General features: G+C 36.1%; 1 protein-coding gene across 6 annotated transcripts; it reads left to right on the plus strand.

The window, feature by feature from the left end:
• The first annotated feature begins 26,444 nt into the window (after nt 1-26,444).
• On the plus strand, nt 26,445-241,186 carry DPH6 (diphthamine biosynthesis 6). Of its 6 annotated transcripts, none has more exons than XM_061998613.1 (16): nt 26,445-26,733; nt 30,748-30,842; nt 31,034-31,105; nt 33,186-33,379; nt 74,489-74,562; nt 76,926-77,044; nt 91,128-91,189; nt 99,864-99,958; nt 110,691-110,778; nt 118,513-118,663; nt 119,849-119,980; nt 124,194-124,323; nt 127,659-127,833; nt 182,668-182,910; nt 204,060-204,465; nt 240,421-240,596. In XM_061998613.1, exons 1-16 carry the CDS (start codon nt 26,711-26,713, stop codon nt 240,504-240,506), a joined length of 2,145 nt encoding a protein of 714 aa, XP_061854597.1. In that variant the 5' UTR covers nt 26,445-26,710; the 3' UTR covers nt 240,507-240,596. The 6 variants fall into 6 exon arrangements, with proteins under 6 accessions (XP_061854597.1, XP_061854601.1, XP_061854596.1 ...); XM_061998612.1 differs by lacking the exon at nt 240,421-240,596 and adding an exon at nt 240,874-241,186 and having other exon boundaries at nt 26,447-26,733; XM_061998615.1 differs by lacking the exons at nt 26,445-26,733; nt 240,421-240,596 and adding exons at nt 27,280-27,366; nt 240,874-241,186.
• The last annotated feature ends 9,738 nt before the right edge of the window (nt 241,187-250,924 follow it).

Consider the following 250,924-nt stretch of genomic DNA (forward strand, 5'->3'; position numbering starts at 1 on the left):
AGAGATATCACAGAACATAATTTTGTAAATCTTTCCAAGTATTTTAAATTTTTTGGTTATGTTCAAGAATTTTTTTTTTTGCAAGAAGACAATGAACCAAAATGCTACTTGCCAAAAATATGAAAACCTCTTTCAAGTTATTCTACACTGACAGCACAATTTTGGTGACTACAGTTTAGTTTTCACATTGTTGTCTTGCTTATATACTAATTCACATGGCCTTCAGCAAAAATCTCAATAGTAAAGCAAAAGTCAGTAGATTACTGAAGAAGCCTTAACTACATACAAATTTTACAATATAGAAATACAGGCAGAATGACAGCAGGCAAGTGTCCTAGTGTTAAGGCTGTTTTAGAAGGATAAATCAATGCTCTGACTTGCAGCTATAACTAAACTGCTATGTTTTTCAGGTTTATAGAGTTTTAGAGTAGGTAGGCTTTAGGTGTTTTTGACGTGTTTATTCTATTTGGTCATTGTTGGTATTGTGACTATATCATCATAGACTATCAGAATAGCAACAAAATTTTTGTTTCCAGCATGATGAACACAGAGTTAACTACATATAAGTTGTTTTGGCAAAAGTACTATTCATTCTGTATGTTGAAATGTAAAACAGGCTAAAGACTAAATATGGAAAAGCAGATGAAATTGTAAACTCATTTGAATTATTTAAATTAAGGGACTAAGAGGAGCTTTAGGTGAATTTTGTGAAAATAACTGGTTGAACAATTTAGTAGCAGAAAAGCCTCAACACAGAGAAGACCTCCCTAAAACACATTACTGGAAACAGTCTAAACTATTTATACATAATGATGTCTCCTGAATTAGTTGTAACCTCTTAGGAAAAAAGATTTAGGCATTACTGTAGACAGCTCAACGAAGAGATTTGTTCAGTGGTGATTAAAAAAGCAAATAAGATATTAAATTGTGTTAAGAAGAGAACAGACAATAGAAAAGATTATAATTCCATTATAGAAATCAATGGCACATTGATTACTGTATTCAGCTAGACATCTAATTTTAAAAAGATACAAATGAGAAGGTGAAATGAAATACAATGAAAATGACAAAGGTGTTACTTTCATAGTCTCTAAATTATGTCCGCCTCTCCAGAAGCATAAGGGACTAAGTGGGAAATGTTAATCTCACTTTGATAGAACCAGTCCCAGAAAGCTAGCCCTTTATCAGATTTTATCAGGTTTGCATTTATCAGATGCAAACCAATCCATTTTTAAACATTTATGAGACATTGTTTCCGCAGGCTGCTAGTGTCAGATTCCAGAAAAGACAATGATGGTATGAAGACATTTTTGGACTCCAGTCATCCTGTTGTGTGCATGCTCATTGTAAATGCAAAGTATGTCTAAATCCAAATCAATGCTTGAGAAATACTGTAATTTCCATTTTTAATGAAGGATCTTTCTCCAAAATTAGTCTTTCTACTTACACTTCTGGGTATCCCCAGTTTCTAACATTTCCTTGAAAACAGAAGTTAGGTGGAAACCTGAGGTTTAGGGGCTTGGGGGTGGTGGTTGTGTGAGTTAGTGTTTTTATGAGGGTTTTGTAATTCTTGTTTATAGAAACAAATTCATTGAAGTCAGTTAGAATTTGTTAATAATTCTTATATTGTTGTGAAGTGGTAAGGGTTGTTACATCTTTCCTGAACTGTTCAAGACAGCAGGATCTATATGTAGTAGCTTCCCCAGACTTGGAGAAGATCTCTGAAAACATCATGTTTGTGCATATCCGTGTCTGGTGAAACAGTGTGTGTGTATGTTAAACAATGAAAATAGTTCAAAAGGCGCATTAATTTCAACTGATCTGAAATAATTATCTGTAACTGCCAGGAAATTAAAAGTTGAGAGAGAAAAATTGAGAAAATGTCCACAACTCTTATCTGAGATGGTCCATATATTTTGAGAACTGCATATCATCATCACTGCTGCAAACTTCAACAGATTATTAATTTATTAAATATGAAAATAAGCACTGAAGATAGAATGCCTATCCACTCAGAAAATACTTTGTTAATACATTCCATTCAGTTATGCTCCTTCTCTGTACAATACATTAAGAAGTCTCTCTGGAATGTTATTGAGTAAAATACTCTTCTAATAACATTAAGTAAACTGCAAATCATGTTGTAATGAAAAATGTCTAGAAAAATTCTGGATATGGGGCAGACCCAAACACATTGTCAACTGTCTTAGTCTTCCAAGATCTGTTTCTTGAGCAGTTGACAGTGGTTGTGATTTTGCAGTCTATTGTACTAGAGGTGATAGAGTTGGAATGTACTCCAGATCTGTTAGATAATTGCCAGCATTTAAAGCTCAGCAATCTCTGCCAGTTCCTTCTAGTCAGTACTCCTGTGACCCTTATCAGAATTTTCCTAAAACAACCTACTGTTCTAGGTTCCTAGAACAACCTACTGTCACCTCTACAGTAGAGTCAGCTGAAAGTCAAGATAAATAAATTAATTTATCTATGTTTGATTCATTGTATGACATGTTGACACCATTAAAACAATTATTATGACTTTCTGTTTTCCTTATCAGAGTTTCCCTCAATATCTCCATCCCTCTGGCAAGTTACACAGAACTGAAATGGAGCAATAATTTTTAATTGACTATAAGAAATCTTTTTGAAACTCTCAGCATGCAAAATTTTCAAAGGAAGATGGAAATATTCATTTTCAAGCATTTTCAATTGCAAAGAACTCTTTTTCCCACTAGACCACTGAAAATGTTGGATTATAAAGTGTTTTTCTGAAAAAAATTGAGATATATTTTATTATTATTACATGCATATGCAAATTCCTGTTTACTTTCCTACTCATTTATTTTTAAAACTAGAGCTCAAATTTGGAAAGGTAGGTAGTTAAGTGCCTAAATACTTTCATACATGTGACAATCTTTGTCAGATCAAGGTTTAAAACCTATAACAGTTTAGGAAACTCAGCATCTATATTTGTTAAGCTGTTAGGTACTATACTTTGTCCAAACCTGGGAATGCTCTAGGAATTGTATGATTAAGGATAAATTGTTCTTTTGCAAGACAATGTCAGCAGTATGATTTGTTTCAGCCCAGAAAAAATTATCAATTCTGTAATATTACTCAGGAAAACCTTTTAGTGTAATGATCTTTTTTTTGGCATCTCCATATTACAGAGCTCATGCTGGTAGCCTTTTTTGCTCAGATATGAAATATATTTTCTGTATTTAACAGAGTATTACATGTTAATGTTTCTTATCATGTTGCTCAGACTCCCCCTTTTGCAGTTGTCCTGCAGTTCCCTGGAAGAACCAAAATCTACCCTCTGAGACTGTCACCTAATAGTTGTGGAATCAAATGAAAAAGAATTTCTCATTAAAATCAGTTCCTCCAGGACAGAAGACTGTGGGGAAAGATCATAGCCATGTGGGAGAGAAATTTGAACATAACTTACTCACTGGAGGAATAGTGTGACATTTGTGAAGAAACTAAAACACTTACTATGAGAAATAAACTGCTTCTCTTTCTTTTTTTTTTTTCACAGAGTAAAAGGACCAGCAAAGGTACCCATACCATTCAAAACCTAAGAAAAGCTTATATTTTATGTGAGTGGAATAGTCTTGCGTTGCTCTTTGTACACTGGCATTTTATCACTGGAATTTAAAGACACAATGCCTCCCACTTTCTCTCCAGCATACTGAGTTTAATGGCTTCATAGCAGGAGTATTGTTTTACAAGGAAGTGTGAGAGACTGCTCTAGACTGTCCTACAGTTGAGCAGCCACAACGTTTATCTGGAAGAAACATAGAGAAAATGTCACTGATCTGGGTTGTCTCCCTGCAACCTAGACATACAAATATTGCTCCTCAGAGATGTATAAGAAAACTCTATTTTCAGTATTTCCTATGAGCTATTTCAGGTAGCTTTTGGTCTATATTATGTTTTTATGGATCCCATTGTCAGCTATCTCTGTTCACAGGCTTCATGTAGCGAAATTAAGCACCTGGATTCCACTGGCAGATTTGGTGCTGCAGCAACTGCTGTGTTTTGATGTCCAGAAGTGTATTGCAGTAAAGTTTTATAGACTCAAGATTTTGACAACCTTTGCAGTTTTAAAGAAGTGGGATTAAACTACCTCAGAAATGGTTATGACACCTGGAGACACTTTTGTTAATGGAGCTGTCATTTTGGCGTGGTATCAAGTCCATGGCAGACTCATTGAAAAAATATTGCATCATAAAATAAGCTGTGTTACAGAATCTTTGTATGGAATATATCTAAGAACATGAGGTCAACCTGTGCTTGTTATCTCACAGAGATCAAAAAAACTTTGAACAACCAAAAAAACCAACCTAGTAGAGGGTTAATTTAAAGCTAAGAAGAATCTACTTTAAGCAGTAATGTTTTTTAAACCTTCCTTTATAATTTTTGCTTATCAAGGAGTGCCCTTCTGGTATATCAACTGAGCCAAGACTGAGTTCTCAAATACTATGATGGCTTCTGTTAATTAGATAGTTTATCTGTGATGAGTTGTTGACACTGAGATGATTTGTGTTAAATAATTTTAAAATATTCTGTGGGGCACTAACTTAGATGCATTGTTTGTTCATATTCCAGGCCTCAGCTTCAATCTTTTTTAAAGCCCTCGACAGAAATGAAGTTGATTCTTCAGCAAACTTCTTGATAAGTCAGAACAAGTAACATTGCAAAGGTTATTTTTGAGTAACTGGAAATCTCTGTATTATTTTTTTTCTTTTAATACTCTGGGGTTAGTTTAATGACATAAATTTTAGAGAACATTTCTGGTGATATTATTGAAAGATGCTAAGTTTTTCTAGTACAGCATTACTCAAATATTTATGTTGTGATGTTTTCCCACTTATAAATCCATCTCTAGTCCCCTAGTTCAGGGCAAAATGCAGGAAATACTGGCAGAATATGACACTCCTTTCTACTAGGGTGCTATACTTTTATACATGCTCTAATTTTTGGTGGGCTTTACTTTCACAGGAAAGATGGATAAGCTGAGTCCACATGTACTTCAGTGATGCCTACTATGTTATTACACTGTTTGAAACGAAAAAATTAAAAAGTCTGAATGTGGATGAACCATAAGTAAACACTTAACAAGTAAGAAGTATTCTGGCACCACAATAATAGAAGCACTTCATTATTTGTTCTTCTTGTTCTTCTACTCCATAAATTAGTTCTCTCCTCCTATTTTGCTTCTCTATTCTTATACCTTTCCACCTTCCCATTTCTCCCTATTCTTTTCTTCCCTATTCCCCCTTTCAAAAAAAATTATACCCTTCTTTCTGACTGCTTTTATCCACTTTTCTCTCATTTGCCTCCACCTTCTCTCTAATCTTTAAGCCTCAAATGCTCTCTTTTCCTTCTCAACGCCCCATCCTTCCTGAGTGGGAGTGATGCCCATGCCGCTATAACACCTCAGACTCTGTTGTGATCTCTATTCTGCATTTGCACATGGATACAGTCCCCTAATTGAGAGACTTTTTTTTTTTTTATTAAAAGCATTAGGCATTTATATGTAGGAATAACACTTACAGAGACATTCTCTAGGTTAAAAGTTAAAAGGGATGTCAATCATCATACTTCAGAACATAAACAGATTGCCAGCGTGGGTTGAAAAGGAATTTTCCCCACATGAAATCATAGAAGTTTGCAATAGGAAAGAACTAATAGGTCAGCTAATCTATCTACCTGCCAATTCAAGTTTCTTCTCTACCATGTATTTTGCTGTTCCTTTGGCCTCTCAAAAATCGCAAGCAATTGGACTGCTTCTCTGTAGAGATAATAGAGTTGTTTAGTGCAAATAGTTTGCTCTCCAAATTTTTGGGGGGTACTCAGTCTAAACTTTTTTTTATTACTTTCATCCCATTAATCTTCATGGTTTTCCCATCTATCATATTAAATAACATTTCTCTTTTGCCTTATTTTTTACACCTTCCCAGTATATAGAAACTGCTGCCAAAGCCTACTCTATGATTCTTACCTAACCTACTGCCTTTGGCTAAACAAACAATTATTTTCAGTATCATCTCTGCTTAAAATTATACTTCTGTAACTACAACACACATGAGAAGAATCACCCATACCATGACTGCAGGCAAACTAGGGTTTCTGAATATACATACAAATAAATAGATTTGTGAACAAGATTATCCATATAAGTAGTATACTTACACTCATGAAAAAACGAATGTGCAGCTAACTCTACTATAATTCCTGTTAGGACTCTTTCAGCTACGTGAACCTTTCTGTGGTACTCTGTTCCGTCCTGAAGTTTTTTGTTCAGAAAGGAAGATAGCTTTCCAAATCAGATCTACGTCTCTTCAAAGGTCAATATCTTGTTTGGGGATTTCACATTAACAAAGAATTTTCAATAAAGTAAAAAATAAGAAGAGACTTAAAGCTTGACAAAGAGGTTAAAAAGGTTAAAGAGTATGTCCACTCCTGGGCCACTTATTTTAGTGGTCCACAGACCACTAAAATTAGTCAAACCAGAATGCTCCAGCACATTTTAAATTTCTCATATTCTCCTTTCTAAACAAGAGGAACATATATATATTAAAAATTATAAGTAGTCCCGAAACAGGCAGAGAATTACTTTGCCTAGATCTTAAAGGGACAAAACTTCTTGCAGATGTGACCGAGGACAAGGTGAGAAAGCACTGCATTGCTGTCCAAAGGTATCATACGCAAGTCTTCTGTTATTTGTGAGATTAGTAACATGCCAGAAGAACAATGAGGAATGTATAGCTCTTCTTGTACTCTGTCTTATTGTTACAGCACCTAGGAGTCAGAGAACCTTGCCTCAGCTTTCAACATCTATTTCCAGTTTCTGTTTTCCAAGACAAACTTAACTCTCTGCTCTTCTAAACCTTGTATCATCATTTCTCTAGAGCTATGGCTTTTGCAAGTGTAAGGCTTTACTACGGAGATATTTTTAAAGCCTTGTGATGAAACTCTAAGCTGTTGTTATCAGATGAAAGTGGCCAGTGACCTTCACTATACTCTCTAGTTCTCTGATTGCTATCAAGTTTCATTGACATAAGGACACCAGTGGTCTAGGCTATTGACATAGCAAAAACAGGTTGCAATAGCCCTCCTGTAAAAGTATGTTGAAAAGTATAATATAGAATGTTCTGCCATAGGTCACTTTCTGTTATTATTCTAACAAGCAAGTAGGTAATAATACTTAAAATACAGATGATGAAATGGTTATTTTAACATATCCTAACTAGACACATTTCTGTAATTCCATTTTTATATTTCTTTACGTCCTTTGTAGATTAGCATAAACACGATTAATTAATCATGAAAAGCAACTCCTACAGGGTACAAGCAGGATTTTAGCTTCCAAAGCAACTTCCCTGCCAGACCTGAAAAATCTTACTCACTGTCAAGCAGTGTCACTCTTCTTAGCCAGCCTTTGATACCATGAGGTGCAGCAACCAAGAATTGCAGCAGTCTGCCTGTTTTTTGACGTGGATACAGGATTGAAATATACTGGGCTATTTGCACCATCTGGTACATGCATTTCAGTTTAACGAAAGCAGATGAACTCCTGGGCACTTTGGTGATGAAATACCAGGAGAAAATGAAACAAAACCCAAGAGACAAAAAAGTGTTAGTGAGGAAAAGAAAGCTCAATTGATCTCGTTTCTGGACTTTGGAAGGCCATATTACAGGTTTCCTTACCCTTGACACGGGACTCATGTCTGACTCCTTGCATGATTGGAATAGGACTGTGTTAAGATTAAGCAAAATGTTCTAATGTTGCTTTTTAGTTTTGAAATATAGGGATCTATAAATATGTATATATCAATGTTGCTGTGACTATGATTTGCAGCTGTCAATCAGTTTGCCTTTATGGCAGTAAATTTTCATTTCACTATATTTTTTTGTGTAGTCTTCTAAAAAAGAATAAACGTCTACTCCACATCTCCACATTTTAGACAGAAGAGTAATGCATGATTAACAGTATGCTGAGAAGTGTCACATTCACATTAACACTGATGTGTGAACCAGTGGTCAAATGGCAGATTACATGTCTGTCACAACACATCAGGGCAGTGTTCCAGTCTGCCAGCTTTACCCTGCCCAGCTTCTTCAGACAAAGAGTTCTTGTGAAAAATGTAGCACAAAAAGATTGTTGAGCCTTTTGGGGAAAAAGAAGTCTGTCTCACGGTCAAGCTTTTTGAAGTCTTAGTAACATCAAATGGCAGAAAAGGTTACTCACAGTCACATAACCTTGAAGGTTCATGGGTGTCTATAACACAAATTTTGTATATGTGGCCTTTTCAAATATTTTCTGCATGGTAACTATATTACTGAAAAAGTACTCTGGCTGGCATATTTCTATTTGGAGAAAGGCTGCCAATTCCATCAAGGCTAGAAAAACTCTGACCCAGTTCCAAGAGAAAAAGCAAGTTTTCAGAATATCATTTGAAGTAAGAAGTTCCAGTTCATTGGAAATATCATGAAAAGTGTCCTTCTCCTTTTGTCTTAAGGAGATTTTTTTTTTAAGTGAGTAATTAACTAGCTGCTTGATTTCTTATATAGCAAATAGTCACACCTGCAACTGAAGTGACTTTTAGTGTGTAATGATGTCTGAAGCCAATACATATAATAAAGTGGAACACACTTTCAATCTTTGGGGATGTTTTCATCTATTAAAAGCAAAATTTTAGACAATAATTGTAGTATTGTTTGCAAAATCCAAAATATTTTCTCAGGGTTTAAAAATGCTTTCTAGGGGGTTCTGAATATCATGCTCACTTGAACAGTGCCTGACTTCTTACATAGTGTGAGTCCCAAAAGACCTGCTGAACTTTCCTGGAAGTTAAACTGTTCTTTTAGTAGTTCCCTCTTTGGAAGCACAAAATGGAAGTTATCAAGGGTAAACATTGAAAACACTGAAATAATGCAAAAGGCATGAACAGACAAGTTACATAGGTCTTCTTTACAACATAAAAATATATCTGTTGAAGAATATTATCAAAATACCATATTTGTGAGTAGTTAACATATGAGCCAGTATTTGGACCCAGTCCAAAATGAGTATTGTCTTGGCTCATCTCTCAAATGTTTACATGTTTGCTAGATATAATGGACTTGATGATAACCTCTTATAATATTTTAAGTATTGACTTTATCAGATTCACTCCTGATTTATACAAAAACAAGAACTGGAAGATGGAACCTATGTATAGACAGGATATAGCAATATCTATACATATTATGTGTGCATCACCAATATGATCTGTATATTCTCTATACATGATAACATAGAATACATATTCCACATTCCACAAAATCTTGATAGAAATATAGTACCCTGTATATAGTGATTATTTGATTTTTTACATGGGTAAATGTAAATAGGAACATATCTCCATTAAAATTATTGCAAAATTAAGTCCTTTGTATCATTATTCAGCTTTTACTAAAATATTCTACTCTACTCAGAATTTAAAATATTGAAGACTATGTATATACAACTTATTTTAGAACTAGTATATTATGGCGATAGGAAAGAACTTTGATAATTTTTCCTTTTTTTACTGTAAATTATTATTTCTTGGGAAAAAAAACCATTGCTTTATTAGTGAAACTAAGTTCAACAACATTTAGCTGAGCCCCAATTCAGTTTGTCAGGCTTGGCTTCCTTTCATCATTTTTTTCTTCCTGACACTATGAACCTGCTGCTACTGTCATAAGATTTAAAGTTTATTTCTGTACACATTTTGCTTCTCATTTCTGTATGAATGGCTCCTATGTCTGCAGGCATAGAAATGCTATTTTCTGTGGACTGATTTTAGGTTTCTCAGGAATAAAATAGGTATGGCATGCTGCAAGCAGAAAGAGTAGCTAGAAAGGCTGAATTCCACCTTAATATATCTTCTTTCTAATTCACTTAAAGTCACTTAAATAATTATTCTTAAGCAAAGGTCTCACTATGTTACAGTGCTATACATAAATAGCAACTACATTTGTGCAGCATAGCATGGTGTTATAAGTGATAAATTATAATAACATTTTACATTCAGAAAGTAGATTAAAAACTGTTCATAACACAAATTAAATGTTTTTACTGAAATTCATTAATTCTCATATTCAAAGAGATAATCTTCATGAAGTGTATTTTAAGCTCTCATAAATACACACTTGAACAATATAAAAGAAGTATTAGCAAAGTGTCTACTATTACTCTTGTAAGAAGAAAAGAGATATGCTTGTATGAAAAGATTCTCAAGAAAATCAGAGCTGATACATGGAGTTTACTATCTGTGAAGATTAGTAAAAGCAGTAATAAAATAGTACTTACAAGTGGAATTTTCATAAACATTTATTACTGGTCAGATTTGTTTAAGTTTCATACACATTATAAAGAATTTCTGTAGAAGCAGAGGTTCTTGGAACTGTAGGAATTCATGGGAAGAATTATGTTATTGAAGTAGCAGTTAGGCATCTAAATAAAGCAACAATATTTTATTCTGTAGCATTCACAAAATCCTTACTGAACTGATGCTTGTAAATGTCTAGAGCTGCTCAGCATCTGCATTTTTTGCAAATAGCATTCCTGTAATGTCTTGCTAGACACATGCTGAACAACCAATACTTTCAAAGTACTAGGAAAAGTTCTAACTCGCTAAGCTCACTGTATTTCATAGATTAATTTTTCAACCCTGTGGGCCCTAAAACTTTATCTATACTTTGCTGTCAATTACAGACTAAGTGATTTAAATCATCCTTGTTATAGGTTTGGTTTTGTTTTTGCAGCTCATTTAAATAATTATTTACACACATACTATTATTATAATAGTGAGTAATCTGTTTATTATTTTTTACATCTAGGATAACAGCTATTAATAGAATTGACCTATCTTTATGAAACTCAAATATATCAGACACATCTGTTGGAAAAATTTGCACCAAGTCACACTTTTACCCTTAAAAAAAGGGTAAACATACCTGGTACAGGTATGTTTTGCACCTAATTTCTGATGAGTACAACCAGCAAGTCTATGTTTACATACTTCAGATAAGCACTGTTTAACCTACCATAGTTTAAGTCTTTCAGCAAAATGCATGATAACTACATACGCTATCAAAAATAATTCCTACTGATCACATGCTGTGTAAGGGTACCAGTGAAATACTTCATAAACAGACAGAATGCAAACATGCACAAACACACAAACCACTAATGCCATAAACAACCTCAAATGCAGTACAAACAAAATGCATGCCAAGAAACCTGTTTAAAAATTTGTATTATAGAAAAGTACACTTTCAATATCAGAAAATTTATTTGACTACTTACTATACAATAAACAAGACTATGAAAAGTCTATGATGGCCCTCAAGTGAAACATCTGCCAAGCTCCAGAGAAGACTAATTATTTGCTGTCCATAGATGGATGTATGTTACGTGCCATTTTTAGGGTAGCTCTTGTTCTCCATGCCTATTAAAAATAGGCAACACATATATGATACGTGATCATGTGTCCCTTATGTGCTTACCACATTTATAAAAAAGTCTTCAATTATTAGATGAAGACTTGGATACTCAGTAAATATAGCAATCTAAATCATGGAATTAATTTACTTCTGATATATATCCACTTATGTGAATTTCACTTTGCATCTGTAGGTTAATTAATTTCTATGTAAAATTTAAAAATAGATTTTCTTTCTTATTGGACAGTGTATATAAGAACCACAACTAATCTTTTGAACACCTAAGGCCTCTGAATGGCATCACAAAGCCAGGTAGTTCAGCACGTAACATGACACTCTGCTGCCCCCAGCCCACACTTGGCATGCAGACTGGCTGCAGATAAGTATGACTTACGTTACCATTAACTAGGAAATACAGAGAAGACAGAGCCCAGAACTCATCCCTCAGGTTCAGCCTATATGCTAGAGTTCAGTCTGAGGTTTTTTCCCTTCCAAACTCTTCTGGGAGAGGTTGTGAGATGGGACTGATTTAGCACCCAGCTTTTAGATGGGACTGACAAAAGATATCATGCCATGAAAATTACTCCAATATTCTTCCTATATCCTTTTACTATTGTAGCAAGCAGCAGCACAGTGTTGTGGAAGTCTCTGCACTTTCAGTTTAATGGATGACCAAGTGGCTACATACTAATACTAGTCTTTTCCTTGCTGGAGTTCTCATACAAGTGTTTACGTTCAGAAAACCTGCAGGAATGTTGTGAAATTCAGTCCTTTGAAAAATTCAGTTACACTGACCAAACATAAAACTGTGGAAAAACTATGGCAGAAGACGGTCGACAAAAAGATGTACCTGTAGCACGTCTGCTTTCTAACAGACAAACTCACTCCATGACAATAGGTAAAATGCCTAGAGGGCATTTTACTCCAGGACACCTACGCTGGAGTTCATTGAGAATCAAAAGCGAATCAGAGTGAGTTGACTGGTAAGAGGGGCTGAAAAGACAGGGAAGGTCCAGGCACAACACAAATCCAAGCATAGGCTCTCTGGGCTTCCTATTCAATGCCTACTAAGAAATACTGAGGTATATCTTTCGAAGCATGTTTAAGCAGTCATCTTAACACAAGAGCACAGTGAAAAAATGTAAATGGTCTCACACTAAACTAGTATCAGAAAATTACTATATTAAACCAAACATGTTTCATTAATGACTAAACAGACTGCAGTATGAGCACCGATTTACCAGTTCTCATGATTTGTACTGGGGCAATTTAACCAACTAAAGTCATTATCCCCATGGTACAGACAGGATGCTCATTCCCCAGATGCTGTTCATTTTAATGAAGCATAGAAAAATAAGTACAAATAGTGGTCTAGCAAGGTAATACAGAATTTCACATCCCAGGCTTGCTGAAAGGTGAGACATCACCTCTTCATCCATACTGTTCATCAGATTCCCTAACAGAATTATCATTTAAATTGAACAAATATCATGAATCTTCATTACCAGATTGCACTGGTTAAACTAGTAAAATTCCAAATTAATTCAAGTAAATGGGCATAACTTTTGCACTACAGCTCAGTCCTCAAAAAAGAGCTGCTTGTTAATTAGACTATTTAGTGTTGTTTTTAACAATTGTTTAATTTGAAACTGAAAAACCAGTAAGAAGTAGACACCTTTTGTGAATTTTCAATCAGTAATCAGTGGGTGCCAAAAATATGTTTCTGAATACTTCTCAGGAATAGGAATGTCTTCGGGAGATGGTGGCAAATCAAGCTACTACTGATACTTTAGAATGTAAGGATAAACACACACACAAAAATATTACAAGGTGGACATGGAAAGAAATGGGAGTTCCTAAAGAGTTTTTTTCCAGATCCTTTCCTAAATCAGACTTAAGTAAAAAGACAGCTATTTTCTTTACTCTGCAGATCTTGCTTATACACAGCTTTAAATGTTCTCCTTTATTATCTATGCATACATCTGATCTATGTGTCTTTCCCCCCATGACTGTCTACCTCTGAAGAACACTGGTTAAGATGAACTCTATATGCCTGCTCATTCTCTGCAGAAGTGAGATTTTTTTTTTCAGTTTTTCACTCCAACTACAGATCAACTTGGGACAATTAACACTACTGCATGTTTTCAAATTGAAATCAGAATTTGCTAGCTAGTACAAAACACAACATTATGCTTTTGTAAATTTAGACAGGACTTTCTCCTCTTGGTAGTAGAATTCTGAGACAGTTTTTGTGGGGTTTTTCTCCTCAGATACAACATAAGGAAGTTGTTGGTGACATGGTTATTGCATGTCTTTTTTTTGCAGGTGGATACCTACTTGTCCAAACTCTTGTATCAACAATCCTCTCTTGTTGCAATGAAGTAACTTCAGTTTATATATAAATATATATATAAAAGAACAGCTAAAGTGTTGCCTTTGGCATGAGTAAGTATTATTTGCCTGAAACCATGCTTGATTTGGTAGGTTTTGGCTATGGTGGTGTGAATTCCCTGATACAAATTCAGACTTTAGGTCAGCAGGAAATATTCAAGTCCCTTTATGATAACTGAGCATGACTCAGTGACTAAAGATATTGGGTGACTCGACATCTCTGGAGCCCTGCTGCATAAAACAAAATTGTGGCCAGAAGCCTTTAAACCCACATACTTGTCTGTGTGTTTATTAATGTCATCAGTAGTAGCAAATGCAATATATAGTTTTAAAAAAAATAATGTTCTGTTTTTATAAACTGGATTTATAAAGTCCAACTGTTTACTTAAAAATGAAACATTTCAGTACTGGGGCCTCTAGGATATGTTGGCAGTGGAAAAACTAACCTACACCAGATGGCAGAGGTTAAAGAAATACTATAAAATATGGCTTCTATTCATACAGTTCTCAGACAAACAGAACCCCAAGCAGAAAAAACCTGTGAAAGTGGAAAACCTTTTCATTTGCTTACATTTCTCTTTGCTACTCAGCAAACCTGAGAGGTATTGTATCATCACGTATCAAGAAAGTAATATGCCAGATTGTTGTAACAGGTGGAATATGTTTGTTTGTAACACATCGAATCTGAAATAAAGAAAGGACCAAAGTTACTAAAGGTTCTACAAAAACATTTACAAAATGAAAGTACCTCGGTTTTGTACATACAAAGTTTACTGCATAAATGAAAATTTGAGACAATAGCTGCATTTTGCACACAAAATGTAAAAGTAAAATTTCAAATTTTTACAGGTTTAGTTGTCTAGGTGAACATGTAAGCTAAGGAAACAATTCTTGGCATGCTTAAGGTGCTTAATTAATCATTTCATAAACACAAAAGAGAACAATTTTTATCTAGAAAAATTGTTCTCTTTTGTGTTTATGAAACGGTTAATTATTTTACCTAAACTGTGCCATCTCTAAACTTCATCCTTAGTTTTTGTATTTGTTTCTAAGGTTTCTTAAAATCACAGCTGTTTTGTAACTTCAAAGTACTTGACTTACATAACACTTGACAAATCTATTATTTTATAATATAAATGCATCCTGATAATATAAATGCTTTTTGTACATTTTTGCCACTTCAAAAAATCTGCTGTAAAGCAAAATGTGTGATATAACCCATTTTTTATCATATATGTAGTTGTGTGATGTTTAAAAAAAAGGGAGTAAAAAAACCTAATGTGAACTTGGACACAATAGACCATGCTGCCAAAAATATTCGGTTGTCAAAAATGCAGATGGCATAAAAGCACAGAAACAGATCAGTTATTGGAGAGTTTTTTAAAATAAGAGTTATTGTGTGGATTATAAAAGCTGGTTAAGTGCCTAAAAATGTGGGTGGGTAACCAGTAAGGTCTTCAAGGATGATAAAAACTATTTCTAGAAAATATTATCTAAATAGTTAGGTAACTATACCTTGAGAGACAGTACAATGCCCATAATAGAAATTTGTGTTCTCCCATATAAATACTGATTAAAAAGTAAAGGGGCAAGGTGTTTTAGGAGGGAAAACTTCCCTGTAGTCTTGTTCTTTTTTTCTATTAAAAAATCAAGAGGGGGAAAAAAAGCTGAAGCAAACGGAAAGCTCTGCACAATAAAAGCAACTACTGAGCAGTTCTTGAGAACACTCATTAAAGATTCGAGCTACAATCACATTACTAATTAAACAGCCCTACTAAGGGCATTCAAAATGATGATTAAGATTGGTAACAAGCTACCTGGCTAATCTCAAGAGCTCAGATACCGGCAAGCTCTGCCTTTTCCTTCCTGAGCAGTTCCCAAGAGAAAGAGAAGAATGTTGAAAAATAGAAAGTGCTTACAACTACTACGATGGTTTCTTCCTTCTGCCTGCTCCATTTTTGCCCCTTTTGCCTGTAAGAATAGTGGTATTTTGGTGTGAATACAAAGCCCCTTTGCGATGGATGGAGTCAGTGTTCATAATAAACTCGTCTCTTATTGCTAGGCAACACTGAGCAACGTGAATTTGTCACTTCTGTTTGGTGCAACTTTCGATTTCACCTCCAACTGTAACAATATAGCCTGCTATATTTTAGATGCCACTATGGTTGGATGCCATCCCAGGAAAGATGTGAACTACTACTGACAGGGAGTGAATGACTGGCAATGGGCATAAGCAGTTTTTTGATGCTTAAGCCTTGACATATAATTAATTGTTAGATTTATTCTTCTATGAGACTCATATTTCATGATTCTTACTTACTGACTGCCGTTCACAAGAGGGAAAAGGAAAATAAAAATTTCCAGTGAAGAGAAGGGGTTTTTTGCTTATTTATTTTTTTACGTGGTATTTGTCCTGTCCATTTCTGCCTGCATTGGCTGTCCTTCTGAGGAGTGACTTTATGTAAATCCAGATTCTAATTACCCTCAATCAAGTTAAAACCATTATTTCTAAGACATGTTATTTGTTCAAATAAATATTTTCCTTAAGAAATTAAGGTTCAGACTACAATAAATGCTGAGCAACTCTTACATGAATAACCCTAGCATCCAGTGCTACCAGTTGATGAAGAGCTGAGATTATTCCAGAATGTAGTCCTATTTTTTTCAAACGGAAGTTAAACCCCTCATTCAAGACATAATAAGTTTGAAGCTATTACATATTCACTAGGCTTTTTTTATTAGAGGACTGCTTATTTTGTTTTCAAAATTTGTGATTGTCTACCTTGGCTACTAAAAAAATAATCATCCTTATCAGCAGTCATTTTTCTAAATGTATAGAAATATTTCACAACCAGATTAACTACAAAAATATGTCAAACAACTGAGACAGTAATATAACACTCTACATATTTTCACTCACTGAAGACAAAAGGAGTTTCTGTAACTGTATGAATGAACCATGGTATGTGCGTGTTCTTTTAAGAAAGGCCAAGGGTGCAGTTCTATTTTCTTAGCTCTGCTTTCATATTTATGTGTCTCATTTCCAGCTCATTGCTGATGCCTTGGTTACACTATCCATCAACACTTTTATCCTCCTTGTTCCTCAAAAAGAACATAAAATCCTTTTTTATGTGGTGGTAATATTATTGCAAATAAAAGCAAATACCAAAATCTTTATTAGTCTGCCAAAATAATAAACTATTTAATAAAAGCATGCTGTAAAAATAAGATCGTTTGCATCACTCAAGTTTCTTGCAGGAAATACAGAGAATTATTGGTTAAAAAGTACAAACTGACAGCAATTATTTCTGTTGTTGATCTAATGCTGCTTGAAAATGGGTTAAAAATGCACTGAGGTTTCACAAGTTTGCTTTCTTTAAATGTTTGGTTTTAATGGTGTTGTACACAGAGGAGCCAGGGAGAATCAAATTTTTCAAAGTTCTGTTTTTTTACCAATCTCTGTAGTGGAAGAGACACTGGATATACTCTATTAAAAATCTTTACCACAAAGCACATATTAACCTTCTGACTCTCATATTGTCACAAGATTTCTCATCCAAATATTTACCATTTTTACATTCTGTATTAATTGTGTTTGGTTAGGGTTTGTGTCAGTGTTAGCTATATGATTTTTCTCACCTCTTTCTGTTGTCATTCTTGCAGAGAAATCAATGCAAAGCTCCTATTTAGGAAGTTTGTTAAATGTCTCAAGTTGGTCAAAATACGCTTTTAAAATCATGTATCTAATGTCTGATTTTTTTTCTCGTACTACAAACCTGACCATTATTTTCTCACTGCAGTTTCTCTCCCCATCTGTCAGTTCTGCAAATATGTTATTGATAGAGCACAGAAAAATCAGATACCATGGTGAGATTTAAATGCTGCTTGTGATCTTCCTGCATAATTCCCCAGAAGAACTTCCATAGAAACATTAAAAATATTATCTTCTAAATTTATATGACAAAAAATACTCTTATTCATCAGAAACAAAGTATTTACCTTAATTGCCTTAATCTCAGTGTTAGGGAATGATCTTTGGAACAACTGAGTTAAAAGGTTCTGAAAAGACTCTTTTTTTAATATTTAATACAATGTTTTTTAACTTATGCAGTTGTAAGCCTCTATAAATCTCAAAAGACTCTGCAAGGTATAGCTACGACAACTTTACAGAAAGAGAAACTGAACCAAAGAGCAGTTGAAGTTGCATGAATGATGATGCAATGATCAACAAGTTTTTGACCAGAGAATAAAAGTCCAAGATTCAGATCACTGATGCTGTCTCGATATTTTTGGGCTCTACTGCCTCTGCTTCTTAAGTGCAGTACAGATGCTTCACTTATTTAGAGGATGAGACCTGTATAGAGATGAAATATTTTTAAAATACATTATATATATTGAAACGAGTACTCCACAGAGCCCTGTTAGTATATTCAATCATGCTTTAAACCATAAACCGGCCAGGAGTTATTCTCCTTGCTTCACAGACTGCAGTCTGCAGGAAAGCTGAATTAACTCTTGTATGAAATAACGTTCAGGATATCATGTGACATATGTGTGCAGGAAAGATAAAAAGCATGTGTGCTAGAAACAGCAATTTCTTTAATTTTGAAGGTATGGAAATTTGGTATTTGTATATATTAATAGGTTCAGTAAGTTTCTGTCTTGCTGACTCATCTGAGTTGGGTCACAAATTCTGGTAAAGTCACCTATGTGTAGCTAAATCAGTAGTTTCCAAAGTTGACTTGCTTGGACACTGCTCACAGTAACAGCTAGTTGTTGGGACTAACAGCTCCCAGATTTGTGCAGGACTCTGTACTTCAGGAGGAAGGTGTTCAACAGTTGAAATATAGAATATGTTCAACAGTTTCAAAATACTCCATCATTAATCAGTGGTATGGTTTAAATTAAAACCACTTGCATTGTACATGCTTGGTATTTATTGGGATTGCCATGCTACATATATATCATTAAGACAAACTGTACAGATGGGATTTTAAAAGACCTAGATAAATGTATGAATGTTAATGAGAACTTTCTCTATTCAGGCTAAGATATGTAATGAAGATATCACCAAATCACACTTTTCAGAATATTATGTCTTGTATTGCTTGTAAAACTCAGCAGAATTGCAAAGGTTTTTTAAGGATTATTTCTGAGCTGCGTTGCTTAGGTATAAGAGAATTAAGTATATTGTCAATAGTTAAATCAATTGAAGACTCCTGTAGATAATTATTTGTGATGGAAAAGACTACAGATTATTAAGATTCCCTTAAACTTTTACAAAAAATCAAACCCAAAAGAAAACCCACAACCAACTAATCAACGAAGCAAATAAACAAAGCAGGCAGTGGCAGCTAGCAAATTGAAACTAATGTCCACACAACAAAAACCAGGGATAGCTGTCGCCCTGGGCTAACAGTATAGCTGAGTACGGGCAGAGAATCTGTGAAATGAACCCACGGTTTACAACCTGGCCTTTCAAGTAAATCTCTGCACACGGATGGTAAATTTCTGTTCTTGTCTCAGCTTTTATTCCTGAAGTTGTAACGATTCTGTATGCTATGGCTGCAAAACTGTATGGTTTTGAAAAACATAATGCTTACACCAACACCAGAGAGCAGGTGTCCTGTTTTTTGTCTTTGCCTGATTTCTCAGACATTACAGAAACAATGGGACAACTAGAAAAGATCTTTTTCATCAAAACGAGTGCTTACCAATAAAGTAATCAGAAGTATCTTTCAGACTCTGGCAAAGTATTTTTTTACTTCAAAGCTTAAACATCAAAGAAAGCATACAAAGGAGTGTTGGAAAGGAAGTAACATGCCCTTATTTTAGCACTTGTCCACTTGTCACTCTTAAAACTCTCATCTGCCTTTCAAATGTAGTGTAATCTAATTTTTATGCATACTGTATGCTCATACAATTTCCTCATTTCAGAGTATGTCAAGTTTGGTAAAGGCTTTTGTACTTTTCCTTAACCTATTTCAGAAATAACATTGTCACCATTTGTCTTGGTAATATATAGAATGATAGAAATTTATATTTTTCTACACAGAAGTGAAAAGAATATCAGTCTTATCAAAGACTAGATCTCCTCTTCTCCAGTTAGATTTGAATGTGGTCATTTCAGGGCTTACTGTGTAGGATTTAAAGCAACAGTCCCTGTGGTTGCAGCCTCTATCACCTAATAATTGACCATGACAGGAATTATATGTCCAAAGCCAAGGGGTAGAGTGAACAGCATATGTCAGGGTCAATTATAAGGTGGAAGACCCTGCAACAAAAAAGACTGCAGTGATTAGAGCCTGATGCTGACATGGGATCTGAAGTTTCAATGTTATTTCAAAGGGCACTGTCATAGCCATCCTTCCTTGATGTCTCAAAATCAGAGGCAGAATATGTCAGTGGTTTATACTACACATGATGTAATAAAGTTCAATGGGACACTGAAAGTTACAATTGACTTGGTGCTTTTTTTTTCAGTGATAAAATCCTTTCTCTGTATCACTCAAAATTAACATCACTACTTTGCTAATTAGGTCAAAATAGTTGCATACTTCCCAGATTAATTCTCTCTTGAAAAATCTGATTGTGAGATGAGAAGAGTACTAAATGTGACACAGTTAAGAACTGTTTTGATTGTTAAAAATTATTAACATTATTTGTACTGGCAAAATTGTACAGAATAGAAACAGTGGAATGGAAAGAAAATAGTTCTTTTTATTGCTTGAAGATGTTATGAACATTTTATGGTATAGGAAGATTTTTTGCAGTGAAACAGAGGGGCCAAAAGAGCTGCTGTTTGCTCATTTCCCTGAAACTTCATCAACTTTAACCCACTCAAATGTTCTTTATCTACAATGAATCACAGAACCATTTAGTGACTAACGATCCCAAATTACATACCATCACAGTAAGACACTACAGCTTATTTTAAGACTTTCATTGCATCAGTTCAAATTTCTGACTCTTCTCTTCAAAAGCTTTTTCTCTAAATTTCTGCATCTCTGTAAAAATATCCCAGTCATTTCTGCCTACAAGATCCCAGTGGTTTAGCTCATGATGATGGAGAAGATAGTGTAGCTTAACCTCATTAACTAGATAGCTAATTTCTCTCTGTTGTCATGGGTTATTATCCATGACCACATTTTTTCCTGGGTGCTTTGCAGTCATCAGATAGACAGCTAACTCCCAATGAATTAAAGCCTATAGCTTTAGACTCAAAGTTGTCGGATGATGAACACATTATGAGGATTATTGAGCTTAAAAAGATCTTTTACTTCTCCTCTAGAATGGTTAATAAGAGATCATAATCTCTAACACACAGAAATGTTTCAAAATTTCCATCTTAAAAGTCTTTATTGGTAGTTAATACAGCTTCACAGGAAACACGTCCTGGTTAGGACCAACCAGTAAAGACGGGTTTTTAATCCTGTATGTGTGTACTTTACAACGAAGTCCTCTCTGGTCTACATTTGTTTCAATGTAACATTAGAATAGCTCTCACATTTGTTTTGTATTTAAAACTTATACAATTTTAAAAATTGAAATGTTGATTTTGAGAAAATATTTTTTTCTTTAGAAATGAGAAAAAGAAAGGAGGATATAAAAAATCTTTTACCTGTAAATGCAACATCCATGCTTAAATTTTACATTGCAATAAAAATAGATATATGTAGAATAGAAACTCCTTTGGGAGTACAGGCTTTCTGGTGGGTTGGAGGTGATCATTTTTTTTTCTCCCTTGAAGGTATTGAAGGACTTCATAAGGAGAAAAGTACATTCAAATCCCAACAATTAAGCTGAACAGAAAAAAGGTAAATGAACGATTTTGACAACTCACACTTGACAATATCTCTTGGTGGTAGTTAGTGCTTGAACTAACAAAGCAAAAATTTCAAACACTGAAAACAGATCTGGTTGAGTGAAAAAAAACTGCTTACCTGCCAGCAAACATTAAGTTGAGTTTGCACGAGTAGCTGCTGGAATGGAAAGAGACTGGTCATTTTGATCAAGGTATGACCTTACAAGGTTAATTTTATACTTCTAGCTTGCTGACAATGGTAGATTGATCCCTTCCAACCCCTACCATTCTGTGATTCTGTGTGATTAATGAAAATTAAGTTCATCAAAAGCTTAGAAAAAATGGCATCATATAAGGACCATTACCTATTACTCAAGAACATACATAATGCTGTCTTAGACTAAACTCTGTTTCTGTTGTGGTGGTCAGGTCTGTTGTTGTGGCCAGGTCTGAAAGTCCTCTTGAATATATAGAGGACAAAGTAAAGTTGCTGGATTTCATGGTTCTGCAAAAACAAATCAAATCATCTATGAAAATGACAAATCTTGTATTATCAGAACTAGGAACTGTAACACTGGCTGTATATATTTTCAGCAATGTTTATACGGAGTACTTAAGAGCAAGAATGCCATAGGCCTGGTAAGTCATGCTTCATATACAGCACTGACTGCTGGGGCTGTATCTGCATGAATGGCTTGTTACAGAAGTCACCATATGCCTATTTCTGACTAAAAAGAGGTGAACAGCGTGACAAGGTGCTCAAGCTAATCTTAGTCAGCTCTTTTATCTTGGGCATAATGCACTGTTAGCATGGTTATGCAGCATTCAGAAGCTTTTATGCCTAGTAAGCTTCAAATGTGTACGGAAAGATCTTGAGTCCTTCTACACATACATAGGGAGAATTTTCCTTAGAAATTTCTTTTGTGCAGATTTTAGTAGTATGTCAATATATCCGACATTTCCAAACCAGAAGTTTTTTCCCCAAATTTTATTCCAGTATATCTCATGGAAGAGTTGATAATACGCTGTTTACTGTGCAGTAAGTGAAAATCTGGGGACGTTGACAATGACAGGCAGCTGAAGTAACTCTGCAGACAGTTTCTTAGTTAAAAAAGACAGAGGTATCTTCCTGTAAAAACTCAGATCTCCTCTTCTGTATTATCTGAACAGCTTTGGGTATTAACAGCAGTGAAAATTTTGCCTGTTAGATGAGGGAAACATCTCAGACTGCAGGACAGTCAGAGCAAGACACCCCAATGCAGTGCAATAGTGGCACACCACCAGCTACACCCATGAACATTCCCATTTTTGACTTAACATTGTAAGTAAAGGAGGAGAAAATTTTCAAAATCTTAAGTTTCAAAATCAAGATATTCTTCTGATATTACATCTGCTTTATATATGCAGTATTTTGTTACTTACTAGTGATTACAATAGGAAATCTTTTAATTAAGAAGTTCAGCAGTTCACCTTTTGCCAATCACTGGATAATTGGCCCTTTTCTAATAGGCACTGCAGCTCAGGTATCCTAAAGTGAGTTTCTCAGAATAACTTACTGAAAGTAGGATATTTTTAGACCTCATTTATAAGAGAGTTTAATTAACTATTCCAGTTCATTAGGGATACTGCATTGCATTTTTTAATCCTCTGACAGGTTTCTCCAGTTATATTAATTCATTGGAATTATTTTCAACTTTCTAGACAGAAAAGGGTGAGAAAGAAGCACTGAGACATTGCTGCCTTTCTGTACAAACCAGTGAGCACTTCCCAGAGAAGAAAGGCAGCTTTGGTGAATTTTATTCTTTCAGCTGCTGCAGCAGTATAAGCAGAATGTCATGGGGCAACCAGCTTGAGAGATGACACACTGTCTTTTGTCCACTCTCGTATGGCAGAATCTCACACAGTGACACTACATCAGAGTTATTTCATTAGGTGAGTGAGAGTGAACAGATTTTCTCATTGAATATATTCCAAATAATTTGAAAACAGCATCGTTTTGGGTAAAACAAAGATTTTTTTTTTTTTTTTTTTGCTTGAAACCCCACGTTACTAATTCAATTTTGACATATTTCACAAATTCTGGGAGCCAAATCCCACTTTTTTATTTGTGAAATAACTACTGATGTCTTCATCAAATGGAAGCAAAAATTCTAGTGTCACTAGCAAATGCAGCAGACTTTAGTCCTACAGTGTCAGATGCAATTTTTACTTCGAACAAGTCTGACTTGCAAGTGGAAATTTGGGTTTTTTTTAAAGCTGTAAGACTGAATCCAACTGAACCATCTGCTGAAAACCACAACATTGTATCAGAATAGATTAATAACAACAGAACTTCAGAATTTTCTAAAATCTTCTAACAATGCTAATTAGAAGACATCTTTATAAGTTTTTGAATATTTGTTATAAAGCTGTGTGAATAAGCTACTGATTTTATGGCCTGTTTTTCCAAAGCAGCAGAATAACTTATGTACATGATTTTCAGACTTTCCATGTACCATTGCTAAGCATTTTAAATGACCATCTTTAAGTGTTCTCAACTACTAGCTGAATTATTCTTTCCCGTGATAATAAAATATAAAAATATTACATTCAAGACCAGAAAAGATAAAGGTGATGAACGACAAAATATACCCCTCCATCTTTTTTTTTTTTTTTTTCAATAACTGAAATACCTTTGTCCTGCCTTTTACACAGTCCTTCAGAGGTGTGGTTACTTTCTACCAGTTCATGTACTATCCCATATTGCTTAACTCAATTTAGTAATCTCTGCTAAAACCTCTAAGTACACTGAATTTACAGTTTTAATTCAGAACAAGCCTCCATTACCTTTCCAAGCCAAAAAAGACCCATAACATCCTACTAAAATCCTTGCTCTTTCATCAGAATTTCACATTTAAGTAACCCTCTTTCAGATTATCTCAGATGTTTTGAAGAGCAAAAAAAGCTTTCTAAGAACGACATAGTCATCATCACTAAACTAGAAGCAGATCCAACTATCCTGTAAGAAATTTTAATGCAAGTCAAATATTTTGTCTCGTAACTGCTGGCCTATGATGGACAAAGCATGAACAGGGGATTTATTTTTAAAAACGTGGGTTTTGTAAAAATTCCTATGAAGCAAAATCAATGTTGTAACTGCCATCTCTTCACAATATTCATCAAGTAAGTTTTATACTGATTGTCACTTAACTTTTCAAAAGCGTATTTAAGAAAGCATCATCATCTTCCTATATACCCATAATTATCCACTTCTATTTTACAGTTCCAGTGAATTACTATAAAAATCACATGAAGACTCAAATAACCTGAAAAAAAAAGGTGTCCTTTCAAACCATTTAATGAGCTGTACATAAAAAAATCTTCTATATTTGTCTCACTAGACATTTATTTTGGCACATACATTGCTATAAACAAATCACTTTTTCCTAGAATATTTTCTTCTCTCTTTTCTTCCATCTTTTCCAGAGAACTTCAGATCCAACAGGTTACAAGCAAGTAGCTTGGTTTTCACTTCCTTATGTTTCAGAGGACTGGTAAGTTAGCAGCAGCAATGGATAAAGCACACCCTTCATTCAAGCCCTGAGGAACAAAGCCTTTAACTGCACCAGTTGCTGCAACTAGATTCAATAGGAACCATGAATCAGCATTCTTGGTCACTGCCAATTCACAGGTTGGACTGTAGATAGTGGCAGTGAAGCTTGGCAGGGAAGCACCAAGGCTCACCCTGAGGCATGGCACCTGTCCCCACTCACCCAGTACACCAGGCTCTGGCAAGGGTGAGCAACAAACACAACACCAGTGGTTTCCTCTCCATTTTGGACCCATAGGCCCTTTGAATCAAAGCCTGGATAGTTATGGGCCCTCAAACCTGCAATAAACTTTCATGAGCTGAACTGATCCACGGGTTTCACCTATGACTTAGGCAAAATAAAATTGTGTCTGCATTCAGTGACTGTGCACCTGGGTAAGCTTCTCATTGATTCACCCTACAAAGCTACAGTGGTGTCTGTCATACACCTAACAGCAGGATAGCTCAGATCCCTGTCTCAATACAGGGACCACATGGCAAGACTTGATTTTAAGTCTGCAGAGCTGAACCCGAGGGTGCTGGTGGACATATTATGCACCAGGTGGGGCAGCCGAAGATCCGCGCTCCCTTCTCCCCCTGCTCCAGCACCTCTTTGTGTGCTGCTGGGGGACACTGTGGCAACTCGGAGCGGGTCCCCTTCATCAGCCCCGCAGAGAGGGTCGAGAGGAGAGTCTGAAGGTGAACCTCTCTCTCGTCCAGCGCCCCGCAGTCTGCCGTTGGGCCACCTGCCGCGTGGCGAGCACCTGCCTCTGCCAGCTTCGCTGAGCAGCTTCCCAGGGCGTCTTGGCACGCCCACGGCTCCGGGTCCGGCAGCCGCGACTACGACTGGTCCGGGCAACTTCTGAAGCCCCATAGCATTTCCTTCCCTCTCAGCGAACTCTCCTGGCCTCCCCTCCCCCAGGCCGCGGCTTCGAGGGGACGGACCGGCCACCTCACTCGGTCGACCCCATTATGTACAGCAGTCGCTCAGATCAGGTCCGTTGCTGTTCGCAGCAGACAAGAAGGAAAAAGACATGAAGGGAGTCGCAGCAGCTACCCCGGGTCGATTTCTCGGCCGCGCCTGCCTCACATGGCAGCCCCAGCAGCGGGCTGTGTGCCTGGGCCTGCTGGCGCGGTCGCCCTGCCCTCCATAGGCGTCCCGCGCGCTGCCTCCGCGGCCGCACCATCCCCGCCCTTCTTTGGGCTGCGCCCGGCCGCCGCAGCCTCGGCAGACGCGGCGGGCCGCGGCAGGGGTAGCGGATCGCTGCTGGGCACAGAGACGCGGCAGCCTGCCGTGCCTCTCGCTTGCTCAGGCAGTCTCCCGGCCTGCCCCAGGAGGAGGGTCCACTGAGGGGAGGCGGTCAAGCGGTAGCAACCGAGGAGCCGGCGGCGTGCCCAGCCCAAGGTGGTCGGGCTGCTTCCCCCTTGCGTCTCGTAGTTGTTACACACCGCCTGGGCCTGTGAGCACCATGAGAGTAGTGGCCTTAATCAGGTAACGGGCTGAAGGAGCGCCCTTGTGGACGAACAAGGGGCGTAACGTCACGCGGTGAGAGGGCGCGGGGAGAGGCTGAGCCCGCCTTGGAGCAGCCGACGGGTCGCGCTACACCCAGCGGAGCCTGGGAGACCTCCCACGTCCCCGGCTCTGTCCGCCTGTGCCGTTCCCTCTCGCGGTCAGGCGCTGACGGTGTCTTGCTGTTAGTCGTCTGCTGGCTCTGTCCGATGCCCGCTGCCCGGATTCCTGAATGCCGTGCGAGGCGTTCCCTGCCTGTACGCAGGGTAAAGCTGTAACGATTTCTTTTCTGCTTTTTCCCTATTCCTGGGACGTTCAAAAACTACTGGGCTCTGTTAAAAAAAAAAAAAAAAAAATCCCACTCAGAATTATCGTCCTTGATCACCTTCTTCCCATCATCCCGGTGACCCGAGTTAGCCCATCCCCAACCGCGGCGGGAGGCGTGCCGCCCGGGCTGTGGGGTGGCGGGGCCGAAGCCGGAGCCGGGGCCGCCACTGGTGACCTGTAGTGAGGGGAGGCGATGGCGGGAAGCAGTCGCCTACGTGTGGGTGCAGAGCCTTTGCCGTATGCCCTTCGGTTATAGGGAGTTATCCTCACTTGCAGTTGAATTTCCAGGTGCTTTTACTTTCGGAATATCTTAAGCTCTCTTACAATGAGTTTTCTGAACCCTTAACAGCAGGTTTTACTAGTGTGTCTTGTGAAGATCTCATTTTGCTATTTTTAAAAAAGATTAGGGTCACTCATTTAAGTAGTTGCAGCTGGTTACAGCCCTGTCTATCGGGTAGCTGTATGTGCTCTCCACACACTCCTGCTACTTTTAATCAGTTTCTGCACTTCTTGTAAATGGTGCCTTTTTTTTTTTTTTTTTTTTTTTTTTTTTCCCCTTGAAAGTTAACATTTTCTAACAAGGACAGATGTGCTCTTTTCTTGAGAAATAATAGTTAATTAAAAACTATCAAGCTAGGAAACCTGTAAATGTAAAAGGATCGTGAACAATTTATTTTTATTTTTGGGTGCAGCAACTATTTGCTGAAGTCTTAACATTTAATGTATTTAATTCACTCAGGCAATGTCTGATATCAAACCTTGTTGAAATTGCAGTTTAGCCGCAACAATTTCAAATCATTCCAAACATCATCCAAAGAGGAAAAAAATATAGCAAATATCTACGCTTTTCAAAATTTGCTTAAATATGGAGTAGGAAAATCAGCTTTGGTGCTTTTTGTTTTTGTAGATACATTTCTGTCTTCCAGGTTTATTTCTTTTTATATTCTCAGAGCAGAGGAATGTGTTAAAAGGCAGGATGAAATAAAATCCGAAAACCAGGTTTCTAACATGATTGCTATTTTAATGGGCAATTTTACAGAGATGGATTTAGTTTCAGTAGTAGTTTTAAGGAGAGTTTTGAAGACACGTCAAAGTGTCTGAAATCTTTGTAACAGAGCTAGCCTCAAATATCAGACGGAAAGAAGAAAATTGCTTCTTACTTTTGAAACTACTTTAACCTGTTTCTTTTTCTTCTAAAATATTAGCCATATTTAAAGTTGATAGTCTTGCTTTAAGGTGTATTTGTGGGATAAATCCTGTATTGTGTTGTGTGCTAAATCACAGATATTTTAAGCTAGTCTTCAACCTGAAATACAATGTTTTTCAACTCCCTAATTCTAGAATTTTCTTTTTGCAAGTGGTTGACACTTGTCAATAGAAAAGAATTTTCCTTGGAAGTCTTGTATAGACCTCTATCTTTATGGTTACTGTGGGGATATTTTGGTTTTTTTTTTTCTTCTGAGATTTTGTTTGTTAGTAAGACTACCTATTACCATACTTGTGTCATTGTCAAAACTAACCCTGACTAAGGCCTGTCTTGATACAGTTTTCTACAAAAAGGCTAGCGATTTATTTTCTGTGAGGAGTCGCCAGGTTACCCCAGTACCTGCCTTCATCTCTCTTCTTATGCTTTTTAATTTCTTTTTGGTTACAATCTATTACCTAAAAGCCAGGCTGGAACTGTACTGAGTCTGCCTCCCACAGAATGGGCTGTCTGGCTTCACTGTTTTTAAGAGTAATATGTTTTGCAGGTAGATTAGAAGGCCTTACATGTAGGTGGTTTTTTGTTCTGTCTCTGGATATGGTCAAATTTTAGAGCCATGGTAATAGGAATACAGAAAATGAGTAACAGTACAGTAGCATGTAATCTAGTGAACACTCTACAGATTTTGATCAAGTAATTGGTCATCAAATGTTAAAAATCTGAATGTAGCCTCATCTTAACAATCTTAACATGTCATTTAAAAAATAAATTATTTAAAATATTAATAGAGTTATTCTAGTGTTCTTTTAATTTTGATTGTAAAAAAATATTGAAATGCTATAAACAGCATAGGTAATTATCTACTGTCATGTAATAATTTGTCTGAAGTTATGTTTGAAGTTGAAGTCAGAAGTAGTGGGAGGCTTTTAGTTTTAAGAATTAAGTCATTCAGAAAGAAAAGAGCCTTTGTTTCATTACAATTCTGTTAAGCCTGAAATTTCGCATTATGAAGTGAATATACATTTTCAAGCTATCAAGCACAATGTCGAGAATTAATGAATGTACGATTTTTAATATTTTTGGTCTGTTTAAAGGTTAGAAGAAAGTTGTAGGTGTGCATGAGAATAATGTCAGATAGAGATGGAACTTGAAATTAGGAATCTATTATCATTTATATGTACTTCCATAGCAGTGAAACAGAAGCAACTGCTTTGTGAAACTGTGAAGTCTGAAAGAATGCCATCTTACTTATATGATTTCTACTTTAGGTTTGAATTGTACAGTGAATTAAGATCAGCTTACAGAATTTTAGCATCGATTAAATCAGATATTGAGAGGAGTAGTGGTATGGTTACCTTCCTGTAATGCTCTTTCAAGCTCTTGCATAGAGGGCTAGATAAATGGGAGCTTTATGTTGGAAATGATGAGGAAATTTGTTAGAAATAGTGTGGTTGCAAGGAAACCCACGGTCTCATTGTAGGCACTGCTTGTTCTATCCATGTCTCAGTGACTCAAGGCAAGATGCAGTTTTACAGAGCTATTCTAGATTTCTCTTCCTGCCTTGGACTGATTTCTGTGCCTTGGCATTTAAAGAAACACAGAATCTCTATTTGCAGTTATAGTTTGAAGACTGTGAATCTGAACATGGATTTTGTAAGCAGTATGTATTCTAGAGCACTCTTAGTTTTAATTTTAGACTGTTGTATTTCTTTTAATAGTGATTAAAATCCATCAAAAATACTATATTTCAGATACACCAGAAAAACAGGATTCTTTCCTTCCTGGTAGTGGAAATGTTCTGTCGTATCTTGTCTGAATGTCAAAATTAATTGTATTGTCTTTGTCAGAGTATTTCTTTTGACCTTCGAGAAGAATATAGTTCTGTTTGATTTTCTTTTGATTTTATTTGCAGTTATATGCAGTAAAAAATGTGTATGTTCAATGCAATGTCAGATGAACCTATTGCCTATAATAATTACATACTTTGAGAATGGGAAGTACATTTAAAATGTTGAAACTTTAGGCAAAGTATACAATGAAGGATAAATGTTATTTTTAATGTGACAATCTTCATGTAAAAAGATTTCTAATGCCAGCAATACTCTGGAGCAGACATTTTCTTTATCCAAGTTATCTAGTAATGAGTAGTTTTTCTCTGGAGTAAAAGACAGTTGTTGAACTGAAAGGATTTCAGTTTAAGTGGCTGTTCTTCATGGAACCTGTCAGATTAGTAATAAGACACAGAACTGTATGTGTTTTATGGATACTGTATGTAAGCACTATACAAATATAGGAAATGTTGTGTGGTGAAATCATCCTTTTACTACTGCTATTTTGCACCTTTTTTTAAATTTCAAACCTTTAGAACCAACTCTGATTATATGAATTTTTAAGTACTTAAAAGTTATAAGGGGCTAAAACTTTTATCAGTACTTTTAATTGCCACTATTTTCTTTTTCTTACAGTGGTGGGAAGGACAGCTGTTATAATATGATGCAGTGTGTTGCTGCTGGGCATCAGATTGTTGCTCTAGCCAATTTAAGACCTGCTGAAAACACAGGTATGAAAATCACATCTCTTACAGGTGATTTTTTAACATTAGAAACAATAGAGGTACAACTCTGCCCGAATTAAGTTCCTTTATGTTTTTTTATATAGTTTTGCATATTGAAGGGCAATCCAGAGATCTTAAAAAGGGGTGGAAAAAAAGAAAATACTGCAGAGACATATTAAATGTATTTTTCCTCAAAGGAGAAAAAAACTACAAGAAGATGAAGATCAGTAAAAGAAAGGCCTACACAATTTGCAAAAGAGAGGATACAGGTATTCTTGATGGTAAACAAAGACATTGTGTGAGTTCTATTGAATGCAAATAGTAAAAAGTGGCAGAGGCTATCATCAAACAAAACAAACACTGTATTTCTAGAAGTGCTTTAAATTAGCATAAACCATTTCAGCTGCCCTAAATATTCCTCTTTTTTGCTGCTGCTCTTTCATTTTTAGCCTTGTATATCTTCCTCTATTATTCTAGCCAGCATTTGTGATCTGGATTGTGAAACTAGTCACTATTGGAATTGACCTTGATGCACTTTTTCTCTTCATTTTAGCTTGGACCAGCTTTCTGATAAGTTCTTCACAGGCTGCACCTAGACATGTTTCTATGAAAGAAAATGGTAGAAATTCAGGTAGTCTAAGTCTAAGTAAAGTGAGAGAGTGAGCTGAGTATGTCTGTATTGGACTAGAACATAAATGAAACTTCAAGGGAGACTTCCTTTGATTGAAGAGAAATGGAAGTGGGTTGTTTTCCTGTTGGTAGGGGAGAATGTTGAAGTATGTTAACATAGGTGAACTGTTCAGCATATGTTTGACAATATCTGGTAACTATATGGTAGGAAGATACAAAGAAAGTGAAGGAAGAAGGGAGCTGCTATACAAATGCATCATGGATGGAACTGGCAAATGGTACAGGAGCAATTTATTTTCTCGGTAGCTAAGACATAGTCATCTCTAATCTTGTTGAAATATGTTGTCTTTGAACTAATTTATTCACATCAGAAATGTAGAATATTGTCATTTAAATCATAAAATACTCTCTTTAAGTGTGTAGTTGGAAATTTTGTGGAAAGTTAATTGAGGTGCTTCAGACAATAGTGGATTCTATACCATTCATTTTACTTTATCTTGTAGCACTTCTTGCCTGGAGAGTTTCAATTAATAAAGAAACTGTGTATTCTGAACTGAATATCAGTTTAAAGACCTTGTTACATTAATGTATACTGAAAACCAAGTTACCTTTTAATTCAGTTCTGTTCATCTAGGTTGGTTAGTTGTGATTATGACTTTGGAATTGCATGTTTTGAGCAAAATGTATCTGTTATACGTGACCTAATTGTTACATCACTAATTAGTTATCTTGATCAATGTTAGCCAACCTTTTTCTTTTTCTTTACAAGATGTGCTACATAGGTATACAGCAGAAGTGCTTATGTATCTGTGTAAATTAAGTCAAGTTCCAGTATTACAAATTAGCATTAAAATAGTAAACTGTGTTAGCTTTTAATAAAGTGTAGATTTTACCAATAATGAGGAATTTCTTTGTCAATATATTTGGAAAAAATCTGAAAAAATTATATAACCTTTCAGATATGCTCATATATATTCAAGCTGTATATTAATATAGTTTCAGTTCTACTGCATGATGTCTGCATTTTAACTGTTTTTGTCTTAACTGCTATCTACAAACTGCTTGTAAGAAAATTCAGTTAAATTTTTCTCCTGGTTAAGGAAATAGTAGCAAAGAATTTATTTCATTTCAAGCTTAATTTTTAAAAGGAGTGAATGTATAAAGGGCCTGGATATTTTAGGAGATTTCCTTTTCTTTTTGTATATTAAGCAATATCAAAACATTATAGAAGCCTATTTTTGTTCTACTTAAGCAGAAATAATCTTTTCTTTCTTCATTACCATGATGACAATTTCAATAGTACAGTTTTTGGAAATTTGACAACCTATTGCATATTTTTAGTGTTGCAATGCATTCTAAATTTCTTACTCTGAGTATGTTGAAATGCATTTGGGTTTGCACCTCTGAAGTATGTTCCTGTGCAGAATGAAATTATGAAATTTTTTGATGAAGCAGATAGGAATACCAAAGAAGAAATGCACACTATATTTCCCAAATAGGCACTATGTTTGTAACAGATGCCTTTCTCTCTGTACTTCTATTGGATGGAGAAATCTTTTTTTTTTTTTTTTCCTTTCCATGTTTATAGAGGTATTGTGACCAAATGTCTGTTTGTGAACTGAAAAATATTAACATATTTTCTCAGTGCTTTGTAGTATTGTGATTATCTGTGATTATTGAAATAATGTACATAATATGATTGTTTCTTAATTGCGGCAGGGCAGACTGACGAATTGGACAGCTACATGTATCAGACAGTAGGACATCATGCCATTGAACTATATGCTGAAGCGTTGGATTTGCCACTCTATCGTGGTTTCATAAAGGGTACCAGTGTAAATACTGGAAGAATGTACACCAAATGTCAGGAAGATGAAGTAGAAGATCTTTACCACCTTATAAATCTTGTTAAGGTATGCTGATAACAGTGAAATAACGAGGAACAATTATTTTGCTAAACTCATTTATGAATTTAAGTAAATAATCCACTTAGGTATTCAAGGAAAGCTTTTAAGAGTTTTGTTTTATTTCTATTATTTTATTATAGTAATTTTTATTATTTCCTTAGGTTACCAGAGGAAGTGGTTGAGTCTTCATCCCTGCAGATAGATATTTAAAAGACATGTAGATGTGGGGCTTATGGACATAGTTTAGTAGTAGGCTTGGCAGTGCTAAGTTAATGTTTGGTCTCAATGATGTTAAAGGTCTTTTCCAACCATAGGTGGTTCTATGATAATTCTATAGAGTGATTTGTAGAGGTTGTAAATGGAATGTGCATGTCATGCATCACAGGAATTGAAAGAAATATGGTACAGCAGTTTTATCTTTGAACTGTGATATTAGAAATTGGAAGGATTGGTATTTGCTGTCTCCTAAGCTGAATGCCAACAATTTTCTACCACTGGGTAAGATAATAAATTACTGATCGATTTAATAAAGAATGTGCAGATTATTGTCAATTAAGATGATACTTCCATTTTTGATTCTTGCTATCTTTGGAGAAAAGGATGCCTGACATAATTTTAAATCTTGACAAGTTCTTCTTGAAAGTTTGTACATGGTAATTACAACTATAGTTGAAAGAGATGTTACCAAGTTTTCTGGAACTAAATAACTATTTCTTTCATATCTAGAAATTTTAATTTTGCTGTCTGATATTTTAAAGACAAAAATATTAACAATATAATGACTTTAAATTAGACTTTGGATAACCATGTCTTTACAGTCAAATCTATGAAATTCTGTTGCAAAGGTTTCCATAGAAGCCTTGCATATTCTGATGAATAATAGCAAAATTATCAGGGGGATGTAAACTATGGCAGCTGTAAGTCTGTTTTTTTAAGTTTTAAGAAAAAGACTTTTTTTCTTATGTGTATTAACAGTAGCTTTGAAAGCTTTCTATTTATTTTTTTTTATAACTGCAATTTTGTAGCTTTATGATAGGACAAGGGGAAATGGGAACAAGCTGGAACATAAAAGGTTCCAAAGAAACTTCACTGTGAGGATGATGGAGCACTGAAACAGTCTTCCTAGATTAGTTGTAGAGTGTCCTTCTCTGGAGACATTCAAAACCAACCTGGACACGTTCCTGTGTGACCCACTCTAGGTGATCCTGCTCTGGCAAGGGGGTTGGACTAGATGATCTTTCGAGGTCGCTTCCAACCCTTTAGATTTTGTGATTCTGTGGGAGGATTTTGCTTCTTCCTGAGATCTCAATAGTTTTAAACAGAAAGCTCAAAATGCATTCTGTTGAAGAGAGGAGAGGATATCTGCAGAAACCTAGTCAAAATGCATGCTTGAGTGGATGTAATTTCAAAACATTGTTCAAAGTACCGTAACTCTGTTTTTCTGTCAAATGCTTTGGGCCCAAGGATACGAGAAAGGTGTGTCTAGATCAAAGTCACATGGTGTGTCTCACTTTCCATTTCTAAAGCCCAGTTATATTACAAGTACTTCTTAAGTTAAAACAAACCACATTTGAAAAACCAGTGTAAATTCAAAAGTATTTGATATTTTAAAAAACAATGTTACAAGAACAAGATTGCTAAAATGTTATATATTCCCCTGCAGTGCTGGAACACTCAGGATGATAGTTCTGTTCTAGTTCACAGTACTCAGTGATATTGTCTACTGAAGACTGTAAATTTGCTAACAAACCTGACAATTTTATTGTAACAAACCCAGATGATTGATAGTTATGAAGGAAATTAATAGTTACTTTTTAGTTGACAGTTTTAGATTTTGTATTCACTATATACTGTGGAACATAGCAGAGTATTTATATGATGACTTAATGTGTCTTACATTGGAGTCCTCACTTAATAGAATACGCACTTCGTGAGATGTGTAAATCCTGACTCTTACGAGTAGTTTAAAGTACTTTCCATGTTACTGGATAGGGATCACTGATATCCTTGTTTGTCCATTTTTGTGGCTTTGAGTATTGGAGACTTTTCTAGGAAAGCATGTAAGCATTAGATTTTCTTAGTTACCCAAATTATCCTTCTGGGTTTTATCATTGCACTGCCTTTGAAACCAAGGAATGTGTGGGAAAACTCTGTTCTTTCATTTTAGTGCTTGGAAAGACTGGAGCATGGAGGTATTTTTATGAAAATTCCCTACAACATACTTCTCAATATAGACATGTTTTACTGCCTTCTGCTCTTTTCAATGTAATTATGATATGTCCAGATAATACATTGATGTTTTAAACAAGTACATGCAGAAGTGGCGTTAGATGGGTTGAATGTTGGACTGTTCTCTTTATCTCTCTTTTGGAGAAGTTGTAGCAGCTTCCATACTATATGCACCAGTGCAAGGTAATTTATTTCAGTTCAATTTCAGTAGGCAGTTCTGTCTCCTTTCAAGTTTCGTGCCTTATCTCCTATACTCCATGAAGATTTTGTCTGTATTTGGTGAGTTACCACTGCTGGGATAATTAGTACAATTCTTAAACTTGAGTTTTTTCATATTTTTCAATAATATTTTTCATTACTTCAGTTTTCTGAAATTCTAAACATTTGTTCCATTTATAGTGTATTTGTAATATACTTCTCTGTGGTTATTATAAAGCATGCAAGTTGATTGTCAGTGCATTTTCAGTTTTGACATGTTATTTCTGTCAGATTTGTTTTTGTGGTGCACTTTGTGGGTTCAGAACTTGCAAGCTTACAAAAAATCCAAGGAATACCCTGTCCTGATTTTGCCCCATCAGGGAACAAAAAACCATGATTAGCCTCAAGTATCAAACACCTGAGAATTGCCAAAGGGCAGGGAGAGCTTAATTGCCACTTATGGTCCAGGACAAAACAGACAAGGCTACTGGGCTTGGGAAAGAAAACAGAAAATAATTTAATCCAACACCAACTAAAGCATAACCATAAAACCCCAAAACGTAACAAACACAAAACAACACAGAATGGTACAACAATGAAGAGTACAACCAGCCCTTTAAGACCACCCCTCCCCTCTTCCAGGACTCAGAGCCTGGTCCTGGTGTCTTTATCTCCTCCCACCCTGAACAGCTCAGGGGGGTAGAGAATGGGGGTTTCAGTCAATCTATTCCTAATAGCTTCTGCCATTTGCCTTTCCTCAGGGCAGGTGGGCTTTGCGCTGGTCTTCCCTGCAAGTCCATGGGGTATCTCACACACCCAATATCCCTGCATGGGCTGCTCAGGTGTGCGTTCATTCCAAAGGCTGCAGCTCCCTCTGCCTCTTGTGTGGGGCTGCTCTGCCGTGTGCAGGCTCTCCAGCACGGCCTGTGCAATGGCTGCCTCCCCACACAGTCCCTCACCCGTCCGGGTGCACTGCTGATGGCTCTCAGTCCTGCCATGGCCCTGCGTGGGTTGCAGGGGTACAGCCTGCATTCTCGCCACAGCTTGCAGAGGAGTCTCTGGTCTCGTGCTCCTCCTTCCTTCCTCCTTCTCTGACTGTGGGATCCGCATGGTTGCCTCCATCTCACTCTTAAACCTCCTGCCAACACTTCAAATTCCTGTCTATAGTGATCGCAGAGGCGCCAGATTGGCCCAGACGGGCCAGAGATGGGTCTGAACCCAGGAACCGCGGGGAGAGTCCAAAAGCTTTTTACTAGGTCTTCACTGCAACCCCCTCTCCCTGTTACCAAGCAAAAGCTGCTCCTTGCTACCCTTGAAACAAATGGATATATTGGACCTCAGGACTGAAGGATTATTAAATACGATGGCATCCATTGATCATCAGCTGAAAAACTACATTTGATGTTGGATATATTGGATACATGAAACATTTGAATAATTTGCTTGTGTCACTGTTTCATTTTACCATGGAAGCAAGAAAGAAAATGAATTTTCTGAAACATTGGTCACATTCTGGAGTCATAATCTTGTAACTCATTCATTAAGAGTAAGTAGCATGGATTTCAGTTACAGCACCAAAAGTGTACTAATACAGTGTGAGAAAATAGTTATATTTTAAGGACAGGATCATGATTTTGGAATGAATCCAGATTAATGTTTACTTGAGACAGGAAGTATTCCTGTCCAAGAGTTACGATTACAATGGCTGTGTAATTTTAGATGTTACTTAAGGTGTTATTTTGTGTCAGAGAAAGTACTTTAGCTGTGCAGGTTTGGGTGGAGTAGGTGTAACTACCAAAGATTTGGAATTCTTCGGGAAAGAGTTTGTCAGAGTATGAGATAAATGGATGAAATACAAGATTATTCTGTGGCTTCTGAGTAGAGATTAATTACCTTACAGAAGATAAAGCTTTCAGTTCCTCATTACTGATAATGGTCTTCCATGCTAATGAAACACTCTTCCTTTCGCCCTTCCCCAGAATTTAGATGCTGTGGCCAGTGGGTAAAATGAGTTCTTGGGTTCGATTTGATAACTAACTTTCTGTGGCTTTTGTGCAGCCAGACATCTAGATGCTTCCATCAGGAAAAATACATGAATAAATGTAATGCAATATTCTACTGCTTCACTGTCTTCACTCCTATAAAATGCATTTAAGAGAAACAGTATTTAGAAATAGTAATTTTGCTTTTAGGTGTCCATTTTACTCAGCTTTTGATAGTCCCCATGGGTAGTGAACTTCAGTGGTAGTATTTACATAGGAAGGACTAATAGTGTAACTCATACAAACAAGATTTGCAGATTTTCTTAGGAGTCTTAAAAATCTAAAAATTGTTAGTTATGGAATCCTTATTGACTTAAAGAATCTATAATCTGATGACCTCAGTACCCTGTTCACAAAACTGTTTTTGCAGTTTTAAGTTCAAAGTAGGTGTCTTCCCCCTCTTGCAGATGGGATTCAAAGAGTACAGAAGTGTGCAGAACAGTTCTGTTCTAGTCATCATTTCCCATATTTGCAGTTGAAGAAAACCCAATATTTTCCCTATTATGATTTGAATTATTTGTAGCTATATCATAGAATCATAGAATGGTAGGGGTTGGAAGGGACCTTTAGAGATCATCTAGTCCAATCCCCCCGCAGAAGCAGGTTCACCTAGATCAGGTCGCATAGCAACATGTCCAGGCAGGTCCTGAAGACCTCCAAGGAAGGAGACTCCACACCCTCCCTGGGCAGCCTGTTCCACGGCTCTGTCACCCTCACAGCGAAATAGTTTCTTCTTATATTGAAGTGGAAATTTTTGTGTTCCAGCTTCATCCCATTACCCCTTGTCCTGTTACTAGCCCGACCTCCTGATACCCACCCTTTAGATATTTATAAATGTTAATAAGGTTTGCCCTCAACCTCCTCTTCTCCAGACTAAACAGCCCCAGTTCCCACAGCCTTTCCTCATATGAAAGATGTTCCATTCCCCTGATCATCTTGGCCCTGCGCTGGACTCTTTCCAGCACTTCCCTGTACCTCTTGAGCTGAGGAGCCCAGAACTGGACACAGGACACCAGATGAGGCCTCACCAGGGCAGAGGAGAGGGGGAGAAGAACCTCCCTTGACCTGCTGGCCACACTCTTCTTGATGCATCCCAGTATGACATTGGCCTTCTTGGCCATGAGGGCACATTGCTGGCTCATATTTAGCTTCTAATCAATCAGGACTCCCAGGTCTCTCTCTGCAGACTTGCTCTTCAGCAGTTCGACCCCCAGCCTGTACTGGTGTGTGGGGTTGTTCCTTCCCAGATGCAGGACTCTGCACTTGTCCTTGTTGAACCTCATGGGGTTCCTCTCTGCCCAACAATCAAGCCGGTCAAGTACCCGCTGAATGACAGCACAGCCTTCTGGGGAATCAGCCAGTCCTCCCAGTTTGGTGTCATCAGCGAACTTGCTGAGGGTACACTCTGTCCCCTCATCCAGGTCGTTGATGAGGATGTTGAACAAGACTAGCCCCAGAACTGATCCCTCTGGAACTCCACTCGCCACAGGCCTCCAACTCGATTCTGTGCCATTGATCACCACCCTCTGGCCTCTGTCATTCAGCCAGCTCTCGATCCACTTCACTGTCCACTCATCCAAGCCACACTGCTTGAGCTTTCTGATGAGGATGTTATGGCAGACAGTGTCAAAAGCTTTGCTTAAGTCAAGGTAGATGACATCCGCTGCTCTCCCCTCTCAAAAATATATTTCTCAACATTTTTGAACAGGATTAAATTGTAGGAAGAGGTATACTGAATTGCCAAAATAATTACTCCTTTTTTTTTTTCCCTGTATTTTAAGATTATTTTAAATCAACAGTACCATGCCCTTCATGGTTTGGTAGTTTATCTATAATTCAGCAATTGAAATAATAACATCAGTATTGAAAAAACATTCTAAAAAGTCTTCAGTGCCCAGTTAGAGGAACAGTGATAGGTAAAACAATGGAATTTATTTTTTGGTCCCTCTACTACTCATGTTGATTAAATGAACATTTGGAGACCATAGCTTTTAGCACATTTCTTTCTGCCTTTAGAGATGAAAGTTAAATGTGAACTTTTAGGAACTGTGTGAAATTGCTACCTACACTGACAAGAAATAAAAAAACTATGCTGCTTCTTAAAGTAAGATATCTTTTTTTGAGACAAAATATTTGCTGTGGTTTTCCATGGGGCACAGACTAAGTTCTACCTTTTATAATGACAGATTTTTATCTATGAGAATTTAATTGTCCCTTTTCACTCATCATGTTAAACTATTTTTTTTTTATTTAACTTGTTTTTTTTTTTCTTTTAATTAATTCTCTAGTGGAGTTCTGTAGCTTCCTCCACTTAGGGGATGACCATTGTCATCAGCAATGAATAAGAGTGTGAATTGAGGGAAGAGAGTAAGAAGTAATTGCATAGTTGTCAGTGCTTTAAGCAGTGCAAAAATAATTATGCCTCTTGTTCCTTTTGCAAGACAGGGTTTGTTTAGTTGTTTGGTTGGGGTTTTTTTGTTGTTGTAGTTTTAATTTTAAAATGAGATGGGAACAATGAATTTTTTTAAAGAACAGGATGCTTGTCATTCTCCATGTCTCATCTGAACTATTCAGGAAGGATAATTTTTTAATTTTTTTTTTCCCAGAAGGAGATCTTGAGCAACATCTTTGAGATGTTTTCTTACCGTGAGAAACATTAAGTTTTATGTAAATGAAAAAAATCACTTTTAGGTGTGTGGAGTTGTTTTCACTCACTCTTAGCCCTGTTGTGTTAATATTGAATAAGCAGAGACAGACTGGTGGTGAAAGATGGTAAGCAAGCCTGAGGGCTTGATCTGGTTAGCTTTAAACCTCTGATTGCCAGGTTTTTCTAATTTCCGTTTTCCAGGGCATCTTTAATGTGACCTTGCTTGCTGAATATGATATTCTGGGTTGCAAGATTCTCACATGCATTTAGAAATGGGCAGCCAGGCATTGTTTGCAGGACACCAAATGAACCGTGCACTTGCAGCAAGTTTGATAAACACACATTTCCTCCTTTTATCAGTGAGATTGCAGAATGAGTTTCCAGTTTTACTCATTCCCTTCAAAACTTTTCCTGTTTAAAAACTGAATCTCACTAATTGAATGATGATACATTCTTGGATTTTGTTTTGGTTTTTTTGTTATTGTTGTTTTGAATTCAACTTACTGGTCATGGACTCTTTATTTCAGTGCCTACTTTGACCAGGTTTGGCAGACTTTCATACAAAAGCTTTCCACGTGTTCAGCACAGAAAATGTTCATCCCTATCAATGTAAAGCGAATGCTAATTAACAGTAATGACTTCTAATCACTTTGCTTTTATACTCCTTTAGGAGCACTGCTATTATCCAATGTAGTTAAGTGAAATGCTTGTATATGAATCAACAATGCTGTATTTCTTCTTGCAGTCATTGCTCATAATCAAGCTTTGAATAAATTACTATTGAAAAAAATTATTTTAATGTTTTGTGTTGCATGAGGAGAAAAGAATCTCAAATGTCTTATTAAATATCTTGAATATTTAGAGAGTTATCTGTTAACATTTTGGCATTCGGTATTGTCATTAAGTGGAAAAGTACATTAACATGTTTAAGTGAATTTTGTAAATGTTATCAAAACCTTTTTCATGGTTTGAATTTTATTTAAGTGATGTGCATAGACTCAACAGCCTCAGTAACAGCCCTATTTGGGTCCAGTTTCATGTCTTTAGGAATGAATTATAATACTTCTTAGTTAAAATGCAGTTAAGTTTCATGTAGAACAAATATGTATTTTAACATATATATATTTAGTAGATTAATATACATTCCTTTTATTAGTAGTGTGTATCTAACATACTGTTAGAGTTGTTTTATGTGCGTGCAACCTACTTGGCTGCCTGCAATCACATACACTTCAAAAGGAGAGTAACAGTAATGCTAGTGAAATTTTGTTAATATCTGAAAAAAATAAAACAAGGTGAAACTTTATTTTAGCAAAACTAAACAGCTAGAAGCAATGCTAATAAGAAACAAGAGCTAAACAGATTACTAGACAGATAGGATGTTCAGTAATCTGAAAATTCTGATTTAGAAACACAATTAGCCTAAAGACAGAATATATACAAATTTTAACTTTAGTGAACTTTTCCACTTTGCATATACAGGGCCTGTTTGGAAGCCAAAGATAGAAAAACCATGATGAAACCCATTTCTGACGTGCACATTAGTTTTTTGTTTTGTTTCCCTTTTGTTAACACGTTGCTTGAAACAGTTACTTAGATTGCTTTCAGGTGAATTCCAGGTCTCAATGTTTGTGAAGGAACTAAGCTTTTGCTTGGTAAATATATGTGTTGTCTGTTTTTAAAAAAAACATATTGGATTTTCATTTTCTGTAGCAGTTTTCTTTCATGTCTTTGCATGCTTCAAGACACAATTCCTCCACAGCTACTATCACAGTTCTTGTGCATGTGGATGTGAGTGAGTATCCACAGGCACCATCTGTGGTTTTGATATTGTCTTGTTCATTCATTCACATAGCTGTAGACAATTTTTTGGTACATTTTGTTTGCTTGAACATCCTCTGTAAAAATTTCTGTAAAAATTCTTTGGTTTATTATAAAGTTATTGTCTAAATTATTTAGAAATTACCTTCCATATAGCCTTTCCTCTTTAAGTGAGAATTTGAGTGAATGTTCATAAAAATCCTATGGTTTTTTTTGCTGTAGTACTGCAAAGCATGCTGCTTGTGAGTTTTGCCACCACATTGTTGAAAAACAACGATACCTCCAGTTTATTTTAAATGGGTGGTACTATCCATATCATTTCAGTACTTGGGTTTCTTACTTGCATATTCATCTTGCTTTTAAGGATAAAAATCAAAAATATAAAAAATTATTTATCTCATTCACTGCTGAGGTAACTGGCTGTTTTTTATTATTTGCACTTCTCATTAGGCAGCAGTAATATATGTTTTAAAATTTATTAGTGTTTAATGAAACATAATTGGGGTTAGTTCCAATAAAATGCAATCAAGGATAGGAGAGATTTCATATAAATGGACAGTAAAACATTTATTAAATTCATCTTAATAAATATTTTTCTCTCTGAAGTTTATTCTTTGCGTAAAAATAATTTTTCTTTTTTATACAATTACAAAGGTATTTATACTGACTTCTTTATCATACACCTGATATGAATGTCATACATACAGCAATTGCATGGTTACATTATTTTCAGCTAGGCACTTAGTGTTTCTGATCAGCATATTTAAATGTAATTCTACTGGAAAGACTGGGATTTAATTTGGTTTATATTACATCAACGTTACCATTTTCAAAATGGAATGATTGATTTGTAGCTGTCATTATGAGAAGAAATAAAAATGGAACAGGCCTTTTACACTGTAAAAAGTCTGTGGAGTATGGAGCTATTGTTTCTATTGATAAATTCTGCCTGTGATAGAATTGCATAACAGTCATCACTCATTTTCATATTGATTATGAGCAGGATTCCAGTAATAGGTTGCTGTTTGCAAAGGATAAGGCTGCACTATGATTAGTTACCTTTTCCATGGAAAGTACTACAAAGGAAAATGCCAAATGTGTGTGCTGCAGTATTTCTATCAGCCTGACAGTCTGTTATGTGAACTTTTTTTTCCCTTCAGAAGTACAGCTCCAGTCTTTTTGCTTTACTGTTGATTTAGGTTTAGTGCATTTGCATGCTTTTCTCTTAACTCTGGATTCTTTCTTTAGTTATTTAGTTTTCTGACAGGCTTCTGTTCTTGGGTCCTGTCACCACTGTAACACTTGAAAACTGATACAACAGTGCCCTCTGTAGTTTCTCGCTGCGTGGTTACTACCTACAACTGGTTTTGAGCATTCGGGTAAAGAGCGGGAAGTTTACACTTATTTTTAGCTCAAACAAAAGCCCTATTTATCTTAAGGAAACATTTTGACTTCTCACTGACTGTTTTACATGCAAGAAAGGGAACAAAAGAGACTGTTCTGAGTCATCTTTTAGGTTTATAAGCTCTCTTGTCATTACCTAGTGAAAATCTGAAATTTCATCAGGCATTCAGAGCAGTTGTTAAAACTGGATGGGATTTTCAGAGTTGTGTAAGCTTTCCTGGCATTTTTGTTTGAAGTGAAGCTTAAAAAAAAAAAACATTTTAAACTTACTTCCTTTGTGCTTGCTGCTTTTCCTAAACTAGGTCTTGCATGATCTGCCAGGGACTAAAGACATTCTCACCAGCAGAACACCTTAACCTTTATTAATGATATTGTTTTAATTCACACGGTGACTGGAGTAATTGTTGTTCATTAGCACTGATTTGTCTCCAAAACTCATTTACAATTTAGATTTCTCTTTTACCTCATTATAGTTTAATATGCAAATAACTTTTTATTATGTCTTTTATGCACAAGTTGTTGTATGGGTTCAGTATTGAACACACATGTTCCTCACATTCGCATACATCCACATTCACACTCATACCCTGCTATTTGAATATTATAAACTACAATAAAAAAGCATGACCTTTTTAAAAAATAAATGCTTTATCTACAATTAGTTTATTCTGTAACAGCATCATAAAAGTCATTCTATGAAAAGTTAAGTGCTTTATTTTATGATGGGGAGTGTTAATGTATGTGTAAAACACACTCTTAAAGCACTTCTGTGAAATGAAAATCGTAAGTCATTGCAGTAAATTATAGTTAATAATGTAACCATTGATGGCTATTTAAAACATTCCTGTATCTCTAATGATTTGTGTAAAATACATGACTGCCCACATGCCTTAGTTCATTTGGATAGATAAATGCACTGGCCATTTTTTCTGTGTAACAAGTGATAAGAATTTTGGTGGAGTAAATAGTATGTCGCAAACCACTTCCTGCAGTATTTGAGATCTGATAATAAATTACAAAGATGACTAATTTAAAATTAAATTAAGAGGTGAGATGCTTCAGGATTGTGGTCTGCAGAAACTTTGATTTTTGTCTGCCTGTTTTATGAGTAACTTCTCGCCTGTAATCATGTGAAAACTTTTTAACATTGGATTTTGTATACTGAAATGTTGCTAGAGGAAGCTGCTGTTGTGGCATAATGTGCACTGGCTAATCCAGAAAATACTCCCTGTTCATTATCTAGTGACAGAAAATGATTACAGAAATTGAAAAGGTTGAAATTATTCTGCTGACAAAAAGTAATGTTAAATTTATAAATTATTTCATTCTAAATTTAACTGGAACACTGAATAAACCATAATGCTTGCACTGATTGCATAATTGTCGTAAATCTTCAATATTGGGTGGTTTTTGTTTATTTTTTTGTTAATCAGCTTCTTCATGCATGTCAGTTTTTTTAATGGTAAAGTGAATATTTAGAAAAACAAATAAGGTGTATTTTCTTGAAATGAATTTAGCAATCATAATTAAACATGATTAAAATAGGGATGTGTAGATTGCGTCATTGGAGGCAATGAATTAGAGCTTTACTGTCTACTGAGAGCTGGCAAAATTTACTGAGATTGGGCAAAGAAGTGACAGAGCAGCCATTGCAGATGCTTATAGGAAATGTCCTCTTTAGTCCACATACTTTTTAAAATTAAAATGTCAATGTTGATTTTAGCTCGTTCTGCAAGTGTTACTTGCCTCTAAAATACCACATCTTTTTTCATATAGTTGGATTATGTGATCCCTATCTGAAACGTCTAATTAAAAAGAATATACATTCAAGATAAATCTTTAGGTGAAAATAAGATGAAATTAAGTTGTTTAAGAATGATCACAGAATCACAGGATAGTAGGGGTTGGAATGGACTTCTAAAGATCATGTATTTCAACTGCCCTGCTAAAGCAGGTTCAGCTAGATAAGCTCACTAAATAATTTTCAAATGTAGTTTCATAATATCTGTGCTGATGCAGTGTACTTAAGAGTGTTTCTGGAGATCATCTTAATTATAATTTCTAGTATTTCCTTGACCCTGAAATACCACAAGATGGCAAGAGTGAATGTTAGGAATGTCTTTTTTATAAAAAATAATGAAAACCTGTTCTGATTTACTTGATTAAAAGATGTCTATGCTGTAACACTATTTATAAAAAGAAAAACAAATATTGCAGTCTAAAATGAAACATTTGACATAACAAAAGAAATACTGTTTTTTCTTACTGGAGGTGTTTATAAGAGCTTTTGTTTATGATCCCAGGGTGGTCTAAACAAGTAAATTTAAGTTTTAAGACCTCAGATTTTTTTAGAATATTCTTTTAAAGACATTTTTTCTTCTACTTAAGGCATTCTTTCTTTCTGTGGAACTTGATCATGTGGGAGAGAATTTTTGACAACGTAATTTTAAAAAAATATATTATTTAGGTTTTATTTAGTTACTTGATGGCCTATAGTTTGGGATTTTTAACCATGGCAAGTATCAATAATATTCTCAAAATGACTATGAATTGTCAGTAGATGAGGAGGAAGGGGGTACTAAAATCAAATGGACACTTTGAAGTATTTTTTTTACTTACCTATTTGTTCTACATTCCTTGGCATCTTGTCTTGCTGTCTTCTGTACTAGCCACAACCACTGTTTTGTTTTTTTCTTTTCTTCTGTTATCCTACTTATATAGTGACTTGATAAGTTTGATATATGTCTGATACATTTAATGGGTTTTGACCTTTTGGTTTTTTGTAATGTACTTTTGGTATTCAAAACAGCGATATGTACTATTGCGTTTCAGGAAGGCACAGTTTATTACAGAATGTCATCCAACTAGATGTGTTAAACTCCCTGGCATAGCTTTACGTTCTTGCCTTTCCTCAGCTACTGTGTTTTGTGACCAATGTACCAGCATAAAGAAGGATTAATGTCCACAGATATACAGTATTTTGTAGAACTTGATTTTAACCTGTAATGTTTGTGATTTTACAGAGCTAAATATCTGTTGCTTTATAACTGCTAAGATTAATTTCCTTATCTTTCCTGTTCATGTAATGATGTTTCATTCTGCTACAGTTCAATTTATAAAGTTCAGTAATTCTTTTTGCTTTCACATTCCTTAACTTTGTTTAGGCCCCTACAGGTCTCCAGTAATGTTGATTGTTTTGGGCTACAATAACCCTTTTTACCACCTTTAGCATTAACTTTATCCTTTGGAGACTAGTCTTGTTTTCTTAGGAAAAGTCTGTCAGTCATTATTTATTACCCACTTGTCACTGTGACTTACTTATTCATTGCTTACATCACCATTCTTGAAAGTATTGCTTTACAGAAGTAGTGAATGGTGCTGTGAAGGAAAGATCAATAAATGCTTTAAAAGGAAGAGTTACACTGAGATTGTGATCTTCGTTTTAATTCTAAATCTATGCTATTAGTTATGAGGTGTTTTTTGTATTTTGACATCAAGTACTCTATTTCTCAAAATGGAAAGATGTTATTGTGTTAACTGACTTTTATGGAGCAGCATGACTTCAGCATTTAAGTTGTGTAATGTCTAGTTTTCCAATTTTCAATACTTAGTGGCTTTTCCTCTGGGCTTATCTTCTGAACTGAAAGTAGTTTCATTCTGTAAGAAAAAGTGATAAATCATTTATATTATAAAAGAAAAAAAAAATTAGGGGGTTTTAATACTTTTGTGTAATTGCACAAAGAGAGGAGAGTATGTGTTTGAAAGCATCAGTTGGAACATAGCAAACATCCTGCTTTTTTCCATGACTATTTAAATTGCTTTCAGAGCCTGATGGCCCATGCTGTCTTTCCAGAGCATCTGATTTCATCTGATGGTATGATGACTACTGACACCTCTTGAAAGGTGATTGCTCTAGAAAGTGATGTGAATGTATAATACTAAATTTATTGTATTGGTTGCCAATTCAGGCAGCTGAGAATTTGAAAATAGCAAATGCAAAATTTCATGGTCCCTTCCTATTGTCTCGTGCTTCAATTAATCTGGAAAAGCAGATATTACAATCAAGATTATATCACAAAACTCACTGGACCGAAACTAAACTACAAGGTTGCATGGGCGTGTGAAGTTTCCTAATTGTTTTTATTGATTGATTCTGCAACATTTTTTTCTTTCAATATTTTGAAGTAGACATTAAAAAAGACCTAAAACCAATGTGCACACACACTTTGGACTAGTCACATGAGAAAGCTGGAAACCTAGAGTCACCTTTGTAGCAGAAACATGAAATGAGGACTACCACATCTAGCTGGCAGTCTGCTTTTATTTCATAGGTAGGAAAGAGGTTTCATGGGTTAGATTTTTGTATTCATGTGATGATTGGGGGTTTCATTGGGAATTTTTGTTTGGTCGATTCATTTGTTATTTTACCTTATAGTTGCCGCTTCAGCAGTTGGTAGGTATTCTTAGTGCTGTGTTATTATCAGCTGCTTCCAATACAGTTATATCAGTGTCATTCCAGCCTTGGAGTGTTCATGTTCTCAGTAATTATTTTGCCAGGCTGTAAAAATTTTGGCTGACAGAATATTCTGAGAAATACAAACTAAAAAAGATGGTTTGCTGCATTATATAAGATGCATATAGTGCATTATAGAGTAGGAACTACTCTTTTCTTGGCCTTTGGTGCAGTAGAAATGCAAAAATATAGTTAAGTATTTTGAAAGATGCTCATAGCCTCCTCCACTGTTAAAGTGTGCATTAGGCAGTGCTGTACATAGTGTCTTGTAATGTATGTTGGCAGACTATTAGAGTAGCCAGCTCTATTATTTTTCTTTTCTGTATCATTAGTTAACCTACTTCAAACCTAAGCATTAAGTCAAATTAGAAAAAATTAAATTTTCCAGTTATTACACTTTCTGTATTTTCATCAAAGCAAAATATTGTGTTAAAAAAAAGAGAAAACCTTAAATCTGTAAGAAATTCAAAAGCAGGAGGATCCTTGCTACAAGGCTTGTTTTCAGTCAGTGGTCTGTTTTGCTGTTTTGTAGCAAGCATTGTTCAGCTCCTTCTAGTTCCTAGGAAGTTTTCAGTCCATCACTAATGAAGTCTGTCAGATTTCCTCCCTACTTCCTTAACAAACTTTGTCCTTACTTAATTTGAATTAAAGTTTTCACTTTTCCTTAATTATGCAGTTGTGTCTTTATTAGACAAGGGTCATCTCTAATGCTTAACTTCTTGTTTCAGCAAAGTGCAGAACTCATCCTTTGATCTCTTGTTGGCATGTTTCAGTTTCGTTTTGTCCAGCATATTTCACATGATGTTGCATTCTTCTCAGTATGTACATTTAAAACAAATAAAATACATTCAACATAATTTGTTATGTGCATCTTATTAACAGCTCTTTATTGAAACCACACTTGCAAGTCTCATTTACATGCTTCAAATGGAAAAGGGGTTGGAATCTTTAACTGCTTCCTCCCTAGCATACAATCACAGTGCAATTTATGTAAATATAATCTGCAGTTTTAACAGGAGACACTGGTTTAAAACATTGACACAAGTTTAAAAATTAACATCAGTCAATAAAACAGTAGAAATTCAGGTTGGAAGCCTGATAAAAATATTTCACTTCTGTTATATGAGACAAAAGTATTTGTGGGAAGACCTTTTTTTCTTTGTAATAGATAAAAAAACTCAATAGTGGGCAGCCCATTGTGCAAAATGTCTGCTCTGAGAACTGGAATGGGACAGAAACGTTAATGAACATGAATGGCACCGAACTTCCATCTTCTGTAAACATTTCTGATGTTCTTGTCTCTGGCTAAATTTTGGGGTTTTTAACTGTCTTTTTGTATCATACAGTTTGGTTGTGTGACAGACTCAGAGGCTGTTCCTCAGCTGGTAGATTTTTTTGATGACCAAAATACTTTTCGTCTTATCTTCTTATTATAGTCCACAGTCACTTATGCCAAGGACACAGGCATATGTTGAGTGCATATTTGAGATTTTGGATGTCCCAGTCCTCTGAAACTTCAATTTCTGTGTAAAAAAAGCCCCATAGTAAGTAATTGTAGCACCTTGATTAGACAAGAGGCATATGGCAGAGAATCGGCAGTGAAAGACTATTGCGTATACCTTTCAACAATGAAAGATTTTGGAGATGCTTTTTTCACATAGGCAACAAACAGTTTGGAAAATTCTGATTTAAGCAATATTGTCTTCTAAATTTTAATACCCTGTTCTTAATATTGGAGAATACCATAACAATCTGCCTGCAGATGAGGAGTTGATGAGTAGAGATGATAAGGAAAGACATGCATTCTCTGTAATGTAGAAAACTTAAAGTCTGTCTTGCTTTGATACATATTTCTAAAGATGTGAAATCTGGATGGTAAAGAAAACACTATTGGCTTTAAGCAGAGAAGGTACCAAGGAGATCTTTGATGCTTTACGTGTGTGATTTTATCTTTCTTGCTATCAATTTCATATTAAAACAGCACATACAGTAATAATACCCTTCAACAAAATATTTGGATTCTGCTGTAAGTTTAAACTGTTTTGCCTTTTTCTTTTTTTTAAACCTCAGTTACAAAAAAAGGAGACAAGAGCTTACCAGAGGAAGAGCAATCAAATGTATCTTATCTTTAATTTTTTTTGTTTGTTTTCTTGGCTTTTTGATTGTTTGTTTTGTTTAAATGTTTATTCATGGCTAGGATGAGAATAGAAGGACTTGAATAAATCCAGGAGATTTTAGAGGATATTGGAATTTGTAATAGGGATAACAGGTTTACCTTTATCTTTCTTCCCTTCTTGCTTGGTAACTTGACCCTACATCACCAATTCTTATTTGCTTTTGGAATAGGTACAGGATCAATTTATTTGACAGTTTTGTCTCTGTCAGGGTACCTGATTTTTCTTCCCAATGTTTTCTGGCCTACACTTTTTCCTGATATTATTTATCTGCATACTTTTATCTATTTTTTTTACAATGAAATACTTCTTTCTCTCTCTATTGTTAAATACTTAACTGTGTTTAATCTTGGTATCACAACATCAAGCTGTATTTTTTTCTTATTCTCCTCGACATTGCTAACTTGCCAACTTGACTCTCTTACTCACCGTGCCTTCATGTTCATGTACCTTTCTGGCACTCTCATAATGGCTAAGGATGTGTCTTCCTTGAGGGAGGAAAGCTTCTCTTTCATCCAACTGAAATAAATAAAAATTAATATTCTTCTTCCTGGTATGCAGACACATATTTGCTTTCAGATTTTAAGGGGTCATATGACTACCTCTCTGAGAGCAACTTGAGGCTACAGCCTTGTTGACAGTATGTGATACCAGAAATTCGCAAGATTGAACATAAATTTCAGATTTATGCAAGATAATAAAAGAAAGGAAGACAGAGCGGGTTTTGTGATGAAGAGATTTTTGCATTTTGTAGCAATTTTTTAATTCTAAGATTTAGAGCAAAGTGGTTTTTTGTGTAATTTTAAAAATTATTCTTCCATTACACAAAAATCCTCTGGAAGTTTTACTCTCCTGTATATTTCTCTTTTGATTTTGCTTTTTCTGTGATTATATTTTCTAGTTTTATCTTTTGCCATTTCTTTGACACATTATTATTTGACTTTCTTTTCTGTTTCTTCCAATCTCCTAAAAGTCCTTCCGTTTTTTCATTTCTTCCTCAAGGCAGATCTTCAAGCTCCTCAAAAATATTTTGAGGAGCAGGTCCTCAAAAAGGTAGATCTTAAAAAATATTTTTCCCTTAAAGTATGGTCTTGTTAGCGCAGGTTTGGGCAGTGTTGCTTGCATATATTAATATTTCCTGGAGGGTTTCCACTTACAGCTTTACCTGGATTTAGGTTAAGTTAAACTTTACATGAATTTGATGTTTTAGGACTTGTTTTATACTTTTCTTATTCTTGGTATTAAAAATATTGTATTTCACTTCAGAAGCATCAAGCCTATTTAAAATGAGAAACTTGGATCAGATTTGTCTAGAATACTTGAGCAAGAGTAGATGGTCTCAAATGTCACTTTTCAATCAAAAATGAATTTATGAAGTTTTCAGGTTTTGGCCAGCCACTTTTGTAGAAAGTATCATACTAGGGCATTGTTGTGAAGCTGATTTGCAATCAACTGACTGAAATGCAGTGTCCATTCTGTAGGAATGAGATTTTTAGTTAGAATCTTGAGGAAAATTAGATATTGACATTTTCTGTGAGGTGAATGCTCGCAACAATTCACCTGGAGAAGCTCTATTCAGGGCTGTGGACCATACAAACCCAGACTGGTATGGCCAGACAGGGTCCTGGGAAGAAAACTCCTGTCTTAGCTGGAAACTATCCAAAACCGTTCTACTCTTATAAATCACTTCAGCTTTAACATACTTGACATTTCTAATGAAAAACTATCCTGTTAGAAAATCCTAGGCACGTTTTAGCCTTGAAGTGCTACCACTATGTTACTATTACTAAACAATAATGACAGTAACAACAATGCTACCTTTTCTTGCCTATTAGACTTATAGTTTTGTTCCCCATATGAAACAAATCAAGGTAGCTTATAAATGAAGTTACTACATGTTCTCATCTTTGTATCCTGTATTTTAAGAAGTATTTTAACGTAATCTTGATTGTAATTAACTGAGGTAGCCTGCCTGAGGTGGGTGACAAAGTGCAGTGAGGAATTGCATGCTTGAAAATTCTTCTTGCATTTATTCTGAAGTGTCTACATCACTACTCTTTTTCCAATTTCTTACTAACAACATTCTATTACCATTATATAATCTTATGACTTAACTTAGACTCTGATTTCTTAACAGCAATATGCATTCATTTTTAGTCTGGAAATGTAGTTCATAAGGCATAAACTGTACACTAGACGAAGAACCTGTCCACCGTTAATCAAAAGGCAGAGGCAGTTCCTTACTATGCACATCAAGACTGATGGAAGAGACAAAGTAGTGGGGACATTAATGACTGGCTAGGCTTGTCCTCTTTTATCAGGAGCCATGGGGAACCTTTAATTGTCCAGTCTACTTGTAGAGGAGTCTGCATTTGTTGAGCAAAGCCAGGTAGTGAAGATGGGAAATGAAAGTTAGTCTTTCCAAATGTCTGAGTAACAGGCATACTGAGGTACCCTCTTAAATTTACTCCTTTTTTACAGATTTGATTTTTTGGGGCTTTTTTCTAGTTTCTGTAAATCTGTCTGAATTTTATAGAGGACATAGCCTATTCCTGATGATTTCTTTAGTAAACTGCTCAGAGTAAGACTATGATGCGAATTTGATACCTTGAAAATGCAGCGTTTTAAATGGGCAGATAATATTAAACTCTGAGTTAATGCATAAAGCAGAATGATATGAAGGAGAATGGTATCTAGTGTACAGACTGATCTTTAACTATTGGTCTAAATACAGAAATTGCCAAATAATATTTTATAGCCTCTATAATTCAAGTTGATTAGATTGCAAAATTGTTCCTTTCTGACCTGGGATGGCTAGAAATCTTTGTAAGGAAAGGATGAAGTAAAGTGGGAATTCTGCTGATGCCTTTTATGGAGTAAGTAACTTTTCTATAGTCAAGAATTTTTAAATTGCGTTATTTATTCAGTATTATAGATTAAATTTATTAGAAATGAAGCAATTTACCATTGAAAGATCCCAAAACTGCAGGTCAAACTAAGAAAAAATTGGGAATATCTCATGCTGGTACATTGTTGAAGCTTAGTTTTCTTGAACTTCTTTTCTATTTCATTTCTATGCAAGAGGAGAAAAGCCTGCATTAAAGGGCAGAAAAAAAAACCAAGCAAAGCAAACAACCTTCGGTCATATCAGTTAGTGGTTGCCTACATTTCAAGTTACATAGGTTTCCCTTAAGGTACAATTGAGACTAAGTCTCAAAGTCTCAGCATAAGTTGCACAGTATTTCTTAGTCGTCATTGTTTCAGGCACGTAAACTTCATGTAAGGGAAGGCATTAGGACTTGGAGCATTTGCTTTGGAATAGATTTTCTGGTTAAACTTAGAGGTTAATACAATTTAAAAGCTGTAGGCTCATCACTTTTAATTTGACCTAGTTTGCTGTATATGTTTTAAAATTTATTAATACTTATATTTTATTTTCCAAAGTGTGTATAGTGATTATATTATTAATTAATCAAGTTTTAATACTTGATAATTGCCTTTTGGGATTAATTTCTTACGCATTGGGAATAATTGCAGTATTTATTGTCTTCAAAAAATTTTCTTAAGCACCTACTTAATCTTTCTCATAGGATACTTGCAAAAAGTCCTTTAAGCAGAGTAGTTAGAAGAATCTATGGATGAGAATCCTCTTAATGGAAAACTTTTTTTTATTATTATTATTATTATTTTACTTACCGAGCTTTGATTTCTAGTGTGATTTACAACAATACAAAATACAAAATCAGCTCAAATTTTAAAAGTCTTTACATTGCTCTGCCATTGAAAATATGGAGGTTTTGCATTAGACAATGGTGGATAAGTTTGCCCATGTTTGAGTGTAGCTGCTTTCAGATTTACCAGAGAGGATCAACATAATTTGGCCTTGTATTTTTAGAATGGAGTATTACAAAATATCAAGACTGTTTAAAAAATAAAATCTCTTTTCCTATGTGTCGTTTAGAGATCCCAGTGATGCTAAATGAAGGTTGATTAACTGAATAGCAAATGAAGGCAGGGAATAAGAAAATATATATGTGAATTCAAATATTATGAAAGAATAATGATAAAATTGCTAGTAAAGTCAGATAAATTAACTACTGATGATTGGTGATTCAATTTGATTAATGTTTACTGTTAATGAACAGTCTTCCATTAGAAACACAGATCCAGTAGTCATTGCAATTGATGGTGTCTTTCAAAATTCATCCCTTAAGTCACATGCAGCATGGATAGCATTGATTACTTAACACTTTCAAAGATGTATATATTTTTTTTATTTTTACAATAATGCTATTACTTTCAGTAAAGTGTTCGATACCCAAGTAATTTGAACATTATTCCTGTTGTTTTATTGTAGTATAAACATAAATGCAGTGTTAAAAGCTATATCAATGGTGTCAGACTCCTTAAGAACTTGAGAAAACTGTCATAATTTCTAAAATAACTGATAATCATTTGTGGGTCAAAAAGAGCAACATGTTGTATTGCTTAGCTTTCTGCTTTTTCTCAAGGTTTATCTGAGTTTTAATTTTATGTATAGTACACAAAACACTGTCAGTGAAACATTATCACTTTGTAAAAGCTGTTTAGAATATGGTCTGGCACAAAATGTGCAGAAAATTAAAAAGAATACTACAAAATTTCTGCGTAGAGATGAGTTGTATATATTATTTGAAATCGTGGCCAAAACCAGTGTATGTGAATGTGACAGTATCTTGATATTTGCAAAATAAGGCTAGAGCTACAAACATATATTTTAAGATTTAAAATTATATGCATAAATATGTATGTGTAGAATTAAACAAACAAAAAATGTATAAATAAAATGTAACGTATATGGTTTTGTGTGTGTACATGTATATGTTCACAGTTCTGAGGAGATTTTTGTTAGCCTATCTATTTCACAATATTTCCATTTAAATGCGTATTTTGATTTTTCTTCTGGGACTAGGTGAAATGCCTTTCCATTACACTTCTAGAAGAATAATCCACTTTAACATAATATTTCTCCCTAAAGGGATGGTCTTTTCTAGTCGTATGATATTTTTCATAGAATGATATTAACATTCATGATGTAGTGGTTTTATCCTGGTTCAAAATATATTTTATTCTGGTACTAAAAAGATTATGGAGAATCTTTTGTATCCTGCAGCTAAAAAATACCTCAAAATCAAGGAAATCTGAAAACTTCCCACACCCAAGGCTATCTGCGTCTTCTTTGTTTAAGATGAGATGTTAGTAAAATTCAGAGTACAAAACTTAGAGGGGATAAAAATGCGTTACACATTTGTATGATTTAAAAGAAAAAAGAGGGAAAACATTCCCAGAGAAGTAAATTGGAAATAAAATAATCTTTTAAATCTGAATTTATAAACAACTTTATACACAAATATATCTTTCAAAAACATGCCCTTAAGAGAAGGTACATGACAATGTTTCTAATGATGTGATTCCTTGGCATTTAAAACCAGAAAATTTTTCTACACAGTGCCTAGAAGTTTGTGAAAGATGCATTGATAATATAGAGTGACAGAGCTGCTAATTTGTGATCAGAATGCTACAGCTTTCAAAGTTATTAGAATTTAAAGAAGTTGAGAGATCAAATTAGATTATGTTGGAATTGTGAAGGATGAGTGGAAGAGTGAAATCACATGTAAGTTTTTCCAGATATTTGTGCAGTCCTACAGCACGAAATATAGTAGACCAATAAGGAAGAGCGTGATGAGACACTGCTCAGACGTATGTGCCATACCCCTGAGGAAACTGTCCTTCAGCTGGCATATCTGTTCACTGAAGGCCTCATCCTACACTCTTCAACTTTTACAGTTGACTCTTTCTTAGGAGAGAAAACACAAGAAGGGTATTTTAAATATTTGAAATAAAGAGGTTTTTTTGGTTTTTTCTAAAATCAATTTGAGGAATGATAAAATTCTTTTCTATATGTGATCAGATATTCATTATGTGTTGCATAAACAAGTTGTTTTCTTAAATATAAAGTTCTTTCCCTACCATGTCTATTGAATAAGCAGTACTTTGACAGCTTTTTTTCAAAGGTTAATCTATTAATTAATAGTTTTTTAATGGTTTTATTATTTTCTCAGAGTTGTGATTAGTGAAAACCTTTAATTGAATTTCATGAATAATTGTAGTGCATATTCTTACTGTCAGAAAGATTTCAACTTTTCTTTGGCTAGTTCGTTTCACACTATTAAATCTAGTTTTCTTCTTTTTCCTAAATATTTTTAATTTTTTTTTTTTTGTAATTGAGAATGTAAGGCAGCTGAAATGTGAAAAAATTTAACACACCAGAGCCATTTATAATCACAAAGCCTTTGGTTTTAATATGTATCAAACTGATTTATATTAGGAATGAATTAAAAATACTCATGAGCTGAACAGAGTTTTAACTAACAACTAAACATGATGTTTAATTCTAGAATGTAATATAAAAGAGAAGATCTTGGAATGTATTCCCAGATTGAACATGTTATTATTTATTCTGTTGTATGATATATGAGCATGTAGTTTTAACATCACCTAGTTCGTATTTTGAAATGTATTAATGGTAGGTTTCGTGTTCAACAATTTTATTTAAAGGCAGATTTTATCTCTTCTAGTATGGATTAGCTGTTGTGGAAAGAAAATTTAAGCCATTGAAACTGCCACATCCTGACAATCATAAAATACATGTATAACTTTATACGCTTAGATCTGATCATGTTACGTATGTGGTTCTTGTGGGGTGTTTTTAACATAGCAGGCTTCCTTCAGCAAGTTCCCCAGGATTTCAAAAGGCCTCCAATGGGTGACTGTCCTTTGTAAATTACTGCTTTAAGACTTTAAGTTGTTGCATTGACCAGCTGCACAGCTTCTGTGACGTACATTGCTCTGATACTGGTTTTCATAAATGAAGGTTTACATCCATATGTTATGTATTTCTATTACTAAATTGAAACTATTACTAGTGAAACTGCATTATTTATTCTATTTTTTATAAATGATTTTAAAGGCATATAATAAAAATGTATTTCTGTTATTGTGATTTTGAACATGTAAAAAAATAAAGTGGAGGTTTTTTTCAAACTATACTACACTTCATTACTGTCCATATCTTGCAAAATAAGACATCAATATTTTTCAATAAAATATTGTTGTTGTGGTAAAGGAAAGATAAGTCACCCATAAACAGCTACTGCTTTTTGTCATTCCAGTACATTACAGAATTCTAGTGCTTTTAAGATATTTTTTTAATAAACACATTTTTTACAGCTATATAAAAAAACTGCAATGAAATTATCATTAGTTTTCCATCAATGACAACAAATCCTGTAGCACAGCATTAGTACTATATTTATTATTATTTCAGGGAGATATAAAGTTACTTCTTAGCTATTGAATCTGGTCAGGGTTTTGGGTTTTTTGGTTGGTTAGTTGGTTGGTTGTAACTCAAAAAAAATCAGTGTGAAATACAAACAGCACCTTATATCATTCTGTTTAGAAGTACCTGAGAAATATAGAATCTTTATATGGCTTTCTAGTAGGATGCCATCTGCACTTTCTTTTTTCTTGGGCCAGAGTCTATGTATTCATGTCAAAATGTTCCACAACTGGAAAATTAATTGTTAATGAATGGACAGAAGTGTGTAGTAACTTTGAATTACACATCAGAATTTTGCCTTAGGAAACGGTCCATTTATTTTTCACATCTAACACTTGCCAGAGATTTAATTTTTTGTTCTAAATTGCATGGAATGCAACAGTCATACCTGTATCAAAAAAATAACAGAAACATTTTACTGCAATCTGATACTATCCTATGTGATATTTCATTGTTTCCTTTGATAGACAACTACAATATAGCTTAACATTTATAATCTGTGAATTGACTTAGTTTTCTAGACAGACTAGAGCAAAAACGTGGACCCATTTTTTGTGTCAGATATCCTTTAGTGCTAAGTGACTTCTGTCATTGATAATTTTGATTCTCTTAAAAAAATCAGGAGAAGCAAGAGAAGCTTAGGTAGAATCCTTGGGATTTGGGTTTTTTGTTTGGTTGTTTTTCTCTTGAAATCTTGATTAAATAATGTACCTTTTTCATTGCTGCTGCTAGTTACCTACAGAAGTATGATTTGATGGCCAGCATGTTGTGTTCCAGAGTCTTGCATTCTAACTCTTGTACTTTTCTACATAGCCTACAGGTGTGACAGGAAATTGGAACATTCCCTGGTCCAAGGCTTCAGAAAAAAAATTAGGCTGGATCAAATTGTTCTGTGGTTCAATCCGTTTGCACTTTCTGAATTACATTTACACATTTTTAGTAAAATGATTGCATTCTTCGGTTGTCCAAGCTCTATCTTGTGTACAGGCCCAAATCAGTGCTTCTTTGCTATGTTTAGGATTTTTCAGACTGCTTGTTTTACTTCTATTTTATTAGAAAAACAACAGATTGCTTTGATCTGGAACATCCAGGCAGAATATTTGTTAGTTACAATGATGCACAAGTGATTTAGAAATTAAAAGGCAGTGTTCTGGAAAGGAAATGAGAATCTGTCAGTGGGAAATAGCCCCATGTCTTGTAATCAAAATGAGTGACTTATTTTATGGATCACATAAACTATTATAGGAGAAGACAAGGCTTGGAATAAGTGAGCTGCTGCCATGTTGCAGAAACATTACCAACTGTGAAATATTACATGTTCTATATTTTACAAAACAAAAAGGGAAAATGAATGAAAACTTAAATCTATGCTGTCTTCTGAGACAGCAAAATCAGTAATGTTAACTTAGAGTCAGATTCTTGCAGGCATTAACAGTTCAAATAAATTCATGACAAAACAACTTTTTGGAGAATGTTGAAAACATAATTTAAAGTGTAGTCACTGTTCAACCAGATGACCAGGTTTGTTATCAGGCTTAGTTTGGATGGTTCCTAATATGGGCCATTCCGACTCTCTTTTTTTGTTATTGTTGTTAAAGTGCCAAAAGAAAGAAATCATGATATAATTTGGATACTAAGTTTATTCATATATCTGCTATTACTATGCTTTTTTTCATTGAAACTGATGATTTTTTGTGTTTATGTCTTGTGTGCGTCTTGCCTGAAAGAGAGTGCTGAGGTGCTGAGGTACTTACAGAGGTGCTGAGTAGTACTCAGTATATCTGCCAAGTGATTTTTGTGCATGCTTTAGATTTTTAAATTTTTTTTTTTTAAATTATATGTCTAAATTTGAATGATTTTGAGATGGTTACAACGGATACCTGTCAGCTCTGGAGATTTTTTTAATTGGGTTGGAGGACTTTTGCTGGGATTGATGCAGCTGTGAATGCAATTTGGATTTCTGTCTGTACCATAGTTGTGCTATCTGTGCTACAATGCTATATGAAAATAAGGTTATCCTCCCTTATTTAGAAAGGTAAGGAATTCTCCCTTGTAATTAAATGACAAATACTTTGGAAGGGCATCAAAGCATGTGAAAACAAACAGTGAACTCAGACAAGAGATTTAGTCTTATCAGAGCTGTAAGTAGATACTACATGATCCCTGAAGAACTAAATGCCTACACATACTTTTACTAAGGGTAAATATTGCACTACTTGTTCAGAGTGTATTTTTGGTTCCTTATAGTAAAAACTTATTTTTTAATTGATTTTAATTATGAAGCTATAAATGTTTAATGTAGAAATAGTTTAAGTGTAAATGGAAGAATGGTATCCTTAAGAATGTATTGTTAAGCTATTGTTCTGCCAAGTTACTGTATGTAAACAAAGGTACAGGTAGACAACTTTAAAAGATTTGTGACTTTGGCTGCAGTAGCTCAAATATCTGAAATTAGTTCATTCAACATATAAATTTGGAACTGCGACTATATAGAATAGTACTTGTTTCTATTGTGATAAGAAAATGGGAAGAACCTTTGGTTCTTGCTGCTACGTAGTCCAATGAAGGGGACGATTTAATTCTTCATGTAAACTTTCTAAAGCTTGTCAGAGAGTGTATTGTTTTGGAATGTTAATTTTAAGACTTGAATCATTACTATCGTTTTTGTAATGCTAGGTGATTTTGTCTTTTTTTCAAACACACTGATGATGAAAAATAACCCAAACAAAGGCACTTTCTAGGAGAATCAAACCTGAAAATCATAGCGTGGCGTTTTGTACTTTACTGCAGTCTGAGAAAAGCTTTGTTGAAAGTTGCAATATTTTCATCAACCAAGAGAATAAAATAACATAACATTGTTTTCACAAAGTCTGTGTGGAATTCTCTTTATTTTGCTCAAAGTTTTTAAGTCCTCAATGAGTTCTTACTGTGAGAAGTGCAGTGCAGACACTGGAGTTTTGGAATAGTAATTATTGGGCAGAAAGGACTGCGTAAATGTTTAAATCTGAAGATCATTGTATTAAACATTAGCAGAAAATATATACCATTGTAAAAAGTCATGAGTTTGATTTTAAAGGAATATTTTATCAAGATTACTTTGTTTGTATAGGCTATAGAATAATTTGACAATTGCAAGTGTGCATTTATTTTTTCTTCATTGGTATTTTCTCAATATTTGGACATCATGATTTTGAGTATCAGTGATATTTAGATAAAAAATATAAAGAACTTAGACATATCAACTTGATGTAATAGAACAAACTTCTGGTGTTGCATTGTTGAGATTCCTAAAAGCTTTAAAGAACTTCCAAACCTTGTTTACTATTGGAGAAGTAAGAAAGATTCTGTTGCAGATTAGAGGACAGTCTGTTGCAGATTAGAGGACAGTTCACTAGGTTTCTGCTTCAAGTTCATCCAAAAAGACAGGGGCCTTTCTTTTAGACTTGTGTTCCAAATAGACTGTTTTCCTCCAGCTTAATATTTTAGAAGGTCCTGTGTCCTGATTTTATGCAAGGAAGAGTGATGATAAAATCAGAAGAGCTGTTGACAGTGCAGATAATGAAAATATTTCTGAGAGTTAATCTAAGCTATCACTGGAAAAAAAATGAAATTTATTAGAAGTCTTGTATGAGATTTTGTATATGGTACTTTATAATCCATTCCAAGTTGATCTGCTTGCAGGAGCAGTATCAATTTAATGATGTAGTAATTTGAAAATGTATATTTGAAATCTGAAGAAATTGTACCAGAGTTATATAATTCACAAACAGATGTGCATATGTAGCAGAATGGGTCACATTTTTTCATGTAGAAAAGATTAAATGCTTGCACAATTATAGAATGGGGTGATTTCATAGTGACAGCAATTGATCAGAGTAATATAAATATTACCTTTAACTCTCTTGCGTGCCTGCGGGTGAAGAATAATCTTACTTAAGTCAGTGAAGTTGTACTCCTCATATCACAATAAGGCCTGAGCTCCCTTTTCAATTGCACTATGCGAATGGAAGTAAATATAGGCTTGGCTTAGGTTCCTCAAGTATCTTTAAGTGGCAAGAAAGGTGAAATTTGTCAAATAACCTTTAGAAAAAATTATCTTTCACTTTGAATATTGTATTTTGTGTATAAGCACATTCTCCTAGAATATTATCAGGAGAAAATTGTACAGTTCCTGCCAGTTGACAGTTGTTTTTCCAAAGTGGCCTACAGTTTCCCATTAAAGTAGTAGCAAATAAGGTAAAGTAAATCTTACATCCTCAAGCATGCCTTTCTTCTTATACATTTGCTATTGGACAACTGTGTTCCAATAACTCATGCCACTACAATAATCTTCAATGTAATGCTTTATATTAAGAATTGAGACTTTGACACTTTGAGAGAAGATACAGTTTTGAACTAAAAGATGCTATGAAGAAAGCGAAAGCAACAGCGGTTTCTATAATTTTTCCATCAACAGTTTGGTCACAATGCAGGAATGACTGCAAATATATTGGATCTGCATATCATACTTTAATTATATAAATCATGTTCATACTATCAGGTGATATGACTCAGCAGAGGTACATTTATATGAAACCAAATCCCTACACAAAATGCAATTTATAAATTTGTTGTTGTTCAGCTGCAGATTGTTGTCTCTATGTCAAAGACTTCGTAGCTTCTGTTGATGGCACGTAGGCCTCGTGCACTCACTTGTATAAAGGAAACAAAAACTTACAGTTCTGTAGAAAGGTCCTTATGTAACCTTTGCAACAGTGCATAAGTCTATCAATTTTGATACTGCATGTTTTTTTATAGATATGTCGAATCTATATCTATTTACAGTATAGATAGAGAGATGTTTGTCTGTCTCTAATTTTACTAAATGCATTGTTTTTACCATTTTTTTTTTTACTGGAAAAAATTAGTCTGAATTAAATCATTTAGACAAAAACTCTTGTGAAAACTTGTTTGTATTCTATGAAAATAGTTAATATAAGAGATAACATAAAATAATTCATTAATGAATTATTTGTACTTTCTAAGACTAGTTGTTAACTTTGTAAATGCAGCTAAATGTAGAAGTAGTATATCAGGAAAACCTGTGTTTATGATTTGGTGTATGGCTATAGTGGAAGTTTTTCCTGGTTTTCCATTTCTGTTGTTTGTAATTTAATTCTAGCCTTTTGAAATGCAGCATTTCAATATACTTCTGTTTCATATTAGACTTTGAAAGTGGTATTTCTGACTCTCACTCTTTCTCCTTTTTCATTTGCGCTGGTGTGTGCACATGCTCATGTGCATACAAATGTACCCCTGCACCATGTCCCTGAGCTTTGGTGTTTCCAGGTAGCAAGAGAACCATATACCAATTCAATGTGGTTATAATTAAGTTGTTACTACATACTGAAAGTTGTGACTGATGGCAAATGAATATCCCCCTACACTGAATTGATGGATTTTGTGTGTGTGTGTATGCAGTATTTCAATAATTGCATTTGTAGAATTCTGGAACATGGGCCATCACTCATGTTTAAATGTGATGATATGTCTGTTATGCCCTATGCAGAGCATTTATAAAAGTTAATCTAATTAGCTGTTAAAGTGGATTAGTTACATAGTATTATCTCCTTGTATACATTCTATATATTCAAAAGTAATACACTTCTCAAGTGCATTCAGCTAAGCCTGCTGCAGACTACTGAAACTCTTAATTAGGGTATTCACACAGGAATTTCATGTGATTTAACATTAAATTAATTTCCACTGATTTTTGGAACTACTTCCTAAGGAATGAACGCATGAGATAAAATTTGAGGTCTCTAAGTGCAGGGAAGAAAAGTCCCAGAGGGCAGGCTCCTCAGTTCAAGAAGGACAGGCAGCTGCTGGAGAGAGTTCAGCACAGGGCTGCAAAGATGATGAAGGGAGTGGAACATCTCCCTTATGATGAAAGACTGAGGGAACCTGAGGCTCTTAAGCTTGGAGGAGACTGAGGGTTGACCTCAGCCGACAATTAAACAAATTAGTGTTTACAAATACGTAAAGGGTGGGTGTCAGGAGGATGGAGCCAGGCTGTTCTCACTGATGTCTAATGATAGGACAAGGGGAAATGGGTACAAGCTGGAACATAAGTTCCTGTTGTAGTGGTGCAAGCTATATTAATTCAAAGGTTTAGAGAGGCTAGGTAATGCACCTACAGAGACGTACACGGGCAAAGTAGTACAACCAACAAAGTTGACTCAAAGCTACTCTTCCTTTGCTAGCTACTTCCTTATATGCTGCTTCCGTCCATGTGATCACTCAGGGCCCAGTTGATTAACTCACACCACCTGTTTCTGATAATTGGAAGTAGCTTGCCAGCTGCATTAACTTGTCCCTATCATCTTTATTCAAGCTGTCTGGTCCAAGTCACAATTGTGCCTACAATTCCCCCCTTTTTCTTTTTGGACCAGCCAGCCTTCAGCAACACGTTTAAAAATTAAAGGTACATGAAGAAAACAAATATTTTTACCCACGGCCACGAGTTTAAGAACAAAAGGTCAATAACAGCTACATCACTGAACAATATAATACAAAAATCCGTAAATTCAAAATAATCTGATATATGTTGCTAGGAGGGACACATACTGGCGAGAAGGGATGAGTTCTCTGCACTTCCACTGATGTTTCTGTTTCCTGAATATAGTTTCAGACTTTTCTTCAACATCTTTAGCATACTTATCTGTGAGCATTATCTGTAAGTTGGAAATATCTCTTCATCTGTAGAAAACACACCATTTTTGCTTTCAAGTTTCCATTGGCCATCATGTTAAGTTCTTCAATTCTTTTAATGAGATACAGATTGCTGGAGGAATTTACAGCAGCATACATAGTGCCACAGTTGAAGGGTTTACATTTTAATAGGGTGATGGATTGAAGGTGGATCACTTGGTTCCTTCCTCGAGATTGTTTTTTCCATTGGTCTTACAGTCATTAAGTCCTTTCAGTTGATACGGCTTGATCCACTTTGCCAGAATCCACCAGGGACCTTGATCTGTAATGACACAAGCATAGCCTCTTGCCCATGTTAACAGATATGCAGGTCCTTGCCACTCTCCAGTAGTGGGATTCTTATACCAAACTTTAGGTTTATCAGTAAAATCCAAATCCCGACTCATTTGGGCAAAATGTCTTAATGCCAATGGTTCATTCCGATTTGCCCCAATTCTTAGATGATTCATTGTATAAAGGGCTTTTGTAAGTCTATCTTGAGGGCTCACTCCCTCTTTCCCCATTTTTTGTTTTTCTAGCAGTCCTTTTAAAGTTTGATGTGTACGTTTGATAATGGTTTGACCGGTAGAATTTCCTGGAATTCCAGCAGTATATTTGACACCCTGTAAGTTCAGAAACTTATGCTTATGTGTTCTACTGACTATATATCCCAAACCATTATCCATTTTTATCTCTTGTGGAACAACAAGGACTGCAAAACAACTCCTCCAATGTCTTACAACATCTTGAGCACTATCACTCGTTAAGGCTGTGGCTCAAACCATGGCCAAATAGGTATCAATAGTGACATGTATATGTTTAAGTCGTCCGAAGGGAGCATAGATAGTGATATCTGATTGCCATATTCCTAATGGTGGCAAACTCCTGGGATTGACTCCTTCTCCTAGGCCGATTTGATTCTGGCATGCAGGACATGTGGAAACAATACCCTGTACGTCCAATATGGTCAGGTCAAACTGCTTTGCCAGCGTTTTTACACCTTGGTGAAAAAAGTTGTGTGATCTTCAGGCTTGAGAAAATTTGTCAATTATTGGTGCCATGGGTATCAATAAAGGAGCTGCTACTATCTTGTCAACAATTTCATTGCCAACTGATAGGCCATCTTTTAAGCCCAAATGGCTTTGAATATGTCCAATATAATAGACAGTTTGATGTTCATTTATCTGATGCCAGAGCCTTACAAATAAATTATACAGATTCTGATTAGAGATTTCTTTCAACAACGCTCTCTCTAATCGAGTGATGGCATCGACCACATATAGGGAATCAGAGATGATGTTTAATGGGACATCTGGCCATTTCTCAAAAGTTGTAACTACAGCCATTAACTCCAGCAGTTGAACTGAGCTGCCTGGGGAGTGAACAGTTAGGTTTTGCCATTGTCCATTCTCCCACCAAACCACTCCTGCCTTAGCTTGTATCTTACTCACATCGGTAAAAACACTTAGGCCTGTAGATGGCCTGTCCCCATCTTACAAGTCTTAACAAAATCTCTCTTTTGTAGTTGAATCCTTTTTCAGCAAGGATATGCTGAAGGGTGTCAATAGGGTTTTCCTCTTTGCTTATCATTTTTCCCATTATCCTGGTTTAGTCAGCTCACTTGCCTTTTCAGACAGGAATCCAGGCAATTTTCTGCTGAGGGTTCTTAATCCAACAAATTCGGCTGATCACGTCACAGTCACCAAATGTTGTAGCTGTGCAAGCTATATTCATGCAAAGATGTAGAGAATCTAGGTAATACACATGCAGAGACATACACGGGCAATGCAGTATAACCAGCAAAGTTGACTCAAAGCCACCCTTCCTTTGCTAGCTGCTTCCGCCCATGCGATCACTCAGGGCCCAATTGATTTACTCACAGCACCTGTTTCTGATAATTGGAAGTAGCTTGCCAGCTGCATTAACTTGTCCCTACCATCTTTATTCAAGCTGACTGGTCCAAGTCATATTTGTGCCTACAGGTTCCAAAGAAATACAAGGAGAAATTTCTTCACTGTGGGGGTGATGGAGCACTTGAACAGACTGCTCAGACGGATTGTGGAGTCTCCTCTGGAGACATTCAAAAGCCATGTGGACGAGTTCCAGTGTGACCTACTCAAGGAGATTCCAGCTCTGGCAGGAGGGTTGGACTAGATGATCTTTCAAGGTCCCTTTCAACCCTTAAGATTCTGTCATGGTGTTTAGTGATCCACAAGCTTATGTGGTTCATAGCTAGTCTGCAGAACCTTACCACACAATGGCTTTTAGAACTTGAAGTTATTATATCCCTATGTCTCTAGGATATTTCTACACTGTCTTTGATTACTCACAGCTGCCTCTGACAGACATAGCAAAGCTTAGAAAAATCACATACTCTGAAATCTATATATTCTGTAACCTCAGAATGCTTCACAAATTATAAGGCAAAACTAGTATTTAAGAATTTTTCACTGAAAGAACTGCAGGAGCCTTAAAGTCCTGTTGCTAATATACATATTGTCAATCACACACCTACAAATATGTTGTATTTTAATTTGAAGTTTTGCTAATGACCGATAATCATTATTTAGACACAAATGACCTTAAACTTTAATTTAAGTGTGTGTAAACATTTTTGTGTTAGTCTTGCAGGCTTCAAAGAGGATAGTTACTGGAAAGGCAGTGTCATTTAGAGAGAATCTATTTTATTGGTCATAAAATGAATTCTATTTTGACAAAGCAAATGTTAAAAAATGAAGCCTAGTTTAACCATTTTTCAGCTATTTAAACTTTAGTTTCTTGTATATATCTGTTGTAAACTAAATTTTTAGGGATATTCTGTGTTTTTCTGAATGGGAGTCTTCAAATTTTCTTGCAATACACGTGAACAGGCATCTAAATAGGCACAGGTCTAGCACTTTTTCTGTCTTTTATATAATTTTGGCTGCTCTGTGGAATATTTCATTTAAGATATATGTTATTAAGGTGGTTAATAAGGTATTGCAAATGATAAGCTTAGTGGTAACCTTTACTCATAATGTGATATCGTCTGTATGTCTTATTTTGTTCAGCTTTCTCTGGCACTGATGAAGCCTAAGGCTGCTATTTCTTTGAGTTGCTGATAATTTTTTATCTGATTAACTGCCACACTTAGTTGAAATCAGACAGAGCCCTTAGGCTGGGCATGGGTTTCATTTTAAAAGTATCAAAGATTTGCACTGTGTGCTGTTTAATCATCATGTTTATCAGGCAAAGAAAAATTAACAGAAGGACCATAGGGGGAGGGTTATCTTAAGGAGCAGTAACTTGGGAAATTGATAATAACTCTGAGGTAATTTACAGATAACTTTTATATTCATTAATATAACATTTCTCATTAACAAATACAGTACGTGTAAAATACTAATTACACTGAAAACATTAGCACTAATTTTTTTTTGCTGAACTCTATGAGGGTCAGGTGACCCTTAACAGTAAATTAAAATGTTAAAGAAAACTTCTATACTAATACTACTACAATGAATATTTTACTTACTAGTAGAATACTTCTACCAGTACTGTATGCTACTATGCATATATAGACATTTCCTCAAATTACTGTCACTATCCTTAATTGAATTTCAGGCCTTGGGAAAAAAAAAAAAAAAGGCAAAATTGAAATCACAGTGTGCTAGCATAAATTACTTTTACATTTCTGCTTATATTTTAGTTCAGGTGTGAACCAGTATGTCTGTATTGTACATGAGTATTACAGGGCCTCTTTAACAACCACATAACAATAAACATACTCAATGACATGGATGTTTTGGAGCTTTCAAAAAGAATTTTTTATATATATACTATTTTCTCATACAAAATATAGATAAAAGTAATTAATAATATATGAAGAGCAGCAATTTTGAATTGTGTTATTCATCAAACTCTTTAAAATTGTATAAAACATTGAAACTATGAAGCATTAAACATAAACTGTAAATTTTAGTACAATTACAGTTGCAAAGATCTATTTGTTGTTCTAAGACAATTTTTCACAATGATCATTAATGTTATGAAGATGCATAAATTAAATGAAGATAAATAAATTAATGGTTATAATAAGACATGTAATAATGACCTGAATTCACCTACAGTTAGAACATACCTAATATTTATCGTATGTACATATAAAACCTGTACACTGTTCCTAAAAAAGTTGTGCTATTTAGATGCTTTTAAAAGTTGATTTTTATATCTGCCTTTTAACATGTGTTATTTTCGTAGTTTCAACGGTAAAAAATAAGTTTTAAAAAGTCATACAGAAAATAAAAAGTTGTTAGCATCTGTATACATCTATTTTTAGCATTTGGTTTTGTGTTTACATTGCATGCCTTGGAATGTAAAACTGTATGACAGAGTATACTTTGCTAAGTGTTTTCTTTATTATCCAGATGTTTCAGATAAGCAATTTTCTTTTAATTTAGACTAACCGATTGCCCTAGGTATTGGTAAAGTTCTGCATAGTTTAAATACTCCCTTGAATTAACAGTACTATTTTTTTCAGTAATAACAAGAAACCCCCAAACAACCAACCCAAGATAAATCCATCCTTCTGTATTAACTTTTCTTGTACATTTTTCTGTTCTTTGTTACTTTTTATATGATACAGGACTTAACATCTGTCATTCAGAATTTTCCCAAGTTTGCATCCTTGATTTTCAAGTCTGGTGCAGATCCCTGATAGTTAGCCTGCAAATGTCAGCCTGCTCTATCCATGCTGAGATTGCAGTTTTACAACATGCTTTTTATGGTACAAAACCTGCTCAGATTCCACATTAAAAGGTGATATGTAGTACTCTAAATCTCACTCCATTGAGTCTGGGATTGATTCTGTGCTAACCACAATCAGCTCTGAATGAAACAAAATCCTGTCTGTTTGCAGAATCTCCAATAACTCCTTCAATACCAAACACGAAGAACTGGTTTTCACTTGTTAATTTTTGCATGCTTCAAGTGCTAAACTGAATGCACTGTGAGGCAAGGCTTTATGTAAAAATGTCCAGTTGAGGAATTTATGAAGGTTGTTAAACCATTGATTTTTTCTGTTTCACCTCATAGTCCATCCTTCTTCCCTTCAAATCTTATTTCTTGAAGTTGTGCCACTCCAGCTTGATTTCTTTAGTGGTACAGAATAGAGAATTGAATTTATTTCATTTCATGGTATGTAAGTATATTAACTAGTTCTCCTATTTCAAAGCATATATTAAGTGTACTGATGTTTCCCCTTGTGGAAGCTGTCTGAATGATGATGGAAGTTTATATTTGCTCTTTACCATCAGAAGAGCTAAATGAAAAGTGATGATAGTGAATAGCTCCCTGTCAAAAGTCTTTACACATGAATGCTAACCAGAACTGAAAAAAGACACAAGGTACTGCTATTTCAGAAGATTATTAGAACTTACATGTTTTCTAAGAAAATAAACTAGAATAAGTGCAAACCATCTTGTATATGATTATTTAAATCAGATCTTGTGTAGCTTGTAAGCAAGCAGCCAGTGACAGCCTTATTTTGTTACTAACTGGACAATGTGTTGTATACATATGTGCATGTATACATGTGTGCAGATACATATTTAAATGTCCATGTTTCTATCTCTATATTTGCATTCATACATAAGCATATCTACCCTCTAAATGTGTTACAGGTATGTCAAATTGAAAAGAAAACCCAAACAAACCCGAAAACAAAATCTATGAGCAATCTACTTATAATTAAATGAGAAGCTTGGACTATTCCAACAATTGTTCAATGGATGTTCTATGACCTTAAAGATTGTAATGGCTTTTTAAAATTCCTTTATCATAGAATGATTTTGAAAGTTCCTACAGTTCAAGAATAGAATTTTTAAACTTCCAAACAAATAGATGTGCAAAGCAGTTCTTTTTATTGTAGAAATAATATTGCATTTGTATAAGAACTGGACATTTAAGTCTCTATTTCCAAGTACTTTTCTTTTTAATTTAAGAGTTTCCCTACTGTGTATCTTTGTTGATGTATATATTTTGTGAGAACTTAAAAACCAGAATTAATTTTTTTAAAAAAAACAAACATGTTTATTACTCTGTGGGCTTGTTTAAAAAATGTATTGGGCAAGTTAGTTGCCATGGATGAACATGAGATTCCATGAATCTGTGTATTTGGGAAATCATGAAAGGAAGCCCTACAGGTATTCATTTTACAGCATATTTTTTCGTTGTGAGGGTCATACCTTTTATTTTGAAGTTTGTGGTAATTACTGTATTTTTAGATCTGTGATGCAACTATTTCTTTCCCATTCTTCGAGAAAGAAGAGTAAATATAGTGAAAACTGTTGTGTTAACAAGATTTGCAAGGCACTTCAATTAATATTATGGTGGTAACAGTAAACATATTATTTGTTTGTTGAGGAAAGAGAAAGTGTATGTGTGTTGCCCAGAGAAGTTTTTGATGCCCCATCATTGCAAGTTTTCAAGGCCAGATTGAATGGCACTTTGAGCAACCAGATACATGTGAAAGGATCTCTGTCCAGGGTGAGGGGTTTGGACTAGGTGATCTCAACTAGATATTCCAACTCAAACCATCCTATGATTCTATGATAAAAGAATCTGTCTCCTATTGTAGGTAAAAATTGGTGGCAATACCATCTTATGTTGGACAAGTTTGTAAACTTAACTGTTCAAAGTTATAGTAAGAATAGAAATTCAGAATAACTTAGAATTGTATTGCATTCGTTTTCCCTCACAGTGTAATGATACTGTATACAATAGACAGAAGCATAGAAATAAAACAATACTTTTAGGTATTGACAGTAGTGGGGATCTGTGTTTAATTGGTGAGCTCCAAACTCTTCTGCTTTTAAAAATTATTGCTGCTGCTGATACTAAATAAAAGCTTAGAAGCACGTGTGTCGAAATAGTATTTAAAAATTTATATATTTGATGCCAAGTCTTTAAAAATAATTAATATCAAAGTATCATCACCTCTCTTTATTACCTTTGAGACTATAAGATCTCGGTTTAATTCTGTTGTAGTGACTTGTTTGACAAAGGGTAAAATTCAGAACTCTTAAGATAGGAAATCCAAGGCCACTGCAGGCATTATTTGCATTGCCATGTTTCCAAAAGTTGAGCAATGTGTCAGTCATTGAATTTGTAACAGGGAAGAGTCCTTTTAAAAGAATTTTAAAATGATTTCTTGAACATATCCTCTCTACATTTTTGCATGAATAGTATGTCCAATAGGTTTATTTTCTCTCAGGTCTTTCTGAAATACTTCACTATTAGAATCATTAATGCATTTTTATGGCTAAACTTGTGTATGGACCTGCTATGAGAACAGTACTGTAATATTAAAGGTATGTGATTTGACTTCTTTGACTCCTGTTATTCTTATGGTGTTGTATTAATTGCAGCCATGATGGCAGTCTGAGAGTTGACGTTTGTATGGATCAGAAAAGAGTGCTTTTTCTTTGCATCACCATTAAGTAAGGATTGTAAGAAAATTAACAATTATTTTCTGGACAATTAACAGTTAAGGACCATGCTTTATATAGTTAAAATTATTTATTGTGTCACTAAAAAAGTTTTTTTTACCTGTCAAAGTCCTTTAAACTGGAGCACACCAAACTTAATAGCAAATATTACTTAAATCAAAAGGAATGTTCACAGTCCTACTGTTGAGCATATCTTGATATCATCATATTGTGATGGATTCAGCCAGAAAGGTCTACTGTACTGTTACTGTATGTGTATAAAGCCTTAAAAACTGTAGAGAGTTTTGTGGCAAGTATTCTGTCAGTTAGTGACTTTCTCTTGCACATGGTTCTTCATAAGAAGAAACTGATTTGTGTAAGTAAAGATCAGATTAGAGTCAGCTCTGTTTAGTAGAATGTAACTCTAAGGTATTCACTGCTGTAAATTTAATGAAAGTAAAAAAAAATCTGGTAATCTCAATAAATAGAAGATCTGAATAATTCTTTCGTTTGCCTTTTTCCCAGATTTTGTTTGTTTTTATTGTGATCATTGAACCTAATGTGTCCCATGGAGTAATAAATACTGTTTAAACAGATTTCTAGTATAGCTGTAATGCCAGTAGTAGCTGCCATGTTTATGAGTAGCTGCAGAAACATGACATACATCTCAGTTCTTCATGCATTAGATGTACTATATCATTTGACAGTTTGGGGAATAAATTGTTAGAGAGTAGTATAGGAGAAAGGGACCTGGATATCCTGGTAGACAGCAGGATGACCATGACCCAGCAATGTGCCCTCATGGCTAAGAAGGCCAATGGCACCCTGCAGTTGATTAAAAGGGATGTGGGCAGTAGGCTGAGAGAGGTTCTCCTTCCCCTCTGTTGTGCCCTCATGAGGCTGCAATTGGAATTTTGTGTCCAGTTCTGGGGCCCTCCGTTCAAGAAGGACAGGCAGCTGCTGGAGAGAGTTCAGCGCAGGGCCACAAAGATAATAAACGGAGTTCAGCATCTGCCTTATGATGAAAGGCTGAGATAGCTGGGGCTCTTCAGCTCAGAGGAGACTGAGAAGTGACCTCATAAATGTTTACAAATATGTAAAAAATGGGTGTCAGAAGGATGGAGCCAGGCTGTTCTCAGTGATATCCAATGATAGGACAAGGGACAACGAGTACAAGCTGGAACATAAGAGATTTCAAAAAAAATACAAGGAAGAATTTCTTCACTGAGAGGGTGACAGAGCACTGCAACAGGCTGCCCATATGTGTTGTGGAGTCTCCTTCTCTAATGACATGCAAAGCCCAGCTGGACGAGTTCCTGTGTGACCTAGTCTAGGTGGTCCTGCTCTGGCAGGGAGGTTGGACTAGATGATCTTTTGAGGTCCCTTCCATCCCTTAAGATTCTGTGGTTCTGTGATTTGAATTGTTATGCTACCTTGCACGATTTTTTTTCCTTATAGTGTAATGAATAAAATACCTTTTGCATAATTTTATTGGTAATAAACTGAAAATTATTTTAAATTCAATACCATGGCAGGCAAAGACCAATTTGATTTTGAAATTCATATCTAGACGTAAGTTGAAAATTTTGTGGTAAAAATCTTGCTGCAGACTTCACAAGATTGCGGTCTAACTGAGCAGGTCCAGAAAGTTAGTCGAGATGTATAGCTATGATCAGCTATGGTTAAAAGAGGAAGATGACTTTAACTAAAACCTAGCTGGAGCAAATTTTAGGAAAAGAAAGTAACTTCATCATGTTGATTGGGACTCAAGTTGGAGGCCTGTGGCCAGTGGAGTTCCACAGGAATGAGTTCTGGGGCCAGTCTTTTTCAACATCTTCATCAGCGACCTGGATGAGGGGATAGAGTGTACACTCAGCAAATTCACTGACGACACCAAACTTATTGCAGACTTATTGCAAGCTTATTGCTTGTGCCATGTGCTTTTATCTGCTAACATAAGCACCTCCTTTCACTCCACTCCACTTCTATACCCTCCACCTCTTGTGTTACAACCCGAGATCTTCCAGGTGCCTACAACAGATCTAGGTGGACCTGCTTCTGCAGGGGGGTTGGACTATGTGATCTCTAAAGGTCTCTTCCAACCTTACCATTCTGTGATTCTATGATTGTGACAAATGCTAGCTGTTTAACTAATCATCATGTACATTGTTAATATTTATTTGTGTGTGGGATAGCTAATGGAAGTAATTTTCAGGTTGTAAGGAAAACTTTAAGATAAGCTGTAAAATCTGGTACTTTCCAGTTTTCCTGGTCATTTCTTCTGTAGAACAGTACTTGAGTTGAGTAGATGACTGTGATAGAGGAATAACCACACAGTACGTCAACAGTGCTCCTCTCTTCTTTTGAAGATCTTGATTCCAGTCCAATCAGTTCATTATACTGGCCACAGGGAAAATCATTTATTCTTCATTGATTCTGGTAGCAGAGGTACTGAAACTCAGTTGCTTATTCAACCATATACTTTTGTCATTAATATTCTGTATCTTTTCTCAGGAAAAAGAAGGAGTAGAGGGTGTATCTGTGGGAGCCATTCTTTCTGACTACCAGAGAGTTCGAGTTGAAGATGTGTAAGCAAATATTAATCTTTATTAAGATACATATTCTGGAAAGTGCTTTACTTGTTTGTTTTACAACTTAATTTCTGGAGCAGAGATGGTTGCTTTTTTTCTTACTTTCTATAATACCCAGATCATTCAGCTTGTTAATATAAGCATTTTTTTTTCCTGGCACCATGTGTTTGTTAGTAAAAATCCATTCAAGAGTATAGTGGATTTTTTTATTTTTCTTCAGGTCAAAAATCTGTTGAAAATACTCCCAAGTTTTTATATGAAAATAGTTGAGTAGATTCAAATCTTTAATTTCAACAGAAAGCTCACTCAGTTCCAGTGACTACAGTGTTGTAGTCAAGTATCTTTGTTTTTCAACAAAGTTTTAATGTAGAGGTACATCCTGTGACTTGTTATGAGGAATTACAAGAAACTATGATTCTATGAAATTCTTTATGTGCACCTCTTCCCTTACTTCCTTAAAATCTAAAATCTTTTATCATTAATGAGGAACTTTTATTGGTAACTTCTACTGTGCACTGTTCTAGTGGTGCAAGCTATATTCATTCAAATGTTTAGAGAGGCTAGGTAATGCACATGCAGAGACGTACACAGGCAACATAGTACAACCAACAAAGTTGACTCAAAGCCACTCTTCCTTTGCTAGCTACTTCCCTATATGCAGCTTCCTCCCATGTGATCACACAGTTGATTAACTCACAGCACCTGTTTCTGATAATTGGAAGTATCTTGCCAGCTGCATTAACTTGTCCCTACCATCTTTATTCAAGCTGACTGGTCCAAGTCATATTTGTGCCTACAGTGCACACTGCAGTGTAAGTGTGCCTACAGTGCAAGTGTTGATAGACTGTGGTACTCTTAAGAGTCTCAGTTTAAAAAAAGGATTATGGAATGGGAATTACTAGTGTTACATAGGTCAAGATTCAATTTGTGTCTGGAAAAAAATTTTTGCCATATATGTCTGATGAAATGCAAAACCACCTTGTTTTTAAAATTAATTGTAATTTCATGAATTCATTAGTTGTTTGTTGATGATAAAGCAAAATATTTTATCCCTTTATGGTGAAGTTAATGCTGTGCCAACTCAACTCATATCAGCAAGTTACACGGCATGCATGTTTTATTTATACTTTACTGCAGTCAGAAATAGCTCCTTTTTTATTTTCCTGATGCTTGAAACATTGTAATGACTATCTGATAATGTTGCTTTTGTTGATTGTGGATTTCCGATCTTGTACCACAGCCAAAAGATTGAAAGGACATCACAGTGTTTCAAACAGACATGATTGATTACAAAGTTGCTCAATGGTAAAAAATTTTACATTAATCTGTGGATTCTCCCCTTGCAATAAACTTGTTTCACATAAACCAGCTAATTCATTAGCCAGAGTTAGATACTTAAACAAACTACTTCACATTTAGAATTGCTAAATATATCTGTTAATTTCACAATTCATTGCTTTGTTAAAATATTTGAAAGTAGTAACAAAACCAGTCAGATTATATGGATGCTGTGTCAATATTAAACGTTCATTTAACTGTAAAGTCTTGACACTAGAACTAGTTGGTCTATCTAACATATGGGATAAAGCCTGTATATTAGATAAACAATGATAATTGCCAAATAAATGTAATTTATGAGTGCTCGGGGCTGGTCTGAAAGTTAAATGTTTTTAGGGTTTTGGGAACTAGGCATTAGACAGTTTATCAACAACTGATGATACTTGACAATTTGCAGAAGGGTTACCTGTCAATAATGTGAATTAGTGATTCTCTAATTTGGTAAACAATTAAATACTGTGTATCAAATGCTGTCTAAATGTGATATGTATCAAAACAAATAATTACATTTACATTAACAAGTTGTTACTTTGTATCACAAGCTGTATACATTTTCCTGAACCATTCCTTTCCTTGGGTGTTGATCCAATTCACAGGTTTGTTGAGTGTAACAAATTCAGTATATTGTAGTGGTGATGTCTGCCCCATTTATCACAGTGGTAACTATTGCCTTAGCTCTGCTAAGAAGTTATTAAGTTATTAATTGCTTTACATCTGTAAAGGTTTAGAAATACATTTTCTCATGGCTTCACTTATGTTCCTGTGCAAATCTGTTTACGTCAATAATTAGATCTTATGTAGATGAATTATAGTCAGAACAAGGTTATTCCTTTTTTTTTTTTTTAGTATTAGAGTTAATGTCTATAATAAAATATCTGGGGACAGTTAAGTATTGAAATTGAAATTGTAAAAGAAAAATTATTTGAAGATAAGAAATTAGATAAATTAGTTTAATTTTGTATGAATCATGTTGTGTAAAAGCGTGATGCTTGACTTTATCCAAATTTTTGTTTATTTTTAAGATGCAGAAGGCTTGATCTTCAGCCTTTAGCTTACCTTTGGCATCGGAATCAGAAAATACTGCTTAAAGAAATTATATCATCTAACATTCAAGCCATTATCATAAAAGTGGCAGCTTTTGGTATGTATTCAGATTCTGTGCAATATTGTCTACTGAAACTTGATGTGGACAAATCCACAACATACAGAGAAAAAGTGATATTTAGTTCTCAATTTTAGCATAAAAAATCTTATATGAAGAAGATTTTAAAAACACGGCTGAGTAGCAGTCATGATATCTGAATAATTAATTTTCCTGTATGTGTAATAGTATCAAATGAGTTCTTAAGCATAAAGTGTGACCAAAGGACCTTTTCTTTTTGGGTTGACTATACATTTGTGATATGTTCTATCAAAGAATGTCTGGTATAATATAAGACCATCAGTGACACTGGTGTTTAAAAAGTAATGTTGTATAATCTTTCATTAGAAGTCTGATGGCTGGTTAATCTCGCAACTTTCACGTCGAATTCATAATATATGTCTTCTTTACAGTACGCTTTATAATGGAGTAATTTCACCTTAAATATTAACCAAGAACTGAATTAGAATCACTTCAGACTGAGTGAATTCTAGGACTTTAAAAAAAAAAATCCTTATTCCTTTGATTTGTTCCTCTTTAGCTGGCATAATTTCTAACTAATTATCAATATGATGACCTCACAGTATTGTTCTATAAAATCTGCTAGGGCTGCTAGTGTGATTGCAAAGATTGAAATACCACATTGCTTCATTCACAGGTAACAAGGAATGTAATTTAGTAGAATTTTCATGAATTTTGGAAGGCCAGTTACAAATGCTTAGGAGTTGAATGCTGTGTTTTCAACTCCAAACCACTTTTTTGAATTGGAAAAAAAAATTCTAAAGCAACGCTTTTCAGGCCATGTAAAATATATTTTTTTCTTTTATGTTATTTTTTCATAAAATAGAATATTTTTATTGCTTATCAAAGAATCATAGAATGATAGAGGTTGGAAGGGACCTTTAGAGATCATCTAGTCCCACCCCCCTGAAGAATCCGGCTCACCTAGATCAGGTCACATAGGAACACGTCCAGGCAGGTCTTGAAGATCTCCAAGGAAGGAGACTTATGCTGATGTGAAGAAAAAAGAAGTCCACAAAGAATAAGTAACAGACTTTTTCACATCGGATGTATTTTTTAAGGAAAATATGATTTAAATAATTGTTAAAACTATTCCACAAGTAGATACCACTGATGACCTCTGTCTTATGCCTGAAGCACAATGAACCTGTCTTTTGTATTCTACAATCATAACAAAACTGATCAGTCCAACCCACAACTGCCACATCCACCACTACACCATATCCCAAAGTACCACATCTATATGTCTTTTAAATACCTCCAGAAATGGTGTCTCATCCCACTTCGCTGGGCAGCCTCTTCTAAGACTTGAGAACACTTTCAGTAAGGAATTTTTTCCTGATATGTAATCTAAACCTCCACTGGCAAAACTTGAGGCCATTAGATAGGAAATCACTGAGGGTTTTTTTCCTTTTTATTTTTTTGGCTACAGGTAAAAGAAAGATCTTACCGGAGTTAATTTCTCACCTGCTTCAGGCAGATGTAATTAGATGTAAGCAAATTTAATGGAGCTTGTGTGCTCTAGGGCTATTCTGTAATTCTTAATAATTCTTAATAATTGCATGCCTTATTAAAGTGGACTTAAGGTATGAAGGCTGTTTAACATATCAAGGGGCAAAGAAGATAAGATATAGTTTAACTTTTTGCCTCTTAGATTAATAATCAAAACTGCAGTGAAAACAGTTAAAACAACAGATTTAAGACTTTGAAGGGTAATGCATTAGATGGTACATTGTACAGATGTTACTGCAAGAAACAAATCTGTAACCTGACCTTGACATTCATAGGAGCTGACATACTTGTACACTTGCCTTGTCCTGTTTTCCATTAACTCAATGCCAGTAAGGTAAAAGCCTGTCATTTTGCGTAGAAAACACATAATTATGCAAGAAAATGAGCATTAGTTTACTACATTTCCCTAAATCCACCATTACAAATTAATACCATAAACTTTTCCAGTGGCAAGAGTTTTCTATTTCAGAGCAATGTGCTTTTCCAGATGGGATAGCAATCACTTTCACTTACATGGAAAAGAAGTATTGTTAGCAAGCCTTCTTCACATGCCTTCTGTTGATCTATAAGTACATCAGTTTTCTTTCCTTTGGAGTGTATTTCTGAGGCTTTAATGACGGGAGAAAAAACATCCCATGATCTAGCAGCAAATAAGCATGTTAATCTTTAGGCTCATTTTCTTGCTGCTAAAGATGCTTGTATGATGCCTAATACTTTTATATTTGAAATATATTCCTCTTCAATGGAAATAGCTAAAATAGAAGCAGTTATTCATTGATTTTAACATGTGTGTGTCTGAAATTCCAGTAATATCCATTGCTCATGTGAGACAGTGTAGTATAGTCCTGTGTAATATAACAGAGACAGTGTAATGTAACACAACAATAAAATGCATTTTTTATATTCTTGCTCTCTGAACAGATTTTACGGATTAAAATGCTAATTAACTTGCAGACTATGCATATAACAGACTCAACTTTTAATATTGGTATTTTTATATATTGATCTTACCTGTTCCATATTCTAAAGCAAACCACTTCCACTGAAATGTCTAATACTCAGGTGAAAGTGAGAGAAGAAAGGTTACATTTGAAAGGACATTTTGGGTTCCTGACAGTGTGGTTCTCAGTAAAAATTAAGCATTGAGTTTTATTTAGTTTTACTTACATAGTTAACAACACCTTAACCTTGTTAAGAATTACCATTAAATCTTAAGTGCTATTGTACATTTAAAAATATTACAAACTTCAGTTCTCACGTTTTATGTCATGCAGTAAAAGCAATCCTCAGTGACTCTAGGTTTTTTTAAAGTTTTTAGAGTAACTTTCACCTTCAGTAAATTTTATAAGTGTAGATTGTTATCTTGAGAATGTGTGAGAGAAAATTGCTTGTTCAATGTTTCAGACAGAATCACAATCTAAGATCAGATTTCTAACTTTTATAGATTAAGATGCATTATTTGCTTTATAGATTGTAGCTTCTTCCCAGATTGATTATAGTAAATTAATGATTAATTATTGAGTTAAATACTTGAAAAAATGTTCTAATTCTGAGATCAGATAATAGAAATACTAAGTTGAAAATCAAAAACTTTCTGGATTAAACCATACTTCTAATTTCTAGCTATTCTTTGGACCACATGAGAGAAATTATAACTTGTTCAACTACTGGAAAATAAGAAAAGCTGAAACTTTGTGTGAAGGCTAATTTACTTGTGATTCTTAGCCTACATTTGAAGTGGGACTCTTATGCCATGGCTACATCCTTTATATTGTAGGTCTGGCTGCTATGTGTACTTCTAGACTACATGCCCTTGGGTAGAGTTGAAATCACAGTGACTATTGAGATATCGAGATGATGTGGGTTCTAGTTGCTTACCCAGGCTTTTTCCCTCCAACAATGGAGTAATTAGCCCTTGGGATGTCATTGCCTTCTGTCTATCGACAAATGACTCATGACTGGAGCACAGCCATGGTGGGCTATGTGTTGTTCAGGAAAGACAGGCAAAAAGGCGAGGAGGTGGAGTTGCTCTCTATGTGAGAGAGCAATTAGGGTGCATTGTGCTGTGCCTGGGTGGGGATGAGGGGCAGGTTGAGTGCTTATGGGTGAAAATTAAAGGGCAGGGTAGTATGCAGTTGTAGGAGTTTGCTACAGGCCACTTGATCAGGAGGAGGAAGTGGATGAGGCCTTCTACAAACAACTGAGAGCTGCCTCACAATCTCAGTCGCTGGACCTCATGAGGGACTTCAACCTCCCTGATATTTGCTGGGATAGCCACACAGCCAAGCGCACACAGTCCAGGAGGTTCCTACAGATTGTTGATGGCAACTTTCTGTGACAGGTGATTGGTGAACCAGCGAGGAGTGTGCTGCTGAACCTTGTGCTGACAAATAAAAAGAGAGTCTGGCTGGGGATGTGAAGGCTGGAGGCAAGCTTGACTGCAGTGACCATGAAATGATAGAGTTCAAGATCCTGTGTGGAAGACGCAGGACACAAAGCAGGATTGTGCCCCTGGATTTCAGGCGAGGTGACTTTGGCCTCTTCAAAGATCTTCTTGGAGGAATCTCATGGGATAGGATCCTAGCTGATTAGAAGTGCCCAAGAGAACTGGTTGATCTTTAAGTGCCACCTCCTCCAAGCTCAGGATCAATGTGTCCCTACATGTAGGAAAGGAAGAAAAGAAGGCAAGAGGCCTCCATGGATGAGCAAGGGTCTGCTGGGACAACTCAGGGAAAAATCAGCAATCTATGAGAGGTGGAAACCAGGCCTGATTTATTGGGAAGAGTATAGGAACTTTGCCAGAGCATGCAGGGGTGCAACTAAGAAGGCTAAAGCCCTTTTAGAATTAAACCTAGTCAGGAATCTTGGAGAAAATAAAGTTTTTCTTAGGTAAATCAGCAACAAAAGGAAGATTAGGGGGAATGTGGGCTCACTGATGAACACAGAGGGTGCCCTGGTGACCGAAGATGCAGAGAAGGCCGAACTACTGAATGTCTTCTTTGCTTCAGTCTTTACAGCCAAGGCCAGCCCTCAGGAAGCCCGGTCCAGCAAGGATAGTGGGATAGTCTGGAAAACAGAAGACTTGCCCTTGATTAAAGACTTCTTGGACAGTTTTAACACTCAGAAGTCAATGGGACCTGATGGAATGCATCCAAGAGTGATGATGGAATTGGCTGAGGTGGTTGCTAAGCCTCTCTCCAATCATTTTTGAACAATCATGGAGGACAGGCGAGGTATCTGAGGATTGGAGAGAGATGCCAATGTCACTCCAGTTTTCAAAAAGGGCAGGAAGGACACAGAAAGGTGATGGAACAACTCATCCTGAATGTTGTCACTAAACATATGAAGGAAAAGGTGGTTATCAGGGAGAGTCAACATGGATTCACCAAGTCCCCCATCCTATTTGACCAAACTGAGAGCCTTCTATGAGGGCATAACTGGCTGGCTAGATGAGAGGAGAGCAGCAGATGTCATCTATCTTGACTTCAGCAAGGCTTTTGACACTGTCTCCCATAACAGCATCATCAGAAAGCTAAAGCAGTGTGACTTGGATGAGTGGATGGTGAGGTGGATCGAGAGCTGGCTGAATGACAGAGGCCAGAGAGTAGTGATCAATGGCACGGAATCGAGTTGGAGGCCTGTGGCAATGGAGTTCCACAGGGATGGGTTATGGGGCCAGTTTTGTTCAACATCTTCGTCAACGACCTGGATGAGGGGACAGAGTGAACCCTCAGCAAGTTCGCTGATGACACCAAACTGGGAGGACTGGCTGATTCCCCAGAAGGCTGTGCTGTCATTCAGCGGGATCTCGATTGGCTTGAGAGTTGTGCAGAGAGGAACCTCATGAGGTTCAACAAGGACAAGTGCAGAGTCCTGCATCTGGGAAGGAACAACCCCATGCACCAGTACAGACTGGGGATTGACCTGCTGAAGAGCAGGTCTGCAGAGAGAGACCTGGGAGACCTGATTGATTAGAAGATAAATATGAGCCAGCAATGTGCCCTCATGGCCAAGAAGGCCAGTGGCATCCTGGGATGCATCAGAAGAGTGTAGCCAGCAGATCAAGGGAGGTTCTTCTCCCCCTCTCCTCTGCCCTGGTGAGGCTTCATCTGGAGTCCTGTGTCCAGTTCTGCGCTTCCCAGTTCAAGAGTGACAGGGAACTTCTGGAGAGAGTCCAGCACAGGGCCACCAAGATGATCAGGGAACTGGAACATCTTTCATATGAGGAAAAGCTACAGGAACTGGAGCTGTTTAGCCTAGAGAAGAGGAGACTGTGGGGGAATCTCTATAATATTTATAAGAATATAAATGATAGATGTCAGGAGGTTGGGACATCCCTTTTTTCTGGTGTATCTAGTGAAAGGACAAGGGATAATGGGATGAAGCTGGAACACAAAATATTCCATTTAAACATAAGAAAAAAACTATTTCACTGTGAGGATGAGGGAGCCCTGGAACAGGCTGCCCAGGGAGGGTGTGGAGTCTCATTTTCTGGAGGTTTTTAAAACCCACTTGGATGCGTTCCTGTGTGACCTGATCTAGGTGGACGTGATTTGGCAGGGGGGTTGGACTAGATGATCTGTAAAGGTCCCTTCCAACCCCTACCATTCTATGATTCTATGAAATTCTAGAGTTTCTTCTCTAAAATGAGCTCTCTGAAGTATCTATATTTGAGTCCTCTTTGCCATGAGAAGGTTTTGATGTCTGCCTCACAAGGTCAAGAAGATTGATACACTCCTGCTATACATAGAACTCCCTGAAACGCTGATTGTTTGGGGATCTGTATGTTTTTGTCTATGAGTTTTTGATTTAGAGGTAAGGGATGTTACCTCTTAGCATAATGAAATCAGTACTTGGAGCTTTTGTTTACTATTTAGACCAAGGTGTCTACATTGTTGTTTATTATTTGCAAACTACTAGTGTGCACAAGTGAAATCCTGAATGACTGAAATTGCTATCAGGACTCCCATTAATTATCATTGAAGTAAGATTTACATATAAAGTATATAAAAAAAGAACTAGCACCACACAGCTCCTGGTTAAGCTCCTGAGAATGGAATTTTGTATTACAGATAAACTGAGTTACTACCAATAGACTGAGCTTTCCTTTCCCCTTCTAGCTGACTTCCAAACCACAAGTCTCTGCTTGCTTCTGCCCCTGTAAAAGCTTTAGTGATTGTGTGGCTGAAGGTGGCTCATCCAGCAGAGAAGTACTGAGAACTTGCATTGTAGGTAACATGGCTACACAGAGGAAAAAGCTCTCTCAGTAGAAAACAAATAGGATTGACTTGTCAGATCATACCCTAAAGTAAAATTGATGGTTGTGTGAGTTTTGTGTGAGCATGTCATCATGGAAAAGAATGGTTTTCTTTGAAAATGTGTCAGTAGTTTATAGTACTGAGCAGTTTTAAAGTCAATATTGGAGAATTTGAAGAAACATGTATCATTGTCACAGAGAAACATACTTAATTCCTCTATATATTTTTTTTAAATTCTCAGAGAATTCACAAATGTAATAGAAGAAAGTGAGGAATAGTTTTGTTAAGAAATCAATACAAGATCCGAGCTGTTTTCTTCCATATTCTATTGTAAGGATTTGTTTACTTACTTATTGCTAAATAAAATAAACTTGGCATTATTCTTAGCTACTTCAGCTTATGTAGAGGTGATTGTTCTATTGCTTTTTCCTTGCAGCAGTTACCAGACACTGGAGCTGTTATGAAATCTAGACAGTCTTCACAATCTTTGCTCTTGATAACTTTTGGTTTGATTAATATGAAAGAGATTTATTTGTTTGTCATAATTTGAAGTGGAACATAAAATAACTGATAATATTTTTCCAAGTACTATCAAATTTTAATGGTTGTCCATTCTGCTAGGAATAATGTATTGTAAAAAGTAACCTTAAACTTTTATTAGAAAAATTATCCCCAAATGATCTTAAAGTATTGATCTCATATACACATATAATTAATTAATTTTAATTGGAGTTTTTTTCAAATTACAAATCCATAAATTTAGGCCTATCACATAGTCTAGGAAATACACTCTTGCTAGTCTTTCCCTCCTTGTAAGCTTTGTTTTCTAAGTAGCACATGTTATTGTTATTGAATTTTCCAGCAAAGCTTCCATAGCTTAGTTGGTCCTTTAGAGTTTAAATGTGTTTGACATTTGGCTTAGGCTTGTTCCCTCATATATTTGTCTGCTGCCTCATTTATCTGCATCATTCATGTCATTTATGATAAATAAAAAGGTACCACACCTGTTTGTTCACCAGACATTGTACAAAAATACTTGGGGGCAATTATGAAACCACAGGAGCCATTTTAGCTCAGGTCCTTTTTTTTTTTTTCTGAGGGAAAAGATTCACATGGGAAAAGATCAACATTGAAAAATGGGAATTGTATGCAAGACCAGAAATCAACAAATTTAAATTAACAGGATTTAAGAAGAGTATGATGTGAAAGAGATTAGTAAGAGAAAAGATAATTAGGAGTGGACTTTAAGTGATCAAAAATTTTGATTCAAAGCATAGCTAAGAGGTTAGAAAAATAAGAAAATAATCTTTGCATTTGGAATATTATTTGCCTTGATGCTTTTATGCGAATGACAAATAGTTTGTTACTGGTGTAAGATGAGGTTTTGGATAGAGATTTTACTGTATGGTTATAAAGGAATGAGTGTGTCACAGAAAAAAGAAGAAATGAGATTTTGTAACAGTTTCCATAACTAGATCTAGTAAGAGGTTATAGCGACTTATTCTCTCTTCACTATCTCTTGAGCCTATAGATTGGAGATTGGGAAGGCTGTCAATATTTTCAGTAGTAACAGATGACAGGAGTTAAAAGGAAGACTTGAATGCAGTACTTCTTAAGGAGATGTCAGAGACAAGCAAAATTGGAGATAAGGGGTTAAAGAGTAGAAAGACTGCTTTGGAGTTTGGGGAGATCAGATCATCTAAAGAAGAATGGAAGTAATGGGGTCAGAATGGACTGTTAGGTGTTTAAAGTGAAAGATAAAAGAATGTAAGGGTTCTAGTGAAGAACACAGAAGAACAGACAGAGAACTTTGAGATGAAAAATAGTGGAAGAATAAAAAGCTTAGTAAGAGATGTCAAAAGAAGAAAAATGTTAACAATGAAAATCAAGAAATGGTGTCTTGTTAATACTAGAATATTGCATATTACTCTTTAATGCTTGGTAAGATTGTCTGGATGCACATTCACTGTTCAGATTTCTGTACTGAAGCAGAACATAAACCTTTAAAGGCATATCTGTGTAGTTAGAACCATAGATGCTTGCTTTTCAGGTCTCTGAGTTGAAGTTTTATGAGACTTCTTGTGCTAATCTGATCCTTTATTTTCTGCTCTGGCCTTTACCCTTTTGCAGGTGATTTACTGATTACCCCTGTCAGAAGTTACTGTTGATCTATTTGGAGAGTGCGACTTTTTAAAGGTTTATAACCTGTCTGCAAGTTTTGAATTTAATGAAAGTGACACAAATTTTACTACTTGCACCATGCCTCTTTCTCTGCCATTGAATCAAATTTCAGTCTTTTTCTTCAAAGCTTAATAGCAGTAGAACTATTAAAAAATGCAAATACCAGAATTATTTGTTGTTTTTTTATCCAAACCGTGATAATAGAATGGTTGAACTCTTTAAATCAGGTAGATTAATAAAGAAATAATTCTCTAAAGTACTTCTACTCAAAACATAAAAACTCCAAAAGAATATTTTTCTGAGGAAGTCATACATATGTGGCTGTATGAACTTGAGTGTATAAAAACGTGTTTAAAGTCTCTGAAGTCTGTTGAAATTCCTGAGAAGTCAGGTGTGATAGTATTTTCAATGAGCTGAATCATTTGCTCTATAGAGTCTTGCATTTGATTAAAAGTAGTTTAATGCTGTTATTAAACAATTCTTCCACAATCACTTTTAAAACTATGAACATTTTAGAGTTTTAAAAGTATCTTCAAAGACTTACTGAGGTTTCTGTACCTGAAATGGCAGAGCTAAATTGCTTTGAAACCTAGATGTAACTAGAACAAAAATAACTTTGATGTTAAAAAGAAATAAATCACGAGAGATTACAGATAAAATTAACATTGCTGGTATGACGAGTTTTAGACCTTTTTACCTCTTAGAATTCTAAAATTTTATGACATCAGACTAACCTAGTTTAGAATATATTTTATGAACTTCCAAGAAGGAAAGATAAACTGTGATTCTAGATAAACTACATAGGAAATATATGCTAGAACCACTGTGGGATTAACATTTTGTAACTTTGCCATTTTCCTTGAAAAGAGTTACAATATCTTTTAGATTTAGGGTCGGTGAGTAAGAGGGCTCTGCAGCTATTTTTGATGTCTGCAGAAAGAGTTCTACTTCTGTCAGTGGATTTATGAGGAATTACAGATGGAGTAGAAATGACTTGGAAGTGATTTTACTATTTTTGCTATCACATACTGATTTTATAGTAAAACTAGGCCACAAAACTGAAGATAGAGCACAATTTATTTTACTGAGCACTGATATCATCTTTCGATATATTTCTGTCATCATGTACTGGTCTAAGTCCAGGAATCATAGAATCATTTCAGCTGTAAGAGACCTTTAAGATCATCAAGTGCAGCCTTTGTCCCAGCCCTATCAACCACTAGACCATTTCCCTAATTGCAACATCCACCTGTCTCATAAACATCTCCAGGGACGGTGACTCCACCACCTCCCTGGGCAGACCATTCCAATGCCTGACATGACAACCCTTTCAGGAAAGAAATTCCTCCTCATATCCAGCCTGAACCTCCCCTGGTGCAACTCGAGGCTGTTTCCTCTTGTTCTATTGCTTGTTACTAGGGAGAACAGACCAACTCCTGCCTTGCTACAACTTCCTTTCAGGTATTTGTAGAGAGAGATAAGGTCTCCCCTGAGCCTTCTTTTCTCCAAGCTAAACAGCCCCAGATCTCTCAGCTGTTCCTCATATGAGATGTGCTCCAAATCCTTTACTAGTTTGTTAGCCTGCCTCTGGATCCTCTTCAGCATCTCCATGTCCTTCTTGTAGAGAGGGGCCCAAAACTGGACACAGTATTCAAGGTGTGGCCTCACCAAAGCTGAATACAGGGGAACGATCACCTCCCTGCTCCTTCTGACAACACTATTCCTGATACAGGCCAGGATGCCATCGGCCTTCTTGGCCACCTTGAGCACACTGCTGGCTCATTACAGCTGCTGTCAACCAACTCTCCCAGGTGCCTCTCTGTCTGACAGCTCTCCATCACTCCTCCCCAAGCCTGTTGACAGCATATAATAAATCGACTGATGTAGTTGAAATGCATTGAAAATAGTGGGGCATAACATTCTAGGGTTAACATTTATTAATAAGTGATGCAATTAATTAAAACAGGCATTAATGTCAAGGTCAGTCAGCAAAGTAATAAAAGTGAATATTTTAATTGGATTCTAATTGCTTCCCATTGATACATGCAAGTTAAGTAAAATAGATGTCAGTGCAGCAAATTGTGGTTCCCTTCCTAATTAACTTCTTAATTCTACATGCAGTTATCCAGGCCCTGGACCTTGTTGTTGATTTATCCACCCATCCAGCTTTCATCATGGAGAGTACTGTGGAGGATGTGTTTTAGTGGAATGTACTAAGAATTTACAATACATCGTTTTAAGTACAAGTAATTTTAAGAATCTGCATAATTTAGTTCCTTTGTCTAAATTAAAATGAGCCAAATAGAAGTATAGATTTATATTAACTTTTTTTAAGCATGGTTATAGATGCTATACTGCTAGGAGAGTAGACATACAGCTTCATTTATATATTATGTATATTCATTTATGATTAGAGATTTGAGATGTGGATTACTGGTTCTGCAAATTACAGGTTATATTGGTTCTTGATGCCTTTGTCAGATGGTTGCTATTTCCTCACAATACAAACCTATTGGAAACAAAAGAACATTTTACAAAAGAAAGACAAACTATCCAAAAATTTAATTCTGGTGAGAAACAGAAAGGATGCATTACGTTTTCACAGAATCACAAAATGGTAGGGCTTGGAAGAGACCCAGTCCAGAAAGATCATCTAGTCCAACCCCCCTGCTAAAACAGGTCCACCTAGATCAAGTCACACAGAAATGTATCCAGGTGGGTTTTGAAAACCTCCAGAGGAGACTCCACACCCCCCCTGAGGCAGCCTGTGCCAGGGCTCCCTCCCCGAACAGTAAAGAAATTTTTCCTTAACTGGAACTTCATGTCTTCCAGCTTTTGTGTTCATTACCCCTTGTCCTTTCACTAGACACTACAGAGTTTTTTGTCCTGTGCTCTTGACATGCACCTTTTAAATATTTGTAAGTATTAATGAGATTCCCCCCTCAGTCTCCTCCAGGCTGAACAGTCCCAGATACCACAAGCCTCATGCTCCTCATGCTCCAGTCCCCTGATCATCTTGGTGGCCCTGCACTGGACTCTCTAGAAATTCCCTGCCCCTCTTCAGGGACAGTGCTTCACAGATTTTTTTTCTGAGTGTGGGTTATTTCTAAAAAGTTCATCCACAATGTATACATAGGCAATTTATATGTATTTTGTTTGTGTTTTGTATGTTAGTTGGAGGGGGGTGAGGTGTGTTCATTAATGAGCAGAACCATAGGTATATCCTTCTTAATATCAAAGAGTAGTTGTGAAACAAATATGTTAGTGTGTATGGTTCTGACGACTTTTTCTTTCTCACATTTCTAATGTATCCCTTGGTTTAAATTTAAAGGAAAACAATTTGTTGTTATCGAGGACGGGGGTTGCTTTTCTTAGAAAATAAATTACGTTAATGAATAATGTTAGTGTAAGTATGCAAAATGAGTAATGTAATATGGTACTTGTTATTATTGGTTTATTTTAAGAGAAAATACTTGTTTAGCCTCATACCTCTCCCATCAATCACGGACATAATGCTAAGCTGGTGTAAGTTGGAAGACATCACTAGAATCACTGAAACTATTAAAATGAAATGAAGATATTTAGGGATTTTTTCTTTCCACAAGCATAATCTGTCTTTATCTTATATGTAGCAACACACACTTTTAGTCTGTTAATAAAAAACAATGAACTAATACCAAAAAAGAACAGAGGGAGAAAAGAATCTCAGTCTCCTTTCACTTTAATTATTAAGCAGTTTTTAAAGTGTTTCCCTAGATAGGGAGTTTTTAATGGGCTTTAATGAAATATTTAAAAACTTTATTAGTGTTTTGAAATCTCATTCACTCTAACCTGTTCTAGTTTCAAGGGAATTTAAATATACCAAGACCATAATTCTAAAAATTAAATGGTATATCAGCTATTTGAACTCAGCAATGACTTTCTATAATGGTATACCATACATTTATATAACAGCTTTCATCATCAATGATCTAAAGTGCTTTACAAGATACATACTTCAGAAATTGCTTCTAAATGGAATAATTCTTGGGGCAGCACTTTAATGATACCCATTATTGTATGAAACAGTAGGGTGGGAAAAAATAGACAAGTATTGCAATCTGTACAAAAAAAACCCACCCCAAACCATAATAATTAAGAGTAGTAAAAAATGTGTTCACTGACATTTTTCCAATGTTCCTTGATTTTCAGAAGTTATCATTTTGTTTTTTCTTATTTATTTTATCTATTTCGACCACTTAGTCTCTCATCCAACTAGGATATTTATTTAAGTGAAGAAAATGTCAGCTCTTGAAAATGGTTTTTTTTTTTATCCCAGTACTAATTTCTGCCAATTATTTGATTTATTCCTGAGAGGTAACTATTTAATAGCCAGGAATTGGCAAAACTCATAATGTAAAAAAGCTGAAACAGGAACAGAGAGAGACAATTTAAAGGAATTATCAAATGTTAGTAGGGCTTACCATTTTACCAAGAAAATTAATTCAAAATATGAACATCAATAAAGAATATTTTGTGATAAATCAAAAGATACAACATTCAAGACATTACGAGTTTGTAGCTCCATCCTTTGTAACTCCTACATTTTTTTTCCTGTGGGTCACATAAACAGAGAATATGATTTAGCAAAAGAGTTTTTATTATGGAAAATTGTCTGTGTCCCTTCCAGTAATTTTCAGGAACTATAAAAAAAAAAAACTTGTGGTCTTAGTTTAGTATGTATCTAGTAAGATAGTCTAGTCTCTTCTAGTTCCTTCTAGTATGAAGGTAGCTTCAAATTCAAAGCGGTAATTTTTGTGTAACGTGTTTATTACTATGGTCTGAGACATTTACTTGACTAGTTAGTACAATTTCTAAGAAAAGGAAAACATCAGCGTTCTCACTTGACACACAATGAAAAGGCAATTTGCCTTATTTTTCCACAAACATGGAAACCAGTTGCCTGGAGGTAAGAAGAGAAAATATGTTTTCTTTAGGATAGAAATTATTTTAGATACAGTGGGACTATTTCTAAGGGAGAAATGCTGTATTCTAAATAAATTTTTAAAAAAGCCTTTCGTGGTGTTATAATGGTGCTTGATAAAAATTCTTTTTCTTTTTTTTCTAACCAGGTTTAGATCCAGATAAGCATCTAGGAAAAACTCTGGATCAAATAGAGCCTTATCTTTTGGAGGTAAGTATTACTTCAAAGATACTCATATAGGTAAACTTGCAATTAAAAAGTAACATAGGCAGAAATACAGTAAGATTAACTTAATCAAAAATTACTTGGTTACTTTCAGAAAGCAAGTGCTAATGCAAGACTTATCTTTGTACACAGAATATAAGCCTGTGATCTGCACTTTCAATATGAAGAACTTTCTTTCTAGAGGTACTTCACAAATGGTATCTGCATCTTCAAAACACATTAAAGGCAAGAAACCTCAGTGTTAAGGGAACACAAATTTGTATGTAAATATGAAAAAGGTAGATAATTGCATGCAAGTCAGAGACACACAAGCAAGGAATGGTAGTGGCAAAATTATACATGATATAAAATCTCCCCACACATAACCCCACCTTAAGGTTTCCTACTATTTATTATACAATCAGTCTGCATATAGTAGGGCCTTTCAAAAATGGAATAAGAGGTTTATTCTAGAGGATGTACATAATTTGGTGCAAAGGGTTATCTAGTCTTCCAAGCTGAAAATGCTTCTGGGCAGAGCTAATGGGTTTATTTAAAGAAAAGTTATTGAACTAGAGGAAAAAAAAAAAAAAAGATTCTAGATTTTATACACGAGGCTTCTTTGAGCTAGAGGTAGAAGCATCAAACATCAAGCTAAGCACCATTTAAGAATAACAGCTCTAAAAGTGTGTTTACATATGCTATCTGTGACAAAACCAATTTATAACAGTTCCTTGTCCTCGAGCCTGTTAAAAACCTACAATTATTTGCTTGTTCAACTATTAAGAGTCTTGCAGTAACTTTTATCAGCGTAAGCTGTCTAAAATAGTGCAAAATGATCTCCTAAAAATACTTTTTTTTTCTTAATTTGGATCATTACTGTTCAGCTTGGCTTCTTAAGCAGTTTTTCTGGAACAATGAAGGGCGTGACAAACTCGCAGAAGAGTTAAGAAAAGCAACCAGAATTCATGAGGAACTTCAAAAATCTCTTTTGCTGCTGAAAGATAAGTTAAATAGGAATTGTAGCTTGAGTTTAATGTCATTTTGTTAGTCGTTTACATGGCAGGAGAAGATAAATAATTGGTACTTAGCAAAGCTGAAGAGAAAAAATTAAGGTCCATAACATTCAAACACTCTTACTTGAAGAGACTGTTGTTGGCCTGTTCTTAGTTTAAAGTTTGTTGCTTCTGCCTCAGAGCTGGAGAATCTGCCCAGAAACCTCCCCTGCCACCCTACAAACCAGTCAATGTTAATTCCCTTCATTATCTCCATCCATAGTCTTGCTTCACTTATGTCTTTAGTTCCTCTAAGCTGCAGCAATGATTCAAGAATACCGGGGAATGACAAGGACAGATTTTTTTTCCTGCTTCAGGAAAAAAAGAGAGGGAAGCTGGGAAATAAGTATCTTCCTAAATACTTGTAGTATGGGTTTAAAAAAGCAGTGTCAGAGGTATACAGTAGGAGTATACAAAAAGACATATACATTAGCTATATATAAAATGCTTTTTCATATTGTGCAATTAACAATAATTTCTAAATCTAGAGATAACAGTAATATCCAAGAATAGTTAGAAGAGAGAGTGCATTTATCCCTTCTGAAAAGTACAGATTGGATTTCTACAGGAAAAAGAAGGAAGAGGGAATGGGATCATCACTTCAAGCATCATTGAGCTCTTAGATTAGGTATATATAATCTAGTTGAACATTGAGCTAACCTTGAACTGGACACTGTATTAATATGGCCGTTTGGCTTAGCTAATAAGTCACTGAGAACCTCAAGTTTGATTTCGCCACATGACTAGACTGCTTCCAGGAGCTTGACTGCTAGGTTGGCATTGCACTGATTGAACATGTCAAAGTGGAGTCTTATTTGCACTCCACGTTTGTGTCATAGGCCTGCTCTGACACTGACATGATGTATAATGCAAGAGATTAGCATTGCTTGGATAGTCAGGCCCAAAGAGTTGGTGGTGAAAGGAGTAAAATCCAGTTGGTAGCCAGTCACCAGTGGTGTTCCCCAGGGCTCAGTGTTGGGGCCTGTTCTGTTTAACATCTTTATCAGTTAGCTGGATGAGAGTTATCAAGTGCACCCTCAGTAAGTTTGCTGATGACACCAAATTGAGTAGGAGTGTTAATCTGCTTGGAGAGCAGGAAGGCTTCTCAGAGGGACCTGGACAGACTGGATCAATGGGCTGAGGCCAGTTAGGTGAGGTTCAACAAGGCCAAGTGCTGGGTCCTGCACTTGGGCCACAACAACCGCATGCAACACTACAGGCTTGGGACAGAGATGTTGGAAAGCTGCTCTGAGGAAAAGAACCTGGGGGTGTTGGTCACCAGCTGGTTGAACGTGAGCCAGCAGTGTGCCCAGTTGACCAAGAAAGCCAATGACAACCTGGCTTGTATCAGAAGTAGCATGACCAACAGGAACAGGGAAGTGATTGTTGATGAGGATGCCCCATGAATACGGTGTTCAGTTTTGGGTGTCTCCACCACAAGGAAAACACTGAGGTGCTGGAGTGTGTCCAGAGAAGGGCAATGAAGCTGGTGAAGGGTCTGGAGAATAAATCTTATGAGGAGTGGCTGAGGGAGCTGGGGGAGCCCGAAAAAGGACACAGTACTCTAGATAAGGCCTCACCAGGGCAGAAGAGAGGGAGAGCAGAATCTCCCTCAACCCGCTGGCCACACTCTTTGTGATGCATCCCAGGATGCCATTGGCCTGCTTGGCCACAAGAGCACATTGCTGGCTCATGTTCAGTTTTTTATCAATCAGGACTTCCAGGTCTCTTTCTGCAGAGCTACTCTGCAGCAGGTTGATCCCCAGCCTGTAATGGTGCATGGGGTTGTTCCTATTCCAGATGCAGGACTCTACACTTGTCCTTGTTGAACCTCATGAGGTTCCCTTCTGCCCAACTTGATTCTGTGCCACTGATCACCACTCTGTGGGCTCTGTCATTCAGACAGCTCTCAATCCACTTCACCATCCACTCATCCAAGCCACACTGAGCTTTCTGATGAGAATGTCATGGGAGACAGTGTCAAAAGCTTTGCTGAAGTCAAGGTAGATGACATCTGCTGCTCTCCCCTCATCTAGCCAGTTAGTTATGCCCTCATAGAAGGCTCTCAGGTTGATCAAATGGGGTTTCCCCTTGGGGAATCCATGTTGACTCCCCCTGAAAACCATCTTTTTCTTCATATGTTTAGTGACAATGTTCAGGACAAAGTGTTCCATCACTCTTCCAGGGATGAAGTAAGGCTGACCGGTCTGTAGTTTCCCAGGTCATCTTTCTTGCCTTTTTTGAAGCCTGGAGTGACACTGGCCTTTTTCCAGTCCTCAGGCATCTCACCTGTCCTCCATGAATGTTCAAAGGCTTACCAACCACATCAGACAGTTCCGTCATCACTCTAGGATGCATCCCATCAGGTGCAGTTCACTTGTGAGTGTTAAGCTTGGCCAACAAGTCTTTAACCTCCTCTACCAAGGGCAAGTCCTCTGTTACCCAGACCATCCTACTATCCTAGTTCTGATTAAATAATATTTTAAGAGTATGATAAACATTTAAGTCTTTCTCCCCAGTTTATTGCTGTAGATTATTTGAACAATTTTTTGGAGTTTGTCAAAGCTTTTTCTTTAGAATGTTGGTAAGTGACAGCTAAAGAAACATAAGAACTATGTAGTCATGAAATAATGAACAATTTCTGGTGAAACAGATCTAACAGAAAAGTCCTTACTTACTGTAATATTAATTCCATACTGATCAAACCGATGAACTAATATTTATGTGGGTCTAGTTAAATAAGCCAGAAGTACAGCCACTGCATTTGCAGAAAGCTTCTGTTATTAAAGTTCAGGTTGCAATTTTGGTGAGCCTGGAAATAGGTAGCTACTTACCTCAGTTGATTCAGTGGTCTTGACTTTCTTTAAAACTGTAGCAGGAAATATTGCAATTTTATTTATATTATGTTAAAATAAAGCTGAAGAAGTATTCTTCTCCATTTGGTTCCACCGTCATTTATTTTATTACGAAAATAATAAAGGAAGAAATATAGAAGTACCTGGTATTTTGGGAAATTAAATATATTCTTCTTGATGTTTCATGTCTCAAGTGAAGTGATTCTTACATGGCTTCACTGAAATTCGTACTGTCTTGGTTTAATACTTCTTGAAACCCACATTTGCAGCTTTTCTCTTTTATTAATGCAACAATAAACTGAGAAACAACTGCACAGCTTAAGGTGTAGAACTAGCAGGGCATTTTGATCCTACTTGACACTGGTTGTCAGACCATTGTAGGGGAGACTGCACTACTGATTATTTGTTCATGCAGCTGTTGCTTGTGCACATGCATGCAATCAGATTCAAAGTCAGTACAAATAAATTGTTTTTACTGGATACTTAGTTGGCTTTAAGGCCTAATAAAACCAAATCAATAACTGTAAACTGAAGAGAAATGCTTAGGTTTATGAAGTGGAAAATTTATAAATAAATGAAGTCTTCAGCATCAGAAGTTCTGAAATTTGACAGCAAGGAGTTCACAGTTTTCAGTAAGAGAAATAAAATTTCATTTTCTGACCATACCAAAGCAAACACCGTAATAAATTATTTTTAACATTACACATCTCCAAAACTACCACAGCTTTGCACACTCTTATCTTTTATTTGTGTTGTATTATCTAAGCAGTAATTTCCAATTGCACAACAAATTCCTTCGGATTTATTGTTTTTTTGCTGATTTATATTTTTTCCAGTTCTTGTGAGATTCGTTTTTGGCTTCTCCATTGACAACAAATGTTACTTTACATAGTTGTTTGTTCAGCCAGGTTCAGGGGTTTTCATTGCAGCATTTTCCCTAGTGCAAATTTGTGAGAATTTTTGCAGTTCTATTTTAAATGTATTAAATAGCGTTCTGCGTGTTCTTCAGTTTTGTTGAAAACTGGTTTATATCTTAGTAAGTTCAGTGTCCAGAAAAATGCCAGTGTTGAATATAAGTCTTTGATATTGAACCACAACATGTATGATATGCTGAGTCATTTGGGACTGTTATGGAGTACTCTTTTTTACATTTTAGCGTATATTTGCAAAGTTCAACTTCTCTGAGACTACAGATCAGGAATTAGGACTTTTCCTACTTCTTTTTATACTAGGAGTTTACCTTGAAGAACAGGCAATAAAGTCAAAACCAACTTTTATTACTGTAATGTGCCTACTATAATTTGTCTTTTGGACATACAAGAACTAAGCATGAAGTAATAGTTTTCTTTTTAGAAAAAAATCTTTTGTTGAGGTGTTAAAAAAGGCATGACAATCTTAATTAAAAAAAAGCCAGCAAAAGAACAAGCCTACAATCCAGCCCTGATTTCATCCACTGAACTGTGGAACTTTGGAAAAATATATTGTCACCTTAATTTTCAGTCATCTGATTTACTTAACTTTATGTGTACAATAGTTATTGACATAAAGATGAAAAGTTTTCTGCTGTACCAGCAGAAAATGGAGGGATATTGAGTGGGCTAAAACTTTCACTTAATTTTGCAATTTTTTTTTTTCTAACTTTACATACAGAACATTGAACTTATGGCTACAACGCATATTTTTTTCATGGATGAATTTTACTGACTCAGGACATTGGCACTGTGTCAGGGAAAGTTCTGGAATTATTTCTTTTTTCTAAGTGGTAGGTCTTTGATTAATTGTTGATGAATTGTTGCTACATAATTGCTTAATTATTAAATTTCTCTCAAGTCCCACTGTTTCCTGTATATCAGGAATCCTAGCATTTTTACACTAAGAATTTTTGGCAACTTGTCAAATCTCAGAGACTGCTCACGTTTGCCTTGGAGTTTATCAGTAGAATAGTAAATTCATGTTATGATTATATTTTTCTGTATTTCCATCTCTGCTAATAGACAATAAGAAAAGGTTTAGTCATTTGTACGTTTGTCTTGGAAGTCACTGAGCACTTCTTGATGTAAAGAGCATTTCTGTAGTTACAGAGAATTTACTGTTACAATTTCTGTCTGGAAACAAAGTCTTTACTTGACTTTGTTTACTTTGTTTACTTGACTTACTTGAGATACTTCGTATCTTTTATCTGTGATTGCTACACTTAAATAGGAAAGTCAATTTTAATCCTTGTGTTTCATTCCAAAGGTAGAAAGAGACTGTTCTTTGGGTAACATTTGAGCTGATCATTATACCTTGTGTCTCATTCTGTATTTTAGTTAAGATTAATTTCGTGTACTCTAGATCTTTCCATCACATATTTGTTTTGGATTTTTACCTGAACTTGCATTTTCATTTCAGTATAATTAAATTTGCTGGGTTTTGTGTCTTCTGAACAGGAAAGTAGATTTAAAAATCATGAAATTTAGAGTCTAAGCTGTCGTATTGGTATGAATGTGCCATCCAATTGCAAAACAGAATAATTCAAATTCTTCAAAGAATGGTAGTATTCTAAATGACTAAAAGGCAAAATTCTAATGTTATTGATGATGTTCTAAATATATTGCTCTTTGTTAAATGAACATTAAGAATGTTCTATGAGCTGCTGAATATCCTCAATTCCTGTTTACATTAGTGGGAACTGAATATCCTTTAGCACCTTATATAATCGGTTTTAAGAATCACCTTGAAGCCAGTGACATTGAAAACAAAGATAAGAAACAGTCTCACATATTTTTGTTACTCAACGTTAATTGCTAGTAATGATTCTAGGCATTGAAGGAAAGGTTACAGTTAGAAAGATCTTTTCTGGTTTTGTCATTTTGGGTTTGGGTTTTTTTTAATAGTTTTGTTTAGTGTGCTTTGCAGTGGAAGCTACAATGAGAGGAAGAATAAAAGGTTTTTATTAACTGTTTTGTGGGTTTTATCAACATTAATTATTCTTGAATGTATTTGTCCTATAGAAACTTTATTGCCATTGTTGACAAATGGAGTTTTATTTTATGTCAGGAGTGTACTTTTTATTGAGCACTTAATTACAGGTTTTCTTCTGCTCCTTTTCTTTAAAAGAAAATATGAAAGGAAAAGTGAAAATACCTATCATAACAAAACACTGAAAATATGTTCCAAAAGAGATTTAGATTTGATAACACCAGACAACTATATGGTCACATAGAGCATTACCAAGGTATTGTTTTCTTAGAAAATTTGTATTTTTCTCCAAAATAAAGGTGGAAGAGGATTTGGGCCTTTTGTTTTGTTAACTGAATTTTAAATTTAAAACATGGTCTTTGATTTTATGAAAACATTCAAGTTCCATGTCTTTCATTTTCCTTTTTCACACCTGATTTGGACTTATTTTTTCTTTTAGCTGTTATGATGGCTAAAGTTGTAAACACTCTTATAAATTTGAAGATAAAACTTTGAAGGAGAACTTTGAAGTAACACAACCTGTACATTCAGCTTCAACAATAAAATACAGTATACTTTTCATATTTCAAATAGACTTGCTACACAGATATTCTGGTTACCATATAAAAAATTGAACCTGTAATATGTGAACAACTCAGTCTCATACTTGCCTAAAAACAGACAAACAATAGATTTGGAATTATTTTCTAGCCTTTTCCTAACCATGTTCCTACATGTGGTAGAGAGCTGCACTGCTATTTGGGCGTCAGAAGCTTCATGGGCAGGCATCTGTTCTTCTGAGGAAAAGCCTAAGGGGGTTAAATAAATATTCCCAGTAGTAACATTAGTGTTTGCAGTGGAGTTGAGGACTGCAGTTCAGCTTCTTATGTACTACTTAACATGAAAAAACCTGGACTGCACTTGGATTGAAGCAGCTAGTATTGGAACACTTTAGAAGGTGATGTAATCCGATGATAAGGAGATTAATTTCTCCCACAGAAAGAGAAGGGATGTCCCATGCTCAGTGCTTGATACTGTCTATCAGGACAGTACATTAATACAGGATTACAGTGAGCTTTTTAGCAGTTATGCCCTCCTTACACCAGCAAAAGAAATTTGATTCCTGCTCCACAGCTGCTCATTTATAAAGCTGGGAATAATTAAAATAGTAATGCCTCTTTGAATATATTGGCTTATGTAGTTATATGTTTTGGCAGTATATCCAGAGCTTCAGGAGTATTCATAAATGTCTGTATTTATTTAGAAAGTATATTCATTACAATTTATAAAGGAAACAGCACATTTCTACCTCTTTAGAGCTTGCTTTAGTTTCTTGCTTTTGACTTAGAAAACCTCATTGGCTGTATTTGTTAGAATATTTTGAAAGAATGAGTATTTACCAAAATATAGAATGTAGTTGAATCCATTGCCAAAAACTATGTTCACTGTATACTTCTATGTTAAGTACTACTTCTTGTGTTTATTTACAGTACAATTTCTTACAGAAGTTAACTATCTATGCTGAGGAAAGATCGACAAATATGGGAGTCAGAACAATCTTCCACCAGGGAAGAAGTACTAGGAATTCATTTGTTTATCTGAATGTCACAGTGCTAGTTTTACTTAAAATATAACATATCAGTAAATTGCAGATCATTGTAATATGCATATGAAGAAATTGAGAACCTTCTGTAAGATATTTCACGGTTTTCAGCCCAAATCAGTAATGGATAGTCTTTTGGAAGGTGCACATGGAACATTTCAGCACAATATATTTAATAGACTGCTTTAATGTAATACTCATGTATTTTAATTTTCCTTTTGTGTTAGCTTTCTGAGAAATATGGAGTCCATGTTTGTGGAGAAGGTGGAGAATATGAAACGTTTACTCTGGACTGCCCTCTTTTTAAGAAGAAAATTGTTGTGTAAGGAACCACTTCTTCCATTTCCTTATATTAAAGCAACAGGGACATATTCACATTTAGATTGAGGCAACTTTTGTTGGCAGAGGTAAAACGTCCTCTAAGTTCACACTCACTTTGTTTAACACTGGTAAAGTCCTCTGAAAACCTGACAAGATGAGGCCTTCATAGAGGGCTATAAACTTTTTAGACATTTGTACTTTGGTTTATTTGCTGATTATGGCCTGCAGTAAAACTAGTACCTACACACTGACACTTTTCTCTTTTCATGAAATGTGAATTGCCTATAATATTTGTCTTTCATTACAGCTATATTTGATAAACTGCCACATCAGTAGCCTATGGGTTCCATTAACTCTGTGTATGTGTGTGTGCATGTTTTAATATTAGCAGCTTAGAATGACAATGATAACATTTTTCTTCAGTTATTTGAGGATATATTAAATACGAACTTTGCATGAATCCATCTCATTTACATTGAGTAGTTTATTGCTTTGACATAAATTGCCAAAATGTGTTCAGCAGAATATGGAAAATATTTGTGTCTTGATGTGAGTTTCTTATTAGTCTGTTAAATAGCTAAGCTGGCTTGAATCAATTGAGATGTTTTGACTGCTGTTCCTTTTCTTAGCCAAGTAAACAGACTAGTAATCATGTATGGTGATACTCTGTCATCTTTAGAAGGGTCAAGATTATAGAGCACATAGATGTGATTAAGGTTTTCATGGTGAAAGTCAAATTGTTTCATTTTTCTGTTGGACTTAGAATCTGTCCATATAAGGAACAAAGCAAAAGCTGTTAACTTTATTTCATTGCATAGCATCTGGGAGAATATCAGTAGGCAAACTGGTAAAAGGGATGGCAGCTACCCTGACAGATGTCTGCTGAACTATTGGTTGATTGTAAGATATGTCCTCTGGAGTGAACTAAACGACTAGATTATTTGAGTCTGGAGATGAGCTGCATGCAGAAAAGTTATGGAATTCTTTAGTAAGAGGGAGATTCAGAAAGTAACAATGTAGGATCTTTAAACTGGATCTAGATTCATAGGTGGAATTACGACTGTGTCGGTCAGGAAATGACAGTCTTGGAGAAGATTCCCTGAGGGGAAGTAGGTGCAAGGTAGAAGTTAGAAGTTATGAGCCAACCTGATGGCTAGCAGAAGTAGAAAGTTAAGCAGAAAATTAGAATAAAATGTGTATGATGCTTGGGTACATCTTAATACAAGTAAACTTGAGGACAGAGGACAAAACTCACCAATGTACCCTCAGTCTCTTCCAGTTAAGAGGAGATGCTGTGAAATAGTTGCTAGAGCACTATTCATATGTCTCATATGATTTCTATTAAACTAATTTTTATCAATTACAGTAGGTGTCAGAGACAGAATTTTGTGAAACTTTGTCATTTAGAGTAATACTTGCCATTACTTGCCATTCAGCATTTATATTGCAACACTTCCAACAGCAAGTATACTTCAGAAGAAGGATAGATTTTAACTGAGATATTAAATGTGCTTATATCATTTTTTTTTCACTTAAATGTTTCAGGTTGATTATTTACATTGGTTCTATTTACTTTGAGGCTTCTTATATTACAGATTAAATCTGAGAATTCATTGGAATTGGATAAGTAATTTCCCAGTGCTCCTTTTCAAAGCTTTCTTTGTATATATGCAACAAGTTGGAGAAAACTACTATTTCTACTCACGAGAAATTCTTGGTGTAATATGGAGATTTTTTTTTTTCATAGAATTTGAGGAATGCTCTTAGGAAAGTCCATTGTCCTCCAGATTTGGGGTCAATCAAATACCAGTTTAGTAGGAATATCTTAGAATATATTCTAAGTGTGTGGCTAGCAGTAGTTTCATGACCATTCAAGCAACTAAAAAACCCTAAAACAGAGGTGATCTGCCTGAATTGTCTTTAATTCTATTGGCAACACCTCAAATAATAATAGAAGTTAACAATAAATGTTAAACAGTTGTTAAACTAGTTATAAATGTACATTTCCATAATGGAAACTGAATAGCTATGCTGGCGAGTGCCCACCAGGCTGCTATTGCTCCCTCTTCTCAGCAAGATAGGTGAAGAAAATAAAATTAAAAAGGTTGTACACCAAGGTAAGAACAAGATGATGGCTTACCAGTTACTGTCATGGGCAAACCACACACAAATTCTCCCAAGTAACAAGCAGTAGGTCAATAGGAAATTGCCTCAAGTTGTGCCAGTGAAGTTTAGATTGGAGAGTAGGGAGAAACTTTTTCACTGAGAGAGTGGTTAGATACTAGAATGGGCTGTCCAGAAAGGTAGTGGAGTCACCATCCTTGTAGGTACTTAAAAGTCATATAAATGAGATGCGTAGGGATATGGTTTAGTGATGGGCTTGGCAGGGTTAGGTTAATGGTTGGATTTGATGATCTTAAAGGTCCAACCAAACATTTCTATGGTTCTATGAAAATAAGCAGGATTTAACAGTGAAAGCAAGATCTTAACAATCAAAATATTCAACCAAGAGTCACATAAGTTTTTATCTGGTTTTCCCAAGTAGACTATTGCTGTCCATTTGTCACAGAGCTTTCTTATGCTCAGTATTGAGAGCTATCAAGCACTTTCTGTCCTTTTTACACTAGTATTTAAAGTGCAATTGCTTGATACCTCTTAAGGCTTGGGGAGGAGTAACTGAAAAGCTGCCAGGCAGAGGGACCTGGGAGTGTTGACTGAGAGTCATCTGGCCATGAGCCTGCAGTGTGCTCAAGGTGGCCAAGAAGGCCAATGACATCCTGGCTTGGATCAGGAACAGTGTTGTCTGCAGGAGCAGGGAGGTGATCATTCCCCTGTACTCAGCTTTGGTGAGGCCGCATCTCAAATACTGTGTCCAGTTTTGAGCCCCTCTCTACAAGGACACTGGGTTGCTGGAGAGGATCCAGATGCAGGCTAACAAACTAGTAAAGGATTTGTAGCATGTCTCTTGTGAGGGAACTGGGGCTGTTTAGCCTGGAGAAAAGAAGGCTCAGGGGAGACCTTATCTCTCTCTACAAATACCTGAAAGGAAGTTGTAGCAAGGCAGGAGTTGGTCTGTTCTCCCTAGTAACAAGCAATAGAACAAGAGGAAACAGCCTCGAGTTGCACCAGGGGAGGTTCAGGCTGGATATGAGGAGGAATTTCTTTCCTGAAAGGGTTGTCATGTCAGGCATTGGAATGGTCTGCCCAAGGAGGTGTTGGAGTCACCGTCCCTGGAGGTGTTTATGAGACGGGTGGATGTTGCAATTAGGGAAATGGTCTAGTGGTTGATAGGGCTAGGACAAAGGCTGGACATGATGATCTTACAGGTCTCCTCCAACTAAAATGATTCTATGAATGCTGTCTAATATATATTGTTAGGATAAAGGCCCATTCATATTTTTGGAACACAGAATAGTTAGATTTTTTTTTTTTTTGAGAGTGGATAAGTTGGCATATTGGAAATATGTGGCAAGTGTAATTTTCCATTTATATACCTTACTATTAGCTCTATGTTTAGGTTTGTAATTCTAGATTTGGACTTACAAACAAATCTGTAAATATAAAAAAATAGTGTACTAAGAGCACTGATTGTACTCTCAGACTCGCTCAAACTTGGTATATTTGTACTATGAAAATGTTGTGGAGTATTTTAATAATGGTATTTCTAGGTATTTCCTAGATCTTCAAGAGAATGGAGAAATCAAAATTAGAAAATAAAAATTAGAAATAAAAAAATAATTAGAACAGTTTTTCAACTATTCTTCATTATTTTCTAAACTCTTCCAAAAATGTTCCTTGATAAAATTCCTGTGCTTCCATTGTAATCAAATATGAATCACATGTAGCCACGTTTGTGCTCAAAATTAAGACTTTCAGCATTAAATGGCTTTTATATAATTGTCAGGCTCTCTCAAATCACAGGGATTTTTAATCACTGCTTTTCATGTGGTTTTGGATTTTTTTTTTTTTCACTGTTTCCCAAGCTGGACATGACATGTAAGTTCTGGACTTCCTGGTCTTTTTAATTGATGACACATCATGCAATGCAAACAAAACTGTTCTACTTTTCACCTATTTGTTACATTTACTATTGAACAAGACTGTAAATTTTATCAATTAGAACAATGATGTATGGTTGAAGAGGCTGACAGAAAATGAAGAAGTTACAAAAAGAATTTTCTTTTAATAACTGTTGTAATACTATTTTCAGCACCACATAATCTACCTGATGTGATGTATCAACTGAGAAATATTGGCATATTAAAGTGGATACCTCTTATGGTCCCATACCCATAAATACCCATGTGTTAGTTGTCTATCCAAGGAAAGTACTTCTCTAGAAATAAATACTCAAAAATTTTAAATTTATTGAACAGCTAGCATAGGTGTCAATACTTAGCATTGTACTAGTGAATTGGAACATGCAGGAATACAAGTAGGACTGCTTCTTTTATTTTGGAGTTAAATATAGTTTTCAAAGTCACTAGGTATCACTAGGTGTCAACACACACATACACTGAATTACTCTATTTTTTGTTTGTTTGTTTCTAGTATAAGCTTTTATGTTAGTTTAGTTTTGAGTAGTTGATGCATCACTGAAAAGTACCAGACTTCCCTGTATAAGACCTGAAAAATGAGCAACAAATGCTTATTGAGAATGTCCTCAGACACTGAACCCAGTTGGCAGATACTACTGGAGTCTTGGTGTCTGTTTTTATTATTACTAATTACATATTCCTGTTACTAAAGTTATTTTCTATGTATTCCTATTACAATTTGAAGATGCCATGGTCATTTGAAAAGGGTTATTTTAATTTAAGGGACTATCTCTAAGATATCTTAAGGGAATAACTGATCCTTATATCATAAAGAATCTTGATAATACCTCTCAAGAATGAACTTGAAGGCTTATTTATCAAAATAGTTCAAAAGTTTACTAAAAAGGAAATGAGCCTTCTTATGTTAAAGGTATTTATCATTATTGTGCAAAGTAGTGATGATGATTACCTTTTACAGAACAGGTATTTCTGTTAATTTTACACTTTCACTAAGCCAGTGGAATCTGGCTAAGACTTCAACTGTTTCCAGTTTGCATGGGTTACTAAAAATCTGTCTATATTATCTCAGTGAATACTTTGAAGATATCAAAAGCACTATAGTTTCAAGAAAATTATCTGTTTAGCCTTATCCTTACTTATAACAATTTTCAGATTTTCTTGTACTATGTCTGAGTTTCTCTTATGTTTCCTTTGAGTTTCACACCTTCTGATGTTTGTTTCCTAGAGCTACCTTTTTCTTAAGGAACAAAACCATGCAGATGGATATAACAGATACTCCCTCTCATAAATCAGTGTGACAGATTGTGTCTGTGAAAATGAAAACTAAAATTAACTAATTTGAATCAGCATACAGGAAGTTTATAATTGTTACCCCACACATTTGGCATTAAAAAGTTGAATCTAGTAGTCTTCAATATCAGATGCAAGATGGTCAAATCAGTCAGTTTCTCAGCATGACATATTGTATGTTGTTAATACTTCAAGAACTAATCCCAGGAGCATTAATCAAGAGAATGGACTTTTAAACAAATCTCTTGTTGAATAAATGAAAAGATTGCTTTACATATTACTAGAATGTAAAACATAAAGCCACTTATGCTTTCATAGAGTGTAGCTAACTAAATCTATCAATACTGGTATGGAAGTGTGAGAAAAATGGAAGATTAGTGAGGAGGACTGTAAACATGCTCAAGTAACTTCAAGCTGGGGTGCTGAAAAACGTATATATCATACTAATTGTTGTTCATCCTTGTGTGTTGGACAAGTAGAACGTAGAATCATAGAATGGTAGGGGTTGGAAGGGACCTTTAGAGAACATCTAGTCCAACCTCTCTGCAGAAGCAGGTTCACCTAGATCAGGTCGCATAGGAACATGTCCAGGCGGGTCTTGAAGACCTCCAAGGAAGGTGACTCCACAACCAATCTGGGCAGCCTGTATCAGTGCTCCATCACCTTCACAGTAAAATAGCTTTTTCTTATATTTAAGTGGAACTTTTTGTGTTCCAGCTTCATCCCATTACCCCTTGTCCTGTTCCTAGCTACTATAGAAAAAAGGGATGTCCCAACCTCCTGACACCCACCATTTAGATATCTGTAAATGTTAATAAGATCTCCCCTCAGTCTCCTCCAGACTAAACAGCCTCAATTCCCGCAGTCTTTCTTCGTATGAAAGATGTTCCATTCCCCTGATCAACTTGGTGGCCCTGTGCTGGACTCTCTCTGTAAGTTCTCTATCCCTCTTGAGCTGAGGAGCCCAGAACTGGACACAGGACTCCAGATGAGGCCTCACCGGGGCAGAGGAGAGAGGGAGAAGAACCTCCCTTGACCTGCTGGCCACACTCTTCTTGATGCATCCAAGGATGCCATTGGCCTTCTTGGCCATGAGGGCACTTTGATGGCTCATGTTTAGCTTATTATCAATCAGGACTCCCAGGTCTCTCTCTGCAGAGCTGCTCTTTAGTAGTTTGACCCTTAGCCTGTATTTGTGTATGGGGTTTTTCCTTCCCAGATGCAGGACTCTGCACTTATCCTTGTTGAACCTCATGAGATTCCTCTCTGCCCAACTTTCAAGCTGGTTGAGATCCTGCTGAATGGCAACACAGCCTTCTGGGGAATCAGCCAGTCCTCCCAGTTTGGTGTCATCAGCCATCGACTTCATCCAGGTGGTTGATGAAGATGTTGAACAAGACTGGCCACAGGACCCATCCCCGTGGAACACCACTGGCCACAGGCCTCCAACTCAATTCTATGCCATTGATCACTACTCTCTGGCCTCTGTCATTCAGCCAGCTCTCGATCCACTTCACTGTCCACTCATCCAAGCCACACTATCTGAGCTTTCTGATGAGGATGTTATGGGAAACAATGTCAAAAACCTTGCTGAAGTCAAGGCAGATTATGTCCACTGCTCTCCCCTCATTTAGCCAGCCAGTTATGCCCTCATAGAAGACTATCAGGTTGGTCAAACAGGTTTTCCCCTTGGTGGGGCCATGTTGACTCCCCCTGATAACAATCTTTTCCTTCATATGTTCAGTGATAACTTTCAGGATGAGTTGTTCCATGACCTTTCCAGGGATGGAAGTGAGGCTGACCAGCCTGTAGTTTCCTGGGTCGTCCTTCCTGCCCTTTTAGACTGGAGTGACTTTGGCCTCTCTCCAGTGCTCAGGCAGCTCACCTGTCCTCCATGATTGTTCAAAATTGATGGAGAAAGGCTTAGCAATCACATCAGCCAGCTCCCTCAGCACTCTAGGATGGATCCCATCAGGACCCATTGACTTATGAGTCTTTAACCTCTTCCTTTTCCACCCAGGGCAAGTCCTATGCTGTCCTGGCCATCCTATTATCCTTGCTAGACTGACCTTCCTGAGGGCCAGCTTTGGCCGCAAAGACTGAAGCAAAGAAGGCATTCAGTACTTTGGCCTTCTCTGCATCCTCAGTCACCAGAGCACCCTCAATGTTTAACAGCAGGCCCATATTCCCCTTCATCATCCTTCTGCTGCTAATGTACTTGAAAAATGCCTTATTACTGTCCTTAGCATCCCTGGCTAAATTTAATTCTAGAAGGGCTCTAGCCTTCTTAGTTGCACCCCTGCATGCCCTGGCAATGTTCCTATACTCTTCCCAAGAAGCCAGCCCCTGTTTCCACCTCTCAGAGATGGCTGCTTTCTGCCTGAGTTGTCCGAACAGATCCTTGCTCATCCATGGAGGCTTCCTACCTCCTTTTCCTCCTTTCTTGCACATTGGGACACACTGATCCTGGGCTTGGAGGAAGTGGTGCTTGAAGATTGACCATCTCTCATTGGCACTTCTGTCTTCTAGAATCATATCCCATAAGATCATCTAACTAAGATCATCTTTGAAGAGGCCAAAGTCGGCTCGCCTGAAATACAGGATCACAGTCCTGCTTTGTGTCCTGCGTCTTCCACACAGGATCTTGAACTCTATCATTTCATGGTCACTGCAGTCAAGGTTGCCTCCAACCTGCACATCCCCAACCAGATCCTCCTTATTTGACAGTACCAGGTCCAGCAGCACACCCCTCTTTGTTGGTTCCTCAATCACCTGGGACAGGAAGTTGTCGTCAACAATCTGTAGGAACCTCCTGGACTGCATGTGCTTGGCTGTGTGGCTATCCCAGCAAATATCAGGGAGATTGAAGTCCCTAATGAGGACCAGGGATTGTGATCGTGAGGCAGCTCTCAACTGTTCGTAGAAGGCCTCATCCACTTCCTTCTCCTGATCAGGTGGCCTGTAGCAAACTCCTACAATAATATCACCTGCCTTTCCCTGCCCATTAATTTTTACTCATAAGAACTCAACCTGCCCCTCATTCCCACCTAGGCACAGTGTGGTACACATTAATTGCTCCCTCACATAGAGCGCAACTCCACCTCCGCACCTTGTCAGTCTGTGTCAGTCTGTATTGTCCTGAACAATACATAGCCCTCCATGGCTGTGCTCCAGTCATGGCAGCTGTCCCACCACTTCTCTGTGATTGCAATGAGGTCATAGCCCCGCATCCACACCCACATCTCCAGTTCCTCCTGCTTGTTCCCCAGGCTGCGTGCATTGGTGTAGAGGCAGCGCAGGGGCTTACTCAAACATACAGTTTCCCTGGATGGGTGCAGGAGCTTCCTCCCCAGTTTGGCTCTTCCTCAGAGTAGTCAGCCTTCCACATCTCAGCCCAGTATGCAGATGAAGGGCACTTATCATTGCATTCCCTGTCCTGCCCTGTTTCCTAGCTAGAGGAAACAGCTTGTTCTATTTTGCTTCTCCCTCCACCCCCCAAGTCTCTTAGTTTAAAGACCTCTTTATGAAGTTTGCTAGCCTACTCCCAAATATTCCAGTGCCCTTACGGGAGAGAGGAATCCCATCCCGTCCTATCAAGCTATAGTCTCCAAGGAAGGATCCGTTGTCAAAAAACCCAAAACCTTCCCACTGGCACCAGCCTCTCAGCCAGGATTTCACTTGGCTGATTTTTCCATTGTAGACTCCCCCTTTATCTCTAGTTAACAGGATAGAGGAGAAAATAACCTGAGCCCCTCTACCTTTTACCTGCTTCCCCAAGGTTTTAAAATCCTTCTGGATCCTGGAGATGTCATGCCTCATGACATCATTCATACCTACATGGAACACAAGTAAGGGGTAGTAGCCTGCATCCCTGACAAGCCAAGGCACTCTCTTGGCCACATCCCTCACCTTGGCTCCTGGCAGGCAGCACACCTCTCGTGATTCCCTATCTGCTCCACAGATGGGTCTCTCAGTGCCCCTTAGCAGTGAGTCACCGACAACAAGCACCTGTCGCCTCTTTCTACGATGTCCATTACCTATTGCAAGTGGAGCAGCTGATGGATTGTTTGGTGGATTGTTTGATGGGATTTCCCCTTTTGGAGCTTGCTCATCAAAGTCCCTTGTTGCCAGTGCCTCATACTTGTTTGTAGTGGGCACTCCAGAAGGAGGGCTTTGAAGATGAGTGTTTGTCCTTTTTTGTGTTACCAAGGTCCAAAGCTTGTTAGATTCACTGGATACTTGGACCTGATTGCAGAAGCCTCTGTCTTTCTCCACCTCTGCCCTTCTAATACTACTGAGTCTACTCAGTTTCCTGCAGCTCTTTCACCAGGCGCTGCAGTTCCTCAACTTGAGGGCACTTATGACACATAGTTGCCTGAGAGGCATAGGTCCCTAAGCATAGGTCCCTAAACACTCCCTGCACTCCTACCTGGACTGAAGTATTTCTACTAACTGGCTCTGTCTGGGTGGATGCATCAACCTTCACCTGGGTTTTGTCCACACGAGCCTTGGCTTTAGTCCTCTGGCGAGTGCTCACCATTTTACTAGACTGAAGCTAGATTGAAGCTAGAGCACTCCTCTGACCTTTGTTTATCTATGTGGGCCATTGGGTTGTTCCCCGCACCAACTGCTGTGCCAACTGCCACGATTAATCCCCCACAGTTGCTGCAGCTCCACCTCCCGGCAAGACCGCCCCCCTCACGAGAGCTGCCTGATCCTGGTGGCTCTCCTCACTTTTCCTCCACTCCCTGTGCTCCAGGAACCTCTGGATTACCTCGATCGGCTGCACAGCCACGAATAAACAAGCCTTGCCTCAGCTATGTGTCCGCCGATAAAAACTTCTATATTTAGATAGCATAGGGTTGTGATAGACTTAAAGGCACCCTATCGAACATGCTTGAGATTCCTGTTCTGTAGTGGAAAGATCAAGGGACAGTGGTAAATTACTCCTGCACAAATCCCTGAGATACAGGAGAAAGCAGCATGTTCAGGGATCCTTCAGGATGGAGCAAGCTCTGCTGTGCCCAAGTCCCTCAGTGCCCAAGTCCCCTACTCGTGCACCTCTGCCCAGGTGATGCTTTATGTATCCCCTGGTTGGTGAGGTAATGAAAATAAATGTGCTCCTTGCATTTAATTTGTGGTTTTATGGTTATTCCTGTCTACTACCTGTGCCAACTCACACAGGAAGTATAATTTATTCCTTTTGAAAATTAGTGAAGATAATGTGTTGTTCAACATACAGTTTCATATTTCAAACAATATTTCCTTAATATAGATGAAAACTAAGAAATTAATATCTTTTCAATGTCTGTTACGCAGTGACAAAGTACTGTCTATACATGAAACTATATATTAGTATTTGATGCTAAGAATATTGTGTTTCAGAGACTCGAGCAAGGTGATTGTACATTCAGCTGATGCATTTGCACCTGTGGCCTATCTTCATTTTTCAAAATTGCACCTGGAGAATAAGGCAAGTAGATTGTAAATGTCATCTTCCTTTAAAGCTATATGTATATCTTCTATTTTTGTGTTGCTTTGTCACAGTTCAAAGGGAACATATATATTTTATGTAGATGTGCTTTCAATTAACAATGTACATATTTAGTTGAATTTCATAACTTAACATAAGGAAAAACTCAACACAAACACTTCCTTGTGTCGTATGAATGGAGGTAGTATGTTTGTGTAGCACTTTTCATCAGGAAACCTCAAGGTGCTCAGCCAGTGTGGTTCAGTAAGGTACATGTCTAACCTGTATGGTACAGCCAGCTATACTGTGGAACACAGCTGATCAGGAAACTATGACAGTGTTCATTTGCTGCAAGGTGGTATCTCTTTTTGCTGACCTGCAATTGCTTGAGTTTTAAATGTACTGGATTTTGCATTATCTTTTCCATATGAAAGATTCATCTAATGAATGGCTTCAAATTACAGGAAAGAGTCTATCCTGGTCAAAGATCATAAAGGAATCATTAGTAGTTCCCTGGGATTCACCTCTTAGCTCATGATTCAATAGAAACAGCAGAAAAAGTATAGGAACTTTAGTAGTGGTTTAAATATTGAAGACTTTTTATCTGAGCAGACCTAAGAAAGCCAAAACAGCAGTCATTTTCTCTTTGTTTTCATTATCACTTTTCTATTAGTTTTTCCATTATTTTATGGCTAGAATTTTTTCTTTTCCTCTTGGACATCTGTAAGTGCTAGTATTTTGTTGAAGAGAGTGACTCATGATCTTCCTACTACTGTTGCAGTCATATAGGTCTTCCTCCTTCCTTCTACTAATTGAAGATCATTGTTACCTCTTCTTGTTGCAGGGATTATTACAGAAAGTTTTGTACTGGTATTTTATGTTTTATGTTTCTTGAGCAACTACATTTTCTGAATTTCTTTCCATAGATCATGTCTTCCCCCTTACTTCCACCCCTTTTTAATTTTTATTCTTCCAAACAGATAAAATACCTGCATATTTTTCTTCCAAAACGGTCCCATTCTTTCTTTGGAAAATAAATTTTATTTCATCCTGTCAGTTTCTGGTTTGGGGTTTCTTTCAGAAAGAAAACATTAAATATTTGTGTGGGAGACAGTGAAAAAGATATCAACTAACTGAAACAAAAAAAATTGGGAGCAGGGTATAGTGGGAAAGGGTGATAATATATTAATATTTCTTCAGGGGCACTGCCTTTATTGCTCATGGCAAATGTGATGCTAAAATGCCCCATGCATCATGACAATGTGACAGGTTAGAAAAATTAAAACCACAAAGCTTTACATAAATCAGGCAAAAATTCATATTGCAATGCATAACATTTTATATAAGGGTCAAGATTTTACTTTTATCTGTTCAGAAGCTCTTTTCCCCTTCTTGCATACATGCCTCAGTTTCAAGCAGTGTTGTAGTAAATCATATTTTGAATCTATTGTAGATAAAGCTGTCACACTCTCAAAGGGGTAAGGTTTACAGAGACTTGCCTTGGATGTTTGTATATAAACTAATGTCTTGCATATTTAAAAGGAAAATAGTCTATTTTCAGCAGTGGTTACCTCATAAGGAAAAGTATTGGAATCTTTTGTCTTTAGATTATTTTATGTTTTGATAAAATAAGCTAGGTTTTCAAGAAGTTATGAATATGGAGAACCAGTCAACATTTCAGAGCATAGCTTGTTACTAAGTTAGCACTATTTAACTGCATAATGATAAAGAGAATGCCTTCAAGATTTATATGCCTATAGTACTGTACTTTCTCTCACTGTTTAGTGCTTACAAGCATTAAAAAAAAAAATTAAGTATCAGTTTGTAATTCAGCGCTTAAAATCCAATCCTACAATAATGAATCATCATGGGGAAAAACTGCTTTAGAAGGAAAAAATATTTTACTTTCAAGGGATTACTGAAAATTACACAAAAAATACTCTATTAAGAACAGTGTGTAAGAGTAGCCACTTGTGATACAGAAAAGGCTAAAGAGATTAATGAATTTAAGATTTTATTATTAAAACACTCTTGAAAGTTTGGTAAACACAGCTAAGAAGTTTTTTATAGGCATTTACAAAAACATTAAATAGTAATGCTCAAAAACAGTAATTTTGTAATGCTAAAAAACAGTAAAAACCAAGGTCACTGCTGTGATGTAAATAATACAGATACCTAGCTTCATCAATATTTTACTTTGCCAGTAAGACCACCACTTTGTACATTTAAAATGTAGAATGTTTTCCATCGAGGGAGAGGCAATCACTGAAGCATATTTTAGAATTCTTAAATCAAGTGTATCAGGTTTTGTATTCAATACAAATTTAACATTGCATATTTTCACTTAGGCAAAATACAACTGTGAAACTTTTTTTTTTTTACTTGGACAGCAAAAAGAACTTGCAAAACATTTTTATTTTCCCCATATTACACTATTCTGTTAGCTTTGTTAAGCTGTGATGGCTTTTTAATGATCAGAAATCAAAATTAAAGCTGTTGGATTTTTTGCTGATGTGAACATATTTCTGATGATAGTAGTGAACATACTAGCTATCATTCATGCTTTAAGATTTGCTCTTTCCCACATGTAATAATAAATACTGTGTTCCCTGAGTTCCAATGAGTAGGAGAACAGATACATCAAACAAGTCAAGCTGTGAAACTGCAGCCCCTCAAGTTAGAAGTCCAGAATTAGAGGGAGATGTAGTTTTCTTTCTACACTTGTCAGAAGAAAGAAGCCTATTTGCCTGTAAGGAATCATGCCTGCTACTGTTCTTTCTATATGCTACTATAGCATTATATTTACTTATCGTAAATTGATATTGTGACCTTGTAAAAGATCTTGACCTGTGGAAAATATTAAGAAGTGCAAGCAGTTAGGATCCTATTAAACATACAGACATCTGTTTCACAGATCTATTTGTTAATGATTTTGTAAACAATTGTAAAAGTTAGAAAAGATGTTTGACAGATATTTACATGCCTTGAGTACTAAATGATCATGGTCCTGTAGGTTAGATTTAATTTGACTTTGTAGCCTATTTCTGTCCAGTGTTTTCTGATGAAAATTATTTTAGTTAATCTCCATTTAGGACTTTAGCTGGACAATTAGACTTTGTAAGCAATGTTAGAGGGAGCAGGAAGGAATTTCCAGTTGCAAAATATGTTTTGTTGGTAGCATTGTGGGTAGCATTTTTTGAATGCTTTGTCATCATTGAATGATACTTCTCCTAGGTAACCTTTAGTTTCCCTTCTGCATCATAAGAATGTAGATAACTCTTGTAGTTAGATTTTCAAAACTAACACTGGATTTTTTTTCTACATGTATTTTTTTCAAACATTAAGATAATAAATAAAGGTTTTTCTTTCCTACCCTGTTTGCTTGCAGATTCAGTTCAGTACTCTGAGTAAAGATAATTTTTTGTTCTCTTTTCATGTGTATTAGACTTGCAATGCTGCAAGGAGATGTATGTGGTCTCTGTCATTATATTTATTTCAAGGTATATTTTTATCAAGGTATACCACAAAGAACAGAGATTATTAGGCTCATTTCTGATATGTTCTGAGCTCTCTATCCCACTGTATTCTCAATGCTGCTCAGTGGGACAACTATTGGTTTTAGAATTATATTGTGATAGGTATTTATACCAGTTTCTGTAGTGGAGAATGTAAGCTTTTTAAGAAGGCAATCTGTTATTTTCATAAAAGACCGCTGCTTGGAATTTCAGCTATATCAGTCAAAGTCCTAGCTCTAAGGCGTTTTCAGCATCAGAATTTGAATCTTGGAACACTCGTGCATTTGCTTAAGCTTCATTCTGAGCACATTTACCTCAATGACATGAGTTATGTGAATATAGTTAAGCATATGCATGCATGCAGGCTCTGATCCAAAATTAGGTTAGTATCACAATGTGCAGTGGGTGTGGGAGAAACAGTGTAACAAATGGGAAAATATATTGCTTTTGTGAAGTAACATGAACATGTTATGTGATAAAATCGATTCTGTAAGATTTAATTAAAATGTCATTATAACAAGCTTGATTTTTCTGTTTTTAAAGTGCTGATATTATTCAGGGAAAGTTAGTCTGTTTGTGGCAGTCCAAAGCTTTTAAGTTTTGAATCCTTAGATTACTTTCTCTGTCAACAGGAATTAAAGACCAACATTAGTATGAGATTTGAATATAGCTACTAAACAGAGTCTGGCAGCTCCACTTAGGCTGGCATTGAGACTGTTGTTCTTCTAGTGCCACGTTCCACACCTAATAGTTCTGCCGTAGCCTGCATCTATACTGCTGTGGGAAGTGATTGATTACCAATGTTTTTGGAGCATTGTGGGAGTTAGCCTTGAATGAATCTTTGGCATTGAAATCGACAGTAGTCTATAATTATCTTTACTGTCTTTGGTGTATCTAAGAGACATTGTAGAATTTCTAGTATTTCTTAGTAATTTCCAAAAATTTTTCAACTGATCAATTCTTTATGTGTGTATATAAAAACAGATGTATAATTTTATTTATATCTGTGAAGTAATATTGTTAAAAACTTGGTTTTTTAAGAAAAATATTTACATGTTTAGTAGAAAAGGATGTGGCTGTGGATGATACAAAAATTTCATGCAGCATCAATTTGGGATATTTGTAATATTAACAAATTACAAAGCTCCAGGGGAGTTCTATATGTTATACCAAAACAGTTGTGAGTTGTGTAGTGAGAGTCTTGCTACGTCCCTGTGAGTTCTTTATGAAACACGTTTTGCAGGAAACATGCAGCAACATAGTTGAAAGAACAGTTTTCACAGATTGCATAAAAATGGAATAGATACTCTTTTCCTGTTCACTTGCAGAGCATATAAATACAGTCCTCCAAGTTAGCGAACAGAGAGAAGTTACACTAATAGTACCTACAGAAGGTATCTGTAGCTCTAGTTCTCCTAAAAGGTAATTGCATAAAGCTTAACAAGAGAGATACAAAGTGGCTGTCATACAGGCAGGCTGGAACTTTTCCCTTTCCAGTTAACATATTTTTTTTAGCTAGTGATAGGTTGTTATATCATACTGAAGTTAAAGTCCAGGTGATGTGAAAAGGAAACCCAAAGCAGCATTGTGGCAGTTATCAGTTGCGTCACGTTACTTACAGGGTAGGACCAAGAGTTGCAAGCTGTGTAAATGTTATATTAGTACTCAGTGAATGCATATGCTACCATGCAAATTGATTGTTTCATGATAGATCTTAGAAATTACACAGTGAAAGCAGCTGATTTCATAAAACAGCGATTTGCAAGGAGGAAGTGGCTTCATGCCACTACATAGTCTGTATATTTCGAGAAAGTGACCTCTTATGTTTTAAGAAAAATTAAAACATTTTTGTTAGTTCTTGTAGCATAATCCAGCTTAAGGTCTATTTCAATTACAGATTTATGTTCCTACTTCTTTATTTTTTAAGTCATATCTGAAGAGTTTGGGGGTATCAGGCAGCTATCTGGGTAACAGTAAAAATATGTCAACCAGCAGCAGTAGTCAAAGGTGTAATTTGCTGAGTGGGAAACGGTATAGATGCTGTTGAATGCTTTTTTATATTGTAATGTTGGAATGCATGTTGTGTTTGTGCTAAATTGCAGTTTTCATCTTTGTGCTATTAGGTTACATTTTGTTGACTTCTTTTCACCTCTCATGTACAATTGATTCACGTAAAGTAGATTGTTGCCTTGACTTTCAGGCATCTCTTGGAGGAATAAATAAAATGAGATCCAATCAAGGAACATCAGCCCCTCTTAGAACATAGCTTTAGTGTTTACAGTGCTTATAAAACTCCCCGTGAGCCCTTTTAGAGACAGCAGAGCTGAATTTCCTCTCATATGTAATGACCTTTTTGTATTTTGTCCTTTCCTGGGAATTTCCAAATACCCTGCTTTAACTTAAATGGATTCTTTTTCTCTCCAGTTAAGTCAAATGTCAGTGTAAATGCTGTGTTCTCCTCATTGCAGACTTGTGATGCATACTTTATTTTTTTGCCCTTTTTTCTCACTTTTTTTTTAATATCAAAAGTTGAATATCAAGAGAAGTTTAAATAAAATATGTTTTCTTTTCCAAAGGAAACAAAAAATACAGTAAAACTACTTTTATTTTAAAAGTGTATTGAAATTTGACTAGTAATTTTTAATATATGCCGTTTTTCTGGACAGCTTGATGAGATCTAATTGTCAAAAAGCAGAGAATGCAAAAGGTCAAACTTCAGATGACGTTATGAGTGCTTCACTATATAAAGTTAATATTCTTTTTTGTAGACACTTTGCATGGAAATTCAATAGATTACAATTTATTGATTAATTTGTGAATTAAAACAATATTCAGTGATTTTTAATCTATATATAAAATGCACATAAGCTGTCAGAGAGAGCACCACCGGAAAAATGACAGACACCAATATGGTTAGGTCATAACTCAAATTTTACTAACGAGCATCAGACTTTTATAATCAGCAGCAAAGCTAGCATGTTTACACTACTTCTAATTGGTCCTTTCTCTAAAAGACAGCTGCACTTTCTGCAATAAGCCGTGCAGTTTCACATACTGCTTCAGCCTCCTCCTTGCTCAAGCTTGTTATCATGTAGACGTTCTTTCTTCTTCTTTTCTCACAGTCCAGAGCTACTCAAGGACAATCCACACATTAGTTCTCTGTTCACTGTTACCAAATCGTGTCCTCTTTCAGATAGAAATTCCTCCACAATAAGCTTCATGTTTTTTCAACTTTTTATGTTGTGCTATTGAGCTTTATTATCATTTTCCTAAATCTAATATTTTAAAAGCCTGCAGTAAAATGCATAGTTTAGGCATGATATGAAATCTGAGACCTTTGAGCAGAAAATTAATTGATTGAATCTAGAGATACAGTATACAGTGATGTTTGGTTAACGTTTATGGATAAATTGTCATAATTCATGTTCTTTTTAGATGAAGACAACTAGTATTAGCCAAGCTGGTGATCCCAGAGAAAACATACTCTGCAGATTAGATTGCCTTGGAAAACCATACAGAAGAGTAGGGGTTGCTCTAAAATTATATATATGCTTTAATAATATAACTTGTTGAAAATACAATGAACACAGAATTTTGGAAGGTTGCTCAGTATGCACTCTGCCTGTGTATTTTGTTTAAATGTACGCTGGGTAGTTTTCCTAGGCCTAAGAAACCATTTGGGAAGAAGAAAAAGTACAATGAACTTCCTTGTCAATAAACTACTTTGATATATTATTCCTGTGAAATACTCTTCATTCAAGGTTCCACAAAGTTTTTATTTTCTAATGTTTAGTGACAATGTTAATTATAAAATTGTAACCTTTGTACTTTTATTTCTTTTTTTTCCCCACTTAATTTATGCTAATTTGGAAAACATAGTTGTCCTGTATACAGTTATGGAATAGCATTTGTCATCCTTGTATGCTTTCTGTCTCTTCAGTCTCATCAATTTTCATATATGTTGTCCCTACTTACTAAGTCAGCATTTTTAGTCCATATGATATGTCAGTGGGAGCACTTGGTATTCTGACAGTTTTTACAATCTAAATAGTGGAAAATCCTAATGCTGGCCTGCTATTAATTGTTCTAAGCTTATGTACCCATTGAACGATAGTATTTTTTGTAACTGAAAAGTAAAATTTAAATGACAAAATGTGCTGACTTCATACTAGTTGGCATGCTATTTACTTGCTTATTTTACAATGTTTGTCTCAAGCAGGAGGTATCTGCAAGTACATTTATGGTCAATGGCTGTTCTTGTGAGGTAAGCTGCAATGATGAAGATATTTTCCCTTCGTCAGAAGAGAATGAACCACAGAAAAGCATTCCAGTCATCTGGAAGTCTTCAAAACAGAATTCTTTGGATTTCAGTGAGTCTTGCACAGCTTGTATTAGATAACTAATATTGAATATTTCATGCTGTGGTGGGATACACTGTTAATTACTGTAAGAACACTCCTGAAAAGAATGTTCATGACTTTTAATAACCATTCTGAAAAAAAAAGGAAGTCAGTTTTCTGGAAGGACTAAATGAATCTATAGTAACAGAGCATTTCAAGTTGTTTTACAGGAGCATAATCCATTTTTTTCTTTTCTTCTTTCAGAAAACACACTTTAATGTGTTCTGTTTGCCTGGAAGAAATTAATATAATCATTTGAATGGAGGGATTGAGTTTTATTTAAAAGATCTAACCACACCTGTACCCATGCTATAGTGGTTTTAAGTTGAAGATAGAAAAGCAGACTCTAAAATGAAGTACAAAATTCAACTGTTCAACTTGCTTACATAGTATATGAACCTGTCCACACCCAAGCAACCTCAGAGTGACACGCATGATCAAGTTTAGCAGCCTAGCAAATTACTCTTTCTTAGGTGAACTGCAGTAAGTAATCATATGCCTGATATTAGCACTACCTCAAACATTAGGTGAATAATCAAGATAAAGCAGAGTATGTAGGTTGATACCTCATTGAAATACCACAACATCACTGTTACCCTATGTTGGCAGTTAGTAAACTTCATACAGAATTCTATTTCATACAGAATTCTATTTAGGCTCTTCAATATGAGTAAGTACTTAGTTAAAAAAATAACCAAGCATATTATGCATTTCCTAAGATTATCAGAACCGGGTTAAACAACTAACTTCCATTAAAAATTGGCATATAAATTTTAGAATCTTTTCCTATGTCATTCAGTGCCATGCCTTGTGCAGAGTCTGTATTGCAGAGAAATGATAAAATGTCAACAAAAATAGAAGTAAGGAGAGAAAGTTCTCAAATTCTCAGCTATATAATACTTGCAGATATATTTTCTGAAGGCAGTGTAGGAGAAGGATTTGTCAAGTAGTGTTTGGAACCTTTATTACCAGTACACACACTTTTAAGGGTTTGGGTTTTATCTGTTTGTAAATATTTTTTTAAGATGTTTTTACATTTTGTGACTTTTTTTTTCCCTGTAGAAGTACTTCTTACTTAAACAGTTTAAAATATATTCTTGGTTAATCTGAAAACTTTCGTTATAATAATGACACTGCTGTTCTTCATTCCCATAGCTAAGATCTTTGGAAGTTCAGGAAAATCCTTGAGTGGTTACCAGTGGTTTTCAGGTATCACTGCCCACTTCCTTCCATCACAAGGCAAAAATGCTCAAGAGGCAGCAAGAGAAGCATTTTGTTCTCTCCAAGGTGCTTTATTCAGTTAATACATTATTCACCATTACTGTTTTTAATATAGTATTAAGTAAAAATCTGTATTTTCATAAGGTTTTATAGCTAACTGTTCTGCTTGTCTGGTTGTCCTAGAAAGCCAGAATTGTGTTTCTATCACTGTAACACTATTTCCACAGTTCTTACTCACTTTGTAACTAGCTTTATAGCTTTTGTACAACAAGGACAAGTGCAGAGTCCTGCATCTGGGAAGGAACAACCCCATGCACCAGTACAGGCTGGGGTTCGAACTGCTGAAGAGCAGCTCTGCAGAGAGAGACCTGGAAGTCCTGATTGATAATAAGCTAAACATGAACCAGCAATGTGCCCTCGTGGCCAAGAAGGCCAATGGCATCAAGAACAGTGTGGCCAGCAGGTCAAGGGAGGTTCTTCTCCCTCTCTACTCTGCCCTGGTGAGGCCTTATCTGGAGTCCTGTGTCCAGTTCTGGGCTCCTCAACTCAAGAGTGACAGGGAACTTCTGGAGAGAGTCCAGCACAGGGCCACCAAGATGATCAGTGGAATGAAACATCTTTCACATGAGGAAAGGCTGCGGGAACTCGGGCTGTTTAGTCTAGAGAAGAGGAGACTGAGGGGAGATCTTATTAACATTTACAAATATCTAAAGGGTGGGTGTCAGGAGGTTGGGACATCCCTTTTTTCTATAGTAGCTAGGAACAGGACAAGGGGTAATGGGATGAAGCTGGAACACAAAAAGTTCCACTTAAATATAAGAAAAAGCTATTTTACTGTGAAGGTGATGGAGCACTGATACAGGCTGCCCAGATTGGTTGTGGAGTCACCTTCCTTGGAGGTCTTCAAGACCTGTCTGGACATGTTCCTATGCGACCTGATCTAGGTGAACCTGCTTCTGCAGAGGGGTTGGACTAGGTGATCTCTAAAGGTCCCTTCCAACCCCTACTATTCTATGATTCTATGATATACTGTGTAAGTGTGCATGTTGTGCTATGGATGCTGCCTATTTGCTAAAGCACTGTGGTAGCTAGCATAATTTTAAAATAAGTTTTCTAGAAAGCTGTTACACATTTTGGTATCTAGGATTGGGTCAGTAGCAATAAATCCTATTTATATGCCTAATGTAAAGGAGAAATTGCTGACCTGGGAATGGTGAAATCCAGATTTCTTACTATACTCCTCTTACTAGATAAAGACATATAAATAAAATGTTTATAATTCTGTTTTGTTTAACATTTTTTTAATTGTAAAATTTACATGAAGAATATTTGTGCAGTCTTCACTTACAAAAATTGAAATAATCAGATAGGCTTATATTCTTGCATGAGATATTGTCCTATAAAATCCTAATTTTTGCATGTGCAGCTTAGTATTCGTGATTCAATATAGGATGATAGAGAAACCCTAAAATTGTTTTCAGCAGCAACGAAGTTACACTTTGTAGAAGGTCATTAATCTACTTTTTCATTGCTTGGAAACCAGCAAGATGGACATGGCCAAACTTTTAGTAAAAGACGGTAATATTTAGTGTAAATCTTCTGGACATAATCTGTAAATAGAGGCAAAAGGGTTGTGTAATATTTTCTTTTATTCTCAATATCTTTGAATGGAAATCAGATGTTACAAGCATATATTTTTGACTTGGCATCTGTTAAAAAGATTATGCTTCTGACTAGTCCAGTAGTCCTATTAGACTAGTAGATTTGTCCTATTGCTTTTTGCAGTTGCCTAAGCAAATTTGTTGCATGGCTGCATTAAAATAAAAAAAACCAACAACAATCCAACAGAAATTTTGTGATCCTAGGTAGAAAATGTCAGTTCTCAACATTTCCTTTCATTTTTCTCTTTTTGGAAATGGATATGGAAGACTGAATGAATTATAGATTTGTCATGGCAGAAGAAAGAATTTGTTTCTGAGAACTCAAATTATTTGCAAATATGCAAAAACCTTTTTCTGAAATTTAAGTATATGCTTACACTCTGTACAGCAGTTTACTCTTCAGTGCTGTGAGAATGGAATAAGCACAGTCCTTTTATTCTCTTTGCTGAGGGAATTGATTTAATCACCTCTGAAGAGGACAAGTGCTGCCAAAAGAATTCGGAAATGGGAATTTATTACTAAATGTTATGAGACATAGTTCTTCTGTAAACTTGATGGAAACCTTCCATGAAGCCAGCCACTTCCTGTAGATAGTTGAGAAACTGTCTTTTGTGGCTCTCAGTCTAAGGATGCTGGATAACTCGTTTTTTAAAAAGTTAAGCTGTACTTCTGCCATTGTTATCTTTTGGGTCAGTTCTTCTTAGGCAGTTCTGCCTTATTAAGGAGGAGTTTCACTTTCATATTTTATAAAAGTGGAGAAATGCTGTGTAAGAATCTTTTCCTTAGGAAACAGAACTTGACAAGAGCCCAAGTGTCAGGTTGATAACCATTTGATAACCATCATTTATGTCTTTCCTCTAGATAAAGTTCTTTAGGAGGTAAAGTTTATTCTACATACAAGCAAAGGTGAAATTCTTTCCCATTCCTCAAATTCAACCAAAGGAAAAGGGGATTGTACTATTACTTACTTTAAGGAGAATTAAAAAAAAAAAAAAAAAAAAAAAGAAATTACAAGTTTATCCAAATCTTTTTGCCTTTAGCTTGCTCTAATACTGTTACATGTCCACAAATTAGAGTAAGTTTGTTGACTTACACATTTTAAGTTTAGAACGGGAGGTCAGTTTGGTCAGTTCCCACTCCAATATTCTGTATAGTGCTGCAAGCCGAACTCTTCTTGACTAAAAAGCTGGTTGGAAAATTGAAAAATGTCTTTGTTTCCTCTTTGACTGATAACATGCTAGCTAATACTGACCTAGGGATTGCTATCAGGCAACACTGAAATACATTTATATTTCTGGACAGAATTATGATTGTGTGCTAATTTTTCAGATTATATTTCTGAAGACGACTTCATAGGAGTTCCATATGTGAGCTCTTCTATCACTTAGTGCATACTTCCATTTCTGTCAGTGAGAATTCCTCTCTTCATATTGACAGCAGTAATGACAGTATGACTAAGTAAAGCTGAGACATTTGGAGGAAAATTCAGTATTGGTGCAACCAAACTAACCTTTTATGAAGGTGTACCATCTGCTGAATTGTCTATAAAAGCACCAAAAAATTTGCACAAAAAGTATTGATTTCTCACTATTGATTTTAATAGCCAACAGAGGTTGTCTTTGTAGTATTGTAGCTTTTCCACTAGAAAACAAATATGTAGATATTTACAGGTACACAGTGTAACTTAAATTGACAAGATCATCAAAGTTACACTGAGAAGAGCTTTATGACCTCATGTAAGTTAGGTTACATGGGACTTATTATATATGTTCTATATTCAGAGAAGATTTTGTCTTCATTTAGTTTCTTCTGCTCACGAGTTAGAAGAGGTCCATGGTGCAGAGCTGATTCACATATCTTATTATGGTATTGACTATGTAGAAGTAATATATTCTCCTTAATTACTAGGACTAGAATCTTCTATGCTTACACATTCCCATGGTCTTGACTTCTCAGTATCTTTTCTTTAACTGTCTGCTTGAACTTTCCTCTGCTCTCATCTTTCCTTTATTTCTTCTGTGGCTACTTGTGTTTCCTACTGTCTGTCTTGCCATTTATAACTGTTTGTTTATGCTGAGATTATTATTGCAGTGAGAGTGTTTGAAAACAACTTAGACAAGCATCCATCTGGAATAACATATAAGTATTTTATCTTTTCTTTGAAGAGGGTGATGCACTAAAGGACCTGTTATTGTCCCTTCCAGTTCTGTCCTTTTTTGATTCAAAGTTCTTTATAGATTACTAGCTGTCATAGACTGAAAATAATTAAAAAAATATGAGGTAATAAAACTTACGGATACAACGAATTTGGACTGTAACATATCTACGTGCATTAATGCATGATTTGTTTTCCTGGGGCAAAAATTCACCACTGCTCGGTATAGATAAAATTTCTTTGTATTCTGTAACTCTATATTTGGAAAACTACAGGAGAAAGAATTTCAGGAAAGTATAGATATTATGCAGGGAAGGGTAGTATGTTGTGAAGCCTTCAGTCATGTTTAGACAACTGTTGGTATCAGTTGATTTTGTTACACGTAACCAGAATGTCTATGCTGACTTTCTCCACACATTTAAAATATTCTGTCTGTAACAGCTGTATTATTTTTATCTTGCAGCTGCTATGACTTCTGAGGAATTAGAACTGAAGGATATTATTTTGGTTCATCTGTATATGAAGAGCATGAAAGATTTCAATGTTATAAATTCAGTTTATGTGACAGAATTTGATTTGTGTCCACCAACAAGGTAGGATTAGACTGCTGTGACAGTCTGTTTATGATACACTGTAATATACTGAATTATTGTTACCATATTTTTGAAGCTTTTGTCCAAACATTTGTGCCTCACAGACTTAGAAGTAGGCTTTTGCTGCCTTTTGGAGTAATCACATCAGGGCTGCTCACTCAAGGATTGGAAATTCTTGCCTTAAGATTTACTGTAAGATCTGTGCTATCCCACTACCTCACCCCACCCCATTCTGGACTTACAGAAGAACAATACATTTTTTGCAAGTCTCAGTTCTCTGTGACTTCATTGAATTGACAATTGACAATTCTTTTGTATTGGTGGGATTTTGTTTGCTTTTCTTGATTGCCTAACTTGACCCACTGGCAACAATTCTCTGAATGAAGCCAAGGATATCATCAGCCCCCTTTGCCACACAAGGGCACATTCCAGGCTCATGTTCAACTTGGTGTCTACCATGACTCCCAGATCCTTTTCTACAAAGCTGCTGTTGTGCCAGTTAGCCCCCAGAATATACTGGACCACAGGTTTGTTCCTCCCCAGGTGAAGGACTTTCAACTTTTCTGTGTTTAACTTGTTCAAGTTCCTTTGTGCCTCTTTCTTCAGCCTATCCAGATCCATCTGGATGGTGATACAAACTTAATGGATCAGCCATTCCTCCCTGTTTTGTGTCCTCCACAAACTTGCCAATGGTGTACTCTGCTCCATCATCCAGATTATTAATGAAGATTTTAAACAACACTGGACACATTATAGACTCCTGGAGTACACCACTAGCCCTTACATCAGTAGCTTCTCTCTGACTGTGTTATGGGATTGCAAAAGCCTTTCTGAAGCCTTGCTGTCAGTGATTATTAGGTCATCCTAAAAGAAGTTTTGGAACCTTCTAGGTCCCTGTGACAAAATTTATTCACCTTGTTCTGTTTATTATGTTAAATACAAAAGAAAATTTGTTAGCTGAGGAGATGCCCAAGATGCACATTATGAGATACTGTGAATTATTTCAAGACATTATTAATATATACTCAATCTGTTCCTTTTCTTTGCCTACTTATATGCACTTGGTTTTGATTGAAGATGAGTACTGGACTAGATGGTGCTTTGGCTTCATCCAAGTGTGGTTGTTCTATAATGTCTTGTGTTACCATCAGATAATGATTGTTAGTAGGTAGTTTAGCTGCATTTACAAATTCAGCAGGAGTGCAAGTAAGAAGAGAAATAGTTTCAGACTTCTGAATGCACTGATAACACTTGCATTCATAGATCACCAAATCATAGCTTTTTAATATCTGTTGTACAGAGTCTTCAACACTGCATCCAATTCCATCTCTGACTTAATGAAACAGCTTGATGATCTAGGTATGCACTCTGTGATTCATGTATTATTTGAATGTCTTGTGTTTTTTCCTCATTGGAAATTGGGTAGCCTCTGAATATTTTTTTTCTTTAAAAGTTATGTGTTAAAACTCATTTTTCACTTGTAAACTCTTTATTACCTTTGTCAAAAGGGCTTATTTCCTATTACAGTAATTTGTGTTCTTAAGCATACTCAATATGCAGAACTGCTATAACTTGAAAAATTCAACTTGGAAGATGTTAATACAGGTTGGAAAGGGACCTCTGGAGGTCATCTAGTCCAATCCTCTGCTCAAAGCGGGGTGAACTGTGAGGTCAGATGTCATGTCTTGTTCATATTTTTAAAACCAACATTTAAGCAATTTTTTTATGTAAAATACTGTATTTTATACTCTTATTCCAGAATTATGAATTGCAGTATGGCAATATGAATTTTAAATATAGCATGACAAATAAGTAAAAGGCACTGTATAAGATCAGAGATTCACATTATCCTACATTGTCTGGGCATCAGAAGAAACTCAAAGAGAAAAGGAATAGGCATCTTTGAGATGATGAGTGTGGGCCAGGACTGATAAATCACAGAGAGATGAAGTGTTGGTTGTGTTGGCTTCAGAGTAGGGATCTAGTCCCAGCTGTAAACTACACAAAATGCATCTCCACTCTATGTATCTTAAGTTCTCCTTACAACACTTCTAATTTAGCTTCCTTCATTTCTCATGCTGCTGCATGTTTTAAGCCTCTACATTTGCCACATTGTCTTCCATCACTAAAATACCAGCTAGAGAGATTAAGAAAATGGCTGTTTATGATTATTCTTATGGAACAAATGAGTTTATGTTGCATTTTGTCCAGAAGAAAAATTATACAGCGGTTTGCATGGCTGCATCATTGCATTATGCATAGAGACCTGGTTGTGGGAGTTCTCACAAGCAATATGCTGGAAGCATTGACTCAAGGATGTGGATCTCCACTAAATTTGCAAAATTGTCTTGAAAATTTACCAGCTCAAGCAGAAAATCCATTCATCCATGCTTATGATAACAGTAATGAGGAAAACAATATTGTATTTGCGTGTGGGAGAAGAGGGGAAAATAATTTCTTGGAAGAAATAAGCAAGATGAGAAGAATTTTGTAAGTTTCTGTTCTATGATATGTAAAGAGAACAAGTAATTTTTTGTTGTGTTCCTACTGGGCATTAAATGAGTTTTTTATGCATGAACTGGAAGTATAATTATTTTCAGGCTTTCAAATGTTGATATCCCACACATACACACACACATTGCACACTGCTTTTTCACTGGTGGTCACGTGCAACAGACTGTCTGTCTGCCCATCCAAGCACTCAGTGTCCCTTGCAGCAAACAAAAATGAACTTTTAAATGAATGCTTAAGCGAGTTTTTTGTCCTATCATAAGTGTCACGCAACTCAAAGTAAAACAGAAAGATAGGCTCAGTATTGCACAGTAACATGTGGGAAGGGTGTAAAGGAACAATAAGCTGCTGCTTTTTATAAATCTGAACCTCTAGTCTGACTACTGGAAGGAGATGCAGTGAAAAATGCATGGAGGCAAAAATATGACAATCTTACACTCAATCTGAAGGCTGTTTAGTATTACTTATCCGGCATTTCTAGAGTTATATGGTTGAGATTTTTTTTAATAAAACAACTCATGTATTCTTAATAATGTAATACCCATCATAAAAATAACCAAACAGAAATGAGCCATTGGCTATGGACTTTGTTGCTCTTTGGTAATGGATATTACCTTGCTGGAATGATGAAGCTGATCGTTATTTGGAGAGGAGATAACAGTGTGAATGCTATCAGGTTATTGCAATGCCATAGCTTTTGGTTTATGTTCCTGACACAATTTCATAGCATAGTATTCAAATGACAAACCCATGAAAAATAAATGCTGAAGGTTGGTGCAAGCAAACTTTCAGTTTGAAAAAGAATAATTGTCTTATGTTTTCAGAGTATGTGTGGAAACCCTGTTACCTGATGGAGTACTGTTTTGCCTTGACTGCCTTGCACATAAGTATGACACTACAGCAGATGATGTATTACGTGATGACAAGCTGGTCATGCATATACAGAGCATTTCCCACTGGGCACCTGCTAGCATAGGACCTTACAGTCAGTCCATCAAGGTAGGAAATGTTTGTTACTTCATGTGAACTATGTGTCAGTTTACTGAAATGAGTACACTTATAAATTCTCCTTCTCTCCCATGCAAATGTGTAAAAAAAAACATTAAAATGCCCATTTTAAGTTTATAGCTTTAAAACTTGTGGACAAAATAAAAACTTAACACTCATCAGTCTTTCATTCTGTGTTCATAAGTCAGGCTAAATTATTATTTGCAGAAAATCTCAAGAACAAACTACTTGTCTTGTACCTTGTCATTAGACCAAGAAATTGTGTTGCACATACATTTCTATAATCTTCTCAGAATATAACCACAATTCAAGAATATCTGAAATTTATTTATTTAGTGCAAGTAAGATCAAGCCTTTTATAGGTAAGTGATTCCCAAAGTGCTTATTTAATGAAATCCCTCTTGAGGCTCTTGGTACTGCTAAACCATTTAAAAGTAAAGTTGAAGAACTGTTCTTTTTGTCATATTAATAACAAACTGAAGGGAATATTACATACTGTTAAAAATATGAAAAGGAATTACTGAAGTTTCATGGAAAAAAGACCAAAAATTTGAATGGAAATATTTTTCTTAATATAGTAGCTCTTGCCCAGCTAGTATTGTTCTGGCAACTGATGAAGAGTCTCTTTTTCTGCTGCAAAGAATGCATATATCTCTTTCTTACTAATAGTAATATGTATAATATATTGTCCAGTCCAAATAATTGCTGTGTGCAAACTGATTCAAGCAACATGTTAAGCAACATGGCTTCAGTTTAAATTTCATGAAACTTCTTGAAATCTGCAAACCTACCTAGTATAAACACCATGGAATTGTACTTCGCTTTGGTTTTGTACCATTTTATGGAAAATTTCAGCAAAAGCAGTTGCTTCAGAAAGTCATGTGGAATTTGTTTCATTTGCAAAAGGAAATGTTGGTAGATTACTATATTAACCTTGTGGTTACAGCATGGTATTTGTCATCTGTATCCATCTGTTTTTTTTTGAGAAAGCAGAAAGTTGGTTTATTATAAACTTTCTTACATTCTGTCTTGCACCTTGACAGTCTGTCGTGGTTTAACCCTAGCTGGCAACTAAGCTCCCCACTGCTGCTCACTCACTATTCCCTCATGGAATGAGGGAGAGAATCTGAATTCTGAGTAAAAGTGAGAAAATTCATGGGTTGAGATAAACAACGTTTAATAGGTAAAGCAACAGCTGTGTGCACAAAGCAAACCAAGGAATTAATTCACCACTTTCCCTGGATAGGCAGGTGTTCAGCCACCTCCAGGAAAGCTGGGCTTTGTCACCCGTAATGGTTACTTAAGAAGAAAAAATGCCATCACTCCACACATCCCCTGCTTGCTTTCTTCTTTCCCCAGCTTTATAAACTGAGCATGATGTCATACAGTCTGTAACAGCCCTGTAGTCAGTTGTGGTCAGCCATCCCAGCTGTTACCCTGTTCCTAACTTCTTGTGCATCCCCCACCTTACTCAGTGGTGGGATGGGGTGAGAAGCAGAAAAGGCCTTGACTCTGTGTAAGGTCTGCTAGGCAGTAACTAAAACATCCCTGTGTTATCAATACTGTTTCCAGCACAAATCCAAAACATAGTTCCATGCCATCTACTAGGAAGAAAATTAACTCAAGACAAAATCTGCATATGGTCATAATTGTATCATGTCATGCATAGTCCTGCAAAGATAAAATTTAATAAGCTTTACATCTTTGCCTTTGGAGAAACTTCATTGATATATCATTGCAAATATGACTCATGTCTGATTAAAGAAATGAGATAATTTATCTTTCTTAGTTCACCTGTTTTGCTGGTGCAGAAATCTCTGCTGATCTTGATGTCTATGTCAAAAACTGGGATGTAGAGTATGTCAGAGTTATTGTAAAGGCTAGACAGCTGATCTCAGTAATGTATAACAAGTTTTCTGGTTATGTTCTTCTAATAGTAGTGCCACAGACACTAGGCAATTCAGCCTGAGAATATATGATACATGATTTGCCTTCCTCCAAATCTTTGTTCCGCAGTGGGAAGCAGCCCAGTTTGTGCTGGTAGTAGCTTGGTATTTTTACTGAAAGTGCGTTATGTTTTTATTTCTCACTATTGTTTAATCAGACTATTATTTTATTTTCATGTTTTAATTTTGTTTTGCCAATGGATTAGAGGATTTGTCAAGACTAAGCAGTAATTGGTAGCTTGCATGGAAATGGGTTACGTACCATCTTCACTGAAGCTAGCAATTCTCTTGTACATCAGGGAGCCAACAGGAAGATGTACTTCAAAGCAGTGTTTGGGGTGAGAAATTTATACTGGGAGCTTCTTCATGATTATTTATTTTTTGAGAACATTCTTTGAGCATTTATGAACTGTGAGCATAGTTAATGAAAAAAAAAAATTCTAAAAAAGACCAGTGCAACTGAAACACTAACCACAATGTGTGGAAAGTTGAGTGTTTATACCAGATGTTCTTCTAGTATGTTAATATAATTTTTTTAAAAATTGTCATTTTAAAAATTTTGCATTTAGTGTTTGTTTGCTTTGGCAGTTTCTTAATGTTACTCTATCTAGAAATGAACAAATACACTACCACAGTATAATTTATTTTACTCTCATATTCTACAATATTATTTGATGGTGACAGAATGTATTTTATACACATACTCATATATATGCATCTGTAAATTGGTTATGTCTGTTGAACCTTTTAGCTTTTCCTTGTGATCTCAGTTCTTTCCCTCTGACAGCTGCCAAATCCCAGTTTCAGCCATCTTTCAGACATCTTTGTCTGAAGTTTTCTCATCTGCATAGTCTGAACCCAGTAGCACAAACAAAAAAAATCAACAGTTTTCTTACTTTCTGATTCCAGTGTACTGATGCCTAGAATTTTATCAAAGTTAGATGCTTTTTTTTTCTATTTACTTCACCTTACAGTAAATTATTTTTTCCTTTTATTTTTCTCATCGTCAAGATGTCATAAATTAGCAGTTAAGTACTGTGGGAACAATAGTGAAAACAGAGAGTCTCACATATGGTTTAACATAGTGATATTTGCAGTCATTCTAATGTTTTCTTGCTCAGAAGACTTGGTTCTTTTTCTTGTAGCAAAAATGAAAATGGTCCAATAAAGCTTAATGCACAATTTGTAGCTGATGCCTTTAAAAGGAAAAAGTGATGTTGGAAATAGCATTGTCTATTATGTACACCAGGAAAGATTACCTGGCCACTTAAACTACCTGACTGGTTGCAGTTTTCCAAAAGCACACTTGGTGGTTAAACTAAGTTTAACCATTTTAAGGAATCCATGCATTTAGGGATGTATGGATTATCAACTGGAGATCAGCTGAAGAAGGATGAGGATAGAAAGATGTAAAAAAAAAAATCTTATTAGTGACTCAGGGTATGATTCCTAAATGTATAGTTAACCTTCTAAAATACTGCTTTTCATATACATGCAACTCAGAACTTGTTTTCTTCCTTCCTTTTGTGATTCAACAACAGTATTATATTATACAATATGTAGAAATAGGGGAGTAGAATACCTGGAGCTTCCAGTGGATGAGAAAAAAAGTGATAGTCAACAGTTTAAAGTCTAAAATAGTGTTCCTCTGGGATTGACGCTTGGGATGATACTGTTAACATCTGGCACTGTTAACATCCAGTGGCACTGAAATGGCCAGTCCTATCTCTAAGTAACCTTGTCACCAGTATGAAGGTTCTTCTTGTTGCTTCCTTAGCCATTGCCAGAAAAAAATACTGTATAATGTGAGGGCAACCTGGAGACTGTTCTGAATTCTATGGAGACTGTAAGTACTCTAGTCAGGAAACAATGGGACAAAACTGAACTTTGAATCTTTGCTGTTCATTTCTGTTTATCTGTCATATGCTTTTTAGCTGAAAGTTAACCGCCCTGACTGTGAAACATTGTGTTTAGTTAGAAATATTGGCAAAATGTGGATCAAAGCTGTCTGCCACAGTTGGACAGGGCATACAATCACATCCAGTATCACAAGGTCCGCCAAATATCAGGGAATAACTGTATTGCCTCTTGGAGCTAGGCAGTTCCACTTTAAAGATGAGACATCTTTAAAAGAAGCATTAAAAGAATTAGAACTGCTGTCTTCTTTTAAGTAAATCCTTTCTTTTGTCAGTAATTGTGGTTCAGGCCTCAAGGCATGCAAACACTGAAGTCAGTTATTGATACTGGTATTGAGAATGGATCAGTCATCACTGACTGGTAAGACTGTGGTACAGTTAGAGTACTTGAAATTAAAATTAGGTTTTGGGGATTTAGATCCAAGTTTCTTATTTACTAAGAAGCTGAAATATGAAGACATAACTAAGAATCTGAAGTAGAAGCATGAAGGACAAAGGGTGATTTTTTTTTTTTTTTTTTAATTATTTGTACTTCCTGAAAAGAAAACCAAAGCTAAAGTCTTAGCCTGCTCCAAAAATTACTGAATTATTACACAAGTGTATAGTAAATGAAGTTCTACATAGAATGGTTTAGGGCTTTTCATCTTTACTTCAGCATCATTAGAGCTATGTTCTGGAGAAAATGCACCAGAAGGGTCTGTGATACAGAATCTAGAAGTTGTAAAAATTATTTTAGCGTATACAGTTTGGAAAGTGTTTTTTGATGGAAGTTTTATACGTAGTTTGCAAAAACTTAAAAAGTCATAATAAGTTGATCTTAAATTACTATAAAATTCCACTATAAAAGTAGTTTGTCTAGAAATCGAAAAATTCCCAGATTAAAAATGTTTCAAAGGATGAAATCTTCATCTTCAATTTCACAGACCTGAAGTAATGTTAAGAAATTTATAAAATGTTATTGTTTGTTGGAATTGTTTGGAATGACTAATTGTTGTGATTATGTTCATAGTCTGGAGATTTGAACTCATTTATAGATACAAGATCAAGAAAGAACTGAATATTAAAAGGTTGATAGCTTTCAGTGTTTGAATCGGTAGTTAATTCAGGCAGTTTGATATGCTATTTTCTGTTATCTTTTTATAGTTTGATGGAAAACAAGATATTCTGAAGTAGGTTACCAAATAAATTCTTTTTTCTCATGACTTAATCCTAATTCCTGTCTCTTATATTTCTTTGTAATCCATTCTTTCCCTCTATTATATTGTTGCTTGCATAAGTCAGGAATGAGAGTTTTACTTTGTGTTATAATTACTGGATAGATTTTTATACTGAAGAGCAAACTGTTTAGTTAGAACTGAGTGATCTGTCATTTTCTGAGAGTCAGAAGTTATTGTACAAGCATCTTTTTCAAATGATGCTGATTTCTTACTTCATTCATACCATGAAGTCTGATCCAGGTGGCTATTTAGCTAAGACTATCATCTTCCTCAGTTTATCAATTGAAAGTAATTACTCAAAATTATTACTCAAAAGTATTGCTCTTCCAAGGAAGGGGCCACAAGGTTTATTTCTGGGTATGCTATTTACAGATTAATTAGGACATTTAACTTCATTTTTAATACTAAAGAATTAATCCCATAAAAATTAGTGATCTCAGAGGAGTCAGTTGTCAACTTCTGACAGGATCTCTTTGCCATAATCTATTAAAATGCTGCTTTTATCTTGCCTTGCCTGTGTCATATTTTATGGATTTTTTCATAAACACTGCCTATACTTCATAAATGTCTCAATTTTCTAGTCTATTAATATTACTTCAAAAGCAATTGATAAAAGAGTAGGGCATGCATTAAATAATACACCAATAATGTGAAGTGCTGCAGGCAAGAACAGTGGGTAGTATCTGCACAGCTTTTGAGCTGAAACAATAAAAGGATATTTTATCTACTACAATAAAGAAACAAATGATCATTTTTGGTAGTAGAAAAAAACATTGCTTATAATTGGGCAGATGAAAAACAGGTTACATGGAAAATACAGCGCATTTTGAAAATTATATCTGAATTGGGAAAACAAACAGCTGTGAGCAAATATTTACATTTTGCAAACCTTTCTCTTTTGATTATGATGGGTATTGCAGTAATTTTCTCAGTGTAGATGTCACATTTTAAAAATATTTACAGTGGACTTCTAAGAATGAGAGTATATAGAATTCATAAGGAAATACACATTTATGAATGAAAGGTTAAAAAAAGCAAAATTAGAGAAGTAAATGAGCACTTTGGAAGTGTTCATAGTTGTTTTGAATTCACGATAATTTCCAAGTTAAGAAAAGATAAAATATAAAGGATCAGTTTCATTAGGTAATGTATTTAGTCTTTGATTTTAGTTCATTTGTGTGAGAGAAGCCATATTTCTAGAATTATAATGCAACTTTCATTCTTGAAATGGAGTTCTGTCATGGTTTGACATGACAGCCTTTTCTGATAAGGGTGAAGGGGCTGTAAAGATGGCTTCTCTACATAGTTGCTTGAAACTCTCTCCAGCTCTGAGCCAGACCCACTTCTGGGGCTGAGCCAATTAGACTCTTCCACGATCACTTTTTAAGAAGAAACCAGAAGAGGAGGCTTCTTCCTCCTTTTTTCTTCCTGTTTCTCCCTCTCTGCCCTTTCGTCTTCTTCTGGCTGGTGGTGCAAGGAGTGGGAAGAGAGAGAAACAACCATGTGGACTCCAAGGTCAGTGACGAAGGAGAAGAGGAGATGTGCTGGAGCAGAGACTCTCCTGCATTCTACAGAGAGGACTGGTGAAGGAGTAATTTGTTGGCATTTCTTTAAAGACCCTGCATCAGTGGTAGAGACTCATTTTGATAATGACCCCGTATCAGGGGCAGAAACTCATGTTGCTAAAGCTGACCCCAGACCAGGGACAGCAACTCATTTTGCTAAGAACCCCGAGCCAGGAGCAGAGATTTACTTCATTAAAGGCCGTGTGCCAGTTATAGTGACTATGGCCAGAAGAGGCCATGTCCCAAGGGAGGAACTCAATCACTTCACTACAGACTCTGCGCCAGGGGCAATGATTTTCTCCATTAAAACTATAACCGAAGCAGGCCATGTCCTGAGGGAGGGACCCAATATTCACAGAAGCTGTAACTGTGGGGAGGAACCCACAACAAAGCAGCTCATTAAACTTATGCCCAGAAGAGGCCATGTCCCTAGGGAGGGACCTTCTATCTGCAGAAACTGCAACCGTGGTGAAGAACCCACACCAGAGATATTCACTAAGGATTGCAGCCCGCGTGAGGGAGCCTGTTTTGGCAGAAGCCACAGCTGCTGGGAAGAACCCACACCAGAGAGTTTATTAAGGACTGTGTCCAGGTGGAGGGACCCCATGTCGGAGCAGGGGAAGAATGCCAGGAGTCATCCTCATCTGACAAGAGAGAAGCATCAGAGCCCATCTGTGAGACACTGACCACATCTCCCATTCCCTGCCCCCTGAGCCGTTGAGGGGGGAGGAGGTAGAGATATTAGGAACAATGAGCTGGGCCTGGGAAGAAAGGAGGGATAGGGGAAGGAGATCTTAAAGTGCTGGTTGTAATTTTCTCATCATCCTACTCCCTTTTTGCTTTTATTGCGTTCTATTTCTTGTAGAATAAACTTTCCTACTTTCCTCTCCAAGTCTAATACTGGAGTCTGTTTTGCCCAGAACTGTAATTGGCAGCAAACCCTCCCTGCCCTTGTCTTTAATGCACAGCAACCTTGCTTATCTTTTTCCTCTCATTTTGCTGGGGCCTCTGCCATCCTAACGAGGGTGGAGGTGAATGGGGGCACCAAGCAAGAGACTGTTGTGGTGCTGCTGGGCTAGCTAGGCCAAACCATGACAAGTTCTCCATCTTCTTCCCTAAGATTCAGTGTCGAAATAGTGATTAAGTCAGAAAGCAAAGAAAACTAGTAGCATAAAAATGAAGTACAACTTGTGAGATATGCAGACTAGTCAGTACACAGTGTTATAGATAACTTTATGTTTAATAAAATCTTTAAAGTAATAGAAATGTCTAAGAAAGCTTCTGTCACTTTTAGGTATTCTGTTTGTGCTTTTAGGTATTCTGAGCTCACACTGAAGAGCACCCCAGCTCCTATTCACATTTAAGTGATTCTCAGAAAACAGATGCTGAACTGAGTTGCTCAGTGCCCCACAAGTGCATGCCATCAGTTAGAAAATTTAAACATGAAAATAGATGAAGCTACACTGACTTGATATCTGACAAAACAGTGGCCATCATTTAACACAAAGTGGGCTAAGACACTGTTGTCAGATTTAGCTGAGTTATATAGGACTTAGGGTTATTCAGAGTGTCCACCCCTCAGTTCTGCTTTACTCTGTATGTGCTAAAAATTACCAGATAATTCTCTATTTACTTGAAAAATCTCTGAAAAAGTGTTCTAGGTTTTGTATTAAGTTAACAACTTTTTCTTCAACTATACTGTAAAAGAGCAAACCTTTGTCTTTTGTTTAAGAGGGAGAGAGAGAAATGGTATGGACACTGGAATGTCTTTAGTCCTAGACCATGACTTCCCATCTGACTTAGAGTCTGTCCTTCAACTCTCAGTTTGAGGCAATGTAGTACACTACATTGGTTCTATTTGGCTGCTTTGGAAATTTGGAAATTTGGCTGTTGTAAATCCCAGGTAAGTTTCTAGTTCAGAACTGGGAATTTAACACCAAAGAGAGTAGATTAAAAAGCTTTCTCTGTAGATCTTAGAATTTTTTTTAGTTATTTAATAGCAAATAACCTTTTAAAAATATCCTCGGACAGCATTTTCCCTTACCTAAGAGGAATTAGCATTTTTGTGCTTTAGACTTCAGCATTATTCTGACAGCTCTCAAACCTTACTATATGCTCAGCGTACGTAACCTTATGTTTACTGATAAACCAAACTATTTTCCCATATTCTAATAAAGCTTCAAGCCTCTGATTACAGTTAAATTATTGGAAGATGTGGATACTTTTTTGATAATGAAACATATGAAGGCTGGTGGCCCACCATTTAGCAGCCTTATGGAAATGTGCTGGTTTTGCACTAAGTCTATGAGCAGTTATGTGTGAATTTACCTCTCTATATGGGAGGAATCCCACTGAGTTCTGCTCATATACTTACATTTTATGTATGAGAGTTTAATTTATGGGTGAAAAGCTTGCAACATTGACATTAATGGAAAACCTGCCTGAGATTTAGTAATGAAGATGACTTCTAAGTTGCTGGTTACTATGAACAGCCCATTCCACCTAGCTATTTGTTCCGTTGATTTGACGTGAATATCATACTTTCCAAGCAACTGAACATGTGCAATGCATGACTGAGTGCACGCTGGCAGTCATATTTTCAATTCTCCTAAGCATTGCCTTGATTTTTCAGGCACAATCCTTTGGTACCTGAAGAGTTTTATTGAAAGTAAAATGTGTATTTTCCTACTAACCCTTTTTTGTGAGGGACCTTGGTTTTTCTTCTCATCTAGCCTTCATCAAGTCCAAAGGAATGTTTCATTTTTTTTAACATTGATCAGCTTGAAGAGACCCTCTTTCCATATATCTCTGTAAAGGGCACATAGAGTTAGTAGTGATCCAAGTCATACTAAGCCAATTCCAAGACAAGAAAATCTTCAGCCTTGTGTTTCAATGTCCAGCTAAATCTCATCAGCCACCTGTGATGTCAGCGATATGCTCATCCTAGTGATAGGCTAACTTTGGTGACACGTTCAATCTTGTACCTTCTACTCAAATGAAATCTTTACCATAGTATCAACAATATAATAGAAACCATGTCTCTTACTTTATTTTGAACACCATTGTAAACTTTAGTCCAGTAAATGATCAACCATTTTCTTTCATGATATCCCAAGAAGGGGACATCGTAATTTAAACTTATAGTCCTCACTGCTGTCTGCTTGCTGATCCCATTGTTGCAGGGGAGTCAATATTACAATGTACTGTACTTCTGCTTTCATAAAGAGCTTTATTTCTTAGGTTAGGAAGCGCTGATGCCAGAGATTGGTTTGAAATTTTGCTTTAAGATTAAAAAAAAAAAAAAACAACTAAAAAGGGAAGCAACTGTGTGAGAAACTAACATGGCAATATCTAATCCCAATCTTATCCTACATTATCAGCCTAAACAAGCTGAGCAGTTCTGTCCTTGGCAGAGACCAGTGTTTCTGACATATGAAACAGAGGAATAATTATTTTTAGGTAGAGAATGAGAAGATTCTTTTCTTTGCCACTTCCTTCCAAAAAAAATTTTGAAGCCATTCCTAGTGCATCTGCTTCATATGACAAATGCCAGAAGATCACGAATATAATGAAAAACATACAATTGAAAATGTTATAATGTACAAAATCACGCCTTCAAATTTTACTTTGATTGTCTTTGAAAAAGATTTGGCTTCATAATAACCAGCAATAAGTGTCACAGTCGGAAACTGTCACTGGGAGAAGTGCTTTAGAATCCTTAAGATTTGATGTCCAAGTACTAATTAAGTGAGAAACAGTGAAAGGCACAGTTGTAGTAATCATAAACCACAAGGGCTCCATAAGTGACTCTGACACAAAAGCTCCCAGAGGGAGAGTTCAAAGAGATTATTACTTCACTTCCTGTTGAGATTGAAGAGAAGTATTCACTCTGACTTGCAACTTTTTCTCTTTATCTCTCATCCTTTGGATTATTTACTAGTTCCCTCAGATCCAAAAGAAGGGAACCTGAGCCGGTCTACTACCATAAGCTCCATCTACTACTACTCCATCATTGAAACTCTCACCTCAGTCCCTTGTTAGGCATATATCAAGTTTACCACAGAGAAAAGAGACTTTCTCCACAGGTTCCATAGTAGAAAGACCCTCTTAACCAACAAACCTCATAGTGATCTGCAGTGCCTCTAGTCTGTATGTCCATCTGCCATCTCAAGATGGTACTTCCTTGAAAGTTCAGTTTTTCAAATTTTAGTCCTTTTCTTATAAAAGTTTTTCCACATGAAAGTAACTCTGCTTTCACTAGTCTGAACTGTACCAGATTTTATACGACAATGAACATGAAAGTAGCCCCACAAGTAGCAAGCCTTTTCACCGGCTGCCTTGAAAAATAGTTTTAAAATAACTGTATTATGATACAATGGCATATCTGACATGCACAGATGAAAATTTTGTCTCAATTGGAAACCTGGACTCCTTTATTGATTTCCACCATAATTTCAGGAATTATCAGATTTCTGCTGAACCATCTTTGGAACATTCTTACACTAACATTACTTTCCTAGATGTTATCAGCAGTATCAAAACTGTGACCTAGAAAATGCATTATGTAGAGCAAACATGAGTACATGTATTTCCATTAAATAAAAATCTGTAACAAACTGTTATAAGGTGTAACATACAAATAGACTCTTAAATAAGATATTTATTCGGAGCAGGACACTTAGTATGTTCATCTGAGTCATCAAAAGGGGAGTTTCAATCAGTAGAAACACTACTGTGAAAAGAGCCACACAAATGCAGTATTAGGAATTACTTGAAAGAAAATGCCGTTACTGGATCCTAAATCCTTAGTTATCTCCATCTGTCCATAGAAAGTTTGGAACGTCATTACACAGTTACAGCCCATAATAGGAAAGAGATTCTGCTTTAAAAAAAAAATCGTCCTAGAAAAGTCCTGCAAGCAGCACCCATCCTAATGTTCAAACAGCCTTCTAGCACTGGTGAGCTTATGTGTAGAAGCAAATGCTGTGCAATACCAAATACACTTAATGGATCAAGAATATGCCTGAGTATGAAACAGAAAACTTACCAAGATATCTCTAAAATAAACACTCCCTATGACAGACTTATTTAATGGCTTTGTATTCTATACTAGCACTTCCAGGGTGGGAATTTATGTCAAGTGTTTTCATGGTAACTTTGCAAGTGAAACTCAGCCACCAATATGCCCCAGATTGAATGATACAGAAAGTCAGTAAAGGACAAAAATTATCCAAGTAAACGTTTCTCATAAAACAATTCTGTAATCTCTCTGTCATGGCCCTTGAGAGAAACTCACAAAAATATCTTTAGAAGATTTGAATAAGGATTCAAATTTGTAATTCTACTGTGATCTTAATTAAATTTATTTAATTAATGATTACAATAATGACATTAATATCATTAATAAAGTAATTCTTCTAAAAATATGCAGTGGTTTTGTTGTACACTATAATATTCCTTTGCTTCTATGTCCTTTAGAGACTATAACGTACTTGTCTTAGTGTCTTTCCTAAGTAGTACCTTCTCTTTCTCCCCTTTACCTCATCTTCTGAAATCTCTCTTCCATAGCTTCCAGCATTCTTATAAAGATAGCACAATTGATACTTATGTAGTTCTCCTCACCTTGTATTTAGCTTCAAAAGCTGTTGCATTTGTTTCAGACCAATCACCCACATTATTTCCTATCAACATGCCTATTCATATTTTTTTTTCTGTTTCAGTATGTTTTAAGAGAGGGATCCTAATCAGAGTTCAGACATCTTTTTTTCAAAATTATGCATTCACTATTGGCAAATTTATTTGGGCCCAGTACATTATCTTGACATTTTGGCACCACAAATCTTTCCATCCCCCATCCAGTTTGTTTTCGTTTGTAAATTTGATACATGAAAGCCTGAGGGTTGAGCTCAGTAACTGAAACATTGTCTCTTTCTCTAGAGGTTCGGTTATGTGATTATTGTGACAGGTTTGAAGTGCTCATCATGTTCTCTTTGAATTTTCACTGAGTTAACCATTTGTGAGCCATGCTGTGGCCTAAATAATTCATCCCTAGACATTCCCTAACATGTATAGAAATAATGTCTTGATTCTTTGTGTAACTGTTATTTCTCCTACCAGATTTGCCCAGATTCCACTTGTAAGGACACTTGTGTTACTGTGTACCTACTGGGACACTAACATGGACGTACTGTTCTTTCCCCTTCACTTGTTTCCTACAGCTGTCCTATTCTTGGTTGTTCATTAATAGACACTTTCTGCTGTAGTCCAGTTTTATGGTTATATGGGAAAGTATCCAAAACTAACAAGATGTTACAAGACATCAAGTTAGAAATTTCTCTACCTTTACTTTGCTGCAAAAGTCCTATTATACTGAGGCACCAACACCTCCCAATCAGCTTAACTGTATTTTTACTACAGTACTGAAAGTATTGGTGCCCTCCATATCAGTACACACTGAAATAGTGTTGCACTTCAAAAATGTGCCAAGCTTCTTTGCAATGAGCTTTTGCCACTCCTGTTCTGGCATCTATTTTAAATATGGAATGTCTTCTCTTTTAGATGTTTTTTACTGATGAAACAGTAGTCAGTTGAGTTGGGGAATTTAATCCAAAGCACTGAGCTGCTCTTCAGACTATTTTCCTTCTTGCACTCTTTCAATGCAAGTAAACCACATGGGATCTATCTTCCTCAGGCAGTGCTAGCAAAGCTGGTTGTTGTCTTGACAGCCTGTATGGGTTGTTTTCATGGCTATCTGCCTTTTAAGGGTATATAGGTTATTAGCTGTTTTCTCACCCTTTCTTTTTTAATCCAATGGACCACAAATAATTTTTGTTCTTTGATTTCTATTGACCAAGCTTCCTTTTACTATTGTAAAAACTAGAAAAAAAACCATGATTATTTCAAGACAACATTCTCGTATACTGTCCATTGTTAGAGAGGCACAGCTTTCAGCTCAACTCTAGTTAATGTTTCAGGGATTGACCGCATTCTATCCCTAAGTTCAGTTGTATTGTTTCTCACTGCAAACTCTGCCTAACAAAAAAAAACAACCTTGAAATCCTTCGAGAGAATTCTGTTTCAGAACATTCTCTTAGTAGCTCTTTATAATGAGACACGACAACATTTTCAAAACAGGGAAACATCTCCTAGTCATCCTGACTGTTGCATTTTAGGTCAGCTTAAAATGGAAGAACCAAGCTTACATTCATGCCTATGCCAAGAGGTTTACTTGTCCTAGGCTCAAAGAATCCAGGATTTGATATCTCTGCACCAATTTTTGAGATCTTTTTTGTTTGTTCAAAAAAACAGAGCTTTCGCTCAAAAACTCTAGTCAAGTTCATGTTGTATAATTCTGTTCCATTGTACTGAAAATTGCACATTCACTGTCTACTAGGTGAGATTATTTTTCTCCCAGTTATTATATGGTGTTAGTGAGACCTATTTCTTCTCTTTGCAATTGGAGTTGTGTATCAGTGTTGAATTAACTTTCCCTTAAATAGCCTGAAAACTGGTTTTGAAATATTTTGGGGTCTTTGGAGATAAAAAGGTACTGTGTAAATCTAAGATGTTTTCTTAGTATTAGATAGAGAAGTTATTTTATGTTCTAATTATTTCTTGTGTTTGTTTTGCTGCTATTACCAGCACTGAAATTTCATGAGAAAAGAATTTTTTCCTGATATGATATACTTATTTTCTTTGTTTCTTTCTTTGCCATTTTATTTCCTCATTTTAGTAACCTTGAGAGAGTTCTTCTTTAAGAAGCAAGATTTTTTCCTTAAAGTTGCAAGCTTTGTATCACAAGGCATCTGTTACATTGGAATGTATTTTGATTTTTCCAGGCATTTGAAATAAATTGTTATCAAACAGAAGAAAAGTATGCGTACATATATGAGTGGATAGTGAAAATAATTCCTGTTTAGTGTAAACCACTAAATTATGAAGTATTGCCATTTCTAATATGTTAATATTATCATTTTACTTGTGTTCAGTTCTGCAGTTTACTTGAAGAATGTTCCTATTCCCATTATGTTAAAGCCTCATTTATTTCTGTGAGAAGATTTATTATAATTCTACAGAAGGATGTCTTATATTGTACATATAAAAATTCAGTAAAATTTCAGAGTTTCATGATATTAAATATTTCTGGTGAAGGTTATTTTAGATAATTGTTTTTGTCATCTGGATGTCTGATAATTATTGATTCCTATGTTTATGATAATTATATACCAAACCATCCAGTAACATATCATTAAAACTTCAGTCAATAAACAAAAAGCATTGTGTAATTGTGCAAGAAATATTTTATAAGTATCTGCAAAAGAGAATAATAATCTTGAAGGAAATGTTTAGAATGAATTTTAAAAATGCATAATAAGTGCACAAAACAAAGAGAAGAAATATTACACAAAAGCAAAGAACAATGAAAATATCCTTTAAATGTGCATATCCTATTTTCTGCAAGTTTCCTAGAGATTCTGCTGCTCTTTATAAAATATTGCAATGCAGTCTAATGATTTAAAATGTTCCTCTGATAATATTCTCCATTTTTTTATCAAGACTCTTGTTAAAAAAGAGTATGATAATCACTGACATATCTGTAGAGATATCAGTTTTTAAGATAGAATTTTAAATGCCAGTTTGAATCCAAATCTTAAAGATTAACTTGTTTAGCCATATGCTTAACTTTTAATGTTAATTCCTAAATAGAAATAATATAAATAAATAGTAAATAATAGAAATAATACATAATAAATAAATATTATTTATAATATGCTAGATCTCTGCTATCTCAAATTAAATTTCTGCATAATGTTCTTCTCATACTGCGCCATGGGCCCTTAATCATAGTACAGTGTAAAAATTATCTCCTTTATACATTACTCTGTCAAAAAAGTATCGGTACTACTAATGATGTTAAATACCACCAGTTACTACTTGTGTTGGGGACACAGATGTTGGTAGTATATCTAGTGCTAAGTAAGTACTTGCAGTAGAGCTTACTCACATTGTAGTCAGTGGGGTTTTTCTCAGTGGGTCCAGGAGCTCACAAAGGTGCAAGATGAAAAGAAAGAATGAAAAGGAAAATAGCAAAGAATAAAATTAAGCAATAGAAGGTTGCAAAGAAACAAACAATAGTAAAGTAAATAAAACCAAACAAACGTTTAAAAGGTTAAAGCTATGGGTTGAAGAGGGAATGTTGGCAAAGGTCGATTAAGAAGACGTTAGCTCTAGAATTAGAAAGAAAGATGGAAAAAAAAATAGACAAACTAAACCAAGTCAGACAGAAAGTGGGCAAAGTGGAGAGAAATGAAGAGAGAGAAGGAAATTCATCCTGGTGGAGATAGTTTCTTCTGTCACTCACAGGTAAGTATTGCCTCTAGAAAGGTCAGTTTGCGCATTGCCAAATGAAAGAAGTGATAGGGGAGAACCACATCATCTGATATAAGGTAAGTAAAATAGGGCTCAAGATGTTATTTTTATCATTGATAGGACAGTATTTACTTCAACATGTCTATAAATTCCCCCTTGAAATGAGTAGGGAGTCCTAGTGAATATGACTAACCATTTTTTTTCCTGCCATTTCTGGCCTCACAATTTTCTCACATCTAAATGCATGGGATAGCATATTCTCACCTGGCCTGAATGTCAAAGCCTTAGAAGTTCATATTGAAAGAGGTACTTAATACTAGAATCATACTTCAGAAATTAGATAATTGTTTAAAAAGTGAAGAAGTCTTAAGTTACTTTAAAACAGTCCTTTGTAAAACAGATCACATCTTCTATAAATAAACGACAATATCTTGTGTCACTGGAGATGTTGCTCCTCACTTCAATACTATGCCTACTATAGAACTCCTTTTTCAGGTTTTTGTTTCTACCTTTATGTTTCCTTTCACATCCTGTAATTGAGTGTTAAAAATTTGGGGTCTGCAATATTTTATAAAAATTCGTACTTGGTAGTGCTGACTGTAACAATAGGAAAAAATACCAAGTGCCAAGTTACACATAATGCTTCTAGATTTCAATTTTGTACAGGTTAAATTTGCTATATATTTTTTATCCAGTAGATGATGTTAATAATTATGTTGCAGCATTTTCCTTGCATATTGACAGAATAAGTAGTGAATCCTTTAGACATTTTGGTTTGCACTTTTTGTGGTTATTATTAGTCACATGAGATAATGTTGAATTTATAGTTAATTTCCTTTTACTTGAACAAAACTGTTTTATAGGATAATTTCAGAACAGATTAACGAATGGAAAGAAAAGAAAACAGCATGATAAACGTTATGACCTTCTAGTGGGAAAGACTATGGCATGCATAAAGGACTACTGTATTAAATGGAGGAGGGGGTAGGAAGTGGGTAATTATTTGTAGCAGTGCTTTTACTGTTGTTGGAGTGAGACAGACTAACAGTGGCAGCAGTCATTTTGCTGAATCAAAGTCCATGTTAGTTGCATTATACACTGCCACAAAAGGTTGTTAAGGCTGGTATTAGCATGTACCACTGAGGACATTGGAAGGACTCGATCTGTCACACTAAATCGCCTTCTTGCCCTCAACCATTGAAGTCTCCAGCTCCTCTGACATGTTCTTTCATTAATGGCCTGGCCTTGACAACTGATCCTAATTGCCTCTGAACTGCACTTCATGTATTATTGGTGTCTGCCTGCCCTGGTTCGTGTCAACAAGCCGCAGCATGCACAGGGTGTGCCCAGTGCTTTTTGCTGAAATGGTGCTCACATAGTCATTTATCTCTGAGGGTTTGGGTCTCACTGGGAATGAAGTATAAAGCTAAAGATCTTCCTGTCTCTTCTTAGTAATACTTTAATGTGGGTCTGTGCTATGTACTTAGGCATGTGTGAAGACTCAGTAAAGCATCAAGCCAATTATGCAAGATTCCATTAAAGCATAGACTATAAAATGTAAAGTAAAACTTGTCTGCATTTTAGCTACTGTTTGTTTATTCATTCTGAAAAGATTATTCAACTAGAAAGTATGGCTTACACTTCACTTTTCATAAATAAAAATTCTGTTCTAATTTAAAGTACTAGTATAAAAGAAATATCATCTGTAATACTGAGTTCCTGTGGATTGAAATGTTCTCACTGTATAAATAGGTAGGGAAAGATTCCCATTAGCTGAGATATAAATTAAAACAAACAGTAATTTAAAATCTTACTGTTCTCTCCTTTTCAGTGAAACAGCTTAATAAATATATTTATTATTATTTCTGAGAATTTTTTTAAACATACATTTCATTTCATAAAGCAAGATTTTTTTTTCTTGATTCTAAACCCTTTTAATTTTCAGTCTTGCAAACTGAAAAAACCTGTGATATATTTTAATACTCCTTCTGCAGTATATCCTGTATTTTTATCATGAAGTTCTATTTTTATATCTAGAATATCTACCTGCCCAAAATGTTTAGATATATTTTAAAGCATGGCTATGATTTAAAGCTTGTATAATTTCTTGTAAGATTTTCTATGATTGCCTCAGTCATCGAGAGACCTGAATAATTTTAAGCATGCAAGTTCTACCAGTGATAATAAAAAATAAATCACAGAAGCTCTTTGGTGCTAGGTATCATTTAGCCTAATCTAGACAGTGACATTTGAGCCACTAACAGCGTAATCATAGTTATTGCTACAAATTGCTCCATGTTTGAGTTTTAATGTTATAAGTAAATTATGCCACAGGATAAAATATATGCTTCTTTGGGTATGAAACATGTTTATTTCAGCAATGTGGCTGTGGAATAGTAGGCAGATGGCAGGTTCCTTTCATGGGGTCATACTGCCACCTCCTGAGCCAGAGAGGAATTGTGCCGAGATGTGCCTGCTTTCTGTCCTGGGGACGTTCTGAAGAATGTGCTGCAGGTTGGTGGTTCACTTTGAGGAAGCAGAATAACCTCCCAAACTCAAAAGTGCTCGAGACTAGAAATTGCCTGAAACCTACTGCTGAAATTGTTTCAAAATTGACTCTGGAAGGGAATTTAACTTTTCATGGAGATTGCACTCCTACTGTGGAAGCCTGGCAAACTAGGAGAAATAGGCAGGAAAAGTCTATGTGGAAAATGTTGTTAAAAATGCTTTTCTAAAGATGTACTACTGTTGAAGCCCAGAACAAAAAAAAAAAAAATCATTCTTATTCTCTATACTCTGTCAGGAGACTGATCCTGAGTTAATTCCTAAGACTTACACAGGAGAAAAGATTGTTCAGTGGTTTTAGGGCAGAGGTGGCCACAGCTGGGATTAGAAGATGAAGGGGACTGTGAATGTTCTTTCACCATCATTCATTCAGACAACGTGCCCTTCAGCACAACAGCAAGCCCTTCTGATTTTCTCGAATTAGGAAGATTAGCATGAAGCGCATAATGCAGGATGATGGAATTTGTCATAATTTGCATTGTCCTGGAAAGATTCAGTTTGATAGAGCGATGCATCTCAGAGCATGTCATGTCCCACGGGCAGGTCATAGAGGAAGCTTGGCAGAAATAATTTCACGATATGTGCAGCGATTGTAAATGCCTCATAACCAATTTGTCAAAAAAGAAGAAAAGAACTGGAAAAAAAAAAAAAAAGTGAGGTCGGGAGAGTTGAAGGAGGTGGGTGTTTGCCCAAACACACATGGAAGTTAGATATGCTAATGGTAAATTAGACTTGTGTCATTTTGGAATAACATGATTCCATGCAGTAAATGAACACATTGACTAGATACTTGACTGGTTACTGGTACAAGTTTTGTTTCTACAGTACGTAGGAAAAGTAGATCTTTCACTAATTGCATTAGGAAGTTTATTTATGAAAATTCCTTACAGAAATTATCAGACACAAGAGCTTCGGGATCAGTTTTCTGAGCGATTGCTTCTGACCTTGATAATGTTCTCAAACTGCAGATAGAAAAGGATAATCAGCATGTAGTTGACAAAACAGACACGACAGTGTTACTTATATGCTGCGGTATTTCTGGAAATAGGCATGTAGAATTCAGACAGGCAAGGGGAACACACTTATTTACAGTAGCATGGCAAGAAGAAAAGGTCCAATGTCATGATTGACCATGGCTTATTTATGGACCATCTGACAATAAAGCAACAGTCTTTGATATTTAGAAATCTCCTTGCCCAATAACATTATAACTAGTGCTCATAGGTTATGTTATTTATCATTTCAATATCTGGTTCTAGTTGAGGAAGACATTTTGCAATGTCTCTTTTATTTGTCTGTCTTTATACATTTCAAACAACAGATTAGTGCCGGTGGTTCAGCAACACTGATCTTTTGTGACAGTTGAGCATAAACGAGTTGAGGGTCTAATACAAAATCAAAATAAGAAAGGGAAAAATAAAAAGGAAATTGTCACTTCTAAAGACCTACTTTACCGTCCATGGGATTCAAATAATTCTTCCTACCTGAAGTCTGTTCAGCAGCCAGGCTGCTGTCTTTCAGATGGTTATTATTGTAGAACTCTGATTTTTGAAAACGGAATTACCTTAGGGTGTGACTCAACATAAATAAATCTTTCAACACCCACTACCAAGATACATATGACAGTAAATAGCACACAATTACACAATTACAGTTTGATCAAGTATGTTGGTGTGGGTTTGTTTAGAAGAAAGACTTTATAGGATTCTACTTAAGAAACACATTTTAATAGTCAGTCAAAACATTCAAAATATTTCTTTGTATTCAAAATAGTAAGTCTCTATGTAGGTTCTATGAGGTCTTGATCTCTTTATTTTCCATAGTTTACAGCTTTGATGTAAGTTTTCAGAGAAGTTGCTATGCTACATATCATAATTGATGTGTGGTGGCAGTGATGAAAAAATACTATTTCAGTAACAAGAAAATGTTGCTACACCATGTCTATAGATTGCAAAAAATATATTTTTTATCGAACTGCAACCCCAGATCCTGTATTATTTAGTATTGTGCTGTACATGATAAAAAAAACCAATCTTTAGAAGCCAGAGAGTGTTTTCATTACTTTGCCTGGTGATATATGCTGATTATTTTTTTGCTAATAACAGAATAAATAATCTTTGCATTTCTGTATTTAAAGGTTGGTTAATATTTTATTATTAAGATATATTCTGTTAACTATTAAGTGAAAAGCAACAAGTGTTTAGTGTTTCTATAATTTCTTAATGACATTTCTCAGAAAACATTTTGCATTGTCTGCTAGCCACTTCACTTTGGTCATATAGCTTGACTTTGAGTTTTGAGGGCTTACAGTGATGAGTGAACAATTTTGATTTAGTAAGTAATCTTTAAAAGCTTTAGAGGCTCAAGTCATGATTGATAATCTTTTCCTATGTGACTTAATTATAGTATATAGAAATACATATGGTGATGTGATAGCAGAGCTCAAAAGGTACAAAACTGACAGAAAAATATTACACCTTTGGAACTTTACCTTTACCATTACTGTTTAATTATTTGTATTAACTCGATAAAGAATTTTCAATCACTATTTTTACATTAGGCTTCTTTGTAAAGTTTACTTCTAGTATTTGTTGATGGATTTGTAAAATATGTAAAATACTTATGTTATTATAAGCTGTATACATGATATCATGATATTTTAATAAGAATGCATCCAGCAAAGGGTAAAGCTGTAGAGGTATACACAAAACAGGTGATACAATTTGTTATTATAGAAGTTGGGTAGAATTCACACATTTCTTTTTTTGATTACCTTTGGAGAAAGGCAGTATGTGATAGGAGATACTTGATGTCACTGTCATTTAAATGAGGTACATTCTAAAATTAATAAACTGCTGAAATAAAGAAAGTATACTGTCTCTGAAGAGGATATTTTCTAGCTAATAGTTAATATATCATGTGGGAAGATAGTAAAAATCTACTTACTTGCTGTAAAACCGCACCCTATTAAAACTACTAACATAAAAGAAATGAGATGATGCTGTTTGAAAAGAGAGGAAAAATGAGGATGTTTTTTCTAGATTTGTAAGAATTCCAGAGAAACAAGCACATAAAATCTACAGTGTTTTTTCTGTTCTGTGTTTCCGTTACCTTTTTCCATGCATTTCTTTCTCACCTTTCGTATCTGGACATCTGCAGAGAAATTAATAAGAGTACTCTGCACATGCATATTAAATGTTATTATTTGAAAATTACTTTGCTCTAAAGCAATTTTGTCTGATGACTGGCAGTGACTTCCAATGTGGTTTATAAGGATGTATTAAAAAAGACACAATTTCATTTTTCTAGTCATTCATGACACAGATTCAGGCTAGGAATTGCTGGTTGATCCGTGCTCTATTCTTACAGTTCTAACTAAAAAAATATTCAGATTCAATTCTACTGTAATATCCACGTGTGTATCCCCGTCTCCTTAGCCCTTTGAGCTTCCTATGTAGTTTTGAACTTCTGAATGAGGAATTAACCTAAAGGTCATGAAAATCTCTTATCTGAAGACAGAAATTGGAGTAATCTGTGGTTTTAATATCCTTAGTAGGTTGTGCCAGTCACCCAACTCAAGAGAGGAGAGGGAGTGGAAGGTAAGAGAACCTTACTGAGGGAGAAGGAAGTCCTTATATTCACCTGGAGATAGGTCTTTTACTGGACTTCATGTTCCTGACCAGTGAGGTTTTGGATTGGATCCTTAGGCAAATGTAGCTTTCTGTAAAAGCAGAGTGGTGCAAAACAGGCCTAGTGCAGGGATCAGGTGTGGATATTTATTCCTTGTTTCAATGTCAGATTAGAGGATGTAAATCTGAAACTTTATAATGTAATATAACAATTTATACAAATAATGTCTTCTGCTCTGTAATTACATGACAACAATAAAAGACCAGAGATAACCTAAATGTTTAAGTGGTTTTCTTTGTTGGAAATTCTTAAAAGCATCTGTTTTAAAATGCTTCTAGACTCTTCATAAATTCTCTAGAAATTTAGCATGATACTTACAAAGTTCTATTGCTGTAGCTCTTATGCTTAGTTAAAAAGGGATGAGGCACTCATTCACATCTTGGTAGATACGGGATACTCAGACTCTGCATTACAAGGAGTTTATGTCCTCTGCATCTTGTTTTCAATTGGCCTATAAAAATGGGAAAAGGATTGTGAGAAGAAATAGGATTGCAGAAATAATATCATTGGTATGTGAGACAGAATGAACATAGGACTCTGACTACGTTATGATAAATCCATTGAGAGGATCTCAGAGTGGACAGTTACAGTGTGTATATTGGAAATTGCAACATGTCCATACTGCAGTCATCCAACTATACTGTGCTGTGATCAATCTGTTGGCAGTTCACCTGCTTCTATATTGCATTGTTCTGAGAAAGTAAGAGAAATGGGAAAGAGTAGAACAGAAAAGATTAGCATTGAGAGGAAGAGCCAAGGACAACAGGGAGGAAACTATTGGCATGAATAGGAATGTAAGTACATTAATTCACATCTGGAATGGAGTTGTGAGTTATGCCATAATATCCTGCTCAAATGCCTGTCTGTACAGACATTTCACAGAATCACAGAGTGGCTGAGTTTGGAAGGGACCTTTAGAGGACATATTGTTCAATGCTTCTGCTCAAGCAGGGCACCCTAGAACAGGTTGCTGTGGGGTTGCTCAGGACCATATCCATATGTCTTTCAGCTATCTCCAAGGATGGAAACTCCACAACGTCTCTAGGCATCCTGTGCCAGATCTTAGACACTCTCACGGGAAAAAAAGTGTTTCCTGATGTTCAGAGACAATCTCTTGTGTTTCCCTTGGTGCCCAATGCTTCTGGTCCTGTCATGGGACATCACTAAGATGACGCTAGTTCCATCCTCTTTGCAGCCTCCTTGTGCCCTCCTTGAATCTTCTCTAAAAGCAAATCAGTCCAAGTTCTCTCAGATTTTCCTGGTAGGGAGGTGCTGCAGTCTTTTAATCTTCTTAGTGGCCCATAGTTGAACACTGTATCTATTGTACTGGGGAGCTCAGAACCAGGGGCTAGCATCTAAAGAATACCAGAATTCAAAAATTGAATGTAGCTATTAAAAGGACCAGCCAAATAGAGAGGAAGGATTACTGCCTTTGACATGGTGGCCATGGTCTTCCAAATGCAGCACAGGATGCTATCACTGATAGCTTTTTTTTTTTCAGAATTTTAATCTTAAATTTAAAAATTTTAAAGAAATTTCCAGAAAATTTGCTGTCTGTTTATACCATAAAATAGTTACTTGTTTGTCTTCTCAAGAAGAATGTTGCAGGATATTAAGATGTCAACCATACTTGCAGGCATCTCATTTACTGAGCCGGAAGTGTTATTCTGAAAGGTACTTGATGCAGGGTATGGAACACTGTAAACTGAGATGAGATTAGGAGGAGGAAGGAGACTGCTATGGATGAGTGAAACGTCCAGTATGGTTAGTAAGTTTTTCCCTTCCAGAGAGGGAAGATCAAAGCAGATTGAAGATGAACAGGTTCCAAGTGATTAGTTCAGTTTATTGCATTCTCAGATTAATCTCTCTATGCCTGTTAATTACTGTAATTTACGAAACTATATAGAATGCCTCAATACATGCAAATCACGGAAGTGGGTCTGAAACACTGCTAATCTGCCTCAGCACCTCACCACCCCTTTTGCCATTCTTCTTTATTTTAGGTTTATAATATAAAACTGCTCATAATTGTTTTCTATGCTAAGCAGGAAAGGTGACTGTTTATAATATTCGTCTCCTACCCTTACACACAATTTTTATTCCTGTGTCTATTATTTTTTTCCCTTATGATTATAGAAAGTTATTTACTTTGCACAAAAATTAACTACCTTCATCATTTAACTTGTGTTCAGGAGGGCTCAGCATGACAGTACTTTAAAATGAAAATCCTTTGTTTTCAGAATACTTGTAGTTAGCTACATTTTCATTTTAAGATTGCAGTTCATAGCATTTTCTGGTTTTTGGAGGTCTGCATTCTTCCATGAGAGCTGCTAGCTGCTAAGTAATTTTGAAAATCTGGTCATAAGTAAAGGGAGACTCAAAATGTAAGAAGTATGCATATATAATAAAGCTATTGAGATTTTCTGAAAATCTCAATTTTCTGATTTTATGTGAAAGTTAAAGAAATGTGACAGTGGTTATTGTGGTCATATATTTCTCATTTTATTCACCATCAACACGTCTGCATTTCTGGATATTGGATGTTATTTGATAACAAAATTCTGCTAAGTTACACTTACCTAGGTAAACTTGAAGTGAAACTTTGATCTATTACATGCCAGTTATAGTTCTAAACAGACAGTGTTGATGTACTGAGCATGCATGGTACTGATGTACGGTAAGAAATTTACCCAAGGTATGAGAATCTTTTTAGTGACTGCAATTATTATTTACTATGAGGTGCTAATAATATTCATGAAGTGACACCTTGAAAATGTTGTTGTTGCATATGTACAAACAGAGTCTAGAGGATACTCTGTTACAGAAATTGAATGTAGCCATTAAAAGATCCAGGGAGATGGAAGGATAAAGAACCAGTGCAACACTAATAGGGTAACATACTGGCATTTATTTGTTCCATACTCATCTTTTGGCTTTACCAGAGTATATTCTTATATATGATAATTCCGTTTAAACTGAACAACTATAGCAGTAATTATAAAAGTAGCCACTTAACTGAGATTTGTTTCAGTGTTTTAACTGATTTACTTATTTTTTATCTTCTAAACAGATTTTTCAATTAAATACAGTCTATTAAACATGTAAATATGCTTGAAGGTCAAGTTGAAAGCAACTCCATAAAAAGAATTTAGAATAATTTTAAATAAACGTGAAGGACTACTAGCATTTGCAGAGTTCTTGGATAATAGGGAAGTCTTGTAGTAAAAGTCAGTTTGCTCTGTGTGTATCATAGGTTTAATATGTACTTGTATAGCGAACATGTCTGAGATGTTAATATTCACAAGTGTGTTTGAAGTTTCTACTGTGGATAAGCTGCCAGATGTCTGGAGATGTATAGAGAGTAAAATTTATGAACACAGGAAAGTGAAGCGAGGCAAGTTAAAATTATAGGCCTGTTCATGCAGTTTGCTTTTCATCCCACTCACATGAAACCATATGATTTTCTATTTTAAATGGTATTTTTTATTAAATTTTTGTTTAAATTCAGTCTTTTAGTTATTATATATCTGACTCTGAAGGCTATTGGTTTTCAGTAGCTGGTTACAAAAAGTAATCAAGTGGTTACTAAGATTGTTAAGTATTATTAGTCCTTTGATTAGAAGCTCTGCATGCATCTTCCAACTCTTTTCCTGAGTCTCTGCTCAAACTGAGAACTGAATCAAAGGAAGTTTGGGGTTTTTTTTTTGTCTCTTTAATGTGCTTTAAAACACCATGCATATAAATAACAACTGCAAATCACTGTCTCTTTTTCCAGCTCCCTGTAGTTTACACTGACTAGCAGAGGCTTCTCAAATTTATACCAGCCTGTGAATCTCTGTAAGGATCTATCCAGAGCCTTCTGACTATACAGAGGAATTTCAAATAGGAAACCAGCTCTTCTTTCCTTGGCAATTTAACCTGGAATTGTTCTGATTTGATTTTTTTTTTTTTTAATGAGAGAGGTGGTTTTCTCAGAAAAAAAATGCGTTTAGCTTTTAGGGGTTTGATAACTGCTCAAAAATGAGAACTCTCAGTTCTCAGTTACAGTTTTCTTTCAGATTTATCTTTTCATGTTTGTGGGTCCCAATTCTCTCACAGGAAATGGGTTGTAGGTTTTCTGATAGCTACCCATATACTCTTTGACTTAAGATTTTACTTATGAATATGTCTTGATGCAACTATGGCGTTCAAAAGAAATGGTGACAAGATAGTAATTTAAGTGCTAAAGAAAGGTAGAGATTAGTTTCAGCTGCATGGTATTAAAGATTGTTTATTTAACAAAATAAACAGTAGATGAAAGATCCATAAATATGCTATTTTTAAGCTGCACTTTAAAAAGCTACTCATGGTTAGCGAAAACCAGACATTTATATTCTGTCTTTAACCTTTGGCATCCAGATCAAGTGCTTATATAATTATAACAATTAGGTATAACAAGCTTAAAAAATTTAGCGTAGTTGCCCTCTGTTTTTCAACACTAGTACACTGAAATATTTGGTATGTATTTTCGTAATTTGAAACATTTAAAAGATATGTCTTGTTTTTTTATAAGCGCTGAGGCGTATAGATGTAAGAATGGCTTAAAATCATTTTAACTTACATAATAGTTAATCCATGAGTTTTCAGAAGTGTGTGTTTGCAGTTAAAAATCTTTTACTTTAAAAGAGATTCAACTTAGAGCTCACCTAAAACAGGAGATTAAATTTCTGCTCTAGGTATAGATGCAGGTGGAATTGTACCACATGATACATAGTTGTAATTTTTGTTTCATTGTCTGTGACTATTTCAATAGATTGTCCCAGTCAGAAAAGCAACTACACCAAAGGCAGTATTGCTCAATGGAATTGAATCATGGGACTGAGAGTTCAGCTAAATTTCTCCACTTTGCTATCTTGTAAGTTTTTTAAAGTCAGTGGAAAAAAGCAAGTTTTGTGGAATTATTGTGGCAGAAGGCTTGGAATTAGAGAACTCATAGTTTAGTTTCTAGGTCCTCTTACCACTGACATGTGGGGAATGTTCAGAGATACTTAATATGGGCAGGTCTAATGCACGTTTGTAAGCAAAGCCTTAAGTACTGAGGGAAATTTACTATGGAAATCTATACTCTTTTCAGACTTTGGACAGGAATTTCAAGGGTAATAGTCTTTCATTTAAGAGATCTGATTTCTGCTAAAGACACACTTGAGATACACACCTGACAACTTTATTATATATCTTTTCATAGGTGAATGTTATGCATCATTTAGGTGATGGATTCTAAACCCCAGGTATCAGGAGGGTCAAACTGATAGGAACTGATTTTATTTGTAGGGTTGCATTTTAGCACATCGGAGTGTTTTGGGTTGTATGAGCAGTGTAATAATATCTCACAGAGATCAAACTGTTAGATCCATTAGTTTTTCAAAAGGCGCTTGGATGCTGCAAGGCTTGGGACTTTACAAGACCTTTAGTTTACTCTACTGTGATCCTATAAAAAAGTTTTAAAACCAGTATGTTTTGTACTTTATTCAAGCTGTGTGGCTTATGTCACTATGTAAAATAATTTTTACTTAACTGTGATCTTTCAGAAGACTACATTGCAGTACTCTTGTCAGCTGCTAAGCAAATGACTCAGCTGTCCTGGAGACTAAACTCTGGTAGCCCTTAGAATAACTTTAAGCTTTACTGACAGAATGACTTCCAGGAGCTTCGGATGGTGCTGCATATGTTTGTAAATAAACCTTGTGTTTAAGTCTCCAGAGCTATTAGACACGTACTCTTCAGGAAAAACTTCCTGAACATTAAATCGTTACTCTGAATTAAAATGCTTTTTAATATACTTGGATAAATGACAACTAAAAACAATTCTGAGGATGAAAGCAACATGCATGAAAACAGTAATCTGATTAGGAATGTTCAGAACACATGGTCTTACTGGATTCATGTTACACACCTATATGTATTGTTTTAGTGATAATTCAGACAGACTGGGCTAAAACATCTGAAGCATAACTGATCAAGGTGGGACATGAAAGGTAGAAAGATCTTGTGATGCTCACTGAAAATTGTCTGAATATCCGTTTCACATACAATACTTCCTTTATATACCTGGGCAAATTGTTTAATTGTTCTTTATCTGAAAATTTATATTATATTGTCCTTGTTGTTCACTTTTCTTCCTGTGGGGTCTCAGAAATTTGGAATAGTGTCCATTTGTATGCACAGAGAATGATTGATACTGTAATTCACTGTCTTGTTACTTGTGTAACTTAAGTACTAAAGAAAATTATTCTCCTCTCTTCTCTGAGAGAGATACTGAACAGAGTTCCTGGATAGGGAGAGCAGAGTCATCTTTCCGTCTCTTTTTCTTAGTCTCCAGACACCTGCCAATTCCATACTCTTCCAAATTAGTGAACAAGATATATTAGGGAGGCCAGTGGAACCCAGCAGTACTCCCTCCTTTTCCTGGTTTAGAGTGTTGGGTGAATAAAATAACGCATGGTCCTTGCTTTCTTGGGACAATGATCATAGTGTTGTGTGAATGGGTCAAGGAGGGTGGAACTACCAGAACATAAGAGATTCCTGTTTAGGATACCGTTCAGAGGTGAGTGTTTTGTATTAGCTCTGTAGCAGTTTTTAAAAGCAAAGGAAGCAGCCCTGCAATCTGTAAACATCTGCTTGCTATGTGAAACAAGACCCCCACATAAACTGTAGATGTGGTTATGTAGATAAAGAATAAATTCTAATAATGGATATATAAGAGGCTATAATTGAAATTGTGCAGTCTGATTGACTTGAGGGAGTAGTTTGCTTTTAATTGACAAAATTAATACAGAATTGTAACTTACACTTTCATAGTCTGATTCCTCTAAAGGTGTAATTCTGCATCAGAGCTTGGAAAGACCTTCCAAACCGCAGTCTTATTAAACAGTTTTGCTGATGTGTAGTATGTATCCTCCATAGATTAAAAAAATCAGTAGGTATTTAAACCATATTTCATCACAAATTACTTTTCCTGCACTGCCCACAGAGGTGCTCCTTTAAGCTGTTACTGCATTGCAGTAAGCCTCACCAATGTCATTTGACTATTTAGCAAAATTTACATTATCACGTAATTTCTATATTTGTATTTTCTTCCTACTTTCCCTTGTGTTATTATTTGGGATCTTTATTACTTAATTATATCTTGACCTATTAGGCTGAGTCACCTTCTCATACTTTTATTCTCTGTAGGTCACTGAAGCGCTTGAGAGTCCTCCTGTTGCCTCTACGTTCTTCATTTTTTAAATTAAATTACGTTAAGCTATATACAGAATATACATAATATATAAAGATAGTGCTGATAGTATACTTACATTTATTTTTATTTCTGTATGTATAGATTTAGGTATACTTACACAAACACTGATATTGCAGAGATACAGACTTATCCCAAGGTGGACTACGTATTGTTTGTGAGCTTCCAGATGAAAATTCTCAGTGGTCATTGAGAGCTTCAATGTAGGTATATGTACAACTTCAAAGACCTTCTGTTCAGCATATAAAGACTTTAGAAGTCTGTGGTGGTTTAACTTCAGGTGGGTGCCAGGTGCCCACCAAGTCACTCTATCATTCGCCTTCCTCAACTGGACAGGGGAGAAAGAAATATAATGAAAGTCTCATGAGTTGAGATAAGGACAGAGAGATGACTCAGCAATTACCATCAATAGCAAAACACTCTGCCTGGGGACAATTGGTTTTGGTTTCTTAACAAATAATCAAAACACAGTAGGGAAATGAGAAACAAAATGCAAATCTCAAAACACCTTCCCCCACCCCTCTCTTCTTCCTGAGTTTCTGCCTCCCCCCAAGAGCGGCACAGAGGGACAGGGAATGGAGGCAATGGTCATTTCATTACAGATGGCCTTTGTTGCTGCTTCTTCTCAGGGGGAGGACTACTGACACTTCCCACTGCTACAGTGTGGGGTCCGTCCCATGAGAGATAATCCTCCACAAACTTCTCCAATGTAGATCCTTCCCACGGGGTGCAGTTCAACACAAACTGCCCCAACGTGGGTCATCCATGGGGAAAACAGTCCTTCAGGAATTAACTGGTCCAGCGTGAGACCCCCAGGGGGTCACAAGTCCTGACAAGAAACCTGGTTTGGCATGTGCTCCTCTCTCCACAGACTCCCAGGTCCTGCCAGGATCTTGTTCCAGTGTGGACTTCTCCCAGAATCACAGCCTCCTTCAGGCATCCACCTGCTCTTGCATGGGGTCCTCCACAGGCTGCAAATGGATCTCTGCTCCCCTGTGGGCCTCCAAGGACTGCAGGGGCACAGCTGCCTCACCATGCTCCTTACCACAGGTCACGGGAGAAATCTCTCTTCCATTGCCTGGTCGCCGCCTCCTCCTCCTTCTCCACTTACCTTAGTGTCTGCAGAGATGTTCTCACATTCTCCCTTCTGCTGCTGCTGCAATTTTATCATCTGCAACAGCTACTTCTTCCCCTTTGCAAATATATTAATCACAGAGGCATTACATCAGACAGTAATTAGCTTGGCCTTGGTGAGTGGCAGGTCCATCTTAGAACTGACTGGCATTGACCCTATCAGATAACAAGGGAAGCTTCTAGAAGCTCTTTTTTAAAGAAGTCATCCCTGTAACCTCCAGCTACCAAAGCTGGCCAAAAAAAAATACTACAAACTCTAAGGCTGAAATGCTGGATAATTGAATAAGTAACCTAAACACCTTATTGCTGGAGTATTTTTGGTATATAGGAAATTAAAGTTTTCACATCAGTAACTATTAATCTTGGTCTGATAGGGTAGGGTTTTGTGTTTAAAAATACAGTATGAGTTGTTAAGACATTGTAAAGAAACTAAGTGGTTCAACACTAACCCAAATCAGAGTGCTGTGGATATTACGTGTCACATCTATATATTATGTTGGGCTTATAAGTTACGAAATACATGGAATAAGCAGCCAATCAGATTGTTGCACCATGTTTTTTGCCATATACTTCTCAGACCAAAATAATAATACAGTGGTTTAATGGTGATTTTTATTGCTGGGTTTTGTTGTTGTTGCGGCATTATTGGTATTGTATTCCTGACAGGGATGCAGTAAACCTTTAAACAACTATATGTTTTACTATTGTAAATTACCTGGCATACTTGGTTTTATGGAAGAAAGTCAACAGACTAATTCTATTAAAATCTGATGTATGCATTTTATATGTCTAGAGGAAAGTATCATCTTTAACTTCATCTATATTTTACCAATTAGGACAGACAAAACCAACACCTCTGTGATAGAAACTCTCTTAGCCTGTAGAGAAGAAAGAAGCCCTCTCAGTCTTAGTGATCAAAGGTTAATCAGAGCTGGTACAGGAAATCAAAGTACCACTTTGAAATCTGTAACATGCTAGACTTCTACAACATCTACAACTTCTTCTGTCTCATTTCATGGCAGTAAATGTCATGAATGTATCGAAAGAAGAATTTCAGTTACACTCCCGCTTTGCAAAATTGGGCATTAAAAGACCTAAATTGTTAATAATATTTTTCTCTCATTAAGAGGCAACCTGACAACTGCCCCTGTCAAGGTCAATTGCCCAATGAATAGGATTAGCAGTGTTGAAACTAACCTACTGACAGAAGAGGTTTCATTCAACTTCTCTGCATATGTGCAAGTTCCCCGCCTCTGTGGAAAGAGGGCAGTTATAATAATGTCAGTTGAACAGGATGACATTCATGTGAAGACTGGGATGAGTGAAGTAGATAATCTATTAGCACTAACTGCAACTATATTACTGAAAAACATTTTATTTACTTTTTGTCACGTTGGGGTGACAAAGCTAATGTGGCTTAAAGATGTTGCACCTCTTCTGTAACAAATGTGCAGATGAGACACACTGGTTTTATTTCTTGCTGGTTTTTGTTAAAATTTTCTTAGTAGAGAAGTAAATTTTATTAATGCAAAACTGGACTTTGACAGATGTTATCAAGTCGATATAATTCTGGAATTTTTTTGGATAATGTCATCCCTTGGACAAAGAACACATAGAGCTAAAACAAGATATTTATAATAAGACGTATTTATTTGGGACTGAGTTCCCTGGAGAGAGTAGCAGCTGTCTTTGGCTAGTGGGCTGGAAAGACTTTGAATATTCCTTAAATGGATAGTTTACTATAACTTCACCAAACATTTTCTTTCTGGGTCTTTCCCTAATGCAAAGGAATGTGTCAGAACATATTCTGTGTTTGAGGAAGTGCCTGAAGAATCTTAATCAAGTCTGTCTGTGGTTCACATTGGGTGAAGTTCAGGCTTGCTTCTTTGTAACAGTAACAAATCTGCAAGGATTTTTTTTTTTTTTGTCCTAAATTCTCAAAAGGTAATAAATTTTAATTCTACCAATGAAATGTAGACACTAGGTAAAGACTGGATGATGGTGAGTTTTCTGTGGTGACAAAACATTCATTCTCTCAAATTTATCCTTTAAAGTGCCTGAGACATTAAGAAAAAAATCCTGGGCAGAAATATATTGTTTGCTTGCTTCCCATAATTGGTAAAAAAAATTTTGAATTTTTTTTTAAATCACTTTACTTTTGCAGTGAGTGGGCAGAGTCTTTATCAGTAAAAATATTACAGACTCACATACTGTAAATAAAAGGTAGCTGCTAGTAGAAACTTCAAAGTTGTCTTTTTGTAGCTCCTCTAAATCACTTTAGATCCTAAGAAGATTAAGTATAGCAATTGTAAAGAAATATCAAGAAAGTACCAGCTTTCATGAAAAAATCCTTCTAACATCAAAGTTAAGGAATAAAGCATTGTGAAGTCCATTAATGCTGATTGTTTTAATATGTTTGTCATAACTCTGAACACCCTGGAGATAAATTCAGGTTTATTTTCTTAAATATAAATCTGTAATACAAATGCATGTATATTTAACTCATAATCAAATATATATAATTTCCATGTGTATCCTGATTTTTGGTATTTCCTGATCAATGTTTGAAGTTTACAACTCATATATATTAATATTATGTGTATATAAAGTAGTTCTGTATTTACCTGTATGGTAATACTAAAATTAAAGTGGAAATCATAAATTAGTTTCTTTTTGAAGCTACTCGTGTAGTTCTTCAATAGACTAACGTTAAATGTATATATTTAATACAAAGCATATCCAAGATTTATGGCATTGCTTCTTTCTTCTCCTTTGCACCTGTATGAAGGAGTAAATACAAACCAATGCTAGTACTGTTATACTTTCCCATGTAAAATAAGCATAGGTATTACACAAATGCTTCAGCAATATGGAACATCTTGCCTCTACAATATTTACTTCTTTTCAATCCAGCTGGATGAACCACTTAGTTTAAATTTTTATTTACTGTATTTTTACAAATTATAATAGTGATTCAGACTAAAGCAGGTCTCAGAATGATGTTTCTTCTGTGGGAATGGAATCAGAGCTGTAATGCAAGCTGGAATATTTTTGTAAAGCTTCTGTTCCAATACAATGAATTTGTATTTGTTCATCTCAATTTTTCCTTATAAATGTAGCAAATACAGACAGGTTTATATTAAGCTGCTCACTGTTCAATTATGAACTTGGAATGGGATTAGTTGCTTGAACCCTTCTATACCTCTGCAATACAGTGTAATAGAAGTCCTGATCATTAATCACTAAGCAACTGACACCAATGCATTCTGTAAAAAGAGTAGTTACGTGTTTCTTGTACTCATCATCATCCAAAACAAATAGTGTATGTGCATCTCTGTACTGTTTGGAAGTGTTTGACTTAATCCTTTTTGTCTTATAAAATGTTCACTAATGTTTTGGGAGCTTTCTAAGGACAGCCAAGTTTGAGAAGCCCATCTTCCAATTAAAAGATAATGATCACCGGTTCTGTGATAAATCAAGTTTTGTGTCCAAGTTAGTTCCTTCGTCTCATGCTGATATCACAGGAAGCACCATTTCCCACTTGGATAGGACTTTATCTGAATTTACAAGTCTTGCCTCAGGTATACCGGTGGATCCAAAATCACCATCACTGTCAAATACCTGTAAGTCGAACGTTAGCCATGAAAGGAACTAATTGAACTATTCTAGTCCCTTTAGCTTTATAAACTAGTGGCTGCCACACTTTAACCATTATTCTAATGTTTCCTTAAAAATCAGCATCAATTACACCAGGGAACACGAACGTGCCTTGTTGAAAGGCCAATGACCATCCTAAGAGCATAGCACTTAAACCATGAGCCAGGGGTCCATTAGCATTGGATGGGATTATTGTAACATCTGTATTGTCGATAGTCACATATATTGTTGTTTCCATATCCACTCCTGTGCTTCCTGCGGTGGCTGAGCTGAGGCCATCCAGGCAGCCACTGGTGTTGAAGGGTGTTTTTGTGTCATTGCGCTCACCCTTTTTTTTTTAATCCATTTCCCTTAGGCATGCCATGTCTGGCCACTCAAAAGCGGCACTTGGTGGCTCGGTGTCCAGATTTGCCACATCTATAACAATTACCATTAAATCTGCCATTGGACCCCAATATTCTGTTTGAGCTATTTGTCCATACCAATGGTCTAGATCGACATTGGTTTTTCACATCCCAATTTTCCGCAATTGAAACACTTCAGCCCCCCATTTCCTCTGCCCTGTTGAACTAATGGTTTTAATGCCGTTGCCATAGCTACAGCCAAATGTGCTGCTTTTTCTTCTGATGATCCTACTTGAGAGCAGGCTTCTATCATATTTACTAAAATTGCAGTCTGCAGGAGAGTTTGCAGGATATTTTTACAATCAAGGTTAGCATTAGCAACTGCCAAGTGCAGTCCCAGTTCAGCTTTTACTTCGGCCGACATGCCCTGGCACCCCATCCAGTGTTGCTCTTAAACTAACAAAGTCATACAACCTTTGTTCATCAGGCTTTTGTACAGTGGTTGTATACAGGGGAACTGGCACCTCCATGTCAGGGATGGCCTTAAACACCTGCCAAGCAAATGTTTGTTCATGTAGTTGAGCCTGTACTTGGGGGTTAACAAATTGTCCTTTTCCCAACATCATGTCAGCTTTAACAGCCCATAGTGGATCCCTCTGCTGTAAATCCATATTTTCTGCTGCTGCTACATCCACTCTTTTCTCCCATTCAGATTTCCATAGTAGCACTTGAGTAGGCTTCAGGAAGGTTTCTGCTAGTTTTCAACATTCAAATGGGGTCATTAATCCACTGCAGAAGATATGATCTAATAATGTTTGCACATATGGGTTAGGGAAGGGCAAAAAGCAGTAATGCAATATGGTTTGACCAGCTTTCAATCCAGGGGCACCCACTGTTGTTGTGCAGGGTTATTACCTATTGTTATTACTGGGAAGGCTTTTTGGATGAATTCTCCTTCTATTACTGCATCCCATATAAGACCTCTCCACTTCTGAACTGGATCGCAGTCATCCAGCTGGGGGTCTTTGACCACCAGTGGAGCTGAAACTTTAACCTGTGGTTTGATTAATTCGTTAAGCAACATCAGCAATTGATTAGCTGTCGCTTTTGATTTTTCTATCAATTCATCTAAGTAGGTCAACATCTGTTTCATTTCTTTCCCCTGTCTTATCAATTCCTTCTGCAAAAGCTCTCTTTGTTGATCATCCCCTTCCCCAGACATCAGAGGTGATGTCAGAAAAGGAGGATAATCAGGAGTTGATGATCTCAGGGGCAAAGGCTCATTAGTAAAACACACCTTCCACTCACTGCCTGGTGCTCCCTCAGATAGGACAGCAGAACAAACTGGATGGGGTGGGTGGGAGGGAAGGAGAAACAGTACACGCGTTTGGCTCCCGAATTGGTGGCCCAGATACTTGTTGGTGTTTTCGGCGGCAATAGTGGTTGCCTAAGAAAGTTTGGGTGAGGAGGGGGACTCACATCCATACTTTCTTCCTCTAAAAGTGGAGCCGAAGGTACTACAAAATCACCACTTCCAAAGAATCTTTTAGCATCAACAGGTAATGCAGGTGGCATAACATAATCTGTGTTCATGATGGCAGCCACAGCCTGCTCCGTATGTAGCTGTTGTAGAGTGGTTGAAAACAGTTTACATAGCTCAATTCCATTAATAAATGCATTTCCTAGATTTTCCCCAATGTTCTGTTTCAAATATGTCCTGTGGGGAGGTGAAGAAACCTACATCTTGTCCCCATCTTACAAGTCTCTGCAATATCTCTCTTTCATAGATTAATACTTTTTCAGAGAGGATACGCTGAAGGATGTTGATTGGATTTTCTTCTTTGCTTACTACCTTTCTTATTTTCCCAGTCTAGGTCACTCACCTGCTTTTTCAGATATCTTCGTTGCAGTGAGCCGAGCGTTTTCTTCCAAAGGTTTTAACCCAACAAGTTTAGCTGATCACATTGAGGTCACCACTTGTTGTGATGATGTCAGTGATGCTCAAGCAAGGACATAAAGAAGCAAGGAATGCACATACAGGCAATATAGTACCACCAGGAAGGTTGACTCAAAGCCACCCTTTGTTTGCTAGCTACTTCCTTATATATGCTGCTTCTGCCCATGTGATCACCCAGGGCTCAATTGATTAATACACAGCACTTGTTCCTAGTCATTGGAAGCAGCTTGCCAGCTGCATCAACATATCCCTGCCATCTTTATTCAAACTAAGGAAATATCTCCCTGGTCCAAGTCACATTTGTACCCACAGAAAATGTGTATTTGAATAAATTAATATGTGATTATTTCATATGTAAATTTTGAAGCAGTGCAGACAAACTATAGGTTCTTAAAATTAGCCAAGTATCTTTTTGAAACATGAACATATGTCATATTATTTCTGTTACATTAATATGTATATGTGCATATATTTCAGCTGTATACACATGTGTATTTTTATGATCAAAGTTTATAAATCTTGGAGCATGAATTACTGATTTTACTGTAGTTGTGTGTTAGTATTAACACTAGTAAAAATGATGAGCTCCTAAGATGGCTGGGTTTATAGATACTACATCCTTTGAGTAATGAGCTGTTCTTTATCTTGACATTTTTCATATCTTAAATGTTTTTAATCACATACTGGTTATATTGCATTGATTACCTGAAAGAATGTTGAAGCTTTAATGAAAGCTGTTTTGTCAGTGAAAGAACTTAGCAATACCCATCATATGATGTTACTCAGCTTATACTTCAGGGAAGATATCAAAGCTTATATCTAGTTTGTAGTATAAGTAGTCTTTCATGATTACCAGTTAGGATGATTTGGGACTGCCATCACTATATTCAGCTTTTCTAAAGGTTTTATATTTCCATTTGTATAGTCCTACTCTTTGATCACAGTTGCTAGAACAATAAACGTGAACAATTTTTGCTTCTCAGTCTTACGTCTATACTACAAACAATAAAGTCTAAAATTACAGCAGTTCATATACATACCAGAGAAATTGTCCTCTGATATTCTTCATCTGAAAGGTAATGCAGGAGGAGATTGTGATGGCTACAGATTTATTGGACATTTGTGTGATATCTGTATGGTTATGCTAGTGTATAATGCTAGGCTCTTCGTGCAATACCTTTAAAGCCAGGGAAGTGACTACTGGATTGACAGAATGAAGGTAGTAATAATAAAAGAGGGGAAAAGAAGACAACAATGCATTTATAGTTGAGACTTTTAAAACTTGTTTATACTTCTTCCAAGAAGGAATGTGACTGACCTTACAGCTTCAGAATTTTTATCAGTTACTATTTAGCCTTAGTCAGTGGAACAGTTCCAGACCCTCATGACATAATCCTCATTTGTGACATTTCTGCTTAGCTTCATTTCTACAATTGTCAAAGTGACTGAGATATTACTGTTTCTATACAAACAGTGATAAATATGCCTATAGCACTTCATGAACAAATAAAGCCAAATTTATTCTTTCATATCTATTCTATATGGTTAAAGCATACAAAGAGATACTAATTCATGGAGGCATTTTTTTGCTAGCTTAGCTAGAACTGTATTTTTCAGTAAGCAGAAGTACAAGATACTAAGTGTTACAGGAAGAGATCCTAAATGGGAAAAGTGAAAAATGTTGTCCTGTGTCTTTTATTGTGAATTCTTTCTATCATTTTACTGCTATTACCAGCCCTTGATCATTTCCGTTGGATTGATAAATAGGTGCAGAAATATGGAAGGGCCATGAGCACTTCTGTTCTCAACTCCTGTGATTTGTGACTTTGCTCAGGGTATGTCTGACTAACCATTTGGCTAAAATGGTAGCACTATCACAGTAATTTCAGCTGCTATCACTGTCAATCCCAATGAAATGGAATGGATGTAATTATGAGATATTTTAAGGAAACATTCTTTATATAGATAGGACCTCTGAGGGCAATAAATTCTAGGACATAGAGAAGGATGTGCAAGAACAATACTTTCCACTTAAATTGCATGTTTCAATGTCTAATTAGAAAGTTTCAATGGTTTCAGTGCTGACATCTGCTTTGTGTCGTAGCAGGGAAATAGTACAGATTTTCATTCAGTTGGGTTTTTTTACAGATTTACTCTGTATTTTAATGGTATTTACATTTCACAGAAATAAAGCAAGAAAAATTTTACATCACCTTGTGTGCCTCATACATTGCAGACCAGTTATGCATCTAGAGTAGAGTTACAAACTATGGTTACAAACTAGGTTGCAAACAAATTTTGCCTAAGGCATGAACCATAAATTAAAGTAATAATCATCTCTGTAAGAGATAACTTTTCTCCATTGCTCTTTTAAAATAAAAGAGAAAGTAGGTCAGAGAAATGTAGGATATTTTAGAGTATGTACAGTATTGTATTGTTTGCCAGCACCTAATTTACAATTACAGAGCTGCATGAATATTGAAATGATTCAGCTTCCCATTATAAATGTATGTGGCAGTTTGGTTGTTGATCAGTTTATGAAGTTAATGCAAATGAAACTGTCTTCCTGTCAGCATTTGAAATATATAATGCAGTCATGTTGTATATTCAGGGACAGGCCATTGACAGTCAATTAACAAGTTTGATTGGTATGTCAACTCATTCTTTTGAATTGTTAATAGTATGTTAATAGCATTCATTTCTTTGTGCAGTCCCATTTGCAGCTTCACAGTTGCAGCTATTTTTTATGATTCTGAGTAACCTAAAATAGTGCCTTAATAATAGATTATTAAACACCTGTCTGGTGTAGCTTAGGGAGGTTTTTCTAGACTGGGAGTTTGCAGTGGATCCCTTTGATATTCAAATCAACAAATGATAGCCTTTTTATTCAAAACGTAAGTTCTTTTGATGGTTAGCTTGTTAAGAAATATTCCGCTCCAGTCTGACCTGATCTGGTTTCCCATGGAAAAGATCTGATGCTGTTTGAAGGTTCATAAATGGAATGCCAATGACAATTTGTTGTTGACGTTTTGCTACCTCAGCCTTCAGATGCTGCTGGTTGATGTGCCGCTTTAGCTTCACCAAATAATGCTTGCAGGTAAATGATCTTCTGATTGATCAGATTGTTTCAAAGCAAAGAGTTCTCTTCTCTGGTCTGTAGTCATGATTTTTAGGCTTGGAGGAGTACTTTAAAAGATGCATCAAAGTTGATAGATGAATCTTGAGGCAAGGAATGATGGGAGACATCAGAATTATGGGGATATTTTTTAGAGAATAACATATTAGTGAGAATTTTGAAGACCTTCAAAGATCTATCAAACCAGCTCCCTATAGTAGATTTATTCCTCCTTTAAAAAAAAAAAAAAAAAAAGAAATTGGGTACACTGGTTAACTCTCAATTTCCTGTGTTGGAAAAGTGTTGAACTGATTTATTGTTCTGTGACGGTGTTTTAAAGGGCTTATTTCATTTGAATTTCACCATTATCATGTTCTGCATCCAGAGTCTAGTTCTGCAAGGTGCATTTTCTGCTTCTAAGAAACTTTACACAAAATGAAAGCACTATTTCACCTTAAAAGGTCAGTGTGTGCAATGAATAACATTCTTTTACATAAATGCCCATGACACCATGAGTTACCATGACAAACAACAAATATCAGTTGGAATTACTCTATTTATCCACCTTTCTTCATATTGCATGCATTATTATTTCATACCATACTTGATTCTCCATTAGTGCCCTTCCTGATTCTTAGACAGCTGTTATGAAGAATCAGACTAGGTATTAGAAGTTCAAACCAAACATCACAGAATTAGTTCCTTTCTCTGTGGTTTGAGCATTTAATTATTCACTATCAGCATGTGATATTTTTCTGTAAAAATGTGTAATTGTTTTTGGTTGAAGAGCTGTAAGATTTAACTCCTTAACTCCTGAGTGGCAGAAACCCTGGGGTTCAAGTTAAATGCAGTGAACAGTTAATATTGCAAAACATAAACTCTGGAGTCACATGCTGAAAGATGGGATGCATAAATGGACTTCACTGGACTTCATAACAAATAGTTCTTACTGGTTGAATTTAAGCCGAAGTTTTTAACAACAAAACTCTAAAAAATTGCTTAAAACTGATAGATTCAATATAGATAGATAGATAGATAGATAGATAGATAGATAGATAGGACATCCAAATCGTGCAACCTCAATCTTGTATGTCATGTAAATAGAATTTAAGATTTAAACAAGATAGTTTCTGTCACTGGAAACTTTGGCATTTTTTTGTGCTTGTTAAATATTGTGCACTGTCTAGCTGATAATTAGAAGCTCTTTCTGTTGGGCTGAGTGAGCAAAAAATTAGGCATTTGTATTATCATACAAGGTTATTTTTTCAGGGAAGCACCTGTAGTTTTCCTAAGCTCAGAAAGCAAAATTGGTTATTTAAACTATTCTCAGCATAAATTCTAGACTTTCATACAGCTTCTGCTTTTGAAGAGGCTTTTTTCTGCTTTTCTGCTTTTAACTCTGCTGGTTATTCATAAAATTCAAATAAAATGTTCAAAGATTTTCTGATACTAATGTAATTTATATTATTTCTAATCCATCACCTCTGTGTTTAAACAAGGTTTTACCATTATACTTCAAAGATAACTTCTTGATCACATCTCATTCACATTAGGCTTCTCTGAATATTTTTATATTTATTTTCAAAACTGTAATTAAATTTACCTTTCCCCATGATTTCCATTTTATCATCTCACTTCCTTTGAAATAGTCTAAATATTTCATGAAAATTTTGTTTATACAGAATGATCAATCTAAATGTTCTGGGGTATGAGGATTACTCTGTGTTAAGTATCTATTATATTAGTAAATGGTTAGCACTTCAAAAAGCCTGAAGGTAACAATGACCAACTCATAGCAGTTTGGAGTCCTTGGAATTTTAGTTGATGGTTTCTTTATGCATAATATTGGATTATCAAGATAAAAATCATAATCAGCAATGTGTCCAGTTTTATTTAATATTCATTTTAAAGCTTTTTCAGATCTTACTAATACTTTTTGTCGTAGAAAGAGGTTTTTTCATCCTATATTAACTTCTGGCATAGTGATTAAAAAGCTCATTAATAAACAGAGAAGAGTCCTAGTCCAAGAACATGAGTTCATTTAAACAAATTAGAACAGTTCCTAGAAGAAACTGAGAGATATGATTCTTGGACTGCCCACTGCTGCAACAGCACTGGTGTTATCAGGCAAAAGAAGAATACAAATGAAGGGAGTTCAACCTGGATCTCAACAATATTCTTTACTGCATTCTACCCCTCTCTTCCACTTATCTTCCCCTTTTGTTTCAATGGTTTGCTTTGTACCCATTTTTAGATCAGAGGGCTTGACTCTGCAATTAGTTTTTATTAGCCAAACTAACTACTTTTATTAAGAATGCAAAGAAAAAGGGCTAAACACATGATAAGTTTACAAGCAGTGGCCCTTGACCTCACTTTACGATGTAAATTGGATAGAAACATGATTGTGGATTGCTTGACAGAATGCAAGATATTAGTAACTGATACAGTACTAATATACTGCAATTTCCAGTTACCTACTTTTATCCCTTTAAACCATCTGAAAAAGTCCAGGAAAAAAAAAGTATTCTAAGAGAACAACAGGGTAAAGATAAGGGGGGAGGGGAGAGAAAAAAACAAACAAACAAACAAAAAAACCCAAAGCAAAACAGAAAAAAATACAGGAAAAAAATGGGTAAATGTATAATGCAAGTTTCTAAATTCATATAGCACAGAATATAATACAATTCCAGTCCAATTATAACACAGTTTGTTTCAGAAACTTAATTTTTAAATGCTACAAGATACCACTTAGCTAATGAATAACTTCTTGTCATGAAGTACTGCTGATCTAAGAGAAAATCTGTCCTCTGAAAAGCACAAAGTAAAATCTACCTGATTGCATATTCAGGAATTTAGTGATATTCTATATGGGGATTTTGGTAACAATACTGTCCATGCTGATTAGAAGTTAGTGTTTAAGGGTACAACAAATAAAAGTTGTGAAAATGTTTCAATGAGCATATTTACTGTATTTCTGAGATTGTTTCTGCCTATCTCTAATTTCTGTTAATATTCTTTTATTCTGTTAGGAATCTTTAGATTTTAGGGTAGTCAATTGCTTGTGTGTAATGAAGATCTTATTTTCCTAATGCAATTTTTTTATTGGGTTACACTTCATGAACATTGTATTTCAGATTATATAGGAATGTATTGTCGCTGTGAAATTATAAATTCTTTAGATTTGTAGATTGGGTCATGGCTCACTGATCAGTATGCAGAAATTTAACTACGGACTCTTCCTATGCTGTTGGATTTCATAGGATTCTGCAGCTGATAGCATAGGGTTCCTAATACTCAAATTCATCTCTTTGTCAAATTTGGTTTCATTGATGTGGAAAAGATAATATGACTTTAGTTTGGCTAAGAATATGAGATGTATTTGTGGATCTTTGTTGCAAATTTCAGTTTCTGTATGTATAATCACAACTTGATTTCTCTTTCTGCACTGGGTAAGTTGGATTCCTAGAGAAACATGTTCTCTTACGTAAGAAAGTATTATCATTGTAGTATGAATAAGTAGGTAAAAACTTGTGATAAATACTGTATATTATATATGTTATATTCTACATACATTACTAATATATATACTGTACATGTATATTTAGTTGCCTGAATAAGTAGCCTTTCATTTCCACTGGGAAATGGTGGATATGTCTAATATAATTTCAACTTCTGCACTAAATAATCTTTGACATACATTACAGTGTTTTAATGTCAGTTACTATTTAGGAGGTCATAGATATAAGTAAAATGCATGTAAGACTGGATATATATAAAGGATCTTAAAGTAGCCCATGACATTCATGAAAATCATATTTGGAGTAAGAATATGAAGCCAAGTGATGGCTGTGAATGAAGTCTTTTCTGTAAGAATAGAATATCACGGTGTTAATGTGTTTCATACACTGTGAATTACTGCCGTGTGATGAACAGCTTTCACATTTCAATACAGAGTATTTTTTCTGTCTAGCTGTCCCTCTTCTGTTTAGAATCTCACTAACCTATTTGACAGTTGGCATAAATAAAGATTGTAAGGGCAGGTAGAAATGGGAAAAACACAACTCACTCATCACAGGCTTTTGTGACTGCAATCTTAATTCTCCTTGGATGCTGTATTCCAGAACAGTGGTACAGCATTAAGCACTAGCACTGGTACTGTTAGTAGAAACTTCAGCCTAGAAATTTCTTCCATGTCTTCTTAGACTGCTTTGTCACTGCAGTGATAGTTTAACTGATGTTATAATTTACTGTAAGTGGACAATCTCAGTAGAGACTTCAGTTAATATGGGAAGGGTATTAGGAGATCTCTAAGTAGCTTGTACGCATAAGGAGAAAAGCAGACAAAGTCTGTAATATAAACAGAGATACATATATGTAGCATATACAGGTATATAAGGATATCACACCATTTGATCTTTTTTCTTTATCTTCCTTTAGATACTGTGTGTGTGGATACAATCACCTTATACCCTCTCTCTTATTGTATATATTCTCCAATTTGCTGGAACTTTAAGCATAGAGAGAAAAGGAGATATCAAGGAGAGAGGGATGTAACATGAGCATTCTTTTTTTTCAATGCAAAATTGACAAAGAATGCTTGAATATTATATTATCTATATTATGTCATATCACATCATATCATATCGTATCATATCTAGTTGTACATTATAAAGCTACCCTGATCAGAATAAATTTAGGATAATAGTCATAAATCACAAAACCACAAATGAAGCGTGTGGGAACCCCAAATGAATGCTTAAGTAACTTCATGTCAGGTTTAGACATTTTCCATTTAACAGAGTATGAAAAAAGCAAATTTTATTTATTTTTATCTTTACTCTGGCAGATTAAAATGCTTTTCATACTTTGAATGCAGCTTTGCTAGCCTATAAACTGAAAGTCAATATTAATGATGAAATGTAAAAACTTCTGGAAAAAGTACTTCATCAGCTCTAATTAATTTGAAACTTTGGTACCACCTGATCTTTCACAGAATTAATTTTGAAATATGGAAATCCTACCTTTCCTAAAGGGCACAGTAGCAGTTTCTGATATTTTAGAAAATGTCACTCTTTCAGTAGCCAAGGGCGGGTGTTACTTATCCTGGAACAAGTATTTGGTAGACCTGATGAATTATACCTGTTTCATGAGAAAAGAGTGCATCTTCTTTTGTCCTATTCTGAGCTTCCTTCTAGAAAAGAGTAGTTACGATTTAATATGAACTGCTCAGCACTTCTGCAGTCAAGTTTTCTCCCTTGTTTTGAATATCGGTATTTCAAAATATTTTTGCTATATGTTCTGGCATGAGTTTTCATTTCTTCTAAGTCACATTTTCTTGTTTTCTGCCTTTATTTCAAACCTGTGTCCATTTATATTATTTCTACTGATGCACATTCTAATTTAGTATCCTCTGTGGGTTTCATTACCATGCTGCTAATCCCTTCTTCCAATGACTTAATGAAGTTGTTAAACAAAATCAGGACTGATACCAATCCCTATGGCACCCCTCTTCAGTACATTGGCATTTTCATTACTGTGTCCTTACAGACTATGAGCTAGTTAACGGAGTTTGTAATTAGGAGAGTTAAAAATATTTTTCAAATATACTGGATCAGATATTATAAGAATACAGATAAATTACAACCATTATCCTCCCTTATCTATGCATATATAATTAATTTAGAAACGCAATCAGCTATGGCAGACATAATATGCATTTTCTAAAAATGCAATATCCGTTTCACAATACTGTATGTCCATTTGCAGTCATGTCCATTTGTCCAGTCATTTGCATCACTTTACACTTTTAGAGACTAATCTTTTTCACTTTTTTTTTTGTGGACCCTGAGTATTTCTTTACTTTTCTCAGTAAATACTGATTTGATTAAGTCTCTCATTCCCCATTCCAACCCTAGTGCTATGAAATGGACTAGTCTTGAGGGGGAAGGGAGTGTTCATTTGTTTTGTTTTGCATCTTTATTCAAAGTGATATGAATAAGAAATTAGTAAATGATAATCACTTTGGAGGTTTTACTCCATCTTTTACATAAGGTATGTTTGTAAAGCTGACTGCTCTTCAGTTTTTCACAGGTGGCAGATTTTGCTAGTGTGGTTGTGTGAAAACTTGTGGTTTTTTTTTTTTTAAAGCTTGGGAAGAAATGGTAGGCTTTGTAAAAGGTGACAGATTAATAACAATGAAGACCAGAATCCCACTGTCCTAAGGAAAAATATTAACAATATTAATAATAATAATTTTAATAATAATATATTAATCACATAATTAATACATCAATGTCATAGATAATATATAATATACAATATATAATATACAATATATTGTCTATTATGCAGTATATAACATATATATCATGTATAATATATAATATTTAATACTATGTATGCAATACTATATAATCTGTAATAGTATGTGATACAACACATATTATGTAATTTGTGATATATTATATGTAATATGATGATAGTATGGTAATGTTAATAATAATCTTGATAATAAAATCATTGAAGATTAAGAATTCTTTTAGCTTTCTTATTTTCAAGTGAGGAGTTGGTGTTTTTCTATTTAAGGAAACACATCTATTAGGATGTGGAGAATAGTTCATCCTCTATGGCAAATATGTCTTTGAACTGTCCACTGTAATTTTCCATAAAGGAACAATATGTAACCTCTGTGTCAGTACAGGACATTGCCTGAAATGTGCATGGTAAGTAAAGAATATTTTGCCTGCATTTTCTTCATTTCCTCTCTATGTACTGGAGATTGCAAGTGGACCAAAACAAGAGTCCTAGTGAAGACTTCAGTGTCTTGCCCACATAGACATATTAGATAGTAAACCTTTATCAACCGCTTTATTGGAAGCTTTCCTGGATGTTTATAACTACAGCTGCTGACTTTAAAAAATAGATTTTTTTTTTGTTTTGTATCTCATACTTCCTTGGAATGTGAATGACAGCTTTTGGGGTGGGGTTTTTTTGTGAAAATTCTGGTTTCTGAATCTTTGTCAATCAGAAGCGAGTGGGTTTCTTGCTTCCAGCAGTTGTAGAGCAAAGTAAAATTGATTTTGCACTGATCAAGATTGAAATATAACCAACACATTGCCAAAAATATGTACACAGAAATTATAGTTTTCTATGATACAGCACTTTTTTTAAAATAGTTTTCAAGGTGAAACTTTGATCTTACCTTCTCTTAAGCTTTCTGACCTGCTCTTCCCTCTGAAGTCTGTGCATGTGGCACTTTGTTAAACTTTGAGGAACTACAAGTCTTCAGGAATGTATTATATAAGATTGCCTGCTGTAAATTCGGCACAATCTAAAGGCTGAATTTGAATTATTTGGTTTTTAGAGAACTGCAAATGTGTTTACAGTTCGGCAGCATAGGATATGAATGAAAAGTATTCAAATATAGTGTTTTGAAGTTGATTTAGTATACATATTAATATTATGGTTTCCTCTGATGCATTGCCAAATTAGTAACCTTTTTAAATGACAGGTTTTGGATTGCTCAGTGTGCACATGCTGCATGACGTGCATGATACTTCTCTTTGGTATAATTTCCAGTTAGGAAATGTACAAAAGCTTTAGGTGTGTTGATAGCATTATGACACTGTGCTGTGTCAAATATGACTTCATGGAATGGTGTACCAAAACTTTGCTAAACCACAGATGCAACAAAAAAATTATACAGCCTGGTTTGGCACCCATTGATACAGTTTAGCAAGGAGCAGCTTTTGCTTGGTAACAGTGGGAGGGGGTTGCAGTAAAGACCCGGTAAAGAATTTTGGACTCTCCCCCAGCTCCTGGGTTCAGACCCACCTCCAGCCCGGCTGGGCCAATCTGGCACCTCTGCCATCACTATTTAGGAACAGAAATGTGAAGTGTTGGTAGGAGGTGTAAGAGTGATACAAGATGGAGGTGACCACGTGGACCCCACGGTCAGAGAAGGAGGAGCACCAAACCAGAGACCCCACTGCAAGCCGTGGCGAGAATGCAGGCTGTACCCCTGCAACCCATGCAGGGCCACGGCAGGACTGAGAGCCACCAGCAGCTCCGTGTGAGTGCACCCGGTGGGGTTGATGTGGAGCTTTATACTAACATGTACTAATAAACCTTATACTAACATATCACAATAGTATAAAGCTTATTTTTCAGACAGGACAAAATTCACAGAAGCTGTAAAAAGTCGGGCTTATCTCCTCATACAATACCTCCGGGGTCCTCCAACTTCCTTGAGGGCAGAAACCGGTTCTGCAAGGGACCAAGTGATATCTAAAGTTGTGCAAAGATCAGGGGTGAGAAAGCCTCAGGACTTATCAGCCTTCATCTCCCAAGGCCCCAAAGATCTTCACCGGCCATCACCGGGAGACACCACGCAAATGAAAGGAAGAAAAGACCTAATTTACACGCGAAATCGGGGACAGGTTGTGTCTCTGTCTAGGCGGATAATCTCATCATATGATTTTGTAACTTTGTAACAAATATAAGTCAAGCAAGTTGCCGAGTCGGGTGCGCGCGTTTGTGGTGGAGCGATCCCCCGTGCGCCCGGCGCCGAAGAAGCATACCTCCTTTATAACTCTTTGAGTTATAGAGTTTGATTCCGCAAGTCGGGGTGAGGGGGTGTGTGGGGAGACGGCCATGGCACAGGCCGTGCTGGAGAGTCTGTGCACCGCAGAGCAGACCTACACAAGAGGCAGAAAGGAGCTACAGCTCTTGGGATAAATGCACGTCGAAGCAGCCCGTGCAGGGCTGCCGTGTGTGTGAGGTACCCCACGGACTTGCAGGGAGGACGGGTGCAGAGCCCACCTGCCCTGAGGGGAGACAAACGGCAGAAGCTATCAGGAATAGACTGACTGAAACCCCCACTCCCTGCCCCCCTGGGCCGTTCAGGGTGAGAGGAGATAAAAACAACGAGATCAGGGCTCTGAGCCCGGGAAGAGGGGAGGAGTAGGGAGAAGGTGGTCTTTAAGGACTGGTCGGACTCTTCATTGTTGTACCACTCTGTGTTGTTTTATATTTGTTATGTTTTGGGGTTTTATGGTTATGTTTTAGTTGGTGTTGCATTAAATTATTTTCTGTTTTCTTCCCCAAGCCAAGTAGTCTGAACTGTTTTGTCCTGAACCTTTGCGGCAATTAAGCTCTCCCCGCGCTTTGGCAATCCTCAGGTCTTTGGTACTTGAGGCTAATCGTGGTCTTTTGTTCTCTGATGGGCCTAAACCATGACAATCATGAATTTGCATTACTTTATTTCAGTTCTCAATAGAAAATGTCCTGTGAATTCTCAACCTTCAAATATATGTTAGAAGAGAAACATTTACATCACACTTTGATAAACTTGTAATAGCAAAGAACAATGCAAAAATATTTGGAGTCCTGTAGCTTAGATGATCAGATACATTTCAGAACAAATGAAGCTCTATCCCAAAATTGGATTGGCAAACTGCTGTCACAGAATTTGAAAACTGAGTTAGAGTCTCTGAAAATTGTGGAAATGTTGAAGCTTTTTTTCAATAAGATAGCAGTAACATTCTATTGATTAATTATACTTTTTTGCCATAAATAGGAAAAAAAAATCTTGAAAGAGAAGTTCTGGAGTTTTGAGTATGATACGCAAAAATTTGACTAACTTATATGTGGATTATTGTAAGTGACAATTTTTTAAATCAAAGATAATCATAACATTTTAAAATTTATTTTTCCTTTAGGTATATATATCCTTCAACTTTTAGCTACACATTTTCTTAAAAGAAAGACTGTATCAAACTAAACTATGTGTGATCAACCCACTTATGGAATTTTTAGACTACAAATTTGTAACAGTTCAAGAAAAACATGTGAATTATATTCAAGATTGTACTATTGTTAGATACAATTTCTGTTTATAGTGTGAGCCTAAAACTGTTCAGTTACTGTTGTCTAAATGGTACCTTTAAAAGTTTTTTCACACTAGGAGATTGAATAAAAGATTTCACATTGCAAAGGCAATTTAGTGGTCATTAGTTAAAATGAGAGGGCCCTAGGAAGAAAGGATTATCATGTATTGAATAGATGGTTCACACCTTACAGCTTTAATCCCGTTAGAAAAGATAATTTCTATCTAACTTAATCAGCCAGAGGTCTTTATTGCCTGGAGTATTAATTGATTTAAGTCTTCATTAAGGTCAGAGGTACACATGGCTGACCAGAGGCAGCCTATTAGTGCATTGTCAGTTATGCTTATTTACATTGACTGAACATAATGCTGGGTTATTTCACTGTTAGGTCAGAAGGTCACTGAATCCTTTGTGCACTCTGACCAGTTAAAGGGCAGCAGTCACTCAGACACCAACTGCATTTGTAACAAAGATTTGGCTGATTGCATATTGCCTCCATCCTTTCTGACAAACATGCACTTGTTCATACAGTGGAACTATTAACGTTGGCCTAAACATCTGTGGGTGAATGGTTGAAATCTCTCCATAAAAAATTCCCTGCAATTTTTGTATTATGCTGGTTAATCACTAGCAAGTTTTAATAATACCCTCAGGAAAAATTTCATAAAGTTACCATAGTTGCTGTTGGCCTTTAATTAAAATAGTCAACTCAGTGCATATCTATGGGTATCCTGTTGCTATTTAGAAAGAAAGATAAGTAATAATTTTAGTTTTCTCATGCTAATTAGCAGCTTAAGTTAGTCCTTATGTCCAGTTCAGTCTGTTTTTCTCGTTGTTTGGTTTCCTGGATTATATTTTGTGGGAGATATGTTGTGTCCCTTAGGAAACTTATAATACTATGTGGTGTTTTAGCTCTGTCAGGGTGGCAGATGCCCATCAAATCATTCTATCACTTCCCCTCCTAAACTGAACAGAGGAGAGAAAAATATAAGAAGTTTGTGAGTCAAGATGAGAACAGGGATATCGCTCAGCAATTAGTGTCACAGGCAAAACAGACTCGGCTTGGAGAGAAAGGGGTTTGATTATTAATGAATAATTAGAACAAGGAGATGAGAAATACAACCAAATCTTAAAACATCTCCCCCCACCGCTCTCACTTCCCAGGACTCTCCTTCCTTCTCCCCCATAGCACCTCAGCGGATGAGGTTGCGGTCATTTCATTACAGTTGGGCTTTGCTGCTGCTGTTTTTCAGGGAGAGGCCTCCTCACACTTCCCACTGCTACAGTGTGGGGCCCCTCCCACTAATATGGGTCTTTCCCATTGGCTACAGTTCTTCACAAACTGCTCCAGCATGAGACCTCCCATGTGGGCAGCTCCTCACACACTGCCCCAATGTGGGTCATCCAGCAGGAGAACAGTCCTTCAGGGACAGTCTGATCCAGCCTGAGTCCCTCATGGGATTACAAGTCCTGACAGCAAACCTGCTCTCGTGTGGAATCCTCTCTCCCGACAGACTCCCAGGTCCTGCTAGGATCTTGCTCCAATGTTGGCTTCCCATAGAATCACAGCCTCCTTCAGGCATCCACCTGTTCCAGCATAGGGTCCTCTGTGGGCTGCAAGTGGATCTCTGCTCCCTGGTGGCCTCCATGGACTGCAGGGACACAACTACCTCACCATGGTCTTCATCACAGGTCACAGGGGAGTCTTTCTTCCAGTACCCAGATACCTCCCCCCTCCTTCTCCACTGACACCTTGGTGTCTGCAGAGATGTTTTCATATTCTCACTCCCTGTTGCTGCTGCTGTTCAGCATCTGCACAACAGCTTTTTCCCCTTCTCAAATACATAAAGTCACAGAGACTTTACCTCAGTCACTAACTGGCCAGGCCTTGTCCAACTGTGGGTCCATCTTAGAATTGACTGGCCCTTTCAGCTACAGGGGAGGCTTCTGGCAACTCTTTGTTTAAAGAAGCTACCCCTGTAGCAACCCCACTAGCAAAACCTGGCCCAGGCAAAACCACTCTGTACTTTTCCATGGGATAAAACAGTTTAAAGGGACACCAAATGTTCTGACTTTTCCAGATCATAGAATTGTTACAGTTGGAAAAGACCTTTAAGATCATTGAGTCCAAATAATCACCTCACACTGCCAAACCCATAATTCTTTTCCATAGTGCCATAGATGTTTTCCTTCCACTTTCCTAAAAAGACAGTGTAGCTTAAAAAAAAAAAAAAAAACAAACAAACTTGCTACTATATTGCCTTCCTTCTGTATTAGCTGTGATCTAGCTCTATATTATACTTTACGTAAAGTAGTAGTTCTCAAATAAGTGCATAACATTCCTATCTGTTAGAGTATGGATTGCATACTGGGGGGTTCTGCTTGCCTCCTGAATTCCCTTGATTATTTACAGTTGTGATGAGTAAAACAGCTGCTAAACTATTATGCTAGCTTATTTTTTCATTTAACTGGCAGTGATACAAATGAAAAGGCAAGAAATGTGGAATTGTGTGAGGCCCTATTTATAAACTGCTTACTACTATGTAGCTACATTGGAAATAAACTGGTATGAGTGAGCATCTCAGCAGTACAAGTTTTTTGGTAATTTTTTTGGTTTGTCAATCTTTAATAAAATTTTAGCATTGGAAATATGTGTGTGGGCTGTAGTGAAAATTAAATCTTCGGTGTAAGCTGAGACATCTAGTGTATAAATACATATCCATTATATTGTAGCTTTGTTTCTATGCTGTTTACTTGATATGTGGGTCCTCTAGACTCGACCCACTGTGAATCTGTAGCCTGAAAGATCTTCTGTTATCCTTGTAGATACTCCAAAAAGATAAACTGTTGCAAGGTTCTAGCAGGGTTTTTCAGAACACTTTTACAGCACAAGAGCTGACACCATACCTTGTGACATCTCCTGTTTTAAGATTTCAGTACTGTGGATGTCTTCCCTGTTTTAAATGCCTTTTACTGTGCTAACAATTTTCTATGTAATGCTTCCAACAATCTAGAGACAACCTCTTGAAATCTGCTGAAACAGTGTTTGTGCTGGTTTGCTGCTTTGCCCCTGCTGATTGTTTATTTATGCTTTTCCCAAGTCATTGGGAAAGAGAAGAACATCTCTCCTCCTTCCCTTATCCTAAATTATATCCTTCTGAAATACAATTGCCACAAGCCTGTGGTCATGTTTTGACCCTATTTTTCTTTGCATCTACCCATCCATAACATGATAGCATGTTAGAAACATTGTTTTTCTGTTAATTACATCTTAAGATACAAACAAGTATGTTAGGAAAAGAGTGGGGTTTTAAAATTTTTTTGAAGAACTTTGCAAAATTGCTGCCAAAAGTGGTGCCAATTTTGCTCAAATCCTTCAGAGATTTTTTGCCCTTGCTTATGACCAGTGGGGCTAATTGTATCAAAACTACTCAGAATACTTTAAGGAAGTGCTATCTTAGTCTGTATTTCAAAACAGTGACAGATATTTTATCGTTAATTAGTATTCATATTATGTCTCAAACAATCTGTTCAAGAATAGGCGAAGTGAACTGGTTGAACAGCTCTTCTGTCTACCTAATAATTACCATGGGTGATGCATGGAAAACAAGCTGCCCAACAGGAAAAAAAGAGGAAGAAATATTGCCAGTCTGATTATTTTTCTGTACCAGTATAAAATACCCGTGTTAGAGTTTTTTGACAGATACATAGATTTCACTTTGCAGAGATTAAAATTGATGTCTTACTTTAAAAACAAACCTGTGCCCCTCTGAAGCATATCTTCTTGAATTTGTTTCTCATCTTGTCAGTATGCCACTTGGTAGCTGGCTGGACTCCCTTGTTCAATGGCACATAATTTAAAATAGCACTGTAAAAAAAAAAAAAAAAAGACCATTTGTTCCTATAAACCAAAATATTACTTGCATTTTTTTCCAAATTCAGGATTATATATAGCATTATCAAAACAGTATTTTGGATATTTAAACAATTTAAATAGTTGATGGCTGTCAGTTGATATGTTTCCTGTCTGCCTCCTCTCCCTCTTCAGCTGCTAATCATAGAACTTGTGTGCTGAATTGTATAAGATACCTTTCCAATAGTTACATGTGTGAGTCTTTTGTGAGACACAGGCAGTTATGAGGACAGATTTGGAGTTGCATATGGGTCTGTCACATGGTTTGATTGCCATGTCTTCTAGGACACAGATTTATTTTTTAATTATTCTTAATTATAAGGAATTTCTACAGTTTATAGAGGAAGTTCTGCAAAATTCTTCTTAAAGATTCCTTGCACAGTCCTTTTCCCCTCTCTTCAGCCTAGCAAAATACTTCAAAGCTGATTATGCTCACCTTACTTCCCACTTCTATACTTAGTTTTGTTTTGATATTGAATTAAATTTGCTACTTTGCTGATCAAGAAATCAGACTTTCTAGAGAAGTGTGCAGTATAAGAAGTTGAAAAGCTTTTACATTCAGATTTTATAATAAATCCTTGAGATGTCTGAATAATAAGAATAAATGTTTCCTTTGCTGGTTACTATTAAAAAAAGTAGGTCTTAAGAGAGTTGCCAGGAAGACTTTGAAAAATCAGCCTAAAGTTACTGCACTGCGGCTCTACTTAAAACATACATGTAGCCATCTATTAATTTTGTTTTGAAAAGGTATACCCATCTCTTTGGTCAAGTAACACTCTTTGCATTTTACTTTCTATCTGCAATTTCGTTTTTTCCTTCCAGTGAATTATCAAGACTTTTTTCTTACACAGTCTTTTAGGTGTTCTGCAAGTATTTTTTTATAGTATTTTTTTTGCAAGTATTATTTTTATAGTATTTTTAAATTAGTTTACTAAAGACATTACAGACATGTACTTAAATATTCAGATGTAAAAGAGAGTTTAACTTAAGACTTAAGTCGAGAAAAAACATAATGTTGATCCAAAGATAGTCTGCATCATCGTACAAACAAAATCAAAAGCAAGCAAGAACTTATTTAACCATATTGGGGCATCAGTGTGATCCAGCAGCTGGATATCAAAAACTATCTCTAGACTAGCATGTTTGCTTCATTTGTGAAAAATGATGGTAAAGAACAGTACTGTTGGAAGAAACTACATTGAAAAGGGTAAAGTGCTTCCATTACCTTCTATACACTCTCAGAATCTGATTTACTTATTTTTGTTTTCTTCTAGGTTGGAGATGTTCTCTACTGTGCTGGACAGATTGCTCTAGTACCTTGTACAATGCAGCTTGTTAGTGGTGGCATATGGACTGAAGCTATGGTTTCCCTCCGTCATGTTGAGCGAGTTCTTCAAGCTATGAGCCAGAAGACTGCACTCCACCACGTCATCACAGCCAACTGCTATGTAACTGACAGCAAACATGTTCCTGTTGCTCGCTCTGTGTGGCAGAAGAAATTAAGAGAATGTAAAAAGGTAATTGTGATATCTGTTTTCTTCTTTCTGGGTTGTCTTCTGTCTTTTTCCCCTCTAAGTTTTGGAATTTTCTCAGTTCATTTCAGAGGGGCTCAGGCAGAGGTGGTACAATAAGGTTTGATTGAGTTGTTATGTTCTGGCTCATAAGTGGTTGCATATGATTGAGAAAGATGAATATAACATTCTGTTAGGCAGTTTTCACTAATTTTGTCTTAATTTCTCAAAGCAATATGTTAAAGAACTCTTAAAGAGCAGTCACTTCTTCCAACAAAAATATGAACAGTACCTTATTTGAATTATCTCTGCCCATATATTTTTACATACTAAAAACTAGTCATCTTACTTCAACTTTTTATGAGTTGTTCTGTTGAGGTTTTTTCCCCATTCTTTCTTAAGAGCAGTATTGTCATGACAACTGGGTTTAGTAGTTTACTGCTCATTATTGGTTATTATTCAGCTGATCTTTTAAGAGCAGAACAGGGCATGCCTATGTGTTGGATGACCCTAGATTATCTCTAATAATAATCATTTATAATTATACCATAAATATTTATATTACTCTATGTACCACTTTTCTTATAGCCACAGAACACTCTGCAAGCGTTAAAAACGCAGTGACCACAAATCGTGTAAATAAAACATAACTTCTTGACAAATTAGTAAATACAGTAGTAACTATATAATTGCTGTATAATTTAATATTACTTAATTGTTATGGTTTCTCAGGGAAATACATGGCTTGAAGCATAGGATGTGTTAATACTGCCATAGAAGAGGGAAAAAAGCACTTAAAACTTTCCTTCTACTTGCCTTAATTTTTGGTCTCTGCTTTTGACACGTGTTTTCCTCAGTAAAGATGTAGAGTCTTCTTAGATACATATTTCACCTTGATTTGTTGATAAAGTATTCTGTTAAATAGTGTTTACTGCTCCTCCACGACAAAATGTACTGAGTCAGAATTCAATTCAGCTACTTAATTCAATTCAGTTATTTTTTATGTGACTGGTTAGTAACATATCATGAGCATGAAGGCTAAATGCTTCCTTTTTTTATAATAAATGTGATTCAAGGGCAGATTGGTGGTGTTTGCCAGTTCTTTGAGAATTTTCCTTTCCCCAGATAGAATCTTTAAGGCCTTCCATAGTTATTATACATACCAGCCACTCTGTATCAAGTCCTTTATTTCTTCCACTTACTGAGATAACTAGGCAGTACTTTCTTAGCCATATGAAAATACTAATGAGATTGCTTACTTTTGGCCTATTACTAGTATCTGGCCAATGTCACTTTTTGCTTGTTCAAGCCATAGCTGAAAAACAGATTGCTCCCTGCATATACTTCTATGAAGAGTTAACTGCCTAACAGTTTTCAGGCCTGTTTAAGAAAACACATCCTAGAGGGGCATCAAGCAATCCTAGAGGATGTTCATCCATCTTATGCTATGCTTATCAGATCAGATTCATTAATGAGAGTATTATGAAGAGCAAAAAAAATATTAACAGATGAAGTAATGTGTGCCACAACATGATGGTAAAATGTTTTGGAAAAAATTGAAATATTAGTGGGAATGAGATATTATTAGCAGCCAGATGTTCCAATTTCCATATAATTTTGTCAATAGGAGGTTCAGACAGAGGAATTTAATTTTTCCTCAGGCTATGCATACTTTTTTTTTTATTAGTAAGGGTTTGTGTACACAGCAAGCATGTAAAAAGATGTATCAAACAATTCTGTTAAAAGAAACCAGAGGAAGGAATTGTCCTGCCCTGGAAACACAATTGTTGTGTTAATGGAAATGGAGATTTTGTATTGAAGGAAAAACAGTAGCTGGCACGGTATTAGAATTGTTCCTTTACTCTCAGAATAAGAAAATAGTAAACTTTGACATTTAGAAGAACACTGTAAAATGACTGACAAATTGTATGACATTTCTACTTCTTCCTCACTTATTCCATAGAATCGGTAAAAACACAAAATGCAGTTTTTACATAGAATCATAAAATCACAGATAGGTAGAAGTTGGAAGGGACCTTGAAAGATCATCTAGTCCAACCCCCTTCCCAGCACAGGACCACCTACATCAGATTGCACAGAAAAATGTCCAGGTGGGTTTTGAAAACCTCCAGAGGAGAAGACTCCACACCCTATCTCGACAGCTTGTGCCAGGGCTCCCTTACCCTTAATCACAAAATCGTAGAAACAGAATCATTTCAGCTGGAAGAAACCTTTAGGATCATTGAGTCCAGCCTTTGTCCCAGCTCCACTAGACCATTTCCCTAAGTGCAACATCCAACCATATCTTAAACACCTCCAGGGACAGTGACTCCAGCACCTCCCTGGGCAGCCCATTCCAATGCCTGACAACCTCTTCAGTAAAGAAATTCCTCCTCATATCCAACCCGAATCTCCCCTGGCACAATTTGAGTTTAAGTGGGACTTCTTGTGTTCCAGCTTTTGTCCATTACCCGTAGTCCTGTCAATGGACACTACCAAAAAAGTGTTGCCCCATCCTCTTGACATACACTTAATACTTTTAAATATTAATGAGATTCGCCCCTCAGTCTCCTCCATGCTGAACAGCCCCAGGTCCCACAGCTTTTCCTCGTAAGAAAAATGTTCCAGTTCCCTAATCATCCTGCTGGCCTCTCTAGAAATTCCCTGTCACTCTTGAGCTGGAGAGCCCAGAACTGGGCACAGGACTCCAGATGAGGCCTCACCAGCGTAGGAGAGAGGGAGAGCAGATCCTGCCTTGACCTGCTGGTCACACTCTTCTTGATGCATCCCAGAATGCCATTGGCCTTCTTGGCCACAAGGGCTCTGCAGAGCTGCTTTCCAGCAGGTCAGTCCTGGTGCATGGGATTGTTCCTCCCCAGATGCAGGACTCTGCAATTGTCCTTGTTGAACCTCACGAGGTTCCTCTCTGCCCAACTCTCAAGCCAGTTGAGGTCCCGCTGAATGGCAGCACAGCCTTCTGGTGAATCAGCCAGTCCTCCCAGTTTGGTGTTATCAGGGAAGTTGCCGAGGGTACAACTCTGTTCCCTCATCCTGGTTGTTGATGAAGATGTTGGACAAGACTGGCCCCAGAACTAACCCCTTTGGAACCCCACTGGCCACAGGCCTCCAGCTGGACTCGGCTCTGTTGATCACCACTCTCTGGGTTCTGCCATTCGGGCAGCTCTCAATGCACTTCACTGTCCACTCCTCTAATCCACACTGCCTGACCTTTCTGATGAGGATGTAATAGGAGATAGTGTCAAAAGCCTTGCTGAAGTCAAGGTAGATGACACGCACTGCTCTCCCCTCGTCTAGCCAGCCAGTTATGCCCTCATGGAAGGCTATCAGGTTCGTCAAGCAGGATTTCCCCTTTGTGAACCTGTGTTGAGTGCCCTTGATAGCCATCTTTTCCTTCATGTGTATTGAGATGGCATCCAGGATGAGTTGTTCCATCACCTTTCCATCTCTTAAAATTTTCTTTGGAGTAACCTGTAGGATGCTGTAAGGTACTGCTTTTATGTATGGAAGCCAAAACACAGTAGCTTTACTCAGACAGCATCTGTATTTAAGGGCCTGAGTAGCATATCCCTTACTTGTGTGGTTTTGCTTATTTTTGCTATCCCAATACCACTATGGACAGTTCTATCATATATCATGACATGAAGTAATGGTTTGTTTTCTTCAAGTAATCTAAGTCAGCCAAACTAAACGTGTTTTATTTTTCTTGAACTCTATTTAAAGCAATAGCCAAAGGTCTGAATCAATAGCAACCTACAGATTACTTAATAAGAAATAATCTCTCAATTGAAATTGTTCTGTTTTGTGTCTGAGTTTCTACAAACAAAACAGTGCAGCTCAGAACTCAGTTCTTGTAAACTAGACATTGTAGAACTAATGATGTTTTAAAGATGGGTTTTAAAATCTGTATTTCTTTGTTGAATGTTCTGTATTTAATAGCAAAATGATGATGTTTTAAGAGTGACATATTTATATTTAATACAGTGACTAAATCATATGTATCAGAACTGCCAAAGGCAGTAAATATCCTCTACATAAATAATACTGTTCAGCAACTTCAGTTGAATCATTGTACATATTTAATGTCAGTATACTCCACAAAAGAGTTGTATAAATTGTTTAGGACACAAATAAATTGAACCTAACAGAACATATTGTGAAGAGAAATGTGTGTTTTGTGAGGCACATATCACAAAAGGCTTACTTCTAAGTGCAGGATGTGGAGACAGTTGATCAAAGCTTCATTTGAGATAAGGCCACAGGGTCAGACACGTTTACCTAGAGTTTAGAGGACTTCTTGTCATAGTGACAGTGACAATTGTCTTTTCAAAACTTCTTGAATTATGAAGAGAAAGATAAATTGAATATGTTTCAGAATAACCAAATTATTTCACTGATAACCAAAGGACTAGCTCTAGTGAGCATCAAGGATGGGAATGGACAAATAGTAACAGTAAGCAGGCCGGACTCCTTAAAAACTTCAAATTTGTTTCAGTCACACAGCCTCTGGCCTCTGCCTTATTGAAGCATCAGTCCTTGCTTCCTACACAGAATTACAGAATCTCAAAGGTTGAAAGGGAACTTGAAAGATCATCTAGTCCAACCCCCTGCCAGAACAGGACCACCTAGAGTAGATCACACCAAAATTCATCCAGGTGGGTTTTGAATGTCTCTAGAGAAGGAGAGTCCACAACCCATCTGGACAGACTGTTGAAGTGCTCCGTCACCCTCACAGTGAAGAAATTCCTCATCATATTTCTTTGGAACCTCTTATGTTCTAGTTTATACCTATTGCCCCTTGTCCTATCATTGGACATCACTGAGAAAAGCCTGGTTCTGTCCTCCTGACACCCGCCCTTTATGTATTTGTAAACATTAATAAGATCACCCCTCAGTCTCAAACCTAAAGAGCCCCAGTTCCCTCAGCCTTTCATCGTAAGGGAGATGATCCACTGTTTTCTACTGCTATCATCCTAAATCCTTCCCTCCAGATCACCACTCATTGTCTGTGTTCCCAGTTTCATTCCCTGCAGCCTCACCACTCCAAGTATAACCCTGAGCATTGTCTCCCTGAATTCCATTTATCCACAGTCATCAAGGGTTGTGTCCTTCAAGCTGGAATCCAGCCCCTGTCCCTGTCTTTTCTTCCTTCCTATGTCCCTTTGAATTGCAATGTCATTGGAAAAGCCATTAGGGGTGACAGAGGAAATAAAAATCTGGTGGAGGGATGGGAGACTGTAGTGGAAAGACAGAGACAGCAGTGAGGGAAGAATAAGAATGCAGCCCCACTGAGGTTTCACTAAAAAAAAAAAACCCAACCCAACCTAACTCATCGTGCTAACAAAAACATTGTTGGATCAACATTTTGAATGTATGCAAGACAGATTTCCTTTGTTAAAAATAAGAGAGTATTGTAGGAACTGAGATCTAGAGTGAGTATTCAAGTTCTGTAGATAGATAAGGCTGCATTGTTGTTAAGGTGTGGTTTTTGGAGAGATTAAAATATAGGAAAGCAATGGTTAAAATCAAAAGAAAAAACAGGCTGCAACTGTAGAAATAAAAATCTAGTTAAGGGAAGCAGTAGTTAGAATCAAAAGAAAAAACAGGGGCCGCAAAAATAGCATAAAGAAAATTATGCAAGCAAATATTCAAAGTGAAAACCTAGGAAAAATAGTTGGAATTAACAAATAAAAATGCTAGCCATCAACATCTTCCACCCACTCTGCTGTTAAGTTACACTCTTTCCCCAGTTTCTTTGTGATTTCTAGGCACACTTTGGGACATTTTAACACTCTTGAGGAGTTATACCTAGTCATAATAACCATTGTGTGGTAGAACAGTTTCTGCCTAATACAGTAGTTAGCATTTGGAGCTTTTAGTTTTTGGGTTTTTTTTAATTGAAGTAGCCCTCCCTCTCAAAAAGTGAAAAAAGCTTATAGCATTGCTAAAACTTTCTGGAAGAAGAGCTGAGAGTTTTCCAATTAAGTCTCATCTTGTATTTTTCTTTACTTCACATCTTTTAATGACAGTGTCATGTAATATGATGATTTTATAAGTGGTTTTGCTAACTCATTCAGCAGAGTAATCAATAGAAAAAAATGAGCCAGATGGGTTGTAGTCCATTTGTATTGGGTGGAACAGATGGCATTATTGATAGATGGAAATATTCCAAATAATTATTGTATAATGATATAACAGTGACTGTGCCTGCAAAATTTTAGTAATTTACTTTGTGTATGTACTTTATTCAGTAGGGGTTGAGTTGTAGGGGTTGAGTTGTACTGTTTGGACCGTACTCCCAATGTATTTAATTGGGAGTTGAGTCCACCCCCTACCTTCTTTTACACCTCCCCATGGGCTTTCCATGCAGAACCATCCCTATAGTACTTTGTTAGTGTTTCAAGTGTCTGGATTGTACAGACTCCACTAGCCTGAGATGGGCAAGATTATGACTACATTTTCTCTCTATCTCTGAATGCCTGCTTTTTGCTTTATTTTGTATTCTGTATTGATACAAAGAAGAAACATGCTGTACTGTCTCAAGATTTCAGGCATTGCTGCTTGTTTAACTGCTATTTCGTTCCTTTTGCATCTTGCAATTCCCCAGCAAGATCTTGTGTAGCTAGGCTAGTAAAATACGTCTGTTTTGATAAACTAAGTAATAAATACTGGTTTGGGCTGTTTCTATACAAATGTAAAGTACTATTATTTTTCTTCTATGAGCTAAGAGCACATTATCTTACAGAAAAACTTGGAGGCCATTTGCTGCTTTTTTCATATGGTTCTTGATAAATGTGACTGAATGGGAAATATGAGTCTCCATTCTTACTTTGACTTGATGTCTTATACAAAGCTCAGAGGCAGATTTTCCTGAATTATGTGACATTTTATCTCTGATTTCTTTATTACAAAAAAAAAATATACAGGGAAGTATTTTAGTACATTTAGTACACAATGCTTTGTAACCACAGTTGAGGATAGCCTATATTTGTAAGTAAACCAAAAGTATTGGTAAAGGGAGATTTTGGAATAGTGGAAACAATATATTATGTTGACATAAGAAGATAGGATTGCATAGAAAAGTAATATTTAATGTAATTGCAAGATATGTTAATAGCTCTAAGGCCATTAGCTTTTTTACTTCAAGAAATCATTTTATATGTACTATTTTTAGTTCAGATTATGTTATTACAGATCAGTTCCATTCTGAGTTATTTACATCTCACAGTTATTAAACATCTACCACTGTATTTTCTGTCCTCAGTAGGGAAAAATTTACCTAGTGAAATACTTTTTGTGACAGAAATAAATATGTATCTTTTGACTTTTTTAACACAGCTTGCATTTAGACTGTAGTTGTCGGGTCCTCTCCCTCCAATAAATTCCTGAGCAATTGTGCTGCCAATTTTGTAAGTTCTCCAGCCCACTTTCTTTTGACAGAAGCTTTCTTTTTTAAGGAAAGCATTCAGGGTGAGCGGCTGTGATCCCCTGATGGTTTCTAATCCAGCAGAATAATACAGTTGACTTATATTCTGTCAGGAATGCCAAGTCAGGTTGCTGACAATGTGTATCTTAATAACATGCAGTGCAGACATGGTGGAAAAAAGATTCACAGTGTTTTATCAGATATATATTGTGAGTGGGTTCCTCGCTTATTTCAGCAATCGGGTAATTTGATGCCAACTTTAAGTATCTAAATTTAAACCTTTTGAGTCAGATTTACAAACTGTTTAGATGTCAAAAGATGTAAATGAGCCTGAGATAGGATTTTTTAAAAAAAACTCCAAGAGCAGTCATCTAGGGGCACTGGGCTTGTTCTAGACAGCCTCTGCATCATAGCTCCGCTGCTGCCATAGATACTGTTTGTACTATGCTGTATCTTTCCACTTCATCTACCAACTAATGCACAAATCTGAAGTTGTAAACAAGTTAAGTCCTGAACCAGAAGCTGTCTAGCTAAATGCCATAGTTTTCTGGAGCAATTATTCTGTTTTCATGGCAGTAATTTAGAATGGCATCATGCATCTGTAACACAGCAGTCTGTTGCACTGTTCATTTCCTGTAATATTTGAAGTATACAGACTGCCATGAATTTAGAGTTCATGCATTCTCTGACACTTTATCCTAACAGAAGTACAATAGAAGTAGCTTATGCTCAAACACTGTAAGTCAAATGTTTTTCTTGCTATGATGGATTAGACAAAGGTTTAAGATTCTCTCTACCTTTTATGGAGAAAATTACCATAAAACTGAAAAGGAATATTAAAAACTCCTTATATTTCTGTGAGACGATATGTACTTTTTCGTTGTCCTCAACAAATATTTTTAAGTCCATAATATTCAGGTAAACCTTTTTGTATATTTTATTATATGTATTCATAGCTATCTTTAATACAGTTTTTAGATTGCCAAATAGTATTGTAATTTTTTTGTCTTGTAGATGATAGTATAGGTAATACTAATTTAATTCATCTCCTCTTCTACCAGTTTCTTGAACAAAATAGTTAAAACATGAGGTGTAGAACTAAATTAATATTATAAAAGTGTCAGTGTTGATTAGAACTCTGCTACATTTTACAGTAAAATCTCATGTAGATTAGCTAATTGGTAATATTGCTAGAAAATAACTAAATATTTTTTAAAAGCATGGCCACCACCAAGTTGAGGCCTATCAAGAATCCAGTAGGAAGAAAATACATGTTTTCATTTCTCTTTTTTGTCTCATCAGTTTTACAGCATTTATTTTGCTACTAGATGCTATTTCAGATGTTCCACAGTTTGATATATTAAACCAGGCTTCTTTTATGGCCCATGTTAAGAACATGCAGTGCATTCAGATAGTACAGTGGTAATGGGTCTTTCATCTTGTGCCTAGCGTATTTAGTTTCCCTTGTGTTCAGATTAAACAAAGCTTTTATATTCATTTGAAGCAACTGTAATGATAATATTTAACACAGGTCAAATGCAGATAGTGGAACTCCAGAGATCCTTGAAAATAATCTGCCTTTTGACACTGGACCACAATGGGAGATGAAAGTTTCACTTTCACTTTTTATTAATGGAAGATTATTATATTTGTAACATTAGTGGAGCCTTAATGAATTTTAAAAAGGAAAATAGTCAATAAAAAGAACAATGAAGGAGTCCACATGATTTTAACTTAAACCAGTATTAGACATTTAATATCTATGTATACATTAAAAAATCATATTATTGCATAATGCTCTGAACAGTAGACATGAATTTAACTTATAGAATGGAAACATAAAATATGAGCAATAGAAAATAAGAAAGGAAAGCATTCCTTGTATGAATGTTTTTGTAGACAGATACAGATACAATCAAATCCTGTGCTGGTATAAGCCAGTGTAACTCTCTGATTTCCATGAACTGCTTACACTAGCTTATTTGCCATTTACAGGTAATATGTACATGGGTTTTAACATTGTTTTTCAGTTAGACAGGGTGTTTGCTTAGGCCAGAACCTCTGATCCTCTGAACCTCTTATGTGTGATGACTCTGAAAGCCATTAACAGGATTTCAGCCCTGAAGTGAGTACCTGTTTTCAGTGCCTTTTCATAGAGGGGAGAATGTCTTTTGTTGAAAAGCAATCAAGGTCCTACATTCACAAGGGAAACTTCTCTATTAAACTGTAGTCCTAATTATGTGTAGGGCACTTTCAATCCCCCCAATGCAGGAAGGAATTTCATGGAAATTATCCACTTCCAATTTTTTTTATTCTTCTTTGGATGAGTCAGTCCTAGTGATCAGGGCTAAAAGAAGATCCTATTTACTACTCCACCTACACAGTTTTATTAGCAACTGGTTCTTCCTAAATCTGTAGCAGGTTAATCTCTTTCAGACACTGCACATGTTCCTTCCAAGTCAGTGCTTCCATCAAGTTGTTTGATGTGAAGTAGTAATTAGCTATTCTAGATCAAGATCTTCTCCAGAGAGGGTATTTTAACTTGTCTCTTCAGTGTGAGCTCAATAAAAATCAGGAAACTCAGTTCTCAGAAACCAGTTAAACTTCTATATTGAAAGTCCTCCCCTTAAATCAATAGCAATATCCTTTTCACCATGGTTATGCAGGATGTGGAGAAGCATTTGTGTTGCAGGCAGGAAACTCAGCTATTGAATAGTGTCCTGGGTCTGCCTGGAATGGAGTTAACTTTCTTCATAGCAGACCCTATGGTGCTGGGTTTTGGATTTGTGGCTAAAACAGTGTTGCTAACAGGCTAACAGCACAGTTTCAAGGCTTTCTGTGTTTCTCACTCAGCATCCCCAGCAAGTAGACTGGGGGTGGGCAAGAGGCAGCCAAAGGGATATGACGTGCCATTTAATATCATGTTCAGCAATAAAAACTGGGGAGTTTCTTCTTCCAAGGTGCTATTCCTCAGAGGCTGGCTGAGCATCAGTCTGCTGGTGGGAGGTGATGAGTGATTGCCTTTGCACCACTATTCTTACACTCTTCAATTATTAAACTGTGTTTATCTCAACCCAAGAGTTCTCTAATTTTTGTTCTTCCTATTGTGTCTCCCATCCTGCCAGGGTTAGGGGTGCAAGTGAGCAACTGTGTGGGTGCTCAGCTGCTGATGTCAATGTCACAAACAGGTTCAGTAAATTGTCATTAATAGAAATTTCACAATTAACTAGGAAAATTCATACCTAAGCTTCTCCTTCATCAAGCCCCAGTCAAAATTAAAGCACAAAATAGTATCACTTCCCTTTGAAACTGCAAGAATCTTATCTCTGCTTAGATACAGTTATGATCTTTTACCACTAAGAAACTGAAAAACAAAAATAAAATTACTTCAAGACCAAAGAGGCATTATATACCATAAAAATTCATGTTTGACAATAAAAACGGGAATGGGGTTGAGTTTTTTCTAAAGTAACTGCTGCTCAGAGACTATCTGGGCATCGATCTGGTGAGAGGTGGTGAGTTGTTGCCTTTATTTTTTTCTCTTTCCTTCTATTGTTATACTGTCTTTATCTCCACCCATGGGATTTTTCTTTTTTCCCACTTTTTCATTCCAAAGTCTCTCCCCTATGCCACTGTGAAGGGCTTGAGCAAGCATTGGGGATCTTACATGACTGCTGGGGGCAATCATTGCCTGAATTGCATCACCTTAGTTTGACATCTGTAACACTGAACTGAGGAATACCTGTCCTGCAAAATGTCTGTAGGATATTATTGACCAATGTAAACGGCTAAACTTCAAATGAAGGGCATGTGCAAACCTAATAGTTCTTTTTGGCTGATTATGCTTTGCAGTTGTGTCGTATTAAAAAATGAAAGTAACTGACTACACTGCTGGAAGCAAGCATTTGCCCCAAAATTATTTGTGTACATAAGGTGAAAGAATGTAAATGTTTGCATTTTCCACTAAAAATCTTTGTTTACTAAAAAATACCCCATGTAAAATCATTGTTGATTGCACATCTATATATTATTACTAATAGTGGTGGCTGTCTCAATGAGAGATAGACTGACAATTAATAGAAGTCTAATATGCCACAAGAATTTTCAAATTGCTATTTTTCTGCCTCCAGGAGCATCACAATTTTCTTTATTGAATACTGAAAAATGTCGCTACAGGTTTAACAAGAGTAGCTAATGGTGCTGTCTGTGTACAGGTGAACAGGTGATTGTAATTAAAATATATATAGTAAAAGCTGATATTTGGTTGGAAAATTAGTTCCAGAGCTCAAGGTCAAAGTTCAAAAGGAAAGTAGACTTTCAAAGAAAACATCATTGTAATCAGTATCTGAAACTTAATTTCCAAATTATAAAATCAGTTCTCTTTAATGCCCACAAAATAGATTTTGACCATTAACTTTTCTCATTTTCTGTCACACTTGGGTGCATGTCTGGGTACATGTCTTGGGTACATTTGGGTACTGTCAAATGATTTTCAAGTTGAAGCTTTCCATCTTGAACATCCTTATTTCAGTCTAACTCTCTTTCCTAAGTGCTTATTTTTAGCATGACACATGAAGAATAAAACCCTCAGAGCAACAGTCTGTGATCATGTTTCATGTGACAGACTTCATTTGCTTTCAGTTTATATTGCTATCAATTTATGACTTTGTTCCTTAAATAGTTATCCTTTTTCCATATTGTAACTGATATATTGAATGATATATGTTTGAGTTATTTCAAGGAATCTTAACTTCAGTCAGTAATTGGTTTTCTCTTGACTCAGGAACCTTTAGTTTGTTGAGAGAAAGTTAATATTTTTAAAGCAAATAAAACAGCTTTTCAATATGTAATTATTTTCTTATCAATTTTACATTTTCATGCCCTTTTGAGCATCAAGCATGCAGTGCTTGAATTTACATTTAGCTCTGCAGGAACTGCTTTAAATACTATTATTACGAAGGAAGAAATCAAAAATCAAAGTGAATTTTTAGTACAGTAGAGAGGCATAGGAAGGTGCAATTGCAGTAACAGCAGCCTGCCTTATTGTATAGAACTAACTCACAGCTTGACAGAAAGTCCCTGCTGTGAAGGAAATGTAGGGGAACTAGCAGAATTTTGGTACATCTGCTCCCTACTGCTAATAAGCTTTAACCTGATTCATTTTTATTATGCTTACTGTTTAGATATTTTGCTTCTGAAATTATATCTGTAACTATGAGAACACATAAAAGGAAGTACAACAGGTAGGGCTCTAAAATTTAAAACTGTCAGCAAGGGATATTAAAGGCCATAATGAGTAAGATGGTTGTCTTCTCAGTGTGGGTTCTCAGAGTTCAGACACAGCAACAGTGGTAGAAAGACTGAATGTAAGTAGTGGGTAAAACAGACTTCATAGCTCAAGTAGCTTGTACAGCTAGAAGGCACCATTAGATCATTTAGTCTGACCTGTATATCACAGGCCATTACATTTCACTCAGAAATTCCTATTTTGAACCCTGTGAGTATACTTAGTCTAAAATATCTCAGACTTTAAAAGCGTAAACTACTTTATGTCACAGGATGAGAACCAAGAGATTGAGCTTCTCATGCAATAGGATGAGTGTTTATCAGGTTGGTAAGTACACATAGTAGTGTGACTACTTCTGCAGAATAAGACAGAGAACCAAAGGCTTGTATGTACTTAACAGAAGTGGAAATCTATTCCTGACTGCTTAGACCCTTTGGAAAAAAAAAAAAAATGCGGGTATTCATATTGAATCAAAACATCAATTTCTTACTGAAATTTTCTGCTGAAGTTCTTTCAGAAAAAAAAAGAAGCAAACAAAAATATCCCCAAAACCAACCTAAAACTAAACAAATGAAAAAAAACCCACCTCACAAAACCACTGACCCCCAGAAAAAAAAGTGCCAAATTGAACAGAATAAACAAAAGTTAGTTTTAATCTATCTCATTATCAATGGGAGTAAGGGCCCAGTAAGAGGGAAAATCTTCTTCTTCAAGCAGTCATATCCATTTTTAATGCTAATATTAATTGTCTAATTCTGAATTTCAGGCACTATTCCCCTTTGATAGCCATGTTGACAGTCCTGTACTTCTAAGATTCTCAGTCTGGACACATTCATTACAGTCCTTTGAACATGGTTTCCTCTGAATAATCAGTATTACAACTGAGGTTTATAGCCATCTAACAATGTGGAGAAAATTGTAGTCTATATTTTCTTTTTGATATTATCACATGCTTCTCATAACTGTTTATCCAAAATTTTTTTAATGTTTATTTTGCTCTGATGGTGGCATAATTCTCACATACAATTATGAAAAGTATTTTGAAGAGAGATTGAAATGTATAAAATTCAATGGATAGTTGAAAACTCTAAATCCAGGGGCTATTGAAACTGTGCTTTTAGATAATGAGAGAATACAAGATTATGATACTTACCTGGTAAATCAAGCAAAAGTGGAAGTCACAGTCTTAAATAGGAGATGCTTTTCCATTACTTTGTATTCAAAAGTCTGTGTCTTTCTTTCAGCAGGCCAGTTTGCATTTTCTATTTTTCTCTCAGTTTATTATAACAAGTAATTATTTGAGTTTACATTTCAAGAAACTTTCCAGGTTGGTAAATCCAGAAAGCTGAGATATTAGCCTAGCTATTACAGACTTTGTATACAATCTCCAGGCTTTCAGTTGTTTATTTGTTCAAAGCTGACTCTGTCTTCATAGAAATGTGATACTGATTGTTCATTTTTTGATCATGTCACAGAGCTTCACAGTTTCCAGACTGAAAGGAAGAAAAAACAGAGATCCAACAATAGAAAAGAGAAACAAAATTATCAAGCAAATTATATCCTTATGTACGTGTTTCATTTTAGCTAAGCCCTTTTGCCTATCACACAGAAGTGATGGAAATTTATACCACTTCTTGGCCTCTGCTGAGGATCATGGTAAAATATGGAATAGCAAGGTGCTAAATTATTCTATTTGACTGATATAAGCTGTATATCATATACAGTTATTGATCTGATTTCTTATAAACTTTTTATTTTGTTTTCATATTTGATTATCTTTTTTATTTAATACTCATATATACAGTAGTACTGTTCAGACACTATTTGTCATGGAAGTTTTGATTCCGTAAAGACTTAAACATACCCTTTATGCACCAAAAATCTGTCTCGACTTATAAAATCAAATTTACAATAGATTTATGATGGGATTTGAGCCCTAAGAGTGATGTTAGTTAGTTTTTGTGGTAGTTTCTCCTGACATACTTGGTTGACTACCATAAAATTTTAGCCCATCACCTTGACAAATCCTAATAATAGCCAGCAATATATCATATGTATTTCAGATTTCCTAAACTCTCACTAACATAACTTGAGGTATGCTCATTTTTATTCACCTGCAAAAGGCCCCTTTGGGAAAAGTTACGCTGTTATGCTTGGCATTTTGATTGCTGACCACCTCATATCTAGTAATTAATTTTGCATCCCTACCATAGCTGCATGCAGGTTTTTTTTCAGTTATTATGAAGGAAACTTAATTTGGATTTTTTCCCAAATGCCAGCATGTGGAATTATAATCATTATATTAAGAGGTGACATTAATTTGAAATGCATTCAGATTAAAAAACTGATTAAAAGTACTTTTAGAAATAGCACTGCCTCTGAATTTTTATAACTGTATTTGTTCCCCTGTATGTACTTTCCCTTTTTCATGTTTCTGTTTTTTAAAGACAGATAAAGACAGCACAAAAAAAGAAATTATTCTGCCAAAAGTGCTATAAGATGCTGACACAAAAAATAAAGAACTACCTTGTTTTCTTTATGTTTTCCCTGATTCGGTATGACCGAGGGAGTACAAGATTAGTTTTCTAGTTGATATTGTACAAAATAGTTTCTGCATGACTCAGTGGTAACTGAACTGAGCTTTGTCCTACATGTCCTACAAGTGGACTAAAATTTCTGAAGAACTTGTTTCTTTTTATAGTAACAGTATTTATTTCATGACAAATATTCAGGTTTACAATCCCTCAATTTTAGGCTACCAGTTAATGTATTTTTGGCATGCAGAAAAGAAATCTGTTTTATTTCAGGAAAGAATAACTAAACATTAGACTTGCTTATTTTTTTAAGCTTTGCAAAAAGAATATTCTTAACAATTTTATTGTTATAAAACACTGTGGTATTCATTCTTTGAATTCAGGTACATTGTACTAGGAATACATGTGGCCTATTTAGTAGACAAACTAGGGTGTTCAAAAGGATTGCTTCTACCCTACTTTCTTCACAAACTGACATTTTTATTCTTGTGCAGTTTTCCTAGTGGAATCTTTACTTTTTAAAATTATAAACCTATTGTTGTGGGAGATTCTAGAAAAGCTTAAACTGGATCTCAGGAGTTTGATGCACTCTGTTTAATGTAGGCAGTGTAAATGAATTTTTAAATGTATTATTTAAAAGCACATTAGTCTTGCAACTGTAATGGTGCAATAATGTGTACCATACAAGGTTTTCATAAACTCAGCTTCTAAAAGTAACATCACAATATCTTTCTTTTTGTTCTCCAAGTCAGTTCTTTGTAGAGATAGAAATTATGCATTCACCTCTGTCTCTTAAAGCCCGATTCCATATTCAGCTATGAAATAGGTAGACCTTTGTCCTTACTCACACAATAAAGAGTATTTCTCATTTGGAACAAATGAAGGATAGTCAAAATAAACACATTTGTGTCATGAAAGTTAGTAGTTGAAATGTATACCTTTTTCAGTTAAATTAAATAAGCTAGTTTGTCCTTTACTCATTCTTCCTGCATTTTTATTGCATCTTAATAATTATCTGATAAGTAATTTTGATAAATATTACTTAATAATGGAATTTTTTTTAAATGAAAAATACATGATTAGAGAAATTCTTTTTTTAAGGCTAAAACAACACTCTGTGTAAGTTAGTTTAACAATCCTTACATCCCAGCGTTTTTCATGTAACTATGCTCCTTGCATTGGGTTCTGCTTTGTTTTGTAGCAATATTGTGAGTGCATTAGGCATTCATTAGTGTGAGAGTATTCTATAGCTTTCCTGAATGTGCAGAATGAAAATTGAATGAATATTTACTAAGAGCTAAGGCATACAAAATGCAAGGATTTGACAATACTGTGAACCAATGTGATAACTTATTGTATCTGAGCAAAGCTCAGGAAAGCATTATGCTCATGGCAGTTCAGATAACCATTTTACATTAATGTAGATATATGGGTTAATTACATGTTTGAAAACCAATTGACATCCTCTTGTTAACCTTCTTTCTTCTGTGTTTTTCTATTAACCATGTTCATTAAAAGGTTAACTGAGGAATATTTTTACCAAGCTACCTCTTACACTTCAGCCTATGCAGGAATATAAAGTACAGGATGAGTTCACATTCTCATTTCTGGTTATTAGATACCTCACTTAATTTGATGTCATTTGATAACTACAATACTGTAGCCTTCCATAATTTTTCAGCCAGTGTTTTCTATTTCCAGACAATCATCCTTATTTTGCAGATTTAAGTATCCATTGCAGAACCTTGTAAGAGAGGTTAAAACACAATGCATTGTCTGAGTGGCTCAAGATCCCTGTTGCTGTGGCAGGTGCCTAAAGCAGACAAACTTGGCACTGTCTGGGACTGTCATGTTTTGGTTGTCTATGCTGTTTCCATCAGTATAAGCAGATATGGAAAAATATATGTGCCCCTCTAAAATTAGAATATTAATTCTCTCTCTGATTCTGCTTTGGGAAAAAAGAAGAGGAAGCTCTTTTTTTTTCTCCTCAGAAACAGGCCAAGAGTTAACACATCATACTCTCACTTCTTGCAGCCCAATATTCTGATGCCAATACTGCTGCTCTACTAGGTGAAGAAGAACTTCAAAGTTGCTATCTTCACTTTTCTGCCTTACTCTGTGTTCATCGTTCATATAAAAAATTCAGTCTGGAATATCACAGATGAGCATCCTTAGAATTACAGAAATATTGGAGAGGACTAGTTGTAGGAAGGGACTAGTTGTGAGAATTCAACAAGTCCAGTCAAGAAAGAGCAGTCATTTTTCTTCACCAAATGCACCACTAGTATCAGCATAAGCATAATTTCTTGTGTAAGAACATACAAATACAGCCATAAAGGTGTAGGCTCTGCTTAGTATTCTGACTCTGAAGAGTAGCCCTAAGCAGATGTGAATTAGTAAAACCAGGAAAACCATGTATCTACCTAATATTCTCCCTACTTCTAATTAACCTTTATTAAAACTATTTTAATTTGTGTTTAAATTAATTAAATTATTTAGTTTTTATATAAATCACTAATTTTGAAATAAATTATTAACCATTGTATAAATTAAGAATTAACTAAGAATTTTAATATGTCACTTTTATAATCCCCACTGAATCTGTATCCTGAGTACTTGTTCCGGTTCCTCTTGAATCCCTGTAAAGTTCTTGCAACCGCAGCATTCTCCATCAAGGCATTGCAGGTTTCACCCACTGTCCTTCTTTTTGAAGATGTAGAATAAGGAGCAGGCCAAAACCTGTGTACCTTTATAGAACAGTCTACAACAGTACACTTGGACAAGAACCCTAAAAATGTGATTTTTTGTCATAGCACAGCTGTCTGCCAGAAGTACTGAATCTCATTGATGACAGTGCAGATTCAACTGTAAAAAGACCTTAGTCATAAAATAACTTGACTTCATTTTCACTTTTAATCCTTACTTATATTATTCCAGCATGATATGAATAAAATTTCTTCGCAGACCTTGCCTGTTCATCCTCTTTTACTAGACAGACTATCATAAAGGTACTAAGTTGTTTAAGGCAGTTGTAAATTTCTGAATAGTAACTAATAAATGCAGCACAAATGTCAACAATTTCTTGAAAGTATCAGGAGAGGTCATTGTTAGAAATATTTCTGTAAGATTCTGTAACAGCAGATTAAAGAATATTAATCCCCAATAGCTCCATCACTTGTGCTTTGTGCACACTCTAAAGTTAAAGGTTATGAGTGCTATGGTTCTGTACACGTGTACCATGAATAGTCTTTCACACAGAATGATTCTCATTTGTTAAATTTGGAGATGTACTTTCTCCTGGCCTTAATTTTCATGTAGTTCTTTATATTCTAAATGGCAGCTGAAGGCAAGCAGAAATAGTGAGCCATTGATTTAACAACCTAAGACAAGTATAGGGAAGTAGAAAAGTTTGTCTTAGTGCTTGACGTGATCTGAGAGAGCTTCTTTAGACTTTTTTTCTAAACACTACCTTCAGCACCTTGGGCCAGCAAAATGGCCTTTAAGCCTGAATGAGCATGACTTTTTTTTTTCCTCAGTGCAAAGCTCTAGTATTTCATCTTTTCAAACTGTTTTAGAGCACTCAGAGCAGAATTATATTGACAAGGTTAAAAATTCATCTCCTAGAGGAGAATACTGTGCTGCTCCTGTTAAGTGCTAGTGTAACATTTATGTATTGGTACCTTAATAACAGCCTTGGCTAGCCTAATGAAAGTAGCAAAAGCAAACAGTGCTCAGTGAGATTTTATTATGACTGAAGTGACTGCAGTTTGAGACAAATTATCACTATTTTTGTTCCCATATCAAAACCATAAATGCTAAAGCAATTGCTACATGTTTGGTATAGAATTATACTCCACGATCGCTAATATAGAAGTGCATTTTTCATGTAAACAGCTCACAAGGGTCATGCATCAAAGATACTCTGTGCAAAATGCTTGTCAATAACTTTGTGAGTGAATTTTGAAATAACGTGCCTGTAACCTGTCATTATTTCTTCCTCTCAAAGTTGAGAGCGAGTGAATGAAAATTGAGCTTGTGAATTGAATGTGCTGTGGGTTATATGGCCTTATTGACTTCAGGCAAAATGACAGTTTTGCCTTGTTATTATTTTTCCCTTCAGAGGTCAGACAGTGGACAATATTTCCACCATGTACTGTGGTGTAAGCAAATTGATATATAAAAAAAAGTTATTATCTGTGTACACAAAGAAGACAGAGTAAGTCACTAATATTAAAAATGCTTAATACATTGTCTCTGTTTAAAAATGGAAGGAAAAGTAAGAAAATAATCTGCTGGCAAGAATAAGCCTTTCAACTGTTCAATTATTTGAATGTTTTTTCAAAAAAAAAAATTATTTGAAAGTATGTTCATCATAAAATGACTTTGCTTTCCATAAGTAGACCTTTACATAATAGGAGTATGAGTATATACATTTAAGTATAAGGTAACAGCAGACCTAAATGTGTGCACTGATGTTGACAGGGATGTAGTTAACTTTCTTTGTAGCAACCTATGTGGTGCTATGGTTGGGGTTTGTGACCAAAACAGTGTTGATAATGCATCAGGGTTTTAGCTATTTCTGAACAGTGCTTACAAAGCATTAAGGCCTTCTCTGTCACACTGCCCTGCCAGTGAGTAGACTGGGGATACCCAAGAAGTTTGGAGGGGACAGAGCTTGGCTAGCTGACTCTACCTGACCAAGCTGATAAAAAACGAAGAGAAGAGTCTTTGGGAAGATTTCTCACAGTCTAGCTGGTTATCAGTCTGCTGGTGGAGGGGTGTTGAGTAGTAGCCTGTGCATTGCTTGGGTTTTTTTTCTCCTTTCTTCTTCCTTTTTTCTTCACTTATTAAACCATCTTTATCTCGGTCCACAAGTCTTCTTACCTTAGCCATTGAGAAAGAGATGAGTAAATGAGCATCTGATGCTTAGCTGCTGGATGAAGGCAACCTACTGCAGTATAATGTTCCTAGCTCTAAGGTTGTTTTCGTTTGTATGCAGATGAAATTGAATACAAAGCAGCAATATGGGGACAAGATAATTATTTTATGAACTCATCTTAGGTGTGTTAACATTCAAAGGTAATGCTATTTAATGCACATAAGTACCATTAATTTGAGTTTAAATTAACAATTTCTTCTCCTGTCTTGTGTTTTAGTGTTTCGAAACATTATAATCATCACTTCCTATACTTGTTAACATATTGCAGTGCAATTTATACTAAATTTTTTAGGAAGCAGTAAGCAGAAAGGTTCTTCCACATCTTTAATATCATCAGAAGGAAAGCAACTTGGGTACTCAGGTATAGCTTACCAAGATAGCTAATTAGATGTTCTGGTTGATGTGAAAATGATTTAAATATATTTTCTAAATGAGCTCTACTAGTAGGAAAATATATTTTATCTTCTAAGAGGATTTGTGCGAGATCATTCTGCTCTTTAGAATTATGTGAACTGTATCTTCACTATATCTGAAATGTATCTTTAGTACTCCAACATATAAAATAAATCTTAGGTACTTTACTAACTCATTTCTGTAGTTTCAGTAGTTCCTACTATTTCTATTCTTCAAAGACCATTGGTACTGACAAAAGTTACTGTGTGCAAAAAGGCTTTTTTTAATTGCAGAATGAGTGCACAATACATTGTGATCATCATTTAATGATACAGACATACTAGTAGTTTGAGATTGCAAAAATGAGCAGATATTAGCTATCAGACAAACTTGTAATTGTTCAAGCTGACTCTTCAATAAGAAGGAAAGTTAAGGGGGAAAACAATCTACGTGAAATAATTATATGGCACATACTTTTTGGAATATATCAGCTGAATATGAGCAACATTAATTTCTACAAGCTCTGTAATATGCACCTTTTTTTTTTTATCTTTTTAGGTTGAAGATTCAGAGACATATGATGATGTAACTGCAGTGTGTGGGTTGCTTGCTGTGGTTGTGATATCTCATCTTCGCAGAGATGCTGCCATTGAATGGCATGTTGTTGCAGTAGTTGATGATCCATTTCGAAGAAAACATTTTGTAATGAAGATGTTGTCAGAGGGCTTCCAAATTGAGTGTGAAACTGTGGAGTCTAGTTCTGCATCTTGTGCATCAATCTCTGTACGTCTGAGCTTAATTTCATCATCCAATTCTCAACTTCATTTAGATGGACCTCTTCATGACTTAGTTTCTACGTTTAGCCAAGCTGTTGAGAAACTTTCAGAAGAATGCAGTGCAAGTCCTTTGTCTTTTAGAGCTTTCTTCAAGGAGGATGTCATTGATGCTGAAGCACTACAAAAAGGTAAGACTTATAGTGGCAGAACCAGGTGTTAATACTAAGTATAAGATAATTTTTTATTACATATAAGGTTTCCTTAGAAGAAGACATTTTAGAAGTATCTTTCAAGAAGAGGTGGCCAAGAAAGCCAATACCATCCTGGCTTGTTATTGGGAATAGTGTGGCCAGCAGGACTAGGGAAGTGATTGTTCCCCTACCTCAGTATTTGGCCACACCTCAAATACTGTGTTCAGTTTTTGGCCCCTCTCTACAAGAAGGTTATTCAGATGCTGAGCGTGCCCAGAGGTGGGCAACAAAGCTCTTCAAAGGTCTAGAGAGCAAGTCTGATGAGGAGCAGCTGAGGGAACTGAGGTTCTTCATCTCGGAGAAAAGGACATTGAATGAGGGCAGACCTTATCACTCCACAACTACCTGAAAGGAGGTTATAGCAAGGTGGGTGTTGATCTCTTCTCCCAAGTAACAAGCAACAAGACAAGAGAAAACAGCCTTAGGTTGTGCCAGGGGAAGTTTAGATTAGACATTAGGAAAAATTTCTTCCCTTACCTTAACATTTGTAACAGACTGCCCAGAGAAGTGATTGAGTCACCATCCCTGGAGGTATTTAGAAGATGTGTAGATGTTGCACTGAGGGACATGGTTTGGTGGCAGACCTAGCAGTGCTGAGTTAATGGTTGGACTCGATCTTAAAGCTCTTTTCCAACCTTAACAAGTCTATGATTCTCTGGTTAAGATAGATTGGGTTAAGATTGGGGTGGTTTTTTTTTGGTTCCCAGGCATTCTTCTCCTGCAGAACAGTTCAGTTCTTGGATGTTTTGAAGTCCAAGCAGGATAAAACCCTGGGTTACTTGTTCTGATTTCACAACTGACCTGACTTTGAGTAGGAGGGTGGATTAGATGCTGTTTCTCCAATCTGAGTTGTTCTGTGATTCCATAAAAGAGAAGTTGCTGAGAAATCCAAGGCCACCTCAGGGTTGAATACTGAGTGGGTGAATCTTTTCCATAAAAGTCTTCAAACAGTTGTCCATATGGTTACCTGGTTTCATCATAATCTACAACTGTGTTCAAATAACAAAATTCTGTATACTAACAGGCAATCTTTCGAGAATTATTAATGAAATACTAATGTTTTAAGACAAGTAAAAAGTTCTGTATCCTGTAGATTAGTGAATGTCTGTTTTTGAACATCAGATGAGTTCTTAAGAACTTTAGCTAGATTTTGCTGACCAAACAAATTTACTGGGTTTTCCAAATGTTTATTTCTTCAAAATCTCACTCCCATACCAAGTAAAAAGAATACAGAACAATCAGTGGATTGTTGCAACTATAATTTATTCATTATGTTGTGCACTTGTATTTTGGGCTACGCTCAATTTGGGGCAACTAACATTATGCAAGAGCACGAAAGCTTATTTTATCTGTCAGGCCTACAAAACTGGTAGACCATACCTGTAATGAAATCAGTAAGAGCTTTGTTATCAATTTGAGAAGGAACAAAATCAGAACCTTAGTCTATATTTATCTCAAACATGCATGCACTTTTAAAATCCTTGCAGACTACAAATGATCCATATTAATTAGCTGACATAAATGTTAGCCCTCAAATATTCTACTGTCCTATTTTTTTTCTTAACCTGCAGCAGTTTTTGAAGGAAATTCAACTTGACATTGTTTAATAGATTTAAAGCACAGGAATTGAAAGCTATAAAAATGTGACATAGAATAAGCATATTTAATCCAGGAAGCAAGGAATGAACATATAGTCTGACAGAATGTTGTTGTTTTTATTATATCTTGTTTAAGAGCTAAAATGAAACCTGATAAAACATGTTCCTGGCATGGGATTAACATTACTGTTTTTTCCTCCTCTCTTTTTGTTATTTCTCAGGCCATGGAATAATTGCTTTTAAATAAATTTCATTTGTTTTATTAAATGTATTGCTCCATATAGTATAGTATATATAGTTTTATTCACATTATACTACCAATGGTATAGACATGGAAAGATTTGTTGTGATTGTCATATATTCATTCAGGTTGTGTTCAGATCTCTACACTGTCATAATAATTCCTGTCATTATAGCAGTTTTGCCATTATCACCACTGATAAGAAATACATTCTTGCAAATCTGTAGAATATATAGAATATATTAAATTTACAAGTATCACTAATTCAGTGATGAAGAAATTTTAATTTCTTTTTTCTACTTAGAATTTTCAGAAAATTCTGAAGAAGAAATATGCTATATAATTGAAAGTAATTTCTAAAATTAAAATAGCTGTTGCTGAAGAGTGTCTTACTGATAGTTTCAATCTCCTATAGGACTATTATATATATACCATTTCTGAGTCAAAATAAGAAGACTAATTTTTCATATATTGTTAAGATACAGGGACATATTTAACTGTTCTGCTAATATGTGTCCCTAGAGCCTTGGAAAGCATGTAGTCCCAAGGGAGGCCTCCTCAGCTTTCCAAAACATGCAGCATATTACTACACTATGTCCTTTACTGTCTTTTGTACTATTATTATAGTGATACTTCTCATAATTTAAAATGTACTCATACATTTATATTAACTCAGTTTAAAAAGCACTGTATAAGATTTCCAAGACGTTCCCATTCATTTCAGTATCCCCTAGGCAGTGTACATAAGGAAGATGACATAGTCTGTGTTTTTTCTGTTCAGATATTGACAGTCTTTAGTTTTGACTCACAGAACTACTGCAATTGTGTGTCCCTTTAGTGTGCTTCAGAGGTATAATATACCAGCACAAACTTTTGATTCCATGATATTTTCAGCTTCCTATAATAATAGACTAAGACAATAGAGGTTCTTAAGTGCTGATGACCACAGCTTCTTCCACATTCTCATAGTGCAATCTTCTTGAGCCTTAAAGTGATCTTCATGTTTCACCGCCCATCAACTTACCAGCTTTCTTCCTAAGTCTGGAGTCATGACCAAGAGAGAAAAAGAGGCATGTTTTCCATTACCCAGACATTTAATTCATTACCTGAATAGAATTCAAAACATAAGTATAATATATTTAGGCAAGCTCAAATAAGGTTCTTCTGCTTATAGAATTAATGAATCTCAATGTGACATTTCGCAGAATCATACAATCAAAGAATGGTAGGGTAGGGTTTGGAAGGGACCTCTAGAGAACATCTAGACAAAACCACTTGCTGAAGCAGGTGAACCTAGATCAGGTCACACAGAAACATGACCAGGCGAGCTTTGAAAGCCTCCAGAGCAGACTCCACAACCTCCCTGGGAAGGTTGTTTCAGTGCTCTGTCACCATTATAGTACAGTTCCTTATGTTTAAGTGGAACTTTTTGTGTTCCAGCTTTTGTCCATTACCCCTTGTCCGGTCACTTGAGACAACACAAAAAAGTGCCACCCTATCCTCTTAACATACACCATTTAAATACTTTTACATGTTAATGGGATTCCTCCCTCAGTCTTCTCGTCTCTGAGCTAAACAGCCCCAGATCCTAAAGCCTTTCTTATAAGGAAGATGCTCCCTGATCATCTTGGTGGCCCTGTACTGGACTCTCTCCAGAAGTTCCCTGTCCTTCTTGAGCTGAGGTGCCCAGAACTCGACACAGTACTCCAGATGAAGCCTCACCAGGGCAGAGTAGAGGGGAAGCAGAACCTCCCTTGAACTGCTGACCACACTCTTCTTGATGCATCCCAGGATGACATTGGCCTTCTTAGCCACAGGGGCACATTATCAATCAGGATTCCCAGGTCTCTCTCTACAGAGCTGCTCTCCAGCAGATCAGTCCCCAGCCTGTCCTGGTGCATGGGGTTGTTCCTCCCAAGGTGCAGGACTCTAATAAAAAACAATACTGGCTTCCAGAATAGCACTGGTTTGTGTCTTGTCAGCTCTGAGTGTTGCCAAAACTTGCATATACCTGTCTTTGTAAACTTACCTTAAGATATTTTGAATATTTGGATGCCTCTGTGGTGATTTCTACTACCTCAAAAGGTTACTTTCTATTGCAGATTATGTCTAGGCAATTGTTGTTAGGTAATTTACTTACACTACTGATTAGATAGTTGGTAAAACTATGTTTCAGATACAGAATAGCATTTTATTAGAACACAGGATTAAGTGTAAATGTACTGATCTTGACTTGAAAATCTGCAAGCATAATACATAGTCTTTTAAAAATTGTTTCCTCCATGTGGCTGCCAGAACACAAATGATATTGTGAGAGCGGTTTTTCAGCTGTGGCAGTTTTCAGCTCAGGTAGTGCCGGTTGCTAACCATCTGTTTGATACTATGTTAGTGATGTGTTTGATCTGTGACATGTGTTACACATTGTTAATCCGACAAGTAGATCTGTCCTTTTGGAGTCTTCGGCTACCATCAGATGCATTGTCTGCTCCAGAAAGATAATATTAATAACATAGCAAGGGATACAGACCCTGGTATTCAAATACTTCTAATGTGAAACACATCAGACAGATGTCTCTATAGTGGAAGTGAAAGAAATTATCATACCTAAGAAATCAAGATGGTTGAGGAGATAATTTTTTCAGTGTTGGTAGATTTCAGGTGGACTTTCATCATGTCATAAGGTTAGCAAAGAGTCTTCAGTAATACTTGTGAGATGTTGCAGTATACTATCTACTCTAGCAAATGCATGAGAAAGAAATAAAGGTACTTTTTTTCTGATCAGAACTTAAAATCATTGGAGTGAAAGGAGGAAATACTGCCACAGAAATGTCAATTATTTAGAACTGTCCAAATAAATTAGAGAAATTTGTTTGTACCTGACAGAGTAAAATGAGAACCAGGATTATGAATACTTTGCATGTTGTAACAGGTTATTTGAAATTATTATAGCCAGTGTTACTGATGTCAAAAGAAGCTAAAGGATTGTAATGCAAATTTGATACAGATAGCTTTCTGTCATCCTAAGACCAGATGTAAAGTTTTATCGAACAAAGTGTAGTACCGATGGTGAACTTCTCAGAGGCAATCCTTCATAAAATACAAGAGCATTATGAGCACCTTGCTGAGACCATAGAACACGTTAGAAATAGGAGGATTAGATTAAGCTGACATATATACTTAGTAAGATGCTGTTAGGCCTTTAGAAGTCTTTAACATAAATTTCACTCTCTCTTATTCTCATTTAAATATGCGTTTATATAAATATGTCAGGACAATTTGCTCTAGCATCCATTTTCCTACACTTCCGTATAGGAAAGATGAATATTCATAAGTCTTCTCATTATGATTTCACAAATCTTGTTCACAGGAAGTATGCAAAATATTTTTTAACATTTATTCAGGAGTAGAAAAGGTCCTACATTCACCAGAACATCATATTACTTAATCTCTTTTTGATACTATAGAAAAAATGAAGCGGGAATCTAAAAAGGCAAAAGAAAAGAGGAATAGAAATGCAGTCTGGTAGCAGCATTAACATTAATATATAATTAGTTTTAAAATTAGTTTTAGCTCTACTCTGTAAATGCTTAGGACTAAAAGTCTCTTACATGTTTATCAAGTTTCAATTATTCTATAGTTTAAAAAAAAATCAAATAGGGTTGAGTATAGTTCAACTGGACTGTAGAAAATCTTACTTGAAGTGGGACTGTTTCTTCTGTTGAAAGAGAAGCCCTGATATTAGGCACTCAGTATTTACTCATCTGTCATGGAGGACTACTCATGTGAGTAGGAACTAAGCAGTCAATAAGAACTTTTTACTGAGTAACAATGAAACAAGTACATAAGTGGTGTTAATTTTTATGTGTTAGTCCTTTTGAAGTCAAACTTTGCCATTACCATCTAATGAAGTAACATACATTATTTGGCCAAAGATATTTTTAAATTATTGTGATCCTATCTGAAAAAGGCTGTAAAAATGGAACGTGATTTTCAACCAAATGTTGTTGATTTAGGCTAAATAGAAAATGTGAGAACAGTTGCCAACCTGAAAGAAGAGGATTCAGTTTCAATTTCTTGGCCTCTCTGTTAAGAAAAAGAATTTATTAAGTATAATAAACAGCAGACCTATACTGCTAATTATTAAAAAAAGAAAGTAATAAAATAAATGGTTAAATTAGTACTTGAAGAATTTAATCAGATTATAGTATACATAAGCTATTATAAAATACTGATATGATTCATCAGTGTGTTTGAAAAGACATTTTAAAAGCATGAAAGTAGCTAAATTTGGTCTTGAGCCACAGAGATGGCTTTGCAATCTTGCTATTGCTACCTTATCCAATCAAGAGATCTGGTATATTAGATGACTGTTAACATGATGAAATTTTAAACCTTTTATATCAATTTTCAAGGTTGTGCTGTTATTCCAACTACTGCAAGTCTCTGTATGTGTATTCTTAGCAGAACATCTCACATAAAACTCTAGGTAAAGATATGGGGGTTTTGTTTACTATCAAAGACACAGGAAAATTGTTTTAATAGTAATATTGTCTCTTGACTGAGTTTGCACAGGAAAGTTTTTCATGACTGAGGCAGCTTCAAATATATTAGATCCTGTGTTAGGGCAGTGGCCTTCTGTCCTTTAGGATGGGAAATTTATTTTTTAAGAGCACAGATACTAGACTGAGAAAAATTCAGCCACTCAGTGCCAAGGCCAGGTAGCAAAGTTAGAATTTCTTATAACAATGTGCAGCAAATGTGTTTCTAGAGTCTCATTCACCTGATAATGATTAAGACACCTGCAGACAAGGAATCTTGTTATGAATTTAAGTAATTTATATTGTTAGTAATGTCATATCCTGAACTCGAAACCCTTTGTTTTTCTCATTTAAACACATTAATAGATGGTTATACCATTTGATATAGGGGCTAGATATTAATTTAATCAGGTTTTAGTAGGATTTGGAAAATAATTTTAAAATGATAATTTGCAAGCTGCAAAATATACAACTTTTAAACCTCTAGAGAACTTTAAAGCTTTGTTTTAAGTATCTGTTCATTAGGAGATAAAGACTCTTCGCCTAATAGTAATATAACTGGAAGAAAAAGAAAAAAGGAGTGTGTTGAAAATTACTCTTTCTGATATTTACAGAGTACTGACTTATCAAAAGAACTTGTCTTATCCTGCCATGAATGTATGAATCAGCATACCAGATAATGGGGTGAAAGCAGATGGAAGAAAAATAACAGTTTCTCACCTATTTTACTCTCAACTATATCACATCCATGTACTGATGCTATGGATGTAAATCCATTTTAGCTATACAAGCAACTTCCTGTTTGTGGCACAGACGAATAAAGTGACTTGGTAACTTCACACAAGATGGTAAAATTATGGAACTTTATTTTTCTGAAGTTCTCAAAATTCAGTTGTGTTCAGAGGCAGCACAATAGTAAGACTAGGCAAGTAGAGCCCTAAAGAGTAATATTTTAATGAAGTGCATGCCTTGTTCCAGAAAGGAGTCTGAGATCAAATCTGTTTTGAGATTGCTCTTCTACTGGGCATAACTTCAACATTTTAGAATTGTCAAGGGATCTTGTCATTTCCAGACTTTTATGAAAAGCATGTCTAATTGAAGGCAGCCTAAGGCATTTTCTAGTTACATGCATGAAGATAGAATATATTCTAATTTAGCTGATTACTCTATTTTTTATTTGCATTCACTATATAGAATGTGTTTTGAATTCTTTTGTTTTGTATCATGTAGTGTAACTTACCTGCTGTGATTTAATCAAGTATTTGGGTCACTCAAACTATAATAGCAACAGAAATAATCAGGTTTTCTATCTTTAGCTTAGGCCTTTAAAATTTTGCTTTTCTTCTAATTTTTTTTTCTTTTGATTGTAGCTATGATAGTATCAAGTCCCTTAAACTTTTGATCCTTTAAAAATCAGGGAACAGAAACCTCAGCTGTTTAACAGTGCATTCATGAAAAGTATTGCTTGTCATTTTAGACTTGTTTGAAAATACTTTATGCAGGAGTTTTGGAAATTTTTTAAGCATAGAAACATAGAATTGTAGGGGTTGGGAGGGACCTCTAGAGATCAACTAGTCCAACCTCTCTGCTAAAGCAGCTTCACCACGTACAGATCACATAGGAAGGTGTCCAGGTGGGTTATGAAAACATCCAGAGAAGGTGACTCAACAATACTCCTGGGCAGCCTGTGCCAGGGCTTCCTCACCCTCACAGTAATGTGGTTTTTCCTTATGTTTAAATGGAACTTTTTGTTCTCCAGCTTTTGTCTATTTTTCATTTTGACAGGAAACATGCTGCATAATACTTCCTTGTTACAGAAATTAATACCATACTGCTTATTCTGCAGAAAGTTTACTATATGATGCCACATTAAAAAAAGTCTTTGGCAAGTATTAATTGCAGAGAACAGTGTTTGATCTTAGGCAAACGTTCTTATATCCATATTGCTTACAATGCTCTTTTCTGGTTTTTTTCCATGTTTTTGTGTTTCACTTTGTGAAGATACTTCAGACAGGCTAAAAAGCATAGTAGAAGTTTTCATCACTTAAGACATACTCATTCAATGTAGTCAATAATTATATTAAAATAATTCAATAAAATCAATTATTATATTTAAAAGACTTTATCAGTTCCAAGGTGCATTGTTGTCATACTGAAGTAGATGTGCTGTAAAAAGATGGTATATTTATATCTCTGAACTGACTGGGAATCCTCAATTAATTAACTTAATCTTTGTAACACACATTTCAAAAATTATCCAGTTAGTTCCTCCCATTATGTCATTTAGGAAGGAAAAAAGCAAACAATACATATTCTGCAAGACATTAAGACTTAAATATACCTATCCAAACAGAGGAAAACACCTATCCAAACACAGGAAAACTTGTTTATTTTTCTGGCACACAAATGAAAGCTGACCAAGTGCTGATGGAAAGGCATCACACACCAGCCAGGAAGAGCTATGGAGTTAGAGAGTACACCTTAGCCCATTAGAACCAGAAATATTCTAGTGACAGATTATGTCTCTAATTCACCCAAAGGATTTTCTCTGCTCTGATATATAACATGTCAAGACACATAAAACAAGCTCAAGTTTCAGAAAATACTGAGAATCTGAGCTCTAAAAACCAAGTCAAGCTGAACATCAAACATTACCTACTTTGGTTTTCTTTCTGGTGAAATGAAATCTAAATGTATTGAAATTATGTTGTTAACATCACTGAGGATCAGCACAGTTGATACATAATTTGATCCTTCATTTCAATAGGGCAATGGACGTATAAGGCTTTATCTTAAAGTACTCCACTTGCTTGGTCTTTTCTACACTTTCACTTTAGTCTCTTGTTTTTCACATTTTTACTTCCATTCATCACTTGTTCTGGACCACAAGTCATATCTTTGTGAGAGAGTCATGGAAAACATGATACAAGAGTAAAACCTGAAGGCAAGTACAGTGAGCCAACTGCAACAAAATATGTAAAAATCAAGAGGCAGCAGTCTAAAGTTTCTTGACCCAGAATAAGGATATGTGACTGACATAAACTGGAGTATAGCAAGAAGGATTATAAAGCCAAAGCTTCTGTTTTAAAAACATGTTCTTCTGTGCTGAAAATGTGATTGGTAGCAAGAAGTAGTAGGCAAAAACATATACAGAAATTCACAACTTGGATTCTACTAAATATTATTTATTAAATTAGGAGCCACTAGTACATTTCTTTATCCTCACTTCAGAAGGAAAATAGTGGCAAAGAAACTTGATAGATCACATACAGTCCTCACACCAATCTGAATGCAACACAGCCATCCTTTTGGTTGTTGTCAGTAGTTAAAAAAGAACAGGTTTTGTATTAACAAGAGGAATAGAAGTATTTGAAGACAAAATATTCCTTCTTAGGCTACTGGCACTTGCAAAGAACTCACATATGTTCTGTGACCTGCTGAGTGCTGTTCATTGCCATTGGAATCTGCATGAAGACAGCTGGACTCCATTTAAGGTACAGGTAGAGTCAGCAGACAGAATAAGCACAGCTTTGATGCAGGAGAGTTCAGCTTTGCCTTGGTTTCATGATTCCTAAGCAAACTGTAACTTTCTTCTGAAACAATATGCAAGTCAGTGATTATGATAGTCTCACAGCTTGCATGGTAAAGTCCAAAGTTTCGGATTAATTTGTTTAGTTACAAAAACAGTGTCACCTCTCATCATAGACCATAGCTGCTTGGTTGTTAATTAGTAATAATGTGTTGTTTTCAGTTAAAGACATCGTAATACCAATTGAAATGCTCACTGTCATTGATTAAATATGCTTAAATTGTCCCCTCTGTCACTGGCCTTGTGCAGTTTGTCCATGACTTCAGTATATGTTTGTGCAAGAAGACCAGGTTCCTAGAAAACCCATGGCCTCCTAAGTATGTTATACTTAAACATTAGAAAATATCTTTGATTTATTAACGTTTTTCAAATGATGTTTTGTCTATCCTCTCTTTTTAAAAGCAGTCCTACACAGGACTTGTTGTGTGTATATTCAGAGAACAGGCAGAGCATAGCCTTCTGTCATATTGATTCCATGTTACTGTAATGTATGTTTCAAGATTTGGCAAAATAGGAGAGAGGAGGAAAGCCCTGGGATACTTTTTTTCTGGGTTCTTGATGAAGCATCAGTTTTTAGTTTGAAAATAGAACATGAAGTGACCTCTGTACATTCACTTCATGGTACTCAAATTTGACCTATAGCAGGAATAATTTAGCCTTTTACTCTGTATAAAATCAACTGATAAACAGTACTATTATTTATTTGTTTCCTATAGTAAACCTCATTATATCAATTAAGAACATCAAGATGGTATGTTTATTAATACTTGTGTAATTATTATCAAAAAAGGATCAGCTTCCATGCCACAGAAATGTTCATACAAATACATACAAATATTTTCCTTTCCTTGTTTAGAAGTATAACAGATTTTTTCTGTGCTTTCTTTGTCTATATGATGTATTTTTTAATAAATATTGATATTATCTTTGTATTCTTTCAGTATTCAATATTCCAGTTTTTCTAATACAAAGCTTCTCATCTAGCAACAGGATGGGGTAATGGGATAAACCTGGAACACAAAAAGTTCCATTTAAACATCTTCAAGACCTGCCTGGACATGTTCCTATGCGACCTGATCTATGTGAATCTGCTTCTGCTTCTGTTGGACTAGATGATCTCTAAAGGTCCCTTCCAACCCCTACCATTCTATGATTCTATGATAAGAAAAAACTATTTTACTGTGAAGGTGACGGAGCACTGGAACAGGCTGCCCAGGGAGGGTGTGGAGTGTGTAGTCTCCTTCCTTGGAGGTCTTCAAGACCCACCTGGACATGTTCCTATGCAACCTGATCTAGGTGGACTTGTTTCTGCAGGGGGGTTGGACTAGGTGATCTCTAAAGGTCCCTTCCAACCCCTACCATTCTATGATTCTATTATATACTTCTTTTTCATGATGGGACCACAGTAAAATAACACTTCCAAACTTAAAATGCACAGCTTTCAGCTATAGTTATTACTAAAACTGAAATATTAGTTAAAGCACTTTATTACCTATATGACTTTTTTCGTTTTTATAACTCTACTAGAAAACAATATGTAAAACCAGATGTCTTAAAAGATGCCAAAATTGTTATGTAATATCATATTTCCTCTCGTTATCGTTTTCTGAGTCAGTGTGATTTATCTCAACTTAGAATATTAGATTAGACACGAAAGGGTAGGAAAATTTTTAAAGTTAAAAAAAGTATATATATATATTCATAAATATATGTGTGTTTATAGGTGCACATGAATCTCCTGAGGGTCCTGACTCTGCCAAGAAAGTTTTCCTCTTGTCAGTCAATTAATCCTAATATCATCTTAGAATAGAGAAGACATTTCAAAGTGCACGCTTCTTTTCCTTCATGCTGTTTTAACTATGGTTTATATGTAGGTAAATACAAGACCTTTGTAGTTATATTTAGCTTAAGTATCAAGCTTTTCTTTTTCCCTTTGTCTGGATGAACTGCATAACATTTTCTGGGTTTTTGATGTGTCCATTATTTATCTAAACAGGCTTTTGATTCTGAAGTTTTAATAAATTTGAGATATTTTCTCCTAAGCTTAGATTCAGACTTAATGATTGTAAAACTATTTTAAGTTTTTAATATTATGAAGTCAATATAAAATCTATTATACTTCAGTTTCCATGCAAAATGTTAATTGCATCTGACTGCAACTCTGCAAATTCATCTTATCTTCTTAGTTTGTGGTGTCTAGCATTTGAAGTGTTCTGCCTATTCATAAAATAAGAACAATGCTGGCAAAAGCTGTTTGGGATTCTTCAAATTAATTTTTTAATACACTAGAATTCTATTTTGGAGACTATTTCAAGTAATAGAAAACAAATTTTGGCCCTTTACTGTTGATTTTTTACTTTACAAACTGTTTCTTGTCTATTATTTTGCCATCCATTGTACAGGAAACTAATGGCACATGCAGAGCTTTTTCTTGCAAAGGCTAGATTACATAAGAATGGCACAACTTGATTTTGATTCCTTATAATTACAAGTTAAATTGCAAGACTGGAAATTGGGGACAAGTATAATTAAGCTTCACAAATGATCAAATTCAACATTAGAGCTCTTGATACAGTTCTCATGGTACTACACTTTCCCTAAATTGTTCACCTTCACTAAAAAAAACCACAGAATTGCAGACACAGTGTAATCATTAGTCAATATTTTGTAAAACAAATATTGATGTTCCTGCAGCAATGCTTGTTAGTTTTACTAGTAGTGTTAAATTTTCAGAGTGACAATTCTATATCAGCTTATTTAATAATTAGTTTGACCAGATATGAATCTTTACCTTCTCCTAAGGGCTAAACATTTTTCCATGTTTGGAATTAATTGCATTAACTTCACTAATCTGTTTCATGGTCTTAAAGCTCCTGTAGGTGTTTTAATCTGGTGTTGGAGGTAAATTTTTTGGTCAACCCTCAAGCTTCATCCTGTAGTTGTGAACTGGATTTGACTAGTTCACTAGGTTGACTTAAAGCTGTTTGACAGTGATTGTTGCTACTTGCCTTCTTTATGGATCACAGATTTTGTGTTAGAAGAAATTCATAAAATCTCAAGTAATGAACAGGAAAGAAATAGAATTTATCTAAAATTTGCTAAAACCTTTTATTGTTCCTAAAAGCATAATCATGACCTTCTGCTGATAAAAACTGTAGCTGTAAGGAACCTTCTACACAGATGTCATTGCAAGATAGAAGCTAAAATGAAAGATCAGATAGTTTATAGCCATTCTGCAGGCTGTAAACCAAAAAAATTATAACTACTGGAGTAAGTTCAAACTGTTAGGGATTAAAAAAAAAGACTATCATCTTGCTTAATATTCTGTCCATGCAGAGCTTGTTGAAAATTCATGAAATACAGCATTAGTGACATTTCCAGGGTAATATACATCTACTGTAGCAAAGAATGTTGTTCATATACAAATGTTTTAAACAGCTGCCACTATTACCAACTTAACAGTGAGTTTTTCTTTCTTACACATTCCTATTAAGCAAGAGAAATTTCTAAAATTCCAAGTTATTTTTTTTCATCTTGTGCCTTCAGAGGTACCACACTGTTGTCTTGTTAGAATTTAGTAAGGAGTGTTTTTATTAAGGAGAAATTATATATATATATATATATATATATATATACACACACACATATATATACACATATATATATATACACACACACACATATATATATATATACACATATATATATATATATATATATATATATATATATACCTAGCTGTAGCACTTACTATCTTTTGATCTCAGGAGACCTTAGAAAGGAGTTTTGTATCATCACCTGACTTCTCATGAGAAGGAGTATGAACACAAGAAAAGGAGGTAGTGACATATTCAGGTTTCCTCAGTAAGCCTGTGACAGAAATTGAACCTTTGGCTGCTGAACTCTAGCCAAATATCTTCTCCAGCCAAAATGCTAAACGACATAAAAAGCAAATGATATAAACAGATGTAAATTAACACACAGTTCATGAAATCCTGGCTTCATTTAAGTTGGTGGCAAAATTCCTTTCAACTTTAATGAAGTTAGGATTTTCATCAGGTCAGACCCATCTTTTAAAGAAAATAGTGCCATATTACAGTAATATGTCTTTCAGAACTAATCTCTTTATTTTTTTTCCTATATACAGTTTGAGTTGACGTAGTTTCTCTAGTTAAACTTGGTACATAATTTGCTGTTAGTTTATATTTCTTAAACAGACTTTAACACTTTTCTTTGAATGCCATTTACTTTAAAGAAAAAGAAAATGTACTTAATGTTCTGAAAAGTACTAAGCTTGGTTTTTATCATTATAATTTTGGCAAATCTATTTTCTTGGCTTGATTCCTTTGTATTGTCATTATATAGGTAGTATTTTATCTGTTAGTAGCAAATTTCATTGTTACTTTCAGATATTGTTCAATGAAATATATTTTCATTTATGTTGTGGACACAGAATATGAAATTTCCAATTGTCTTGGATTTCATCATGTATGTTTGCTATTAAAAATAACTTATGGCTTTAAAGTTTAGCAGGAGTTAATTTTGCTCACTAAGTAGTAAACTTACTAATGATTTGTGAATTAGTGATCAAAAGTTTAGATGAAGAACACAGTCTGCTCCTCACATTTAATTTTTTGGTATTGACCCTGGCTATTTGCTGTCTCTAGTCCAATTTTATTCAGGTTTTTTTATGCTTAAACTGAGGGGTTTTGTCCTTCAAATAATAGTCTGTGGCAGAGGGAAATGAGAATACACTGAGACATAAAAGAGAAAGAAATGACTTGATGGCAAAATAAATTAATTTGTAATCCATGTGGAGGAATTGGTCTCACAGTAACCAGTGATTTTTAAAAAGCCTGAGAAAAAAAAGAGTAGTTTTATTTTCCTTAATGTTTGACAGAAAACCTACAACTACTGTAAGCAGTTTCCTTCTAGCAAAATGTTGTATAATCATAATATAGTCTCTTACACAGTGTATTGATACTGATTTACACAAAGTCACTCAGAAGGGCAAATGCTTTCTTGATCAAATTATTTCTAGAGGACAATAGTCCTCCTTTCTTCTTTCCACCTACTCCTTGACTTCAGAGAATTCTGGCTGCTACTGATTTAATTAAAGTGGTTCCAAAAGGGATACAGCTTATTATTCCTAGCAGGAAAGTCTACTCTGTTTGGAGAGACATGGTGACCAGCATCTAAGACAGGAAATGCTTATGAGATATGAGAAATTCCATTGGAGATTGTATAAAATTGAAGAGGGAAAGTGAGAATAGGACAAATCCAATGTATAATGGCCATTTTCATGTCGTGGTACTTTCCAGGGAAGCTACCTTCTTTTTTTGAAACAAAATAATTTACTAGTATTAGTAAACTGTCCCTGCACCAAATCACAGTGTCCTTTACAATATATCACCTGTAAAAATATACTGCTGTAATGTTATAACAGTATACTAAAAAGCAACTGATAGAGAAATTAAACACATCAACCTGTCCTGCAAAAGTCAAAATATTACTGGTTTTATGTGTGGTGCCATGGTCCACACAGGACACGGCTTTCCTTTTCTTCTGACAAATTGGATCCAGTAGTTTGGGTTTTTTTCTGACAAAGTATTTGCTATAGAAAATTTTTCATTCTACAGAGCTGACATTCAGTTGAGAATGAAAGGTCTTGGCTTACACAGTAAGTGTAAAGCTGTGCTCAAAGTGGTAGATACCGACCTGTCACATGGTAACTAGAACTTCAGTATCCTGTAACTAAACAAATCTATATGCAAACAAAGATATATACTCTATCCTTACTGGGAGAGAGCTAAGTCTTGCCTTTTAAGATGGGTTTAAAATGCCTTTTAAAATGTGGCAAAGACCAAAGACTAAAAATTAAGCATTTTTGAGAATACTGTGGTTTTAGGACAGACTTTTCAAATGCACATACAGGACTAATTTTTCAAGTAAAGCACCAGCAATGTATGCACATGATCTATAGTCAAACCTATGAAACAGTACTGGTAAAATAGAATTATATAGGCTATGCCCTAAGAATTCATAACAGTAGTGTAACCAGTGGAGCATTATCAAGAGTCAGTGATGCGGTTGTATTGCATACACTTAAGTTTTATTTCTTATTGTCAGAACTGATATTAAAATCATACTTCCATTATCCTTCTTAGTACAGATGTGTAAAACATATTATAGTATAGAAAAATGCCAAACTATATATTTCTCTGTCATAGAGTATATTCTCTTATCTTTTGCATAGTATAATAAGCTAAAGCTACCAATGTGAACAGTGTGCCAGTCATTGTCAGTAGGTGAGAATAACATATAGATTTTACAAGTACTTGAAGAAAAATTGAAAAGCTACTCAATCTCAGAACAGTTCTTGCTAAAAACATTTACTTCTTACCATGTAGTAAGTCCTAATTGTTTAGAAGGCACATTTTTGTTAGCATTCAGGCATCTTTTCTTCTGTATCTGATACTAGTCTGTATTTATCTAAGCAAGTGATAATTTCTTTTTTGAAATTCATAACAAATTAAGAGTTAATATTGGGCTTATCTGCAAAATTATCATGGATTTCCTTTAACAGAAATTATTCTTTTTCTGGAGTTATAGTGAGGCTTTGCCTTGCTCTGTTCTGGCTGACTGACTTTATCTATAAGACATTTTCATCGATCCAGAAGGTGACAGAGAACTGTTGGGACTGAAAGCCCTGTTTCTAATTGGTAGTTAATCGATTTGGACAAAACAGAAGAAAAAACAAAGCCTGACAACTGGGCGTTCCTCTTTTGATCTCTTAATATAGATGGCTCTGTGAGGTTAATTTCTTTATGTCTTACTAGCCAATATAGTCCTTCTTTGTAGGTAATTACAGCTATGTCAAGGATGATATAGTGGCAGAAAACATTGCCAGTTCTCAGCATTTTCTATACTGTCCTGTATAGTTCCTTTCTACAGTACTCTATGAGATTTCCCTAAGGGTTTTGGGCTGAGCAAAGTTGCAGGTCAGTCTCATTTCTATCAGATGTACTTGTTTTCTTCAGTGCATGTTGAAACCTGACTGTGTGGTCCTGGTGTTCTAATGTCCTCATTGAAATTACTCATTTACCACTGACTTAAAATGGAATCAGAATAATTTTCTTCAATCCTGTTCCAAATTTTTTGCATTTTTTGTATTGATTACTGTTTGTGATAAACAGATTAATGAGTTCATTCTTAAAATCAGCACCATAGAATCCTATTCCGATAGAGGACAGCATGTGTGAAAGAAGAGGGCTTTCTAAACCACACAGATCATAGTGATGCACCTACAAGTGTCCTTAATGCAGAGAATCAGTAGTCTGCTGTATGAATGACTTTTCTTTAACACTTTTCCATTATACCCTTGTAGGCTACAACCATGACCTTCTTCAGTCATGCTGCTACTGCATGCAAGTTTTAAAAACTCTTTAGTTGAACCCCAGAATACAAAAAGTGGCAACCTGTCCCACAAAAATCCTTTCCTCACTTCTCAACTCACAGCTGAAGGTTTACCTAGTGGCTTTTAGTTAATAATTACTTTAGCTAGAACAGAGACAATATATGTCTTATCTAAATTTGATTCTTTAGGGCTAAAAGTATATGCATTTATCTTACCTAACAGGTGCATTTTATGTGCTTGCTGCATAGAAAAATTATTTTCTGTGGTGCATCCATTTGTCTCATCTGCACACTGCTCACCAAAGGTCGCCACTAAGACTACTGCTGACATACATGTCCTTGGGCAGATTTAAATAGCTTCCTTTATTTTAATTAACCTGTCAGAGAAACCTTCATTGTTTTCAACACTTAAAATTAAGCTTGGCCTAAAGTCTAAATTTAGCCCTGCAGCCATGATAAATGTGACAACCAATTACTTTTATAAGGGTTTTGAAATGCTCTCACAATTGCATTGCTAAGAGGAAATGCAGACTACAAAGCAGCAGATCTGAGTAAGAAGCCTCCAGTTTATATTGTTGCTTTTCTGAGTATAACTGCTTCTGCTCTATTTCTTTTAACAAAAATCTTTTTCCAAGCTGGAATCACTGAATGGCAAAGTGTTCTGCACTTTTTCAAAATGAAAATCTTCTGAGCAACGTGAGAGACAAAGGAAAGTTTACTAAAGAGATTGTTATATATCTCTGAATAATGTATGTCTAAATTGTTTTCTGGTACAAGTGTTACATTTTAGCATTATTGTTTTTTTGTGAAGACTGATTAAATTTCCATTTGAAACTAGTGTTTTGAGACTGGAAAACCATTCCAGAAGAATTTGAAATAGGAAGAATTAGCGGATCATTTGATGTATAGGACTGTGCAATGAAGTCATCTGCAGTAATAACTCAATTAACTAGAGTTCCATTTAAATTCCATGTTACTATTACAAACAAGAGTGACGTAATTCACAGTTGCCTGGACAGCTAGGATAAGATCGATTTGTGCTTAAAAGAAGTTAACTGTTTTGTTTAACCTGCTGACCTATGTTCTTTGTGTTGGGTGACAGACACCTCGAAGGAATATTTTGTCCTATGTTGTATTTTAAAATGGAACAGAGGTCTGTTTTTCATTAGATGTCTAGATTTTAAACCATTGAATTGCACGAGAATAATTCCATCCTAAATTTAAACCAAAATCTATTCTTGGTGCAAAATCAGGGTTTTAAATGTTCATGTTTTAAAAGTGTTTCTAACACTTGTTACTAATATTAAAGATCACTGTAAATTCATGCAAAGTAGTGCTCCTAGATGCATCAAGTCAAAATTAAAATAGTAATTTTGAGTACTGTGAATTGTGTCATTTTTTCAATGGACATATGATTTTGGTAGATCTGTGCTTACACCTAAAGCTGTCACTATTGATACCATAGCCTACTAACTATTCCATATCTGATCCTTTTAGGCAAATACTCTCCTAGTAACTTTATTCTGCATCTCAAACAGCCTCAGTGTTGTCTTTTTCATCTAGCTTCCACATTTCCCAGCCAGTCTCTGACTGCTTGACAAAATTTTATGTAGGTTAACAAATACCCAGGTCCTGAAAATGTGGTGGAAGTACAAATTACACTAATTTTGCATTGACCTTTTTTGTTGTACATCTGATTACATTCTTTAATTTCTAAGGTAAAATAATATCTTTCACTGGAAAGCTGCAGAATTTGAGGCTTTAGAAATATACTATATCTTGAGTTTAACATGTCCATACAATTGATTTGTAACTATTTAATTGAAAAGAAAAATCACTCTAATCACTTTTAGCCCATGAGTTATATTCAGCCTGTAAATTCCTCATTATTCATACACAGAGGGATGTGTCCAATGATTAAGACTCCAAGGATTTGGTTGATAGAATAATCTGCATTTCTAAAGAAAAAATAAGGAGTAGGGTATTTAATTCTTTAAAAGAAAAGCTGTGATGCACGCCAAAAGCATAACAGTGGCTCATAGTTTTAAAAACAGTATCTACAATTTGCTTGTCCATTGACTTGTTCACTCATATATCTGTAATGTAGTCTTAATCTAATAATTGCTAATTATGCAGTTGTTTATCATCCCATTTGAAACATGCTGAAATTCAGTCTAGCTCAGCAAATTGCTGCACTTAAGGCATTTTTACATTCTAGGAAATTATAATATCCCCAGAAGGCAAAGAATTAATAATAAAAATCCTCTTTTGTAAAAGATTATCATTGCAGAGCAAATGGAGCAAATCTTCCCTATCTTAGTGCATTTAGTATTCTCATTTTTTTCTATTAAAGTTTGATGGAAAGACTATGTGGGGATCACTGTTTTATTAACTTGTTAAGAGACAAATTTACTGAATCAGTGCAGCATATTGATTTCAGTGTCTGCTATGTGGAAAAGCAGCAATAGTAATAGATGACTTCTATGCATTTCCATATGGAAAGTAGCTCATTCTTTAGATGTTTTGTGATCTTGATTTATATGTTTAGGCTGACATTAAGGAGTTAATGTTTAAAACTCCAAGGATGCTTTCTTGTGTATTACTTAGAAGCTTTACCTGCTGTCCAAATGCTTTCTTCCTAATATGCGCACCCTTACTGAATCCTTTGTAAATGATTACAGAAGCAAACCCACAGTTTATCTCATTCTATTGGAAGCAATATTCTGCATGGTAGATTTCGGGTCTGATAGGCAATAAATAGAAATTAGAACATACAGTACATTTTTTATCAGTTATCAAACATTATTCAACTAATCAATGATGCAATGAGCTCTGGAATAGGGGAGCTTAATATAGTTCTTAAAATCCATTATGTAAAACAGATGGCTTGATCTAATTATATTTGTAGTTACAAACATACAAAGATTAATATCATACCTAGGGTATTTGATGAGGAGGAGAAAGGCAGCAGTCAGAATAAATTGTTGTTAAGCTCCAGGTACTTTTCTAAGAGTTTCCCAAGTCCATAAGCATACCTGTCTTACAAGTTTTCTGCCTTGCTCTATATTTTGAGAAAAAAACAAAACAAAAAACTCTTGCTGCTTAATTCAGGAGTCCAATGCTGGGTTTAGTTCCATCATTCATTTTGGCATTGCATGATTCAAGTATCAGACCAAAAAAAAAAAGGATGTCAGAGAGTATGAAAGCGTCTGTGGTCCTTCACCTTACAAAGTGAGTGATCCATGTAGACAAAGGCTAAAATCATAGCAATACAATTTAGAAACTAATCTTCATATATCTGTGCTCTTACTATGTTTTTTGGATAGTAGCAAAATTTCTGAGTTTATTTCTCAGCTGGCTATCTTGTATCTCTTATGAGTTAGCAGCATTAAGGCAACACAGTTAAGTGATTTACAGGAATTAATTATGAGGGGTTTTTTGGCCAAGCCATCAGAAATACCTTCTTGAGATTTTTATCAAGCCTGACCTTAAAAACAGAAATATTTTACCTCTGGAAGATATATCTTATGCCTTCTTTTCTGTTAAAAGTTTTAGCGTAGAGGAAAAGGATTTCTATTTTTGTGCAGAAATGGTTTACTGCACTGGCTGATGAAGAATCTGTACCACAGCTTAGTTCTTATCATAAGTTGCGAAAATTTGAATAATGAATATTTACTCCAGAAATAGATAGAAATGTAGTATTTCTAAGTCAGCAAAATTTAGTTCTGACATAAATTTAGATCAATATTTATTATTTTTAAGTATATTATAAGCAAAAGAAGTTTATAAATAGCAGACTCGCATATTCTTGTGGATATACAATGACCAACTTTGTAGATGTGGACAGAACTGTGTCTGTAAAAAAGTGGGTCTTTAATGTAATACATAGTTTAAAAGAGTCTTATTGAAGTATGCATTGAAGCAGATGTACTAAGGCAGCAACAATTTCACAAAGGCAGAAAAATATTTTTTTTCTAATCTAAAAGATGAAAGTATAAAATTCAGAGATTGATTTTATGAAGCATCAAGAATTGCAGTTGTTCAGAAGCACAAAAAACAGACATGAAGGTCCTGCCTAAGGCTTAGGAGACTTGTCTTTATGGCACCAGAAGCCCATGCAAAATTAAATAAAGCATAATTGTTCAAGCCAAAAGAAGAAGTTGCCCATGGACTTCCAGTACATCAGTGGCAGACCTGGCAAATGCACTCCTACCCTTTGCTTCTTTGTGCTGGATCCTTTTTTTCCCCTCGACCACCTCAATGTATTGCCTGAAATGTGAAAGCATCATTCTTTTTCCTATATCAACATGAAAATAACAGGTAAGGAAAACTGAACATGAAGAGGCAGATAATTTGAGGAATGCTGACAAGGTGTGCTGTACACGAGTGAGCCAGAAGCACTTTATGACACATTCAGAACTTGGAGATTGAATTACAGTTTCAGTAATCATCGGTTCCTTTCCTTCTCTGTCATTTCTTTGTTTAATATACTGCGTGGAAGAGATTTATCATACAAGTTTTATAATTTTGCAATAAAAATATAACAACTGTTGTATTAAATTATTTAAGTTGTAAACTATTGTAAAAAGCAGAAAAACTTATATTGACAAGGAGCAAGAAAAAATATTATCATAGAATCATAGAATGGTAGGGTTGGAAGGGACCTTTAGAGATCATCTAGTCCAACCCCTCTGCAGAGGCAGGTCAACCTAGATCAGGTCGCATAGGAACATGTCTTGAAGATCTGCAAGGAAGGAGACTCCACAACCCCTCTGGGCAGCCTGTTCCACTGCTCTGTCACCCTCACAGTAAAATAGTTTTTTCTTATATTTAAATGGAACTTTTTGCATTCCAGCTTCACCCCATTACCCCTTGTCCTGTTCTTAGCTGCTATAGAAAAAAGGGATGTCCCAACCTGCTGACACCCACCCTTTAGATATTTGTAAATGTTAATAAGATCGCCCCTCAGTGTCCTCTTCTCTAGACTAAACAGCCCCAGTTCCCACAACATTTCCTCATGTGAAAGATGTTCCAGTCCCCTGATCATCTTGGTGGCCCTGCACTGGACTTTCTCCAGAAGTTCCCTGTCCCTCTTGAGCTGAGAGCCCAGAACTGGACACAGTTCTCCAGATGAGGCCTCACCAGGGCAGAGTAGAGAGGGCTCATGGTTAGCTTATTATCAGTGCGGACTTCCAGGTCTCTCTCTGCAGAGCAACAAGCAGGTCAACCTCCAGCCTGTACTGGTGCATGAGGTTGTTCCTTCCCAGATACAGGACTCTGCACTTGTCCGTGTTGAACCTCATGAAGTTTCTTTCTGCCCAACAATCAAGCCAGTCAAGATCCCGCTGAATGGGGAATCAGCCAGTCCTCCCAGTTTGGTGTCATCAGCAAACTTGCTGAGGGTACACTGTCCCATCATCCAGGTCGTTGATGAAGATGTTGAACAAGACTGGCCCCAGAACCAATCCCTGTGGAACTCCACTGGCCCCAGGCCTCCAACTCAATTCTGTGCCATTGATTACCATCCTCTGGCCTCTGTCATTCAGACAGCTCTCGATCCGCCTCACTGTCCATTCATCCAACCCACACTGTCTGAGCTTTCTGATGAGGATGTTATGAGAGACAATGTCAAAAGCCTTGCTGAAGTCAAGGTAGATGACGTCCGCTGCTCTCGCCTCATCTAGCCAGCCAGTTATGTTCTTGTAGAAGTCTATAAGGTTGGTCAGACAGGATTTCCCCTTGATGAATCCATGTTGACTCTCCCTGATAACCATTTTTTCCTTCATATATTCAGTGATAACATTCAGGATGAGTTGTTCCATCACGTTTTCCGGGATGCAGGTGAGGCTTAGTGGCCTGTAGTTTCCTGGGTCATCCTTCTTGCCCTTTTTGAAGACTGGAGTGATATTGGCCTTTCTCCAGTCCTCAGGCACCTCGCCTGTCCTCCATGATTGTTCAAAAATGATGGAAAGAGGCTTGGCAATCACATCAGCCAGCTCCCTCAGCACTCTTAGGATGCATCTCATCAGGACCCATTGACTTATGAGTCTTAAGCTTGGCCAACAAGTTTTTAACCTATTCCTCTTCTACCCAGGGCAAGTCCTCTGCTGTCCTGGCCATCCTACTATCCTTGCTGGGCTGGGCTTCTCAAGAGCCGGCCTTGGCTGTAAAGACTGAGGCAAAGAAGGCATTCAGTATAAAATATATTGTGCTGATTACTACAGAATTTTTGCCCAGTTTAGCATAATGTAAATCTTCAGCTCTCCGTAAGGATGAAACTGCAAGTAGATTTTTCTAAAGGATTGTGGCAAGCGGTTTAAGAAAAAATGAAGCTAAAATCAGATTTATAATTTAAAAACAAATCAGCAAAAATGTGACAGCAAACAAAAAATATCTAAAAGGTCAAAGGAAAGAAGAATTGTGGCAAAACGAAGGATCAATGAACCTAAAACTTGCAGATTTCCCCTGAGAGAAAGCTAGAATTCTAAGAGGAATAAATAACCGACTGCTATATTTTAAGGAAGTAGATTTTTTTTTTATGGATTTGTGCTAAGCTTTACTAAAAAGAGATGTGTGAATAACTTTGAATCTGGTAGTATTGATGTTAATAGCATTTGAAAGTACTATTTTTACCTAAAGTAGTTGTTAAAATTACAAACATAAATATTTAGAGGACATGAATATACTTAGCATGAACTTCTGACTATACATGATAAGATCCTGTTATTTTTCCTTTCTTCTGCCTCTTTGCTCTTTGTAAGTCAAAAATGAAACCAATTAGATGAGGATGATTATTGTTGTTGTTATTATTAATGATTAGATTAATTCCTTAGCATCTTCATATTTCACCTTTTTGTCTTTTGGCAGATGTTTCCTTTGTCCTGCAAAATGATTTGTTAAAAATTCAGCTTGAATGAGCATATTTTCTACTTTCCTTTCTACTGGCTTATGCTTCCTACAAAAAAAAAAATAGAAATAAGGGCCTGATTCTACTGAATCTTCCTAGCAGTGGTGTAATTGAAAAAACACCTTGAAAAGAAAGCTTTTTTTTTTTTTAAACAATTTATTCAGTTAATGTTTCATAGAAAATACTATTTAGCTCACTCCAGTGACGCTGTTCCAGGAGAGGAGTGGCTCTGTGTAAACAGGTGTTGATGGCTTTCTATAGTGTCCTTCTCACTGCCATGTTCTGAAATGCAGTGGGTATCATTTTCCTTGGCAAGTTAAGGTCTATGGCCAAGGGAGGGCTGCGTTGGCATCTTTGCTTTACTTTAAAACTTGACATCTCTTCTTGAACAGTTTATTTTGCCCTGACAGTAGTGCAACATTGTTAAAACCAGATCTCATCTCGCAGATCCCATCTTTAAAACAGAAGGAGGCACAGGTATAAATCAAAAGCATGTTTTGCTGTTCTGTGTACACTGTCCTTCTGTTTGTCGAAGAGATAAGGATCAGTCTTCCACCACTCACACTTCATGTTTCTTGAAAGTGGTTAAAGCATCACATCTATTTTCCTTCTGAGCATTTGCAATTTCATTAATCCTGCATCTCCCTAAGCAAGCATAGTTTTTGGTGGAGATTTGTCTTAAGGCTCCAGTGGTAGAAATTCCTGTTGAAAGAGACAATGTTGCAGGAGAGGAACTGTTGATGCTGCTGACTGGTCATCTGTGGGTACTGGCCCACCTGGGGAATCTGGGGCTACCCCACCTGTGGGAACCTGGAACCCTATGCAACAGATCAGATCCAGGCAGCTTTTCCATTCATTGGTGAGCTGGCCTGTGAACTTTACCTGTCACTTATGTGGCTATAGATCACAAAATTTACAAAAGTTACAGAAGCAGTACAGTTTGTATAATTCCAAGGGCCTTCTCCAAAGGCTTTTAAAAACCAGGCATTTAGGACCATGTGTTTTGGTGATGAGGCACTCTCTTTTTAAAAAAAAATATGCATTTATTTGTGCAGCAATTTATTGCAGGCTTTTGTGATATACTGTGGTATAAAATATGCTTATTAAGCAATCATAAGACAGTCAGGTGTATAGCCTCTTGACAGGTATGATAGACTATTTTAGCATAAAGCTCATGGGTAACTTTCAAATAACTGGTAAACTGCCTTAGCTGTTGATGGTGGAAGAATGGCAGAGGCCTTCATGCAGTAAAGCTGTTTGACAAGAGAGCAGGTGAAACATGAGCAGCGCTTTTCTGGGGCTGTAATTTTAACTTCAAGAGGTCAAAAGCAGTCCAAGTAAAAGGATGATTCAGTTCTTGGCCACTGTACAATTCTTCATAAGTGCACACTGTGGTGTACTCTCAAGAGGAAGAGGTGAGTCTGAATCTGGGGTCAGTTATTGGCTTAACTAATTAACTTAATTACCTTAATAAGTCAGGTAATTTTGGCACAGTCTTGTATGACTGAGTTTCCTACCTGTACTGCATTCCCTTTTGAGCTCTCTAGGGTTTTTTTCATGTTGATAGTAAACTCTTTGTGCTATACCTTGTCTGTTTTTTAGTGTTTATTCAGTTCCTGATAAAATGACATGTAAGTTTTGATGAAGGCTTTTATAAATTATGCTGTTAACAACTTAGAGCAAAAATAACTTGCAGCTTACATCACTATGCGGCCAAAATTCAGACCACATAGTGGTCTTTTATTTTTGTGTCAATTGAGACAGTTGAATGATTCTTCAGATCTCCCATTCCAAAAACTGACAAACTATGAGCTCACATTACACAGGAAGTTCTGGCAGTGAGATTTATTTGTCATCTTTGGAGGCCATGAAGAGGAGCAAAAGACTTTCATCTCTCTCCTTTTCTCCCCTGACTATGGAATAAGGGGGTACTGATATCTTGGATCACTGCCATATCGGATAACAATCCAATTAATATAAATCTGACAATTCAAAGAGAGGTAGTTGTGTGGCTATCCAGACCTCACAGACTTCTGGGAGAACCAGCAGCAACCTCTGGCAGCACAATTTCCCCTTGAAAACAGAAGGTGTGTTTTGTTCCATCTCTGAATACTAGTCTACTCTTTTTTTTCAGCCTGCTCCAGCTAATTTCACCTGAGTTTTCAAATGCAACAGTAATAAAATTTTAGTCATTTGTAGACTCACTCTAAGATTAAATTGGTGACCTCAGGACAAAAGGCAGTGAATGCCATGACCACTCTTTGTTACCTTTTCCAGGCAGCTTTGATTAAACTGTGATGTGAAGCCAGACCTGGATCAATATGAATGATCTTCATTGACCTAATAATGTATTTAAACATGTTTGGTGGACTTTTATCTGGCTTTGTTACTATAAGGTGTTTACATTAGTGCAGCAGATTGATTTAAAGTTTCAGAGCTCTTTACAATCATAAACATCTAGAAATAACCTATTAGTGTGCACATTATACTATATATGTATTCATAATCTACTATGTAAGCTCCTTCACCAGTGTAAATGAGTTGAGAATCTGTTCCTATAAACTGAAAACAATTATTCCATCAGTATTATTTTAAGTGACCACAGCTTAATTTGACATAAAGCAAAGACCGTATGATCTTCTCCATGCCCAGTCTAAAGAAACTTATCAAAAAGTCTTGTAGGAACCTTTTCTATTATTTGTAGACCTAATTCTCCTACCAGCAGGTGTATGTTGTGTCCACCAATACACGATTCTTCGTGATCTGGCCTTTTGGATGCACAGTGTCCAATCTGATATTTCTTAAACCTATTGAGTTTAGAGACTATTTAGCAGACTTGAACAAATGACCAAGTGTGGAAGCTGTACCAAATATATCATTTGGGGATATCAAAGCACCTAACAAACATTGTTACAACCGAGTCCATGTGTAACCACTGAAGGATGTATTTGCTTCGGTGTGTCTCATGACAACTTCTCTAAAAATATATTTAAGTAAATTTAACATTTGTGAAAGGTGCCAGATTGACAAGCCCTGGAGATAAAAGTTCTTACATCACCAGCAGGCACAGCCAAGCTTCCCACACACACTGCCCCACCACTGTACCTAACCTTACCTGGAGGGCACAGTGACCAACTGTCCTACAACTTGCAAATCTGTGCCATCTCCTGCCCTCAGACTACGGGCCAAGAGTCAGTAGCTGTAATGTGACCTAAAGGTGAAAAAGCAAGTTCTGTAATTACTGCACAGGTGCTGCTGCAGTTGAATATTTTCACACCATGTTTTCAATTAATCCAGAAAGAAAAAAAATAAAGTGCACATTTATCTGATTCTGCAAACTAAAAAAATGTGTGTATGAGCCTCTAGTGAATCCTGTGGTTTTATCTGTCTGGATGACTAGATGACCAAACAAGGTATGTACAGATACTGTAAAGTATGTTCTTAGATGCCTCTTGAAAAACGGTCTCTTTCTCTTTCATATGTGTATAATAATTTGTCTCCATTCATAGCTCATTCCTGCTTGGTGTCATTACAGCCCATCCTCTTGAGAGACTCTGAACACAGCTGGCATACAAGTTCTGTAAAGAGATTGAGTTGTTACAGGGTTGAAAGATAGCACATAGGGAAAGCAAGCTCATGATCTTTGCACTCTGTCATGGTTTTTAAAAAAGCACAAGGTCTTCCATGAGTGATTATACTCAGAAAGTTCAGTCCTTAATTCTCTTCGAAATTATATTTATACCTCACTATGAATATTGGAAAGGTGTGCTTAAGTGTTTATTTAATGCAGAAAGTTAATGACATTTTACACCCAAGAGCACACAGGCTGATTCTCAACTTATATATAGGACATGGCTAAAAACAGAACACTGGAAATTACAAAGTAATGAGTTTCCATGCTCTGCTATTTTCTAAGCTGTAGCTGGCAGCTTGGAAGAATTATTATAGAAGCTAAATCTTAATTCTTTCTACTGAGAAACAGCCATAACTGATGTGCAGAGGAGCTCAGCAACATTTGTTTCTCTTTAAAAGAGTCACATTTCTTTCTGAAACTTGCCATTGATGTGCATGATAACATACCTGATTTGACTGGTGCTGTATGTACTTTGGAAGGTAACTTCTGTATGTCCAGAGAGAGTTAGGTGGCATAAAATTGTCTTAGGGACTGCATTTGGGATTGAAATTGTAATTGCTATATCTATCAGTATAAAACATCATTTCATCATTCTGTTAGCTTGACTTGCTTACCTCCTCAGCATTCTGGTGCATCTGTCACACACTACAGCTTTAGGAAGAGTCTATACCAGACTTCAAACTAAGCTGAAGTTTAGGTTTCACAGCCTGGGAGGAAGCTCAGGATAGAATGTATACTTGAAGAGAAAGTTTTAAGATGGTAGTATCCACAAGCTCTGCCTGAATATCTTGCCTCATCCAGACTCAGTTCTCCTATACACACTGTCTCCTGGAAAATAGAGATCTACCATTTTAGATCATCTTCTGCTTCATAGATTTGTTCTCTTTAGTATGTGGTTTCATGTTTTGTCTAGGCTGTTTTCAAATATCCAACATAGCTGAGTAAGGTTTTGGTTTGAGCTGGGTTTTTTGTCTGCTTGTACTTGGATAGTTTCCCAATGGCATTTTCATATAATTCCTTTTGTTACATGGTTCCCAATTTTACCTATGTCATAAATTCTGTTTCAATCTGCTTGTTATTACCTGAAAGTATTACTCTTTTTTCATGAACCATATTTTTTAAGATTTTAAGATAGTGGATGGTCTTTTGCTTGCAGAAAGGCAAAAAGCTTTTCTTATTTGCTAATAAGAGCAGGGGAGGGGAGAGGAGAGGAGAGGAGAGGAGAGGAGAGGAGAGGAGAGGAGAGGAGAGGAGAGGAGAGGAGAGGAGAGGAGAGGAGAGGAGAGGAGAGGAGAGGAGAGGAGAGGAGAGGAGAGGAGAGGAGAGGAGAGGAGAGGAGGAAAGGAGAGGAGAGGAGAGGAGAGGAGAGGAGAGGAGAGGAGAGGAGAGGAGAGGAGAGGAGAGGAGAGGAGAGGAGAGGAGAGGAGAGGAGAGGAGAGGAGAGGAGAGGAGAGGAGAGGAGAGGAGAGGAATACAATACCAGGGACCTGCTCTTACAGAATGACAATACTCAGCTCCCAGAAAAATGCAGAAGGTAAACAGATGTTTACCTGTTTTTCCTAAGATGTACAGTGTATTTGAATACCACTGAAAACACTGAAATTGGTCTTTAATCAAACTTTGCTCTGAAAACAAAACAAAGTATCATGGCAGCTTGATAAAAGAGATTCATTGCCAAGGCTGACAGGCCCACAATCAAACAGGCACTAAAAATATCTGTTTCGTGTACTAATTTTCTTTCAGATGCTAAAAAAATGCATTAGCTACAGTCTAAAAACACTTCCATAGTTACTCAGCCAAGTGACTCAGCTCTAGAAAAGTGAGGTTTCTGTAAATGTTAATGCTCTCCCTGGTTATTAGTGAGACCTCTTTCTTTCACACATCCTCCCATTGAAGCAAAGGAACACCAAACAGGTTAGTGAGGCTAGGAGGGGAAGAGGCAACTTCTGGATTACTTCAGAGCTGGTCATTTGAGACCAGCTGTCTCTCTTGCTGCTAGTGGTACATAGCTCAGGCATCTCTGTTGACTCACTAGTTTGGATTAAGACAAGCCAATCGCTCATTTTTCTTGTGCTTTCCATGAGCAGTAAGGTCCATGGCTGCTACTTTACACACTCACAACTTCTCCTGATTCTGAGAGCAGGAGTTATCAGTAAGGCATACAGGGAAGCACACTTCATTTTCCTCTTCCTCTGCTCAGATGCAGAAAGAGTTGCTCCAACTCCTGTGGGTACCCATCTAAGGCTACAGCAACTTCCATTATGTTTTCACTGTAGCCTGTGTAAAAAAATTGCTAGAAGTGGTTTTTTGGGTTCAGAATTGATTCCAAAGGGACAAGGAGTCCACTTCACAAACATGAAGACCAGTAAATTATTATAAAACTCTTGTCTTGCCTTCATAGCAGTTTTTTATCTCAGTACAAGAATGATGTGGACCTGTTGAAGCTGATCCAGAGATGAGCCATGAAAATGATCAGTAAGCTGGAGCACCTCTCCTATGAGGAAAGGCTGAGAGAGTTGGGGTTGTTCTGAGAGTCTGGGGAAGAGAAGACTGGGGATTTATAAGAAAGATGAGAACAGACTTTTTACTAGGGCCTGTAGTGATAAGACAAGGGGTAATGGCTTTAAACTAAGGGAGAGTAGGTTCAAGCTAGCTACAAGGAAGAAATTTTTTATGAGAAGGGTGGTGACATTTTTTATGAGAAGGGTGGTGAAACACTGGAACAGGTTGCCCAGAGAGGTGGTAGATGTGCATTCCTGGAAACAGTCAAGGTTAGGCTGAGTGGGGCTCTGAGAAGTCTAGTTGAAGATGTCTCTGTTCATTACAGGAGGAGATTGGACTAGATGACATTCCAACACACACTATTCTATGATTCTTATGATTTCATTTGATGAATGGTGAAGTGAAATGAAATGAATGGATGAGACATTATCCTATTTTGGATGTATCTTTGCCTACAACACATAGTATTTTATGACCAAAGTGGCAGAGTCCTATCAGTCTCAATCCTAATAATGAAGCCTTTCACAGAGGAGGGTGCAATCATCTGAAGTAGTTCTTTTGTCTAGGACAAGCTAAAAGAGGATGCCTAACATTGGCGTTTAGTGCATCCAATCCAGGCTGTATTTTCATCTGTTATTATGATTGCTTAAAAAAGACATTTTCATTGTTACAGAACCACAGAATCTTAAGGATTGGAAGAGACCTTGAAAGATCATTTAGTCCAACCCCCCTGCCAGAGCAGGACCGCCTAGAGTAGGTCACACAGGAACTTGTCCAGGTGGGTTTTGAATGTCTCCAGAGAAGGAGACTCCGCAACCCATCTGGGCAGGCTGTTCCAGCACCCTAAATGTGAAGAAGTTTTTCCTTATGTTTCTTTGGAATCTCTTATGTTCCAGCTTGTTCCCATTTCCCCTTGTGCTATCGTTTACAACTAAAACTAGTCTGATGCAAGAAGTCAGAAGCCTTTCAGTATAGATGGGTCCATAAATACAAGACAAACTGAAATGAAATGTGAAGAATTCTTGAAGATATGTTTTTATGAAAAAATTATTTGCAAATGCAGATGTGTGGATCTGAGTGGCGACTTAGGCATCTGATCAGGCACATGTTGTAGAAGTCTGAGTTCCAAATACAATTGCAACTCTGTGATTTTTTTTTAAACTTTTTGAGTATTTATTCTTTACAAATAGGCCTGAAATGGTAAATATAGGGTAGGGGTGTGTAAATCTAAATTATGCCAGTTGCTTTTTATTTTTTTAAAACAAATGTTATTATGTATTTACTATTGAACAGGAAAGCTCATTCATCAATTATTGACTTTGTAAGAGGGGAGAGAAATCTAGACACAAGAAATCTTTGCAACACAGATTAGATTTTTTAAGTTATGTAGCAAAGAACACAAATTCTTTTATTGTTGTAATTTCAAACACTGACTTAAGTAATTACAGGTTTAAAGCCATTTCACAGCCTTCAACAAATTCATATTGGTTGTTTGTCTCATATATCTTGGCAACTGACTTCCCCTGCAATTCAAAGCAGCTGCTTAACTCATATTCAGTTAAATATCCCAGGCCAGAGTGATTGAAGTGCACCACCAGTATAGAATGAAGGAGCTTTTATCATCCATAGTGCGGTGCCTAATCTGGTCTGCCCAAAGGTTCCATGGAATTCCTCTTGTTACCAATCCTCAACAAAACTCAACTACACCCTGGTTATCATTAGAAGTACTCAAATCATCGCTATCCTGATACTATAAATAATAGGCAAAGATAGGTTGTAACTCACTCAAAACCAGAAGGATGAAGGGAAATTAATGTAATAACCAGACTAAATAATGATGAACTGTTGGCTTCCAAAACCAGTTCCATTTCCATCCTCTTAACATTTAGTTGTTGTTGATTTCCCTTTTTTGGTATGTGAACATTTCCCACTTGAAAAAAAAATCAAGACTAACTTCGGATTTTATAATTTTGGAAGAAATGTGTCATCTCCCTGGAACTGGTAGGATCTTAGTATTTTTTAAGATCTAGCTGAATTTTTTTCAATATGGAAACGCAATTATTTACAAGATGTTGCCTCCATTTTTGCCATTGGTAGAGCAATTTTGAAAACCTGGTCTCTTAACATGGAAATGACCAACATTACCAAAGTGAAATAATGTCATCAAGAATAGTGAAGAAAACCATAAGGTACCATATTGAAAAGTCAAACAGTAGACTATGCAAAATATCCACATTATTGTCATTTAAAATCCACACAGCTGCAACAAAAAATCAGCACAAAATCGTAATGTCTGAAGTGATTAATTTCCCCACAGTTTGTTTTTGTTTACTGGACTTGATTTTCTGTTTTTAGACAGAAAGGTCTAAATGAGGTGAAATGAAGCAAGCAAATTCTGAAGGTTTTGTTTCAAAATTTTTTATTCCTCTACATCATATTATATTAAGTAAAAGTGTGGGGAAAACCCTGATCTGTAAAAATGGTAATTTTTTTAAAGCACATTTTCCTTCCTTGCTGTGGCTGTAAACCACAGTCAGCTAGATGTTTAAGAAAGGGGGTAGGGGGTCTCCAGTTCCTCATGTTTCACCATATCATTGCACTGCCTGATCATTTAAGGCAGAAGCTTGTTACAGACAGCTTTAATTAAACTATGATGTGAAACTGTATGTAGATCAATGGAAATGATCCATAGCAAGAGGATAATCATGTATTTAACAGTATTCAGTCCAGTTCAATCACCTTCTTCCATTTTTGTGGCTTAGCATTCACGTGGCAGAGCCCTAAATGTGTATGTGTATTTTTTAATCCATCTCATTAGTGACCATATGCTTTGGCTTCAAGGGAGACAAGAACTGTCTGCAATCTGCCAGGGATTTAGGGACATCAATAATTTGTGAATAGTCATGTTGGTACTGGTCGAAGGGTTAAGTGTTCTGCACACCAGGGGCACATCTTTTGGGACTGGAACTCTTAGTCAACTGTTAGGAACCTGATCCCCTGTGACGCATCTTTTCAAAGTACATGCTGCATGTCAGATCTCTGCAGCTGAAGCAATGGAGCTTTATTAGCTCAGGGATTTAAAAACCTGCTCTAAGCAATGTAACACTATCTTTTGGTTAAAAAGTGAAGGAAAGATAGTAGTTGCAATATGAAAGTGATTTTTTTATGTACTAGGCTAAATGAGATCTTCCTTTTTGTTACTATTTTCCTTTTCAGTATAGGCTATTAGATTGCTCTTCCTCTGCAAATGTCCAGTGAAGAAAGAGTTTGGCAGCAATAATAGGGACTTGATTTTGAAAACATAAGTGGATTCTGTGGCCTCGTCTAATATTGCCTAAATCGTGCTGAAGCAAATGACAGCACAGATGTAAAAAATGTCTACCTATAATAATAATTTAGAATGATCCTTTAGGAGCTCCCTACTTAGTGTGAAAAGTACCTTTAAAAACAGTAGCTTGCAGTGTTAGATTGTGCCATGTTATATGGAAGGGCTGCTAAATCAGCATGAGAGATCATCCAACAATTGATCTCAGTACCCTGTCCTTACAGAGGAATGCCAGAAAGATTGTAAGGCAAGAATTTTTGGTAAGAGAGTGAGCCGCTTAGAATTGTTTTGCTCATTTTAAGTTTTGGTTACGTCCATATCCCTCAGCTGTACTCAGGTCAACAGAAAAATGCACAGCGATGCAGAAAGGAACTCTATATGGAACCTGTGCCCTGAACCTCTGCTGATCAGTTGGGTGTAGTGAAGCCTCATCTTACGCGATGAAGCTCACCTGCTTTCAGCAAATTTCCTGTAGTAATAATACTTAGCACAGACTGTCACAGGAAATGGAAGCATGCACAATACACACTACTTGTTTATTGCTTGCTAATCAGATGGTTTTGTTTGTATTTTAATAAACATTCCATATCACAGCAGACTAATTAAGACTGATTTAAAAGACCTAATCTCCTCTTTTCAGGGGAAGTTTTCATTAACAGACTTTTATTCCTGATTTTTAAATGCATAAAGATGCATGTCCAAGACAGAATGTTTTCACATCAAACTACTTGATTTATAGGTATAACAAATGTAGGCTTTGTACATGTAGGCTTTGCTGCAGTGATAGAAATGGCAGTGGTCTCTTGGAGACGTGTCTCTTTCTGGCTGGCAACCAAGTCCACTAGGATATGTTAAAATGTAAATATTTAAGGGTATTTTGCTGCCTCAGGAAAAGTCCAAAAAGAATGGAGTTATATTTCCAGATAGCCTCACTTTAAAATTCTCCATTTGAAAGTAATAGCTGTTTTTGTTGTGGTAGCTTTTAGCAATTTCATGTCTTTTAAGCCTGTGAAAAATGTAAAGACTAAAATTATATTTTCATCAACTTAATTGAGGAGAGAAAGGAAATTAATTTTATATACAGTGGAATTGGTGATTATTGAGGTGGTCTGCCTTTGGCCACTTCTACCTAATGCCTTCTGAGCCAGCATAGCTATAATATTTTCTGAAGTTAAAGCTCATTATTAAAATGTTAGCCAGTGTTTAATTAGTGGGTCTCAGATGAATATCTGCCACACGTGGACTGAGTCCCTTTCTACACAGATGAAGAAGTCCTTTTGACCTTTGAGATGACTGTCAATCTTTGACTTACCCTTGTCTGTTTTCACCTCTGACATTGATGATGTTAATACAAAAGGAAGTCAGCACAATTTCAGAAGGCTAGTACTGCCTTTGCAATATTTTGTAGTAGCATTGCCATTATTATATTAATTTATGCTACTGTTGCCAGGTATCAAGAGAGGCATTTTGGCTTCAGTGAATACAATTACAAAATTACTGTTTTATCCTGTGTGAGGTAACACTTTGACTGAACTCACCTATTCGCAGTTTCACAGGCAGTGATGCCAAAAAATAAAGCTGTGACAGTCTTCAAATTCTGCCCTCTTTACACCCTCTCTAGCCAAGATTGCTTAGTGTTATAAGGAATTGCCATAATCATGGAAGCTGCAAACAGAAATAACTGATCAAAACCAAAATCTGTGCAAGACTTACCTTACTGTTAGGAAACTATCTTTTGTAGAGTCATTTGGAGGGATTTGGGTTGTTTTCTTTAAGAGTTCTGAGTGACTGGGTTTCTAACTTGTCCTCTGAGGCTGCAACACGACCCGAAACATCTCGATGCTCTTTAAAATTTATGTTCTTCACTTTTCTTCCTTATTGTCATAAGGTCTTCTCCATTATTAAATCTATTCCCATAAGAAACTTTAAATTTACAAACTTTGGCCACACATACTAGTCCCTTTAGAGCTCTTTATAGTCAGATTCTGTATTTTTAGCAGTTTGAGTCTCTCTGGTATGCAGTCATATATGTTGCCATCCCTGAACTTCTTCCATTATATCTTCAAGGCCGCATACTTCCATTGATTTCAAATGGAAATCATGTTCATAATGTTTTAAAAAACGGCCCACTTTAATTTCTAGCAGATCGATGCACCACAGTGGGACCTGAAGGCAGAATTTCACTTACAGACAACTACATGCTGATCCTCTCCAAATATCAAATATGACAAACAATGGAATTTCAGCTGGTCTTTAGTTATTTTTGCTACCTGCAGTTAGTTTCAGCTTGCAAGATCTGTAATCAACAGACCACTCAGTCAAGGGTAAGAAACATGTTTCTAAGTGTTCGGTGAATTATGGCTTTAGGCAATGTGTAAAGTTAATCTCAAATTAATCGACAACAAGGTGGGAGATTATGATTCTCCTTTTTATATAAAGTGAAAACTTAAAAGTTACATTTTGCTTCTGTTTGTTAATTGCTGCTCTACAGTAATTTTCAGAAACATATTTATAAATCCTTTTTAAGAGACAGGACATGATAGAAAATGAGATAAAGATAAAGAGTATTTATTAATTGTTTTGTTTTTATTTTAGGACTGCAAGAATACCTTGAAAAATATTTGGATGAGAAGACCCCAGCACTGATTTTAGTACCTGTGGTGGATTTACCTGGCAAGGAAGTTATTCATATAACATGCTGGCTAAGCTAGAAGTATAAAAGAGATAAGTTGATATCAAAACACTCATTCCATACAGGAGAAAACAAATAATTGATCATAACTATGTTGGATACTTTCATTAAGCCATATTGTTTGATTTAAGCAAAGTCATATTTAGCTTGTTAACGATGCCTCATGATATGTGACAGAGCCAGCTTTGAATGAACAATAAAGGTTTCTTTTCAAAATATTGTGCTTTTTTCTCTCTTATTTTTAGATATGTTCTGGTATAGCGGGTGGCTCTTGGGAGATGTCAGTTGCTCAGATTACATCAGATCTTTTCTTTGATATATTTAGGCCTGGTTAACAATTATAACTGGGATCTTTTGAATGGAGCTGAGGACAGATCATTAGCTCCAAAAGACTTGATTCCTTTCAAGTCTATGTTGCATTTGCTCACTTCAGGACAACTTACAAAAACATTTGTTACCAAATTTTAACCATTTTCTTGCACCAGGGAAGAATTATTCAAAAGAGTATTCGGGATGCACGTTTTACCAAAGCAAATAACAGAGATGGTGTCCAGTCTGTAGGATTTGCCTTCCTGCTTTCTGAGGCAACAGTGGATATCCTTGTGCTTTACATCTGGTAGACAGCTGTTATTAAAGAGCTTCTAGTATTCTCTAGGGCTTCAGTCTCTTCCAGAAAATCAGCAGGAGTTTTACCACTGCTTTCATTAAAACAGGCTCAGACACACACAGGCAAAGCTCCACTGATTTCATTGCAACTGGTATTTTACTCCTAGCATGATATCAGTGTATGTGAGAACGTGCTTGAGACAGTAAGGCATTGTAGAGAAATCTTGTTTTCAGACAAAGGATATAAAATTAAACATTTGAGAAAGAGTAGCAAATCTTTGCTTGCCTATGTTCTATTATCTGTAGATTTTTACTGCTTCTCTTGCAGCACATACAAGTTCTACATAACCAGTTCTTCATATGTACTTCCCTTACACCAGGTATCTGAGATACCTCCCCAGAAGTCAACTGCCTGGCAGCAAGTTTGCGCTGGGATGACTAAGGGGTGGGCTTAGCACTCCAGCTCCATTGTCTTACCCACTACCAGATAGGCACTTGGCAGCAGCTGGTACAAAAACAGTGACTAAAGATGAGAGGATACATCTGTTAGATGTTTTGCATGTCCAGCATGCAATGCTGATCATTACTTGAAAGTGGAGACTATAAATATTATTGTTCTTTACTGTTACAATAAGTAATACAGCAGAGCTGCCATCCTCTTCAGTAAGAATTACCTTTTTCACAGTTATTCAAATACTTTTGGAAGAAGGAAAACAAAGAGCTTTTTTATATACCCCTGTGTAAATACATAGATGTATTAAATTTCTTAAGAGAAAAAGGAAGACTTTGTTAACAATATGTTATTTAATTAGCGTTCAGTATCATTTTTAGGTTAGACTTTAACATATTTGATCCTTGTTCTTCCCCATGATCCAAAAAGAACTTGTGACTACCTAGATGTGCCTCTCTTGTTTGAATTCTGCTCTTTTAGAAGGCTGGATCATTTTCCTACTGCTCCCTGGAAACACCAATATTTTGCAACTCACTGAGTGGAGTGCTCACAGACCAGAAATACAAGCTGGGCTGAAACAGAAAAGATGGAGACAGTACTTTCAGAGAGATGAGGATGAAGCTTAATTTTTCATAGGTACATATGGAAGCCAGAGAGATAGTCTAAGTTTGACCATCCCCCCTACAGTAGTCATTTTGGTCACATTTTTCATAGTTTAAAAAATATACCGAAATGTGTTGATTTTGGCTTTTGTACCATACTGCATATTTTAAGGTGGGAGGATATTTGCGGCTAAAGAAAGCAGCTTTTCCTTCAAGTTTTCCTGCAATATTTGTGACTCAAACTGTCCTTCTTTTCCCCATTAGAGGTGCATTGAAAAATGGTAGGAGAACGCATTGGTCTGAAAAACAGTGTCATTTTTTTAATAGTTCTTGACAGAAAGCAAACCTTTCCCTTTTTTTGAGACAGTGGGACTTCAACAGGTTCACATTACAAGTAGCTAAAAAAGAATAGTTTGCTGACTTTTTCTCCTTCAGAGGTTTCATACATCTTTTAAGTGGTATGAGTAACTAAAACTATAAGCTGAGTCTGCAGTGTTTTAAGTATGAACAAGGCAATTTGTTCACTACTAATATGCAAGACAGGTGAGAAAAATGCTGCTCCATATAGATACCCAAGACTTTCACAATAGAAAGAAATAACACCATCTTATCTGCCTTATGCTGCCATACTTTCATTGTAATTGCTGGGTCCTCCTGCCAGTCAGTTGTTTCTTAGAGGTCTTTTTCACTTTCTGTGTAAGAGAAGTGCTGTTTAAAGAGGGGAGGTGGGGAGATGGGCACCCACATGTGCACGTGCACAAACACACATACACACACGTGTGTGTGTTTCAGTGAAAAGAGGGAAACATCTAATACTCAAACTTTATAGGTGCAGGGTTTGTTCAGGGTTTTTTTCACAACTAGCTTTGTTGAGTGTTTACCCCAGCAGGTTTTAATCTTGCATCTGTAAATTCACACACCATGCTAAGACATTGGTTTTGAGGACTTTATAGATAAATAGAGAGATAGAAAGATACATGCACTCCAATTCTTCTGTTTCTCTGATTTTTACTAAGCCTGCAGGAAAATATTTCATATGCATATTATGACACAAAAGTTGGCTGAGCTAGGTTCCAGCACTCAGAACACAGAAGGACTATGTAATAGGTGGGAAAATGTTTTCACAAACGTAACCCGAGGTTTTAATTTCTCCTTTCTCTGCTGTAACTTGTTAGAATATTCTTACACATTTTTTCTTTTTTTTTTCCTCCCCACAAAGAAATCTATGTTTAGAAATCTATGTCAAAGAAATCTATGTTCTCAGTGTCAGTGAAATTTTGTCTCCTGCCTCTTTTTAAAATCTCTGTATATCAATTTCTTTAATTGGTTGAAAGCATGTTAAAGTGAACTGACTAAATGGGACTGCAAGACCAAAACTGATTTAATGACTTTGCATTTTACTCATTTCAAAACCCAGTGATGGCTACAGTACCAGTAAGCTTTTACAATGCACATGGCTAAGCTGCTATAAAGACACCAGAGCTGATCTTCCTAAATAGATTTTAAAATTACATTGAGATATTTTAAGCAGAGATTATTTAACTTTTTTCTCTGTGAGTTTTATAGTTAGGTGATTCTGGAGCTGATTTGTTACAGCAGATAGCATAGGTGCATCTTTGCTCTTAGCCTGCAGAAGTCTGATAGGTGCTGGAAGCGGAATGTCTCCTGGGTATTAGAGAGGTGAGCTGAAGCTGCTCTTGTCCTTCAAGGACATCCTGTTCAATCCATTATCTCCTGTCTATGTGCAGTAGTCTAGTCTATCAAAATACAGTGATTGAATAAAACCTTTATTTCAAATAAAAGAATGCATTGATTTAATAAAGGTTTGTACTGCATGCTATAGTAGTTCTCTAAATGAACACTAGGATACTAGAATATAGAAAGTTTTTATGTGTTCAAGGTCAGTCTTTTTTACAGAATGGGTTTTCTGAAGCAAACATACTTTATTCTATATGCTAAAGTAAAACTGTCCTGAGCTCTCTCAGTACTAACTGGCACTTACTATTTAACTAACCTGCTTTTACGACTGTAAATGTCTGGCATTGGGAATGAGTATTAAGAACACTTGACAATTTACTAATTTATGATCTCTTTAGTTGTATTTTAATATTTTTGGCAAGCCAGCCTGTGTTGATGTATTAGCTAAACATTCAAAATACAGACTTGAGATCTTGAAAGCTTGTTTTTTTCAACTTTCATCTGAACACTGAATATTTTTGACATGTTTTAAATTTTAATTTTAAAAAACAGACTGGGTACCTGTGAACTGAACCCGTATGTTACAATCAAGTGCCCTTTTACCAATGACTCATAGAATTTTTTGGCTTTGACTGCTGTTGGATTAACTCATGGATAGGACTTACCCATGGTTTTCTGCTTTTCTCATTTTTAGAGCACTGCCTGCTTTTTTCCCTATATTCCTAAATAGTCATGTTGTTCTGAGAACCCTCTCACAGGATAAGTCACTGGCAGCAGCCTCCTTGTCATTGCCTTGACTCTCTATTTCATTTACAATGTTTGAAAACCATTTCTTGAATATGTCTTCTCATCCTCCATTTCCTCTTACATTGCTGTTTTGCAATTGTGTCATTTAATCCTGAATAATTTTAAAATACTGTTTGTATCATTTAACCCAGTTGACAAGACTTATTGTCCACAGTAAAATCAGGATGAGCTCAAAAGATGTCAGATTTCAATTTTTCTTTTCTCAGCTTTTAGAAATTCCAGTTCTTCTCTAAATCTTGCGTCTCTCCAGAAGAAATTAATGTTTCAGAACAAAATGATAAGCTGAACTAAATACCCTGAACAAATTGACAGCTGCCCTGATCAAGTAACCTGCTGGGGGAGACGAGTCAGGAGGCATTGGTTAGTATCATGCCACCCCTCTCCTGGGTAAGTTTGAGCAAATCCATTAATTTTCTTGTGCCTCTATTTCCATACTTGTATGTTTTCTCACCCTTGTAAAGGTGTTGGCTAAGAGCTATGTTGTAGTCATACAACCTGCAATAACAAAAAAAGTTTAGACTGAGTGAGCAGCACACAAGAGTATGAAAGTAATGTTGTAGTGGGAACCAGAATGAATGTGATCACAGATAGCGATTTGCATGAGCACAATCTGGAGAGCTTTTCTCCCTGCACACTGCCTGCAGCAGTCTCAGATCACAGGAAAAATCTATAATACATCTAGTAACATTAATGATACATTTTACAGCATGATTCAGCCCTGACAATCCCAAAGTGCTTCACAAGTCCGTTACACAGAACTTGTTTGGGCCATTGACAAGCAGACGTGCCCCGGAGGCCTCCTCTGCCCAGCATGAATGCAGGCAGGTCTCTGGGGTTCTACTGTGGGGAGAAGAGCTCCTCTGCTCACACAGTACCCCAGGAGAGATATTTGCTTTGGCAGAAGCAGAGTTACCACAGAGGCACTTTATGCTCAAAGCCAAATTGCCAGGCAGCAAATATTATTACTTTCTGTTACTCACGAGAAGAATTGATCCACTTTCTATTTTGCCATGATGGAGTGGGGGGGAATCCTTCTTCTGGGCTCTATCAGGCAGCAGTCTATATCTGTCTTCTGCAGCTCCTGCCAGTGACAACTGTTGACAGTGCTCCCCTTGAAACATTGTATTGTTGCCATTCCCCTACCTTACAAGACATCCATCATCTCTGTGAAGTCGTGATGTTGCATTAAGGGTGCAAGCTCCTGCTTCACCTGCTCTTATTCCCATGGTTTTGTTACTAGCTGCCTCAACAGTTTGTTTTGTTGCTTATAGAACAGGGGTCCAGAAGGAAGAAATACATGTCTTGGATGTAAGAGTTATCTCATTGCGACAAAGTTCAGTCCTACTCCCACGCAGGCCTCAACCATTCAGTGGCAAGACCCAGATACATGCAAATATAGAGCCTTTTGTAACTGAACCAAATTTCCACAGCTCCAGAGCAGCATCTGTAAAGGTTCAAAGCAGAAGGTATTAAATGACATATAATAATAGAAAGGAAACACAGATGAGAAGTCAGTGCCAAAGGAATTATATTATTAGGATCTGCTGGAGAAGCCAGGCTAAAAAGGCAAACAAGAGGTCTAGAGACCTAAGGGGTTTATTCTTTATTTATAGGATGCCTTTGAAGGAAAGGACTCTGGATTGCCTTCTCACTATGGCTAGTTGTAACTATAAAAAATTAACTTCTGAAGAACAAAGGGGAATAAATGGACTTTCCAGGAAAGCTCCAGAAGTGAACTTTAAAACATATCCCTCATCCTTTCAACAAAGGTATAAAATGGTAAATGTTTTGACTGCTCTCTAAAAACGTGCTTGTGTCTGGTGTCTGAAGATGAGGATGCCTGAAATGAGGAACCACAAGCTGTGTGCCATCCTGCTGCTAGGGGACATTTTTCCTGGGAACCACCACAAGGAAAGTGGCTAATAGGTTTTGACTGTAGAGGTGTACCCCATGCTTTTCATTTGTTCTGTGTGGAGGAATTTCTATCTGATAGAGGACACCTGTGAACAGTGAACAACCTATGCTTTGAGAATTAATATGCGGATTGTCCTTGAGTAGTTCTGGACTGTGAGAAAAGAAGAAAGAATGCTCGAGCAAGGAGGAGGCTGAAGCAGTATGTGAAACCACAAGGCTTATCACAGAAAGTGCAGCTGGCTTTTAGAGAAAGGACCAGTTAGAAGTAGTGTAAATATATGAGCTTTAATGCTGATTATAAAAGTCTGATGCTTGTTAGTAAAATCTGAGTTATGACCTAACCATATTGGTGTCTGTCATTTCTCTGGTGGTGCTCTCTCCGACATTTGGTGCCCAAACAGGGACAATTGATTCTTGCAGGCAAATTGCAGGCAAATTGCAGCAAGTGACGGATGGTCAGAGAACACGGGACAGGAGTTGGCACTGCGAGATAAGTGGGCCGCAGAACCCAGGTGTGAGGTCGCGACTCACCTCCTGTAAGGTAGGAAATCTGCTTCCCCCCCCCCCCCCCAGCACCCGGGAATACTAGTTGAGGGATGGAGACTGAGGCGGCGGTGCAGTTCTTGGCTAGCATACTCTCTAAGCAAGTTCTGGCAGCCAGCATGAAGACACTCCATGAGTTGATTAAATGGGCAAGAGAGAGAGGTCATATGCAAGATATATTCTTGATCTTTAGCCTACAAAAATGAAGAGAGGTGGGAAACCTTCTCTGGGAAGCCAGTATTAGTGGCGATAAGGACAATAGTAAGATCAGTAAAGATCTAGGTCTTGTTTGGAGAGACGTGATAAATACTTCAAAAGAAATGCAAGCAGAACAGCGTGTGGCCATGGCTGCAGCCCAGACGTTAGCCGCTACATCGAAGCCGAAAGAGACAGGGGGACGGGACAAGCTCCTGCAGGAAGTATTAAAGAAACTGGAGCGACTAGAGACCATGGAGACACAGCCCGTCGCCGCTGACAGCCAGCCCGGTGCGCAGCCCGTCGCTGAGCGGGGCGTGCTGCGAGGAAAAACAAAAAAAAAGTTCTCCTCTACACAAGAGTTTTTACAAAGTCAAAGGCGAAAAGGACCCGGCGCAGCCTAGAAGAAACAGAACGAGCCCGACCCCCAGTGAGACAAGCAACAGCCGACGCCGCCACCTTCGTCAGCCCCAGCACTGAGCCAGACCCCCCCGCCCCTTCCATCCGCAGCCGCCGCCGCGCAGCCGCTTCCCGCGCCCGTTAAGTTTCTCTGGAGTGCCCTCCCACCCCCCACCCCGCGAGCCGACACCACCGGCCCTAGTACTCACGGACCGCTGGGCTCGTCCTTTCCATTCTCAATCCGTTGGCTCAACAAGTGTAAAAACTATTGGCCGTGATGTCATGCATTTTGCTATAACTGTGATGATGAATAGTGGTTTTCTTATAGTGGAAACTTTCTAAGGTGTTTTAGGTGTCAGGAATGGAACTTGGAAGAACAGAACATCTTGGCACTGAGAATCAGCGACACATTAAAAAAAAAAAAAGGTGAAGAAGGTTTATAAAAAGTGGTTTGTGTTTTAGACTCATTGGTGACAGATTTTTTTTGATCAGGAGTAAAAAATGGATTTTGTCACACTGTTGATGCTTCAAATGATTGTGGTAAATGGTTTTAGCAATTTCAACAACCCAAGCAAAACATGTGGGTTACACTGGCCAAAGCAATCAATCAGTCTACAATATGTTTATCAATGGCTACTCCAGATAATCCTTTTTCTACCTGTTTGGTGGGAGTTCCATGAGATGTGGCACAATGGCCTGTACCAAATGCATTAAAAACAAATCCCTTAGTTAAGGGTAATGGCAAAGTTGACAACTGGGATTCGATCATTTCATGCTTGCCAACAATGACAACAGAGCCACAGGAGTTAGAATTATTGGGATCTATAAAGATGGATTTTTGTGTTAGGTTTCATTTTACCAGCAATACCAAAAAATTTTAGACAGAATGTGGATCCCATCCTGGGTGTGTATAAGAACACAACATCTTGGTGCAATTATACTTCACCAAAAAGATCCAGGTCTAGTCTTGTGCCTACACAGTTACCAAAGGGATTTTTTCTGATTTGTGGGGACCAGGCATGGCCTGGAATACCCTCAAGATCACAAGGGGGACCGTTCAGTTTGGGACGACTCACGATCTTGATGCCTAATCACACAATGATTTGGAAACATCATTGTCCAAAACGATTTGTGCATGCATTTACTAGCGAATGTGATGACCATGTTACCTTTGGTCTCCCTCAGCAATAATAGCAACTAGTATATTTGCTCCAGGTGTAGGAGTATCTGCTTTATTAACTCAGCTACGCAAATTAGGATGCTGGCTTAGCAAACAAAGTAATCAAACTTCAATAACATTAGAAGGCTTGATTAGTGATGGAAGTAGTATTAGACATGCAACCTTGCAAAATAGAACAGCTATAGATTTTTTGCTTTTAGCACAAGTGTAATAATTTTGTTTGTCAGCTGTGCTTTTTTTTCAGTGTATAAAAAGAAGCTTACCAGGCATGGGTTGCTCAAAAAGAAAAAGGGGGAATTGTGGAGGAATTTCTATCTGATAGAGGACACCTGTGAACAGTGAACAACCCATGCTTTGAGAACTAATGTGCGGATTATCCTTGAGCAGTTCTGGACTATGAGAAAAGAAAAAGAAAGAATGCCTACATGATAACAAGCTCGAGCAAGGAGGAGGCTGAAGCAGTATGTGAAACCACAAGGCTTATTGCAGAAAGCATAGCTGGCTTTTAGAGAAAGGACCAATTAGAAGTAGCGTAAACATGCTAGCTTTGCTGCTGATTATAAAACTCTGACGCTTGTTAGTAAAATTTGAGTTATGATTTAAGCATATTGGTGTCCATCATTTCTCTGGTGATGCTGTCTCCAACAGTTCTGCTCCTTCATCAAGGCACTACAATGTACTAAGATATTGGTTCAGGACTTGCCTTTCATTGTTATGAATAGTTTAAAAGTTAACTATTTAAATACTGAAAGTCAGAATATCTCATATTGCTGCTCAGACTAGGCAAGCCAAATGTAATTCTCTTTATGCTACAGTCCCAAGTGCAGACAAAAAGTTTTCTCGGGTTGAGATCCTGCCATTCACGTAATTATTTAGAGAAAGACAGCTCCACTACTCTGGTACTCTGGTACTTCACAAGAGGAATGGAAATACTAGGAAAAGGGTTTTTTATTTTATATAGAATACGCTGCCACTTTGTTGTTATTAAAATAGGAACTAACTTTAAATAAATAAAATTTTGCCTAGAGGCTTCTGAAAACTAATGTTGTGTTTTGACAGTGTCATTTTTCTGATTCCTGAAAGCATTACCATGATTTTTCTTCTGTGCTACCACACACACACACACACACACACAGTCACTGTGCAACTTTCTTGTCCCAAAACTGGTTTCCTCCCCCTTTTAAGGGACAGATGGATCAACCTCCTGCAGAGGAAATGAAAGAGAGGATGTGGAAAAGTGGAGGCAGCTACCACTATTTTTAAATGGGAAAAATGGATGAAAAACAATAATCTCTGAAAGCCTTTAGAAATGAAAATAAGGAAATTAAGAACGGTCTCATGAAAAAATCCTGAGAAATAATTTTGTTTAAAAAAACCCACACTACTTTCCACATGTCATTTGTATGTAACGCCTTTTTAACTGGGCCTCTGAATTCATGCTTTACTATAAAGGATATTGATGTAAGGATGATATAGGACTTTGAGAAGAAGCAGATAGTCTTCAAATAAGAGCTGTTTTGAGACCCCAGTCCTTGATGATAAGTTATGGCCCTCTTTAA

This window comes from Colius striatus, chromosome 6 (assembly GCF_028858725.1).
Source record: "Colius striatus isolate bColStr4 chromosome 6, bColStr4.1.hap1, whole genome shotgun sequence".
Taxonomy (NCBI): Eukaryota; Metazoa; Chordata; class Aves; order Coliiformes; family Coliidae; genus Colius; species Colius striatus.

Bases quoted from the DNA above. Each gene is read 5' to 3' on its own strand.
- DPH6 (XM_061998612.1), top strand. From the start codon at position 26,711: ATGAGAGTAGTGGCCTTAATCAG. The intron at 124,324-127,658 runs GTAGGATTAGAC...TTATGTTTTCAG, and splicing joins GATTTGTGTCCACCAACAAG to AGTATGTGTGGAAACCCTGT. The intron at 182,911-204,059 runs GTAATTGTGATA...TTATCTTTTTAG, and splicing joins AATTAAGAGAATGTAAAAAG to GTTGAAGATTCAGAGACATA.